Source organism: Rhinolophus ferrumequinum (assembly GCF_004115265.2).
Source record: "Rhinolophus ferrumequinum isolate MPI-CBG mRhiFer1 chromosome 5 unlocalized genomic scaffold, mRhiFer1_v1.p scaffold_110_arrow_ctg1, whole genome shotgun sequence".
Taxonomy (NCBI): domain Eukaryota; kingdom Metazoa; phylum Chordata; class Mammalia; order Chiroptera; family Rhinolophidae; genus Rhinolophus; species Rhinolophus ferrumequinum.
The window spans coordinates 3,312,913-3,601,270 of NW_022680355.1; the positions used below are offsets into that span (position 1 = coordinate 3,312,913).

A 288,358-nucleotide genomic window follows, 5' to 3' on the forward strand; every position below is an offset into this window, starting at 1 on the left:
AGCTTGAGATTGTCAATAGCTATGTTCCATAGTGGCTTCTCTTGAAGGGAGCTTTGAACCTCCATTGTTAAAGAAGAATATTTCCCTATGTAGCATAATCTGCAAAGATTCCTATGGCCCTCCAACGAGGAAAAATATTACATTATTAGACAGAGCAGTATCTGCCCTCTTTTTATCCTCTATATTTTTAGACTATGCCCTGGCTCTGTGTTTGAGGAAAGAAATCCATTACTTACCCATTCATCTCTTGATGACCTCTCTTTAGCTACACAAAGTCCCTGCTAAAGTTTTGAAATGACTGTTTTCCTTTAATATCACCTCAAAAAGACTTTCCTTGACTTTCTTCTTCACTTTCTAGTCTCCTACTCTATCTTGTTTTTCTCCACTTATTATTGTCTATAATGTTATTACATATATGTGTGCTTGTTTATTTGATCATTTTTCTGTGTCCCTGACTAGAATATAAATTCCAAGACAGCAGGGACCTCCTTTGTCTCGTTCACTGCCATTATCTTTGGTATTCAGCACACACATGCCTGACACAGTATTTGCTTAATAGATGATTACTGAATGCATAAATCAAATCTTGGGCAGGCTAGCCTCCCCCACACATCTAAAGCCAGTCCGTGGGGTATGGACGAGGGTAGAGAAAAGATAGATATTCTGCTGGTTATGTTATACCTCAGAATAAGCCTATAAATCAAGCATTATCATCCCCATTTTGCAGATGAGGAAACATGTTTACAGAAATTAAGAAATAGTCAAAAAGTCATCCAGCTAGTGAGTGATGAAGCTGGGATTTGACTCCAAACCCAAAGTGTATACTCTCAACCATAACAACAACAGCAAAACCCCCAAACCTAGCTTTCAAATAGACGAGTTCTAAGAAACATTAACTCCATTTCCAAACTTCTTGAACAGAATGACTCTCACCATCAACTGACATAATTGCTAAATTACAAAACAGGCATCATGACTAACCCTAAAGCACTTCTAAAATTTCCAGGTAACAACTGATTACATCCTTTTTGACAAAGTGAAGTAAAACTGTGTGCTAATCAGGCCTCAGAAAGGCTAAATGTGCCACACCGAATATCTGAAATCTAGAGAACCATTAAATCATTACCCAGTGCCAAACTGAAACTACAATGTATTTTTCTGGTATTTTAACCTGTCTAGCAACTAATGACTCGGAAAGTGTTTCTTTTATTTAATCCCTCTCAGGATGTTTTCCTGACCAAGAAGCTACTAATAACCTCCCTTGAAGGGGACGTTAGTCTCTTCAGATACCTGTCAAATGAAATGATTTTATGTGGTTAATCTAAAGCAGAGGTTAAAAAAAAAAGGCACAGAATCATTCTGGAAAGCAAATAAGAAAAAGCACTCAGCTGGGAAGACTGTTATTGTTATTATACATCCACTACTGGAAGGAGCATGAAAAAGCCACACAAATCAAACAACCGCGTCTAAAATCAAATTCACGTCAACTTGAATTCTAGTCTTCCATTAACCTGATAAATTATTCATCCTTCTTACTCATTTAATAACTCTCTGAAACAGGTCCCAGAAAATATCTGCATATAAAATATAATTTGAGAAATAAATAAAGCCTTGGTAGGAGGCTACCATATTACCCAAGCTGACTCTAATAGAAATATTCAAAGCAAGCTGTCTGATCTACTGATTTGTTCCCGAGTCACTTCAAAGGGCAATTCTTTTGGACTGGTTTTTAGCATGGCAGCAGTTGCCTAATTCCTGGAGAGTGAGGTGGGCTTGATTTACCAGAGGGCTTGATGAAATCTGCAGTTAGTACCCTCAAATGTACAGAAAGATTTCCTTAGGATAAAATCTGTAAGTTGAATCTTTCCCATAAAAATTGTGTGAGAGAGAGAGATAGAGAGAGAGAGACAGAGACAGGGAGATTGTGTTTGGGTCATTAACACCTGTGAAGATATTTATCTCAGAATGCTCCAACCATATGAAAATGTAGAAGAAACCACTGCCCATTCTTCAAAGACAGGTAACAATTGACAAAGAATGGTCAGGCAAAAACCGGAGGCCACTGTGGTCTTCAAAGAAATACTGACATCTACTGGTCGGTCTAGAAGCCACATGACTCTTCCAAGAGCCAAATTAAGGTGTTTAGGAGGGATCAAAATACCACAGATACAACTCAGAACTATTCAAGGTAAAAAAATGAATGGATTATGACCATTAAGACTACTTCTAAATTTTTCTATTATTTAGTGTAGTCCTTTTATCCACCAGACAGGTAGGTAATCCTTGACTAATTTCCTACATTTAGCCTGGAAACATTTAGCCAGTGAGACCCAAAGTCAAGGCAACAGCAAAATGAGCCAATTGTCTCTCTAACTTTTTATGATCCCAAAGCACACCTCTTCAACAACAGTGCTTCAAAAAGCAGCAAGGACAATGGTAAGTGATATTGGTTAGTCGGAAGATAGACCTGATTTTGTGTTCAAATCCAGGAACCTGCATTTGGCTTTGTAATTTCTACCACTTAGTCATTCTGAATCTCAATTTTCCCAGCTGAAAAAGAAGATAAAGAACCCCTACCTTGAATGGCCATTAGAGGCAATGAACACAAAATGCCTACTCACACTTAATCCTCAGTAACGGTGTTGTTATATTTAAAGGACAGGAACTATCCTGGGACCATGGTTTTCTTGAGTGACCAAGCTGTGAGTTAGGAGAGTGCTTCTTAAACTTGAACACGAATCACCAGGAAATCTTGTTAAAATGAAGGTTCTAATTCAGCCAGTCAGGGGCAGAGACTGAGTTGCCAAATCTCTACCGAGTTCCCAGGTGCCACTGCTGGTGGTGGAAACGACACTGAGGAGCAAATATCTACGGGGTCCGACGCCCTCTGGTGGTCAGGAGTGTTGAAATGGCCTCTATCGATTGTCTTCCTCTCTGAGGGAATTTTTTAAATGAGGATACATAATTCTGAAAACTTCAGTCATTCCAATACACGGATGAAGAGTGCATCAGAAAGCTCTGGGGGAAGATGAATTTGGCTGATGTAAAAATACTGAAACCTTCATTCTCATCCCTTTCCAATTGATGGATTCCATTCCGTTTGGGTTCTGAATCAAAACTGCCCCCATCAGAGAGGACTGGTGAATTAAAGCCCAGCAGTTAATTTCAACACCAGGCTTTCTGCAGAATCTGGCCATGGTGAGTAACTACAATCATAAAGTTTGAGGTTACAGGCAAGGTTGCATCTTGGCTTTGCCACCTGCCATCTGCAAGGTCTTGGGCAAGTTTTCTAACTTGCTTAGGCCTTAAATTTCTCAGAGTATATTGTGAAAGTTAAACAAGATAATCCAGGTAAGACCGCAGCATGTATACTGCTCAATAAATAATAGTATTATTATTGTTTTCATGATGAAATAGTACAGCTGCAATTTCCCTCATTTCTTAAACACAGTGTTGTAACTTTGGGGAAGCGTGTGTTAGAGCAGGCAGTGAGACATCACAAGGAGGAAGCAAAATGCAAGCTTCAAATCCCAGTTCCACCACCAGCTGCCATAACTTCAGGCAAAGTTATATAATAACTTGGGTCTATCTGCACAACCGGGTATGAAGATTAGAAGTTAGTTGAACTCCTAATGTATCATAGGCCTTCACGATCAGTTGCTATTGATATCAACAGGAATAAACATTATAGTCTGAATTAGGCGATGCGTCCTAGAGCTCCTCATGCTTCTCTACCTAGATATATGACATTTTAGGTAAATCACTTAACAACCTTGGATGAATAAACTACAAAATGGAGACAGGAAGTGTGGCTCTACCTGTTGGCCACAGGGTAACTGTGAATCAGGTTCTTAAAAATCATATTATAATCTGTTAAATTATATTATAAAGTATTTCTACATGCAGTTTTTTTTAAAGTACATAGAATGCTTTCCTTACGTATTATCACAATTATTTTGTACAACAATGTCATAAGGTAGAAAAAACGGGTATATTTGCAATTTTACAGATAAAGAAACAGAGGTGCAAACTCAGTAACTTTTTTAAGGCCATGGAGTTAGCAAAAACAAACAAACAAACAAACGAACTAGGGTGTCCTGCCTCTCTCAGAACTTTGTGGAACAAACAGTATTATTTAAGTGAGGCGGTGAAAATGCTCCATGTTTTCACCGCGAAAGCGTCAACATGACATTGGGTAACTATGACTTGATCAGCGTGACCCATTGGTCAAGGCACTGTCTATGGGCTCAGAAGACCTGAGTTCAAGTCCTGGCACTGCTACTTTCCAGGACTGATGTTGGGTAAGCCACAGTCTCTCAGAACCTCACCTTAACCGTCAAAGGAAGACTTTGAACTAGATAACACCCAAGATTCTTTTCTTTTCAATTAGTCTTACAGGTGGTGGTCCTTGCCAGAGGAGACGAGATAAGATAAAATGTAACAATATATTATATTCTCAATTTTAGATAAGCTTGTCCCTGAGTGTTGGGGACCTATGCCATTCCAGGGGGTGTCCGACATCCACACTACCCTTCTGTTAGGACTCTAGACTCCTTTTGAGGAAATCTCCTATTACTGTGGTAAACGTTCTACATGACCAGATCTTTTTTCTCTATACCACAGTCAGGGAGCCAAGACTCTCCCTGGACTTCAGATCCTCAGTGTTAGGAAAGCAGAGGGTGGCGGGAGTTCACAGTCACGGCTACAGCATTGACGACTGTGATTAGACTACAATATGACCTCTTGTACAGTTTCTGCTGTCTAGCGTTCCCATGCTTCTGTTTCTTGGCTGTTTTCCAAGCTCGATCCCCCAGCTCCCCTATCCAATAAATTCCTTTACGTGTAAGATAGCCAGAGTTGGATTTTGTTGCTTGCCTCTAAGACCCTGACCAACTGCACGAGAGATTAGCATTCCTTTGCACTTTCTTCTTTGCTACAGCTACTGCCAGCGTTCTTGTGATGAGCTGAGCCAACACAATTCTAACCATAGTTCATCATTGTGCAACGGACATGAGGCACTAAGAAAGGCAGAGTGAGGAATGAAAAAGCAGTTATCCTTCTTTTAAATTTTTTAATTTGAATGTCACTTCATTCTCTGTGAATCAGGCATTAATGTCCCTTTCTAAAAATGTACCACCACACCAATAAAGTATGTTCGATAAGATTTATTTACATACATGACTGGTACCTTACAATACTGTGAGCATAGCTGAAAAGTGCTATGTGCTTCGTAAATTTAGAACTTCATTTCCTGAATGTCAAGTGTTTCTCACCTGGAAAAAAGAAAGGAAAAACAACTCTACATTTTAAATGTGTTTTGTAGCTTCTTTGATGAGACATTTTAAGGATCATTAATTGTCTAAACAGAAATGGTATTTTAGAAAGATTGTTCTCTAGTATAAGGTTATATCCTTTACCTTGCAATAAAGCTGTAAACTCAAGCAGGCATTTTGCACTCTGGTTATGGCAAGTTATCTTCCCTTGCTCTCTCCCTCCAAGGCTCCTTCTTCACTTTAAAGACAAATGCATATGAAAGCCCCAGCACAGGGCCAGCCTCCAGTAGGGGCTTTAGATGGGATTCCCTCCCTCTCTTCTTTTACTTAACAGTATATTCTATGTCTGTAATCTGCTGGTTAATAAAAGTTCATCTCTGACAGAATAAATGAACAAACAAAACAGAAATAGACTCACAGATACAGAGAACAAACTGATGGTTGCCAGATGGGGTATTGCGGGGATGGATGACAAAGGTGAAGGGATTAGGAAGTACAAATTGGTAATCACAAAATAGTTGTGGGGATGTGAAATACAGTGTGGGGGGTGTAGTCAATAATGTAAAGACTATGTATGGTGTCAGATGGGTACTAGACTTATTGGGGGGATCACTTCATAAATTATACAAATGCCTAACCACTGTGCTGTACACCTGAAACTAATATCAAATAATATTGAATGTCAATTACAACTAAACATTTTTTAAAATAACATATATATATATCCTTTACATCCTGTGACTATATATATATATATATATATACATATATATATATATATAGTCACAGGATGTAAAGTACAGCATAGGGAATATAGTCAATGGTATTGTAATAGACATTGTACAATGTCAGATGGGTAGTAGACTTGCTGGTGTTATCACTTTGTGAGGTATGTAAATGTCTAATCATTATGTTGTGTTGTACACCTGAGACTAATAAAAAAGAAAGAAAAAAAAGGTTCATCTCTAGATTTCATGGACTCGGTTCATGGCAAAGAATTTTGCCAGAAAGAAATAATCATTCTGACAAAAAAAAATTCTGCTCACGATTTTTCAGAAAGGATAATAAAATAAAAAAAATATTGGTTTTCTCTCTGGCAAACTAGCAAACAATTCTTCACCTGATTTCTTCTTCTGCCTTTCTTTAATTTAGAACTCTAGGGAATAGAAATATCTAATCGTCTAGAGGTGAGCCTCAGAGTTTTCAGGCCTCAAAGAAGTTCAGTCGGTTTATTGCATGGATTACTCCAGGAGCCTTTCCCCAATCGCCTCCTTCATTTTTACTTTCATTGTGCTCTGTGGAGTCTGGGATGTAACCAGGCTCAGAGCTGATAGTTCCTTGAAATTAACATCAAGACATTAATTCTGTGTGATATGCTTTCAAAAGCTAAAATATCAAGGAGCATCATCTGTAGTGGGTGCATGCTTTGTACTAAAACCACTCAAGGAGCAGTAAGCAAAATTCCGTTGGAAGAAGAAAGCAGCTTGAACTGTATTCTCTTGACCGCACTTTTGTAGACTTTGGAATTAATTTCAGAGTGGTCCCTCTAAATCTCAGATAACTGCCACTCCATCAGCCACCACTTATTACACATACTATATGTGAAGAACTGAGTAGGGTGGGGAACTTCACAATGACAACACATTTTTTCAAAAAAATGCATGGTTTTACATAGGCAAAGTATGCATGTATCTCAACAATCCAGGCGTTAAATACCCCTTAAGAAAAGAGACAGATTAGTGGCAAGAGACAGGGAATGACTTTTATGGACTATCAAGCACAAAAGGGCACAGCATGAGGGTCAGTGGCAAATAGCCAGCTGTGTTCCAAGAAAGAAAATGATCCAATCTGCATTGGGAGAAATGCAGACTCTTGAAACAGGAGCATGGAAATCAGAAAACTGGTAGAGGGCCTCATCTCCCATATAACGTGGTGCTGGAGGCTTAATTAACTGGGTACCTGGCGTGCTAATGTCTGGGCAGTTTGAAAGTCAGTAAATTGTGCCCTTATCTTTCTCCATCAAACTAATCTCTCTGGTGGCTTATTGGCTCTCCTCAGGAGAGCTTTTCTGTGGTTTAAAGAATTTAGGATCTTCTGGAGAATCTCTATTTGGACATCTCAGGAACTGAAAACTTCTAGTTCCCAGATAACACTGAAAGATGAAACAGAACTTCTTGAATGATACAGCAGTGGTCCTTTAGAGGAAATGCTTCTAGAAAGTTGCAGCTTCAGTCCAACATCCATGTTGATCGACACAGATGATCATTACTGGCTTTGTACAGTGGGCATCTTAAAAACTAAATATATGGAATGGGGTAGTTCTATGAGCCTCGGGGGCAGAAGTCCAACACATCCTGGCTCTGCCATCCCTCAGCTGCAGAGTTGACATTGGGGGTCACTGAACCTCGCCACGCTGAAACTTCATCTTCTGGAAAACGGAGGAGAGCCCCCCAGTGGGCTGTGTAAGGCAATGATTTATGTAAAATCACTATGAAAACAACATTGCAACCACCTAGCAATGTCTCATTACTATTGATGACCAATAAATTGCAAAGAAAAGACTCTGATTTATAATTCACTGAAGAGTGAAAACTCACAGAAGGAAATTAATGAGGAATACAGATTTAAATAATCAAAGATGGAGAGATTTGCAGCACAGGCAAACTTTTATGTCCCTTTCAAGTTGCATGTGATTGTGGTACATAAAGCATCCCAGAAATGAGATAAAATCCATTTAGCTGAGCTGACGTGCAGGGAGGGCAATTATTTCCTATCAAACGCACATGACAAAGCGAAGCAGCCTCATTTCCAGTCAGAACACGCTGTTGCTCTATTAGCCGGATAATTAAAGGCATTTTATATCAAAACACTCCTAATATAAAAGAACGAAGGGAGCTTGTTTTACTATGATGGCGCAGGGCTTATGGCATGAGAAAAGAAGGATCAATTAGAAGAATTTTTCTTCCTTCAAGAATAAAAGAGTTTCATTTTAACCTGAGAAATAAAAACCATGTTACCATGATATAATCTATACTTAGCACATCAAGAACTCCATAAAAATATTCAATATTTTGAAAAAGACTTAAAGCAGACTGCATAATAAACCACATTGCCAGAAGATTAAATCCTAATTATAGCATTATTCAGAAAGAAATTGGCTCAGTCAAAATAGCTATTTTCTGCCTCTCTTACAAACTCTCTAATTGTTTCCTTAACCTTGAGCTCCATTCAATTTAACAATGATTTTTTTTTAAGTTTATATGAAACGAATTTTAAAGTTTAAATAAGATCCCTTTACAAGTCCTTCAAACTCTTCATTTTACAACTGGAGAAAACCCAATGTTTTGGTAGGATTTTAATTCCCACCTTCCTTTGCTAGCCCAGAAAGAGCTGAGTTGGAGATGATCAAACAGAAAAACTCAAAGTGAAATCACAATGCAGCCTTCTTCTACTTGGACACATAAGCATTTTACAACTTGTTTTATTAAAGGAAATGAAAATTTGTAGTCTGCTCTTTAAAATCCATTGGATGGTCGCCAATTTAATGTTAAAACCATATTATTCCTATTTTTGTTTATTTTCAAATCTGAGGTTATACCCACTCATTGGTCTACAAATAAGACACAATTGTCCCATGTTTATCTCCATATTTTTGTTGATTTGTGTTCCTTCCAGCTATCTTGAATTGTAAATATCAAAATCTCAGCTTGGTGGATATCTCAGATTTGGAGGTAAACTAACACTACAAATGACTGTGAAAGAATTTTGCTTCTGTCTGCTTAGCCACGGTACATATCATTCCTCCTACAGGACCCTAAAATATCTATTATTGTTGTAGCTCAAAGTTATGAAGTCCATTTATGCTCTTGCACTTAAAATCTTTTCAAAAGAACTTTAAAAAGGTGAACCATCATTCTCTTTGTCTCTTACCGAACAGATGGGATCACAATATTCTGCCAATACTGGCCTTATTATACATCCCACTTTTATATATTTATTTCCTGCTAAAGGGGGGAAAATGAGGCATAGTGAAGATTCCTTGTAAGCCTAAAGAAATTACTTTATAGGACCTTCTCCCCAAGATTTATATAAATGACCTCAGCTATGTTACTTACGAGTACTCTCTTTACAAACCAGGTAGTTGCTGTGTAAATTAAGGAATATGTTATATGTTGTACTGGTTGTTGCTTATTTTTCTCTAAATGAGTAATAACTACCCGAACCTCATGGGCTACCCTGTGAAAATAAACACTGGGAATGATATCTTTGAATTGATAAAGTGAAATGAATAAAAATAAGATGAAACATAATAAAGAGAGGGAAATAAATGAAAGCTTTATGAGAAATGAAATATTTACAGTCTCCTCTATTTTTGTTTTTATTAGCACCTGAAATTTGAATTGCATATTAATATCCAGTAAGAAATTCTCTGTGGTTGCAGGAAGACATTCGGAAATCAAAATATTTGCCTCAAAATGTTAAAGCGACAGCGAGAAAATCACAAGGAAAAATATCCATAAGTATAATTTAAAAAATACTCAGTCCTTACTGTGTGTCAGGCAATATTATACGTGTGGAAAATACACAGTGAAAAAAAGAACCTGCCCTCCAGGGTCACTTAAAATATTGCTAACATGAATTAAAAAAAAATACTGAATTATTTCCTTTCAGACTTTAAATTTAAGGGAAACTTTGAAACAATACATTCATGGTGGTGGACACCAAAAAAAGATTCCAGTTCTCACAAATGAAGCATCAATCTCCACTCTCTCCAGGAATGAAATCTCTTCTCTGTATTTACCACCTGGACCAGGATTACTCACTCTGGTTAAATAATCATTTGTGAGACACTTGTGATTAATTGCAATTGACTAACTCATTGGGTGTCATGAAAGATGCAGTCAGGCAGTAGAACAGATGCACTTAAAGGGACCTGGAATTTACATATAGAAAACACAAACACACAAGGCGAAAGGAGATGAAGGTACAAACCCAAATATCTTTGCAAGGCACAGGAAGCCAAGGGTCTGCTTTGCAGATGAATGACATATTTTGACTTCAAGTTTCTCTTTGCCCTTGTCCAGTGGAAGGTAAATAAATAGGCCAGCACTTCATAAATTATTATACCTCTAAAATCTCTCCCTGGAACTCATCTGTGCCTTCCGTGTCATTTCTGCCTTGGGACAGCTCTGTGATAGGCTACGTTTCAGGCACCAGTACTGTTGTTATTTTCATTCTCTCCCTACTCCCCAAATGGGGAAGGTTCCAAGATGAAGTCAACTGGAGACTGGCAGAAAACAATTCACTCTATAACATTTGCTCAACCTGACATAACGTTTTCATTAAATCTCTCACCCTAAGCCTCCCCACACTCTCCATCTCCTTCCCACCCGCCCTACCCCAAAATTTCAACAAAAAGGTTAGAACATGTTGGGGATCCAGGGGACTCCTGAGATCACACTAGGCCTTTTCAATTGGTCTAAAGGAAAAACGTGATGTTGAACTTTTGATGGATTAAAGGGGGAAGGGAAATCAAGCAGGCAATCTTGGGATGTGCTCCCATCAGAGCTGAAGGAAACTGGGGGTGCTGGGAGAGTCTTATTCCAGGTTGTGTTGCTCAAGGTGAAAGGTGCTGGGTCTCTTTATCACTGACATCTTTAAAACACTTTTTAAAATTCCTAAACACTTAACACAGGCTTCTCTCAGTGAGCAGTTTTCAATTTTGTCTTTTCAACTGATATTCGTCATAGATGTCTCATCTATCAGGTGACTCCCTCTCAGGGTTACCCAGGAAACATGAAATTCTGCTTGGTAGCTGTAACTATTTCTTTCCTTCCCAAAGAAAGCACCCCACAGCTGTTCATGGAGATAACCTTGAATTTACTCCATTTTATTTTTTAAAAAGTAAATCATTTGAGAACTTGGGCGATTTAACTGTTATTAGTTACAACTTACTCAAAATATACCTCACATCTAATCCCGATATCTCTGTTGAGAGCTACTACCAGAGACCTTCCTTGAACCAAGGGGCCAGCAAACTTCTGCAAAGGGGCCAGATCGTAAATATTTTCAACATGGTGGGCCATCCAGTCTTTGTGGCAACTATTCAATTCTTTCTTTGTGGCACAAAAACACCCTTAGAGGATGCCTAAATTAACAAGCATGTTGTGTTCCAGTCAAACCTTATTTTCAACAATAAGCAGGCCAGTTGGGCCCCTGGGCCAGAGTTTGCTGGCCTCACTCTGACCAGCTCTCACCTTCTTCTCAGACTCAGGTAGTACCTCTTCCAGCTCATTAGTCTTGGTACATCCCTGGTGGCCTTCTCTCCTTTTATGCAATACTCCATGTCCTCCCCTCCAAACGAAACCTCCCCAATTATACTGTATTCTTTCCAGAACATTCGATGTGATTTTACTTACGTGTCTTAAACTACTGTTTTCCTTCAGTCTGCTACCCTGAAACATATTCCTATGCCTTGTCGTATTCTGCCCATGGTAATACATACTCTTGATGGAGAAGTGCAATTCCTTCATTAAGTGGGAGTACATTTCTTCTGTTAAAAAGAGTAACTACTGCATTTATAAATTTTCTAGTCAGCAGTAATTATCGCCAAAGAAAGAAAGACTCCTGATTAACAAGAAAATTCCAAACTCTAAATTGGTGTGCCGGACTACTTAATTTGATCTGTTGCGTTTTAATCCCCTACCAGAACTCTCAGGCTTGACTTTATCCCCGTCCAGTCAGTTCTTTTCTTTAGCTTACTCTTAGTTGTACTCTAGGTCATGTTAATTAGTCCCACTAATATGTTTGTTTACCTCAGGTAGCTGGACTCTCGGCCCACAGAGTTCAGGGAATGTCAAAATCTCTCTGACCCATAGTTCTACTAGTTTTACATCAGACAACAAAAGCAATTCCTGACTGTGGCTCTGTGAGTTTTTCAGGTCTAGTTCTTTTTTTCTCTCTTTCTCTTTTGCCGGCAACCTCTACCTTTATAACCTAGAAGAACATTAAAATTCAAACCAACGACAGACAAGAATAATAAGTAGCCCAGCTTTCCTAGAGAAATAAAGTCCAGAGATAAGGTGCTAGAGAATGGCAAGTACAATGTTGGAAAGGTACCTAATGAGGCTTTTAACAAGATGGCACCTTGAATGCTTTTGTGCTGCCATTCCCTCTTGAGTCCAATTTCCAGCGGTTTCTATACCTCCTGGCACCTGCTGGCCATGAGCAGACCTGGAAGATGTGAGCAAAGCCTCTGACCAGGCCAGTAGGAGGAAGCGAAGGCAGGACTTTTCCCCTTTTGAAGCCTGATAAACTGTATTAGTTTCCTGTTACTGCTGTAACAAATGAACACAAACTTAGTGGCTTAAAGCAACATGAATTGATATCTTATAGCTCTGGAAGTCAGAAGCCCAAAATGGATCTCACTGGGCTAAAATCAAGGGGTCAGCAGGGCTGAATTTCTTTAGGAGGTTTTGGGGAAAATCTGTTTCCTTGCCTTTTCTAGTTTCTAGAGGCTGCCTATATTCCCTGGTCCATGGCTCCTTCCTCCATCTTCAGAGCAGCACAGTGCAATCTTCACTCTTTGCCTGACTTGGACCCTCTTGCCTCCCTCATTCACTTAAGAGAACCCTTGTGATTACACTGGGCCTGCCCAGAGAATCTAGGGTATTCTCCGCATCTTAAGGTCAGCTCATTAGCAACCCTAATTTGACCCATGAACTTAATTCCCCCTTGCGATATAACATCTTCACAACTTCTAAGGATTAAGACATCTGTGAGGGGCCATTATTCTACTGACCACATTAACTGAGTCAAGATTGTAACTATTGAGAGTTCTAGAGGCATCTTATGTATGTCTGGCCAAATTCCTGAATTCTAAAACTAAAAATAAATTTTTACAAGATATTAGACAGAAAATATAGTAACTTGCACGCACACACACGCAAACTCACACACCCTAGACTGGCATTAAGTTTATCTACAGAACGACTATGGAAGATAATGGATATCTGTAGATTATTGGGAAAAACAACACTCCTGCAATCTAAGAAACATGTATCTATCCAAGATATCATTCACCCATCAAGGAAAATAAAGATATTTACTTATGAATATGCAAGAATTCTAAAATTAGATTTCAGGACTCTCATCCAAAGAAAATATTCAAGAATAAATGTTTAGTCAAACAACAAAATATTCAAAACAGAGATCAAAAGAGAAAGAGAAAATACTGGTCAGTAATAAACCTTAAAATTTATCAATCACTAAATCTAAATGAAGAATGGTAGAATATGAAAATTAATAATTAAAGGCAGTTTATTTGACCAATCTTAGTTATAGAAATCGAATTTACAATTTTAGTTGATGAGAAGTCTTGAGAGGAAACTAGTCTTGATGACATATGTCTTCAAGGATTGTGTGATATTGTTTTTCTTAGCAAGACAAGAAAGAGAATGATGAAAAATATTTACATCCTGTGACTGCTAGAGTTCTCTACACAAACAAGCAAATAAACAGTGCGAGAGACTACTCAGAAGAGTCCATGGTTTTTTGAGATTAAATGAACTCAGAAACAATATCCTTAAACTTACTGATAGTTATGAGAAAACAAAACACAAGATATCTTGAGACATAAATATTTGACCATCAGGCTTGTAAATACAATAGTTTAACCACTAAGCTTGAAAACATTGTTATAGGAAATTGATTTTATTCACTTCAATTAACTCATCAGCTTTGTGATAAATAATCTATCATTCAGGATATGATCTTTCTGGCCTTGTGATAATAAATCCACGTTACATGTTCGCTTGTTTTTCAGAAAGCTTTTATTTATTCATTTAATTTTTAGCAGTCCTCTTCCCAACAGCTACAGAAGTAATTCAAGAAGCCTCTGACAGGGAATGGGAGAAGGTTAAGTAAAATTACAAGTATTCTAAATGTATTTCATGAAGGAAAGCAGTGGAGAAATAGAACATCTGAAGTGTAAAGGAGTAGTATCTTGTTTCCATATAAAAGTAAAGAAATGATGTTTGATTATGAATGTACTCATTTAGAAAGAGAAAACAACAAACACATTTTCAAAAGCTGAAAATTTAAAGACCACACTCTGATCATAATATAATAAAATTAGATACAAAGTAAAAATGCCTCTATTACTCAGAAAAGAAGAAATTCACTTCTAAATGTATCTTGGATAGAAGAGAACAATCAAAATGAAATCATGAACTATAGATACAGTAATGAAAAGAAGACCACTGCATTCACGAGCCAGTGGAACACAGTGAAAACTGTACTCAGTAGAAAATTATAACCTTGAATGCTGCATTGTGGGTCTCCAAGACCACACTCAGGCTTGATGGTTCACTAAAAGGACTTATTACAGGACTCAGAAAATCTATTATACTCACAGCTATGATTAGATGTGGATTAAAATTAGCAAAGGAAAAAGGTGCATGGGATGATGTCCAGGAGAAATCAGGTGCAAGCTTTCACATATCCTCTTCCAGTATAGTAACACAGGTGCACTTAATTCTCCCAGCAATGATGTGTGACAGCACATGAAAAGTGTTGCCAACCAGGAAAGCTCACTTGAGCTTTGGTGTCCAGGGGTTTTATTACGGGTCAAAAATACAGAAGAAACACAGTGTTCACATGACTGATCTCAGCTATTGAGATTCCAGCCCCCCCAGATAAAAATAGACAGACCAAAAAAATCACATTGTTAACATAAACTATCTGATTAAACTGGTGCCATGTGGCCCAAGGCCTCAGGTATGCAAAAATATTCTGGTCAGGCAGAATATCCTAAGAGCTCAGAGCTCATCTCCCAGGAGAGCCCCATGGCCAGTTCTGAGGACAGGCCTTTCTTGGGAATGTGCAGGGTTTGAGCAGCCAGACCTACATTGTTAGCACTTTCCTGCTCAAAGACCTTCAGGATTATAGAAAAAAAATAAAGAATTGTAATGCCAACTTTAAGAAATTAGAAACAAAAGCAAAGACAAAATAGCAGAAAAGGGAATTAAGGTAACAGAAAAAAAAAAAAAGAAAGGAAAGAAAGAAAAAAGAAAGAAAAAAAAGAAAAAGAAATAGGCTGAAAGGATCCCAAAGCCAATTTTTCCAAAGTATCAATAAACTAGACAGACTCTCATGAGCTTAATCATGAAAGAAAAAGAACGACATTATAACTAATTCCATGGAATAAAAAGGATTCTAAGAGAATCCATTTATAATAATAAATAACTATATGCCAAAAAAATTGGATAACATAGAATAAATGGATAAATCACTAGAAACATACAACCTACCGAGACTGAATCATGGAGAAATAGAAAATTTGAACAGACCAACAATCAATAAGGAGATTAAATCTGTAATCAAAAACATCCCAACAAAGTAAAGCCCAGGACCAGATGGCTTTACTGGTGAATTCTACCAAACATTTAAAGAAAAATTAACACCAAACCTTCTTAAGTTCTTCCAAAAAACTGAAGAAGAGGAAACACTTCCATACTCATTTTATAAGGCCAACATTATCCTGATACTCGATCCAAAGACACTACAACAAAAGAAAACTAAAGGGCAATATCCCTAATGAAAACAGATGCAAAATCCTCAACAAAATATTAACGAATGGAATTAAATTGCACATTAAAAGGATCGTACACCATGATCAAGTAGGATTTATTCCTGAGATTCAAGGATAGTTCAACATATACAAATCAAACAATATGATACACTACACTAACAGATTGAAAGATAAAAATCAGATGATCATATAATTAAATGCAGAAAAAAAATTTGACAAAATTTAATATCCTTTCAAGATAAAAACTCTCAACAAACTACGTATAGAAGTAATGTACCTCAGCACAATAAATGTTGTATGTGAAAAGTCCCCAGCTAGCATGATACTTAATAGTGAAAACCCCAAAGCTTTCCCTCTAAAATCAGAAACAAGGCAAAGATGCACAATCTTGCCACTTGAAAGAAGAACAAAGCTGGAGGCATCATACTTCCTGATTTCAAAATATATTAATTTACTGTAATTTAAATAGTATGGTACTGGCATAAAAACAGACATATAGACCAATGGAAGAGAATATAGGGCCCAGAGAAAAAGAAACCCACACAGATACTAATATTCAACAAGCGTGCCAGGAATGCACAATAAAGAAAGGCCAGCCTCCTCAACAAATGGTGCTGTGAAAATTGGGTATCCACATGCAAAAGAATGAAATTGGGTCCTTATCTCACACCATACATGAAAATCAACACAAAATGAATTAAAGACCTAAATGTAAGGCCCAAAACTATAAAACTCCTGAAAGAAAACACAGGTGAAGAACTTCACGACATTGATCTTGGCAATGATTTCTTGGACATGACACTAAAAACATAAACAACAAAAGCAAAATTAGACAAGTTGGACAACATCAAATTAAAAGGTTTCTGCACAGGAAAAGAAACTATCAACAGAGTGAAAAGGCAAACTACAAAATGGGAGAAAATATTTGCAAACCATATATTTGAAACTAGATTAATATCCAATATAGACAAGGAACTCCTATATCTTAACAACAACAAAACCAAATAACCTGATTAAAAAATGGGCAAAGGATGTGAATAGACATTTCCCCAAAGAAGACATACAAATGGCTAACAAGCTTATGAAAAAGATGCTCACCATCACTAATAATCAAGAAAATGCAAATCAAAATCATAAGGCAATAGCACTTCACACCTGTTAGGATGGCTATTATAAAACAGAAAGATAGTAATTGTTGGTGAACACGTGGAGAAATTGAAACCCTTGTACACTGGTGATGGGAATGTAAAATGGTACAGTTGCTATGCAAACAGCATGGACTTTCCTCAAAAACTTAAAAATAGAACTACCCTATGATCCATTAATCCCACTTCTGGGTATTCATCCAAAAGAACTGAAATTAGTATGTGGAAGAGATATTGACATTGGCAGGTTCACTGCCGCCTTACTCACAATAGCCAAGATACAGAAACAAACTAAACGTCCACTGATGGATGAATGGATACAGAAAATATGGTGTATATATACAATGGAATATTCAGTATATAAAAAAGGAAATCCTCTCATAGGCAACAACATGGATGGAACTGGAGGGCATTAGGCTAAATGAAATAACCCAGTCATGGAAAGACAAATAACGCACAACCATACTTATACAAGGTATCTAAAGTAGTTGAACTCATAGAAACAGAGTAGATTGGTGGTTACCAGGGGCTGGGGGGTGGGGAAATAGGGAGTCGCTGTTCATTGGTTACAAAGTATCAGTTATCCAAAATGAGTACGTTCTAGAGATCTGCTTACAACATAGTATCTGTAACAGTTAACAATATTACACACTAAAGAGTCTGATAAAAGAGATCTCAAGTTAAGGGTTTTTACCACAAATATGAGGTGGGGATAAAAGGAAACTTCTGGAGGTGATGGATATATTTATTATCTTGACACTGTGGTAACAGTTTCACAAGTGAATGTATGTGTTCAAACTCATCAAATGTATACATTAAATACCTGCAGTTTTTTTGTATATCAATTACACATCAATAAAACTGTTCAAAATACAATAAAGTGCTTCCAAAAACAAAAGAACAAAAATAGATAGGATGAGGGCTGAGAAAGAAAACATGAAAAACAGATAAGGAAGACATTAAAATCATTTTAAGAAAATTCTAGCTATAATTCATAGCAATAAAGCTCAAAACCCAGAGAAATGTATATTTTTGAGCAAAATAAAAATGTCCAAAATCAATCTCAGATCAAACAAATTTCCATGGAAGGGATTGGAAATATGATTAAAGATTTACCATAAAAAAAGGCAGCAGTACTAGATATTGTCACAGCTGAGTTCTAACAATAAAAAGTCGAATTCTGGAGCTATTTATACAATTCTAGACTCTAAGAAAATATTAAAAGCTTCCAAATTCATTTTATGAAGCCATAAAACTTCTATTTAAAAACAGAAAAGTGGAATGGAAGGAAAAAGAAAAATAGATCAATCGCATATAAATATGTGAAACAATCTATCAACAAATAGAATCCAGCAGCATATCAAATGCTACATTATGTTCAAGTAAGACTTACTTCATAAATTCATGGATGTTTTAATATTATGAAATTTATCAACATAATTCATTATATTAACAAATTAAAGGGTGAAAGCATATATCATGACAATAATGATAAAAGTCAGTTGATAAGATTAAACAACTTAGTCTAATGAAATTCTAAATGATAAGAATAGAACTACATAAGTAAGATAAATTCTTTTTACAAAAAGCAGAATCAAAAATCATCTGTAATGGTGCAGTACTTCAAGCCCTTTTCATTAAAACCAAAACAAGGCAAGGATATGTGTTATTCAAATTAAGATACAATGTTGCTTTGAAAAGTCTGGTAGATAAAATAATATCAGGAGGAAAAATGATCATGTATTTGAAAAGAGAGAAAAGTTTTTGCTACGTATAAGATTGTACACGTTATCAAAAGAAAATCCAAAAGCCCTAGTTAAAAAAAAAAAAAAAAAAAAACCCAAAACTATTAGATTAATACAGGGATTAGTTAAGGTGTGTAGATGCAAGAAAAATAAATAAACATCTCTATATAATAATTGTCTCTATAATAGCCAGTCAGAAATCAAGATGGGAAAGTTACATCTTCAATTGTATAAGAATTAAAAAGATGTAGAATAAATTTATTCTAGCAAAGGACCTATAATATAATAAAAACTATTGTTTTATTCAAGGACACAAAGATAAACAGGACAAATTGAAAGATACACTATAGGAAGACACAAAAATGTAACTTCTCCAACAATTTATAAATGTAATTCTCATATGAATATAAGTTTTCTATATTTAATTTAGATAATCTAAAGTTTATATAAAAGAACAAGTGCTTGAGACTTGTCAAAAGATTATAAAAAAGAATAGTGAGAGGAAACTTGATTTACCAAGTATTTTAAAGTCATTGTAATCAAAACAGTATGTTATTTGTATTTGGTTAGACACATATATTCGTGAAACAGAATAGATTTCCTAGATAAATAGCTCATTAGGTAAGACATACGGGAGCTCAATATACAATATTATCCATTTCCCTGGGGGGAAAAGATGATTTATTTAATAAACGGTGCTGACATAACTGGCTATCCATTATTTTGGCCATGTGCAGGTTCTGGATCTGTTTGGTTTCAGATTCATTCCCTGTCCTGCTGCTCTGCTCTGAATACAGGAGCTGAGCCCCCTGCAGGCTGCGTTTTCCTGTCTCACTTGACAAATGGTCTGGCTGGGTTCTACTCAGGAGGCTCTGGAGAATATCTGGGGTATCAGTAGGAAAGGAAAAAACAAGGTATTTCTCTGCCTCAAATGGCACCCTAGCAGCAGCTCGTCTTTTCGTCTTTATGATGGCTTCCTCCTGTACAACAGGTCTTCTGGGGACTCCAGCTTCCATCAAGAAAATCTATCAATAGACAATTCCTGGAAGACAATACAAATGATTGTTCTACTTTTAGGCTATGTTCCCCAAGACACGGACCTTGAGACAGGGATTCAAGTGGTGTGTTTGGGAGTGGAAAACTAAAAGAGGGCAACTAAGAAGCCAATAAAAGGTCCATCAATAAATAAATCACCTTTGTGAGAACGGGAGCTGAATATTCTTGGGAAACACTGGGAAACAGTGTAGTCATATACTTCTGAGTTATCCCACTCAGGAGGGTAAGTCTAGCTCCCAGCGAGTACTAATTCCCTAGTAGTTTGGTTTGTCTTGTGTATGAGTAGAGTGGATCCTAGCTGCCAAAGAAAGTCCTCTTGTAAAGAAATACAGGTAAAGTCCAGCGGACATTCGCAGGACAGGTTAAGAGTGAGGAGATACGGCCAGATGCTGATATCATCTGCTACAATTATTAAACACAAAAACATGTTCAACTACCCTAGTAGATAGGAAAATGAAAATTAAAATAACTGATACCATTGTACCTTGTAATATTGGGAATTTCAAGGAGAAATGACAGACACCTACTGTTGATGGTCCGCAGGTGAAAGGTTCTCTTATACTTGGTAGAAATATAAATTGTTACAATATTTTGAAAAGCAATCTGATAATATCCAGTAAAACTCAAAGTATGTGTGTGTGTGTGTGTGTGTGTGTGTGTGTGTGTGTGTGTGTATATATATATATATAGTTTTAGGAATTCCAATCCGGGAATCCATCTCATAGAAACAAGTGCAAACAGTGAATAGGAATATATGTTCAGAATGATTTTAAAGCAACATTGTGGAAATTTTTTTTAAAAAGTAAATGCCAATAAGAAATGGTTAAAGAAATGTTGATACCTACATACCAACCATATACAATTTTGCATTCATTTAAAAACGACCAACTCAGAAGAATTTTCTCAATGTATTATTAAGTGAGAAAAGTAATATATGGATAAGTATGCATATGATTCTTCATATTAGTAAGCAAGTTCTAAAAACATTGTATTTGTGTTTATACAAAAGTATGAGAAAGGTGCAGAAGGTTACACGGCAGCTTTTAACACTAGCTACCCAGCTGGTGGTGGGGAGAGATGGGAGCAATGCCAGTATTTGGGGGGTCGGGGGGAAGGAGGGAGGGAGGGAGGAAGAGAGGGGGGGAGAGAAAGAGAAAGAAGGAGAGAGAGAGAGAGAGGTGCCCAGGTGCCGTGATTCAATAACAGTATGATATTTCTGTATCATTTTATACATGTGTGGCTATAAAACGATGTATGAAAGGAAGGTCTCCAGAATTAAATGCTGTAGGGTGATGGGATGTTAGGAGATGATTTACTGCAGCACATCTATATCTATGCACATATATATACATGCAGTAAATTTTACTTTCTTCTCTAAGCCAGAATTTCTCCAAAAAGGTGAATGCTGTGAGATATTTATAAGGTGTAGCTGAATTAAGAACTCCGTGATCGATTCAGTTTAGAAAACACTGAAATAAATGAAGTCAAATGAGTTTCTTGCTTTGGATTTTTCAAAGCCTTTCCTGTACTAATGTGCACGCTCGTGCCCTCCTATGGGATGTGATACAAAATGTTTCCTGATCTTATTTAACCATAGAACTCCCCACTCCCTCTCTTTTTGGGGTGAGGAGCACTTTGAGATTCTGGGACCCTTTCCTAGGTCTTCTATAGGAGAGGGAAAGCCACTGAAGGTTTTTGAGCAAGTGAGTGCTTGTGGCAGGAAAATAATGTAGAATGATGTGTTAGACCGTAATGGTTTCGCTTCTTGAAGACATGAATCCCAGCCTGGCCGCTGAGTGTTTTGCTAGTTGACATCATCAATGGAACAATTTTTTTTTTTTCTTCACTTGTCACTTGGCTGCACCTAGTCATTTATGTAACTTCACAACTTTGTAGTTGCCTTTTCTATGGAATAGGGAGAAGATGAGAAAAGAGGTTAATGTGAACTATCTTCTAGAATATCTAAAGGGAAAGAGACCTCGTGGAATCTCACTGATGAATTTTGCTATAATGGGTGTGGAAGGAAATGGAGCATCACGGTAGCCCTCTGAATGAAGGACATTAGCATTCATCATTTAAACCATTTCATACTCATTAATACTCTTCAATACACCAAAGACTTTATCTTATTTTTACTCATATCCGCCTCATAGAGACCCAGCTCAAAGAGTCCCTTATCTCTGTGGTCTTTCCTAATCCCTAACTAGCTTGTTAGGTTTTCCATCCACATCTGATTTATTTGGGAAACGTGCAAAGCTATGACATACTTCTGGAGGGATCCAGAAACTCACGAAACAAAACAAATAGTCAAGAATTTATTTCTGCAGGGATAACCAGTTCCTTAACACATAATGCCCCATGAGGTGAGGTCAAGATATCCTCAGCTACTGCCATGATTCGGTTGGAGGCCCTTAACATCCTTCCGAGTACTGTACAACAGTTTACTGTTCTCACAGTGATTTCTTATTTACGAGGGGGTCAGAGATTTCACCTGCATCCTAAATACTTTTCCTTCTTTGACAGTGGCGTGAGGTTAAGCTCGTCCAACGATGTGTCAGATGTGTCGCAGTGTGTACTTACTCTACACCACACTCCCCAACCTACTTAGAGCGAGATTCCATCTGACGCTATGCAAGTATAACATTAATTTTAGACGTTCATCAAAATGTTACCATGTACCTGGTAAGAATTCCAGTCAGGTGTGACAGTTAGCACAGACTATAGAAGGCACTGAATAAACATTTGTGGTTTGAAGAAACCCAATTGAACTCTTCCTTCTCCTTACATAATTCAAATAGGCAAAAATTGACCGCTGCTATGCACACTGGGGCAAGTCCAAATGATCTGTTTTCTCACCAATCCTTTTAAAAAAATATTGGGTCAGCATTAAAGGGTATACAGTTAGTCTTCCCTCTTAAGTCAAACTATAAAAGTTATTCTTTTAACTATTAGCTGCTACCCTGAAGGTTTCATAGCAAGAATTAAAGGGCAAGAGTCATAATTCTTTCTTACAATTTGTTATCAATATTACTTACCTGGTCCAAGGAATCTTTGCAGCACTTACTATTACTGTTTTACCAGTAACAGAATCAGTTAAACACAGAAGGTGGTTTATATACATTCCATTATACATATGAGCATAGAAAGAAAATATTTTCTTTGAACTACTATACTTCAGAATGACAAGAGTAGCTTGTCTAGCCTGAGAAAGGAAAGGAGGAGAACTTTTTACTGAGCGCTATTTTATCTAAAAATAAACACTTATTCCTTCATTTCTGCCTGTCACTAGCATCACATCATAAAATTATGAATCAATAAATATGTTTCAGTTTCCATTAAGTCATTTACAACACAGAAGACCCACTTCATCCAAGAGCTCCGGCCTAGAATTTTTCAAATTGTCTACATGAAAGATCACATGAACTCAAATTTTTGAATATTAGAGGCTTTACAAGCCAATGCCAGAGCAAGTGAATTGAAGAATCTCCTCCGTTGCACGTTTATTTGAGGGTATAAAACTGTCCCCACATCGAGGAGGTGAGCATTTCTTTTTCCTATTAAACAAAAAGGAGTACTGAGCACTGAGCCAACCAAAGTATCCTCAGAACCCTTTGTGAGACAGACGCTGCAGATTTTTGACACCCCCAGTCAGCAGTGAGCAATCTGGAGAACTTGGCTTTATTCTGAATGACCCCACTATAGCAATCTAACAAGTAGCCGTATAATTTTTAAACTATCCAGAGTGCATAGCTTGTTAGGAGCAGTCTGTGTCCAGACAAGGAAGAACCGTCTATCAGAGCAGACCCATTTCCACATGGAAGTCAGCACTCTGCGTTCTACTGGACTCCTTTGGGCTCTGTAGCGTGCCAACGACTCTCGCCTCTCTTAAACTGCAGAAAATAGAAGCTGCCATCAAATTGCCATTCCAGCACCTGCAATTCCACTAATCCCTCATGTCAGTGGAAGCACAAATCTGTGTTAGCCACAGTGCAACGTATTAGGAGACAGCTCTGATTATGAAACATCTGTTCCCCGATGGCTACTCTCAGATAAAACGATAATAATTTCGTATTTTAAAGAAAATATGACCGCAGTTCCTTCCTTCATCCCTCAAATATTTGTTTTGCACTGAGTGAATGAAGTCAGATACCAAATTGAAGAAAAGCTCTTGACGGCAAGATGAAGCTGAAGACGTGCGTGGCCTGACACATTATCATTTCACCTCTCGTTCTGGCGTCTGATTGAAATGGGCTTTGGGGGTTGTGGTGCAGTCCCTAGAGGGCCCTACAGGACACTAAATCCGCATCAAAAAGCCACTGGATGTATGAATTCGTGCTGATTTTCCTGGGCAGCTTGTTTTCCTTTAGACAGGTTCAAGCACCACAGAGCAGAATCACTGCTCCCTCCCTTCTAAGATGGAAAGTGGAATTATTTTTGAACAGAATCCTTCCCCTAGTATTCTGCTTATTACTTTGTGTTCCCAGAATCATAAAATCTTTGCCTCTTGATGATAGCAAACATTTCACCCTCTGTTCCCTTTCACTTCTCCTTGCAGACGGAAGTACAATAACTATGAAGCCAGCTGGTTCAAAGCGCGTTCCTTCGTTTTGGTTATAAAGGAAAATGACAAGCCTCCCAAAAGCTAATAACCAGCCTCCAAAATTAAAAAGTATCATGGCATGGGGAACCATAGCTACTCAAGGGCTCTCATATTTCTGTCTCTTGATGAATTAAATATTTTTTTATATTTAATTTCTGGGAAATACAAATGGATTTATAGGGAAAATAATAGCAAGGCTTTTAAGTCTTATTTATTTTTATTTCTTCAGCATGTATTAGTGTTGGAGAAATCCTAAGGGAGAAGACCAGTTCCATGAAAATTTATTAAAATATCTAATATCAATTATTATGACCATAATGGGTTATCTATTCATTTAGGATTTATACACACCTGAACCCAGATCGTGAAAGCAGAAAACAGTAGGGCAAAGAACTGCTACTCAGTACTCTACACAGAAGGCTGAGGAGCACAATTTAACAATACGAGCTTTGCAGTTACACAGACTCAAGTTGAAATCCCGCTGGTTTCTCCTCTTCCTAGCAGCTTCAGGTAAATTATTTATCTTTGTAGTATCTCAGTTTCCTTATTTTTAGAATGGTGGGCATAGTACCTATCTTTTAGGATGTCTGCTTAGCTCATGAAAGATAGCACCCCTTCTTTGAGTACGGCCCCTCCTCGTATGCCCCTCCTCTGATTGGGGCATTGGTAGCATGTTTTGGGCTGTGTGACTACTTGCTGAAGTGGACACTTGACCCAAACCAGGACCATCAGATTTCCTCTCTGTAAATTATCACTGAGATGAAGTAGCTGTCACCGAGTCTCTGCTTGTGGTTGGAACCAGAGAACGGTGGAGGTACCATGTACAAAGAGAAGCAGAGATAGACAGCCAAGAGAAAAGAAACTAGGAATCAGATGTAGAAATAAAACTCAATGTGGTTCAGAAACAGAGAGCAAAGACTGAAGAAGTGGCTGTTTTGGGATCCAATGGCTTTCCATTTCTTGACTTAACTCACACATGAGGCCAAATGGCTCTTGAGTGAGATCGTAAATTTTAGTAAATTTCCTTTTTTGTTTTAGAGAGTTTAAAGTGAGTTTTCTGCTAATAGAAATCAAAATAGAAATTAGGTCATCAAAATGGCGGCGTGAGATGAGCCTCTGTAAAGCTCCCCTGGAATTTACAACTAATTGAACAACAATAACTCCACAAAGGACTCCCTGCACAGCAGACAGGCAAGACGAAGAGGCCCACTACTGAATTCACATAATGTGGGCGAATCACGCGAGAGGGGGAGGAGGGAAGGGAGAAGTACGGAGACGGGACAGCACAGGTGCAGGACACAGACCTAGCTCTGTGCTCTGAGCTCGCTGCATCCCGGAGCTACTGCAGCTGCAGGAGAGGTAAGAACTCGGACTGCTAGGGCTCCGCTTATGGCCCACAGGGCTGAGCGGGCAGCATATAACATGGCTGAACCCAAGGCTCAAGGCAGAGACCTCGGAGCAAAGACTGAGGGAAGAAGGCTGAAAACGGTGGTTTGGACCCTCACTGCTGAGCAGAGAACGGAAGCCTTAGGAACCGAGACTAGCCGCCCCCTCCCGACCCTCCCAGAGCTCGCCCCGCCCCCACCTGCCTGGTGCTAGAAGTAGCAGTGTCACATCAAAAGAACAGAATATTTGCTGTTCTGAGAACTGTGGACCACAGACACAGATTCACAGCCCAACTAGTTCTGGCAAAGGGGAGGGAGCTGTAGAAGCAGGACTGGCTGTGGTGATGGTCACAGCCATTGCTCTGGGCCACCTCTCACAACTAACCCCGCCCCTGGCCCCAGCTATCTGGGCAGATCCCTGCAGAAGTAAACAGAACTGCTGAAACATACAGGCTCTGAATCTGGTGCAAGAAGAGCTTTGGAACTTCAAAAGCTCTCCGCATACCCACACGGACACTGTGCCCTGTGCACTGTGCCCAGGCGAACTATTAACAGAGGAGAAGCCCCTCTGCCAAGGAATCCCCCCATTGTGTGAGAAGCTGGAATAGTGCAGAGAAAACATAGCACTACCGTGAGAGAGAGAAAAAAAGGCAACAGTCGGAGAGAAAATAAAACATTCTACCAACAAGTACTGGAAAACAAAAGAAAGACCTCTTCCTATCAACCTGTTGCAGAAGCCACTCCTGTAGATGTCTAGGAAGAAAAATCATAAATCAGTAATTGCCATGAATAACCAAGGCAACAAGACAGCTCAGAAAGAAAGTGAAAAGTCTCCAGAAAAGGAACTTAAAGATATGGAAATATGTGACTTAAATGACAGAGAATTCAAGATTGCAGTTCTGAAAAAACTCAACGAGATGCAATAAAACACAGAAAGTGCAGTTTAATGAACTCAGAAACACAATCAAAGAACAACATGAGCATTTTATGAAAGAGATTGAAATTTTAAAAAAGAACCAAATAGAATTTCTGGAGATTAAGAACTCAATAGAAGAAATTAAGAATGAAATAACCCGCTTAGGTAGTAGAGTTGACCAGATGAAGGAAAGAATCAGTGACATCGAAGATAGAAACCTGGAAATTACACAGATGGAAGAAGAAAGAGACTTGAGACTTAAAAGAAATGAAAGAACTCTACAAGAACTTTCTGACTCCATCAGAAAGAGTAATATAAGAATAATGGGCAAACCAGAAGAAGAAGAAAGAGAGACGGGAACAGAGAGTATATTCAAACAAATTGTCGATGAGAACTTCCCAAACTTGTGGACAGAACTGGATCTTCGAATCCAAGAAGCAAATAGAACACCTAATTACCTCAATCCCAATAGTCCTTTTCCAAGGCACACTGTATTGAAGCTGTCTAAAATCAACGACAAAGAAAGAATCCTCAAGGCAGCCAGGAAAAAGAAGACGGTAACCTACAAAGGAAAGCCCATTAGATTATCATCAGATTTTTCAGCAGAAACTCTACAAGCCAGGAGGGAGTGGAACCAAATATTCAAACTATTGAAAGAGAGAAATTATGAGGCAAGAATAATATATCCAGCAAAGATATCCTTTAGATATGAAGGAGGAATAAAGACCTTTCCGACATACAGAAGTTGAGGAAATTTTCTAATACATGACCTGCACTACAAGAAATACTAAAGGAGACTATTCAACCACCATCAACAGGGATAATTTGTGGCAACCAAAACATAAAAGGGGGAGAGTAAAGGCCTGAACCAGAATATGGGAATGGAGAAAGTAAGTGTGCTGAAGAAAATGGAATACTCTAAATATCAAACTTTCTTTTACTTAAACTTAAGGGTAACCACTCAAAAAAAATCCAGAACTGAAATATATACTGTAATAAAAGAAGAAACAGAGGGAAACATCATAGAATACCACCACACAGAAATAATAGACAACAACAAAAAGGCCAAGAAACAATGCAGACACAGCCTTACCAGAAAACTAAAGAAAGAATGACAGGAAATCCTCACATATCAATAATCACCCTAAATGTAAATGGACTGAACTCACCAATAAAAAGGCACAGAGTAGCAGATTGGATCAAAAAACTAAACCCAACCATATGCTGTCTCCAAGAGACACAGCTACAAGGACAAGCATAGACTCAAAGTGAAAGGGTGGAAATTGACACTCCAAGAAAATGGTATCCAGAGAAAATCAGGTGTAGCCATAATGATATCAGAAGAAACAGACTTCAGGGTGAAAAAGGTAACAAGAGACAAAGATGGACACTTCATAATGGTAAAGGGGACTATACAACAAAAAGACATAACAGTCATCAATATTTATGCCCTCAATCAGGGAGCACCAAAATATACCAAGCAACTACTAACAGAACTAAAGGGAGAAATTGACCAAAACACAATTATACTAGGGGACTTAAATACATCATTGACAGCTATGGATAGATCATCCAAACAGAAAATAAATAATGAAATAGCAGCCCTAAATGACACATTAGATGAAATGGACATAACTGACATATATAGAGCACTTCATCCTAAAACATCAGACTATACATTTTTTTCTAGTGTACATGGAACATTCTCAAGGATAGACCATATACTGGGATATAAAATCAGCCTAAGCAAATTTAAGAAGATTGAAATCATACCAAGCATATTCTCTGATCACTAGGCTTTGAAATTGGATATCAACTGCAAAAAGAAAGCAGGAAAAAACACAAGTACATGGAGATTAAACAACATACTTTTAAAGAACAATTGGGTCAAAGAAGAAATTAGAGGAGAGATCAAAAGATACATAGAAACAAATGACAATGAAAATACATCCTACCAAAATTTTTGGGATGCAGCGAAAGCAGTTTTAAGAGGGAGATTTATATCATTACAGGCCTATCTCAAGAAACAAGAAAAATCCCAAATAAATAACCTCACATTACACCTTAAAGAACTAACTAGAAAAAGAAGAACAAATGAAACCCAAGGTCAGCAGAAGAAAGGAAATAACAAAAATCAGAGCAGAACTAAATGAAATAGAGAACAAAAAGACAATAGAAAAAATTAATGTGACAAAGAGCTGGTTCTTTGAAAAGATTAACAAAATTGACAAACCCTTGGCTAGACTCACTAAGATAAAAAGAGAGAAGACACTAACAAAATCAGAAATGAAAAAGGGGAAGTTATCACGGACGCCACAGAAATACAAAGGATCATCCAAAAATACTATGAAGGACTATATGCCATCAAATTCAATAACCTAGAAGAAATGGACAAGTTCTTAGAAACATATAGCCTTCCTAGGCTGAACCATAAAGAACTGGAAAATCTAAACAGACCGATCACCAGTAACGAAATTGAATCAATCATCCAAAACCTTCCCAAAAGCAAAAGTCCGGGACCAGATGGCTTCACTAGTGAATTCTACCAAACCTTCAAAGAGGATCTAATACCAATCCTGCTCAAACTCTTCCAAAAAATTGAAGAAGAGACAGTACTCCCCAACTCATTTTATGAGGCCAACATTACCCTGATACCAAAACCTGGTAAGGACAACACAAAAAATGAAAACTACAGACCAATATCTCTGATGAATACAGATGCAAAAATCCTAAACAAAATTCTAGCAAATCGTATACAACAATGGGTTAAAAAGATTATTCATCACGACCAAGTGGGGTTCATCCCCAGAGAACAAGGATGGTTCAACATCTGCAAATCCATCAAAGTGATACATCACATAAACAAAATAAAGGATAAAAATCATATGATTGTATCAATTGAGCAGAAAAAGCATTTGACAAGATACAACATCCATTTATGATTAAAACACTTAATAAAATAAGTATAGAAGGAAAATACCTTAACATAATAAAGACCATCTATGACAAACCCTCAGCTAATCTCATAATTAATGGTGAAAAACTGAAGCCCTTTGCTCTATGTTCAGGAACAGGACAGGGCTGTCCCCTATCAGCTTTGCTTTTCAACGTATTGTTGGAAGAGCAATCAGGCAAGAGAAAGAAATAAAAGGCATCCAAATTGGGAATGAAGAAGTTAAATTATCACTCTTTGCAGATGACATGATGCTATATATAGAAAACCCTAAAGACTCCACCAAAAAGCTATTAGAAACAATCAACGAATACAGTAAAGTTGCCGGCTACAAAATCAACATACAAAAGTCCATTGCATTCCTATATACTAACAATGAAATCTCAGAAAAAGAAATACAGAAAACAATTCCTTTTGCAATTGCAGCAAAAAGAATAAAATACCTAGGAATAAACCTAACCAAGGATGTGAAAGACCTATATGCTGAAAACTACAAGACATTTTTAAAAGAAATTGAAGAAGACACAAAGAAATGGAAAGACATTCTGTGCTCATGGATTGAAAGAATTAACATAGTTACAATGGCCATATTACTCAAAGCAATATACAGATTTAATGGAATCCCCATCAAAATCCCAATGGCATTTTTTGAAGAAGTAGAACAAAAAATCATCAGATCAAAAAACACAATCATCAACCACAAAAAGACCCCGAATCATCAACCACAAAAGATCCCGAATAAAAATCATCAACCACAAAAGACCCCGAATAGCCAAAGCAATGTTAAGAAAAAAGAACAATACTGGAAGTATCACACTCCCTGACTTTAGCTTGTACTACAGGGCAACAATAATCAAAACAGCATGGTATTGGCAGAAAAACAGACACATAGACCAATGCAATAGAATTGAGAACCCAGAAATAAAACCACATAAATATGGACAGATAATTTTTGACAAAGAAGCAAAAAACATACAAGGGAGAAATGACAGCCTCTTCAATCAATAGTGCTGGCAGAATTGGATAGCCACGTGCAAAAGAATGAAACTGGACTGCTCTCTGTCACCACATACCAAAATTAATTCAAAATGGATCAAAGACTTAAGCATAAGACCTGAAACAATAAACTGCATAGAAGAAAACATAGGTACTAAACTTAGGGACCATGGGTTCAAAGAGCATTTTATGAATTTGACTCCAAAGGCAAGGGAAGTAAAAGCTAAAATAAATGAAAGAGACTATATGAAACTTAAAAGCTTCTTTACAGCAAAAGAAACCATCGACAAAATAAAGAGGCAACAAACTGAATGGGAGAAGATTTTTGCAAACAGTGCCTCCGATAAAGGGCTAATATCCAAAGTATACAAGGAACTCATGAGACTCAACGACAAAAAAACAAACAACCCAATTTAAAAATGGGCAGACAACCTGAAGAGACATTTCTCCAAAGAGGACATACAAATGGCAAATAGACATATGAAAAAATGCTCAACATCACTAATCATCAGAGAAATGCAAATAAAAACCACAATGAGATATCACCTCACCCCAGTTAGAATGGCTACAATCAACAAGACAAACAGTAACAAGTGTTGGAGAGGCTGTGGAGAAGAAGGAACCCTCATACACTGTTGGTGGGAATGCAGACTGGTGCAGCCGCTATGGAAGGCAGTGTGGAGGTTCCTCAAAAAATTACGAATAGAATTAACATATGACCCAGCAATCCCTCTCCTGGGTATCTACCCAAAAAATCTGAAAACATTTATACATAAAGACACGTGTGCTCCAATGTTCATTGCAGCTTTATTTATGGTGGCCAAGACATGAAAACAACCAAAATGTCCTTCGATAGATGAATGGATAAAGAAGTTGTGGTATATATACACAATGGAACACTATTCAGCGGGAAGAAAAGATGAAATAGGACCATTTGTGACAACATGGATGGATCTTGAGAGTATAATGCTAAGCGAAATAAGTCAGAAAAAGCAGAGAACCATATGATTTCACTGATATGTGGTATATAAACCAAAAACAACAAAAGAACAAGACAAACAAATAAGAAACAAAAATTCATAGACACAGACAATAGTTTAGTGGTTACCAGAGGGTAAGGAGTGTGGGGGGTGGAGATGAGGGTAAGGGGGATCAAATATATGGTGATGGAAGGAGAAGTGACTCTGGGAGGTGAACACACAGTGGGATTTATAGATGATGTAATACAGAATTGTACACCTGAAATCTATGTAATTTTACTAACAATTGTCACCCCAATAAACTTAAAAAAAATGAGAAATCAAAATAACCATGTGTCTTAAGAGAAATAATAGTACCTATATATATGGGCAATCACAAAAGTTAATTACCATAAGTAAAATGCTAGCACAATTACATTCAATACATGGTAGCTATTATTATTTTGTCACTTTTGTTAGAGTAAAATAAGAATAGACTTGAAATAAATAAAACTATTAGCTATTTCAAAGTATGTTCAGTTAATACCGTGTTTCCCTGAAAATAAGACCAGGTCTTATATTAAGGTTTCCTCCAAAAGACACATTAGGGCTTATGTTCAGGAGATGTCATCCTGAAAAATAATGCTAGGGCTTATTTTCCAGTTAGGTCTTATTTTTGGGGAAACATGGTATAGGAAAACAGTAAATTGGCAGAAAACATAATTGTTATAATTTATGCTAACGTACTTCCCTAGTAACCCAGATACGAAGTTTCTGTAATCTGTCTTTCTCAGTGGCACTGCTAATGGGCCGCAAGGCTCTTTTGTGTGTGTGTTCATGTGTGTGTGTGTGTGTGTGTGTGCGTGCACACACGTGTCTGTAGATGAAGATAATTCATTTTCATCGCTTACTGAATTCAGATGACTATTATCATAAGGGCAATTGAATATCATCTGAGGATCACATTGGATTTCATTATATGCTTATTCCATTTATACAACCATAAATAAGCTGGGAATTATAAGTTATATTTATGAATGCTAAAAATTTCAACTAAAACTAAGTAGTTAGCAGCAGCATTTAATACTTTATAATCATGATGTTTGGCCAATTGCAATCTTAGAAAAAAATGTTTTGGTCTTGTCTCTTATTGCATAGGGTCCAAAAGATAGGGCTTTCCCATTTCTCCAGTCACCAGATTTATGGCCTCGCTTTATTCTCTTCTGTGTCTCAAACCAGCTATCTCTTTCTTGTGATACTTCATTAAACATAAGTGATAACAACTCATATTCCTAATGTCTGGTTTCTAAGTGCTTGCCTTAGAGCTAGAGTTTCAATAAACACTCAGTCAGCTTTCCAAGTTGTTGAAGTATCAGTTTGGCCAATGTTTGGTTCAGGCTAACAAGCCTTTCCAGCATTCAAGCTGCTATAGCCGCTTTGCCTGGCCTCGAGATAACCAAAAATAAGTTGAAAGGAAGAGGCAAGAGAGGAAGCGAATGAGAAAAACATAGTCTTGATGATGTAGCAAAAAACTTGGGTTTCATTACTAGCAACAACAACAAAAAAATTGACTAGAAGTAAAAAATCAGAGGCTTCCTAACTTTTTGAAGGAATCAGATTGCCACAGATTGTCAGGAACCCAGAATAAAAGAATGCCTTTGACTCTTCACTCCTTAAAACATTCCTTAGTCTCTCAAATTTACACAAGTAGGAAGTGGACTACATAAACAATATATCCCCCAAAGAGAATATTAAAAATATATATATAATTTACATAATATATATAATATTATATATAATATATAAATATATATTATAATACATATAAGTAATGTAATTGCAGAAGGAAACTGAACAAGGAAAAACTTCCTAGAAGGCTGAGTTAGAGATCATTAACAGGAATTCTCCCCTTCCCTTTTATCCCCAACCCCCATCTAGCAACACTCAATTTTTCCTCTATGTCCCTGAGACTGTTTCTGATTAGTTCATTCAGTTATTCTTTCCTTTAGATTCCACAGATAAGTGAGATCATATGGTATTTGTCTTTCTCTGTCTGGCTTATTTCACTTAGCATAACGTTCTCTAGGTCCATCCATATTGTTGCAAATGGTAAGATCTCATTCTTCTTCATGGCTGTGTAATACTCCATTGTATAAATGCACACAGTTTCTTAATCACGAAAGTCAGTTTGGGGAATGTAATCAATAATGTTGTAAAGACTTTGTAGTGTATCCGATGGGCACTTGTCTCATTAGGGAGACCACCTCGGGGATGATGTAGATGCCTGATCACTGCACTGTACACCTGAAGCTGAAGCTGAACAATAATGAATGTCAACTACAATTTTATATATATATATAAAGAAGTGGAGTACAGCATTAGGAATAGAGGCAGTGGAAATGTAATGGCTGTGTGCGATGTCAGAGGGGTAGTAGATGGGGGGAGTGGGGTTATGCCTGTGTGAGGGATATAAATGATAAATGTTTAACTATTACATTGTTTTATGCATCTGAAACTAATTAGAAAAAAAAAACACAGGAATTCTCCAACAAGGAGCCTCAGGGACGAACATAAAAATGCATGCCTTTCCAAGAAGACCTCACTCTGCCTATCCAGTCCCAATAGGATTTCATCACCGCGTTGGAACAGTGATTGTTCTGTGTGTTTCATTATTCTCTTTTCTCTTACAGAGATTTTATTATGGCTATCCTGATCCTGAGGGCAAGGGATACAGATAACTCACCCTTTAATTCACAGATCTCTAAAATGCCAAGAGCCACATCTGCGTCTTACGGAGAAGATTGCTCATCACACAGAGACTGTGGTTTCTAAGGTCTATTCAGGAACTGGAAGGTTGTCCTCCTTTGGGGAGAGGGTGAGTGTGTTCTATAATTGGAGGAAAAGTGTGCAGACCAGTGTGTCTGATTTCTAGAGAGTTCTAGTTGCTCATTCAAACCTGTTCCTGTTCCTTCCTATACACACAGATGACATTTCTTACCTTTCTGTGCAGTAGGTATGGCCATGTGACTCTGCCAATGACATGTGAGTAGAAATTTTGGGCGCCATATTCAGATTTGGCCCATAAAAAGCACTCAAACCTGTATTACTCCATGTTTGTTCCCTTTCTGTTAGATAGATGTGCATAGGAAAATTTAGAAATCAGGAGTTGAAGACAGCAGAACACAAAATACAATCAGTCTTAGAATTTCTGCTTGGAAGTTAGTTGCTTACCAATCAGAAACACCTATTATTGGCTATATAAAAAAAAAGAAAAAGAAACATCAATGTTTGAACTATCGTACATCTTGAGGCTCGTTGGTTATGCTTGCTTGCTCTACCTGACATCATACACCTAATACTTTCAGTTCACGTAACTTTTGATATTATTTTCTGATCAAAGTGATTTGCTACATGCCAGAAATCTCCAGAAATAAAAAATAGCACGAGAGTAAGTATATTCTACTCAGCAACAGTCCATAAAATTAAATACCTGGAAAAACTCATTAGAAAAATACTCTATTTTAGAATTTACATCAGTTCAGCACACCTTTATTATTATGAAACATAAATGCTAAAATATCAATAATAGGTATAGAGTTCTAAGGAAATGGCCAATAATGAACCAAATGCATCTTTACAGCCCTTCAAGGATTTAAACACAAAGCACAATTATCGAAACACCTTAATGCTACATTTATAATTTAAAAGCAAGCACAAATTCATTAATTTTGCCTCTTACAAATATTAACATTTTAAAAATCCTGGCCATTCTAATATATATTTGAAGTCAGTTACTACAATTTATTTTAAAAAATAAATCTAAGTATAGATTTCTAAAACCCATGGGGAACTGCTATTATAGAGTCTATAACACTGTAACAAAAATAATGTAGGACATGCTAAAAGCAACTCAACTGCTGATGAGAAATGCAGGATACCTCCTAAAATTCTTCCACTCTAAAATAAAACAGAGGATACAATCATTTATATATCACAAAAGAAAAATGTATAAGACTTCATAATATGCGGTCTCAATTAATTGCAATATAAATATAATTGCAGAGAAGTCTCTCTAAATATACAGAGGGCGCCAAAAAATGTATACACATTTAAGAAAGGGAAAAACTGTTAAAATTGTAATAATATATACTGAAAACCAAAGATGAATACAAGTCATGTGTATACATTTTTTTGGCACCCCCGGTATAATATTGACTTCATTTTGTTAAAATTAAATTTGCATATTATTAGTTTTTAGGGTTTTCTCATGGACACATCTGTGTTCCACATTTTTTTAAAGGATACAAAAAGAATGTATGAGAGATAATAATAATATTAATACCAATAGCTGCATGTCTTGACTTTGTGTACCACTGTGCTTACCACTTTACATGGATCATTTAATCTCCAAAGCCCTATGGGTAGATACTGTTGATAACAGCTGCGCAACTCCAGGGGGCGCCACTCATATGTGTAAATAGTGCCTCTGGGAGTTGTGCAGTGCACAGACTCCAAAGTCATATGTGACATTCCTGACTTTTATTATTCTTACAATAGAGATTAGAAAACTGAGGGTCATAAAGAGCGAGGAGAAAAAAATGTAAAGAAAGTGAAACCCATACCAGAGGCCCTTTTTTGTTCAGTAGGATTTAAATTAATTCATTTTGAAAAGACCACTAACACCTGTGCTGCTAATAAGCAGCAAAGTAATGAAATTAAGTTTGGCAAGAGTCTAGAACCCCTGCCTAGTCCTGGGCATCTGCATTTACATGGATGGTAAAACCTTTATCTACTAACCAGCAACCAGGCATGTTAGGGCACCCCTTCTGAGTTTCCGGAGCAATCTGGGCATTTCTCTCTCATTAGATCATTGCATCATATTGTAATTCTTTAACATGCTAGTCCCCTCCCTGAAATATTAGCTCCTTAAGGGCACAATGTCCCATTATTTGTCAGTCTAGAAACTAGCACACAATAGACATTCAATTTGTCTATGGAGAATTAATGAAAGGGACATTAGTTTTCATAGAAAACTGAATGCTAGATTTTAAAATTGGTTTTCTATCCATCACGGTTGAGAACCTAAACCTCAACACACTTCAGAAGTCAAGCTGAAAAGAAATAGAAGAAAATGTTAGGACAATGAAGGTCACCTCTCTAAAAGAATTTCCTTGTTATGAGATCCAGTGAGTTGAACTATGCGTATATGTGGCTATTTGGCAAAAACCAATATCACACATCTCATAGTAAGACAAATTAAACAGTGAAAAACAATGTGTTCTCTTATTACAGTTCCAATTATTCATTTCCTCAAGTTTGGACTCATGTGAGCTCTAAGATTACTTAATATTGAAGAAAAAAATATTTATTTACAGTTTAGAGCCCATGACTTTCAAAGTTTTTAAGAGAACTTGAAAAAATAATCAGCTGTATCTAAAATTATCTCAAGTGCTATTTTACTTTGAAAATGTCCTTTTTTTTTTTGGTTTGTATGTTTGTTCTCATCCTGGACAAAATACTCTCCGCCAGTTTACTCGTTTTTAGAATAAAGTAAAAGACGTTAGAGATGAAGACAATGAGCCCCTAAGAGCGTGCATCCCTGAGATCTCTTCTGGGACTTGGCAGATTGTCATGCAGGCGAGGGAGCATGCTCATAAATTCAGTGAATCTGATACAGAGTGACAACAATGAGAACTTAAAGAATATGACAGCTTTAAGCTTTGAAACCTTAGATCTATGGAAAATAAAATTAGAATACCACTGTCTCCCCAAGAATGTACTTTATATGAAGTGTCTGAGGTAAGACAGATGTTATGTTTAATGTCAGAAATGCCACTTCATACTGCTCATTATTAAACAAAGGTGCTTTGCAATCCCACATGTCTCAGAAAGTGACAAGTCATACCTCCAAGTGTCTAACATTATACATACACTTTTACTGTATATCTACCATTAAAAGTCAAATTTGTCACTTGTGATAGAATAACATGGGGAGTTGGTTGGTGTTCGTGTCTTGCCTTGCCATGGTGCCGATGTTGAGAGATCACAAAGTGCTAGTAATTCTGTGATTCAACTTAGGAAATTTAATGGAGTCATGCAGGTCAGAATCCACTGGTTCCAACATGTTATGGAGAGGAGAGGAAAATGTCCCCAGAATACATGCCATAGGACACTTCAGAGCTCCCTGCTCAAGGAAACAATCAAAGCAGATTCGCCTTTCTGCTGGTAGGGGAGTGAAGATTGTGCGGGGAGAGATCATAAAAGCTTCCAGTCTTTAGTCACAACCCTCAGGAAGCCCACGACAAAATGAATGACTTTACATTTTCTTAAAATGTACAGAAGTCAGAGACTTTTGAAGACCCAAGGGTTCTGTTTTGTTTGATTCACTGCCGTAACTTTATTGAATAATATTGTGGAGAAGAAAATCTGCTGACTCCCCTCTCTTACTCAGTTTCCTAATTTGCATCCAGAGGCCATATAGGCTGCTAAAAAGCGGCTCAGAGTGAGTTATAGCAATGAGAATTTTGTGAACAGTTTTCAGACTGCATTTACTATCAATTCAAAATAGCACTCACTGGTCAACTACAAGTATGCCAAAGTACAGGAAAAACTAGAAAACATTCTCAGTCACAAAATGCACTGACTCAAGGCTCACATACACAAATAACAGTCCTGTTCTTCACTTAGAATGGGGAGACAAGCTAACATATTGCTTAAGAAGGAAATTTGGTGTCTGAAATCCATTACTAATTATACTGTGCTTATGTAAGAGAATGACCTTATCCTTCGATAATACAAGGTGTGATCAAACAATAGGGCTAATGTTTAAAAAAATTACTACAGTAAAAGAGACATTGCCATTAATCCCCCTCAAAATACTCCCCCTTACTTTGAACACACATATCCCATCATTCTTGCCACTTTCTGAAGCAGTTCTGGAAGTCCTCTTTCATGAATGTCTTTAGTTGCGCTGTCATGGCTGCCTTGATGTCCTGAATCATTTTGACTTTGGAGAAGAGCCAGAAGTCGCCCAAGTGCCAATTCCAGTGAATAAGGTGGATGAGGACACACCATAATATTTTTATTGGACAGAAATTTCCATGTACCAGAAGCAATGTGTAACAAGAAGCATTGTCATGATGGAGGATGATTTACAGCACACTTTAAAACACATGTTCTCTCAACCGTAGCTCACACCCGAATGACTGCACCAAACAAGTTGAAACTTGTCACACACTCTCACTGAGGTTCTATGTGCTGCTTCCCATATTGAAGATCCCTGCCTTTCCGTTGGATGGCACTCGGCAGCAGCATTAACCATATGTTTTGAACACAATGGAAAGGCTTCGTGTCACACATCACTTCTGGTACGGCAATTTCTGTCAAATAAAAACATTATGGTGTGTCCTCATCCACCTTATTCATCAGATCTGGCACCGTGTGACTTCTGGCTCTTCCCCAAAGTCAAAATGACAATGAAAGATAAATGTTTTGAATTGATTCAGGACACTGAGGCAGCCATGATAGCATATCTAAAGACACTCACAAAAGAGGACTTCCAGAACTGCTTCAGAAAGTAGCAAGAATGATGGCATAAGGGTGTTTGGAGCGAGGGGCAGTATTTTGAAGGGGATTGATGGTAATGTATCTTTTACTGTAATCATTTTTTTTTAATTTAAACATTCACTGTATTTTGTAAACATACCTCATACATGCTGATTTAGGGTAAAGGATCATGATAGCTTCACTTCAGCCTCAAATCCATAGTTGGTTCCACATGTAGGGGTATATGAAGTACTTATACTATTCTTGCTAATTTTCTGTAAGTTTGAAATATTTAAAAATAAAAAGTTTAAGAAAATAATGTAGTTTCTCCAGTCTTCCATTTATCAGTTATATAATCTAGATCAAGTTACTTGTGTTTTGAAACCTCAATGTTCTCATCTATAAAATGAGAATAATACTGGTGACAACCTCAAGGAATTCAATGAAATAATCAGTAAATTAAAAAAAAAGTTTTACAGTAATAGTTTAACGCAAATCTTAAAAATTATTTTCTGCTTATTCTTGATTACATATTTTGGTTTTGGCCAATTCAAAGTAGCTTAGTACCTACATGGTATCCACCATGGAAATAAAATATGCTGATATTATCTTTAGTCAATGACCATTAGAGCTCAATGATATTTAATTTTTGTAAATGCAAACATTTTATAGCAGGCTATTATTCAAGTGCTCTGTTTAACTATAAAGCAACTATATACATCCAAAGATATTTATGGAATAAAACTGGGGAAAAAATGGGAATTTATTGGACATTAAAATTTATTTAGTAACAGTATAGAATTTTTAGCAGTTTCTCAAAAAACAGAAAAGACAGACAAAAAAACAGAAAGCAAAGAAATGTTTAAGTTTTCCTAGGTGCAGTCAAGTGTTAATTGTTTTTGGCATTTATAGACAATGAAGCCATTTACTGTTATCACCGTCATGGTGGGAGAAATATTTTATCAACAGAGAAACTAAATATCAACACCTACTCTTGAGTAAGTGGATACCAGTGTTATAATTAAGACCAAAGCTATTTTTCACACAGTGATTGTTTTTCTGATCCTCATGAGAGCCCTAATTACTCTAGCAACTTCACTGTCTAACAATAGTTCTACTTAGAAATATTTTGACAAACCGACAATAGTTAAATATGTTAAAACAGTGGAAATGATAGATTGCTTCTGCCCTTAAAACACTGAACATATTAATCTATGACGATATTTTCGGGCAGGTACATCTATCCACAGTTCTTATTCTGTGGGCAGGTACATCTATCCACATTTCTTAGCATAGGAAAAAAAGGAGGTTAAATATATTCACAGCCCCCAAAGAAAGCTGGTATTAAATGGACTGGGGAGTACTGGAACTGACCACACAGCCTCCTAATTATGAGCCTTTTTTAGAGAGTTACACATTCACAAAACAAAATCCACTCACTGTGGAGACAAAAAGCACTCAAAATCCAAGCAACTCTCATGAATTTTACACTCCAATGAGACCAGTTAACACTGTTCTCTTGAATCTCAGAGAGGTGAAAATATTACCTCTCTGGCTGAGTTTTTAAAACCTTAACTTTAAATTTTTGACTAAGTTATATGGCACAGCCCCACTGGATCCTGTTTGTGAAATTCTAATTTCAAAGAACCTGGGTGACCACATCTATTATCATTCAAACTGGACATTGAAAGGGGATAAATTAGGACTCTCTGGGCAAACCAGGATATATTATTATTAAGAATCACCTTTCAACAAGCTATTGATTTAGTGATGCAAAACGGAGGACACAATCTCTTCTGAGATATTTATTATTAGTGGGCAAACCATTCCTCTAGAACTACTGTGGTACTGCCAATATATATGGAATTGTGTGATTCTTAGAAAAGCAACTTGGCTAAACACATAATCAAAAAGCTGCCATTTTGAGAAGCCATCAGCATTGGAAACTTTAGACAAAGTTGTTAAAATATCACTATATTTACCCAAAGATCAACAAACCCAGAAAATCTACTATAAGGTAAAAAGTCTTCACAGCTATTTCTAAGACTTCACACATGAGCAACTATTTCATTTCACATATTTGATGAAAATTAATCAAAGCATTGTTTTACAAGTAAAACAAAAAGAGTATTGGATCCCATGATTACATTTTCATTAATATGGAAGAGAAATCAGTACCCAAAATGAAAATTCAAAAGGTATCATTCATGTAAGAAGTGCTTCTGGAATGAATGCATTTAATGTTGAGTAACTAATTTTATGGAAAAAAATTAAATGTCATGCAGCATATTTTCTCCATGATTAGCAGGATGGCATACTAGAAAGCTTTAGAGCTTGAGGAAAGACTATCGAATTTGGAGTCAGGACTGCTTGGGCTCAAAGTCTAGTTCAATCACTTAGTAGATGAGTGACACAGGTAAAATCACTTGTAGCAAATATGGCTAGATGCCTATCTAACATCTATGAAGGACAGATAAAAAGCTTCCCAGACAAGAAAAAGCTGAAAGAGTTCATCACCACGAAACCAGTATTACAAGGGATGTTAGAGAGACTTCTTTAAGATGAAAAAAATATGAATAATAAAATGGCAACAACTACATATCAACTATTACTTTAAATACAAATGGATTAAATGCTTTAATAAAAGACACAGGGTAGCTGAATGGATAAGAAAACAAAACCCTTACCTATGCTGCCTACAAGAGACTCACTTCAGATTGAAAGATGCAAACAGATTGACAGTAAAGGATTGGAAGAAAATAGTTTAGAAAATGGAAATAAAAAAATAAAGCTAGGTTAGCAATACATATACCAGACAAAATAGACTTTAAAACAAAGGCTATAACAAGAGACAAAAAAGGACCCAATAATCCCAATTCTGGGTATTTATCTGAAGAAACCCAAAACACTAGTTCGAGGGGACAAGTGCATCCATGTATTCACTGCAGCATTGTTTACAATGGCCAAGATGTGGAGGCAGCCTGGGTGTCCCTCGATGGATGAATGGATAAAGAGGAGGTATTGCTCAGCCATGGACGGAAATGGGTTCTTGTTATACATATGCGGCAGCATGGATGGACCTGGAGGGTATTGTGCTGAGTGGAGTATGACAGACAGTGAAAAACAGATGCAGTGTGATTTCACTTATATATGTGGAACCTAAATAATAAAACAAACAAACAAAACAAAAACAAACTCATAGATACAGAGAACATTTTGATGATTGCCAAGATGGAAGGGGAGTTGGGAGTGTGTGAAAAAGGGGAGGGAATTGAGAAGTACAAATTGGTTGTTACACAGCAATCATGGGGATGTAGGGTATAGCATAAGGAATATAGATAATATTGTAATAACTATGTATGGTATCAAATAGATACTAAATTTATTGGGGTGATTGACGGGAGGGGTTGGAGGTAGGGTGAAAAAGGTGAAGGGATTAAGAAGTACAAATCGGTAGTTACAAAATAGTCATATGAAGTAAAGCATAGGGCGTATAGTCAATGATAATGATAACAACTATGTATAAGGACAGGTGGGTACTAGGCTAGTCAGGGGGATCACTTCTTAAATTATATAAATGTCTAACCACTATGCTCTACACCTGAAATCAATATAAAATAATATTGAATGTCAACTACAATTGAAAAATTTTTAAAGGGTGGGGGGGGGAAGTGAAGGGGAATAAGAGGTCCAAATGTCCACATATAAAACAAATAAGTCCTGTGGATGTAATGCACAACATAGAGAATATAGTCAATAATATTGTGATAGCATGGTACAGTGTCAGGTGGTTGCTGGACTTATCATGGTGATCACTTCTTTAGGTACATAAATGTTGAATAACTATGGTGAACAACTGAAACTAATATTAATATTGCATGTCAGCTATATTTTGAATAAAAATTTTTAAAAAAAGATATAATAAATTCTGGTGGGGTTTATTATATAGGCAGAAGTAAAATGTATGACATTAAATCTGGCACTGTGTGACTTCTGGCTCTTCCCTAAAGTCGAAATGATTCAGAACATCGAGGCAGCCATGACAGCGCAATTAAAGATACTTACGAAACAGGACTTCCAGAACTGCTTCAGAAATTGTCAAGAACGATGGGATAAGTGTATTTGAAGTGAGGGGGAGTATTTTGAGGGGGATTAATGGCAATGTGTATTTTACTGTAATAATTTTTTTTATTTAAACATTCACTATATTGTTTGATCATACCTCATAGACAAACACACCAATTAAAGGTAGATGTTCAGATTGAAGTAAAAGGTAGAAATTCAGATTGATCAAAAAATTAAAAAGAAGACGTAACTGTATGTTGTCTATAAGAAAACCACTTTCAATATAAAGAAACAAATATGTTCAAAGTAAAACAATGAAAAAAAGAGATATGCTAATTCGACATAAAAATGTTGGAGTGGCTATATTAATGTCAGACAAAGTAGATTTCAGATAAAAGAATATTACTATGGATAAAGAAGATAATTTCAGAATTATAATGAGGTCATTTATCAAGAGAACATAACAATCCTAAGCATTCATGCATCTACTAATAAAACATCAAAATACACAAAGCGAAAATTGATAGAACTGCACGGAGAAATAGATAAATCCACAATTATAGTCAAGGATTTAATATTCATCTCACAATAACTGACAGAACAATACACAGAAAATCAGGAAAGCCATAGAAAACTTAACCGATAGTATCAACCAAGGTGACCTAATGGACATTAGTAGAACACTTATCCGACAACATCAGAGTACACGTTCTTTTCAAGGGCACACAGACTATTAACCAAGAAAGACTACATTCTGGGCCATTAAAACAAACTCTTAATAAATTTAAATGGATTCAAATCATACAAAGCATGTTCAGTGACTACATGGAAATTAATTTAAAATAACCTATAGTAACAATTCAGAAATATTTGGAAACGAAATAACACACTTTCTAAATAACCCATGGTCCAAAGAAGACATCAAAAGTCAGTTAGAAAGTATTCTGAACTGAATGAAAATGAAAGCATGACATATCAACATTTGTAGGAATCAACTAAAGTTTTTAGAGAAAAACTATAGTACTAAACTTCCATGTTAAAAACAAAGAGAGATTTCACATCAATTAGCTGAAGCAACTATAAAAAGTAAGATACCCCAAGAAAGGAGAAGTAAGAAAGTAATAAAAATCAGAGCAGAAATTAAAGAGATCCAAAAGCTGGTTCTTTTAGATGATATAAAACTGATGAACCTCTAGCCACACATATAAAGAAAAAACGAGAGAAACAAACACAAATAACCAATATTAGAAGTGAGATATGAGGCATCACTGCAGACTCTACTATATTAAAAAGATAAGAGAATGTTTTGAACAACTTTATGACAAAAAAATTCCACAGTTTCGATGAAGAGGATAAATTCTCTGAAAGACACAGGCTACCAAATCTCAAAAAGAAATAGAGAATCTGAATGTCCCTACATCTATTAAAGGAACTGTTCATAATTTAAAATCTTCCCTCAAGGGAAGCTATAGGGCCAGATGGCTTCACTTGGTGAATTATGCCAAACACGTAAGGAAGAAATAGCAACAATTTTACACAAACTCTTCCAGAGTAGCCCCTTCCCCAAAGAAAACTTTGTAAAAGGATAAAATTGGAGAACTCATGTTGTCTTATTTCAAGTCTTATTACAAAGTTACATTAATCAAGATGGTGTGGCATGGGCATGGAGGCAGGCAAATAAATCAATGGTATAAAGAGTACACAAACGAGTAAATCCAAATATATATCAATTGATTTTCAACATAGGTGCCAACTACAAACTCTAGAAGGAAACATAGGAGAAAATCTTACTGACAGTAAATTTGGCAAAGATTTCTTAAATTTGACACAAAAAGCACAAAGTTTAAAATTTTAAAATCAACAAACCAGTAAAATTTAAAACATTTTCTATTCAAAAGACACTATGAACAAAATGACAAGGCAAACCACAGACTGAGAGAAAATAGTTGCAAAACACATATTTCACAAAAAACTTATAACTAGAATATATAAAGATCTCTTATAACTCAACCATGAGAAGACAATCCAATTAAAAATGGTCAAAATATCTGAATGGACATTTCACCAAAGAAGATATATGGAAGGCAAATAAACACATGAAATATAACCATAAGGGAAATTCAAATTAAATAATCATGAGGCACGCTGTACACCCAACAGAATGTCTAAAATTTAAAAACTGACCATACTAAATTTTATCAAGGAGGCGAGGCGACGGCAAATGGTATACACTGCTGACAGAAACATGACAAGTCACAAGCACTTTGGAAAACAGTTTGGTAGTTTGTTTAAAATGGTAGACATACATTGACCATGTGATCCAGGCATTCTAATCCTAACTATTTGCCCCAAAGAAATGAAAATATACGTCCGCATAAAGACCTGTACGTGAATGTTCATGACAGCTGTATTTGTAACAGCCAAAATCTGGAGACAACTACTCCGGATGCCAAGAGGTGAATGGATAAACAAATTGTGGTACATCCGTCTGATAGAATTCTACTTAGCAAATAAAAGAGTAAACTATTGATATACAAACAACATAAATGAATCTTATTCTGTTGAGTGAAAGGAGCACAAGAAAACATTTTGGGGTAAAATGATGTATATTATCTTGACCGTGAAGATGGGTTCATGGCTGTACTCGTGGCTTTAGAGTCAGCTGTGAGTTAGAAAGTTCGCTATGCTCTTACAATGTAACCTTACATAACTGACTTATCTGAGTCTCAGTTTCTATATTTGTTATGTAGTAGCAAGAATATTTTATGTAAGGATAAGAATATATGTGTCAAAGTCTTACAGTAGTAAGCATGATGACGATAGAAAGTACCCAGCATAGTACTGGTGTTATATACGCACATGTCCATTTCCATGTATAATGCATTTTCTCCTCCTGCTCTATGTTCTACATCTCCCCGCTTCTGTAACAATACCTCCTTAGCGCTACTATTTTTCTACCAAAGGATATCTGTCCTTTCCTCTTGGAACAAAACAGAGCATTTCTTTTGATGTTTTAGAACTTTTACTCTTTTTAAAACTAACATGTGTGTATATTATTCCTTCTGACCTCATTCTATTTTATTTTTGCCTTTAATTGAGGGTTAATCGTTAGGCTCTTTGCTCATGGTATACTCAGAAGCCACTCTCCCTGCAAGGTCCTCTTCTTGTATTGCTCATTAATTTTTCTCCTTTATCCCAAAACCCACTCCCACTACCCTCTGCTAAATGGGCAGTCTTCTAGTGTTTAATATATGCCCTTGAATATGCATGTATATATGATTGTATGTGTCTATGTATATATGTATAGGCTTTAATGTATTACAATGGCATTATACTACAGCTCTTCGTATTTTTCCTTTTGTGCTGTATTTTAAGAATCTGTCCTAAGTGCTCTATATACATCCAGTAATTTGCTTCTGTTATGTATCCTATACTATGTATCTATCAAAGTTAACTCATCAACTCCCTTAGAGATGGACACCTGTGTGACCAACTTTCTGCTCCCACAAACAATTAGGAAATAAATATCTTAGTACTAGTTTCCTTGTGGACCTTTACAAGAAGTTATCTGGGATATAAATACAGAAGGTGGGATGCTGGGCCATACAATAGACAAATAATTAATTTTACTAACTCAGTACTTCCAGAGTACTTTCCAAAATGATTGAATTGGCTGAAACTTCCACCAGCATTTGGAATTAATGACGTCCCTAATTCTTGCCAATCTAATATCTCCTTTTAATTTTCATTTCTCAGATACTAGCATCGCTCTCTATTCTAATTAGCTACTCAGCTACTCAGCGTTTCCCTTGTAGATCACATTCTTATCTTTTGCTCATTTTTCTCGTGAGATTGCTGCCTTTTACTTCTTGATTTGCAGTTCCTAGGAATGTTTCTATATTTATGTCATTAATTTTACCCATTGCTAAAAGCTATTTCAGTCTGTCACCAGTCTATTAACTTATTTAAGGAGCTGTTCATTGACTAGAAATCCTTTACTTTAATATGTCCATGGTCATTGTTTCTTAACAGAATTTTTTTAAAAAAAATTGTTTTGGAGTTATATTTAAGAAGTACAGCCCCTCACCTATATTTCGTTCTGTTAACTTTACATTTTATCTTTTAATCCATATTAAATCTATGTGGAGCTCAAATTTTTCTCTTGTGCAATGTAAAGATTTGTTTTTCTCCAGATCGTGAACCAGTGTTTCAATACCATCTGCTACAGAATCTTTTCTCCATTATGTGAGAGAGGCATCTTTATCATATAACACTCTTTTTTTCTTTTTTAAATAAAAAGCAGAATGGTCTTGGAAGAGTGATGACCCAGATAAGATACAATGGACAAGAGAAATTTTCCTGCCCATCCACCTTTAGGAGGGTAGAGGTGACTCTTCGTTATAGAATCAGTCTTTTGAAGACACATGCAAACGGAAACTTGAACTCATCCAGTGGCTCTACATGACTTTTTGAGTCAAGAATAAAGAAAGTCTTATTAAACCAAAAGCTTCAGATATTTCATGTGAATTCCTGCAATTCCTTCAATGTTTAGTAGCATAACAATGTATTTCCATGTCATGTTATATACATAAAGTGTTCTGATTGTTGTAACTATTCTTCCGCAGTAGCTGTTTAGGATGTGAAGAGACCTGTTATCCACAAAATTTTCAAATTTTCCCAAAGCTTCCTGAGATTCGTGGAATGATTTAGGGTACTTGACATGATCGAGTGTTTAACTGGTAAATTTTTTGTAAGCCAGGAAAAAGCTCGCCCCAAACAGTTCTGATTTATGGCTTAATTCTGTATTCTATACATAGAAAGTCCTCAAAAATTGTCCTTGGTTGATTACCTGGCTGAGAGCCCACTTATTTACTGGGTTGGAATTTAGATGCAGAAGGAAATCTTCTTTCATGAAAGTCACCATCTATTTGCCTTTGGTTTTTGTTAGGAAGGAAAAACACCAGGGACTTCAAGGACTATTCTACTGGGTACAACTGAAACCTATACAGTTATTCATGGAGTCCTGTTCAGGGACCACCCAGCACTACTGGTTACATGCTTCACTGACTATTTCTGCCTTGCCCTTGGATTTGGATGGAAAGTCTTTTGGAATCTCGTTATTCAGTTACATTGCCCAGTGATGCTGCACAACAAGTAGAAAAATAGAATCAAGTGAGCCAGTATTTCCTTCAGAAACTAGTGGCATGTGGGGCTATGAGCTGGGATTCTGAACTAAAGGTTCCATACTGTCTGGCACCAGTACTCAGACTTTCCATTTCCAATGCCCATGGATGCACCTGAAGTTTAAGAGAAGGTCAAATTCAACCCACCTAACAACATTGAAGCAATGCTCGTTACACCCAGAGGTTTCTTGAGAGCGTCACAGTCAGGCCTGGTAGTGGCTTACCTATAAATCTAAGAGATGGAGTGCACAGTTTTTCTTTTGGTTTTGATCTTGGTGAAAAACGTCTAATCATTCACTATTACAGAACAAAAAGAACGGTGACTTATGATTTACAATTCACATAGCTGTTGGGTTACATTATAAAACTTCAGATTCTAGTATATTTTAGAAAGTTCCTTTTTTTTTTTTTTTTTTTTTTTTTGATTCTGTTTGGGGACTACAGGACATTATTGGCATATCACAATGGAACATGTGGCAGGTCATCCTCTGCCAGGGAGGAAATGGTAGGACATGAATGAGGCCTCCCACTCCCTTTATTCCTCCACGACACACTAACTACAGTCAAGAGAGGGAAGGAAGAGTTTCAAGTAGTAATGGCAGATAATTGCAAGGGGTAATTTCACAACAGCTCCAGCCTCACTGGGGAGAGAGACACAAAGCATGCACACGTTCTTTTTGACCAAAGACTTTTAACTAATAGGAATCTAGCTGGGATTGTCGTAAAATTTCAACATGCTTTTAGGATGGCAATACGAATGTTAATACAAACGTTAAACAAGAAACCAACTTCAGTTGTGTTCACGGGGCAAGGTCTCCACAACTTAAAAGTTTTCTCCACAGTTTACAAATTTTGTTTACTATTGAACTTTTACTAGAACATGGATATCATCAGGACACTACTCCTGGATCCCACACCATTTTGAATATTTCTGAAATCCTTATCAGTGACATGGGAGACTTTATTTCAGTCGTCTAGAGAAAATTTCCAATGTTAAAATAAGACGTGATATGGGGAAAAACTTGTATAAGCTCTAAATATCCTAATCATATGCAATTTTTATTAAAATAAATTATAAAGTCTCCATATTGACATTTAATGATTTATTTCAGTATATTCTATTACTTTCAGTCATCGATCATATATTTCTAACACCAGCAAAAAGAAAAGAATAACTTTTTACTCAACAGAAAATATTTTGAAGGAAACATTTTACTAACTATAAAATATTGGAATGTTCTGATCTATTTTGAATAATCCATGCCTAGTAACATGATAGAGACATAACCAATACTGTTAGCAGATTTTTTAAAGCTAATTAAATGCATTAGAAGCAGTAAAAATCAGCCACTTATTCACTACCACAAAAAGAAAGCTAAAATTAATTAGACTTCATGTAACTAAAAGCATGTTTTCTTTTTGGAAAATATTTATATATGAAGTTTTAATCAATTTATGGAGCTAATAGATTCCATTTGCCATAGAAGAACAAATGAAAATGGGAACTAAGAATGATATCACACATATCAACTACAATCAAATTAAAGATGTACTTCATCGAAATAAACAATTTAGAGCTGAGTGTTCTTACAAGGGAACATTTAGTAAAACAATAATCTGGCTAAGGTAAGAATTAATAATCTGCCCAGTCTGTTCTACTCTTATTTCCGCTCTCCTTGCAACGGTACAAAGACAAGCAGGAAAGTATGCACATAATCACTTATTGAAGTCAAATAACTTATTCAGGAGATGCAGGGATGACCTATATTAACAGGTATCATCGTAATGGAAAGGAGTGGAGTGAAAATGCTAATATTCAATATTGACTCGAGCTTCATTTTAGATTGATGTTTAATTTATTAGCCTTATTTCTCATGTGAACACATACTTCTTATGAGAACTAAAGTTTCATGTGTTTTAATCCTTACATCTTTCCTATGAAATCTGTCGGGTTGGTATGATTCTATTTCACACGTGTGGGACCAAGCCAGCACGCCCACATGCCATATCCCCGCAGGTGGCAGTTCTTGGGGCAAAGGCCATCATCTACCTTCAAATACCCTCACTTTGATGAATCAGTATCTAGGGGACAGCTTTTTCCGCTAACACATTCCCTCGACCTAAAATCTTCTTCATTTGGTAAAACCTTACTCATCTTCTAGGTTTAATTCAGAAATCGCCTCTGAAATAGATTCCATCAAAATAGATTTAATTATTCCTTCCTCCGTTCCTCATAGTGCTTTATTCCTAACTGCTGTAATAACATTGATCATACAATATCACAGTTGATAACACATCCGTTTCCTTCTGCAGGACTTAGTCATCTTTGTATCCCTCTCACAGAGCCTGTTACAGGGTCAATATGAAGGAGCCATTCAACAATTTTAAAAATAAATAAATTGAATGAGTGAGCCCACAGACAACAGGTAAAAAACTGGGTATTGTAACCATTCACTTCCTCAAAGTAGATCTTGTCAGTGGGAGAGGAAAAGGCTTAAGAGCGAGGCAGGAAGCTAATGTAAAGAGTGATTTTAAAAGCTAGATAAAGGAGGAAAAGAACTGGCCTAAAATCCAACCAACATAAGTCATGGCAGCTACTGACACAGTGAAAGTAATCAGAAGCAGGCATGTCACCATACAAAGAGGATTTCATTCCTGGAACCAAGGGTTTCTTGTTTACCTACATAATTTTTTTACATGTACTCTTTCAGACAGGAGGAAAGATGAGAAGGATATTATTGATAATAGACAGGCCTGCCAGAGAAAGAATTCCCATGAATACTGGCGATTCAGCTGTCTTCTCCAGAAAGGGTTTCCAACACAGCATACCTTTTATTATCAGTCTGGTGAGGGTAAAAATGTTGTTATGTATATCAACAAAGAAACATTCCTTGAGTCCCTGCCTCCTGCAAATACTTGGCTAAGAGTTTTCATAGCTTATTATATTTTCCGCATATGAGTTAGACATCCTGGGCCCCGTTTTACAGGAAAGGAAACTGAAGATCAGAACGATTGAGTGAGTAGCAGAGGTTGCGCATTTAATGGGGAGCTTTAACCAAACCAAGTTTCGTGGCTTCTCCTATTGTACCCTACAGCCACCCCTTCTTGCGTTCAGAAACAGTTACTCACCTATAGCATTACATTAAAACTATTCCCATCTTAAGACACTTTGCTTAGGCTCGTTCGCATTTGTTAAATTGTAATTTGAGTATTCCTTTCACATAAAGCTGGAGAATTTGGCTATATTCTTTGGGCATCTCATGGAAACCGCGTTTAGGTAAATTGTTGTCATAGTAGTGATGGCTGAGAGGTGTGTCCTGTACAGTTTTAGAGAAGGGCCAAAATCCATACAGTTTCACGTTCTCGCACAATGCAATTGCCACACTTGTGATCATCAAGCCGGAAGACAGGCGATACTCTGTCACACCTTTAGTTCTCCAGAAAAGGGCAAGATTTCTCAAGTACTTGGGATGGAAATATATAACCTTTTGTCTTGCTTTAGACTCTTTCAGTGTGTTGTACACTTTAAAAGAGGCACCGGTGTTGGCCCTGAAGGAAAATGCTGGCAGAAGAAGGAATGCGTCTCCATAGGTTGCAACGTCCTCCAGAAATATTGCTTTCTTTTCCTTTAAGTTCCCATATCTGTCAAATTTTTAAAAATCATAATAATAACAATAATAATCAAAGTAACATTGTTGGTAACACGAGGCTAAATTTACCATTGGCCAAAAAACTAACAAACAAACAAAAACCGAACCATGCATATCACTGTATGTAAAAGAGACAAACCATAGACTCAGGAGGTTTGAGAAAATACATGCATATGAGCACCTTGTAAATATGAAGGGCTAGACTTTCATCTCTCCTACTGGGTTTTGCTAGGATTTCATTTCTACTTTCCTACCAGGCTATATACCCTTAATGGACATACATTTCTTACATTCCTTTATCTTCCAACTCGGTAATTATTTTCTAAGGTTGTTTTTGATCCTGAAATACCTTCCAAATTTATAATGATGAAATGTTTTCTCAAACATAACACTGTTAAAATATCTATATATTTAAAAAATTCATTGTGCTGTACACTTGTGGTTTGTGCTCCTTTTGTACATAGGTGATTATAAAATTAAATTTTCTTCAGAAAACCTAAAACATCTATATGCATACAAATATATGCATACACATATACACATATATTTTAAATGGTCTCCATACATTGTATATGCTTGATATAAATAATACCTTAGTAAATATACTTGTCAGCACAATTCTGTGTGTCTTGAAAGTCAGTTTTTGGGAGACAGATACAATATTTTATATTTTCTTAAGAGATTGTAGAACTATTTGAGGGGTAGATTCTATTAATAACAATTATTAGTCACTTTGGATGAAAACAATGGAGTAAAACTACATACAGGATTTTTATTAACCAACCAACATTTCGTAGTAATTACATTGCAGAAAAAGAAACATGGGAATTATTCTTTAGTAATATACTATCCAAAGTGAAAACCAAATTTTGCCAGGTTCTCCTAAGGTTTGCTTTCTGAAGCTTCCAAATAGACTAAGTTTTATGAAGAAAGTGCTACAAAGATAAAAGAGTGACACTAAAATTCTGAAAGAAAATTGTAAAAAATAACTTTACTATTGTTAAAAAGATGAAGAGATAGTAAGTTGCCATTTGATGAGCAACATTCAGCTTACATCAGCTTATGACCTCTTATGATTCACAACCTGGATAGAAAGTCAAAAATTGCCAATGTATTCTTATATATTTTCCTCCAAAGCCATTCTAGCTGTGCTGCAAGTCAGACTCAGCAATAAGATTAGTGCTCAGACTAACACGCTAAACAATAAACAAATGTCTGAACAGTTACATAAGTTGAAGGTACTTACTTTAGTCTTATGATACTGGGATTTACGGTCACAAGATTGGTTTTGCTGCCAACATCTTTACTAACGTTTCCTGTGGTTGGGGGAAGGTTACACCTGAAATTTGGAAGGAAAACTATTTTCAAAATACAACTTGAAAAAAAAGTGGGTACACACACATACACACATATACAAATACATGTGATCACTGCCATTTTATGGGATAAAATCTTTGCTGTGAAGAGATCCTCAGAATTCATCTCATTTCCATTTAAAACTATTTAATAAGTACTGAGCTTTTAGTTGGTTCAACATTGCATAAAATACATAAATTTGATAACTGTTTTCAATATTAAGACCTTTATAAGTAAAAAAAAATAGAAATGACAATTACACCTTGCCTAGCTTTTGAAGAGTTCACACTCCACTTACTAAAATTCTTGTTTATACTGATTATATTCCCACAGTGGTCTGATCACCAATTTATAGAGTTTCAAACACTGAGGCATGGCGACTAAGTTTAGAGAGTCTGCCAGAACGAAAGACTACATAAAAAAAATCAAAACCTCCTGATTTTCGTATGGATGGTTTTTCCACCAAATTATACTTTAACAGATAAAAACCTGATGGTCTTATATATGTATGAAAGGATGTTTTCATACTGATGTTTTCATCCTCTTGTGAGTACTAATTTGTTTTTAAATTAGACAACAAATTAAGAATGGTAATTTTTAGTAATTACATTCCTGTCACACACAAAAGGAAAGTTGGCTTTCACTCCCTAAGTATCGCTCACATCATTTTAAGTAGGCCATTTCTTTAATGTTACAGATACAAAGGAGCCTCTCTGAATATTTCCTGAAGACAGGCTGCTTAAAGTTGATTTGTTCTCAAGTAGGACTGCAGTTGAAATAGTCTAGTCCACACTCTACAAAACATACGAACAAATAAAACATGTACTTCCCACCCCGATAAAAAAGATATACTGAAAAATAATTAAATGCAGTCCCTTGGGAAAAATAAATACCCCTCATAGATAATAAGGCAGGAATGACCTCATTAGTGGGCTTCCTATAACAAACCTACAATATGAGAACAGTCTCATATTGGTTTGAGGAATCAAAGGTGCTTCCCCAATATGCAGTAGTATCAAAGGAGACTTCCAGAGGAAATGTTGCGTATTGTATAGATACAGTAGTATAGTAAAGCTACTCCTCGCCTATTTTCATTCCTTACACTCAACTGATAGCTCCCAATCTTTGAAAATGAAAAAACAGTAATAATAAGCACTTTCCAGATTGTTTTATGAAATATGAATATGTACAGCCAAAATAAGTACGGGCTGCAAAATGAAATAAATTTAATGATACCAACCACTTCTAAGCCTCATTTTGCTAACTTCAAAGGAAACACTATGTGCAGAAAAATACCTGGCATCAGCAAATGGAGGATATAGATAACATCTGCACTTATTTTAGAGTCATTAAGTAGCTGTTGAGATTGAAAAAAGTTTTTAAACTAAACTTATTGTATTTCCTATATTTACATAAAGTAAAATGGATGTCAGGGCATGATTCCGCCAAAGTTTTGGGAATTTCAAGTTTATAGAAAGTCTATTACAAGAAGAATTATCTATCTTCATCATGGCTTTTCTTCATAATGAGTACTTTAACCAAATAGCTGCATCATTCAGGTATTGGCCGTTTTAACACTAATCATGAGGAACACATCCAATAATTGTTGGACTATTGGGTGTGCTGTTCTATTATTACCTCCAGCACAAAAATTTTAAATGAGATTAAAGTGAGGGGGAAGCTACTGATCCAACATCATGTTCCTTTTTCATGTCCTAAAAAGGGCAGTATTAAATCGATAAGGATCAAAGGGTCCCCTTTGATGTATGAAATCAGTGCTCCTGAAATAGGAAGAAAGATTTCGACTTACTTTTTAAAAAGGTGCATTTCAATAGAAACCCATTCTCCCAGGGATGAATCACCTTTCCTTCATATTCTGAAGGTGGAGGTGCCCTGTAAATGGCATACAAGTACAGGCACACATGGCAACCACTTTGGTTTCTATTTTTGCAAGCTGGCTGGTATTGAGATATAAACATTTTAAAAGACCATCATTTAGAAGCTGTGCAATTTTCTTTTTAATTTCAAACCAGAACACTAAATAAACAATAATATTGCATCATAGTACGATGCCTACGTCAGCATTTCCCCAAGTATTATCTGGGAACAAAACTTCTTTGAAGTGCTCTTAAAAACACACAAAAGGTTTTCAAGGTCAGGTGAACCTGAGAAATCTTGCTCCCTCAAGTCTTCTCAAGGAGCTATGGTATCCTTAATACCCTGAAGGCTCTGGCAGGTCCTGCAGTGCAGACCCTCTTTTACCACGATTTCATCCAGAGCTGAAAAGTAAACAATCACAGCACATTTCTATCCTTCTGGTATTAACATTCGGAGAGAGTCAGGACCCATTTAATACTTCAGGAAAGGCTACCAAGATGATCTTGTAGACTGAACAACATAGCTCAAAGGTCAAAATTTACACGGAGTATCTGTGCACCGTCTCTTTAAAATATACAACTGATTTTTCGGTTCAAAGAAACCAGCTTGACAGGTCTTACCTAAAAACGAAGTCGGATTTGTCTATTTCAGCTCCGCAGAGAGACATATTCAGAATTCCCCCATTTCCAACCACGGCACACTGATTGTAAGGGTACCCCACAAAAGGCTGTGACTAGCAGGAGAAAGGGAAAAACTACCATGAAATATCTTTTTAGAACTGTAGATGCCATCAGCTTAATTCAAGTAGCTTGATTGTCACACGTGCTAAGGAAAGGACAAGAACAAGAAAGAGCAGTAGCAACACCACAGTATATTGATCAACTTACAACGTAGAATGTTACAAAATCCTCCAAACCTGTTTATCATTTCTCTGGAGAGAACTATGCAGCACATCATATACAATATACTGTAATAATACAAAATATGTTTGTATGTAAAATGTAACGTAATGCAGTTCACATCACATAATTAAGTAAATAAAATGAGAATGGCAAAATCCCATAGGATGCCTTACCAACCAACGGAAACATTTGCAGCCAAAAAGGAGAAAATAAAGCCATTGGAAAGTAGTGTTAAATCCTCTATTGTTGGGCATAAAATTAATAGCTAATTTAACAAGTTTCCTGCGCTTCTTAAATAGTGAGACCTTCAGTCTCAGTGACGATAGGACATTTATATGTCTGCCGTCTCCACAAAGGACCGGCCACCGTATGTCAGGGAGACCTATCCACTCCGTGCTGACATATTTTAAATTAATTTCCCAGGCCCGAATCTTTTTAATCTTTTCCAAGGCCCCAACTTGCCTACCCCAAAAGATTTTCCACTTTCACCAACTCCTCCCTTTAAGTCTGAAACACAACTTTTCAGTTCAACAGTGCACTTCTTCTTTCCTGCTCACGTTCCCTGAAGTAATGCTGTGACCTTGACCTCATATTGTACCGTGACAGGGTCCTGATTTACCTACTTTGTCTCTAGAATTTGAGTGTAAGTCCTCAAGGGCAGAGAGTGCATTTATTACTTTTAGTTGCTCCTCCTCTGTCACTGCAGACCTAGCACAGGGCAATGTACACAGTGACTTTTACGTAAGCGCTTGCTGGCCCAATGACCCCTCCCCCACAGGTGCTATCCCCAGGGTTGGCCTGAAGCCCCTTGTATGAGCTTGTGAAAGCCAACTGGTAAAATATGCAGAATTTTGTGAGTGGGTTGTTAAACCGTTAGTAAATTAAAATTGCCCATGGTGGGGATATGTACATCACTAAAATCAGCAAACACTGTAAATCAGGGCACCCAATTTCCCAAAGCCATTTCACCAGCACCACTACCAAAACCCCAGGGCCGAAGTGGTTCTGAGCACCCCAGCAGACCCCATGTGCTTCTAATGTCGCATTTGGGAGATGCCCAGCAGGCAAAGAGAACTCTTTTTCGGCACTTCTAGGTTTGTCTTTAAAAATTAAAAATCATAGAGCGATGATTATGCAAGAGGCAACAGAAAGCATAACTTATTAAGGTATTTAATCCACACAACAGCCTTATTAGCATTTTACAGATGGGAAAATGGAGGCACAAGTTTACGGCTGGAAAGTGGTAGAGCTGGGATCCAGACCCAGGCATCTGCACCACTGCACATCACACAGCTCCTCACGATCAGTGGATGAAATGTGAGTTTAAGTACGTATCTTGCTTCTCTTTCTATCTGTTGTGCCTCGCAGATCACCTGGCTCTTAAGTGAATGGTTCCCAAATACCTCAGGGAATTACAAGTCACTCAACCTCTAGTTCAAGATACACCCAGACAGTGTTTACTAAATGGTACCACAATAAATTCTGAATTTTATAGATAAGGTAGAATGCAAATATGCTCTTTATGGTACAATAGAAAAGATTACTGAGGGAAGCCTATCTCCAATTAAGCAGTCAAAATAATGTATGCTTTTCTCTGGCTTTTCCATCAACTGAGAAAAAAACCTCCATATGCTTTGGGGTCTCAACATTCAGGAAGAGCTTAAACAAATTACAAACTTCAACATTCCCTAAAATAAACCTCCTAAGAAAATGCAAATGTGCGTGACTCAAGCGTCTGCACATTGCTCACTCTGGCTGAAAACCAACTTTGTTGTTTTCCTTTGCAAGTGACTTCGCAAAGTTTTTGGAGAAAGTGACTTCACCACATTTAATCAAAAGCATCTATTAAGTGCTGCTGCTGTGTGCCCCACAGTTCTCCTGAGCTGAGCGCCGCAGACCAGAGCTGAGCTGGGTGGGCATGTGGGAAGCAAGGTGGAAAAGAGGTCGGCTCCCCCAGGAGCCACATCCATGGAGAGGAAATGTTAAAGGAACACAGAAAAGTGACCTAGCTTTGCAATTGTTACTGGATTGACTTCAGTCTCTTCTCCCCCCCAATTTTTAAAAATCAGTATAAATTTGGGAAACGGCTGTTGTTCTTAATTGCACACAGAATCCTCAAGACCATGTGAAGTTATTCTTTTCCAGGTGCCAATTAGAAGAAGATACTAAAAAATACCTGCTGTTCCTCTGTTCTGGTCAAACGAAAGCCAGGAAAATACTAGCAAAAATTGCATGGGTGAAAATGTTGCTCATGTGGAACTCTCCACAGCCTTCCCTGATTGAGAATATAAATATTCTTTAATTACTATCTTTTCAATTATTGGTAATTTCAATGCACCAGGAGGGCACTGTCAGAATGCTTTATGACTTATTTTTTTCCTCACTTTATCTTCCAGAAAATATGCAACATTTTTTCTATTGTTTTCTATTTATTTTTCATTCATTTCCAGCACATCATTCTTCCTTTTGAGTTAAAATATTTTTAAACAACTGGGATAACTTATATGACCAACAATAAACGAGTAGAAAGAAGTCAAAGGTCCAAAAAATTAATTATGAGAATTCAATATTCTACAGTTGCAGTATATTAAATTGCACATAATAAAATGACATATGGTCAGTTTTGACCATATGGACTTGACCTTAACTGCTTGTACTTGAATCATGAGAAAAAGATTCCTGAGAGTGTATGTTTTTAAGCAATAGGATGTTCTTCATAACAAAAACTTCCCCCAAATTTGGATTTGGATTTCTATTAAGTGGCAGGTTTCTTCTGGTAATGATACTGTATCATTATTCATTTGTGTACTTAACAAATATGTGATGAGTATATATACTGGGGAAGGTTCTAGGAGCTTGCGATATCAGTGAACACAACAGGCAAAAATCTATTTTATGGGGGTTCTGTCTATCGACCACAAATTCTTACATATTTACTTCCCAAAGATTAGCCACATAAACCTACAGTTCTTTGTGAAGGAAATGATTTAGTCACCAAAACTGACAACTGGAAGAATCTTATTCCAAGTGAAAAATGGTCATCTTCCCAAGCCCCAGTAATTACTACGCAGAAAGCCCAAATACCTCATCTCATTCAAGGATGAGTCATAAAGACTCGAGAACCAGGAGAGCTTATCATTTAAGATATAAATACCATACCTTGCAGAGCCATGCTGCATTCAAAATTGCCCTTTTAAAAAGCATCGCTATACATATCTTATACAACAAACAGAGCACGGTGGTTTAATTAACTTCTCCGTTATTGTAAGTTATAACTTAAAGTGAGAGCAAATTCACCTGGAATGGTGACATAAATAAACTACAACAAATCTTTACTCACCACTGGAAACATACTAAAAATGTTCTCTCTAATTAGGATTTCGTTTTTATTTTCCACCTCATAACTCATGTTGGTCCCAACTGGAGTGTTATTTTGTGAAACAATGAGATTTTGAACAGCATCACAACAGGAAGTAAGTTCTGCTCTGCAAAAAAATAGGAATAAACGTGAGCCCAGGAATACGATTAAGAAATCAAAAAATAGAGACTACAATGGGAAATGCGAAAGAGGATTTTGCCATATTGACTTTCAGAAAGAAAAGAAATCATTCACAAAGATGACATTTTTATCTCATTTCATTCTAACTGGCCCTGGATGGTGAAATGGTATCTTGACAAGATAAAATAGCAAAGAATGTTAAACATGCTTATATTCAGGTAGGGACCAATAGAAAATACCAATTATATAATGGTTTAAATATAAAAACTTCTTTCTAATGGTAGCGTTATATCATTAAAAAGAAAAATGACAGAACACATTATTTTATAATAATGATAAAGTACAGAAGCTAAATTAAGTAGAGTGTTACAGTCACCAAAGCAATATGTAATCATTTGTTATTAGACAACTCCAATGAAAAGAAGAATCATTAAATACAGTGATTTTGTTCTAACTTTAATGAAGTATAATTCACAAATACAAATTGTTTGTATTTAAAGCACAGAATTCAATGTTTTGATATGCATATACATTGTGAAATAATCACCACACTCAAGCTAATTAATATATCCATCACCTCACATAGTTATTTTTTCCTTTTTCTGTGTGAATACTTAAGAAGTACCCTCTTAGCAAATTTCAAATATTCAGTGCAGTATTCTAGTCACATTGATGTACATTAATTAATACAGTGAATTTTTAAGTGAAGCAAAGTTAAAGTTGCCATTCCTTATGGAAAGCCCAGAAAAATGTAACTCACTATCAGAACTATTAATGTTATTGTGGAGTGAAACGCTATCATTAGAATATAGACCAGGAAGTTTCTTGCAGGGTTCATCTGAGTTTGTCCCCATCATCTGGCAGGTAAACGTACAACCACGTGGACTTTCTATTCTGTTTACGTAATTCTTCCATGGATGTGGATCCCACAGTATCTCTTGATAATTATTCCAGAGTTTAATCAACCTTGAAGTCAAGTGATTCTTCCACTTGCACAACCAAAGTAGCGCTGAACTTAAATCCATTTCCCTTGTTAGCTTTTCAGAGACTCCTCATAAAAACACTTCACGTAATTGAAAATGGTAAGCAAGCAGAACTTGAGCCTTTTCAATCTCGAAGAGTTTTAGAGAATTTCCTCTTCTCTCAGCGTTTCCTCTGAGGACCGGTTTTTCATTATTTTAGTCATCTGGTTCCTCTTTAAACCTTGACTTGTTTCTCCATATTACTTTAAAATATGCATCAAAGCTGGATCCAATCATAGCACAGGGACAGAGACTCTTCTGTGAGCAGTGTTGACACCCTAGAGTCACAACTGGACCTTCTTCCTTGCACATTTTTTTTTATGGGTTTTTCGTCCTGAAGGGTATACTTTTGCATGTTTCTACTGAATTGAGTCCCTTTGAAAAAACACAATGTTCTAATCTGTTGTGGTCATTTTGAATTATAATAGAGGCTTCCTGAATTCCAGTCATTCTCAGGGTATGAAAAGTAAGGGCTGTCCTATCGTTTGTACTCTAAAAATCAAGATTTTTCAACAGTACTTCTTATCAGTTAACTTACCTTATTAAAATAGCACATTTTTCTTAACTGAATTGTATTGCCTGCTTATTATTCCTCTTTGTATTTCAGAACCTACCATTTCTAAACGATAGTTCACGGAGATTGACAAAAGAAAAAAAAACTGAAAATGAAATGATGTGCAGTCAGAAACACGAATGATACTAAGTAGTTTTTAATTATAAATTTAATTTCATGAGAATTCATGTGACACATTGCAAGCTCAGAAATTCTTTTGTGTTAATAATTTTAAATGTCTCTTTTATGCAGATTTTGAGAAAAGGCAATGGAATAAATTCTCACTTACCTTTGACAATTAATTTAATTTGTCTAAGGAGAGTCAGTGCTTGAAAGAATATTACGTCAAACACACACACACACACACAAACAAAAAACAAAAAACAAACAAACAAACAAAAAACCACTAACCAGAGTGCCCTTTGTGGTTTTCTAATATGAACAGGTTTTTTTTCTGAAATTGTATTTTTAACATTGTATTATAAAATTTTCAAACCTACTGGCAAGTTGGACAATGAACACTGGAAATAACCACTAGCTACACACTGCCATTAACCTTTTACTCTATTTATTTTATTGTGTATTTATCCATCAATTCATGGTTGTACTTATTGCAATTCAAAGTAAATTGCAGGTATCAGTACACTTCATCCCTAAACACTTCAGCCTGTATATCATTTTGTTTATATTTTGGGATAAAATTTACGTATGATAAGTGCATTTGATGCACACCCTTGTTACCTAATCACATACCAAGGTAAATAATATTACTAACCTCCCAATAATTCCCTCATAACCCTCCCCAGTCTATCTCTACCACTCCCCGCCGCCCCACACACACACCTCGAGACAACCACTTTTGTGATTATTTTTTCACCAAAAGCAAAAAAAGTTAGTTTTGCCTGTTCTGGAATCTTTATAAACAGGATCACATAGTATGCATGCTTTTTTGTTAAGACTTCTTTCTCTCAGCATGAATGCTTCTGCAATTCATGCATGTTGCTGCATGTAACAGTTTGTTCCCTTTTCTTGCTGGAGTAGTATTCTACTGTATGGATGTACCAGGGGCAGTTCAGCCACCCTCCTTGCACTTTTAAATAAATCATTAGCAAAAATCAATGTTAAATACCTAATCACTCATAATAATCTCCCAGGAAAAATATCAGAATAATTATTGAAAATGTCATTTCTGAAGCCTACCTTGGGTGACTGACTAATGGGACTTTTTATACCATTATATTCACTGGCAGAATTACAAATGTATGTTCTTTGTCACTTCCTAGCTCCTTCATGTGGTAGAGACCCCTGTAAGAACCAGTGTTAGTATAAAGCTGAGTTGCTTAGAACAAACAAAATAATACAGAATTTTATCTCTGTTATTCCATTTCCCACCTTCCCTAAAAACAGTCAATTCTGATCCTCCGTGACTCTAAAATCAACTAGATATGTTCACAATAATGGGCGTGGCAATAGATCCCCTTCTTGTGTGAAAAAAGAGCAGGAGACACTTAGACATGAAGGACACTGTTGGTATTAACTAGATGTGATGGTTAATTTTACGTGTCAACTTGACGGGGCCAAGTCCATGCCCAGATAGCTGGTGAAACATTGTTTCTTGGTGTGTCTGTGAGGGTGTTTCTGGCAGAGGTTAGCATTTAGATCCCTCAGCAAAGAAGATGGCCCTCACCAATGCAGTGGGCATCATCCAATCTATTGGGGACATGAACAGAAGAAAAGGCGGGGAAGGGCAAATTTGCTCTCTGCTTCAGCTGCATCCATCTTCTCCTGTCCTTGGACATCACTGCTCCTTGTTCTTAAGTCTTCAGACTCAGACCAGGGCTTACACCATGAGCCCACCAGTTCTTGGGCCTTCAAACTCAGACTGGAGCTTACACCACCAGCTTTCTCGGGTCTACATGGCAGATGGTGGAACTTCTCATGAGCCAACCCCTCATAATAAATGTCTTTCTGTATATCGACACATATTCTATTGGTTCTGTTTCCCTATAAAACCCTAACTAAGACAGATATTGGTACTGATAAGTGGGGGGGTGCTGCTATAATAAACACATAAAAAGGAGGAAGTGATTTTGGAACTGGGTAATGGGTAGAGACTGGCAGAGTTTCATGCGCATGCTAGAAAAGGCCTAGATTGCTGTGAACGGGTTTTTAAAGGTGATTCTGGTGAGAGCTAAAATAATAAAAAATAAGAGGAGAGCTGTAGACAAAGCTCTTGTCCTAGAGAAACTCTAAATAATTCTGAGCAGAATATTGGTTGATATATAGACACTAAAGGCCATTCTGAAGAGATCTCAGATGGAAAAGAGGACCATGTAATTGAATGATGGAAAAAGGCAATTCTTGTTAAAAAGTGGCAAAGAACTTGGCTGAATTGTGTTAGATTTCTAATGTTTTGTGGAAGGTAGAACTTGTGAGCAACAAAACGGGATAGATACTTAATTGAGGAGCTCTTCTAAACAGAATGTTGAAAGAACTGCTTGGCTCCCCCTAACTATAGTAAAATGCAAGAAGAGAGATGTGACTTGAAGACAGAACTATTAATAAAAAGGGAAGCAGAGTCTAAAGATTTGGAAATTCTCAGCCTACCCACATGGCAAACAATGAGAAAGTGTGCTCAGGAGAAAACACTAGCGGTGTGGCCACCTGGTGTCCCATGCGATGGTATTACAATATGGGGACTTTAGGGGGTGATTAGGATTAAATGAGGTCATGAGAGTGGAACCCTCGGGAATGGGATTAGTGTCTTCATAAGAATCACGGAGAATTGCTCCCCCTTCCTGCTCTCTACCATGTGAAGTTACAGTGACAAGGCTGTCCTCTGTAACCTGGAAGAGGGCTCTCAAAGCCCAACCATGCTCCCACCCCGGTCTTACACTTCTAGCCTCCAGAACTGTGAGAAATAGTCCTATTGTTTACTAGCCACTGAGTCTATGGCACTTTGTTATAGCAGCTCAAACTTAAGACGCTAGAAGACATACTGCGGTCGTGATAATCTAAACGGTCTGTAATGTGTAGCTTCCCATTTCACAATAGCAAATATCCAACCAGATCAGCATGCACAAACCTTACACTTGTAAAGCGCTGTGCCCTTTTTAGAGCATTTTCACACCCACTACGTCATTTGATCCCCACAACAACCAGGGAGGTAGGAAATATTATTATTCCCTTTTTAGAGATGAGAAAACTAGAGTTGAAAGAGGTTAAGTGACATGACCAAGGCACACGTTGTAAATGACACCAATCTATGTCTTTTGACATTCAATGCTCGGCAATTTACATTAGAGGGTGTTGTAGTTGGGGTGTGTGTGGAGGGGGTGGGGGGTGAATGCCCTCCTTTGAGCTTCTTCCCTCTGGATGCTTTCCACAATGGCACCAAACAACATAGTGGTTCCCAAAATAATACAGGTAGCACGTCACTGAAACTTGCCCAGACACAACACAAAGGCTGGAAAACACACACACACACACACACACACACACACACACATAAGTGCTCCAAACTCTACACGTAACTGAGACATTCAAGGCTCTCATTTTACGTCGAAGAGGGGTACAGGGTCCCCCATGGGATGAAGGTTATTAAATGGAAAAGAAACTCTTAGCTTGTTGAGGACCTAGCCCTCACTGCGTCATACGCTCAGCAACTTCCTCCACACAGTCCAGTTTCAAAACATGAATACTATATACTCCTCTGTACCCCCAGAAAAGAATGGGGACCCTCTGCACTACATTGGGTTCCAGAATTGAAGACTTCACATACTTTTCAAAGTGCTTACCTCTCAGAAGTAGGCCGGTTCAGGGAGAATCTGGCTTAATACTTTTAGCCTTAATCTATAAAGATGGAATCTGAAAATATGCCAAATCATCTTTGCATCACACTTGGTCTAATAAGTCTACTTTTAAGAAAGGGATTTTTGTTAAAATTGTGGAAATTCCTTTTTCTTTTCCACCATAGGTGTTAAATATTTCCTTTGTTTTTCCTTTTTATTTTCTCCATTCATTTCAAGTCTGGTCAAAATTCTTCAGTTCTGAATGGGGTGCTTCCTGGATTTCCAGGAAATATTAATGACTGTGCAAGGCTTACAGCGTGCAACGCACTATAGGACACTGAATATCAACGACCTAAGTGGCACAGCCCAGAGCTCACAGGAGTCTGTCCTGTTTGTCAAACTCTCTAAGACTCTTTAATGAGACGTGGCACAGTTAGGGTGAGGCAGAGGTTATAGACACTTTCTAAGTATTAAGAAAGAGCTATCTGTTAGGAGGATCCATTCTCTAAGATTCTAATAAAGGTCCTAGGAGACAGAGTTTTAAAATATAAGCACCTTCAGAAATTCAAGGGACTTATTTACCATCCTAACCATTTCTAAAATAGTCACATTTCTTTTTCTTCGTCAAAACCACAAAGCTTAGGCCAAGCAAGACACCAACTGCCTCTCTCCTGTTGATGCCCCAGTTTGTGCCTTTCTTCTGTCCCTACCTTGCATTATTTAATTCATTGATGTATCAATAATATGAATGTCAAATATGTAGTGCGTTCTCTCTGTGTGTTAAATATTTTACATATATTGTCTCATTTAAGCCACACAATAATCCTACAAAATAGGTACAACTGACACTCATTTTACAGTTGAGAACAATTCGGGCTTATAAAAGGTTAGTAGATCACATGTGACATATTCATTCATTCATTCATTCATTCATATTTATTTAGCATGTAGGTAGGTGTTGAAAACTGAGATGTGCTGTCTACACACTGGTGAAAAAATAATCAGCCTCCATCTTTGTGGTGTTTATGATCTATTAAGGAAGAACATAAAAAAGGTATATAAGGATGAATTTGAATAACAGACCCTGTCTCCGCTCTCAGCTTGCACACAGGTCAGCACAATTCAGAGGAGAACTAGAAAATGGAAGAAGACTTCAGAGCAAAGCAATGAAGGTGGTTAACAGTTTGTTAACTACATTCGAGAAGGAAATGTCAGCAAAACAGGGGAATCTTTTTTTGTACAAAGAGTCACTGAACCAGAAGAAAATCAACGGAAAGTCATACAAGCAAAGGAAAACAGAAAATATTGTATGCATAAGCTTCTCAATTTTTAAAGAAGAATAGAAAACTATTTAATGAATTTAGAAAATATTTTTTAATTTTCAGTTTTTATGTTATGGGTAACTGCAGAAGAGAAGTGGACAGGCGAAAGCTAAGGAGAGTAAACTAAAACTGTAGAAAAACCAAGAAAAAAAGCAACAACCCAGATGGACATAGCATGAGACAAAGAAGAAAAAGAAAAGAGATAGACACATAAACGTGAAACCCAGAGGAAGAAAACCCTGAGAAAAGCAGAGGAGATGAAGACCGGAGGTAAAAGATAGGCACACACAAAATACCAGGATGTAGAGATCCATGAAATACCCAGAGGGAAATGGAAACACTCGCACGATCACACAGAAACACAGGTTTACACAGATAGAACATTCGACAGAAAGGGGCCAGAAACAGAGCCACGAAACAAAGGCCCAGATAGGAATATAAAAAGCAAAATATGTGAGTTTTAAGCTCAAGTACATTCATGTGTAAATAATAATAGCAAATGCATCCATGGTTCTTACTATGTCCCAGACATTCTTCTAAGCACTTCACATAGTAACCTATTTAATCTTCATCACAGCCCTATGAGGGAAACACTATTATTATCCTATTTTTATTATCATTTGCCAGTTGCGGCAGTTGAGACACAGAGAGGCTAAGGTAGTTGCTTGAGGTCACACAGCTAGTGAATGACATGACTGAGATTTGAACCCAAGTCCTAATGTCTATGTGCTCTTAACAACTGCCCTATATTCCCTCTATATGTTGCTTTAAATACACTAAAAGAGACACACAGAGGGGATAAAGCCACTGACACAGCCCACATAGCCACGGTTACAAGACATGTAGATACACTCCCTGACCTTCATGGGAAAATATCTACATCTTAAGAGGGTTTGTAAATTACGATGACATATTTTCTAACTGTGTTGAGTTTTCATGACTATATGCATAAACGAGTGAAAACAGTATTCAAATCCCTCCCCCTCAAGGAAGCCAGGGAATACTCAGCTGGGTATTAAAGGGCTGAGGGTTGGGAACTGCTGATCATGGAGTCAAGGCCAAGGCTGAAAATTCCTGCCTAGGCAACAGACTGCTCGAAGCCAGGAACCAAGACAGAGCATCTGAGAAAAAGATAGTGTTTGACACGAAGGAGAACAGATATGAACAGCAACAAAAGGGCAGAGTCGGAAATCAAATGCAATGACATGGAACAGAGTTTAGGGTAAACTGAAGATTTCATTCATTCATTCATTCGTACATTTATTCTTTCAGCAAATCAAGCTCTTACTACTGTTCTCAGTACTAGGGATATAACAGCAAAAACAGAGTGAATGCCCATGGAGGGCTTCTCATCCAGTGGGAGAGAGACAACAGCAAATGATGACAACATCATGCCATCAGTCCCACACTGCAATGGAGGGAGCAAAGAGTCAGGAGCCGGGCTAGGCCATGCCAGGCCTGCTGTACACCAGGTTTTTTAAAGAAAAAAAAACCTGCAAAGGTGACACCGTAGCCCAATGGGAACCTCCTTCTGTGACATCAGAGCAGACCTTTGAGACTGACATGCCGGCCAACATAAGGTGGGGAGCACACAGTTTGGAGTTTGGGCACCTTACTCACTGCCCATGGCTGCTTACGCTACAGACGTTTAGGTGCTGCTCTGAGTGGAACAATGCACTTCCTTGACTCATTAATCTTGTGTTTATGTTTTGCTGGTTCAATAATAAAGCAAAGTAATAGTCGGTTGAACTGAGTCCGATTCCACATTCATGCAAACCCAAGGACCTGGGCCCACCCTGCAGGCAGGAGCACATGGAAGTTATCCAATCCAAACTTGGGGTGTCAGGGCTCAGCTCCCTATAAGACGCAAAGCTTAATCTGAAAAACAAAAGATGAGTAGAAGTTAGCCAGGCAAGGCAAGAGAAAGAGGTGGAGGAGTGAAGACTCTGAGAAACAGTGAACAGAGAGTGTGAAAGCCAGGAGCCAGGAGGAGAGAGAGCATGGAACACGCAAAATACTGAAAGCAATTCTGTCTGGCTTAGAATACTAGGAGGGGACTGCTGCAGAACTGTTATCATGAGAAGGCTTACAAGCAAGACAAGGTTGACAATTTGGCTTTCTTCTATGGGAAACGGCAAATCATTGAAGGTCTCAGTCAATGACAGTGACACAACGAGATATGCATTTTAGGATGTGCACCCTGGTTTCAGTGAGGAGGACAGATGGGGTGGGGAGGACAGATGGAAATAAAGATGGTGTGATCAGTTAGAAGGATAAGGCAGTGACCCAGTGTTGAAGATAGTGTCTGAAGAGGGCCGCCATCCACTCCCGCTCTCCCTACATAAACATGTAGCTCCGCACATTAGGAAGTGAAATCTGAACTCCTCCCCTTGAATCTGGGCTGGCTTCTGTGACTCCTTTGACCAAGAGAATGCTGCTGAAGTGGTGTTCTGGGACTTTCATGACCAAAGCTCGGTCATATAAAGTCTTCCGGCTTCTGCCTGGGTCTCTTGGAATGTTCCCTCTTTGGACACTGCCTCAGAGAATCCAGCCACCATATTGCACGATGCGCATGTCCCATGCACAGGCCTCCTTTGAAGGAGCTTGAGATGGCAGTCCAAGCTGAATCCCAACCAAAGTCCACGTCAACTGCCAGCTATGTGAGTGAGCCGTCTTGGATGGCCAGCGCAAGTCAGCTTTCAGACAATTCCAGCTCCACTCACCTCTGGACTGCAACTCAATGAAAGCCCTCGGTTAAAAGCTCCCCAGCTAAGTGCAGTCAACGCATGAAACCATGGGAAAATATGAAATCATCGCTTTAAGCCAGGGGGGGCCAAACTTCTTTCAATGTTTTTCACCAAGGGCCGTAGGCGGTAAAATACACAAGCAGCCGGGCCACTCACTCGAGGTGAAGTACGTATTGCCTCACCTGGTTTATTTAAGTAAACTAAATATATTTTTGGAATTTGCTGAGGGCCAATTAAAAATGGATTGCAGGCCGCAGTTTGGACACCCCTGCTTTAAGCCATCAAGTTTTGGGGCAGTTGATTATGCAGCAATAGGTAACCAGAACGCTAGTTAAGAGATAACTAGATAACGTTTAAGAAATAATTAGCACCATTGTATCAGTTAGGGCTTTCCAGAGAAAAAGAACCAATAGTCTACCTGTCTCTGTCTCTATCTATCTATCTATCTATCTATCTATCTATCTATCTATCTATCTATCTATCTATCTAAAGAGATTTATTTTAAGACATTGGCCCACACAAGTCTAAAATCTGTAGGGCAGGCAAGTAGGCTGGCAACTCAGGCAGAAGTTGATGCTGCAGTCTTGAAACAGAATTTCTTCTTTTCTGGGAAACTTCAGTTTTTGCTCTTAAGGATATCAGCTGATTGGATGAGCCTTTGCCACAATAATTTCAGGGGTAATCTCTTTTACTTAAAGTCAACTGATTGTAGATGTTAACCACACCTACAACAATACTTTCACAGCAGTCAGCATTTAATGAAATAACTGGGTACTCTAGCCTAGTCAAGTGAACACATAAAATTAACCATCACAGTAACCTAGACCAGAACAGTGTCTGGGGATACAGCAAAGTAGATAGATTTGAAAGATGTTTAGAATGTGGAACTGCTACGGTTTGGTGATTGACTGGAAATGAGCACTGAAGGAGAAGATGTCAAGGGTAACACACAGGTTTCAGATTCAGGCCACTGGGAGAGGGCCGTGCCTTCCATGACACAGAAAGAAACGGTCTTTTCATAATGAAGCGGTGACTTGTTATTGTTTTAATTCATACGGAGACTCATAAAGGGAAAATGGAATCACATTGCAGCAGTAGAACTAGTAGAACTAATCTAGAAGTTAGATTGTGAAAAAGCAGGGCTGTGAAGTCTTTGGAAACAGGAGAGCTATTCAACCGTCTGGCTGGCTTCAGATGGCATTCTGAATAAGCACAAAGCTATGAAGGGACTGACCTCTCAAGGTCCCTCTGTGGGCTCTAGTCGCATGATTGGGCCCTGACTTTTTTTAAATTGTTAAGTTAAAGTCAATTGTGAATTACGTAAGTGTGGGAAACACATGTTCTAAAAATACAAAATCAACTGTTAAGATGAATGCCTGGATTTCTGAATATATCTTGCAGACAAAAAAAAAGAAAAAATCCAGGTCACTGCCGTTATTGTTCAATGCGTGAAGAGAATATAAAGAAGTCATTTATACCAAACCTTTACTGACAGATTTTATACTTCTCTTTAGATATTTTGAAGGGGAGGAAAAGGGAGGAGTAAGAAACTGGTTTTTTTTTCATACATTGTCGAGCAACATATTTAAGATCCTGAATCAATACTCTGAACTCTATGAAAACAGTTTTATCATTATAATGTTGAGTCAATCTTATGTGTAATTGTACCAACATGCTACTCTGTGAAGCATTTCCTAAGGAAAATGTTTCCAGTATATTCTGTATTTATACCACTTTCTTTTATAAAAGGTCTCATTATTTCATGATCTTTAACTTACCCAACCAAATCCTAATTATATTTTTCAGTGAAAAGCAATGCATATGTATGAAAGGGCTCCTTCTGGGCCAACGGTAGGTCTCTGTCCTGCACAGATGGAAAGACAGGTAGGAGGCTACTTCTACTCATGGTCATTTAATGAGCCTGGTTCACGTGCACAAGTGGGCCCTACTTAGAAAGCTACCTAGAAAGCTACTGCAGGCCAGCCCACAACTCAGGCATTTTTCCAGCAGAGTTCTCCCAGCTCACTGTGGCATTCATCTTCTTCTGCTTTTTGGCTTTAGTCCCAAAACTCAGCTTCTATTTCTGCCTGGCCTCTAGGAACTGTGCAATTATTTTCCTGCCTTTGGCCTCTGGCTTCCCTCCACGTCTTGACTTTTCATCTCTGCCCTCAGGCTTCACCCCACAGATAAGAATGATCCAGTCCTACTCTGAGCTGCCCACCCTTAGTCCCAACTGAGGGCTAAATAACCGGGAGAAAAGGCAGGATGTGTAACTCTGCTGTCTGTAATCAGACTGATTAATTTTCAGGCAACCCGTAGTCATTCCTCGTTGGACCTCAGAGCCTGTTGCGAAACCCGACTTGCCCAGCCATCTTGAAAGGTGGGGACAGGCCATAGACTCTCCAGATTAAAGGTAAATCTTTTTTTGCTGCAAATAATACACAAGAAGATTGTAACCTAGAAAGTTGAAGCTTCATATTTTCTGTTCTCTGTGACCTATTTCCCATCAAGAAAAGATTAAAGAAAATTCAAACAGAGCAAACTGAATAGGAAGTGCTGGTCTTCATCAAACGCATGGGATAATCCACATGAAATGCACCACAAAAGCCAAACTGGGCCTTACAAATGTTTCTATGTCTCCTCAGGCAGAGGACTAGAACTGAACTGATTATATCTTTACTGCTACTTGGGACTTGCTCTATTTATTACAGATGCCAAGAGTTTAAACTATTTCTAGTAAAATGCTAATTGTAAGTTAGGAAAAGGATATTAAACTGAACGTAATAATAGCAATAGTTTATCGAGCAAGGTAGCATCTCCATTTTGCTGATAAAGAGACTGGTTGGGAGAAGTGGCTTAGCCTCATGATAATGATGATGAGACTACAAATAACCAACTGCCCAAATGCCTCCTGTGAAAGGTAAAAATGGTGCCTTTAAGATGTCCTAGTAGGAACTCAGCCACCCGTGCAGGAGACCAAAGTTAAAATAAAATCAAAGACTATGGAAAACAAACAAGAAAAGTCAATAATAAGATGCATGGAGCCAACCTGAACCTGAGCCTATGCTCCTGAGCCCAGAAACCTGACTATGCTTTCCAATCCCTTATTCCTATACTGAGCTTTGGCCCCTTTTTTAGAACCATCTAGAAAGATTCTTGGCTCCTCCTGATGAAAATGTTTTCCCATCCTTATTTTGCACTCTATAAAATACATGGATCACAGATTATCCAGGTCTATAAATCCATCATACACACAAAATGGAAATTCATACTTGTGGTCAGTATTATGAAGGGGAACCTCATTACAGGATGGCAGCAACAACTGGATCAAGTTGTTCAGGGAAGGCCTCCCTGAAGAAGGGATGACTGATTTGGGAACTGAAAGGTTAGGACACGTTAACTAGGGGGGTTGGGGGAGGTGGAAGGGACCGCGTTGTCAAGGCTCTGTGGTGGAAGCAAGTATAGTACATTAGATGAAGGGGAAGACCAACTCAGGTAGAGCAAACAGTCAGAAGAAGTCTGGTGAGCAGTGAGGCTGGACAAGTAGGTAGTGGACAGAAACACAGGGTCTTGGGGGAGTTTAGTTCTGGTTTTGAAAACAATTTTTAAAAAATAGATTCCAAATTTTGGGGGGCAAGGGATACAGAGGTGAAAGCGGTTGTGACCACAGACTGCAGTGCAATGTCTGTTTACAAAAAAAAATCCACCCAGCTGTTGCACAGAGAATGGATGAGAATGAAACCAGCATGGTGCAGGATGGCCAGGGTGCAGGTCCAAAGGAGAGGTCATGATGAAGCAAATCCGGCCACCATAGTCAGTGCGATGCTACAGAGACCGTGCCAGCAGAGGTTCCCAGGTTCGAGAGAGAGACTCCAAAAAACAAACCAGACTTGAGGATGGACTGATACGGGGATGAAGAAGGGGAGCTAAAGGGACAGATGGAGTGACACAGAAATCAAGTATGAAAATCTTTCAAGGAACGAGGAATGATCTATAATTTCAGAATACTGGTAAGAGGTGAGAGGTGGAGCAAATGGGAATAGAAAGTGGCTTTGGATTTAGCAATGTGGGGTCACTGCTGACCATAGGTGAAATGTTATAGTTAAAGGTTTGGGTGGAAGAGAGACAACTCTTTCTAAAAGATCAGCTCATGTACTTGACTATAAGAATTTAACCAAGGTAAAATAAAATATAAAAGAATATAATTATCAAAGCGAAGGACGGGGAAGCAACTGAGATGTAAACTCAGAGTGAAAGAGCAATGTTGAGACACTGAAGAAAGGTCTATATGCTGAGATATTGTACCAGTGTTTAAACAATGGAACATACATTGCATTATAGCAAGCAAAGCAATAAGGAAAAGAGGGTTTGAAAGGCAGGGCAGTCTAGAAGGAGGCTTATCTGACATGGGAGCACACAGCAATATAGTTACTATTGAGTATAACTTGGGAGGTAAGTTTTGAAATAGAATTTAGAAGATCAATGAATCCCATGTAGTTTTGATGCATTTTTCACAATAAACTTTATATTCTGAAGACTAAAAGAGGAAACAGTCCCAAAATGTAGAAGAGCCAGTTTCTATTATTAAATATGGCGGTCGTCATGACATGGTGTGAGTTTTGTTGCTTCTCTAAATGCACAGGCACGCTGTATGGCATGACAAATAAGATGATATGACAGGATATTAACAGTGAAAAATGATCTTGATGCAGAGGAAACAAGGAAAAGAAGCTTTTTCAATCTGACAACTGACCCAAAGCACCTATCATAAAGTGCCCACATCTTCTTAAATTAAAAAAAAATATGTATCGCTTTGAGCCATCATCACAGTCACCCTGTATGAATCATAAACAGCAAACATTTAAAGGTTATGAGGAGGAGGGGAACAGAGGATCAGAAAAATAAACATGGTCTTGTAAAAACCAAAACAGCCCACTAATAGAGATGATTTTTGTTTTTCTCCAAGAAATCTGTGCTAAAAAATAAAATGCCTGGGACATAATAGTGTTCAGTAAGTGTTGACTGAATAAAAAAAAGAAGTGTAATATCCCAAAATGCTAACCCAAATCAAATCATAATGATTACTGTTGGAGAGAGAGTTCAGAAAATAGCTGAAAACGTTGTTGGTTAAAAAAGTTTGGTTGCTCAGTTTTATGATTTCTTGAAAAACAGTAACTTATTAATCTATTTACCTGTAGAATGTGTATGCTTTCACAAAGCTAAATCATCAAATGGCACTGTTTTAGTCATGTTAAAGTCATGTAATAAAAAATTCACATGTAATGCAGTATGTAAGTATACTTTGTTTAACACTGATTTTTTTTTCTAAGGAGTGTAAATAAAAAGGAAAGCAGCACATTGGCTGCTTTTTTAGAAATATCAGTGAATCTACTAATACAGCATTGGAATCTTTTCTTATATATCCAATACAGAAAAAAGCAAAGGAATAACTTTTAAGAAATTTTAATCTAATAAAACCTGAGGGGATAATTTTAGATTTAATAAATTTGCTGCCATGTAATAGTTATCTGTAACAAAGTAATCAGGCACACCTGTCCTATAAGTAATTTGAAAGATATTTCATGCACGAGTCTTAAAATAAACATGTGCATTTACATAATAGCATTGTTTTCTGCCACTACGTTTTCAGTGATTGATAATATTCAGTCATTTTGGATTCAACTCATATGTATGAAACATGGGGACATCTAAAAAAATCAAATGGTCTTGGAAGGTCCAAAAGCCATTGAAAAACAATAGTATGAGTATTTCTGGGAGGAAAAAGGAAAGTAAAATGAAAATTAAGCACTGTTGTTTGTGTACCTATTAGTTTTTCATAATTGATTACACATACGAATATATTTCTTTTAAGTTAGAAAACAATTCACAAAAGCTAATGAAGTAATTACCATGTAAGTTACCTAGGGAATCTAGACTAATTATTGAAGCTCAAAGATTTTCTGCTGGGATAAAACCTGCTTACCAGAAGTTTCCAGAGCATCACAAGAAACTTCCAAGGTGAAGTAGAGGAAGAAGGAAAGAGGAGTTAGGGGCATTTCATACTGTGCTTAATTTAAATTTAAGCATATCAATGTTACTTTCAAATATGTAAGTTCAAGCAAATGCTTATCCATCATTTTCTTAAAATGAGAGGGAGAGAATGTGAAGAGCCATAATTTAGTTAACTGAAGGGGGTCAAAATATGAAAAAATAAAAAAGAACTATAAACCAACAATAAAAACTCAGATAATTCAATAAAATATGGGTAAACTACTTGAACAGAAACATCACAAAACAGGAAATATGAATGGCCCATAAATAGATGTGAAGATGCTAAATGTTATTAGTTATCCGGGATATACAAACTGAAAATACCATGAAATAACAGTCAGGCTAAAATTAAAAGGTCTGATAATACCAAGTGTTGGTCAGGATGAGGGGCAACAGGAATTCTAATACATTGTTTCTGGGAGTGTAAAATGGTGCAGCTCTTCTGGAAAATAATTTGGCAGTTTCTTATAAGGTTAAATATACAACAACCCTATAAATAACTTCTTACACTGAAATCCAGGTAGATTTTTCATAAATTATTGTATGTGTATCAGCTTATGTTTGGGGAAAAAACTGTAATAGGATCAATTAGTGATTTTAAAAGCAGAAGGCAGTTGGCTAGATATTCTTAACTTGATATATCTATCTGCAATTGAAATTAGATGCCAATGAAAAACACTGGGGGGGAGTGGGTAGGACATCTTCAACTTTTACTTCAATCCTTCATTAACTAGCTTCAACTGTGTTCTCACAAAAAACGCCAATGCATAACAGAAACTTAGAATGTCGGGATGACAGGGAGAGATAAATCTGAGGGAGGGCGACACCTAGGTTTATGATAACCACGTTTACAGGGAAGGTAAAACAAGCAATAAAATCCCAAAGTAGATAGAGCCTTAGGTTTGAAAGAGTTCTTAGAAATACTTATGTTCAATTCAAGGGGTCCTGAACTCCTTGAGAATCTGATGACTGTCAGGAATCTTTTTCTAAGAAACATATACAATTTCACATATAATTTCAAAGGCTTCATGAAACCACTGACATGGGCTTCAGCTATTTCCAGGGAAAGGCTGTGAGAAGTTATGGACACGAATCCCAGCTACAAGTTCTCAGACTCATAATTAAGTATTGAACGAATAAAAGCTTAATAATCTATAAAAAGAGGACAAACACCGTTAAGTGGGGGGGGGGGGGAATAAGATTGCTGAGGAGATAGGCTTTTAAAAGGCCGTATTTCTGACATAAAATAACTTTAAACAGTAGTTGCCTTTCTTTTTCAGAAAAGTCCATTTTTGCTAACATTCATATTTATCCTACAAAAGGAAACATCTTCTGCACCTGGTTGTCCCAAAAGCAGCTTAACCATAGCCTGTCTAGAATGAGCTTCTCTTCTCAAAAGCAATTCCTCTTTGAAATCTTTATACTTATCAGTGGCACCATTATTATCTCAATCAACCAGACCCAACATTTCTCATTTGTCGTCTACGCTTTCTCTTTCTTCTCTTTCAATTAGAAAACTAGCAATCATAAGCAAAGCCCTGCCATTTCTTCAGTCATGGATATAAGTACTCCAGCTATTTATTGGGTACCATCTATGTGATGGCTGCTGGAAAGACAAAGATAAATAAAATCCACCATGCCCCCAAGAAGCTCCCAGTCAAGTAACTGTCCCTTCTTTGATATTTTGATAGCCATCATTGTTGTTTTAAATCTTCATCATTCTATAGTCACCTTTCTACAACCAGCCCGACTGTTCTTGCTTCAGTCTATTCATTCCCTTCTAAGACTCCAATCTGCTTAAGATGTTGCATAACATTATTTCTCTAAAATAATAAATTCATCATGTGATTCCCTTGATATAAGTGTCTCTATTGGGATCTAGGTATCTACAGAAAGCTTGTGGACTTTATTCTGATAATCAGAGCCCTGTGCATCAGGGGCACCCCTTTGACCTATAAGTATCCCCTTTATCCCAAGCACCCTCTAGTCCAAGTTCACTGCTCCTGAAACTTCCTCATGTTTAGTCCTGGTCTCACCGCCCTGTATTGGTCTCTCCCACCCTTTATACCCATCCTCAGAGTCACAGCTCGGTCCTGCCTCTCTCCACAAAATGGTTCAAGAAATCATATCCCATGGTTATCATGCATTGATATATTACAGTATTTGTATACATCACTCATTTTGACACTAAATCATAAATATTCATACTCTTATGTTTTGTCTCTCCGAACTGACTACAATTTCTTTGAGGTCAGCAAGAAAACCCGGTATTTTTCTTGTTTACTTTCATGCATCCCTTGATTTGATATCTGTTGATTGAGGACCTACTTTGTGCCCCATCCTATACCAGGCTGAGGAGGTCTCCTGTGCTTTGACATCGTAAACCCTAAACAAATATTTGTTGATAAATAAAATGTATCCCCTCTCCTAGCAAGTGGCCTATTAAGAAAATTAATTCTTAAAAAGGTCTCTTATTTTGAGATCACGTGACCACAGAAGTCCCATCATTTTCCAATAGCCTCTAGGTATTGGCGGCTGCAAATTGCAGTAATCAGGTTGCAGGGGGATTTACAAACTAGTCACTTGCTCATATTCTTCAGAATTTAAAGTAACTTTTCAAATTCCTGCTAAAAGAATATTACCACCTTTTTAAGCTCACATTTCACTTTTCTTCAACTCGGTATAAAATGCTGTGCAAAAATTAAAAAAACGGTTTAGCGACCTGATATCTATAGTAAAAGGGGCATTTCTGCAATGTCCACTTTATAAATAAGCCAGAAACTCCCCAGATTTGGCCAGCTATATTAGTAAAAATTTAGGAACGTGGGCGGTTTATTATGATATAATTGCACATACTTTTGTTGAGGGTTTATCTAATTTAGTTTATTAATATGCCCATAAAAAGAACATTACAATAAAATAAATATTCAAGTAAATAAACATCATCATGACTGTTCTCTTGGATGACAATAAGCAATAATTATTAGAGTCCCAGATGTTTACTTAAATTGGCCCTGAAGGGACAGATAGGCCATTGGGTTGTCATCATGGTTACAGAGCCACTTTTTATACCGCGATGGTACAAAAGGGAAAACATCCATTCTGTCGGCAGACCATCCATCTATATAGCTTCTACCCATTATAGTTTGCCACAGTGACACTCATACAGCTTTAGATTTCAAGAGACTCCCATTTTTTTTAAAAGAAAGAAAGAAAATAGGAAAGAAAGAAAAAGCCTTTCAAGAGAATTCTTTTTTAAATTGAGCCATTGTGTGTGAAAACTTGCAGAGATAATTTAAGGCTTTCAATGAGGTTCCCTTCTCCCAGAGAGGATGGAGTTTGGTTTCTATCAGGCATCCAGGCTACGGGCAGACTTAAAACTGATTGAGGATGGAAATGATTCAAGTTTGGGCTTCAGTTTCAGAGAGAACGAGGCTTTTCTAGGGATGGCTGGCAGCTCTGCTCAGTCTCTCGGCCTCTCAGCCACGCTTTTGCTTTTGCAGTTTGGCCAGTTCCCTGTGGGGAAAGGCAGCCCCAAATGGTGGGCTCTTTCCCTCAGCTTCCCTTTCTTCTGGATCTTAGACCTGTAAATTCTCCCTGCCTTGGTAACTCACCAATGCTCTCCAACAGATGTTGAGTATGCTTTGTTTTGTTTGTATTATTCTCAGAGACTTGATCGGAATCAACTTCAGAGCCAGAAGTAGAAGCTCCTTTGTCACTATTTTGATTACTGCTGTCACTCTTCATGTAGTCTTTCCAGCTAATTATCTTGGATTGATCCTCAAGAGCTCGTTACTTCAAGATTTCCCTCTTCCTTTTTCGCCTGTCCTGCACATGTAGAAAGGTCTCTCTGAACCAGACTCTTCCATCATTCATTGATCACTGACCGTTTAAGTTACAGGTGCCTGTGTCACTTTTTATCTGGTCTCCCTGTCACTAATCTCTCCAATATAGTCTCAAATAGGACTGTGTCTTCGTCCGTTTGACGTGGTCTGACAGAACACTATGATTGGCTGGCGTATGAACAACAGAATTTGTCTTCACAGTTCTGAAGGCTGGGAAATCCAACATAAAGGTGCTGGCAGATTCAGGGTCTAGTGAGAAGACGGTGTCTTGTTGCCATGCCCTCTCATGGTGGAAGGTATGAGAAAGGAGTCCGTGATCTCTTTTATAGTCATTAATCCCACTCATGATGGCTGTACCCTCGTGACCTAATCACCTCCCAAAGGTCCCACCTCCAAATACCGTCACATTGGGGATTAGGTTTTTAGCTTATGACTTTTGAGGGGACACATTCAGTCTATAGCAGAACGTGTAACATAAAGTATCCTGGAAATGAATAAAGAGGAATCCCCTTTCCCATCCCTCACCTTGAAGTGACAGGACAGATGCTCTGTGGTATCCCACAAGAAGTCACAACAGCCAAGTATCTATCCAATGGAGGGAAGATAGTCACTTTCAGCTTTCGCCCAAGCAGGAATTTACTCTTTCACCCAATGGGAATAGACCAGGACCCCTCGCTCGTTGGTCCAATGACTCTAGCATATATGGACTGAAGGTGGGGTAGGCAGAACCATGGTATCATGGAAACAAGAACAGCTGCCTACCCACAGTAAGGAAAGCCAAGCAGCAGATACTTCTTAGAGAATCTTAGGGGAAAGCAAAGTCTCTTTCATAGAAGGTTTTTTTAGAGACTTAATGCTTAACACAAACTTTGAAAATACGAACCAGTAAAGATGAAAACATATTTCTGGATTGTAATATAATAAAATTACTTGGCATAGGACAAAAGCTCTACTGATACACAGCAAAGAATCAGAATATGAGCCAAAAAAAGAAACAGAGCAATGTAGACCAGGCAGCACAGTGACAACTGGCCTGGCGGCGCAGAAGAGCAGGTATTGGCGAAATGGTGCCAGGTAAGTATCCATGTACCCTCGAAGCCTATTGTCTTAACACAATTTATTCTGTCTGGGTGGATTCCAAGTTATCCAAGCACAGAATCGCTTTATAATGATCAATTGATCACCTGGTCTTGTTAGGTTGATGGCTCCTCCCAGGGTTATGACCTGGAGCAATGCCATTCCTGAATGTTGCCGATATTAGAAAGGCAATGAGAAAAGCTGTAAGAGAATAGGCAGCAAAGAACACAGTTTTTGCTCTAAAGTGATGGAACTGTGGATGATTTTTCCCTTCTGCGTTTTCCAAACATTCCTTAATGCCATTATATTTTATTTATAAAATAAATAAACCTCAAATACAAATGGTACAAAGAAGCAACACCGTCTAAAACATAATACAAAGTATAGCAACAACTTTCTTTTTGAACTTGGGGTTTTTGTAGTTAATTCCAGTAACAAAATTACAAATTTCTATGTCAGAGATGGGGATGGAGTGCCAGGTGCCTCCTGAGAGGGTCTTAGAATGAAATCACCTGATTGTCGCTTGGCCCCTTGTGCTTTTCTTTTTAAAACACGTTGCTTATTTTCCCTACAAAACATTTTTTATATGAGATTATCTATGAAGAAAATGTTTACCTAAAATTCTCATACTCTTCTACTTGTCGTTTCCATGGACAGCTCTGTATATTTGTGATAATCTGAAGGTAGTCATCCTCTGAATACCTAAAAGTCAAATGATAATGAAGTTAGAAAATAAAGATCTCACATATTGCTAACCAAATATATAAGTGCTCTAAATCTACTGATTTTTAAGTCTACTCATTTTAGCCCTCTAAATCTTTCTTGAAATAAGGTGAAGGCGAAATAAGTAAATATCATAACCGTTTTGAAAATTCTAGGAACATACAATTCGCAAAGAATTATTATGTGGGTTTAGGAATGTGTAATTTGCACATATCATAAGTCAAGTCTAGTATTACAAACAAATCACGACAGCACACAACTCACATTCATATGCTGTGGTCATTCACCGCAGCTTTAACTCATTGGCAAATAAATATATTTTTTATAGCTGTTTACCATAAATATATAGTTTATATTTTTTTTCAGAGTCTAAGTTGATAGATTTACCTTGGGAAATATAGATAAAATTTCCCCAAAATAATCATCTTAAATTTTAATTCCAAACAGTACATTAAAAACCCAGATTGGGCTAAATTAAGAGAGATGTATATTGGCATAAAAAACTATAGGCACAGAGGTACAGTTGATCAGGATCCTAGTTTCCAATAGATCTCCTTCTACCTGAAATTCCATCATTAAGTATTAATTCCTTTAATTACAGAATAGCCTTTAGTTTTTAAGGGTTATCATTTAAAATTCAAATACCCTTTTGGGTGAAAGAACCCTTCAATGTTCCTTCAATTGGTATCTTAGTCATTCCTTGCCAGCTATTTGAGAGCAAAGGTCTGTAACAAGGAGAAAAAGTACAAGTTGGTGAGGGAGGTGGGGAAGGGAGAGCATAGGAAAGAATCTTGTCAGGAAAATCACTCCTCTATCCCCATCCAGCAAAATGCAGATCCTCCAAAGTTATCTCTAGAAGGAGATATTTGTTATAAGTGGGAAGGTAATCAACCAAGTAACTCCTTTGTCCCTGAAGTTTATCTATAGTTTGGATTTCTCTCCATTCATGTTGCTGCCAAGGTGAATCAAAAATATTTTCCCTTGGTTCCCATTGGCCCACCTAAGAAAAGTTGAGAATCTTGAAAGACTTAGTTAAATACGAAAACAGAAACAAAGCAAACCGCTATCACAGGAAAGATTAAAAATAGTTTTACTTGCATATAAGCTTCCAACGTTAACAGACGTGGCTCACTTCCATGGGCCCAAAGACTCAGCCTAGTACACTGAGTGTCTTGAGAGATCCATACTCTAGCCCAAAGTTTTCTGTGGATGTGACACGTTCTAGATGGAGTGAAGACCGCTTGTCCCACATGGTGAGAGATACCCAGAAGCCCTCTGCATGACAGTGTTAAGCTCAAAAGAAGAAATATACATTCAGCAGCCTACGCAAGTCTCTCTTAACTTGTAGCTCTTCAAGAGATACATGGCACTGTAACTATTCTCTCCTGTACAGGGAAGTCTTTTGTCTACCACCAAAACATGGTTTTAAGTCATTTGATCATGCTGAAAACAGGACAACAATCAGAGTACTATGTGTTCCAAGATTCATTAGGCGAACTAACAAAAAAATTGTTTTCTCACAAAACTCAACTAAAGAAAAAATGGAAAGGGAAGGACCAGATACAAATACCTTATTTAATTAAATCAATGAGAATCACAATTGTATTTTAAGTCATCAACATAAAACATACCATAAAAAACACAGTAAATGGATAATTACTATCCTATCATAAAGACTAAAAGTGTCAGAGTTTAATTTTTTTAAATGTCATTTATTAAACTAAAAAGACATTACATTTTTCATGATATAGAGCTAAGATAACAAATTAGTAAACTTAAAGACATAGCAATAGAAACTATTAAAAATGTAACATGAAGGAAAAAAGACTGAATGAAAATTTTCCAGGGAATCATTCAGTTGTAAGACAGCCTCAAGTGGCCTAATATATGTGAAATTATGGTCCTAGCAAGAAAGAAGAGATGAAAAACTTTTCTGAAAAACATTATGGTGGAAAATTTTCCAAATTTAATGAAAACTACAAACCCACAGATCCAAGAAGCTCAAAACCCAAAGCACAAAAAGAACATGAAGAAAACTACACTGAGGCACATAATAAAAAAATTTCTTTAAACCAGTGATACAGGGAAAATTTTTAAACAGTTTTTTAAAAAGACACATAATGTACATAAAAACAAAGATAAGAATTACAGCAGACTTGTGAAAAACAATGTAAATCAGAAGAGAGTGAAACAATATCATTAAAATATGGAACAGGATTTGAGGGAACTCTCAATTAAGAATTCTATAATCAGCAAACCTCACAAAAAAAATGAAGGTAAAAGAACTATTCCAGACATACAAAGCCTGGAAGAATTCATGTCAGCAACCTGTAGAACAAAGTAGGCTAAAGGAAGTCCTTCAGCCAGAAGAAAATATGAAATCAGATTGAAAAATGGATTGACACAAAGTAATGAGGAGCACTGGAAATAGTGAATATACAAATATATACAAAAGACTTTTTGTATTTTTCTAGACCTCTTTAATAGATAATTGACTATTTAAAGTAAATATAACGATATTTATAACATACATAAAATTTAAAACATACATAGAAATAAATGCATGACAGCTATAAAACAAAAGCCAGAAAGAGCAGAGAAGGACAGAAGTGGTATAAATTACTTGAAAGTACACTGTGATAAGAAAAGCATGTATACTGTTCACCTAAAGCAACCAGTAAAAACAAACAAAACCAAAAAAAAAGTGATAACACGTAATTATAAAATTACTCAATCCAAAAGATGGCAGAAAAAGAAGGAAGGGGAACAAAGAGCAGGCAAATAAAAAACAAATAGCAAGATGGTAGATTTAGACCCAACCACACGAATACTGACATTACATGTAAATAATCTAAACACACCAATTAAAAGGCAGAGAACAATGTCAGATTGGAGTTTCAATAAACAGGAACCAATCATATATCATTTACAAGAAATCCATTCCACATAAATAATTAAGTTAAAAATAAAAAGATGGGAAAAGGTGTACCATAGTAGAACTAATTAAAATGAAGCTGGAGTGGCTATATCCATATCAGACAAAGTAGATATCTAAGCGAGGAATAATACCATGAAAAAAATAGGCTAAGAGCAGAAATTGATAAAATAGAAAGAAAAGAATCAATAAAATTGAAAGCTGGTTAATTGAAAAATTGATGAACTTCTTGCCACACGGATCAGGTACAAGAGAGAGAATATACAAATAACCAATACGTGACCAATGAGAGAGGATGCAGCACTAACAGTCCTACAGACATTAAAAGTATAACTTTATGCCAAAGAGTACAGAAACTTAGATTCAATGGACATATTCTTTGAAAGACACAAACTACCAAAGATCACTCAAGAAGAAATCAATCACCTTAATAGTCCTACAGCTACTAATAAAATTGAACTAGTGATTAAAATCCATCCTGTAAAGCCAACACCAGGCCCAGATGACTTCACTGAAGAATTTTATCAAACATTTAAGGAATATTGATACCAATTCTACACAGTCTTCTATAAAATTGAAACAGGGGGATACCTCCCAACTCAATTTATAAGAACACTGTTACCCTGATATGAAAACCAGAAAAAGACACTAAAAGAAAAAACGAAAATACAGTATCCTTCATAAACATAGATGCAAAAGTCCTCAACAAAATATCAGCAAATTGAATTCAACAGAATATAAAAAGTATAATACACTCTGTCCAAGAGGGTTGTATCTTAGGAATGGGAGGTTGATTTGTTTGAAATCAATTGATACAACTCACCATAATAGAATAAAAAAGAAAAACCAAACCATCCCATACATAAAAGAAGAAAAAGCATTTAACCTAGTTCGGTATTCAACTATGACAAAAAAAAAATCTCAACAAACTCCATAAAGGAGGGTATTTACACAAACTGATAAAGAGCATCTACAGAAAAAAAAGCTTCAGCTGGGATCATACTTAATGGTGAAGGACTAAATGCTTTCCCCCTAAGATCAGAATCAAGGCAAGGATGTCCACTCTCACCATCTCTGTTTCACATTGTACAAGAGGTCTCACCAGTGTAATAAGGCAAGAAAAAGAAATATTGCCATCTGGATTTAAAAGGAAGAAATAAACTATCATTATTCAGAGATAGCACAATCATCTGACAAATCTCCAAAAAAGCTACTAGAACTAATAATTTAGCAAAATTTCAGGATACAAGTACTGAATCAATTATATTTCAATACAGTCACAAGAAACAACTTGAATCAAAAGTTTTAACAATTCTATTTATAATAATATCAAAAATATGAACTACTTAGGAAGATATTTGACCAAAGATGTGCAAGACCTATACATTTAAAAGCACAAAATATTGCTAAGAGAAATTAAAGAAGACCTAAATACATGGAGCAATATCCCAGGTCCATAGGTTAGAAGACTCAGGATTTATCAAGATATCAATTTTCCCCAAGTTGACCTACGTATTTGGTGCAATTTTAATTAAAATTTCAGCAGTCTTTTTTGTAGAAATTAAGAAGCTGATTCTAAAATTCATGTGGAAATGTAAAGACCTGGAATAGACACTAGAGTGTGAAAATTAACAACAAATTTAGAAGAGTTGCACTACCTGATTTCAGGATTTACTACAGTGCTACAATAATCAGAGAAGAGCAGTGTCTTATTTATGTCAAAAATATATATATAAATTAATGGAAGATTAAAAATCCCAAAACAAAGCTTTTTAACAAGGTAATTCAATAGAGAAATAATAATCTTTTTGACAAATGTTGCTGGACAATTGGATATTACCTATTTTTAAAATCCTCAACTCTTACCTCACTCCATCTACAAATATTAACTCAAAATGGATCATTAATCTAAATATAAGAACTAAAATTGGAAAATTCCTAGAACGCAAGAAAAAAATCTTAATGACCTTGGGCTTTGTACATACAATGCACAAAAGTACACATTACTAAAAACAGACACTTATATAACTAAACTTTACCAAAATTAAAAGGTTACTTTCCAAAAAACACTGTAAAGAAATGGAAAATTGTAAGTCACAGACTGGAAAAATAAAATTTTGCATAACAGATATCTGATGAAGATTCTGAATCCAAGAAATCTTACAATTCAATGATAAGATGAACGACCCAATTAAAAATTGGGCAAAAGATTTAAATAGACACTTCACCAAGATGATAGGTAGAAATCAACACATGAAAAGATGCTCAACATTAGTTACTAGGGAAATGCAAAGTAAAATTACAATTAGATACCACTACATATCCACCAGAGTGGCTAAAATTGAAAAGACATACTGAGTTTGGCAAGAAGTGGAGTAACTGGAACTCTCATACACTATCAGGGGGAATGTAAAACATACAACTATTTCAAAAGGCCATTTTGTATTTTCTTCTAAAGGTAAACATACATTTATCATGCAAGTCAGCTATTCCACTCCTAGGTATTTACTCAAAAGAAATGAAAACTTATATCCACACACAGTTTACAGCAGCTTTATTTTTAACAGCCAAAACCTGAAAATAATCTAAATGTTCATTAAGAGTTGAATGGATAAACAGGTTGTGGCATACACATACTATGGAACATTGTTAGTTTTATTCGGTGATGAAAAGGGAATGAACTTTTGATACTTACAAAACCAGAGGTCAATCTCAAAATAATTATGCCAAATGGAAAAAGCCAACCCAAAATAAGCCAACCCAATCTACAATCTACCCAATGTAGATTCCGTTCCAGAAAATGAAAACCCATCTACAGTGATAGAAAGCATATAAGGGGTTGCCTGGAAATAAAGGCTGGCGTGCGGGTGGGCAGTGGTAGGGAAGAATGGATGAAAAAAAGCATGAGACACCTTTGCTGGAGACACCAATTTGATTGGAGTGAATGTGCATACATATGTCAAGACTTCACCTTGCACACTTAAGTTGCACTTTATGGTACATCCTTTACAGCTCAAAAAACTTTCAAAATCTTCATTATTGAGCTAAAAAAATTGTATTTTGCATGGTAACAAAACTACAATAATAAACAATATACATCATCAGCCATCATTAAGATACTAGGATCAAATATCTAAAATTTAAAATTCTAGTTACTGTGAACTTACAGTATATTTAAATGAATATGCTTTTTTAAAATTTATTTTTCAATTACAGTTGACTTCCAATGTTATATTAGTTTCAGAGGTACAACACAGTGATTAGACATTTATATACTTTACAAAGTGATCACCCCAGTAAGTCTAGTACCCATCTGACACCATACATAGTTATTACAATATTATTGACTCTATTCCCTATGTCGTACTTTACATCCCAGTGACTATTTTCACCACTGGCAACTTGTATTTCTTAACCCCTTTTGCTTTTTCATGAATGTGCTTTTTTCAAGAGTTCCCTGGAGAGCTACTAAGCCGCTACTTCCTATGTGCTCTCAGTACCTTGAGCAACATTCCTATAACAGCCTTTCTCACATTGAACTTCATTCTGTGTTTACATGTTGATTTCCCCTTCTAGACTGTTTGTTTCCCTCTAGCACCCTTAAGGACTAAGCATTTCTAGCCTAACATAATCCCCAGCTGACGGTTCTTGTTCACCCAGGCAATACACATTTAAATATAAATGTGAAAGGTAATGAGGTCATGAACTACTCTGAATAAGTTCAAAGCAACATTTCTTTATTCCATGGATTATAGCTTCTACTTAATAACTTTTCCCAATGTTGACTTCCCCCTCACTCTTCCTATTCACAACTGTGTTACAGCCTAGCTCTCCTACAGTGTATCCACTGAAAACTCTCAGGTTACACCTCAGTAGCTGGTCAGTTACTTCATCCATTACCCCAACTCATCCTTCCTACTTTCCCAATTTCTTAGCATGAAAGGAAAGGGGTGTGCATGTGTTTTTACCTTCTTAAACTTTTATCCTGTTTTTAAATGAGTAACCCATATGTTCACTACCCCATTTCCGTCTTTGAACACCCTCAGTAGTGATCAATGTAGAATCTGCTGAAGATTTCACAGAGAAAATGGAGGAAAGGGATTATGTGGCTAGATCAGAGAGATATAACCTCTGTTAACTTTTAAAAATAAAAAAATACAAGAATTCTCTACCTCATTTTGGCCAGCTCTTAGACTTGCGAGTAATGTCTTCTCTCAACCCTCTTTATGGCACAGGATGGGTGTGAGGATTCTCTCTTCCCTGCCTCCATACTATTATGCTCCAGCTAGCTCACTGAAGCTTGTGAGACCTGCCTGTTACATTTTCGAGAATGTCGTGAGCAGGTTGTTAAAGCATTGGTAGCTTGAAACTAGCCACAGTAAGGAGTATTTGCACTACAGGAACTGGCAAACGTGACAAATCAGGGCTCCCTCCTCCCTACGACAGTTGTTACCCATGAACAAGTGTGTCGCTGCTCCTAACATTCTCCACTCAAAATAGGCAGCCCGTTGACCCACCTCAAAAGTTTTCACTCCCCTCCCAGTCTGAGCCTTATGGAGGCCTGAAGAGAAGGGCAGGTGAGACTATGCTGCCACACCTGACTCATCAAGCAACACTGACCCAGAGTGGTCCTAAGCCTCAGTCAAACAAAACTACCATATTAGATCCAAAAAGCAACTACCGGTACTATCGTGGGAAATTAAAGGTGACTTTATTACAACAAGATTTTGAGCAAATGCTTATAAGATGATTATACTTTTACTTTGGCTTCCCTGAAAAGCAGAGTTTGTGTCATTTTGAAACCATTCTTGCCTTTATATTAAGCATAGTCTAGAACATTCAAATTACCACCCATGGCCAATTAAAGGTGCATTGTAAAATACGGATAGTCTTTAAAACATTCTGTTTAAGTGGTATGTATCTTCCAACAAATAGTAGCTGGCTCCATTTCACTTACTATTGAAAGATGTCAATCATAACACATCTAACTTTACTAATAAGTTAGCGACAGAAAGGGGCTTTTGACTTTACAGTCAGTGACATTTAAAACCAAGTCAACACATAGTAGAGCTATCTATTACAAAAAAAGAAATACTCTTGGCCATTTTCCAATCAGAAGACAGTACTCAAGCTACTTACTTCCTGAGGTTACTGTGTTCACAGAATCTTTTTCATGTCCAGTCTAGAAATGAAGCATCGTCCTCTGATACAATAAAGGGGAAGACTAAAGAAGAATAGCAAAGGAAGGTTTTTTCCTACATGCTTGCCCTTTCTACTGAAAACTGTATCAGCAGCCAGCTTTTTTAGAAAATTAAGACAGCCACAGTATCATCAAAATCTGTATGGTGGGAGTGTGGCTAGAGTGGAAACCCATCTGAGAAGGAAAATCACACGTACGCACAAGTGTAGGCTAATTGGTGGGATAAATATGTCTCTCTACAAAAGGTTCCTGTTATGTAAAATGCTCTAAATCACATCATACTTTCTGCAAATGTATATTTATAGTTGGTTTTCAGTTACAAAGTAGAGCCCGCACCCCACAATCTTGACAGGCAGCTACCCTTATGTGATTACCCCCAAGTTTATGGATGACAAAACTAAAAGTTCTGAGAAGATGAATAGCTTCTCAATATTGTATTGTAAGTGGACAGGCTAAGAATTAAACTCATGTCTTTTGATTCACAGTCTGGCCCTCTTGACAATATATCATACTGCATCTCATCTATTTTCATAATGAAACCCAAAATTAATCCCATCAGAAACATTCTGTGGTCCCAAGACATACAATAAATCATAATGAATAATGCAGCAAGCTATTTCCAAAAGAATAATGTTTATTTAAATCATTATTACTAATACTCAAAATGAGATACAAATCAATAACATACTAAATGACACTAAGTAAATATTACATTAAAATTTAAAATAGTTTTCTAGAAACTTCTCTTTGGAGATTAAGACCCATATGCTGTGACTTTTATCTCAAATAGAGCTTTTTAAAAGATATAATATATGGTTAATTAATCATTAAATATGTTGGAGGTACTTATTAGATGTCTAGAAATTATCTTGAGGATATTCATTTATTAGTCCTATTTAAGCAGCTGAGATACTGATTTAGTTTCCTACAACATCTCTTAATAGAGAAAGCCAAGCTTTTGGTCTACTGAAATGGGTGGGGTCACCCCAGTTATATTAAGTCAGTAGATTTCTAAGCGGTGTTCTGTGTAGATCAAACAGTCTGTTGTAGCTAGTTTCTACAAAACCCCTGGAGAGCTTAGGTCTACATGAAAAGAAATTCTGCCAATCAATACAGTGCTATAAGATTTTCAATCAATATAGTCCATCATTTCCACTGGGCAATACTTTTTAAAGGAATTGTTGATGAGTGCATAACAGCTAACAAAAAGAAGTATGTAGCAGGTAGCCTGATTTGAGCCATGAATAATTCTGACATATTGACATTCCATCTACTAAAGGTAGAAGAATTCAATTTACATAGTTTTCAACTCTATATGATGGTAACTTCCAATTAGAATGTTGTGGTTATTGTCAATTGGCATCGGAGAAATAAATCTCAAACTTTTATTCACGCTATTTCCTGTAGTGTCCCTCAGACAAGTTAAATATTCTAAAACAGCTTCAGGAATTAACTACTAAAGCGGCCAATGTTTTTCTTCAGAGCCCCAGGGAAATCTCTAAACTGCCATATGTGAAAAAAGTCAGACAATGATTTTTTTTAAAAAGAACACTTTCTCTGTCCTAGACAATGAACTTTTGGGGTTTCGATATTAATTATATGTTTAAAGCACATGCTACGAAACAGTGTAAGCAGTGACTAAACTTAGCCCAACCAAAAGGGAATGGGGTGTCTATTTACAAAGGGGTTGCGCATGGTAAAGGAGAGGCTGCACAGATTATTGGTTAGGCACACTAGGGCTAGCAACAGGTCTATAGGCTACCCTGCAAGAGCTGAAGCTGTAGGTGTAGAAGAGGGTCACTGGGCAGGAGTGGTGGCCTTTGGTAGAGGATGCAGTCTCCCTCAAACACACTCACAAAGAGGGATCCAGGGGCATAAGACCCCAAACTCTCTCTCTTCCCATTTGCAACTCTCCTGCCAATGACTTCCATAGGCTGACCCTAACCGAATGCCAAAGGTTATGAGTCCAACTAATGTAGCCCAAGGAAGTCAGCCATCAGAGGCATGCAGCAAGACACAAAGCGCAGCGTGGAGATCTGGAAGGTTAAAAAAAGGAATATACAGTACAAACGAAAGTCTATTCATGATGCTACTTATCAGAATTATTTGTGGGTAACTGAATTTACTGCAGTGGACTAGTTTGAAATAATGACAAAATCAAGCAGTACCTCTTGACAAAACAAAAAAATATAATTTTAAGTATCTCCTTCACAAATATCTGTCACATGCAAATATATTACCAGTATAGAAAGAATGAATAAACAATGCATGAGGCTGCTATTTAAGATTTTCATAGTTCCTTTTGCAACACAATCACTACAAGATTTCTGAAGATGCAAAAATGATGACCCACTTTTCAAGTTTATAGAAAGAAATCTCCAGACACATAAGAGGATATGCAGAGATGAAAATACTAGCCATTTAGTGATCTTACACTATCAAGTTTTAGAAATAGGATCCTATATATCGTAAGGAAATGGAGAGAACCAGTAAGTTTAGGATTTCTCCATCTCTTGAAGAGTAACATTATATAATTAAAGTAAGTTACAATAGTGAAGGAGCTACCATAGAGAATATACCTAGTAAGACTTCTAAGCCATATATAAGTGACTATTAGCTCTTTGCTTTTTAAATTCTTCTGACTCACATATGCAGATTTGATTTCTCCCTCTGTGTCCTTTGTACCACCCTATATCTACTATTTATCTTTACAACACTTATCCTTTTGTTTTCATGTACTTAATAAATACTTATTGGGCATCTGTTATGTGTGAGGTACTGTTCTAGGGACCAGTAATACAAATAATGAACATAGATGTTTTTGAAAATCCATGTTCTCATATAATTTCATTATATTAGTGGATGATCGACCAATACAATGAACCAAATGTATGGGCTGAATTGCATTCTCCAAAATTCATATGTTGACTACCCAGTACCTCAGAATGTGACTGTATTTGGAGACGGGGTCTTTGAAGAGGAGATTAAGGGCCACCATAATGGCTCCAATCTGACTGATGTTCTTATAAGAAAAGGAAATCTGTATATACAGAGAGACACCAGGAGTGTGGCACACATAAAGAAAAGACTACGTGAGGACACTTCAAAAAGGTAGCCATCTGTAAACCAAGGAGAGAGACCTCAAGAGAAACAAAACCTGCCAACACCTTGATCTTGGACTTTTAGCCTTCAGAACCATGAAAAAATAAATTTCTGTTATTTAAGCCATCTATTCTGTGATAATTTGTCATGGCAGCCCTAGCAAACTAATACACCAAATAATATTCAAATTAATAACATATTGAAGTACTATGCACTAAGTACTGTGAAGAAAATAAAGCACGAAAAGAGAGAAAGAAAGTATGTGAGAGTTGCAATTTAGGTGGAGTGATCAGGGAAGACCTCACTAGGAGGTAATAGTTGGGCAAAGTCTCGAAGAAGGTGGTTAAATAGGCAATGTATTAATACATACAAAGGTGTGGGGACAGGAGAGCATTCTAGGCAAAGGGAATGACAAGTTCAAAGACCTGAGGTAGAGGTAGGCATGGTACGTATATTTAAGGAACAACAGTATGGTTAGGATGGCTGGAAATCACCCATGAATCACTTACAAATCTGCTCATGAAGGTAGGAGATGAGGTCAGAAAGGTAACAAGAAAGCTGATAGTACAGGCCTTGCTGTTCAAAGTATGGACCTCAGATCAGCAGTATTAGTATCACATAATAAGACTGTTAGCAAAGCAGAAGCTCAGGTCCTGTCTCAGACCTACAGAATCAGAATCTGTATTAAAACAAAATCCCCAAGTGATTTGTAAGCACATTCAAGTTTTTAATGGCTTCATTGAGATATAACTCATAAACCATAAAATTCACCCATTTACAGTATACAAATCAATGATTTTTAGAGTATTCACAGATGTGTACAACCACCACTACAGATAATTTTGAATATTTTTATCACCTCAAAAATAAATCCTGTACATTTTAGCTATCATCCCCTGCATCCCATAAATTTTGGTGTATTGTGTCTTCATTTTTATTCATCTCAAAGTAGTTTTTGATTTCCCTTTTCATGGCTTCATGCACCCACTGCATAGTTAGGAGTGTATTATTTAATTTCCACATATTCCAGAGTTTCTCAATTTTTTTAAATGAATATTGATTTCAAATTTTATTACAATGCAGTAACATAACATACTTTGTATTATTTCTACCCTTTTCACTTAATTGAGGTTTTGTTTTATAGCCTAGCAAATAATTTACCCTGGGGCATGTTTTATATGTAGCATCTAAGAAGAATGCATGTTGTGTTGTTGTTGGGTGGTGATGTATCCTATAGATGTCTGTGAGATCTAGCTGTTTTATAGTATTGTTCAAGTCTTCTACATCCTTGTTGATCTTCTGTCTGAATGTTCTAACTACTATTGAAAATAGGATATTGAAGTCTCCAATTATTGTTGAATTGTTTATTTTTCCCTCTGTTTCTGTCCGTTATTTGTTTTGTGTGTTTTGGTGCTGTTATTAGGTGCATATGTGTTTGTAATTGTTATCTTTTCCTGCTGGATTGATCCTTTTATTATCTCCCTCTTTATTTCTATTAACATTTTTTATTTTAAAGGTCTATTTTGTCTGATATTGGTTTAGCCACTCAGGCTTACTTGTGGTTGCTGTTTGCATGATATACCTTTTTTTCATCCTTTTACTTGCAGCCTATTTGTATATTTTAATACAAAGTGTGTCTTCTGTAAGTAGCATACAATTGAATAATGTTTAATCCAGTCTGACAATCTCTGCCTTTTGATTGCATGATTTAATCCATTCACATTTAAGGTTATTATTATTCCAATTAGATTAATCTCAGCCATTTTACTGTTTGTTTTTACATGCAGCATGTATTTTTTGTTCCTCTGATTCTCCTTTGCATCTTCTTTTGCCTTCAGTGAATATTTGCTAATGTAGCATTTTAATGTCTTTAATAGTTTTAACTACATTTTTTAGTGGTTGATCTAGGATTGACCATATATATCTAAATTTATCAGAATTGGCTTCCAATTTATACTAGTTTAATTGCACTGACTTAAGCATTACTCTTATATATATATAGCTCTAGTTCCTTTTACCCCTTTTTGTGGAATGTTTGCTACACAATATTACAACTATTAATGTTATAAAGCCAACTACACATTGATATAATGATTATTTTAGCATCTGTAGTCAATTCCTTAGCCTGATACAGCTTTGCTCCCATCCACCTCCTTTGTGCTGTTATTAGTAAATATACTACATGTATATCTGAGAAGTGCCCATGAGGACTTTGTAGGTTACTATAAGAATTTCATCTTTTATGAAATGGGAAGACACTGGAACAGAGAAGTGACCTGATCTAACTTATATTTAAAAAGATTCCTTCTGTCTACTTTGCTGAGAATAGTTTCTAAGAGAGCAGGGGTGGAAGCCAGGAGACCAAGTAAACAAAAGAGGTTTGCCATAATCCATGAGTGGAATAAAGAGCGCTCGGACCAGGGTGGATGTAGTAGGGTTAGCAAGAAACGAGCGGCTCCTGGATATGATTTGAAGCTAGACAATGAATTTAATGACAGATAATGAGAGGACTAAAACAGAAGGGTCAAGGACAAGTATAAGCATTTAGATCTGAGCATGAGAAGAACAGACTCACCATTAACTGAAGAGGGGAAGAGTGCTAGGTACAAAGTTTAGAGGGAAGTCCAGGAGATCCTGTGCCATTTGTTAGGCTGGAGATTCTTTATAGACATCCCAGGAAGTATTGAGTGGGCAGAGGTACATGCAAATCTGAGGTTCAGACAGAAAATATAAATTTGAAATCATCAGATTGTAAGGGGTATTTAAATCCATAAGACTCAGTGAGGTCCCTGAGGACTGAGAAGGAAGAGAAATGAGGCTGAGGCCTGAGTTCTAGGACACTCTGGTATCAGAAGTGAGGGGAAATGAGGAATCTGCAAAGAAGAATGAGAAAAAGAAGTGAATGTGTTGCCAGTGTTTTACTCTCTTTCTACACTGTGAGCTGATTAAAAAGTAGAAATCATTTCTTTACCATTGTATCCCTTATGCAAGAGTTCTCAGCCTGTACTCAACCACACGTACTTTGAAAATGCTCCCCGTGAGTCTGATGTACACCTCCAGGGTGAGAATAACTGTCCCTGGGACTGTCCTAGTTCCAGGCACATAGAAATTGCTGTGTATTTCTGAAATTGAGATTTAATATATATATATTTATAATTAACAGAAAAACACCCAAAGGTTTCAGGTATTACTTCTGAACTCTGACACTAATTAGCCATCAGCTATGATAGTACTAAGAGAAGCCACACTGATCCCCAAATTGCAATTAGGGTAATTGCTCTGCAAGCGAATGCTCGCTAAGTATACTTACATTGCAGAAGCTTAAGTAACGAAAAGGGAGGAAAGTATGTAGTGTTATGGAGATAGATCGCTTTTGAGTAGCTTCACATTATAAAGTCAAATGCCTTTCTCTTCTTCAATTGGTGACTTGTAATTCTGCTCCCATTAAGAGTGGTACCATAGAATGAAGAGAGAACAGTCAGAATTTCGTGCAAATCCTGGCTCTGCTATTTGTAACTGCCTGACGTTCTGCAAGCCATTTAAAGCCTCTGAGCTCACTTCTTTCACTTGTGGAACTAGAATAATGAAACCTACTCTGAGGAAATATTGCAAGGACTAAAGATGCATTTAAATTACCTCACATATAGTAGGGCTGCAAAAATAGTAGTTGTTATTAACAGTTTTGATAATTCTGGTAGTAACAATTATTATAATAAAAAAATGATAATATAAAGGATTATGAATTGAATTGTCAATTAGTTATCTAGGGCTATGAAATAAATTTACTACAAAACTTAGTGGCTTAAAACAACAATGAATGTTTATTACTGAACAGTTTCTGTAGGTCAGGAATTCATAAGCAGCTTAGCTGGGTGGTTTCGGCCCAGCAGCTCTCATTTGGATGCAAAACGAACATATTGGTTGGGCCCGAAGGATCTACTTCCAAGAAGATTCACTTACATGGCTGACAAGCTGGTGCTGGCTGTTGGCAGGGGACCATAGTTCCTTGCCTCACAGACCTCTCCATGTCCCCGTGACATGGTAACTAGCTTACTTCAGAGCAAGAAATCCAAAAGATGGCAAAGCAGAACTACCAAATTCTTTTAGGATCTGGCCTTATTTCTGCAATATCATATTGCTTACACAAAGCAGTCCCCTTCAGTGGGGTAGAGGGAAAGCAGGTGAACAGCAGGACAGGATCGCTGAGCGCCACCTTGGAATTCTGGCTACCACAAGTAGTAAATAAACTATGCCTTTAACATTACCTGTTATATTTGAAAATGTTGAACAAAGTAACAGATTTGCTTTCTTTCCCTGTACCACTTCTAAAGTTGCAAGTAATTGCAATTATTTCTTAATGACCTCAAATATGTAGGATTACTCATTGTCTTCCTATTACAAGTTTCTTTCACATGACTAGTTATTTGAGCAAGTGTGAGGAAATCTTCTGGTGTGAATACATAATCGACATTGTAGCATAACTAAAAGTCAGTGTTTCAATTTTCCTGAGGGAAAATGCAGTTTTGTTTCTACTTTCAAACCGTTATAGTACACTACCTCAATCTTGCAGCACTGTAAAAAATGATACTAAGCAACTCTTAACAAGTGTTAATTAAGGAATTCATATTAGGATTATGCTGGTTATCTTTCAACATGAACAACCACACACAAAAAGTTCCCACCCTCCCATTAACTGGTTGCCTGACCTTGAACAAATCATAATCTCATTTATTATCTTTAAACTTTGGGAGTTAGATTTTTTAGAAAAATAAAAGTCATTCATGCTCATGGTAAGAACACAAAAAGGATATAGCTTAAAATAATTTAAGAAACTATTACCTCAAATTCTTAAATTGCATGATTGTTTATTTCTTATGTATTCTTTGAGGTACAGAATTATGGTTAAAGTACCTTTTAATAGATTTGGCATTATTTTTGTTTAGCATAAATGCAAAAAAAAGTTTCAGAGACTTCTATCATTGCCTTCATATTAATTCATCTGCCCAAACTTAAAATTTTATATCAGTAAACACAGTCACTGCTTTGGGTACCAAAGAAATTTCCCAAGATATTAAGAATGTACCATGTTGGTATGATGGCTGTTTTGTATTAATTTCGTTCTGACCTCTATACCAAACAAAAGGAAGAATGGTAGATTCTGGAGCCCTTAAAAGCTGACCAGGAAAGGGAACTTAAAGAGTGATAGGTGAGAAGACAGATGAAAGTATGGGTATCACTTTTGTTTAAAATTTTATTTTATTAAATTTATTGGGGTGACAATTGTTAGTAAAATTATATAGGTTTCAAGTGTACATTTCTATACTTCATCATCTACATGTCATATTGTGTGCTCACCACCCAGCATTAATTTTCCTTCCATTACCATATATTTGATCCCCCTTTCCTTCTTCTACCATCCCCTCTCTCCCTTTACCCTCTGGTAACCACTAAACTGAGCTTTGGTTTCTTTGTTTGTCTTGTTTCTTTGTTGCTTTGTTTTATATCTCACATATGAGTTAAATCATATGGTTCTTCGCTTTTTCTGTGTGACTTATTTCGCTTAGCATAAAGATCTCAAGATCCATCCATTTGGTCACAAATGTCACTATTTCATCTTTTCTTATGGCAGAGTAGTATTCCATTGTGTATATATACCACATCTTCTTTATCCAATCATCTATCAAAGGACACTTTGTTTCCATGTCTTGGCCACCATAAATAATGCGGCAATAAACATCAGGGTACATATATCTTTAGGGATAAATGTTTTCAGATTTTGGGAGTAGATACCCAGAAGGGGATTGCTGGGTCATATGGTAATTCTATTCTTAATCTTTTGAGGAACCTCCATACTGTTTTCCATAGCAGTTAGACCAATTTGCATTCCCACTAACAGTGTAGGACCATTCCTTTCTTTCCACAGCCTCTTCAACACTTGTTACTATGTCTTGTTGATGATAGCCATTCTAATAGGTGTGAGGTAATATCTCATTGAGGTTGTGATTTGCAGTTCCCTAATAGCTAGTGAAGTTGAATTGAGCATTTTTTCATATGCCTGTTGGCCATTTGTATGTCTTCTTGGAAGAAGTGTCTGTTCAGGTCCTCTGCCCATTTTTTAAATGGATTGTTTGCTTTTTTGTTGTTGAGGTGTATGAGTTCTTTATATATTTTGGATATTAGCCCCTTATTGGAGACCTTCTTTGCAAATATCTTCTCCCATTCAGGTGGTTGTCTCTTTGCTTTGTTGATGGTTTCTTTTGCTGTGCAGAAGCTTTTTCGTTTGACGTGGTCCCATTCATTTGTTTTTGTTTTTACTCCCCTTGCCTTTGAGGTCAAATTCATAAAATCCTCTTGAACTCAACATCTGTAAGTTTAGGACCTATGCTTTCTTCTATGCAGTTTATTGCTTCAGGTCTTATGTTTAGGATTTTTATCCATTTTGAGTTAATTTTGGTGTATGGCGATATATAGCAATCTAGTTTCATTCTTTTGCACGTGGCTTTCCAATTCTCCCAGCAGCACTTATTGAAGAGGCTTTCTTTTCTCCACTGTATGTTTCTGGTTCCTTTTAGGCTCCTTTTTATCTGCCCATATATATGTGGGTTTATTTCTGGGTTTTCAATTCTATTCCATTGATCTGTATGTCTATTTTTCTCCCAATACCATGCTGTTTTCATTATTGTTGCTTTGCAGTACAAATTGAAGTCAGGGAGTTATGATACCTCCAGTCTTGTTTTTTTCCTTATGATTGCTTTGACTATTCGATGTCTTTTGTGATTCCATACAAATCTGATGATTTTTTTTTGTTCTATCTCTTTAAAAAATGCCATCTGGATTTTGATGGGGATTGCATTATATCTGTATATTGCTTTGTGTAATATGGCCATTTTACCTATGTTGATTCCACCAAAAAGCAATTAGAAACGATAAATGAATACAGTAAAGTTGCTGGGTACAAAATCAATATATAAAAATCCATTGCATTCCTATATACTAACAGTGAAATTTCAGAAAAAGAAATGAAAAAAAATTTCTTTTGCAATTGCTACAAAAAGAAGAAAACATCTAGGAATAAAATTAACAAAGGATGTGAAGGATTATACACTGAAAAGTACAAGACATTTTTTAAAGAAATTGAAGAAGACACAAAGAAATGGAAAGATATTCTCCGCTTTCAAAAACAATGAAAGCACCACAGATTTAACACTTAGTAGAAACAAGTCATGTGGCATTCTATGTCAAGAAAATCTTATATATGACCAAAAATGGTTTTTCCTGATAGACATGTTGAGATTTAGGAATACCTGCTCTGTTAGCAGGCTGTCAAGTGATATGCTCACATTTGGGTTTTTTGAAGTCTGATCTGCCATAAGTTATACCTTTCATTTCCAAGTCCATACTGTACTCTCCAAGATAATAAATAATAAAGAACACTGATGGCCAGTCTTCAATTCACTGTGCCTTTCACTCTGCACAAGGGCACCTTCTAACTAGTAGCTTTCTGGTGCCCCATTAGGAAGTTACCTTTCGGAAAATTCTATGGTTCTCTATAATTTTAAATGGGGGCATTACAAGAAATAGCTCATCAAACACATACACTCAGCGAGTAGCATATGGTTCAAACCACACCTAGCTTATGCAAGAGCTGTTTTCCAAATCTTAATGATGAGAATTTGGATCTTACCAAAAAAAGCTATCTGAATGCAAGGGACTCTTTCATGCCTTAGTGATGGTACAGGAAGTTATAGGGAGAGGCTTACTCTCTGCCCCTGAGGAGAAGATCTCTTAGTCTCTCCTTTCACTATAGATACTATTTTAACTACTCTAGTGTTTAAACAAGGTAAGAGATTACTGTGGTTAAAAAAAAAAAAGGTTGTCTTCCACCTTTGAGAAACACCATAGCCTATAGTCAACAGCACGATGAGAATGGTACTTCATATACCTGTGGCAGAGGAATCTGGTTGACCTGATTCGTGCTGTCTTTCATAGCATACAAGTCTTGGTGCCAGAGGCTTCCCAGCCACACATCACATTCCCCAACGCCAACAACACACCTACTCCACTCACAATTCTATTGGCCAGAAAGAGTTGCATGACCTCAAATGTCTAAGTGAGCCAATTCCAAACAATGGAGGTGATGTGTGTCCCCTCCAAGCTGTGTGTGTTTTCTCCATAGCATCTTCATTTTCAGCAGCAAGCTTAGGATTATCTGTTGAAAATGGCTACATGGTAAGATTGAAGGAGCCAGGATCCCTCAGTCAATACTCAGAGGAGAGTTGCTGAGTCAAGAAGGAATGTCTATATTGAAGGTAGTATGAGAGAGAATAGAATTTTGTTACAACATCGCATTTTGGGAGAATTTGCTAAAGCAGTTCATCTTCCCTGACCAAATGGCAGACACCAAACAAATAAATGTAAATTTTAGGGGATCCAAAATCATCTGAGAAAATGGAAGAGAAGCACAAGGAAGAACAGAAGCACAGCAACAAGAGGGGAAGAAATGAGTTCATTTTCTGGGTCAGTCCCTAGGAAATATCTGCTCTTAAAAAAATCAGTTCATTGGTCTGAAGCAATGCAGACCAAGACGGACAGCTTGGTTATCCATACAATCATCATCTGTCTAAAAATACAAGCAGAAAAGATTATAAATAACCTTTGCCATACTGAAAGATAAGCAAACTAGCAGTACTAAGATGGCTATGTAGCATTTTTAATACAGTATAATATTTTCTCTGGGAAATAACCTGGTGAAAGAATTGGGCTGAAGAAACCCAGAGGAATATTCAGGGGGAAAGGGTAAGGCAGGAAAACACTGAAGATTCAAAGCAAGGAGAAGAGTCAGAACAGTGAAAAACTGGTTTCAAAAAGGAGTTGAAGTTTATGGACTTAAGAATAATTTTTGAAGAGCTGGAAATTAAGAGATGGTAGAGAAAATGCTTTGAAGACTTAAGAAATCTATCCACGCATTAATTCATCCATCAAGTATTTCCTGAGCAACTACTACCGTTATGTGTGGTAGGCACCCAGGATAGAACCATGAATAAGCTCTTTGGAGTTCATAGTCTTAAACAGAGAATAAAGAATTACCCTACATAACATCCTATCCCACTGGTCCGCAGAAAGGCAACTGTTTAATTTTCCTTTATTCAAAAATACAGTCAAGACCAGTGGAGAAAAAGCACTGTTTCCCTCCCACTACAACTCCATCTTCCTAAATTCTATTTTAGCAGCCCGAAAGGGACAAATTGGCTGAAGAAAGAGAAAATTCTAAGACTTCAATAGACCGTGACAAAAATAGAGCTAAATAATTATTTCTAAGAAAATGAAATTACTTTTTATCACCACACCCTGAATAGCTTTCCTGATTGTCTCCTATAAGTCTGTAATAGCACTGGTCGCATTATGCACCATTTCTGACAATAGACAATACGACTGAAAAAATTAGTCTCCTGTGTGCAAAATAACACTTTCACAACAATGGGCAATCCGTGCCTGCTCTCTCTAGACCTTTGCCGAACAGAATACCAATGCAGGCTAATTACATAAGCTAGCTGAAAATTGTGTGCATAATGGAAAGGCGTCCCCCTACAGAACAGCCAAGAAAAGGTCTCAGCACCAAATACAAAACCACAGAAAAAAAGAGAAAGAGCAAACATGAGAGCATATGCCTAGGCATTCTCATTAGCATACCGCAGTTAACCATTTTTGTTGATGCACATAAAAGAGTTGTGAAATTCTCTGCTCGAAAAAGAATACCTTCCATCATGAAAGAATTTCCCCCCATGCTGACTCAAGTGCTTTGTTCCAATGCACAGCCATAGATCATACTCACCTTGAGGGCTTTTGTCGCTCTGGGGAGCAAAAATAGTTCTTATCAGGAAGAGAGTTGAGCGGAGTCAAAGGCAACTTCCACACATGGATTCACATGTTGAGCAAGAAGAACAACTGGCTTGTCACAGGGGATGGTGAAGCAAGGACCAGTTTTCCCAAGTTCTACTTTTCATGAGGTCTCGAGCCATTTATTTGATGCATGGAGGGGGCTGCAGGAGGTCTGGAACTCGAGTCCCTCAGGAAAAGTTTCAGAAATAGCCCAACAAACAAAACAATGGCTCCAACACAATCAAACCATGTGTAGTGCCATGTATAATACAGGAGCTACTTTAAGTCCACCCAAAATTCAATGAATTTATTGTTTCAGAAGAAGCGCATTTGTGTGTTCATTCTAGCCTTTCTACAGTAAGCAAGAGTCCTGGCAGGAATGATGGCCCGCCCACTCTGTGTCATTTAAGGGAAGTTCAAAGAAGGGACTTTTCCTAAAGTCCTGGGCGAAATGAAGGGAAATCCAAATACAATATTACGGGACTATTTACAGCTTAGCCCTAAGCTGAAAAGTGCAAGGGAAGGGTGGGGAGGGGACCAGCAGAGCCCTAACAAAAGTCACGGCCTTCGCTCAGGATGTAACATCTTCCCTCAGTCGAGGAGTTCACTAACCTGCAGCAACACCACAAGAAAACAGTTTCTTTCCCTTCTTCCCTCTTTCTGATCAATTTCTAGTGCTCCCCTCTGGGTCAAATCCAAACAAAACCAGATGACCAAGGAGCAAGGAGCCTAGAGATGAAGTCTTGGCCTCCCAGAGCAAAGAAAGACAGGCTAAACTGTAGTGAAACGGGAACTGCAGATCAGGTACAGCAAGTGGGAAGGTACTCAGCACAGTGGATTTCTCTAGGAAGCCAGGACCCAGCAGTTGGAATTCAAGGAAAAGAAAAGAATAACGTGAACAGGGCTAGCCTTTTGTAATAAACGGAGCTCACATACAGGAACTGGGTTGTGAGCCAAGATGAGCTCAAATCAGAGAGATCTCACCCAGGACCAGGCTTTCCTACTCATGTCAAAGACCCACTCGAGTAAGGGGTTCAGAGGAAGCCGAGAGTACCTGGGACATGAGGGCTGCTCTCCCTGGTCTGTCTTTCCGCACCAGACATTTAAACTACGAAACATACCCAGAAAGTTGCATGGCCTGGCTTCTACTCTCCAGGGAGACCTGCCTCAAAGATCCTGGGTCCCATTTACTATATATATAATACTTCACCAGGGAGCAGCCTGCGAGGGGCTTTCAATGGATAAGATCTCTTCTTCCCAGCAAATAGCATCAGTCTATAACCCAGAGGTGCAGTTAAAAAGAGATTAGAGCAGGTTGCCTGCCTTGGTTTCTTTTCCCCCAGGACAACCTCCCACACCCCCCAAGAAGGGAGTGAACGGATTTTAGGCAGCCACTTGAACTTCTCCTCCTGCAAACACTATATTTAAAATTGAAAGAGGAAGAGGTGTGTATGTGTGCGCGCATGTGTGTGTGTGTGTGTGTGTGTGTGTGTGTGTGTATGAGAGAGAGAGAGAGAGAGAGAGAGAGAGAGAGAGAGAGAGAGAGAGAGAGAGAGATTTTTAGGTAGAGAAAGAGAAAAACATAAAAATATAGAGGAAGGAAGGTCGCTGGCTGTCCCTTGCAAGAGACTGGCATGAGGAAATCTGCTGTTTACCTCTTACCTGAACAATCTTCCAACTTTGTCAGACAAGCCCACAGCAAAATGCAACTCAGATTAGTTCCTTTACGGGAGATTACAGGTGTAAGTAAGCAAAGCGCCTGCCTTACAGGCACGCCCTTGGTCAGTGCTGTCAGACGGGCCTCCTTTCAGATACAGACAAAGCAGTGCCTCTGCCATCAGACTCTGAGGCCACCTGTGCCTCCTGCTACATCTGAAGCTTTTGGAGCTTTTTAGATCTCCTTCCCCCCAGTTTGGACAAGATAGTATCATGAACTTTCTAAAATGCAGGATTGTAAGCAGGTGTGGGTAAGTGGGAGTGAGCCACAGCTGGGACTGGGAGTAAGTCCGTTAACCCTTCTGGGATTGTGACAATTCCGTGCAAGTGTTCATTTTTCTAAAATCAGGTCCGGAATGCTTAAAGACTGAGGACCTATAAAAGGTAAGCCAGCAAATCTACGCAGAGTTTCCAGTGAATATGAACCCAGGGGAAGGAGAGCAAGTCCCCACTGCCGGCTGGTCTGTGGGGGTCCGACAGTGATCTGCACTGTTCAGCCCCTCATCCGTTCTCCTTACCCGGAGCTCCTTGTCATGCAGAGTGTCACGCGGGGTCTCTGGTCCTCTTCCCCACATAAGAACGCAGGATATGGTAAAGCCAAAAAGGAACACCCATGGAAGCATAGCTAGGGGAGTCATACCACTATATTCTTGGTGGCGGCTGGTTGAGACAGAGGAAGCGGGAGCCACACTATCTGCAATCCGCCGTCCACTTCTCTACCAACCAACCTCACTCGCTAACTGCAATCTGCGCTTACTAGCGTAGCCACGGCAGTTATATTAGTGGCCAATGGCTAACTGGTTACAGCTGACGGCCAACTAGTTACAGCTGATGGCCATCTATTACCCGAGCCAGCACCTTTCCACGTGAGGCTGAGAGCCTGGAAACTGCTCTCTGGGACTCTGTCCCCACCAGTCCTCCAAACCCAAGGTCAAGCCTGAGCATGAATATGGCCTTATTTCCCAAATGTTTGTAAAGACGCTGTAAAACATTTTGAATACAAAACACTTATATTAAAATTAAATTAAACATGAAGCGTAGAACTTACTTTTTGGTCTTATTCGATAATGTCCGAAAACCGTCTTGCAGATTGGAGCATCTCTCTGTCAGTCGGAGTGAGTTCTCATCCAGGTAGGTGCTGTTTCATGAAACAGATTTTTTTTACAATGATTGATTTATAATGAGAGTTTATAAGATATTAGTAACAAAAATCACATTTCATTGATAAAGTGTGCTCAAATGGAGTCTGATTTTTGTTCCATTATCAGATTTCTCCATGGAAAAGAAAATTGATATTTTTCACCTCTGATGGGTCTAAATTTAAAAAAAAAAAAAAAAAAGTTCCATGATAAAGTCAAACAGAAAAGAACTCCCTCTGGAAGGCTTTATACTTTCAGGTTTTCATATTTTGGGTTAGCATGTACAATCAGCAAATTATTGAATAGTTTTAGTCATTGTATGTATAAGTAGGCTTTATATTTAAAAGATGCCATCTCTGGTAAGAAGCATGCAGACATAGGAGATCAATAGTGCTCTCCAAAAATAATGCAAGGTAAATCTGGCCTTTGATCAGTATGTAGCAGTGATATAAGGGTCTGTTGCTATTGTTCATGAACCTGGAAAATTAGAGTTAGAACAAAACCCAATCAAAAAGCAATTTAAGGAAACGGGTTATGGAGTCGGGCTGCCTGAGGAGCCTCACAGACACATGCACACTATTTAACCACTCCAGGCATTGCTGTCCGCGTCTCTACCCCTCCCTTGTAGTGTTATTGTCATGATACACACATGACATAGAAAACAATGTAAAGCACTTCGTGCCATGCCTGACATAGTAAATGCTCAAAAAATGTCAACTATCACTTTCCTTAGACTTCAAAACTGTGCCAACTGCTGTCAATATATTTATTTAACCATCCTGAAGGTAGTTGCTGACAATCACCTAATATGGGCTGGGGGCCGGCACAGGATGCTTAGGATATGGAGGCGGAGAAAACAGACACGGCCTCTTTCCTTAATGGAGCTTGCAGTCTGGTTAGGGAGAAAGATATTTATCACACGCACACACAGACACGCAAATGAATCTAGAAGTACGAACTGAGATTCGGATCCTTAAAACAGCAGTGGGTGCCATGGAGAAGTGTAATGGGGAGACCCCTGTCATGCATACTGAGGGGGCCTTTGAAACAGTGTCATTTTGATGGAAATCTCAAGGGTAATCCAAGTGACCTACACGAACTTTGGAAGTGGGGGGAACATTCCAGGCAGAAGGAAAAGTATATGCGAAGGCCCCAGCATGGGGAGGAGCCCAGAATGTTTGAGGAACTGAAAGAAGGCAGGTGCTGCTCAAGGCTCAAAGGCAAAAGGGTGTTTGGAGAAGTAGGTAGGGGCCCGAGTCCACAAGTCTGGTCAACGAGGTTTAGAATTTATCCAAATAAGAAGGGGAAGCAATAGTGTTGAGGCAGGGGAGCGATGTGACCCACTGTATGTTTTAAGAAGTTCACTATGCAGAGATATGAAATGAGGAGAATTGGGACTACAGACAAGGTGGGAAAGTTAGGAGGCTCCTGGAGGGTTCCTAGAGAGAGATGACGGCAACTTGTTTTACTAGTCAGGATAGAACACATTATGATGTCCTAACACACAACACGCACACAGTTGCTTTACATAACACAACTTCGTTTGTTGTTCCTGAAATGCCCACTGCGTGTCTGGGTGGCTTTGTAAAGCAGCTGTCTCCACACAGTTGAGGGATCCAGACTGCTTCAGTCTTGGGGCACCTTCCTTGCAACAATATGCTTCCATGACTACTGTGGCAGAAGAATGTGCTGGCAGGTCTCCCCTGCACCGGAATGCTCTCGCCCAGCCAGAACAAGTCACAGGCCCAACCTGATTGCAAAGTGGCAGTCAGAAAAGACCAAGCATCCCGAGGGTCCAGAAAGAGAGGACACTGGGATACACAAGTGCCCTGGAAGATGGCACCACACTGTCCATCAGCCTGAAGAGGAGTTGACAGATTTGAGACATATTCTGGAGATCAGACTGACAGGACTTCAAAATACATTGGATATAGGAGGTGTACAGGTGAAGGTCTAAACAAGAGATTCATAATTAATTCTCCAATATTTCTCAGAAATGTTTTCTAAAAGCACAGTGCACAGAGTACTTATGGGCTTATAAAATCCTGATATGATGTTTCTCCCCCTCCCCCACTGCCTCCCTCCTTTCCCCTCCTTCTGTCTACATGGTTCATCTTCTTTGTTTCCTGAATGTATTACTGTACTTTCCAAGGATTTGTTTATTTCTAATTGACTGTGTATTGTATTCAGGCAGCACCGTTAATGAAGTGAATTACAAAGCCAGCAGTGCTTTGAATTATGATGGCTTTGTGATATTGAATTGTAAACCTGTGACAAGCAGGTCCCCATAGGATTCAGTGTCCTATAACTTCCCTTAAAGCAGATAGTATCTTTGTTAATAAAAAGTCAGAACGGTTTTGCCCAACTGAAAATCACTGAAGATCCACGGAGAAAGCAAACGAGAGTGTGTGGGGCAAAGTGGGAATGAGAGAATGAAATCATAGGAAAAAGCAGGGTCTTAGGTGTCAGTGGGACCAAGCTTTGAATCTGGGATCTGCTCTCTGACCTTGGTCTTTGAACCTAAGGATAGGTATGCTGTAGGCTGAATGTTTGTGTCCCTGAATTCATTTGTTGACATCCTAACCCCCAAGGTGATGATATTAAGAGGTGGTGCCTTTGGGAGGTGATGAGACCATGAAGGGGGAGCCCTGAAGAATGGGATTAGTGCCCTTTTAAAATCGTCATAAGAGTCGTTGGCCCCTGGAGCCTGTGAGGTTACAGTGAAAAGATGGCTGTCTATGAGGAATCTGGACCTCACCAGACGCCAGATCTGCAGCTGCTAGGACCCTGGATTTTCCAGCCTTCGGAACTGTGTGAGATCAATTTCTGTTGTTTATAAGCCGCCCAGCCTCTGGTAATCTGTTACAGAAGCCCAGAGGGACTAAGACGTGCGATTACATGGGACGTGTGTAAGAACCCCTGGCTCACAGACATCACTAAATAAATGTTGTGTTCTTATTCTCCTAAATGCACCATTGCGTTCTCTCCTCAAGTCATTGCTACAACCGCAGCGGTCAGAACGTTCTCCCACAGAAAGTCACTTCACAGTGAAAGCAAGAGAAAGGGCAGCCCCTGGCGGTCCCTTTGCTTTCTGTTTCTCTCCTGTCCCCTTTTCATCCAAAGAGTCTTCATAGTTTTCTTCCTTTTTACCTATTGTCATTAAAACCTTCCTAGGAACATGTAGAATGCAAAATCCACAAACTTCCAACATCTGTCTATATTAGGTATCTGACCAATGTAAGACCCTTTTCACTGCCCCCTTAGACATATCTCCCAGTTCATGCTGTTTTTCACAATATTTGATATTCCGTGACAAAATTACAGATTAACAGTATAACTGCCATGTTTTAAAATGCTTGAGGACCTGACATGTAAGCGATGCCAGGAGTCCCTGGGGAGGGGAAGGTGGGTGTTAGACCTTCCAAGGAGAAGGCTAGATCGCCCAGTTAGATTAGATGATCACTCCTCTCTGCCGTGTGAATTAGTGAGAAATGGCTGTTCCATCAATCTGAGCTCATGACGAGGAACACAAGGGAGTTACTTGAAAGAAGAAAATAAGAAACCTCAGTCCTCAGTTGAGAGAGGACATGACCTATGGACCGATCCTGTTTGAGAAGCTGGCACCCTCTGTAGATAAAGACATAGATCAACTCCTCCTTCACTTCTAATTTGGGGACATCTTTCAGACAAGTCAGAGAGGACAGAGAGAAATTGACCGAGATGAGAGTAGGAATTACAAAGACCTGGAAACCTGGCAGAAGAAGAGATTGCTGCAAGACGAGTGTGGGTGGACTTGTCATCCCAGGAACATGACTGTGGATCAGGTTGAAAAGGACTGGCTGTCAAGGAGAACTTGAAATGACCGAGGCAGCTCCGGAGGTGAAGCACACCATGGCCTGCTGCCGGGAACTCACATTCCGGTAGAATAAGTCCACGATGTAAATGGACAGGGACCCCGCCCTAAAACTAATGCAAGCTGGCAGTCTGAGCACTTGGATCTTGGAAGAGAAAAAGCAGAGGCGTCAGGAAGGTTGCCAGGTAAGTGATAAGACCAAAATCCCTGGGGCCAGACTGTTGGGCCAAAATAAGAATTCTGTTTCTGTCAACTCTGATACTTTTGTTTGTTTGTTTTTAATTTCAATTTTCTGGTGAAAACCCTTTGTAAGAACTTCTTACCAGAATTAGCTAAAGAAGAGAAAAGGATCAGTCCACACATGAGAGTTGAGAGTATACCAAGACAAGTCACAGAAAGGACAGTGGCCACCCTCCTGGAGACCGACGAGAACTCGGTGGACCAAGTTCACACTTGACGTCTCCCAGACCAGACTGCCGAGATGACTCTTTAATCACTGCATTACAAGATCACAATCTCTGCCCACTTGTCACTATGTGGGACTGCTTGTCTGCCCATTTGTAGCATTTGCAACGTCTTGCCAACACTCTAAATTCCCAGCTCCCTTGATATTTTGTCACACTCAGCTGGCAAATCTGCAATAAGGGAACAATAGAGCCCCTGGAATAATACATTCCTATATCTAACTCCTTCCCCTAGAACTGCTGGGGGGGAAATCACACAGTAGGTGGGTTGGTGTCCAATGTGCTTGGCCTCTTATTCACCTTGACAATTCTATTACATGGCACCAGCGACCGCCGTCTTCCATCTCCCTCAGTAGCTACCTTACATGTTCACTGTTCTGCTGTCTTCACCATTCTGTGCCTTCCTCGCTTATTTAATCATGCTTCCTATTTCAGAAAAATAATGAGGCTGCCTGATGTGAACTGATGTTTAGCTATAAGCCATCCCCAATTTCAATCTCAGAGAAAGAAGTATCTCCCTCTTACAAAAGGATAAGCCCCCTGTCATCCCATCGTTCCCCATCTCCTCTAAGATCCAGGCCCATCTCTCCATTTTTCTCTTTACTGAATCTTCACCCTTTCCCTTCCACTGTCTTCTCCTTCTCATGCTCAATTCTCTACCATCTCAAAGTCAAAACCAAACCAAATAACTCATTCTGCTATTCTCCTCTACCTAATACCTCGCTCCTCCTTCAAACTGTAACCCACTACTGTCCCTTTCTTTTACTATGAACCCACTAAACCATTCTTGGAAAGCATCTCCAAATTCAGCAGGTATTTCCGTCCTCTTCCTTTACCCCCCAGAAGTATTTGAACCACTGACCACTCACTCGCCCCTGTTCCCATCACAGTCTTCTCTCTTTGTTCTTCTACCTCTGACTGCCCATCAGAGTCTTTTTGCAGGTTCCTTCTTGGATCAATCCCTAAGTGTTGGTGTCTCCCGTGGTTCTTTATCTGCCTGTTACTTTAAAGCAACGGGTTGGCATTCAGTTACAGCATTGCCCAGGACTTTCTCCAGGTCTCTGGTCTTCTCGGCCTGCCTGTTTCTCTCAACATCTCAACCAACCTCTTCTCCCTTAGGCTCCATCCTCACTGCCCCCGAGGTGAGTGGCCACGTGTGCACACTGGACCATGTCATTTCCCTGCTCCAAGACCTTCCGTGATTCCCGTTAGCCTCAGGACATGCCCCACAACCCTGGGCATATAGAGCCCCGGACCATGACTCGTCTTTTACCGACAGTTTGCTAACCATTAAATGGTACGAATTCCTCTTTCTCCATTCCTTGCAAGTCATATGATGGATTCTGACTGCTTCCATTATTTAATTATAGAATTTGTTTGGTACTGGCAACCAAGCCTCCAGGCACATTTTCATCACTTCAATCTGTTAGAGGGGAAAAAAATCTTTAATAAGATTGGGGGGAAAAAGATACACAAAAACAAGCATTTCTGCTATCATTATTATCCGTGTGGCTGATCTGCTTTTTAGAAATTTTATCTTTATAGGTCAGTCTTGAGTTAAAAGTGATCACTTTACAAAACCACCTGGCAACATTTCACAGAATAGCAAGAAGCTTAGAGATTACAATGGCTCCTGAAAACATAATAAAAATAAAGACTTTGATAATGCAAAAACAAAAACAAAAAAACCCAAGTGATTCGATCCCTACAAAATAATGTCATCAGTACTTACTGGGCATCCACAAGGACCTCTAAACAGAGTTTATGTCGCACTCTGAGCATGACATTTAATTAGTGCAATCATGCAATCAGTCTCTTGGACAAGTAAAACATCCCCAAAAAAATCTGGCTGTAGGTGACTAAGGAGTTTCAAGAACATCCAAATTCTATTTACAGAGGCCAAAATGGGGGCAAAACTAGATTGTGAAGCTCAAAAAACAAGCTCAAAACCGAATCAATTTTACTCTCTCTGAAGAAAGAATTTCTTAACAGATGGAGAATGCAGCCTAACAATGGAAAGCCCAAAGAATAAGAATTCATCCATAATTCTTCTCACGCTCCTTCCCCATTCCTGGAAACAGGAGCTGATGAGCCAGAAGCCCATGCTGACCAGCAGGAGAAACCCCCTGCAGAGAGGTGTAAGTACAACAGACAAGAGTGGCCACCTGTGCTCTGACTTCAAGCTCATCAAGCAAACTTCTAATTATAATATGCTACTCCCACCCCACCACCATATAGTTTTCCTGAGAGAGAATGGCGCACGTCCCGCCCACTGCATATAGTTTGATTACTCTCTTTAATTGACAAATTAATATTCTGGTTTATAAATCACCCTCCTATGAGCTTGGTTAACACACGTCTGTCTTTGAAATACCAATAGTTCACAGGAACTGACACAACCAAGTCTTGGTGCCTACAGAGATGAGGGGAACCCTGGCCTGCCTCTTTGTTCAGTCATTCACCAGGCATCGATGGAGTCCCTACCATGTGCCACTGAGAATGGTGGCAGCTGGAGATGGGACAGTGAACAAGACAGTGTCCTTGCTGCCTTGGAATAGAGAGCCCAGTGAGGAGGACAGACAAGTATGAGTTCCAACAATTAAGTTCTTGAACTCATCCTAGAAAAAGTGCTACATACCTCATTACTGAATATCACTACGGTCACCTTTGAAGTACTCCCCTTGGGAAGCTATGCACCGATACCAGTGCCTAGTCCACCCTTCAGAGAAATTTTGGGACTCTTTTTGTGGAGGTGCCATCTGAGCTGTCATCATATTACCCTTGATGTCCTGAATGTCACCAAAATGTCTTCCTTTCAATATTTCCTTTATCTTCGGGTAAAGGAAGAAGTCATTGGGGGCGAGATCAGGTCAGTAAGAAAGGTGTTCCAATAGTTATTTGTTTACTGGCTAAAAACTCCCTCAAAGACAGTATCGTGCGAGCTGGTGCGTTGTCGTGATTTAAGAGCCATGAATTGTTGGCGAAAAGCTCAAGTTGTCTAACTTTTTCACTCAGCCTTTTCATCACTTCCAAATAGTAAATTTGGTTAACTGTTTGTCCAGTCGGTACAAATACATAATGAATAATCCCTCTGATATCAAAAAGGGTTAGTAACATCACTGCAACAAGTTAGCGAAGTTAATTGTCCACCATCATAAACACATGCTTACTATGCTGAGTTTGCAGAATGTACGCTGGCTATTTTTCTGTAATGATATTCATTTCAAGAAACCATGAATCTGTGCTTTGGTGGAGGTCATTTAATTCAAAATACAGGAACTGCTTATCAAATGACTACATAGAACTTCCCTTTTTATACATGAACACTGCAGTCAACTAAAATTGTAAAAATTTCTGGACATAATCTCCGTTAATTTGGCTTTCTCTTAACTTTTACCTGCCTTTGGTTACCCATGATAAAGAATAGTTAGCTAGCTGTCTACTACTAAATTAGTTACCATACGTATTCCAGCCCCCCGCCCATTGTTGAAAGATAGTTTTCAAAAAGGTAAAATCATAAATCTCATACAGATATAAAATGAACACGTGTTATTCATAATGAGGGAACCAGGAGAAATCAAAGCACAGACACACTTATAGATCAGGAATATTGAGATGAATAGACAAATGGAGGCAAAACTGGTGGAGGGGAAGGGAAGTCAATTGGACCTCCACCAGATAGGACACAACTGGCATATTTATAGAGAAGAATTACTTTGCGTTTATCTGAGTTAATCAGAGCGTACAGAATTGTAATATTGCTTCCAAAGGATCAGAACCACGTAACTCAGAGGCGTGATCTGAACAACGCCAACTTATCCGTTGAAGCACAAAATTTTCCGTAAACTATTAACAGTATCACTGTCCATCATGATAATGTTAAAGGAAGGATCCATAGTCATGAACCTGGTAGACTCCACTTTTTCTGAATTCCAGTCTCCTCCACTCCTCCACTGCTTGCTCCAAGGGAGCCTGGCTTTGGTGTGAGTCCTTTGGGGCAGAGACGAAGCACTGACTACTTGAGAAGGCTGAAGTGAGGGTTACCAAAAGGACAACTACCATGTGGGGATAGGTTAAAACTTCAAACCCAGGTGGGAAAGAGTAGGATCCTAAACAGGAAATTGAATCGTTAGCAAAGTAGAGATAAAATTTTAAAAGGAGCAAATTGGGAACAAGTGGAAGAAAACAAGTGACAATCATTGGAGCACCCATGTCCCATACCACTGGTCCTTAAGTGTGAGAACCTTGGGGGCTCAAGACAATCTCAGAAGTGTAGAGTTAGAGTAGAATTCATCTATAGTGCAGTGTTTCTATGTCTTTTTCAACCCACTTCCAACAATCCTTTCTTACTGTATACAGCCAAGATTATTTTGAGCTCTCCTTAAGGTGCTTTGAACTTAAAAACCTGGGATAAACTGAGTATATTTTTAATACTAATATCCACATTCCTTAATGCAAAACTTCTTATCTACCCTCCTGGTTATGCATGAAGATCGTAATTACAACATCTGTTGGATGGTCATTAGGTGTCAGATACTGTTTTAAACACCTCATACAGGTGTCATATCATTTACTGCTCGCAATGAATAGACAGGGTAGGCACTGTGTCCATTTTATAGATGAAAAAACAAGGCACTGGAAAATTAAAGAACACACCTAAGTCACCCTGTTCGTTAGAACTGGAGTGGAGTCTGACCCCAGACGTGGTGTTTCTGTGTTCTTAATCACTATGCTATTCTACCTCCCCTTACAGAGACAAAATTTGTCCTTCAGCGGAAAGCTATTTATTGTCTATAACCCATCCAGGTTGCTTGATTCTGAGCCAATAGGACAAAGATTCTCTCCTTGACCAAAATCTAGTCAGGCTTCTCTCTGCTCTTTTCAACTAGGCCCAATCCTTGGGCCTGTCCCAAAGAACCCAATGTTAGCACGAATCTTGCTAGGTCAGTTTCGCTATAATCCTTCTTCCTCCACATGTGATCACTCTCGATATTGACCAAATTCCTCATTCCCCATGAATCCCCAGGAGAAATCTGATCACCATGGCCTTCCTTCAGCAAGAATCCTGTCAAGCCAGTTTAGCTAGAATCCCTTCTTACACTTGAATCTGGCTCTTAGTAATTTTCCCTTGATAAAAAAGTAGCAGGCCCAAAATGGAGTCACTTATGCTAAGCAAACCAAGACTTAATACCTAACCTGCTCGCAGTTTCAGCTTCTAACCTTTAACCAGTCAATCAGGAACTCCCTGGTCAGGACTAGTGAGGTAATCAGCCTGATAGACCCTTTCTATTCCCCACAGGAAAATGGCCTACACCTAAAACAATGCACTGTTTTCTCTCTTTATTAGAAAACTTCCTTGGCCCTCTCCTTTCTGCCTTTAAAAGCCCTTCCTTTTCCAGAGCTCTTTGAAGCTCCTTTCTATCTGCTAGATGGGATGATGACCGATTCACGAATCATTGAATAAAGCGGAATCTTGTTTAAAATGTACTCCGTGGAATCTTGTTTTTGTAACACCATCCCCTACCCTGCTCCTTAGCTATACATTCCCACATTTCCTGGTTGTATTTAGAGTTGAGCCCAATCTCTCTCCCCCACTGTACCGCTGCAGTGGTCCCTATACCTAGCAGGCTAGAACTGAATAAAGTCTGCCTTACCATTTTAATAAGTGTCATAAATCATTTTTTTTTCTTTAACAGAGCTATTTTGCAATTCTATAAACTGTAGCTAGCTGACAGCAATGCAAAATAATTCTTGTCTGTAGGCATGCAAATGAATTATGTCCAGTGGAGAGACAACTCTCCCCCACGGTGGGAAAATTAGTTTGCTTCCATTTTCACATTCATCTCAATAGTCCTGATCTATATACATGTCCGTTCCTTTGAACTAGTTGCAATACCTTACCAGTTTCCTCAGTGACGAGTTAAATAAAATCTTTAAAAAGTGTTAATTTCCATATCTGTATGAGAGACGTGACCTTACCTTTTCAATGAAAATGATCTTTTAAAACCATGAATGAGAGTGCTGAAAACATTTCTGAATTGAATGAAGTGATTACCCTGTTCAAGAGGATAAACTTTGGTGGCACGTGGACCAGATATAGTTCAGATCCCTGCTCTGCTACCATAGGATGCTCAGCCCCAAGAGAGTTATTTAACCCCTCTATGCTTTCAGCTCCACGTGCAAGGTGGCAAGATAGAGATGATACTGTTTGTGTGACAGATGTGGTGGTGCAAAGTTTGTAAGAGATAATGCATAAAAACGCTCAGCACAGTGATTTAAACGGAGAGCCCACTTAAGCAGCACTCAGCAGGGGTCCGCACAGCGGTTGTCATTGTCGTGGCATGCCTCTAGAAGCCGCGCTTCTCCAACTGCTTCTTAATGGGCCCATGAATCAATCACCTAGGAAATTGACTAAAATGCAGACTGTGGTTCAGTAGATCTGGGTGGGGCCTGCAATACCGCATTTCTCACAAGCTGATCTCAATCCTGCTGTACTGAGGATCCCATTTTGAGTAACAAAGTCATAAAAGCCTCATGGATGAAGTTCTTCTGTCCTGATGGTTCTTTCACAATAGTCCAGAGTTAAGACTTTCAAGAAATGGGGGACTGTCTTATGGCCAGAAACACTCGTGAGAAAAACAAGGAAGCCATTTGAAAAACGACAAGAGTCAAATGAGCTAAATTCCCATGTCGCTAAGTTGAAGAGTTTGTTGTTGTTCTTGTTTTTTTTTTTTTTTTTTTAATTTTCAGGTGAAAAGCTCAACAAAGGAAATAATATGAGATTTATGGTCCCAAGAACATTCAATATAATCGCTTTTCTGACTCAGAGGCAAGGCTCATCCTCTCCAGAGCTCCACTGCAAAGAACACACAAATAGCCTCCATGTTTGCTAATACCCCGACTTGGCCCGTCAAACACAGCCCTCCCGTGGGCATTGTTCAAGCAAACTGGGGAACAGTTGAAGGATGCCAGCCTCTTCCAAGGAAAGGCCAATGGGCACGAGTTGGAAATGTCTTTAAAATGTCAGTGAAAGTCCATGTTTGTTCATATTAGCTATCCAATCCCAACCAAAAAGCTCTTTCTCCCAACCAATAAATAAATACATTTCTCTGTCAACTAAATATTTCTTCAGTAAAACTTGGAAGTAAATTCTGAGATAGGAATTGTAATGAGAAAATAACTTTTATCTGTATTGCATGTAGACTCTACGGGAGTATTGGGATAGCCATATAGTCACTGGCTAACACTTAAGAATTTTAAAATACTTCAATATTTTAAGTATAATGAACCATAACAACAGTTATAAAATAAGGTCTGACAGGGTGGTATAATGGTTTCTGATCATCAAATTAAGGGAAAATTGAAGCAATGAATATTAGTGCCAAGACCTGGTGCTAACATGGAGAAGCTGCTTAATTAATATGGAAACTCCAGGGAAATTATATACTATAAAAACATAAACACTCCAGACGTCGTCACTGAACACATGTGAGCAGTGAAAAAAAATCCTAATTTACTGACTTAACATTCAAAACTGGTGGATGATGTTTGTATGTCTTATAAAGGCTATTTGGGTACTTGTGGAAGTCAAATTAGTGTCATCAGAATGAAAATCAGTGCAAAAAAAAACGTTTCAGAAATCATGTTCCAACATCGGGGGCACCTTAGATATGCAATAAAACATCAAAAAGAATAAGTTATAATAAAATAAAGATAGCAAGTGGAACGTCCCATCTTACTGTGGCAATTTCATAAATGTGAAATGAGGCAAATGGCCCTGTCACAGGATAATGATGATTTTCAAAATTCTGAAATACAAAGACAGAAACTGCTTTATTCAGAATCTCCCTATCAATCAAGACCTTTTTCCTATGACCCATGTTTTCTACGACAAGGATGAAAAAACGATAAACTAGAATTTGTTCAAAAAGCAACTTCCAGAATTCGCCCTTGATCCACTGTCACACTGTTTCTATGTGTGTCCTTGACATGACTGCTTCTTTCTCATCTATTAGTAGCCTCCTGATAAATTTGAAAGAAAATAGATGAATGAATACATGATAACTGAATGTGAGGTACACGTCAAGATTATAACTCATCCAGGGAAATATAGATTCTGGAGCTGATAAGACTGAATGGAAAAATAAAATTCTAGGGGAAAAAAACAACCGCCCAACAGGAAGAATTAGAACCCAAAGAATCTTCCAATCAACCCCCAACTAATTATAAGATTCTATTAACTAGAAGAACCCAGTTTCTGTTCATTCTATTTAATTGAGATTTTACTGTATTTAAAATGGTATTGTCCAAATGTCCTTAGTAATATTGAAAGTATAAGGCAATTGGCTAACCAGATTTACTGTGCTTATGTGCTTAGGTAAACTGTAATTAGGAAGGGTTATGAGAGTGCCCTCAGAGACCTATTCATCACAAAATGGAGCAGTATAATTACATATGAAATTCAACAAGAAAACAGCACAACATAATCATCCTTGAAAAGAAGAAACACAATTACTCGCATGTAGTGTTGGGTTCTGACCAGAACAGTCAATCAAGTCTCATTTCATGCAACTCAGGAGCAATAAACCTACTCAACAAAATTGAACTCATGATTACATTAAAGTGTATTAATCTCATATCTGTGTAGCCATGATTTTCCACCTGATAAAACAGATTGCCATTGTTTCACTTAAAGTTTGGAATAATCTCAATCTAGGTAAAGTGGAGCTATTTCGTCTGGTTGTGGATTTTGGGAGTTTGGATATTTTCTTTTTGCTTTGCTGTCTTCCATTCATACTTGGCAGAGCCGATGCACTGTCTCCCTTTGCAACAACAGGACGTCTTTCCCAGGACTTCTCAAGTTCTCCTTTAAAGCGCAGTTCCCCTTGGAGGGTATCCCTGCTTGCTCTTCAGCTAATCCCTAGTCCAGTTTCCTATTCATCTGAAAACTAGTCTTTGTAAGAAGGATCACACACGGTAATGAGTTCTAATGAGTTTTTAATGTATCACAATGAACATATTTGCTTTTTATTTTTACACATTTTTTTAAGTTATTAAATTTATTGGGGTGACATTGGTTAGTAAAATTATATAGGCTTCAAGCATACAGCACTATAATTTATCATCTACACGTATTTTTACCATCTATTTTCATTTTTGACCTTTAAATCAATCTGATATACCCATAAGGATAAGCTCAGATTTGCATTTTAAAAATATAAATACAAAGGAATGTTCCTTCTGCCCTTATAGCCAACCCTGCGACCTTTTAGCAGAACCAGAGAGCGCCCCACTTTGGTCTAGTCTGAGAATTGCAGTCACTTTGAGCCTTGGGCCCCGTAGCCTCTCCAGGCATACACTCCAGGCGCCTACCCTCTCAACTTCCAGCCCCATTCCCATTGGACATATTTGCCTTTCCTGGATTTTCCCTTGGGGATAGCTCTTGGCCATGGTTAGCAATCACTGTGACCATCCTCACATCCCTGACATTTGGCTCCTGTTGCTCTGGACAACACCTGCTCTCCCCCACACCCCCACAGCTGGCCTCTCCGCTGGCCTTGCCCCACCCCCTCAACCCACACCAGCCAAACCAGCCCCAGCCCCTCCTGACTGGCGCTCAGAAAAATTAGGAATTCAATCAAAGCCCCTAAGGTAGAGAGTCTGACTCGGAAGCAGGTCCCATATTTTGAACTGAGATGGGATCCTGAAGCCAACTCATAGGAGCCATCATCCTTGCACTAAAGTGTTAGACAATAGGTGTGACCTAACAAGGCCAGCTCACAGAGGACGCCGAGCAGGGACCAATTTGCTCTTAGTCCTTAATTTGAGCCTGAGGGATCCAGCCACCGGTCCATCCCAATGGCTGCACCAGTGTGCCCCTCTGTGTCTAACCTGCATTTTCCTGTTAACACAGGTCTTAAAAGGCATGTTGTCTTAAAAGGCATGTTGTCTACAAGAACTTTACAGGAATGGGTCTGTAATCAATGTAAGTGCATATTAATATAAGAGAAGCAGGGAGAAGCTGAGATAAAGGCACACGCAGTACAAGCATTTTGTTATCTCACACACCTCTTTTTTCAATTCTCTCAAAAACTGAATGCATTCTTTAATTCAAGAAACGTAATATTCAGAATGATTATTTTTGTTACAGCTGTGGGTTTTTCCTTAGGCAACGAATGCTTCCATCTAATTCAACTACTTATTATTGTTTTTCTTTCCCCCCTCAACTCTTCCATTTCTTTCCCAGTAATAATATCTATTTTCTCAACTTTCAAATCTCTTTATTAGATACAATTGAATGTAATTTAGAATGGACAAGTCTTATCTCATTCTCTTTCTGCCTGAGCAGTTCCAGATATAAAAAGTACAGACTGAGTATATCTCTTCAGAGTCCCTACAACTTTTTGCTGAAGATTCCTGAAATAAAAATGATGGTTCTTGGACATCTTTTCCATCTAGTCATTGCTGGCATCTGGAAAACACTAAAAGCCTTACTGATCCAGTGTACCCTTCTGAAACTTCTCACTTAAGGATTGCCTGACACAGGAGTACTGACCATTTTGCCAAGGGAGTTGGCACAGAGCTAAAAATAAGCAGAACCAACCACGTTTGCTGCAATTATTCAGCCGTTCATAAATCCAGCTCACGAGTGACAGCCTCAGTGAGATGCTTTACCAAAATCAAGATATATCTACTGCATTACTTTGGTTTAGGTTGATAATTCACCTTACAGTTGACCAAGTATTTTCACTTGATCCTTGGAAGAATCCTGTGAAGTGAGTACTTTTGTCACCACTTTCATATAATAAATATAATGTATTACTGTCAATTTAATACATTCTTTATCAAGATCACTTACTCTAGTATTTTCTCTGTAATAATCCTGTAATCTCATCGAGACTCCCCTCCAATACACACCTTGCACCTTCATTTCTCTCCTTCCCCACCTCATGTCCTCAGAAACATTCAAAATCTTCTTTCCTCTGTTTGTTGCCCTTTGCCTTGCAAATCCAGAGACCCAGATGAAGCCAATTCTCTGCCATCTGAACCTACCTGTGAACAGCCAAATACTGCTGAAGAAAAATCACATAACTCGGCTGAATAATTTCATGCTAAATTCAGCACTACAAAATTCAAATGGGCATTGAACGATACCTGGCAACCCTGTTTTATTAGGGAGAACTATGCTTTCTTAATAAATTTCATTCTCCTCTCTCAAAACTGTTGCTTCCTTTCTTCTCTGCTCCAACCTCCACACTCCCCACCTCCACAATCACTTTCAGTGGATGGCCTTACCTCATCTTTCATGGAGAAAACTGAGGCCCGCAGAGGGCAATACTTTTTTTTTTTTTTAATTTATTATTAATTTATTGGGGTGACAATTGTTAGTAAAATTACATAGATTTCAGGTGTGCAATTCTGTATCACATCATCCATAAATCACACTGTGTGTTCACCACCCAGAGTCAGCTCCCCTTCCATCACCATACATTTGATCCCCCTCACCCTCATCCCCCACCCCCCAACCCCGATGGGCGAGAAGGGTGGGGGGTGGGGGGGAGGGTGAGGGGATTGGAGGGCAGTCGGTGACCACAGGATGGCCACGGGGTTTGAAAATTAATCTGGGGAGGGCAATACTTTTATATATATATTTTATATGCCTTCTACCCTACCTAAAATCTCTCGGCTTCTGGGCCTCTGGTCTGCTCAGGCTGCCATAACAACATACCACAGACTGGGTGGCTTAAACAACATTTTCTCACAGTTCTGGAGGCTAAAAGTCCAAGGTCAAGGGTGCCATGGGGGTTGGTTTTTGATGAGGCCTCTCTTCTTGGCTGTGTCCTCACATGGCGCACACACGTGGAGAGACAGGGCTCCCTGGTGTCTCTTCCTCTTTTGATAAGGACCTTTTTTATAAGGACCAGTCCTTAACCCTAATTACCTCCAGAAAGGCCCCGTCCCTAAATACAGTCACATTAGGATGAGGGCTTCAGCATATGAATTTGGGAGAAGACACCAATCAGTCGGTAAGAGTATCCCCCTTCTCTGTCTTACCATGTGTTACAACAGAAGAAATGTCCCTGCTCCCATCAAAAGACAAAGCCCCCAACGTGCTCCCGACCCCAGGCTTGTCCCCTTCTTCAGAATGTCCCTGACCCACTCATCTCCTCCTCCGTCTGCATACCCAGAGTCTCTCTCTGTCTCTCTCCTCTCAGCATCTCCACAAGCATTCAGACACGCTCCGCCCTTCACTCCACAATCCTCCATCTCCCAGCTCAGTTTTTCTACCTCCTTTGAAACAACAGTTCTCTAGAGATAATTTTCTAAAATCACTGCTTCCCTTTCCGCAACAACGTATTCACTCATCAGACCACTAAAACTGCTCGCTCAAGAAACTCCACATTCAAATAGACTCAGAGATATAGGAAGAAAAGAAAAAAAACAACTATTGGTTGCTAGATGGCAGGGGGGAGGGAAGGGGGGAGAAAGTGAAGGGATTAGGAAGAGCAAATTAGCAGACACAATATAGTCGTGGGGATACGACATACAGACTGGGGAATATAGTCAACGATGTTGTAAAGATCACGTAAGGTGCCAGATGGGCACTGGACTTATCAGGGGGATCGCGTCATAGACTGTGCAGATGCCTGACCACTGCGCTGTACAACTGAAGCTGAAGTAGAATGATATCGTGTATCAACTATAAGGAAAAAATATATATATTATATATATATATATACACATATACACACACATATATATACTATATATGTGTGTATATGTAGTCACAGGACGTGGAGTACAGCATAAGGAAGATAGTCAATGGTATTGTAACAGCTATGTAAGGTATCAGAGGGGTAGTAGACTGGGGGAGTATCACTTTGTGAGGGGTGTAAATGTCTAACTATTATGTTGCTTTATACACCTGAAACTATTAAAAAACAAAACAAAAGATAGAGAATAGCAACTCAAAAAAAAAAAAAAAGAGAGAGAGAGAGAGGGAGAGAAAGAAAGAAAAAGCAAAACTCCACATTCTCTGTGCTCCAAAATCAATGGACAATTCTCTCTGCTCATCTGACTCAATTTTTCAGCAACATTTGACCCAGTTGACCACTCTCTTCCCTGAAAACTGTCCTCTTATTGGAACCATGACATTATACTCTCCTGGTGTCCTTCTACTGATTTCTACTCCTCTTTCAAACCTCTAAATACTGGAAATCCCTAAAACTTGCTTCTGGATCATCCTCTCCAGCTAATGCTAAGTGATCTCATCCCCCTTCCTGGCTTTGAATACTGTCTCTCTGGTGATGACACCCAAATTTATATGTGCAGCTCTGACCTCTCCCTGGAGCTCCAGACTCATTTATAAAGTCCAAATGCCCATCTGACAGCTCCACTTGGATGTCTAATAGTCTTGTCAAATGTAGTACATCCAAAATATAACCCTTGACTTCCTTCTCTGTTCTCCAATCTTCCCCATCTCAACAGATGGCAATGAACTGCTCAAGCCAAAAATGTAGCATCCTCGCTTTCACCCCTTCTCTGATCTCCCACATCCAGCCTTTTGGCAATTCTGCTTCAAATCCATTCACTCCCCTTTATCTCCACCTGCATCACTCAGGTCTGAGACACATCATCTCTTGTCTGAACTGGAGCCCTGGCCTCCTTACTAGTCTTTCTGCTTCCATTCTTGCCCCACTGCCTTCCATTCTGTATGCACTCACTGGGGGAATCTTTTAAAAATGTTAAGTCATTTTTTTTTTTCATTCCCTTGCTCAAAATCCTTCAGCGATTTCACTTATTATTAGATTGAAACTCAAAATCATCACCAACACTTGCATCCAACAATGTTATCTGGCTTCCCAGATCTCTCTTAGGATTCTTCTCCCTCCTCCGTCTGCCCCATGCTTTCTGCTTCTCAAACATGCCAAGCTCATCGGTGTCTGTGTACTCACTCCTTCCTCTGCCTTAAACACTTTTTCTCGTCCGTCAGGTCTTAACTCAAAAGTCAAAGTGACTTTCCCTATTCTCCACCTAAAGCTGACCCACACCCAACCCCAGCACTGACTTTCTATTTCTTTCACGTTACTTATCACTACTTATGTGCCCAAGCAGCTCTGGTCTGCCATCCTCCCTGCTGTATCTCCGGGACCTAACATGTACCTGGTATATAATGAAAGCTCCCGGAAAGAATGAAATTGATCACAGACTCCCTCCGTCCTCCAGGCTGACAAAATCAGCCCATAATTGCCTTCCCCAATTCTCCATTCGTCCCCACTCCATCTATCTCTTAGGGAGAGCTGTCTCAGCCAGACTGGTCCTGGCTCTTCCTATATCAGTCAGAGAGTTGACAGAATACTAATAGAAGATAAAACCTAAAAGGCTTTGGAAGGGAAAGACTTGGAGAAATCGGTTGTCAGTCAAAAATAATAAAGAATAGAGGTCTGGATGAGTCAATGGGAGGAGGGAGAACTGGGAAAGGAAGAAAAATCCATCTGGTCTCAGTGGAAGTGAGAGAGCGCTTTTAGCATGTGTCAAATGTAAGTCTCTCGAAAGGGTGGGAGAGAAAAACTGAGAAGTGTAAGTGGGATATAAACAGCATAGCTAAGGATTCTGAATTGGATTCTTTTTTATGTATTTTAAGAGAAAGGAAAATAAGGATGTAATTTTTTTTTTCACATATTGAAACGTGCTTCCTTATATATCAGCCTGGGGTTGAATGACATGTGCCCATGATTCCAATAAAGTTACAGATATATGAAGAAATTGAAGTTCTGAAGGATTATATGACATAACCACGGTCATTCACTTAATAGTGGCAAAATGAGGAGTGAAACCCAGGGCTTCTGCCTACAGGGCCTCGGCTTAAATCCTGCACCACCTGCTTCCCTTGAAAACAAGGTATGAGGTTAACTGGATGTGTCTTGTTTCTAATAAACAATGTGGCCTCCTTGTTACCATTTTGCTCTTCTAATTGGTCACAGTAATTTAAATCAAGCTCACCAATTTATGGTCTCCAAAATATATCTTTATCCTCCCTCCAAATACCAAATAACATGTGTTCTGTTTTTAGTTTGCCATCACCGCTTCTCTTCTCTGCCGTTCCTTTGAGAGTACCAGTAATGGATATACAATTACACGTGTAAAGGATACTTAGCTCCTGGCAGATAATTTGTCTCTATCTGGAGAACTGAATTTACTTGAAGTGACAAGGTGATCTCTGACTAGTTCTTCCCCTGTCCTGGGTTTCCATTCTCTCTCTACTGTGCAAGATGCTTCCTATTTGAAGATCACTGTTCTTGAAAGGCAAGTTAGAAATCAAAGAGAAATGGAGCAGTTCTGATCTCTCTACTTGCAGGGAACAATATCCCATTTGCCCCAAGCAATGAGCATATCTCTTTCTTGTTTGTTGCTTAAAACATGGCTATTGAAAAACATCAGAGGTTCATTGTATTCTTTAAACCTTTTCCACAACTTTCTTACATCTTCATGTACCCTTTTGGACACATCTTTGCTAGACACCCTTACTTTATTTTTCCCTGTACCTTTTCCAAATCTAAGATCATCCAGTCATGCTACTTTACGAGATGCTTCCCACTTTTTTCAATTGCATTTATCTCACCAGAATTTTATTTTTTAAAGAATTTTTCCACCTAGCAAGGCTTAGATGCATATGTTTTCCAAGCAGGTAAGAATGGGTTTCAAAATGATAATAACCATGATACAGTTTTTTAAAATTATAATCTCAAAGACTGAGGACTCTGAAATGCTTTGTAAAAAGACAGTGAACTTTTCTATTATGATGAAAGTCATGTGAACACTTGTATCACGGTGATAACCCCTAAAACTCTCTCTGAGGATAACCTTGGGAACAGATACTGATAAATACCTCTTGGAGCCAAATTAGGTCCTTAAATATTCAAGTGTTTATTTCCCAGGGAACCCAACTTCCAAAAATCCCCAATATAATTGTATGATATGTAATTTAATTCATCAGTCCTTTTGGCGTGCAAAAAAAAAAAAATCATGTATACAAATTGTGCAATTAACTTGACCTGAATGAGCAAGATCCAAGAATTAAAAGGATGCATACAAAGTTAGAACAAGTCTTTTTTGAATTTTATTTCCTGTTTGGGACATTTTCCATAGGCATACAGTCCCCAAAGTATAAAGGAAGCAAGTAGAGAAATACAAAGACTCTGAAAATGTTTCCATTATACCTTTTTCAGAATCTATTATAGATTTTATTAATTGTAATATTATAGAATTTATAATTTCACAAATATAGATCATTTCAATGTTAAATCTATTAACATAAACTAAGACCATGCAGCGGAGCAACCTTTGTCCCCCCAAAATGTGTCTTTGGCATGAAGATTATTTTAGGCTGATTATTTTTAAGAATCAAAGAAGACTCCAGAAGATTTTCTTTTTACCTTCGCCTTAATTGCCCAAAAGCATTTAGATAGGGAGCCTGTACCAGGAAGAGAGTCATGACCAAAGATAACTTACTTTTACATCAGAAAAACTTTTCTGCTGTGCCTTGGCAAACATTTGTTACCAAACATTTGCTCTTCCCATTTCCCTGTGAATTGTCTTTCTTCCTTTTGAAGTTCCAAACCCATAGGTCATTCTCCTTAGCTAAGGATGGTATGTAAGCCTCAATAGGGGAGCTGCTCGATGTCTTTATGCAGCTCCTGCACATACGAAATTAAATTTGGTTTTCTCCTGCTGATCTGTCTTATGTCAACTTAATTATTAGGCCAGCCAAAGAACTTAGAAGGGTAGAAGAAAATGTTTCCGCCTGGGCGCCAGATGGCTCCGTTGGGTAGAGCGTGAGCTCTCAACAACAAGGTTGCCAGTTCAATTCCCACATGGGATGGTGGGCTACACCCCTTGCAACTAAAGATTGAAAACGGCAACTGGAGTTGGAGCTGAGCTGCACCTTTCACAACTAGATTGAAGGACAATGACTTGGAGCTGATGGGCCCTGGAGAAACACACTGTCCCCCAATATTCCCCAATAAAATAAAAAAAAAAAATGTTTCCTCCCTAAAAAAGCACCTAACAATGATATTAGGTCCCTCTTATCACTTTCAATCAAGATAACAGCAATCTTTAAGCCAATAGAAATAGTCTCAAATCATGCCACAAGAAGAGAAACTTGATGTTTAAAAAGGAAACACATTTAAAAACAAAACAAACCAAAACATCTTTGGGAGAAAGCTCACATTTGAAAGAGTAGACATCCTAAAACCTCCGTGAAATACCATTTGCAATCTCCAAAATATTGAATTTATGCTCTGGGTTTTCCCTAAAGCAACTTCCCACAAGTAGAGTTGTTTTATGGGACCAAATTTAACCAGTCAGAGGCAATTACTGTGAATCAGAAAGACAAAATTTATCTAGCTCTGTCTTCCCACAATACCGATCTTCTCTGTACCAAATGGTAGCCAACAGCTACTTTCATCATTAACAGCAGATAATGTACTACTCCATGGCAAACAGAGCTTTAAATAATTCTGCTCCTCCCTTACCTTCATGCCCAGACTGAGCAAGGAAAATGCATGGACGTTGTTATGGCTTGCGACACATTGATTAATCAGGTAATACACATTCTAAACACTTAGTGAAATGGACTGTAAGAAAACTATTTCACTGACTCTCAGGAGCAACAATTTATCTTCTCCTACTTTAATGACAGCACTATGTCTATGTCTTTACAGTCAATAATACTTAAAAATTAGCTGAAATGCCTGGCTTTCATGGGTTCAACACCATTTAAGGTCCACTGAAGTTGGCTAAAATTTTCAAAAACAAAACACACAAGAAATATTGAACAATCTTAAGTATGCTAAGAGACAGAAAAGAGAATGATAGAAAATATAGAAATTATTTAACAATATGGACTAGACAGGATGATGGACAGTAGTAATTTCACTTTGAATAGAGCCGACGGGAACATGATAAAAATCCCTTTCGACACAGCAGGAAATAAATGTGCGTGGAAGCATTTCTTAATAAAATCCTGTTGCCATTCATTTGGCAGTACCAGAGCCAATGAAACTCAGAGAGTATTCGGTAACAAAAAAATATGTGCCTGACACGTTATGCAGCCCAATTAGCAAGTAATTAGATAGAAATATTGAAAGTACACCAGAAGCAGCAGCCATCCCACAAATTCCAACCATATAAAACAAATAAGTGGAAGCCTGTGAAATTGACTGTATTTACAACAGTTCATTCCTCTTTGCCAAATCATAATAATCTTCTCGAAACGAATCCTCCAAGGTGAGCCCCATCTTTTCATATGTTTTCATAGAAACCTATTTTATTTTCCTTCACAGAACTTAAGATTGCTGGGGTTTGGTGATTAATGCTTCCCTCCTCCAATTAGACTGTCAGCCCCACAAGGACAGACGCCCTGTGACTGTCTGGCTCCCTGCACGCCTAGTGTGGTGTATGATACATGACAGGAGCTCCAAACACGCTTTTTTAAATGAGTGAATAATCTTTTCAATACATCAAAGGTTTTCTCTATTTTCTATTCTCTTTTTGGTGGTGACTTGCATTGTTCTTTTATTTTCTCTTCTGCTACTATTCTGCTCAGAATACGATAGCAGACAGAATCCCTAGTCCAATGTGACAATTACAGGAAAGGGACATCTTCTTCCCACCCCTTTGAACTACGCACACCAAAAGAGGCCACTTGTTCAAGAGTATCCAGGCCTCCACGATGGGTCCTGAAATACAAAAGCATTAATCTTAAAAGGAATCTGACCTCTTTGTCTCAAATTGTCTTCAGAATATATGTTCTCCTAGGCTTATAGATAAGCAAAGTGATGCAGAAATCATGAATATTAACTGAACACCTACTCTGTGCCAGTTCTTACAAGATGATCCAAAATCTAGAAGAGCGATGTCACGAATGTGCATTGGATCCTTTCATCTAGCTATGTGGTCATTCTCACACCTCCGAACTTCTTGCTTGGAAGTAACAATATTCTCTCCATCACCCCACCTTATTCTTTACACTGATAACTTATTCTTAACAACTTTTGTAGCATTATTTCCAAGTTCTGCTTTGGTCTGATTTGCACTGTAACAGACCCTATATTTCAATCCGGCCTGTACCCCCCAAATGGTGTGTGTGTGTCTGTCTGTCTGTCATCTACTAATATATTCATTTTAAGATTTTGCCCTATCAATTATAGAAATTGGCTTTACATTATACAGAATTTTGACAGGTCTAACATGAGAGTTCTTTCCATTCCATTTATTCATAGTTATTTCAATATCTCCTCTTGTTACTTGCCGCTTATATCCACTAAATATTAATTTGTTCTGTTTCTTTAAGAAAGATATAATATGTAACATCGCCAATGTTTCCGTAAGTAAATGGTGATCTCAAGTTCACCACGGACTTGTGGTAACACCTTTAAACCAGTTATTTGAGACTGAAAACTAGAGTAATAACCTAGGAATGTTTTATGAAACAAAATGACTTTCAGAAATAACAAAAATATGACTGATCAGTAAATAAATCGTGTGGTAGCAGGACGTGCCTGACGTCTATACAGGTTGCCTTCGCTCGGGCTCTCCCAGAAGCAGACCATGAGACGAGGAAGGAAATGTAAGTAATATACTGGGACGACGAGCCCAGGTTAAGATGGGAGGGCAATGAGATACTGTGGTGTAACACCTAAACTAAGGACCGATATTATGTGTGCCTTGGCATGTAGGGAAAACGAGGGGAAATCTCAAATGGCCTATCTACAAGCTCCCCTTCTCACTCTGCTCCCACAGATTAGATCCCCTAGTCAAAAGAGTCCTTGTCACAGGACCAGGCATAGTTCCTGTCTATCTCCGAATAGGGGTTTCAGTTCCCTGCCAGCAAACAAATTCATCTCATCCTCTCTCAAGAACCAGTGGGCACCCCACCCTCTGGACTATAAAGCCTGCCTCCCACAGCCCCTGCTTGTTCAAAATGCTCCTGTCATCTCTGTGTGGCCCTATGTGACATGCAGTGTACTCTTCCCCCAGGCTCTGAGTATATGTGACAAATAAACTGCTGTCCATCATAATTATCCCAGATTGAGTGTCGTGTGTCTGGTCACCTCCATAACCATAAGGCAGGAATCTCCCCCTCACCGATGGGGAGAAGAGGAGAGAAAGAAAACAGACACAGAAGAAAACGCATCTAATAAAATGCACATTGTCAAGCAAGTTATTAATGTGGCTATCGGGTAACTGGAGCTAAAACCCTCTGGACCGTTCTGGGAGCCAGTGGAGAACCAGCCTCGGAGATACTCCCCCACCCCAGAAGGTAACAGAGCTGGGGGTTTTAAAGCCAACGCTGACCAGTCACCCGTTGATGGCTCCCCCCAGGGCCATGCTTCTCTCACACTTCGGGCATGCTATAAGTGGGCAAAGTGACTCAACCGGCCAGAGAACGCCCTCAGGCAGAGAGATGTAGAGGCCTGCAGGTGCGAGCTGGCCGAGGAGCATCACCCTTGTAAGGCCTGAGGCGCGATGCACGCAGCCCTGCTACAGAGTGAAAGAGGAGGGTCCATTGTGCCAAAATCCTGTCGGTTCCCAATGTTTCCAACAAAATTCACTAATTCCTATACAAAAGACTGCATCTCTTAGCACAGATAAAGTTATAGCACGAAAAGAGGATTTTAAAAGGAAAAGAAGAAAAGTGTTGAATGCCATGGTTTGATAAAGAATAGTCAATTCCTTCCTCTAACCTCTAGCATTTAGGAATAAGGTGCTCTAGGCTGGCGGTTCTCAGACGCCAGCTGTACCAGAATGACATGGAGGGCTGGGGTCTCAACCCCAGAGTCTCTCATTAAGGTGTCTGGGGTGAGGCCTGAGAATCTGGATTTCTCACAAGCTCCCTAGTGACACTGACGCTGTTGTCACACCTGGCACTAAGCCAAGGCTCTGCCATCAAAGGTCATCAAACGTGGAACGATGGAGACTCGTGTTGAGTGATAAGGATGTGATATAGTCAAATGATGTCAGAACAGGCTTCTTCAACAGTGGGATGGACCATCAAAGCACGAGGTTACATCCCAGAAGAAAAATCAGCAGCTTGGTCTTTGCAGTATTATAACTAGAAGAGGAGATGTGATTTCCTTTACATAGATCAAGGTCAAGGAGACAGTCTGGGTAAAAGCACATGAGGTTGGCCACTGAACCTGCAGGCAGCCAAGGTCCTGGTGTACATGACCTTTTCTCCATGGACAGAGCGAGGAGGGGTTGCCAAAGGAGAGGAGATTGAGAACTGGAGTCAGGGTCACTCCTTCCCAAGCAAAAACTGGGCACTTATCTGTTGATAAGGAGATGCCTTGTACTTGCCTTTACTCTTTTATCCCTGTAGTCCAAGAAAATTCTCGTTTTGCCTTTGGAAATAGCCTGGTATCTTGGTCTCATGGAAATCCACTTGCTCCTGAAAGGAAGACAGCCCTAGTGCTTTATCTTTCTGCCTCTGAATTCAAGTTCTCAGGAAGCTCTTACCAGATCAATTGTTGCTTGGAAAAGAAAGAAGAAAAACGCTAAAATTTACCACGAGGTGGCTTATTTAAAGCCCATCCGAGTGGTCTCCCTGGGTTGTGACAGAGCATAGTGATGGAAGGTAGAAGGAAGAAAGTCTTTCCTCCCAAAATCTCTACTGAAACTCGAAATTCATCCCCCGAAAGAGTTTGACCTCAGAAGCTCCAACCTCCATACCACTTATCTGAAAGGCCAGTCTCATCACTCATATGGTTTTCATTTTCCAAATCCTCTTATGTGATAGGCAATGTGCCTTCTACAAGAGAATATTCAGAATATGCAGCCTGACAGGTTTAAGAGGCTCTTGCAAGGATCCATGGATCCAAATGGATTCATCCGACCCATTTGAAATTCTACAATTTCAGATTCGTTCCTTCCCAGGGAGGCACATGTCTTGAAGAGACGCCCCATGAGCTGCAGCACAGCTGACAACATGGACCCCAACACGGAGCTAGAATCCTGCAGAAACACCTCAGTGGGAAACTGACACACGCTACCGTTTGCTAAGAGAGGGATGGCTCAGCACAGCACCAGACGGGTGTGAGATGGAAAAGGAAATGTTGATGGTAGGGAACCTGGGGCACAAAATACACGGAGAAGCAGTGAAATCAGGAGTAGGTGAGGTGCTTCAAGACAGAAGCTGGAAAGCTAGTGGGAAACAGTAATGCCTAGAGGAGGTGGGCGGCCCGCAGAGCTCAGGGTGCTTGCGGGTAGGAAGAAAGGCTCTGGGTGACTGATTTCACAATTTAACTATAAATCCAGGGTGAAGCTCTCTGCGTATGTGGCCATCTTCCTGCTGCCTGCCCCTATAGAGGCAAAGGCAGACGCCTTCCAGGTCAGTCTGAACGAAAGATAGGCCAAGGAGGCATGGGATCAGCAGGAAGGTTTTGTCTGTGCCTGCGAAACATCTCTCTCCTTGGACAAAGAAAAGAAACAAGCTCATTTTGTTTATTGTCAGAGTGTTTCAAGGCACTGTTTTAACTTCATTTTAAGCTCTATTAACTTTAGTATTATCCCTTCAAGTTTTCCCCACTTACTAGTCAAGTGACTCAATCTCTCTGACTGTCCATTTCTTGAAATACTGTAACACCAGTACTCTAACACATATCCTGTGGGCCGCTGTGACAATAAAGCAAACAGTACGCACGAAGTGTCTAGCTAGGCCTGTCTCACTGCAGCTGAGTGCGAGCTGCCGTCATTTCTGTCCCTCCCCACCCATACGCCGTCCATCATTGGTTGTCATGATGACTGTTTTCTCTCTGCAGAGTTAGAGGGCATTATAAATCCTAATACTCTCATTCATTCATTCCTTCGACAAATGTTTATTTGTGACGTGACACTCAGTAAATGCTGGAGATACAAAAATGACGGGTCACCCCTGCTCACGCATAGCTCTCAGTCTCCCCAGGAGATGAACAAATAAAACATTGATTTACTCAAGTGTGATATGGAGCTACGCTTGAGAAACACCGAAGGGGAAAGGTAGAAGGAGGGAGAGAGGGCAGTTTGGGAGGCCTTCCCAAAGGAAACAGCAAATGAAGTAGGTCTCCCGGGAAGAGCTGGGAATCAGCCAGGTGGACAAGGGAGGGACAGGGATAGCCAGCGTGAGGGCACGGAGGACAGAGAGTCAGATGTCTCTGAATGCTAGAAAAGGGGCTGGGAAGGCAACGAGGCAGGACGGGAAAGCAAGAATGAATGAGAGAAGCAGGACAGCCACAGTGTTGGAATCGTGGGAGTCAAGGGGGAGAACTGTTCCGAGGAGAAAGAAGGGGTCAAACCTGAGGAAGCAAGTGATACAGGGGTTACTGAGTCCGGTCACTGTGTTGCAGCTCATCTCAGCAAAAAGAGCATCCGTGAGCGGAAGGGCACAAGTCAGTCTGCGAGAACTTGGGAAGTGAGCTGAGTTGAGCATAAACATACTATGGGGCTTTTGTGGCCTGGGCTGCACCACATCCATTGTGTTGGGAGCCATGGTGACCCCAGGACTTCGTATATTAGCACAGAAGTCCGCGGCTGTTGACTTATAGCTAGTATTTGCAGATATGTCTTTACATTCATACTTGACATTCTGAAGTACGTCTATTTCCCTTGCAATTGATGACCCCTTATACGTTTACACAGCCAGTGTTTCCCTTCTAGAGTTATACCACTACTGCCACTAACCCCATGACGGATGTCCCCACAGACTCCTGTGTACTTATTCCACTTTGATCTTGGTCTCACACTGTACAGTTTGGGGCTTCATCCGGCATCTTGTACTTTGTTCCGCAGCATCCTCCTCTTCCGAACGTCTATATTCTTTATAATAGGGTTATGCAAATACTTGCTCCACGTGACCAGGGGCTCCCCCTTGTGGCAGACAGTGGATCTACAGCCCCAAAGACATTCGCAGAGCCCTTCCTTTTGTATTCCTCCAGCAGAAAAGCTAGAACATTTATCTTTCTAGACCTCCTTGCAGCCAGGTTGGGCATGTGACAACTATGGCCCAAAAGACTTGGGCAGAAAATCTTTGGGTAGGGATTTCCTTTCCAATTGCAAAGCAAAGCCTCATTAGGAAACAATCCCTTTGCCCTCAGCCTTCCCCTCTTCCTCTCAAGTGCAATGCAGACCGTCCAGGGGGCAGCCACCCTGTGCAGACATGAGGATGAGAACCACATGCTGAGGATGGTGGAGAGGGGGAATGAAGGGACCTGGGAGTCTGATGACACTGGGGAGCTGCTGGCCTGTCTGGATCGCTACCTAAGGACTTCTTGCTAAGTGAGAAGCATAAACCCCTGCTGCCACATGCTCTGTTATGTATTGCTGAAGATGATTTACCACTGGAAGCATCCAAAGCAGGCACTTGGTTGGTGCTCATAGTTCTGTGAGGCCCCTTGAGACCTGAGAGCTCTCTCACCTCCATGTCACCCTCGGCTGATCCATCACCGGCAGCTCCGAGTGTACACAAATGAAACTGCCCCTTGCTGCACGGCAGCCTCTCGTGCACCCACGGCTTCTGCTGAGAAGACCTCCCATCAGACTACTCTGAAGTCTGACTGACGGATGCTCCTGACTCCTGGACAAACACCACAGAAGGACCCAGAAACTTGTCTGCATAAGGAAGTACAAAGATGCATGGGTCACACTTCCCAAAATGGGAGTATCTCGCCCTCCCCCCAGTAATAAAGGATTACTGAAGGAGGGGAGAAGCGGGGGAGGAGGAAAGGAAGAGGAGGGAAAAGAAGGCCCAACAGTGGACAGTGAAGAACAGACATGTCCCGCGGCCCTGAAATGGGGGGGCGGGGAGGCACTGTGCGTTCCATGGGGGCGGGGTTTAAGATGCACCGCGGCTTGTTTAAAAAGGCAGATTCCTGAGACCCAGCCCAGGGATTCTGATGCCACAGATCTTAAATGGAGTGCAGGAATTTTCATTTCTAATAAGCACCTCAGAGGCTCAGGTGATAATTATACATGTGGTTCCCAGTTTTAAGTCTCTGCTCAAGGCTATAAAACCATGAGTTCGTGAAGGGGAAGCCTGGACAGAGAGTCAGAGAGACTTGTTGAGTGAGTAGCTTCTCTCGGCCTCAGCTGTAAAAATAACTAAACAAACGGCTCTCAGACTCTTTTGCTGTGGAACCCTTTTTATCACTAATAAGATTTACTACAAATGCTTAATATATCAAATTGATGAAAGAGACACATCTCTGAGTAAAGCAGAGTGGGAAATGGAAGGGTCACCGGATTGCCCTCACCCTGTCGCCTTCCTCTGAGGAAGCCTATGGTTCTTGGCATCACCAAGGCCAAGCGGCCTCCTGAGTCCATTTCCGTGACTTTAACAGGATGACACATAATTAGGGAAGACCTTTGTGGTCCTTGTTCTGAAGGTTACGTAGAGTCCCTCCTGAGACAGAAGATACAGCAAAGAAAGTCAGGGTATGTATTTAAAAGCACATTTATAACCTTCATATGAAAGGGATTTTCTCACAGTGCTGTTTTAAAGGTATTTTAAGCACATCACCTCAAGGTGTGACCAGAATAACGATACACTAATTTAAAAGTGGTCATTTTAGTAAACAAGGAAAAGTTTAGTTGAATGGGAGGGAACGGGGAGTCGTAATTTAGATTTATTTGGATTTTGAAATATATAGGCTACCCAGGCTATCGCGAGGAAAGCATAAACTAAAAGCACAGAGCCATTTTTTTTTTAAAAAAAGGAAGAATTCAGAAGGCCAGTGTTGAGACCCTTTCTGTCATGAAAAGTTCCCGAGAGGAACTAAGTCCCAAATCTTAAACCCACTTCCTGTGTCACGTTAGGCAAATCATTTCAACTCTCTGTGCCTCATTTTCTTTACTGGCAAAGCAAGAATTAACTCACCAAACATTACTCAGTTGCTACGATGTGCCAGCAATTATTCCAGGCACAGCCGTAAGGGAAGCAAGTACAGATCTGGGCCCACATGGCATTTACTTCCAAGGGAGAGGAGATACACAAAACAACTGAAGTAAAATCTATAGGTTGTACGGCGGAAAGTGGTTTAGAGAAGAATGAGGCAGGGGAAAGGGTACCCAGAGTGGGATTAAAAAGTGGGAGCGGCAATGGGTGAGAAGGGACACCTCAGTGAGCTGACATCTTGGAGAAAGGCCTACATGAAGGGAAGGAACAGGCTAGGTGAATAATTGGGGATGAGGGTTGGGGAGCCATGGTCCAGGCAGAGGATACATTCCCAGAAAAAGCACCAGAGCATACATAGCATGTTCTAGAAACAGCTGGGTGTTCTGTGTAGCTGGAGCACAGCTAGTGAGAAGGAAACTTTAAAGAGATGAAGTCAGAGAGGGAGGGGGCCGGATTTTATCATGACTCATAAGCCATTGAAAGGACTGGCTTTGCTCTGAGAGAAATGGAGAGTGACTCAGGCACTGACATGGTGGGGTTTACATTTTAAAGGACCGCTCAGCTCGTTGTTTGGAGAATCTGAGAATCCACCCTAGAAGCACTCTAGTTAGTTAGTTCAGAGGCAATTACAACCATCCCGGCAGGCGGTGGATATGTGTCTTTTCTACATTACATCATAGCAATTCGCGATGACATAAAGCATGTGAATTTAAGATTCAAAACACTCCTTGCCTTTGAGGCTTATTATTATTGTCACTTTATGACCTTTATGTTAAAAACACACTAGCAGGAAAACGTACAGCCATCAACCACAGTTTTGTATTATGAGCTCACAGACAATGACGAAGTTGCACTTTCTCTGCTTATCAAAGAACCGACACCAGATTGGTGTCACATTTCAAGCCTGCTTAACAGTCCACAGGAACAGATGTCTGAGGCTATGGACAGGTCACATCCCAACTTTCTGGATTCTTTTTATGACTCAAGAAACTAACGAATATTCTATACCTGGGGAAAAAACAGTAACCTCGCCCTTTCCTTGACAACAACACATTTCTACGTCAACTTGTCAGATGCACACAGAAAATCTTGCTTCAATAATTGTGAACAGCAAAAAAAGTCACAAGGCATCTTTCACTTATTTGTAAGGTTGAAGCTCTAACATAGCTTTACAGTCAACTATAAATAACCAAAGAAATTTAAATTAAAACAAAACGATGTCATTTTCACCCATCAAACTAACAAAAATGAAAACATAATAATACTCAAAATGTATGAAAAGATATGGTGAAAAACCAGAATTCTTACATTATAGCAGTAGGACTCTAAATTGACATACTCTTTCCAGAATTGACAAAATATCAACATATATCAAAGCTTTAAAATTGTTAATATCTGTGGACAGGGATTATCTTTCTAAAATCAACACTAGGGAAAAGACTCTGCAAAGTCAAAAAGGCATGGGCACAAATACATTCACTGCACTGTTCATTCATTCTTTCACTCACTCATTCAACAAACACTTACTGAATATCTACCATGTACCAGGTAAATGGGTGCTAAGGACAGGGCAGTTGGGGTGGGGGTGGGAAACATTAAACTTCAAATCCTGTCCTTTTGGAGCTTACATTTTGTAGGGTGAAATAATCAATCAGCCCACCAACAAATATATGTCATATGTTAAGTGTCACGGAAGTGGACTGGGGGAAGGTAGATGTCTGTATTATAATAATGAAAAACAGAAATAGAAGTGAATGAGTCAGTTCTGGAAGTCTCAGAAAAAAAAGAAGAGTAAAACATATTTATAACAAACGTTTAGATTCGTCATCATATTAAATTTAAAAAGGAAGATACAAAATTGTGTTTGTGTGTGTTGGTATATGATTGCAACTATACTAAATGTACACACACGTAATACAGAAAAAAATACACTCATATAATAGATGTATTAAGTTGTCTTTCAATCGTGAGATAGTAGGTAAATTTCATTTTCTTTTTTACAATTTTTGTTATTTTCTGAGTTTTTTACAATGAATTCATAATACTTTTATAATCACAAAAAAACAATTTTTTAAAAGACGATAAAGTCATTTTAGAGTGGTGTATACTACTAGCATGCTAAAGAAGAATGCCAAGTAAAGAAATTGTTTTGCTCAAGAAAGCAAAGTGGGGGCACTCAGTCATACAGCTCTGAGATGTCCAAACTCTGGACTGAACATATTTGGCTGAACAGCCCCATGAAAGCTAAAGATGAAACAGAACTATTTAAGCCGCCGACTTGAGGTCTCCCAGATCCTTCAGGCCTGGGGTGGTTGGTTCTCAAAGGATCATCTTAGCACCATCTGACTAGAATTTTCTGGTGCACTTGCTACATGAAGCTGGTTGAGCCCCACCCACTGAGTTACAGCCTACCGAAGGGGCCCCTGGGATCTATCTGCACGCTTATTTAGCTTCCCCAAGAGTCTCCTGCACAGGAAGGGGGCTGACCTCTGCTCCAGATCTCAGAGCAAGCCCTGATTGACAAGACAATGACTTACTCTGTTTCCTGTTTGATTCTATTTTTAATTACAAAGTCCCCAGTTTGTCCTGTGTGGGCACCATCCCTTGTTTGAAATGATGTATATGAGAATAAGATGACAATTTTGACTGTAGAAGCTAGTAGCAGCTTTGACATTTCCTGTCACAACAAAAGAGACTAGCAGTACCATGTTATCAACATAGTAAAAAGTCATTTTAGTCTTGATGTTAAATTAATATGAAAACATCTATTTTACTGAAGCAAGAATGTTAACCTGAACAATAAAGTTTGAGAGTATTTCATTTTGTCTAAGAAAACCTACTTTAAAATTAATATAAAAACATATAATGCAATAAAAGAAAAGAGACCAACCTTGAGCACAAGTTCTAACAGAATACATGTTTCTCTGTATTTTGCAAAGTCTCTTTAGAGTGGATAAGGTACATCTTAGGTTGAAAATATGTACCTTACCTAATCCTCATTAAGAAAGCTATAGCAATGAAATGAGGGCTGCTGTTCTGAGGTGATCTCAGATACAAACTTACCAGGTCATTTGTTATTTAATATGTAAAACGTTATACTTTTGAAAAACTTCGAATGGCCCAACAATCCGTTTTGAAATTAAAACTGTATATATGTTAACATGAAAAGTGTATATCCATTTAGTTTATAGTTTTGGAAAAATCTATGGCACAATTTCTAATTAAACATAGAATAAATGTATATATTTATTTCTGCTTCCTTCTAAATTCCCATTAAAATGCCTTTTTAAAAAGGAATACCAAAGATACAAATCCGTAAAAGCAAAGGGATAAAGAGGAAAGACAGAAAGTGAGAGATGCTAACAATTTTTTGTAAGATGAAGAGTAGATGGAGGAATTGAAACTGACTTCAGGAAGCAAAGAAACCTCAAACCTACATGCCTACAGAGGGAGAGTACCAATAAGAAACATGCTGGTTTGAACCACAGAATCTCAGAAAGGCACAGGAACTGGTAAACATGAGGAATCCCAAACAACAGGGGGACTGTAAGCTAGATGGTGAGTTAACACAAAAGGACCCCTCCTCCTCTCCAGCCAGCCATCCCTTCTGCACGCCAGCGAGAGATAGGACATATCGTCTCTGGGAAAACTGAACCAGAGAAACCACCAACTTGGACACCAGAGACAAAGGAAGGTAGAATCAGGTACTTTAGTAACAACGGGGATGATTACGTGACAATCTATGTATATATACCATAGGGGACTCCCTAAGCTCTCCTCCCACTGAGGCTCAGAATGTTGATAGCCAGGATTATATCCCCAGTGGGGGAACTGGCATACCACCTAACAATGAGGGGGGAAAAAATAGGTCACATACAAAAGACCAGAAAGTAAGCTGTGAATGAAGTCAGAACTTTGATCTGTTGTGTTTTGGATACCCACAACCTAGAAAAGCACCTGGCACATAGTAGGTGAAGAAATAGTTCCACAGGTATTTGTTGAATGAATAAATGCAGGAATCAATGTATAAATCAGCAATCAGAATGCCACCAGAGTTCCCAGTGATGACATAGGAAGCTAGAAAGAAGGCAGTTGAGGAATATCTTTGAAATTCTGAGGAAAAATGATTTCCAACCTAGAATTCTAGTCTTAGATTAACTTCCACAAAGTGGGAAGGTAGAATTAATATGTTTTCAGACATGCCAAGTCTCAAAGAGTTTATCTTACAAGAACCATTTCTGAGGAAGCTATTGCAGGATGTGTCCACCAAAGCAAGGACAGTATACGAGAAGAGAAGTTTGAGATTCAGGAAACAGGGACCCCAGTTTAAGAGAGCAACTAAGAAAATTCCCAGAATGATCCTGAAATTAAATTCTAGTCTGATATCGAGGCAGCGGGCTGAGAGAAGGATCAGTCCTGAGTGGATGGAGCAGGACAACATGCAGGTTCCACGACGGGTGTTTTCTAGAGAAAGAAATTGAATTGATAGATTATCTCATTGTTGGACTCTGTTGAGTGGGATTTCACAGCTGCTTTGAAGACGGTTGAGTAAAATTTACAAAAGCAATTCACAAAAGTAAGCAAACAAAAATTAAGCAGGACAAAAATAAAACAAGAACACCCCAAAACTTGTACACAGATATTTATAGCAGCTTTACTCATAATTGTGAAAAACTTGGAAGCAACCAAAATATCTTTCAATAGGTGAATGGATTAACAAACGGTGGTACATTCAACAATCCAATATTATTCAATGGTAAAAAAAAAAAAAAAAATGAACTATCAAGCCATGAAAGACATGGACTAACTTTAAATGCATACTATTAAATGAAAGAAGCCCATCTGAAAAGGTTACATTAGTGTGTGTTTCTAACTACATGACATTCTAGAAAAGGCAAAACTATGAATACAGTAAAAGGATCAGTGGCTGCCAGAGGTTAGGGAGGAGAAAGGAATGAGCAGCCAGAGCAAGGAGGATTTTTAGGACAATGAAAATACTCTGTATGATACTATGATAACTACATGTCATTATACATGTGTCCAAATCCATAGCATGTACACCACCAAGAGTGTAATGTAAACCATGGACTTTGGGTGATTATGACAGGTCAGGGTAGGTTTACTGATTGTAAGAAATGTCTCACTCTAGTACAGGATGTAACAGCGGGGAAGGCTGTGCACATAGAGAGGGGTAGGAAATCTCTGTACCTTCCTCTCAAATCTGCTGTGAATCTAAAACAGCTCTAAAAAATAATAAAGACTTAGAAAAAAACACAAAGAGAAAAAGATGATACAGTCACAGTCCAACAAAAAGCTCAGCTGTGAACAATACATACAAACCCATGATGATGTAAACTGATTATAGAATTTACATTTAATAAAACTACATCACGAAAGTGGGGAAAATGAGGTATGAAAAGGTGGTGTGTGTGTCTGTCCATATTTTGTTGAGGGGAATGGAGAATAAAAGGACTAAACCTATTTCTGTCATAAACAAACTTCAATATATAATTAACTTAAATTTTCAATTATAAAACTAAATGAAATGAACGTTATAAATAAAATTTTAAAAATCAAGAAACAGAAGTAGAAGCACATTATTAAGAAATATGGAGGTAAATATCAGAAAAATAGCTAAAGGGGCTGGAAATTATTGCCACAGGAGTGGGAATAAAAGAGCCAGAGAATCGCTATTTTTCGTAGGTCTTCTAGTAGAGAGATGACACACAACTATCACTTACTAGGTGGCATGCACCTAGTGTCATTTACTAGTCTAAGCCACATAAAAAAAAATTTTATGAAAAATTATTTCATACAGGCATTCGTCATTTTATTGTGCTTAGCTTTATTGTGCTTCACAGATACCGTGATTTTTGTTTTACAAATTGAAGGTTTGTGGCAACCATGTGTCAAGCAAATCTATTGGCACCATTTTTCCAACAGCATTTGCTCACTCCATGTCTCTGTGTCACATTTTGGTAATTCTTGCAGTGTTTCAAAGTTTTTCATTATTATTATATTTGTTATGGTGATCTGTGATCAGTGAGCTTCGATGTTACTATTTCAACTGTTCGCAGGCCCCACAAACAGCCCATACAAGATGGAAAACTTAATTGGTAAATGTTGTATGTTCTGACTGCTCCACCAACCGGCTGTTCTCCCGGCTCTCTCCCTTTCCTTGGGTCTCCTTATTCCCTGAGACACAATAATATTGAAATTAGGCTAACTGATAACCCAACAATGGTATCTAAGTATTCAACTGAAAGGAAGAGTCACAGGTCTCTCACTTTAAATCAAAAGCTAGAAATGATTAAGCTTAGTGAGGAAGGCATGTCAAAAGCCAAGATAGGCTGAAAACTAGGTCTCTTGTGCCAAATAGTTGTGAATGCAAAGGAAAGGTTCTTGAAGGAAATTCAAAATGCTACTCCAGTGAACACATGAATGAATAGAAAGCAAAACAGGCTATTGCTTGTATACACAAAGTTTTAGATCAAACCAGCCACAACATTCCCTCCCTTAAGCCAAAGCCTAATTCAGAGCAAGGCCCTAACTCGCGTCAGTTCTGTGAAGGCTGAGAGAGGTAAGGAAACTGCAGAAGAAAAGTCTGAAGCTAGCACAGTTTGATTCATGAGGTTTAAGAAAAGAAGCCGTCTCCACAACATAAAAGTGCAAGGTGAAGCAGCAAGTGCCGAGGGAGAAGCCGCAGTAGTTATCTAGAAGATCTAGCTAAAATAATTCATGAAGGTGGCTACACTAAACAACAAATTCTCAATGTAGATGAAACAGCCTTACATTGGAAGAAGATGCCATCTAGGACTTCCATAACCAGAAAGAAGTCAATGTCTGCCTTCAAAGCTTCAAAGGACAGGCTGACTCTCTGGTTAGGGGCTAATGCAGATGGTGACTTTAAGTTGAAGTCCATGCTCCTTTACCATTCCAAATACCCTACGGCCCTGAAGATCTATGCTAAACCTAGTCTGCTCATGCTCTATAAATAGAACAACAAAGCTTGGATGACAGTACATCTTTTTACAATGGTTCACTGAATATTTTAAGTCAATTATGCTCAAAAGAAAAGATTCCTCTCAAAATATTACTGCTCGTTGACAATATACCTGATCACCCAAAAGCTCCGATGGAGATGTATAACAAGATGAATGTCGTTTTCATGCCTGCTAACACAACATCCATTCTGCAGCCCATGGATCAAGGAATAATTTCGACTTTCAAGTCTTATTACTTAAGAAAAACATGTCTTAAGGCTATAGCTGCCATACACAGTACTTCCTCTGACGCATCTGGGCAAAGTAAATTGAAAACCTCTTGGAAAGCATTCACCATTCTAGATGCCATTAAGAATATTCATGCTTCATGAGAAGAGATCAACTTATCCACATTAACAGGTGTTTGGAAGAAGTTGATTCCACCCTCATGGATGACTTTGAGGGGTTAAAGACTTCAATAGATGAAGTAACTGCAGATGTGGTGGAAATAGCGAGACAACTGGAGTTAGAAGTGGAGTCTGAAGATGTGACTGAGTTGCTGCAATCACATGCTAAAACTTCAACTGATGAGGACTAGCAGCGTATGAACAACGAAAGGGGTTTCTTGAGATGGAATCTATTCCTAATGAAGATGTTCTGAATACTGTTGAAATGACAGCAAAGGAGAACAGAATATTGCATACACTTAGTTGATAAAGCAGTGGCAGGGTTTGAAAGGATTGACTCCAATTTTGAAAGAAGTTCTGTGGGTAAAATGCTATCGAACAGCATCTCATGCTATAGAGAAATCATTCGTGAAAGGACGTCAAACGATGCTAACTGTTGTCCTATTTTAAGAAACAGTGACCACAACCTTCGGGAAACACAACCCTGATGAGTCAGCAGCCATCAACATTGAGGCTACACCCTCCACCAGCAAAAAGATTACAAATCACTGAAGGCTCAGATGATGAGTGGCATTTTTTAGCAATAAAGTATTTTTTAATTAAGGTATGTACATTTTTTAAGACATGAAGCTATTGCACACTTCAAAGACTACAGCATAGTGTAAACATAACTTTCTTATGTGCTGGGAAACCAAAAAATTCATGTGACTTGTTTTATTACAATATTCACTTTATTTCAGTGGTCTGGAACTAAACCCACAATATCTCCAAGGTATGCCTGCAGTATTCTTTGGCTTTTTAACTATTTAATACACTACATAGCAAACAATAAAAATTGACTTTAAAATAGGGCACAGCAGTCTCAAACTATGTAATTTAATTATACACAGGATTTAGGTGTTTATACACTATAATATAAAGTTCAATTCTTATTAGAGCACACATCATTAATAATCTGGAATACCATGGAGAGACAATAACGAGACAGACTCTAATTTGCTTTAGAGTTCTACTGAGCTATAAACTGAGACTCATTGATTGGACATTTCTTCTGTGTCAGGCTCTAAGTGCATTATGTTATCTCATTTAACCCTCCCAACACCTCGAGAGATAGGCATAGTGAGAGAGTAGGTAAATGTTTTAAGGCCACACAGTTAGGATGGTATTATGGACTGAACATTTCTGTCTCCTGAAAATCCATATGCTGAAGCCCTAACCTCCAATGTAATGGTCTTTGGAGGAGGGCCGTTGGGAGATAATTAGGGATAGATGAGGTCAGGATGGTGGGGCCCTGATTCAATGAGATTAATGTCCCTATAAGAAGAGACACCAGAGAACTCTCTTGCTCTCTGTTTCTATATCTCTATCTCTCTCTGCAATGTGAGGACACAGTGAGAAGGCTGCCATCTGCAAGCCAGGAAGAGAGCCCTCACCAGAACCTAACCATGCTGGTACCCTGATCTTAGACTTCCAGCCTCCAGAACTATGAGAAATAAATATCAATTGTTTAATCCACCCAGTCTGTGGTATTTTGTTAAGGTAGTCTCAGGTGACTCATATGGATGAGCTGAGGAAAAATGGGAATGTAGGTTCATCTGACTCCACTCTGTGGCTTAAGCAGTTTTATTTCTCCTGGTTCAAAATAATCCATCACTCACACACAAACACACACACACACACACACACACACACACACACACACACACACACACACTCCATTCAGAACTCCAAGCACTAGACCATGACCACTCGAGAAATATCCTACATCAACCCACTGACACTTAGCTAGTACACCCCAGACTCAGCTATGAGAAGCCAAAGCAGTTGCTCTCACCTTGATAAAATCTGAATTTCCAAAGTTATATTAAGATCTGCCACCTGGACTTAGGTCATGGGATTCTTTCCATGAAAATCTCCCTTTCACCTGACAAATAACACACACAATACAGGTCACTGGAAGTACAGGCAAACCCCATTATATGATTCCTCAGAATGAACGATGTTAGATTGCTCACCACATTTGTTTATATCTCCATATTATGGGATGAAGTGTGTCCTCCTACCCCAAAATTCATATGTAGGAGTCCTAACCTCCAGTACCTCAGATTGTTACCTTATTTGGAGACGGGACTTTTAAAGAGGTACTTAAGTTACAATGAGGTCATTAGGGAGGGATGACAAGTATCTTTAGTAAGAAATTGAAACAGACACGCACAGAAGAAAGACAATGCAAAGACACAGGGAGATGATGACCATATCTGCAAGCCAAGGAGAGAGGCCTGGAGTTGATCCTTCCCTCACAATCCTCAGAAGGAACCAACTCTGCACACACCTTGTTCTCAGGTGTCTAGCCTCCAGAACTAAATTAAATAAAAATTAATTAGAAGATAAATTTCATTGTTGAAGCCACCCAGCCTGTGGTTCTTTGTTACAGCAGCTACAGCAGACTAATACAGTCCATAACTGCACGTACCTGTGACCCTGGCCAGGCTTTCACCTAATTGTATTCAATCACCAAGATGAGGATTCAAACTCCTCATATTTCTCTTTAAATTCCCATCTGCTCCTATCATGTGGGTTTTGACTCAGGCCATCCTAATTTCTGACCATGATGGTCTCCTGACTGGTTTCTCAGTCCTTTCCCCTTTCAATCCATCATCTGCACAGGGGAACATTCACAACAGATCCAACCACACAAAAACGAATGTTAGGCCCATGGTGCAGGCAAGGTACCCACCGTGCAGGCACCTGCTCAACCATTCTGGTAGCCCTGGGAGAAGGGCAGGGGACCAGGGCTGCAGCTCCCCCACTATTCAGATAACTGGTATGGCCATTCTGGCTGAACTTCAGCCTGCCTTAACACTAGCCAGAATCCACTCTCCAAATTACAAAGCTCATCACATCACCCCTCCTGAAAGCCTTTCAGTGGGTTCCCCCCGACATGTGAGATAATACAGAATTATTTAGCTAGATCACCCTTTGTTTTCTAGCACCTTATACTTTTTCAGTCACATGGCCACCACTCGTCCACTCACACCCAAGATCTAGCCACTCTGAAAGTCTTTCAGCTTCACCAACACATCTTGTTCGCATGTCCCCAAGCTTTTTCATGTGTCACGAATGTCTACTTCTCTCTTTGTCTGCTTGTGGAATTTCTACTGAAGCTTCGAGACTTAACACCGGCACCCTTTCACCTGTCCAGATTCCCCTGGCCTCCCTCCCCTGGGCTGCCTCACTGCCCTGAACATGTTGCCATGACAGCACTTACCCCGAGGGTCACCATGGGTGCCTGGTGCTGTCTAGGCTGGGGACTCCCTGATACAGTCACTGATGCTTACTCAGTGCTGCCACAGATCCGGGACCTCTGGCTGAACAGAGCAGGGCCTCAGAAAATGTCTGGAGATTAGAGGATGAGTGTGTGTATGGCCTCAAACACTGAGCTGAACTTAGCAACTGCTTCCCTAAGGAAAGAAGGCTGTTTTTACCCAAATCAAATTAGGTACCACCTGCATATCCACCCTCCTGGCACCCAGCTCTAAGATAAGAGCACAGGTTTCCTGCAGCGTAAATATCCACTGAATGGATGAATGAAGCCATTAATAACCTTTCACTGTGCCAGAATCAGTACAGCTAGGAAGAATGTTTTCAAAAGCAAAGAAAATCACCTTTTTGAGTGAATCGGGATAGAATTGTTTGGATACAAAATTCATTCTTTTCTTAGGAAACTTGCTCTTAATGAGATTTATGGTGAGTGGGGGTTCCCTGGACCTTCCTCTACGTACAGTGCAAGCTCACAAACATAGCCGGTGGGTGGGAAAGCTGTGCTTCTCACTATGGGGAGGACATAAACAGGGCAAGTAAATCAGGTTGGGGAGAGGTAAGCTGTCTGAGTCGGTTCCTTCCAACTTGGGTAAAGTGAACGATGGGGTCTCCGTGTACTTTCTCTGGTATGGTTTGTGGTTTCCTTGTTACCTGAGAGAACTACCTTCTGGAGGTAGACCCTGGAAAACAGCTGCAGCCCTGGAGGCCGGGCACAGACTCTGCCCACCCACCCACACTGGGGTGGCTCTCATGTCCCAACCAGCCAAACGGTAAGGACGCCGTGCTGAGGAGAGCTCTCTAGGGGTCTCTGTTGAAACATGGCCTGAGGCCTGGGTTAGCACCTTGGAGCGCAGGGCTGTGGGCCCCTGGCCAGCCCCAGAAGCCCCTGTATCCATGCTTGGTCTGTTCTGTATCCTTGTGGTGGCTGCACATCTGACTTCACTACGTCTGACTTTGTAGTCTGAAAGGATTCAAAGATCTCCTCTGGGCTGGACCCCTGCCTCCCACGATGGCGTATGGCTCCCAAGCCCACATGTCCCTGGGGCCCTCCATCCCCACAAGTCTGTCACTGGTGACCAGTCCCTGTCATTGTTTCCTACGGCCCATCAATGTCCAAGAAGACCACCTGCATTTAACATAACACACAGTGTGACTTACCCCTGTTTCTCTATCTGGAACACAGCCTGGGAAGTCAGTCAGCTACCCCCCAGCTAGGTGGCCCGGGACAAGTGGCTAAACCCTTGGGGTCTTGGTTTCTCCTTCTTTAAATGGGAATAATATTAATAACCCTACAGAATAGTGTTGCTATGAGAAGTAAATAGAGTCATTGTACATATCAAGCTGCCAAGCCGGGCCCGTGGTCACAGCTCAATAAATTCTTAAACCTTTCTGATTTTGTTGAGCTTGACACAACGCCCTACACATTGTAGGTGCTCATATCTGAGAGACTGTTCTCTATCTGAAATAAACAGCTTTTCAAACCTGACTTAGAAACTGCTTAGAAAACATGAAAAAAAAAAAAAGTAGAACTCTGAATGCTAATGGAGAACTTTGCCTGGTGTGTCTATTTCTCACTTCAGGATATTGTTGACAACTATGTAGATTACCTAGGAAGACGTTTCAAATTTGGTGCTCTTCAAAATTACTTAAATTCTCTGTATATCCCAACAACACGGTATTACTTGTATTCATCAGCTTCCGGTATTTGAAACCTGCCCACGTACGCGCGCACACACACTGCCTAAAGCTTATCCACAGAGCAAAACCAGGGATGCCAACATGTATTTTCTCACAAAATTTCCTGCACATAAAAAGTTTAAGTACACAATTCAGTGATATTTAGTAACTTTATAGATTTACACAACCATCACCACAATCCAGTTTTAGATTTCCATCACCCCGAAAATATCCCTTGGACCCAATTTCTATCATACCCCCACCCACAACCTCAGGCAACCACTGGTCTGCTTTTCATGTTTGTCTCACATAAAATTTTGCGTCTGACTTCTTTCACTTCGCACAAGGTTCCTGAGGTTCATTTGTGCTGTAGCATGTAGTAATATATCACTCCCTTTTATTGCTGAATAGCATCTCATGTATAAGATGTACCACATTTTTGTTTATCAATTCACCAGTTGATGGACATCTGGACTGTTTTCATTGTTTGGCATTAATGAATAATGTCCCTATAAGCATTCATATACAATGTTTATATTCACATGGACATATGTTTTTACTTATCGTATGTAGATACCTACGTCGTGGAATTCCTGGGTCATACGACAAGTTTATGTTTAACTTTCTAAGAAACTATCAAACCATTTCGAAAGTCGTTGTGCTTGGACTTCCACTGATGACTGATCTAGTGCCAGCAACTTCTATGTCTCACCTCCCACCTGTCTCTGTCGCCTTCTGCACAACCCTAAGGAAGCTTACTCCACCTGCAGCACCAACCCAGTGTTCCGGCAGGGCCCCATGGAAACTGTGAAGCAGAACTTCCACTCTGTGCGGCTGAGGCTCACCCCCGCCCCCCCCCCCCCAGGGAAAACGGTTAATTAGGACACCAAGAGCACCAAATATCTCTGCAACTATCCCTGCCCTTGATTCTGTTATAACAAGCCAGATCTTTGGGGTACAAAGGGACTCATCCCTGGCACCCAGGAGCTAAAACTGAAATGTTAAAAATCCTACATGCTTTACCCTCTTACCACCTAAGGATCCCAAGGAAACTAATGCACTCTTGAGCCGATCTAAAGGTCCTCAACAGAGATTATGGGCCCATCTTAGCGCTCCAGCATTTCAACAAACAACCAAGGGCGATAATTCAGACCCTAACAATTGAGATTGAGACTCCTTAGATAAGAAGGCTTAAAAGTACAGATGCTCTTCAACTTAAATTGGGGTTATGTCCCAATAAACCCATCATAGGTTAAAAATATTATAAGCCAAAAATACATTTATTATACCTAAACTACCAAACATCATAGCTTAGCCTATGGCTAGTTTCTACTGAATGTGTATTGCTTTCACACCATTGTGAAGTCGAAAAATCCTAAGTCAAACCATCATAAGGTTGGGGCCGTCTGTGTCATCAAGGAAATGATAAATTCCCTGAAGTAGATCCTCAGAGTTTTTGATCTAGCTAACATGCTCTATTCTGTCCCCATGTATCCAGCACCACAGCCACAATTTGCATTCACCTATCAGGTATCCCAATATACCTTTACTAAGTTACCTGTGGGGTATATCACTACCCCCACCATTTATGCAGACAGGACCTCCATAGGCTTGTTCATTTCTCAAGCACCCACCTACGGCCTTACACTGACAATATTTTACTGAGGGAAGAAACTCGTGGGACTATTGTGCAAGACATTCAAACTGTGGTCCCGACTTCGACTAACTGCAGTTGGGTCACTGCACACCCACAAGATCTACAACCTCAGCTAGATTGGGAAGCATCCTTCTGTCCCCAGAAGGCTGATCCACCTCAGGTCCAGTCAGTAACCCAGCCCTAGCACTCTCAAACAAGCCCGACATCTATCTCCTTGCCTACTTGGCTTCTGGAAGCAACATATTCCCCATCTACATATTTAATTAAAACCTACTTAGGCAATCACAAGAAAACCAGTCCAATCTGAATGGAGGTCACCGCAACAACAGGACCTTGAGGCCACTGAAGAAAGCCATCCAGGTAACAATCCCACTAGTACCATCTGGCGATTCCTTTACTATGGAAGCCCTAGCCACTCATTCTCCTGTCTTCTGGAGTCTCCTTGCCCAAGTCCACAGAGCCAAGAAAGATTGCCCCTTGCCTGGCCTTTTGGCCGTTGGGACCTCCTGGGTCCCAAGTCCAGGAGAACGGGAACCCACTTATTTTACAGACAACAGCATCACCATCACATGTGATAGAACCCAGTGGAGAGCTGCTTCTTTCTGTCCCATTACCAAAGCATCCTTGATAAAGGATGGGACCCAAGGGTAGGTCACTTGGGCACGGAAGGAGTCCCACAACAAAGGTATATCCAGTGTCCATATTTTTACAGACTCCTGAGTGGTAGCTAACGGCCCCACCATTTGGTCTGATCCACAGGCACAAAATAAATTTCACATTCAGGATTGTTCCCTTTAGGGCCTTCCACCTTGGGAATATATTGCTGTTCAGACCTCATATTATAAGTCTCCCACGTCTTAGCTCCTACTACATGTTCCATTCAGGAGGCTCATTTTAATGCCATAGCTGACCAACTTGCTCAGATGTCTAAAGTAAACTCATGTATCACCCCCATTCCCTTCATTCTAACAGCGTGATCACTGTGGTCTTTGGCCCCTTGAACGTGGAGCCGAACACCATGGCATCCTCATGCCACGGGCTCTGACTCAAACCCTAGCCTCCCAATGTGATTCCTGTGCCTGTTCTGCCCCAGCATCATGGCCAATAAGGATCCTATTAAGGAGCAAATGTTCCTTCTCTCATTAGCAAGTTGATTTTATTGGACGGCTGCCCCAATCTGCAGCCGTCCAATAAAGACAAATCATTATATCCTCACAATGACTGATAGCTTTGTGGGCCTATTTGGGGTTTATCCTTTCCAGTATGCCACTGCTGACATCACTATGGTAAGTCTCAGCAAAACTATATTAGCTCCCTTTGGGCCCCCAGATATTATCCACTCTGATCTTTGTGCACACTACTCATCAGTATAGGCATGGATCTTACAACAAGGCATCATTTGGAATGCCCTTTTTCCTGTTGTCCCCAGGCAGCAGACCTAATAAAGAATCCTAATAAACAGACAAAATAGCCTACTCAAAGACACCCTCTTAAAATCACAAAATGCACAACGGTCTCCCAAATGGATCTCTCTTTTGCCCTCTGTCTTAGTTATTATACCTTGAACTCTTGACTTTTAGGTCTTAAGACATCCTACCAAAATATAACCAGGGTCCCTCTTCTCCTCCTTCTAGCCATAAAAGAGAGGACTACTCACCTATAGATCTACAAAACCCAAATAGAGTTCCCCTTTCCACATAAAAACAACTCCCCATCCTGCCATCCCTTCTCAAACCTGGAGCCCAGCTTGAGTCAGATAATACAATGGGACCCACTGAAAATGATGGTCCTCTCCCCCAAAACAGGCCATTTTATATGCCATAAGAAAGCTCCCTGCCAAAGCCTGCTATCCTTCCCCAATATCACAGTTGTAAAGGTTGGCTAACTGCAAGTCCCTCTTTATAGGAGGCAGAAATCTTGGTGCCTTCTTTTAAACTACAATTGTGGGTCTCTTCATAGTCTTTGGTGTAACAAACACATGTTTAGGTATTTTCAGTTGTACAGCACAGACTCAACCCTCCCTGTAGCTGTGTGGTTCTTTCATCGAGGAAAGGAAGGTCTTAAATTAGTTCTCCATGTCAACATTCTTTTTATTTTATTTTTTTACATAGAATTGTATACTTGAAACATATATAACCGCATGAACCAATGTCACCCCAATACATTTAATAAAATTTTAAAAATAAAAATAAAATTTAGGACAAAAAAAGAAAAAGAAAAAGAAAAGCATTTATTGGAGCAAAAAGGGTTGCAACCTGAGAGGCACAGATTCAGGTAGCAACCTAAACTGTGCTCCAAAGAGAATAAAGAAAGGCAGGATTTTATAGAGGTGAAACTTACAAATGTGGTTCCCATTTTGGTCATCCATGCAAATGAAGGATTGTGGTTAGGCTAACAGGGATAGGTTAGTTCCAATATTCAAATGGCCGAGGAAGTGAAGTCCATACATGTCCATTCAGCAGCTGTTATTCCAGAACCTTTACGCCTCTGCCTTGAGCTGGGTTTAGCAACAGGTTAGTAACTTAATAGCAGTTCCGAGGCCCAGGAGGGGCATACGTCCCACTTCCTCAATGGCTTCCTGACTCTATTTGAAGTGAATCTCTTACCAATGCTTATTCCATTTTATTTTCTCCGTTATCATAAGCATAGAAAATATTTGTTAGCAACGCAAGCTTGAAATCACACATAGGTCACATACTCCCTCCATTTCACTGTCAACATTTTTAAATAGGATGCAAGCTCCACTCCATCGTGGCGATTTGAATGGGGGATTGCTACAGGAATCAGGAGGGCAATGCCCGTAGCTCTCATAATTATAAGAAATAAGGAAGCACTCTACAACTCCTGGAGCCAAAGGGATACTGAGTTTTAGTCACTCTTGGAATAATTTCTCAAATGTAACCCTTTGTTTCAAGGTCTCAGGGCTACCCACGGATTCATAAGGAGTCTATAAAACTCCTGTTTTCTCACTGCTCACTCTTTCTCTCTCTTTCTCTCTCTCTCTCTCTCTCTCTCTCTTTGTTCTGGAACTTTTCCTGGAGAGCCATCCGCCCATCCCCCACCTCGGGACTTCCCTGCCTGTGTGAGTAATAAACATTTCTCTGGTGATACCAAAAGACTACTGTCATGAGTTTCAGTAGTAGAACCTGACCTTGGGAGGGAACTGCCCCCATGGCAGGGCAGAGTTGCTAGAAAACCCATCATAGAAAGTGTGGTTATCTCATTGGGTTTTTCCCCTAATGACTAAAGAGGTTAAACATTTTTTTCATATGTTTATTAGCCATCTACATCATCTGTATATTTTCTTTGGTGAAATGTCTATTCAAATCTTCTGCCTATTTCTAAATTAGATTGTTTGTCTTCTTGTTATTGAGTTGTAATAATGATATATTCTATATACAACCATTTTATCGCTACATGATTTTCAAATATTTTCTCTTAGTCTGTGGTCTATCTTTTTACATTCTTAGTATAGTGGGGTATGCAGAAGCATGAAAGTTTTTCATTTTGATAAAATATAATTTATCAATTTTTTCCTATATCGATTATACTTTTAGTGGTTTAATTTTACCTGGTCCAAGGCCGTGAAATTTTGTTTTCTTCTAGAAGGATTATGCTATCAGCTCTTAAGTCTATGATTCAGGTTGAGATAATTTTTTGTGTCTGGTGCGAGGTAAGGATCTAACCTCATCTTTTTGCATGGGGAAATCCAATTGCATGTGAAAACTACCTTCACTCCACCATCTGGAAGTCCTACCTCTAAGTTTGTTAACTAATATAAGTAAGTTTCATTTTAAATAATTTGTCACACTAAATAAAATTACATTTATTAAAAAAAACTAACAAAGTTCTGCATTTGAAATTATCTCCAAACAGGAGCTCTTTTCTGAGTTTTATTGTTTTCATTGCAAAGATGAGATAAACCAATCTAAATGGGATACATCTTAATTTTTCCACTCTTAAGGAAAATGAAAGAAATCTTATGGTGTCAAAATTTCATAAAATCAAGATTTTTTTTTCAGATTGTTAAGAGCTTCTTCTACAAAAATAGCCCAGGGTTTGCATATATGAGTAGCTAATATACTATGTAATCAATTTTTTTTTTTTTTTTTGGAGAAAGACCTCTTAGCTTAGAATATGACACCTTAGTTACAATGGATCTTCCAGCAGAAGCCTGAGCAACACTGAATTCTTGCTTTGAACATACCTTTTACTGTTATTTACATTTCCATAAAGTTTCCAAAGCACAGGGGTTCTAAGATGGACTGTAGAGATACGTACTCACCAATTTCTAAATTTTTCATTTTAAAAAATTCTAAGTACAAATATTATAACACTCCATGTCTGCTTATTCAAATTATTTGTTAATGTATGTTCTTTTAAGAAATGATTACAGTTATGAGTTTTCAACCCTCCCGGTTTAAGTCATCTTCCAATTACAAACTTTTCTTTTATATATTCATATATAAGCACATATGAAATCAGGTTTGTTATCATTAGTATTTTACAATTTAAAACTTACTGCATGCTTATCTTGCAATGCAACATGATAAAGTATACCTCCCAAAATCTAGTACCATAGTCTGGACAAAAAAAACTGGAGTCGAATCCCAACCTGGTGGGGTTCCAGATTATAGTGGGGATAAAGACAGACCTCACCAAACTACAATCTATTACATGAATAATATTTCCCAGACAGAAAACATGAGTACTTTGGTATCCCCAAAATGCATTGGGAGTGTTGGATGAATTCCCAAATCAAAAACACAAAAATTTGCCCACAAAGTTAATGTGCAAAAACTAAAACTATGTTGAAAAATATAAACATATAGGATGTGTCCCTCTGAAATAACAAAGTATCAAATATATCATAAAATACATACTACAGCATTAAAAGATACATTCCAAACACAAAGTTTGGGGATCACACATTTTATCCCATAGAGTAAGGAAATACTGAGATACAATCTCAAAAAGAATATGTGGAATATTGAATATTATGGGACTACTGTATTCCAACTGAGATTCCAGCAACCAGTGAGAGATTTTCATCATTTTTCAAAATGACTGGTCTTTACAACCTACAACGTCAATGTTTTGGACTACTACAGTTTAAAAATGGTATGTTAGAGAATCCTAGTGCTTTTCCGATAACTAACAAGATAATGGAAATTATTCAACAATAATTTCAAAAGCACAGGTTATGCCCTATAAAATTTCCCTTAGAAATATACCCACGGATACGAATGTTCCCAAGAATTATTGACTGATTATCTGCCACATGTACAAAGAATTCTCAGAACTCCATGAAACAAAATAAAGTTTGGAAATATGAAAGTACAGACAAGATCAATTTAACTGCTCTGGATAAGCAACTTCTTAAATGTGTACAGATAAAGATACAATAGCAATAACCATCTTCTTAATGGCAAAAGAAACTATAAAATAACACATCAGGACGCAAGAACATTTTCCTCAAGTTTAGCCACGGCATCAGTGGCTCTTTAACGACCTTCTTTTTCTGCCACCAAATAAGAGGTTGTAGACCCTTTGCACCCTTAAACCAGACAGCAGCTAAGACGAGCATCTTTAAAAAGAACCACTGCACCTGGCAGATGAAGAGAGATATTTATTTCCTTTTCTTCTCTTCATATCCCTTCCACTGTGTCCAAGTCTGTTTTCTCACTATTTCCTATTAGCACCTAATCTCTCAAAATGTTTGTGCTTCTCCATAACTCCTGAAAAAAAAATCATTTCTCCCACCAGGCAGTCAGGCTTTTCTTTGTTGTTTCCAATTTACCCTAATGCCTATTGACTCAAGGAAACTGTCTGTTACGGGCACAATGAATTAATACGCAAGGGCAAACAACACTAAGGCAACTGTGACTTAGGTTTTGATGGACCCGCCTTTACTTTGACATATGGGTGTGAACAGCATTGTCTGCCGATGTTGTTTCTGAAGTCATAAAAAGAAACACCTGGCCTCTTGTGAAGAGAGGTCCTGTCAAGGAAGCAGTGCAGTTATACAAGCATAACAGAAAACCAAGTTCCACCCCCAACAGCATCTGAAGTGAGAGTTGGGCTAATCAGACGCCATTTCTTCATGAACTCCTGATCTCTTCATCCACCTACCCCACAAAGCAAAGGAAATAACAGAACGTTTCTTGCTGTCCTGCAAGCTCATCCTGGCTTTCCCCTCACATGGCAACACACCCACAGAGGCCGGCAGTGACTACAGCCCACATTCGGAAGCCCTCTCTCTCTGGTCAGCTCCCTGGGACAACTGTGTCCTGCAGCTTTCACAAGAGTAGAACAGCTGAAAGCTGTGACACAGACACCCGAGAGCAAAGGGATGGGAAAATGCCAGTCTGGGAAGCACCAGTGAAACCCATTTCCAAAGAGAGAACATGGGGAGACAGGCAAGTGACACCAGAGCCGAAATGGAGAACTCCCTCTAAACCTTGAAAGAGAAGGGCTGTAATTAAGACACAAGATTAGGAAGAATGAAAAGAGGCAGAATACAAGATTTAAAGCTTCATTTCAAATTATTTCAAAAATAAGACTCAAGGCAACTTTAAAGTGTACTGAATTTGTAAAATCAGGACATGTATAGTATCACTTCTTCTAACAGCAAAGAAGTAAAGATACGAACATGAATTATATTGTTCTCAGAAGTAAAAGTCAGGAATAACCTTCATCAATTTGGAGGGTGGAAAAGAAAGGGATAAGAGGTGAAAATCAGCTGTTCCAGAGTTCTGCTGAGCTATCCGGCTCTTTTTTCAAGCTCCCATTCACACTCATCATGAATTTTCTGGAGCTCACAGTTACGATCCCAGTGTGAACATAGACAACGTACACAACAGAAAAGTGTCAAATGAAACATTATTACAACTTTCAGTATAAGACAGTGGAGAGTAAACAGTGCCTGATTCTCCCTCTTCCAGGCAATTTACATTCTTACAAAAGTACGCAAGTCTATACAAAATGACAACCACTCATAGCTGCTTCCGAAATTTGTCAGATTTGAGGAAGAAATACTATTAACCAGAGGGCCTGTGAACCCCACGGAGAAATTACTAGCAGTTGATGTAAAATTTCACCTCTGAAACTGGGCAGGTCAAGGGAGGAAAACAGAGAGAGAGGCTTTGATCTCCCTCCCACTGTTTACCTTTCTTTACCCTCAGGTAAGTAGAGAGCTTGCCCCAACCAGAAAATCAGGTGGCTGCTCCCACACAGAAAGGACTCGCTTCAAGGGACAGCAGGGGCTGTCTGGGTGCTTCTGACTCATTCACTGCTCTCCTTCTATACCTTCTTGAGATTTTACTTCTATTATAATGCCTTAGAAAGCTACACTGAAGGAGTGGAAGCGTACGGGAAAGGAAATCAGCCTTGCTCCCAGGACGTGAAGGGAGTGGCAGATATGGGGAGAGCCCCAAGACCACAGCCCTCTCTGGACTTCAGGTGACATTTGCTATGCATCATTCCCAGCAGCCACAGAAGTCCAGGTTGATTAGGACCACCTCAGAACACATGCACTTTCTGACAGCCATGAGCTCTAGACATAGGAACAGGAGATAGCTTTGAGGTCCAGAATTTAAAAATTCAAATGGATAAATGTTCTATTCTCTGTATTGACCTCAATTGTGTTTTAAAAACTCAAATTCCTACGGTTTAATGTATGTGTGTTTTACCACAATTGTTTTTAATTCAAATTTTTAAAAATCAGACATTTGTTTAAGGGCTATCTGGTTCAGCCTCTTGTGTGGTGTCACCTCTAAGAAGGGGAATTGCTTCCTAGTGGGGATCGCAAGGAGTTCTAAAGTGTCTTGTCTGATAAGCACAAGGCCAGAAAAGGCCTACTCAGCTGAGGAAATCTAAATTAAAAACAAGCCTTCCAAATCCCACAACTCATGAAAAGAGTCTATAACTTAAGAGGAGACTTTCGTTCTTAATATGTGGAGAAAAATACTACTTTTGAAAAATATTTGCTATAAAAAAAAATAAGCAACCTTTAGAAAGCATCTGCTTCATATTCTCAAGAAAATATGAAGAAATGGAAGGTGAGCTCTAAAGGAGTCCTTGGTTGCTTTCTAAGATGGAAAATGATGTGATAAGGTGCAGGCTGAAGAAAGGAAAAACTGTAAAGAATAAAAATGCAATAGGTTTACTGTTTTAGATAGAGCAAAACAGAGAACTGACACCTCAGAAAAATAATTCAGGAACATAGAGGACAAATTTGAGATGCCATCCCAGAAGGCAAAGGAAAAGGACAAATAAACTACAATTTCTTTATACAATCAAGTAGTACAGATTAAAATTTGTACCCCTGCTACATAAATAATCAAAATCATAAATGATAAAAGAGATATAAAATAGATCAAAAGACAGGTTTCAAAAAACAACAGAATGATATAAATTTTAAAATCTTAATAAAATGGACCCCACTTAGGAAAAAAACTATGAATTACCTTATTAGCTAAAGAAGTATGCCAAGTAGAAAAGAAGTATGCCAAAAGAAGCTGAAAAATTCATCAAAGAATTACCTCAAAAAAGCCTAGGACCAGATAATTTAATTAGTACATTCTTTCCAAGTTTCCCTAAGGGGCAACCCCAGAAAGTGTAACAAACAGTGCCAAGACTTGAAAAAAGACGGAATGCTCCCAGTTTATTGGAAAGCTAGGCTACCTATAGTACACGACCCTGCATAAAATAAAAGTATAGGCCAATATTTTTCTCAAAAGCTTTGTTACTCCAGGATTCCTCAATGCCTCCAATAGGAGGGTTCCTACACTTTAAGATTTCTTCCAGGCTCCCCCTGACCCTTATGACCATGCAGGAGCCACACAGGAGCCTCGAGCCGTGCAATCAGAAGATTAAGATGGCTCAGGAGCCAAGAATTATACAGAAAAATGCATAGAGGAAAAGGGATTCACAAGAGCTAGAGGAGAAGAAAAGGAACATATATTGCAATATACAAAATTGCAACAATAATAGCAATGCTGAGGCACCAAACAGTACATTCTGCTGGTGAAATGCAATTTGATTCAATTCTTCTAGGAAGCAACTGGCCGTATGTATTTAGAACCTACAATGCACTTACTCTTTGAGCAAATAATCCCATTTCTATCAGTCCATCCTGAAGAATTAATTTAAAATGAAGATTTACATACAAGAATGTACCCGGTAGAATTATTAATAGCAAACCAAGCAAAACAAAACAGGAAGCAATCTAAATGACTAAAACTGGAAACAGTTAAATAGATTATGACACATTCATATGACGAATTATGCAACAATCAAAAGCAACGTTTTGGGAAATAAAATTTAATGATATGTATGTCTAATATTTAAATAAATAGGCAGAACACAAACTACAAAGTATAATCTTAAGTATATTTAAAATATATATATATATACATGACATATATGTATATATACATGTATATGTGTGTATGTACATACATATACATATACATAAACACATACATATATATATATATGAAAAACTACTGGAAGAATATAGACCAAAACTTTAATATGATCTCTGGTTGATGGGACTCTGGGTATTATATTTACATTTCTCATATCATCTAACTTTCTGCATCAAGCATGTATTAGTTTTAAAATCAGGAAAAAAGATAAAAACCAAATAATCATTGCACATGGATAAATACACATGTGAGTGAAAACCAACAATTTTAAGTCTCCATTCACTAAGGATAAAAACATTCTCAACATCATACACAGAATTCCATTCTTCCAAACGGGAATCTTACACCGGTGCACTTTAAAGCATAAAGACATAAGGTAAACCAACCAAATCCCTCAATAAAGAGAGGCTGAGCTGCTTCTCCCCGGGGCGCGGTGTGGGGGGGTGTTCATCACACCATTATCAAGAGGGGAACTCAGCACCCATTTTTTTAAGTGCAGCTGTTTTCAGATCTCCCTTGGTTCCACGAACCTCCTCCTGGAGGAACGGGCTTTACACGGGAGGCTGAGAGAGTGAGGAGTTACAGGCGCGTGTGTGCCTGCACATATTCTCTCTCCTTCTCTCTCTCATCCACTCAATCTTGTCCCAGCCAGACAACTCGTAGCGGATCCTGCCAGTGCAGCCGCGCCCCATCCCCGCCCGGCACCTAGGGTACCTGTTCGTGGCACGCGGTAGCGAGGTCGCAGGGCTCCTGAGCGTCCTCAGCGCGGCGGGGGTGCCGTGGGTGGCCTCCCTGCTTACCTCCACCAAAAGCCTGCACAGCCAGGAAGAAAACTAAGTTGTTAAACCTCGCGGGGAGCAGTTGGCTGGAAGGCGGGGCACCGCGCTCGCTGCCGGGCCGGGACTTGTCCTAGCGCCCTGGCTCCCCGGGCACCTCCCGAACCCCAGCATCTGAAGGAGCTGAGGGCGGGAAGAAAAGGAAAGCACGCACAGGAATGGAGAGCTCTGGACACTGATGCGGAACCCGACGGCAGGTCCCGCTCTGCAGGTCCCTTGCCCTGAGCGATGCACGCTGGGGCCCTCACAACATCGACCCAGGTGGTGCCCTCTCCGCCCCAGGTGGTGCCCCTCTGGTACGTCCCTCTCATCCAGCCCCGTCTCCTGGACGCCCCCACCCCACTCCACGCTCAGGCCTCCGCTGCTGGTCCTCGCAGCGGTCCAAATCTGCGCGCCCAAGTCGAGCACATCGGTGGCTGGGGTGCCCCGCGGGCACACGGCTGAGGTGCACTGAACCCTGGGTCACCCCTCAGCGCAGCAGGCAGGTTACCTTGGGCGGGCGGGCTCATCGGTCGAGCTCCAGATCAGGCGCAGCAGCAGCAGCAGGCTAGCGAGCAGGGCGAGCAGCGCGCCCCCCGGCCGCATCCTGAGCCACAGGCGCTGCCGCCGCCGCCGCTGCCCTGGCGACGCGCAACCGGGGCAGCCCCGACTCGCGGCTCCTGCCGCGGCCGCAGTCGCCACGGCGGCAGCCACGCACACCTCCAGTGTTCACCAGCAGCGGAAGGGGAGACGACAGCGCGCCGCACGGCCCGCACTCTCGGGCGCCCCCCCGGCCCAGCCTGCACCGTCGTTGGGGGCCAAGGAAGACGCAGCGTTCCGACTCTCCGGCGTCTCCCACCCAGTCTTGGACCGCCGAGCTGGGCGCTCGGATGGCAGTGACGATTCGCCGAGCTCGCCTCCTCTCCTCCCGGAGGCGCTCGGAGCAGCTGCGGGCTCTGGTCGCTGCCGTTGCTGCCGCTGCCGCCGCCGTCGCCGCGCGGGGTCACCTGAAGGTTGGGGCGCGGGAGCTCGACGCGGTGCTGATTGGGCTCCAACTTTTCTGCGCCCTCACCTGCTCTTGAGAGCGGGCGTGCTCTTCCCCGCAGCCCACGCAGCCCACCCAGGCGCACCAAAACTCTGCGTCCCCTGCGGCTGAGAGCGAGGGCTGAGAGGGGCGCAAGAGGAGAGAGGAAAGCGCCCACTTGAAAAACTTTGAAAACTGTGTAGTCGCTCTGCTGAGTTGTCCCACGCATGAAGGCTGCGAGGAACTTGGCAGTTGCTGGGTAGATCTTGGCACCAAATGAAAGGAGTAATTTCCGGAGGCTTAAATGCAGATTCAAAGGCACAGAGAAAGGATTTCCAGGGCCAGGCAATTTTTAGGGATTGGCAAACACCTGCCAGGGGGCCGAATTTGGCCCCCACCTGTTTTTGTAGTTTTATTGGCATACGTCCCTGCCCGTTCTGTGTATAATCAATGGCCGTGTGTGACTGTATTATCTACGACTGCTTTTGCGCTGCGAGGACAGAGCTGATAATCGTCATGAAGATCATATTGCCTACAAAACCTAAAATATCTACTGTCCCTTTTCAGAAAGAGTTGGCAGAACTCGTCTAAATCATATCGGGCTAGATCCTGTTGGTTAGCATCTCATTTATTAGTATTTCATACATTTCAGGAGAGTGACCCAATGACAATGGGATATAGTCTGCCCCCTGGTTATTTATTTGGAAGTGGGCCTCTCCTCTCTCAGCCCTAAGCGATCCTGTCCACATGTGTGGCCCATCAACTGCCCAAGCTCCCACTGTGCAACCTCCCCAGCTTTTGCCCCTGACTCTGGACCCTTGAGGAACATCAATAAACCATAAACCTCGTAATGTGTATATGGAGGCTCATTAGACTATTCAAACTACTTTAGTATAGATTTGAGATTTTTTCCCAAAAGCAATCTTTGGACTCTACCATCTTGTGAGTACCTCGATGAGCATACTTTGAAAGGCTTTAATGAGTTAACTTTCCCAAGTAACAAAAAATATTTCTATTTCAACTGGAGTTTCCTAGAGGCATAAGGTCTTAACTTGGAAGACCAATGTGAGAGCCTTTGGGGGAGCAGTAGTCCAGACAGCTCAATAAAGCTGACGCCAGCAATTCTGTCACTGAAAAAAATAACATACATCAAGAAGGGGGCGGGGGGGTGCTGCCTAGTTCCTTTTTCTAATTCTGCACTTGCTCATTAAAAATATTTGGTTGAAAACATACCATAACTTTGCACATAGTAATTGATCAATAAATGGTCAACAAATAAAACACCTCAGAACTAATGCTATTCTTAAAGAGAAAGGAGCAAAACACTGAAAATAAATGTGACTGGAAATAAGATTTTCTTCCATAGCTCACTGTTGTTGTTAAAACATGTACTAATCAATAAAGGAAAAAGTCACTACTTTTACACCAGAGTGGCATTTTTAGGGACCCAGCTGCTTATCTGGATCCTCATAATAAATTAATGCTACATTCAGTACTAAAGTAATAAAGTAATTCAATTCTACATGTTTGAAAGTTTAAGCATTCTGTTAGAGAAATAGGATATGGCACAACTGAAAATGAAATAGTTGTCTAGATTTAGAAGCTAGTCCAAATGAAAAAGTTGTCTGGATTTGGAAGATGGTCTGAATGAAAAAGTTGTCTGGATTTGAAAGATAGTCTAAATTTTATTTCTCTTAGAGCAGAATTGTGCAGACAACTCACACTAAAAATGGTTTGCAGAAAAAGAAAAGGGCATTATTGTATCAGCTAGGAAGCTGCAATTCCACCTAATTTACTAAAGTTTAATATTTCAGCACAGCTGGGCTCAAGGCAACAGCAGAAGAGACAGCCTTGCACTGGGCTCCCTAAACACCCTTGCTGAAAATGAAGTAACTTTTTATCAAGCCAATGGCTATCAGCAGGGGACTCACAGAAGGCCATTTTAATTGGAAAACCAAGTGTAAATTTGCAATGGGAATTCTGAACCGAGTGTTAGAATTTGACAGTAGGGAAGTTTACCACAAGCTTTGCAATTTAAGACGTGGGCTGGTAAAATATGAATTATTTTGTTTATCCTTGGGAGAAAAAAAAGAACTCAACAAAAACACAATTCCTTAAATGTTATCAGCCATTGAAGCAATACTGGAATACTGTGCATTTGGGAACAACTGTGCTGGTTTGAACAGAACCCCAAAGATCTATGCTATGGAGTAATGTAAGGTACAAATGAAACTCAGAATGGAAACAGAAACTCAGGCTGATGGTCAGAAGCCCAATCTGCTGTGTGAACTTTACCTGGTTCAGTCACTCAGCCCAGCCTCTCATTTTGCCTACATTACCCTTTATTCACCATCACAAATACCCTCACTTTCATAAAATAACTTTTAAAAAAATGACTGGGAAGTTTTGATATATAAAAAATGTCCAAATAATTAAAAATCGTCCTGGAAGTTGGGCTTTCTCATTTTTGGTGTAAGCAAGTGCAGAATTAGAAAACATTCCAAAACAGATTTGGGGATTCATGAAGAAGAATCTCAGATATCAAGTGTCTACTATATGCACTGGTATACACGAGTAGAAACTCTCAATATAAGGAAAGGAAGAAGTGTCGTGAGAAACACAGAAAACTGATGAACCAAAGAATCTTTTTCTTCATTTGGGTGACATTTTTATCTCCATATCTAGAAAGAATGGTTTCTGATGACTTCAAGCTGCTTCAGTGTTAGTAATACTAGACATTTGTGAAGACTGCAGGACAATGGCACATTTATAAATATTGATTATGCCTTTGAGGAGCAAATTCACAAGCATAGTACAACCAAAGTCCCATAGTTTCAATAAATAAAAGTAGAAATAACTTCAAGAAATCAATAACCTTCTATGGGGGGTATGTTTCCAAATACATTTTATTCAAATTAGATTTTTGCCTACTGCTAATTGAATATAAAAATTTGAAGAAATTCCATGTATAAAGTGTTTTAACCTTAAAGATAGAATGCCTAGGATGATATACAAATTTTATGTAGTTCTTATGTATATAAGTAATCCAATTTGTAGCATAACAAAACTGTAGAACAAAAAATAAGTTATCATTCACATTACAGATTTTTAATGTGTAAGCCATTCAAACTTCTAAAGTTCCTCTCCCTGAAGTCCACTTAAAAGATCATCAAGGACCAAAAAGAGAAATGGAAATGATTTATCCTGAAAAGATAAAGTGACCACAATCCCATTCTACAAACTGCAAGAATGTCTGCTAACTGTGAACCAATTGGACAAGATTGCCAAGTTCAAGACTCGTTTCCCTTATTTATGACCTTAAATTTATGGGGAGGTAGGGGGCAAATGGAACAGTTTTTGAAGTCCCTCCTAATCCTCAAGTTGGAAGATCAGAGGCTAGAAGTAGGTCACAACAAAAATGAGTAACACTTAGAGTGTATGGCCAGGGCTATAGAGTTTAAGGAGAGATGGTAACCAGTATTTCTGTTTTCAGTGAATTCAGCTATCTACCCACAGGAAAGATGACCTAGAGATAACGCTAATCTAGGAGAGAGATGCTGCAAAAGAATTTTGCAGATACTGCTTAAAGAAAATATACCAAAGAATAATGAGCAACTAGTCTACATATTTAATAAACCAAAGGCCCTTGAGCCATTGCTTTTTATACTGAATTGGCCTCTCCCAGCATCTCCTGCCTAATTCCAGATTTTGCAAGACCAGGCAGAACTCTAATTATTTCAACAGATTGGAGGCTGAGGATTATGTGTACAGAGGTAATATACCCAAACTTGCCATATTTCTCTTCTTGGCTTCTCTTCCCCACCCCTTCATTCCATACAATCTAAACTATAAGCAGATTACTAACTAAACAAGAAAATACCCAATAGCAAGCCCTTAATGCAAAACTAAGTTCCCAAAAATGGGCACAGTAAATGAAAGGAATGCTGAAGATTTTCTATTCACAATATTCCTGGTAGGTAGCAGAAAGAAACAGGCATGACTTCTTTCAAAGATGAGTAAGCAAAAAAAAAAAAAAAAAAAGCAAAAGTTCTGTAAAACGTAAGATAAAGGAACATAAGCAATATAAAAACAAATGAAGAATATATGTTGGAACAAGTCTTACTCAAGGAAACAGCAGAAAATTTAAGCATGAATCACTTCCTACTACCTAGGAAATGAAATATAATATAAACATGATAGAAGAACTCAAAGAAGAAAAAAGAACTGTAAGAAGAGATAGCGAAGTAATAGGATGACAACAGTAAAAAAACAAAACAAAATGAAAAAGCATCGTAGAATTTACAACAATATAAGAAGCGTGGGGACCAGAATTCATATGACAAAAATCTAAATCAGTGTCATGGAGTTTACACTGATGAGAATTGCAGAAAACACAAAAGAAAGAGACAAGGAAAATACACTGATTAAGAAAACAATTATATGTACCCAAGACATATGAGATATATATCACATAGATATTAGGTGCTCTATTTTAAAGCATAGAAATGAAATGTTAAAAACATTTAAGGATATAATAGGAGAAAACTTTTCTGAAACAAAAAAATACGTTAATCTGCAGATTTTTTTTGTTCTCATTGTCTGAACCCATTACATGAATTCATGATGCTCCAGAAAAATTTAATAGAAAACAACTTCAAAATTTACCTTGTTGCAGAGATTGTTCAAAGACAAAGAAAGAATCCTAAAAGCATCCAGACAGAAGAAACAAGTAAAATTTAATCTTGCTTCTGACTTCACCTCAGCAACATTAGACTTAAAAAAAAAATTTTATATTTACAAAGTTTTAAGCAGAAAAGATGTGACCCTCAAAATTCTATACCCAGCTAAGATAGTTTTCATAAATAAAAGCAAATATTTTACAGATAAAATTTCCAAATTTCAATAACTCAGAATATATAATATTTATGCATGTGTTCTGGGGAGAAAAAACAACACGAGCCATAACCCAACCATAAAACATGAATCAAAATAAAAAATTCACCATGAAGAAGTCTTGATCCTAAAAAACTCATATAAGAACAGAATTGAGTCTAAGTAACAGAATTCTACAAGACGTTTTATTTTGTTTAAAAACCTCTACATAAATATAAAGTAATAAGGTGATACAATAAATCTGGGAAAGAAAATTCCATTTCATGGTAAATAATGGAAAATATGAAATAAGAAGAATTAAATATGTAATGGAAGTAGATTACTTTCCTCATCTTTGAGGATGAATAGGTATAATTAAATCATAAAAGATCATTAGTCAAAAAAGTAATAATTGTTTTACAAAAAATATAAAATGAAAACAGTATAAATATGATTTCAGGCTTGAATTGCTAACACATATTTTCTATGTTTATGACAGTAGAGAAAATAAAATGGAATAAGCATTGCTAAGAGAGTCATTTAAAACAGAGTCAGGAAGCCATTGAGGAAGTGGGGCCTGTGCACATGTCAGTTCTCAGAACTGCTATTAAGTTGCTAACCTGTCACTAAATTCAGCTCAAGGCAGAGGCGTAAAGGTCCTGGAACAACTACTGCTGCATGGACACATATTAATACTTCTGAAAAAGAAGGGAGAAAAAGAAAGCTCAGACTCTTTAGTTAAAGGTAGAAAAAATACCTGTTCAAGCAATATATGGATCTGTTACAAACACTTAAAAATGTTTTATAAGATATAACAATAAAAAAAGGAATGCATTGATGAGCTCGCAATAAAGAAAGGAGCCCCAGGTACCCCATTATTTGCCTCGATAATGAGGAAAGAACTGGGAAAAAGAGCAGTAATTGTGTGCTCTGATGCAGCAGTCACCTGGAATGTATTATCAACCTGGTTACCCAGAGGTTTGCTTTTAACATCAACACAGGGAATGAAACAGGAGAACTGGGTTCCCAGAGAGACAGAGCTGAAATTAAAATGCCTACATAAAGCTTTTTTGTTGTTAAAAACAAAATACATGAACTAGAAAAACAAAGATCCACACACCTGCACACTGACAATTGCTTGCCTTGCCCTGAGCTCTGCGTTGAAGAAGTTTACTCTAAAATCATTGCTTCCTTTGGATTTGAGGTCCAATGCAACCCTGTCTAAGTGGTCCAGAAATTAACACGAAGCTTGGTCTCTGGCTAATGATGCCCTAAGGTGCGTGGCAGAAAAGTGCTAACTATTCCTGTCACCGAAAAATCTCAAAGAAAAAGAATCTTACTGAAAATGAGCATAAAATAAAAAAACTGCAAAACACTTAAGGAAGTCACCATGAATGTCTCAGTAGGTACAGCTAATGGAATGATTGTTAAGCAATAATCAGAAAGCGAACATAAAATAAGTAACCTTAAAATCATTAAGGACATGAAAGTTTGAATCAACACACTGGGAAAAGAACTACGATAAAAGCAGCAGATTTTTTCTGAAGAACCAATAAACCTATGGGGAAAAAAAGTGTAGCCATTGGTAAAAAAAATAATCAATAGATGGGGTAAGTGATAAGATTGTACATGGCTAAAGAGAAAATCAATGATGTAGAAAACCAATTTGAGAAAATTATGCATTTAAAGATAAAGAGATGGAAAGTATGAGAGGATAAAAGACCTTTAGAAAAGTGGTTTCAAACAATAACATTTTACTATACCTAAAGATTTTGTGGGTCAGGAATTCAAACATTACTCAGCTGGGTGACACTTAGTTTCACCTGGGGTCAAATGCAGTCTGAGGTTTCAAGGTGGTTTCACTGACACATCTTGTCCTTGGATGCGGATAATTGAAAGAATGAGTTCAGCTAAGATTGTCTGTCAACTGAAATGCCTACACATGAACTCTCCAGCATAGTGGTCTCGGGGTAGCCAACTTCCTACTTAGAGGCTCGCAGTTCCCATCAAAAAGGTTCTGAGAGGCCTGGGCAGAAAGTGCAAGTTTCTTATGATCCAGTTTCTGAATATTACTTCTGCTGCATTCGATTAGTCATATACGTAAGTCTATCATATATTCAAGGAGAGAGAATTTAGACTCTATCTCACTCCAACACCAACTGCAATGTGTGTGTGTGTGTGCGCGCGCGTGCACACACACATTTTCTTCTACACCACGAAGCAATTAACTCAGTTCTGACACTACTTAGAGATAGCATCATATCCCACAGGTTAAGGGCTCAGTCCTACAAGACTGCACCCCACCCACCACTCACCCTTTGGACACCAATCACAAGTGTAGGCTGTCACCTGTGCTTCTGACCAACTGGCTCAATCGGAGGCTTCAACAACCTCCTCCTGGGTACCATTAATTTGCTACAACAGGTCATAGTACTCAGATAAACATTTTACTCACTAGATGACTTGTTTATCATAAAAGGATATAACTCAGGACCAGCCAGATGGCAGAGATATGTAGAGCAAGGCATATGAAACAGGGCAAAGAGCTTTCATGCTCTTTGAGGGTGCCACTCTCCCCCAAAGCTTCACGTGTTCACTAACCTGGAAGCTCTCCGAACCTTATCATTTTGGATTTTTTATGGAGATTTCATTACATAGGCACAGTTGATTAAATCATTTGCCATTGGTGATTGATTCAACTTCTAGGTCCTCACCCCTCCCCCGAAATTCAGATGGGGGAGTAGGACTAAAAGGTCCAACCTTCCAATCACATGGTTGGTTCCCCTGGCAACCAGCCCCATCCTTAGGTAAATTCCAAAAGTCACCTAAACTCAGGAGTGGTTGAAAATATTTTTTATGAATAACAAGACACCTTTATTGCTTCCATCAGTTCCAAGAAATTCTAAGGGTTTTAGGAGCTCTGTAGCAAAAATGGGGATGAAGGCCAAATATATATTTCTTATTATAAATCACAATATCATACTCTACCTCTAAGAGAAATGACAAATAATTTGTGGCTATCTTAATCTACCACAATCAAATATTTGTGTAGTAGGAATGCCAGGAGAGACTACAGTGAATGGGGAAGAGGTGATATTTGAAGAGCTAATGTCTGCAAACTTTCCAGAATTAATTAATGATTTGAAACTTCTATTTAAAAGGGACAGCAACTCCTGACCAGGGTGAATAAAAATACATTCAAATCTACATATCCTATAATACAACTTCAGAATCCCAAAGACAAAGTCTTTGAAGCAATCAAAGAGGAAAGAAATGTAACTTACAAAGAAATGGTAATTCGATTACAGCACATTTCTCATCAGCAGAAATAGATACCCATTTTTAGCTGAATCTTACAATGCCAGGGGACGTACTGACATTCTTTAATCATATATCTGGCTAACCTTTCATGCAAAGGTGAGGGTACACTAAAAAGTGTTTTAAAAGACTGAAAATGTTTACCACCCGCAAACCCTTGTTGGAAAGAAAAACTATAAATGGTACATTCCGGGTGAAAAGAAATTGACCCCAGAAGAAAAGAGCGAGATATAAGGATAAAGGTGAAGAAGGAAGCTAGGCAACCCCCATTGACTATATAAACCAAAATAAAGATGACTAATCTGTGAAGGGAACTACAAGACAAGATTGAACTAAAATAATACACAATAATAACATGGAAGACAATAGGAGCTCTAAGAGTTAAAGTATGGATAGGTCCTTTTCTTACTCAGGAGTCAGTAAAAATAGCAATTACCTTCATACATTGTTAAGTCAAATATGCACTTTTAAATATTAAGACATCCACTGCAATGTGTGAGGTGATGGTGTGTTGATTGACTCATTGATGAGAATCCTTTCCCAATGTACATGTACATCAAATCATCACATTGTACACTTTAAATGTATTACAATTTTATTTGTCAATTATACCTCAATAAAACTGAAAAAAAAAAAGACATCGACTGTAAAGTAAAAACATGATAACTCTTAAGCCAGTGGAGGGAGGAGAAAAGAGATTTTTAAAAATCAACCCAGTCAATAGAAGATAGAAAAGGAGGGGACAGAAAAGTAAATAGAAAGCAAAAATAAAGCATAAAATAAGATTGTACAAGTAAATTCAAATATAGTAGTTATCATAATGAATATAAATAAACTTACCAGTTAAAACACAGAAACTCGCTGTTTAGATAAAAATACAATGACACAGAGAAGATGAAACTAACAGTATTGTAGAGAAGATGTTGAAGAAAATTTGTCTTCTTTGGCTGATGTTAACTTTTATCTATTAGCTTTTGTCTCTTACTGTATATGAGGTGACGGATAGCTTAGGGTTAAGAAGATTTTGTAGGGTATCCGATGGACACTTGTCTCATTAGGCAGACCACTTCATGGATGGTGTAGATGCCTGATCACTGCACTGTACTCCTGAAGCTGAAGCTGAACAATAATGAATGTCAACTAAAATTTTATATATGTATATATGGTTACAAGAAGCGGAGTACAGCATTAGGAATAGAGACAGTGGAATTGTAATGGCTGTATGTGATGTCAGTGGATGGGGGAAGGGGATTTGTCACTATGTGAGGGATATAAATGATAAATGTCTATTACATTGTTTTGTGCATCTGACATTAATAAAAAAATGTTTTTTAAAAAAAGAATTCTGTGCTCTGATTAGGGTTGAGAGAATTCCCCCTTTGGTCTCATTCTCCCGAGTAGGGGAGACATGAGATGATGTTGCTTTCTGTCTGCTTCATCCGCATTAGCTGATGAAGTGAAGTAGCTAGGTTATATCAGGATGATGTGACAGGCACGTTGCCAGGCTTTGGAAGGCCTTGGGCTGATGGTCCCAAGCAGAAATAGTAGATGTTGCTTGTCTGGATGAAATAGCCCTTCAGCCAGATAAGCAATATTTTTATCAGTGTAACTGCGGGAACTGGCCATTCCCAGAGCGGGAGGCAAGAACAAGGAGCTTGGCTCTACAGTACATCTGAAAAAGTATATAAGACAGACTTCAGGTAACATATTATATAGATTGATTGCTGTCTCAAAAGATTGATATTCAGAAGATTTGCTGTTTCAGGACTGCTCTTCAGGATTGGATTGTGTCAGAGTAAGAGATCGGAACTTGCCTCAATGGACAGTAAAGACTTCTTTTGTTGATAAGTTGCCATCATTCTAGGATCTTTGGGAACTTGGATGCAGCTTGCAGCTTGCAACATCAAAAGACGCCCTAACTTCCAGCAGTAACACCACCAAGGGCAACGGCAACAGCAGCAGTGTTCTTGGGAACTAGCAAGCAGCAGTGGGAGACGGCTGAGTTCCTCTCAGCTGCAGACCTGGCAAGGTTTTGATTCCTGATTGTTCCAGTGTTGTTTTTCCTACGGTTTGGTGAGCTTTTGGCATCTACTGTAATAGTTGGTATCCTGCAGAGTTTACTACTGCTTTTGGATACTCCTTATTGATGTTATTTGTGTATTTAGCCAAGTGATTTTTGATCAATAGTAAACACAGGCTGAGATCTCTTAAACTTATATGTGTGTGTACTCCTTTGACATGACATTGTTATCAATGCATATAGTTTAGTCTTATCCACCTTTACTTTCTGTCATCAGCACATTCTTTGAAGTGCCATTGTCTTTTGCCATTGCATATTGCTAAATAAATTCGTTAGCCCCACTCTGATGTGTCCCTCCCCTTTCTTTTCCCTGCTCATCATTACAAGTATGTAAAATGATACACAAAGGAAATACTAACCAAAAGAAAGCTAAAACACTATCAGACAAAATAGACATGGAGGTGGAAATTATTATCAGAAATAAAGAATGTCATTTCATAATAATAGAAGGCATAGCTCACTAGGTAGAGACAAAAATCCCAGATCTGTATGGAACAATCAACAACATAATCTCAAATTATACAAAACAAATTTGATAGCATCAACACACCTTTCTCTCAAGGAGAGAAAAAAATAATTAGGAAAAAACATGGACTGAACAACACAGTTCAAAAGAAGACATTTTTCTCAAGCTAACCTGGAATATATCTTAAAACTGGCCATATCCTATTCCACAAAGCAACTCCCAACAAATCCTGCAAAGTGGATCTTATAGAGATTGTCTTTTCTCATCACAAAGCAGGAAAATTAGAAACAAATAACAAAAAGAGTAATACAACTGTCCTTATATTTAAACACACTTCCAAATACTTCATAGGTCAAAGAGGTCGTCTTCATTAAATTTAGAAAATATTTCAACAAAACCAATAATGAAAAGACAACATACCACATTGGGGCCTACATAGAAAGCAGGAAAATCCATAGCCTTAAATGTAGATACTAAAAATTAAAAATCAATGAATTAAGCATCCTACCTAAGATGCTGGGAAAACATAGCAGAGTAAACCCCAAAACTATAAAATATACCAAACAATGGCATTATAAAGGTAAGAAAATTGGGAGAGTGACCCAAGGACCCTCTTAACCAAATAATAGTCTATCTTAGCCCAGGTCATCCTTCTCAATCTCTAAACACAGAGGTGAGACAGGGGCTGTTGTGCAGAAGATTTGTTTAAAAATAAATCCCTAGGAGCAGGAGTGAGAAACTGGGAAAAGTAAAGCCGAGGAGAGAAAGCCAGTATAAAAGTGTATCACTAAAACTGAACACTCCTATGGATGTTGAGCTTTCTCATGCCAGGGACTCTCTGATGAACCTCAGAATGTGCCTCAGTTGTCTGCCTGAAGGGAGACAATTGTCTGCCTGAAGGGAGGCTGGCATTTCTCCATCAGCTCCTGTCACGTGGTGCATTTTCAGGTTGCACAAGAATGAGTGGCAGCATTGAATCAAAAGACAGAGGTGGGCTGAGTGGATAAGAAAACAAGACCCTGACATATATTACCTACAAGAGACTCACTTCAGATGGAAAGACACAAACAGACAGAAAGTAAAGGGATGGAAAAAGATTATATCATGAAAACGAAAACAAACAAAAAAGCTGGAGTAGCAATACTTTTGCCAGACAAAATAGACTTTAAAACCAAAGCTATAACAAGTGACAAAGAAAGACCCAGGAATTCCGCTTCTGGGTGTTTATCCAAAGAAACCCTACTTTGAAGGGAAATGTGCATCCATATGTTCATTGCAGTATTGTTTATAATGGCCAAGATGTGGAGGCAGCCTGCATATTTGTCGATGGAAGAATGGATAAAGAGGAGGTGGTACATACTGATATATACAATGGAATAATGCTTGGCCATGGAAGGGAATGGGTTCTTGCCATCTGTGGCGGCATGGATGGACCTGGAGGGTATTGCGCTGAGTGAAGTGTCAGACAGAGAAAGACAGATGTGATTTTACTTATACGTGGAATCTAAAGAACAAAAATAAACGTCAAAACAGAAACAAACTTATAGATACAGAAATTGGTTGCTAGATGGGATGGGAGTTGGGAGTGTGGTGAAAGAAGGGGAAGGGATTAAGAAGTACAAATTGGTAGTTACACGGTAGTCATGGGGATGTAGGGTACAGCACAGGGAATACAGTCAATGATATTGTAATATCTATGTATGGTGCCAGGTGGGTACTAAACTAGTCAGGGGGATCACTCCTTAAATTTTGTAAATGTCTAACCTATGCTGTATACCTGAAATTAATAGGAAATAATATTGAATGTCAACTGTAATTGAAAGATTTCAAAAGGGGGGGAGTGAAGGGGAATAAGAGGTTCAAATTTCCAGGTATAAAGTAAGTCAAGGGGATGTAATGCACAGCTTGGGGAATATAGTCAATAATATTGTGACAGCGTGGGACTGTGTCAGATGGTTGCTGGACGTATCATGGTGACCACTTCTTTAGCTACATAAATGTTCAATAACTATGGTGCACACCTGAAACTAATATAATATTGTATGTTAGCTATATTTTAATAAAAACCTTAAAAAAAATATAAAGAATGAGCGGCAGGTGTCCTACAGTGATACCATCACCCCACATCAGACTTCAGTTCACAGGACAGTCCTCCCTTATGAATAAATTCTCCCCCCCCCCCGCCCCAGGTGTATATTCTGCCTTGTCTGCTCCAGCACCTTCAAGCTCCACCCCCTTGTCTCCTTGTCTTCTACCAGGTACTACAATTTCTTTGATCTGTATGCTTTCCTCCAGGAGTACAGACTATAGTTTCTCGCTTAAGCCACTCTGCGACCTGGCCCTCGTTATTAATCTGGAAGCCACGAGGAAGATACGGGCACATCTGCAGGAGGAAAAGCTCCTGAGAGGAAGGCATCTGCCTCAGTCGAGGTCCTTACTTGTATCTAAGCAAGCAGAGTTGCTCTCTCTTATCAAGAGGGTGGGGAGGGTACTGCTTTTGCCAGCCCAGAGCATTTGCAGGAATCTGGGGGTTCAAGATTCTCAGGCTTATCCACTCAAATATCTCCATGATAGATCTCAAAGTCCTTCTCCTTTGACATTTGCACAGGGGACCTCTCATGGCTATAGATTCCATGCTCTTTGTAGTTCTGCCACCCATAAAATTCAATCCTGGGCCAAAATATTCTGCGGTCATCAGGGGTGATACCTTCCTTAAATGCTGCTATAGAAGTCCAGCTTTCAAAGCCTGCTTTGTTATAATTAGGTGAACTAAAGCCTGTAATTTTCTTAATTTAATGTTTCTAAAGCATTAACCAAAACCAGCCAATCTGCGATCCTTTTCATGACTATTGCTCCATATTATTTAAAGACCTTACCTATATCTTAACTGAGATAGGCAACTTCATCTTCGACTTCACCTCACACCACCCACTGCAGTGAGAGTCTTGGTAATTGGGATGTCAGGGGATCTCGCCCTCCACCTACCAACGGCAGTGGGGTCATCTGCTGTGTGATTGTAAGTGACTCAGTTCCAGAACTCTATCTTGAGGGTTTGCTTGCTAGGGCTACTTCTGATACCAACTTTTGACCTGCCCACCATTCGCCTACCCCCTAGCAAAACCTGAGGCAAAGGCTTGCAGGTAAGAAGCTTATTTGAGAGGTGATCCAGAAGCAGGACTGGGGGCTGTGGAAAGAAATCATGATTTGGTTTGTTCATTCTGTGGTAAGCTGGAGGTCAGTCCCACTAGGTGCCCCCTAAGGGGATATCTATGGAATGCCCCTCAGAGCTGTTCATGTGAGGCCAGGTGGGTGCATTTATCCATCAGCTGTGTCCCTCCTGTCAGAGGTTGTCTCCTGAGCTGAAAAGTCTCCCACACTTTTCCGTTGCCCACGAGTGAGGACCCGGTAGGTTTCTGTAGGTATAGGATGTCACACCATGAGATCAGAGATGCCCCAGGAAGAAAGTGGGAAATATACATGACAACTGAAAGTTACACTTGCACTCATATGAAACCTCAGCAGGGGACAAAAGAGTAAAAAAGGAGTCATATACAAAGGATCAGGAATTAAACTGTCATGGGAGGGAGTAGAATCTCATGGCTGAGCTGGAACTCTGGGTTTATATACAGGCCTTTGCACTTATGGGGATGTAATGTACAGCTTGGGGAATACCGTCAATAATATTGTGACAGCATAGTATGGTGCTATCATATTTGGGGTATTGAATTTGGGGTAAAATAACCTTTTTGTGCCTCAATTCCCCCTTTTAAAATGGGACTAATAATAATAGTATCTGCCTCACAAACCTTTTATAAATATTAAATGAGCTGTTTTATATAAAGATGTTAGGACAGTGCCAGGTGCATCATAAACATATAAGTATTAACCATTACATTCTTGACGGCAACAATGAAAGCTAGAGGACAGTAGAACAACAGCTTCAAAATTTGGAGGCAAAATTATTTCCAACCTAGAATTTTATACCAAGAAATTAGAAACTACCTACTCACCTTTCAGTAGGAAAATGATCAATATTTTGTCACTTACTCATGTACTTTCCGCTCAATTTTGCTGTGAACCAAAAACTGCTCTGAAAATATTAAATTTTTAAAAAATAGTCTTCTTTTTTCATAAGGACCACTAGCGTTTATTCTCATGAGGCAAAGATTGTTCATTATGAGAAAAATAATTTTATTAATCATATTACTTGATCATTGCAGGAAAGCCACCGTCATCCTAGGAAAGAAAAAAGAGGCATTTAATAAAATTTAGGAACATTTGCTAGGCTTTAAAATTCTTAGCAAAAGATGATTTCACAGCAGCTTCTAAAGAAGTAATAGAAAAAATAAATACGCATCTCGAATCAAAAGGCAACCTCATACATAATTAATTGTTTAATAAAAACAATTTCTTTCTATCAGGAATGAGACCAGCTCTCAAAAATACTCATTGAGTGAAGTGTATCCATGGTCCTGTGCAGACTCTTAACGTGCCATTTGACTATTCAACATGCTAAAATTAAGTTTAAAAACTTTAAACCCAAATGGACCATGTAAAAAATCCTCAACACTTTTGTCCATAGTTTGAACCAGTATAATTGCAAGTTATCAATTATTCTATTTCTATATTAAACACTCAAAATTAGGATTGAATTTACAGTGATCTTTAAAACTAGAGAACAGAAAATCAGAAGTCTGATTTTAGAGTCACTAGCAGCTAATGCCTAATGATATTTATATGACCAATTTGATCCCCACCTAAACGCCTATAGATTTTAGACAGTAGAAAGTTTGTAGCTCTATTGGAACAAGTCATTCAACTTTTGCTGCCACTGGCAAGTCACAGTCCTTCTTCCAGATATGTCTCTAGAACATGATGTTACAATTCGAAATCAAAGAAAAATATTGAGAAATATTTTGGAATCAGGCATAAGCCTCAGATCATGTTCTTCCTGCCTCTTTCTAGCACTCTCCTACACTGTGAGGAAGGCAATATAGGATGCTCTGTGAAACATGAGGTCAAGACGATTTTGTGGAGAAAGACTGACATTACACTGTATATTCTCCCCAAAGGAATATACTAGGTACATGTTTTAACTATTCTCATTAATTAGCTGCATAAAAATATCTATTTCACAAAGTTGTTGCAAAGAAAACCATCATCCAATAGGTTTGCTATAAATACTGATAAAAGGGGTTCCCTTCTCCTTTGCAGGTGAACATAAATCACACATCTGGAGCGTCATATGAAAGCTAGAGACCTTCCAATGCAAAACACACTGGTCTATGTGAGGGAGCCCACACGTGTATATGAGAGAGAGAGAGAGAGAGAGAGAGAGGAGAGAGAGAGAGAGAGAGAGAGAGAGAGAGAGAGAGAGAGAGAGAGAGAGAGAATCCTACATATCTATAGTAAATGGGAATCAGACAACTTGAACCTCCATTCTGTCAAGTTAAGACTGCTTTATCACTAAATCACCTCCAAGAAAAAGTAACAATCTATAACAACTTCAATCTGTAACAGTTTCAATTTTAAGAAGTACAAAAAATAAACACTGAACATTGAACAAGCCACGTTGACCCCTTCCATTTCTAAACATTGATATAAAAGGTGCAGGTGCTCCAACCTGCAGTAATTATTCTGAAAATGGGAAGAAATTTCGAGTATATCTAGAATAAGCCCTCATTTTTACACATTAGGAAACAGTTGCCTACGACAGGGTCTCTAACTCAGTAACCATCACTCGCGTGAGGACTGCCCGTTTATTATGTCCACTTAGGTCCCACAAGCCATTTTTCATCAATCCAGTCTCTGAATCAATAGCGTGTCTGCTCACCTGTTCATTTTTCCAGGGAAAAACTGCGTGGGGTGGAAAGCAAGGGTCTTTTTAAAAGAAAAATCTACTAAGCTAGCATAACTAGTAAAATAGGAAAGCGCTGTGATGTACAACTGCTCTGGGTTAGATATTCATTAGAAGCAAACAAGCGAACTATACTGTAGATCTAAATATACAATATACTGTGCGAAGGTATTACGCAGTAACAGAGGTCCAGGAACCTATCAAGTATTTATGTTATTCTTCTAAATACATGTTTTAATTACCATAAAATATAGAAAATGTTTACTTTTTTTCTAAAAAGATACCGTAAATTAGTCAAAGTCCAGTACATTTCACCATTTCTTTCCATAGGTAAATAGGTTTTTTAGATCACTGACGATGTTTTAAAAAAGCAACCCTGAGATTTCAGACAACAAGTACAATTCAATAAAATCAAACACCTACACACAAAAAACTTACTTGTTCTCAAAGCTAAATATGAAAAAAATTAGATGTCCATATGGAAAATCTAAAGTAGTCACGTGGGGATTGACAAATAGCACTAATATGATCAGAAAATAACACAGAAATTAAATATCTATTCTTCTATACACAACTGAGTAGGAGATGAAAAAAATTAAGATTTTTAGAGGCATTTTTGACCTAGAGTCACACAAACAGCACTGGAATTTCTATTTAAATTAAGAAAGTCCTGGATAAGTAAAATACTTCATTTCAGACCACTTATCTTTTTACTCATTGTCTTTTCCATTCTGTTATATATACAGACATGTAAGTGGTATTCCCCCAGCGCTATCGGTAAGGAAATACTCCTGTTGAGTATTTCACCTCTGAGTCACACCTCTGATTCTTTAAGACAATATTTTCTTATACTCTTCCATTCATTGAATTACTTATCATGGCTCCATACTAAACACATTGATCAGTGCATGGCTGCAACTCACATCTGTAAAAATCTGGAATTCTTACTCTCAGAGTCTACATGGTGTATCAGTGGTAATTTCATTTTTTAGTTAGGCAATAACCATATGTTCACCAATCTTAATTAATTTTCCCTTGGAAAATGTTCCTTTAATTATATTTTGCATATGTGAATGAGTCCTATTTTCCACCTGTGTTCAAAGGCACCTGACTCTAATGTATTGATTATCTAAGTTAGAAAAAGGATACCTTCATATTTTGTGTACTTTGATAACGGACCTTATGTGTTTGACCTAGCTGACATTTTGTAACCTATTTTATCATCTCATGAATTCTATTAAGACTGTCCAATGATATTTAATATCTTATGAATATATAATTAAAATATAAATCTAATCACATCTATATTATAATTAAAATTATAGCACCAAGGCGACTCTGTCTTCTCTTTGTGGTTTCTCTGGGAACCTTGTATTTTTACTAATGTGGACCTCTCTCAGCCAATTATCATCACTGTTTTTCTTGCACAGGCACTTTTGTTTCTCTCTAACAGTTTTCCTTTGATGACCACTTTGATTGCTTCCATTAAGTTTCTAGCACGCACATACAATAAAAGTTTGAAGGGTCATTTGAGCCAATATCATATTTTGTGTTTGGGTATTGGTGTAAAATCAGAGCCAAAATTTTCTTTTCTGCCTTATCAAATAACAGCCTAATTACCCTTTCTATTACAGCAGTGAAGGCCCAGACAGTGAAAAGTGAAATGATTTTTTTCTAATCCCAAGGCAAGTTATTAGCAGCTGTGGACCCAGGAATCTCTCCTGTCTCTGTGGGTGCCCATGAAATATTAACCCCATATGCCACTGAGTTGAAAGAAGATACTTTTCCTTGCACCTTCCTGAGAATAGCTGAAAGCTGTTGCAGCTATGGATCACATTTCACCTTGGAGTGATTGATTTTGTCCTAATTATTTTAAACCATTTCCAGAAAATAGTTTAAATACGTACAATAACATTAGTGCTATTACTGGTGCTTACATTTTCAGTGAAAATACCTTAAAAGTTAAAAAAGTTTTACTTGGAATTTTTTAAAGTAGGTATAAACTCTAGGAATTTGTCAGTGGTACAAGGAGAGAGATGCACATGTAAGACTAGGTCAGTGTCTCCAAAAAAAATTTTTTTTTAAAGTTTAGGTAGTTAATTAAAGCAAGGACAGCTAGAGAATTAAAACGTAATGCCAGAGATGGCCAAATCTAAACTTACAAACTAAGGATGAGTTGCCATTTTAGGAACACATCTTGTTTATAGAGGCAGTCATGAAGATGAAGCAGAAGTGAACAGATGGATATCATGCACAGGTAAGAAAGGTTCCTCTGCTATGAAATAACACCACACAATAGACACCTGACAGAAGCAAAGTTTTTCATGCCTTTTTCTCATCTACTAATTTTTTAATAAAGCACATTTTTAGGATTTATAATGTTTCAATGCAGATATTGGAATAATATGACTTAATTGGAGCCCCACACATTAGGAACCGATGCTTCTCCCTCATTTGCTTTTCCCCGGGAATGACCAGTTAACCTTATTTACCTGGTTCTTATATTTCTGGGTATTTAAAATTTCTAAATTTTCCAGTTTTCTTATTTCCTTTTTAATAGTCCTTTTCATTTAAGGAAAGTCATAAAACTCATAGTTTTTTTATTTGTAAGTCCAACTTTCCTGAGGACAGAAGTGCTATTTGCACTCAATCCTGGGCACTCAGAACCCCACTGTCACATAAGTAGGTGGTAGCAAACATTTGCAGAGTGAATGAATTAATGAGTGAATGAATGAATGACACACAATGACATGTAAAACACAGATTGAGCGTTCTCTTGCAAAATATGCATTTTTATGATGTCTTATAACTATAAATAAATTTCATACTTTCTTGAGTTTCTAGAACATAGAAGTGACTTCTTGAATTTGCAAACAGTAGATCTGTGGAATTCACTAGAGGGCAAGCAGAACAAAATATTTTCTTCTGAGGCTACTGGCACGCCAGGATAAAATGTCATTTTTACTGGGGAAAAGAGACAAGTTCTATTTTTGAACTGGTGGCACCAACACCAGCACCATTCTCTCAGGAAAAAGAGTCAGAAAGTATAAAATAAAAACTTGTTGATGAAGACCCACAGCTATTAAGAAGTGGACCCATCATTGAATTCACCCCCACCCACACCTTATACAGAAACAAAAGGGTTTCATTATCAACATCCAATGGTGGCATTCACGATAGCTCTGGTTTTGCTACCTTCTCTTAAAACCCAAGCCATGTTTCAACCAATTAAAGATTCTGTTAGTGCCATCAATATACTTGTATGTGTCCCAGGATTTGGGGGTGGAAGAAGGGTTGAAAACCATTGAAAAAATGTGGCTAGTTTTTTCCTACAATTCAATCCTTAGTCCGCTCCCCTCTACTGTGATCCTCTGGGATTGATCCAAATGCAGAGGTGAGCTCTGTTGCCCCTTCATTGGGTGACTCCTAAATTTGACCTCGAACTTTGTCCTCTAGTGAATAGAAAACTCATTTCTGGAAGCCTGCTAGATATCTCCACCTTAACATTCCACCAGTTTTATCTGTTCCTCTTCCCAAACCAAGTCTTCCTCATGGTCTCCCTACCAAACCATTGCCAAGCCACTCAAGCTAGATTCAGTAGATTCATCTATAATTTCTCCTCCTTTCTTACCTCTTCAATCCACTCCCACTGTCACTTCTCCTCCCTGTTACATATCAGAACTAGTCCCTTGACTTCACTTATTTCCTATTCTTATCTATCCTATATGCCACTACCAAAATACTTTTCTTTAAACATCATACATAGGTCATGCCATCCTGCTATTCCAGAATCTAATATTCAGTATCTCTCAACTGCTTCTCAATTGAGATGAAACTCTATGATTGACAACCAAACTACACTCCCCTATAAGTATCAGGACCCAGACACCAGCAATCAATATCCTGGGTTTGCCACTTACTATCTGTGCACTCTCAGACCTCATCTCCCCATGCTATGGCTCCTTCACCTGAAAAATTTCCTCTTAGGGTTGCACAAAGATTAAATGTACATTAATACATTAATCATGTAGAATAGTGCCAAGCACTTAGTATGTATTTTATTGTGCTTCTTGTTATAAACGATCTTATAACCTAACAAATGGGACCACTCACCATTTCCCAAACATCTCTTCCCTTTTATCATCGCTGATCTTTTGTTCAAATTGCTCCCTCAGCCTTACATGACCTTTTATCCACCGAAAATTTACCCATTTTTCAAACTCTCCTTCAAATACCAACTCTTCCCTTGAAACTTTCATGTAAGAGATTTGCCTTTTTCTGAATTAAAGATAATGTATCTACCCTGACTAGCTTTATTCATAATAAATGAAATAATATAGATTTCAGTATTTTTAAGTCTCTATAAATTATGTTATCCTATAGAGCCATTACCTTCTTGCATTGACCTTCTTATTGCAGCCATATTCCAAATACTTTTCATTATGTTATTTTATTCCATTTCTTTGTAAGTGACTTTGAATTTGAACTCATTTTCAATAGCAAAAACTGAAACAAAAACACAGCTTTAGGAAAAAATAACGGAGAGCTTTCTAAAATCATGACATTTTAGGCTTTAGGAAGATTTTTGAGAGAAAAGACTTTAAATATTTTTGAAGTATAATTACAAAGCATTTCTGAGGAATCTGAAGAAACAGATAAAGCATTAGTCCAGTGTTGTATGATTTACTATTATTTCACAGATGATTTTAAAATTCAGATGGCTCTTTTTTCCCTTCAACTTCACTTTTGCTGCTCTATTTGATACACTGTGAGATTTTAAAGGTTGGCCTCTTATGGAGACAAATTGCACCCAAGGAAATTAGTCCAGGTGCAGCCAATTAATTGTGGAGTCAGAAACTCCCCAGTGAAGTGAGACTGAGTTTTCCCACCATGTACTCTACTATAGGCTTCTTCTCACATGATGGGTCATCACTTTCAATGAAGGAAAAGTGCCCCCATGTGGTTTGTACTTGGCCTTGGATTTTATATCTAAAGATTATGCGCTTCCCCATTTATGATTAAAACACTTAATAAAATGGGTATAGAAAGAAAATACCTCAACATAATGAAAGCCATATATGACAAACCCTCACCTAATATCACACTCAATGGTGAAAAACTAAAAGCTTTTGCTCTACGATCAGGAATAAGGCAGGGTTGGCCCCATCACCACTGTTATTCAACATACTATTGGAAGTCCTCGCCAGAGCAGTCGGGCAAGGGAAAGAAAAAAAAAAGCATCCAAATTGGGAATGAAGAAGTTAAATTGTCAGTTTTTGCACATAACATGATTCTTTATATAGAAAACCCTGAAGATTCCACCAAAAGACTATTAGAAACAATAAATGAATACAGTAAATTTGCTGGCTACAAAATCAATGCACAAAAATTCATTGCATTCCTATATACTAACAATGAAATTTCAGAAAAAGTAATGAAAACAATAATTCCTTTGCAATTGCAACAAGAAGAATAAAATACCTAGGAACAAACTTAACAAAGGATGTGAAGGACCTATACTTACTGAAAACTGAAAGACATTATTAGCAGAAATTGAGAAAGACACAAAAAAATTGAAAGATATTCCGTGTTCATGGACAGGAAGAATCGACATAGTTAAAATGGCCATATTACCCAAAGCAATATACAGATTTAATGCAATCCCCATCAAAATCCCAATGGCATTTTTTAAAGAAATAGAACAAAAAAATCATCAGATTTGTATGGAATCACAAGAGACCCTGAATAGCCAAAGCAATCTTAAGGAAAAAGAAAAATGCTGGAGGTCTCATACTCCCTGGCTTCAATTTGTACTACAAAACGACAATAATCAAAACTGTATGGTATTGGCAGAAAAAGAGACACACAAACCAATGGAATAGAATTGAAAACCCAGAAATAAACCCACATATTTATAGGCAGATAATGTTCAACAAAGAGCCAAAAACATACAATAGAGAAAAAAAAGCCTTTTCAATAAATGTTGAAAATTGGAAAGCCATGTGCAAAAGAATGAAACTAGACTACTATCTGTCTCCATATACCAAAATTAACTCAAAATGGATCAAAGACCTAAACATAAGACCTGAAACAATAAACTGCATAGAAGAATACAGGTACTAAACTTACAGACTTTGGGTTCAAAGAGGATTTCATGAATTTGATCTCAAAGGCAAGGGAAATAAAAGCTGAAATAAATGAATGGGACTATATCAAACTAAAAGCCTTCTGCACAGCAAAAGAAACCATCAACAAAAGAAAGAGGCAACCAAATGAATGGGAAAAGATATTTGCAAACAACACCTCTGATAAGGGGCTAATATCGAAAACACACATATATAAAGAACTCGTACAACTCAACAACAAAAAAAACAGATCCAATTTAAAAAATGGGCAGAAGACCTGAACAGACACTTCTAAAAGACATACAAACGGCCAATAGATATATGAAAAAATGTTCAACTTCACTAGCTATTAGGGAAATGCCAATCAAAACCACAATGAGATATCACCTCACACCTGTTGGAATGGCTGTCATCAACAAAACAATAAGTGTTGGAGGGGAGGGGCTGTGGAGAAAAAGGAGCCCTCATACACTCTTGGTGGGAATGGTAATTGGCTCAGCTGCTATGGAAAACAATATAGAGCTTCCTCCAAAAATTAAGAATAGAGCTACCATATGACCCAGCAATCCCTCTCCTGGGTATCTACCCCAAAAATCTGAAAACATTTATCTGTAAAGATATATGTACCCCAATGTTTTATTTACAGTGGCCAAGACATGGAAACAATCAAAATGTCCTTCGATAGATGACTGGATAAAGATGTGGTATATATATATATACACACACAATAGAATACTACTCGGCCATAAGAAAAGATGAAATACTGCCATTTGCAACAACATGGATGGATCTTGAGATTATTATGCTAAGTAAGTCAAACAGAAAAAGTCAAGAACCATATGACTTCACTCAAATGTGAGATATAAAACTGAAAGCAATAAAGGAACAAGACAAAGAAACAAAAACTCATAGACACAGACAACAGTTTAGTGGTCACCAGAGGATGAGACAGGGGTGGGGGGAGGTGGGAGGTGAGGGTAAAGGGGATCAAATCTATGGTGATGGAAGGAGAACTGACTCTGGGTGGTGAGCACACAATGCAATATATAGATGATATATTACAGAATTGTACACTTGAAACCTATGTAATTTTACTAACCAGTGTCACCCGAATAAATTTAATTAAAAAAATAATAAAAGACAAAATATGGGTACATAAAACCTATCAGTGGTTGGCAGGGGCTTGGGGTTAAGAGAGAGGTTGACTATAAAGAAGCAACTTTAGAGGACTACGAAGAAACTTTAGGAGAAATAAAATATTTTATATTTAAAAAAGGGGAGAGGGAGGTGGTAAATGAGGGTAAAGGGGTGATGGAAAGAGAACTGACTCTGGGTGGTGAACACACAATGTGATATATAGATGGTATATTACAGAGTTGTACATGAAATCTATGTAACTTTACTAACAATTGTCATCCCAATAAGCTTTAATTAAAAAAAAAAAAAGATTATGTGCTTCTCTGTGAAAAAGCAGGCAGAACTAAGAATAAGATGGTGGTCATCCTGACTTCTAGTTCTCTGCTTTTGGGATCTGGATCAGTAGCAGGTGGTCCCTTCACCCATCCACCTGTCTCAAATCAATGGCCGCCCACCATCTTCCACCCATCCTTGCTGAAATGTTCTGTGCCTGTTCCTTCAGTGCCAGGTCCCTTGGATGGACCAATCCACTGTAATGTTTTCATGAGGAAGACAAAAGACACACTCCAACAGTGGTCTGTGCTGGGCCCTTTTCTTCTTTCATGTGTGGATTCCCTTTGTTTCCCATTTCCACTCTCATCCCTGCCAGACAACCTTTCTAATATCTTTGATGAATGTTTTCTTATCTATGTTTATTCTTATAAAATGTTTATTTTGGTTTTGTGTGCATTTCTTAAAGCCTGATATAAATAGCATTGGGCTAAGGATATCTTTCTTTCTTTAATCAGCCCTGTATCTTTAAGACATCCACGTTGCTGTGTGTATATTCAGTGCATGGCTTCCGGCTGTATAACATATAATGTTCCACATAGAACATGACACCTATGCTCTTCCCCAGTGGTAGACAACCAACTGCCCCCAACTCCCACAAACAGAGCTATGATGAACACCCATGTACCTGTTCCACTGTGGGCCTGTGTGTGAATTCCTTTGAGAAATACCAGGGAAGAGAATTCCTGGATCTTAGGATATACACATACTTAATTTGATCATTTCCTGCCAGAGTTCTCACCCCAGTGTTACACCAATCGGTGCTCCCAGCAGCTATGCCGGAGGGTGCCTGTAACTCCACATCTCTCATTCTGTCAGGCTAATGTATGTGAAGTTGTATTTCATTGTAATTTTAACATATATTTCTGATGAATAATGCATTTGAATAACTCTTCGGTGCTTGTTCACCTTCTACAATTGGCTATTCATATTCTTAGCCCATTTTTTTATGTTGGTGTTCCTACTTCTGGTTAATTTACAGACATTCCCTCCTCTTTATGTATTAGGTTTCAATCCCTTGTCGGTTTTAGGCACTGTCAAATAATTCCTCCATATCTGTCACTTCTAACCTTGTCCATGACATCTTTCATTGAATAAAAATCCTCAGTTTTGCTTTACGGTTTATGCCTGTGAAGATGTCAGAAGTCCTTTTCGATCCCCATGTAAGAAGATATTCTCCTACATTATCTTCTATTAAATTTGAATGCATACTTTTTACATTCAGGTCTTTCATCCATCTGGAATTCACATTTTCATGTGATACTGGATAGGTAGCACTTTCATTGTTCTTTACATGGAGAATTAATTTTCTCATCATCTACTATAATGCCATGTTTATTACATATTAAGTCATTGAATTGCTTATTCTAGTCCAGTGGTCTATTTTCTTGTTCTTTTTAAAATTATTGTGGCTTTGTAGTATGTCTTAATATCTGGTAGGGCAAGAACTCCCTCTTTTCTCTTTTTCCTTAAAACTGGTTTAGCCATTCATAGACCTTTATTATTTCACATAAATTTATGGTAACTTCAACCAGGAATTTCAATGATTTATCTTGAAAATATAAATTAATTTGGGAAGAATTGACATTTCTATAATATCAATATCCGTCTAGAGACATTGAAAATTTATTTTCATCATCCTTGATGATTCAGTTCATTATCCTTCCCTTAAAATTTTTCTCAAAAAGGTTTTATGTTCATTGTTAGTTCCTAAATACCTTTCAATTTTATTGGACTTATGAATAACATCTTATTTTTATTGTATTTTCTAAACCATTAGTACAATTATTTTTAAAAACCATTGATATTTATAAATTGACACATCCAGCAACCTTCCCAAAATCCACCGTTTGTTCTAGTAGCTTGTTTCTTTCTGGGTGAATTATATCATCTACAATATTGACAGTTTTATCTCTTTCTTGACCAAGCATTATATACATTATTTCTTTTTCTTTTCTTACAGCATTCACTGGAATTATGTTAAGTAGTAATAGTCCTAGTGGACATTCTTGTCTTTTCCCTAACTTAAGGGAATATTTTTGGGTTGGGATATATAATGATGGCAAAATATTCTCTCTGTTTCTCTTTTCCATTTTGTTATAGAATCTCTGAATTTTTGGCTAGACTCATATCCATCCAGAATTAAGATTATTTTTCCTTGCCTCTCTTGCAGCTAGATATCACCTTGTCACTAAGTTATGTTCAATGGGATTTGAATGGCTTTCCATCCTCATTTCTGATGGCTAATATATGGATAGAGCAGCGATGGCTGGGGTAGCCACCATGGATCATACTGATGAGGCCAGCACCCTAGGAATGTCACACCAACACTACAGAAAGAGCCTGGGACCCCCCAAACCATGAAATTACCCTATCTGCCCTGAACTGCTATTATAGAAACAACACACTTCAGATGGCACTCCTCATCTATTTTTATAAACTCCTCACTCCTGTAAAGATTTTGCTCTGCCTTGATGTTAACCCTTGGTGCCAGAGACCTGGGCCATAACAGCTGATTTATTTATACCTCATGTTCCAATGCCTATATGGTTGAATATAGGCATTTGACTCAAAGCTCATTACTTTGCAATACTTTAAATATGCTAAGCCATCATTTTCTTATCTCTAATTTTGCTACAGGAAGATTTGATTTTTGTTTCTTTGTAGATGATCTGCTATTTGTCTCTAGAAGTTTTTATAATTCTTTGCCCTTGATATTCTTAAATTATACTGTATCTGGGTGTGAGGGGTTTTATTGTTATTTGCTTTTTAATATAGATATCATACTTAACACTTAATGAGGCACCTATTCTAGTCAAGGATTCATCTTTAAACTCCTTAAAAGAATAGGCATTGTGAGTAGGTAGTCTCTCTCAGCTGTAATCAACCAGCCCCGGGGGTTTAGAGGAACAGAAATGAAGACAATGCCAGAGTGTCACTGGCACTCCTCATCTATTTTTATAAACTCCTCACTCCTGTAAAGATTTTGCTCTGCCTTGATGTTAACTCTTGGTGCCAGAGACCTGGGCCATAACAGCTGATTTCTGTGGTAAAGGATCTGTAAACTATTGACCCAAGGCCACACAAGGAAGAAGCAAGAACAGAACACAAAAGCGTTTCTCCAACCTGTCCTCTCACTGCACCTCCTCAAGCTACCCATCTTCCCTCCAATCCACTCTCCACCCCATCCTTCAACCATACACAGGAGTGCACCATACGTTCACTCTCCCCAGGAGGTTCATGCCATTTTTGTTGGTTTCTCAAATCCATGCTTTCTTTTCACTTCTAGCTTCTCTAAGGAGGATTTGAAGAGAGAAGGCCAGCAACCTATCCTAATTTTCATGCTAATGGTAAGCCAAGATCAGATACAAGAATTTTTTTAACGGCCTTATGAAAATATTGGTATATTAATAGTGAAACTTTTAGACCTGGAAGGAAGATACCTTTACTAGAGCCTGTAAAGAAAGATAAATGGAATCTTGTTGGACCACTCTATTAACATTCTATAGACGGCTACAAGTTATTCAAACCAACCACTAGGCCATCTCTGAGGAAAGAGATGACCTAAAGTAAAGTAACATTTTGGAATTTTCTAGAGTTACCTAATCAGGTATCACCTTGACTGGTTCCGATGGTGAATAGGACCTAGGTAAGACAAAAGGTTAAATCAAGCTTTCTTTCCCTACACTCTTCAGTGTATCTCAGGAGCACACTGCACATTAAACACAACTGAAATAAGATTATCCTGGGTGTGCCCTCTGTTTTGCCTTGTGTGTTTTTTTCCCACTGAAATCTGCATGGATTGTTTGTTATCTAAATAGGGACTTGTGTTAAGGATTTTTAGGGAGGTCATCATTTAGGCTGCTTTCAACATGTAAGAGTACAGGATGAAATAGTCAAAGGACTATTAATGCCTGCATAGCTGAACGTTGCTGTGCGACATGACTTTGACTGAGCCCAAGGACCATTTAGAAATCACAGCCTCTGGGCATCCTTTTAGTCCAGTGCCCAAAAGAAACCACCTGAGACTATGACTAAACTAATGGATATCGGGAATGAGAGTAAAAGTTCTAAAATCTTACATGAGGAATTTAATGGGTCTGAGTTTGTGTTCCTACCTTTTACTGAGTGAAATGGTAGAAATGTGTAGCCTTTTAAAAACCAACATTAGAAAATCCTAAATCCAAACCACGGAAGAGACATTCTAAAGAGCAAAATATGGAAAATATTAACAGAGGCTAATACTGTTGGCAATCAAACTGGATTGATCCAGAACTAATACTTTCACATACTACCTTTATTATCTGCTTCTCCGATGGCATTCTCTATCTCATCATCTACCCCTAGAGAGAGCTGGCCCATTAGTATTAATTAAATGTGAATGCTAACATGTAGAAAGATGTATAACTTCCTCGGCCTGACAGCTGTGCTGTAACGGAAATGCATCACAGAGGATGAATGACCCAGTCCACCACACATGAGTTATGAGCCACTTCTCCAAATTGGCCTGAGAGTTTTAAAAGTATTTTGGGGAACTTGCCAAACAAGCATTTTCCATCCCTCCTCCTCACCCCCATTCTAACCACTGCCACCATCATAAAAGGACCACATCTGTATAAAGCAGTTTATAAAATTGGGAGCCAGTTTCAAACATGGGATGGGGGAGGGAGACATAAAGACCTAGTAATCAAGTGCCAAATTACAAAGTTCCAAAGAAAAATAGGTTGGCCGAGAATCCCCTCTAGTTGAACCACAGCCAATGGAGGCAAGTAGAACAATACATTTTCATATAACTTATCTGTACAGATTTAAGATGTGTTGGAAACAAAAATCTTCGCTATTTTAGACTGTGGGGCAAGAGGAGGAAAAGAATGGATGTTGAAACACTTCTGACATTTCAGAACAAAAAATAGAGAAAACAAAATCTGAAACTGACAATCATTTCTAATCTTGATATTTCATATAGTTTACAAACCCAACTTTCCAAAAATTTTTAATTGTATCCATATTATGATTTGTGGGAATCCCATGAAGATTTTTAACCCTGATATTATGTATTCAATTTACTTATATAACCAGAGTACCTACCTTACATGTCTATTCCAGGTCACGGTTGCTGGGATTGACTTGATTGATTATAGCAAATTCCCAAAAAAAAGACCCATCAAAGACTCATTAGGAAGCATCAACCTGGTTTATACTTCCCTGAGACGTTTTGAAAGCCTTGACTCAAATTTCTTGCTGAGCTCTTTTCACCAATCCTAAACTAAATTGTTTCATTGTGACCCTTACCCAATCCCAATCAAGGCTCTGCCTTGATAGCCCTACCTTAAACCAAGCTTCCAATCCCCCAAAAAATCTGATTTGCCTTCTCCCTCAAGACCTATAAAAACTCTGTCGAGGTTCTCCCCTGCTGTGGGGTAAGCAGTAAACTTTGTGGATGCAACAGGTTGTGTTGGTAATATTCAGGGAGCATTCAACAGAAGATAGTGTAACCTTGCTATATATCCATGAAAAGCCCTTAGAATTTCCAGAGAAAAGAATGATATAAATGACAAATTATTTGTCACTGTAGTAAAGATTTATCTGGAAAAGAAGCTGGTGGAATGAATGAGCTTTAAATTATTTTCAATAGTAAGTGTGTGAGAAAAAAAGTAAATGTGTGGGTCTTTGGCTTTGAGCAGTTATGAGTACCCGACACAAAGTATAATAGCACCCTTCTGCCCCAGCATTTCCCCTTCCCCATATCCTGCTGCTCCTCTTTTTTTTGTTTTTTGGAGGGAGGAGTGGGCGAGGGGTGGGGTTCAGCACTTATCATCTGAATACACACATATAAATTTGCTTATTTGTTTATTGTCTGTCTGTACACACATCCCTAACTCACATGGAAGCTTCATGAAGACAGGATCATGCTGTATATTTCCAGCATCTAGAAAAGTGCCATATTTATAGTAAGTGTTTGGGAAAGGAAGGGAACCAGGGAGGGAGGAAGAAAGAAAGAAAAAGAGAAGAGAGGCAGGGGAAAAAAAAAGAGAAAGGCTAAGTTAAGTGAGGCAACTTAGTCCAAATGTCCATTGCACAGATTTGGAAGTTAGAACTGGAATTCAAATTTTTTCACCAACCTAATAGTTATACGACCTCGAACAAAAACTACAATTCTTTGAGCCTTCAATTTCTCATCTATCAGATGGAGATAATAATACTTATAACGCCTAGTTGTGAGAATAGGAAATGAATTAAAACTATCTAAAATATGTCTAGTATAGCACCTTGTGAGCAGGAAATCATCAGTAAATATAAGATCCATATGTGAAGGAAAAAGTGAGTTTTTTAGGAAAGAATGATGCATTCTAAGGGAGGGGGGGAAACATTTGCCCTTTTATTTTAGTGGGAAATAGGATTTTACCTGGAAAAAAACACCTGGATGAGCTCTTTTGGGTTAGCAATTAAGGAACTTTTGGCAAGTCAAAGAGTAGAGAATTTAGCACAGAAGTGCTCAACTGTTCCATGTAATTAAATGAAAACACATAGGAATGGAAACTATGTGTTTTCTGGTGGGAACTCAGCAGAGTGGACGGAGTACAGTGGCCTGAATGGGAACACAGAAAAGAGTGAGGTCTGGATTCAGAGCCTTGCCCAGAAACAGAACCAGTGGGAAATTCCCTGGGGCAGGGGAGGCCAACGAACGTTAGAACCGGGACACCTATTAGTCAGTTTCCAGTTTTTCTGTGCTCTATGCTATCCTCTTCCATTATTTTAAATCTTCTGTAAAAGTGAGCTACATGCATTTGTCTTGTGTTCTCGGCACCCTGGGGAATTCAGGTGTGAGCAATGATAGGAAGTGCTGCTTCCTTGGATCCTGCAGCTTTGCACGCTAGTGTGGCTGTGGAGTATATCACAGGGGGACTGTGGGCTTCAGTGACGACTGGAGCAGATGGGAGCAAACCCCCCTCCCTCAGGTGGCCCTTGAAGGCAGCAGAAGCGAACCTGGGGCTCTGTAGATCCCACTGTGTGATGAGAGGGGAAGAGAGGCCTAAATGACCACTGCAGGCCTGGACTAGGGTGAGCGCTCACCAGAACACTCAGTAATCTAAAGAAATATTTACGTATGATATTTCAATGAACCAAAATTAATGCAAAAAAAAGCCATGATGAATAAATATCAAAATTTGAAATAAAGACAGGATCATTATGACTGAATTTTCCTTTTGCCTCAGGCTCCAGTATGGCTCAGCAGGGCCCTGGTACTGAATCTGACTTATCTAAAATGTTGATATTGTGTTCTTTGTGGATATTTTTGCATTCATTTTGATTTTTTAAAATACTGTGTTAAAATGTTGCGGTAGGGTTCTCTAGAGAAACAAACCAATAGGATATATATAATATAAATATATATAAACGATTATACATATAATGTGATATACAATGTAATATGTAATATATGATATATAACATATATACCAATAGAATGTATATATTCTATATTAAGGAAAGAGCTTTATTATAAGATACTGGCTCACATGATTATGGAGTCTGAGATGTCCCATGATCTATCTACAAGGTGGAGACACAGGAAGGCCAGTGGTGTAGGCCTGAGAGCAGGAGGGCCGATGGTATAGATTCAAGTCTGAAGGCCTTGGAACCGGAAGCACCAAGGTCAGGTGAAGATCAATGTCCCAGATCAAACATTCATAGAGATGGCAAATCCAGCCTTCTTCCGCTTTTGTCCTATTCAAGTCCTCACTGGATTGGACGATGCCCACCCACATTGGGGAGGGCCGTGTGCTGTACTCAGCCCACCATTCAAATGAATGTGATCTCTTCTAGACACACTCTTGTAGACACAACCAGAAATAACGCTTCCTCAGATAGCTGGGCATCCTGTGGCCCAGTCAGGTTAATCATCACAGATATTATTTATCGTGATGGCTGACTTTTTTTTGGCACCCCCTTAAGTTTTGTACAGGAGGTAAGTACAGTCCTGGATCATCCTACTCCCAGCCTTGGACCACATATGTTGTGTTACATATGTGAATCTTACAGCAGTTCAAAACTTTTAAGAAATAGTTTTTGAACATCTACTGAGTGTCAGGTCCTGGGTTCAATTCTTAGAACTGAATAGCAAACAAGACAGTCAACCCCGCCCTCATGAAGCCATCCAGGGAGAGAAACATACATCAAACAATAAAGGTGATGAGTGAGTGTTATGGAGAAAGTATTAAAACACTGGAGACCTACAGCAAGAGGCCCTCACCAAGGCAAAGGGTCAGGGAAGGCGTCTCTGCAGAAAGGACTCTTCCCCTCAGTCCTAAAAGATATACAGAATTGCCTAGATTAATGAGTAGGCAGAGAGCAGATGGATGGATGATCTAGAAAGAGACAATAGCATACAGAGGCCTGCAAGCAAGGGAGTATCTTTGTACAGGCCGGGAAAGAAGGTCAGTATATGTGAGGCATAAAAAATGTTAGGCGAGTTACAAATAAATCCTGGGGATGTAATATACAGCATGGTGACTATAGTAAATAATTAGTGCGCTATATTTGAAACTCACTAACAGAATGGATTTTATTTTATTTTTTTAATTCATAGGTGGTAGGCTTTTAATGAACTGTTTACGATCCTGGGGTTACATTTCTAACTTGCTAAAGATGCCTTTGGAGATAACCACTTTCTCAGTAGTTACCTATGTCACATCCCTCCCCTTTCTTTCTTTTTTCTTGTTCTTTTTTAATTAAAGTTTATTGGGGTGACAATTGTTAGTCAAGTTACATAGATTTCAGGTGTACAATTCTGTAATACATCATCTATATCTCACGTTGTGTGTTCACCACCCAGAGTCAGTTCTCTTTCCATCACCATATATTTGATCCCCTTTACCATGATCTAAAAAGTTGTCACAAGGAAATAAAATTTGTAACTATGTATGGTGACGGATGTTAACCAGACTTATTGTGATGCTCATTTGGCAATATATACATATATGAATTATTATGTTGTACACCTGAAACTAATATAATGTTATATATCAATTGTATCTCAATTTAAAAAATGTTAAGCAAAGGATAGAGGCAGAGGATAGAGAGGGTGGAAAACGTTGCAAGTCACATTAGGGGTTCTGGACTCTGACCATAAAGAAGTGAGAAGACTTTTCATAGTTTTAAGTAAAGAAGGGACACAGTAATTTTTGAGCTTTGAAAAATCAAAATTTGGAGGTGGTACAGGAGGAGAGAAAATGTGTATATTATTACAATGGCCGAAGCAAGAGAGAAGGCAGCCAATAAGTGAATGGCAAAGGTTAGCAGGAAGTAAACAAAACATCTAGAGACATTTATAAACGGAATAATCAGGATTTGATGACTCATTTAAAGGAGTAGTGCTATAGAAGAAGGAATAAATATGAGACCTCATTGTTCTGGCTTGGACAACTAAGTGGTTGAAGGAGTTATTTTCTGGAGATTGGCATGTTAACTAAGGTGGCACTTGCTGTTTACAAAATGGAAGTTGGTTAACTGAAATGATTTTGTATGCTGCGTATTGTACTTATTTACTCCCTAAAAAGAATCAGATCCATTTTAGACAAAGACAGTGCAAAAAACAGAAATCAAAAAAAAAAAAAAAAGAAATTAATTACATAAGTTGATTGTTATACCAGGTGATAAGAAATTATACGTTGTCAATAATCATCTTGAATAGGTAATAAGTGGTGTAAAATTTTGGCCGTCACACATAACACAGTAACAGAATAACAGTAGGCAGAACTTGAAAATGTGGAACTTCCTTTTATTTCATCCAGTTTGTGTATCTGGGCTTATTATTCATACATTCTGTAAGCTTGAATTTCTGAGAAGCTTACCATAGGGAAAAAGGTCACAATTCTTAGTGTTTCTTTTGAAGAGGATTGGAAAGATTTATTTCATAATATTACAAACATAGACAAAACAGCATTCTCTCCGAGATCCTTGATATTTTTCACATTCTGTTAAACGTTTTTGATTGTATTTTCAACCAGTGTCACGTTTATTATCTGACATACTTAAGGGGGAAGGACAAAGACATTAAAAAGAAAGACAAATGAAATCTCACCTCGGGTTTTGCATGTTTAAAAATATTGACAGCAGCACATTTGTTCCCAAATTACCCGTATGCAGAAAGATAGCCACAGCGGCAATTACACAGCTTTTCAATCTTCCCAAATCACCCCCCATGAACATAGAAATGAGACAGCAAAACAAGAACCCATGGACAACATCTAAGACAAAAGTGACAAGGTACTCCCCTATTCCCAAACAAGAGGAATCAAAGCCCTGGCAGCCATGAGACGTGCGGTGACAACTACAGGAGGAAGCAGAAAGGTAAGGGACTTCCACAAATAGCCCAGAAATTGAATTGGCAATAGGTGCCCACTCTCAAAGGGAAGAGTCCACTTTCTGAATGGAAAGCTTTTCAGGCCAATCCAACTGAAGCAGCCAAAATTGGGAAGGGGCTTAGCAGGCTCCAGATGCCCCCAGGAACTCTCAGATTGCTCAGACTATAATGCATTTAAAAAGATAAAGAAGTCTTTGTAATTCTAAAAGCTACTATTCACAATGAGGATAAGACAGGTATTGAAATTTCCACACTCAAAGACTCAACACCACTGTCTTAAAGAGAGCAGAGACTATAGGAGAATCCCAGACTGAAAAGAAACTGCAGGACAGACCAGGGACACAAAGGCAAAGAAAGAAGAGCCAGACCTGGGTAGGAGAGGAGCCAAAGGCAACATATATCAGACAGCCCAAGTCCTTAGGGCTGAACACACCACAGTAACAATAGAAAATAGAGCCCTGGAGCCTTGAAGCCACCGTAAAATTACAAATCAAATTTGAACACTAACTGAATAGCTGATCATATCGTGTTTCCCCGAAAATAAGACCTAGCTGGATCATCAGTTCTAATGCGTCTTTTGGAGCAAAAACTAATATAAGATTCAGTCTTATTTTACTATAAGACCAGGTCTTTAATATAATATAACATAATATAATATAATATAATATAATATAATATAATATAATATAATATAATATAATATAATATAATAATAATATAATACCAGGTATAATATAATATAAAATAATATAAGACCGGGTATAATATAATATAATATGATATTAATATAATACTGGGTCTTATATTAATTTTTTCTCCAAAAGATACATTAGAGCTGATGGTCCAGATAGGTCTTATTTTCGGGGAAACTCGGTATTAAGAAATTATTGTTAATGTTTTCAGGTTTAGTAATGATGTCTGGTTGTACTTTAAAAGAGTCCTTATGTTTTAGGAATGCATATTAACATATTGTGGGATCGAAGAATATCATAAGATTTGCTTCAATAAAAAAATGAACTTGCCTCAAAATAATCTCGTCAGGGAGAAGAGTATAAATGGGCCAAGGATGGCCTCCAGTTGGTAGTTGTTCAAACTGAGTGATGAAACTCGGGGTTTCTTGTATTACTTGCTATACTTTTCTGTATGTTTGAAATTTTCCAGCATGAAGAATTTAAAGAACACGCATGGTCATGTTTTGTCTTATTCCCGCTTTATCTCAAGCAGCCCATCTCTAACGAGCATGTTAGATTGACTTTCCATGTTAACAAGCCAGTAGGAAATCGGCTCTAAGTTGAAACAATAAATCATGCTATAAGTGTGATACATTTCCCTTGATAGTGGTGTATATTATTTGTCAATGAATTTCAAAAAACACTAGGTGGCACAGGGTTTTACTTATTATACTAAACAGGCAGAAGAGAAAATGCCTTATCTCACTGGAATGAATAATGCCATCTACTAATGCGATGGCATGGAGACAACACATTTTGAAATTAATCCTATTTCTTAATAGATGAGAATGATCTTTTTTCACTTTAAAATTATAATTCTGCCTCTGCATTACAAGTTCATCTAAACATAATTTATTAAAACTTCTATTTACATAGTAATTTTCATTCTTGCATTTTTTTTTTCATCTTTCAGTTTATTGTAACATGGCCACACTCTGCCAGGAAGAACTGAAATAGAACTTTGCATGGTTAAGTAGGTGGAAGAATTTTACATGCTTCAAACTAGATTTACACAAAGTATTCCATATGCTGCAAAAATTAATATGAAGCAACCTTAAGGCTTTTCTCTAATATCTGCCTATTGCTTCTATTTCTCATTCTCATGTCATTAATTGGTCCCAAATCTTTCCACTATCCCAATGTCCCCGATGGCTGAATTTTTTCTTAACCCAGATAATATATCATTCTATTTTTATAGTGCATGACTAATTTAGGGAATCACTGAGGTTTTAATTAATGGCTTATGATTCTACTATTCAGCTTCAAAATCCATTATTTTGGACAGGAAATAAATTTCACACCCAGTGGGGCAGTAGAAAGAACAGTGGACTTGGATGCCTGAAGACCCTCTGGGCCACTGGGCAGTGGTCCACTCCATTCATCTCTTCGCATCTCTTTCCTTTATTCAGCCTCTTACGGAGTGAATATTCATGCACCTACTAAGTGACCAACTTGTGCCAAAGCTAGGAATAGAGTGGTAAACGCAACATCACATCCCCATGGTGGTGTTCCAATTGAGACAGGAAAGATGTTGAAGAGTGGTTGGAATGAAGAGTCGGGGAGAAGTGTTTAGACAAACATAACAAATTCGGTGGTGCTGGAGGGAGGAACTGGTATACAATGGAGTCACATGATTGAGGACAAAGGGAGAAAATGAGGAAATAGAAAGGTGCACCTGCTATCGATGAGATTGAAAAAAAGATAACCCCTCAGATCCTGCCAGTTTTGAATGCTTATATAATTGGGTAGCAGTTGAATCAGAGACTCATGGCTTTACCATTTATTATTGCCATTATCATTGCAAATTCTTAGCATGTCTAAACCTCAGTGTCCTAATCTATAGAATGAGTACACCTACCTCAAAATTACCTGGGGCTCAAATAATATCTTTAAAGCCTGTATCTGGTGTACCTGAAGCATGACATATATAAATGGTAATGTTGATTATTAGCTTACACTTTCCCCTTCTTGAAGAAGCTCCTGTATCATTTACCTGAATTTATTTCAACAAAAGTCCCAGGAGAGATTTATGACAGTGTATTATTTCTGTTTTACAAACAAGAAAACATGAACTCAAGAGGTGGCATAGAAAATGAATGGAAGAACCTGGTCTTCTGGCTTCCTGTTCAGCCTTCCTTTTCGCTTCAGACAATACCGTTCTGACTATTTCAGTTTCCCTTTGAACAAATAAGGAATCTTAACAAAGACTGGGGACTTGTACAGATTTGTTTATGTTAGAGCTCAAGATTTCAGGCTTTCCTTCCGGTTTTTTCTATTATTCCAACAGATCGATCTTATACAGAAGCTATTCCTCTCATGCTAAGCCTTCTTTTTGGAGTGTTAAGGTTATGAATGTCCTGTCAATGACCTGTTAGAATGAAGACCAGCAAGCGTTCTTAATGATTTTTATGTGCACCATAGTCTCCTCTCTGTCGTTCTTCAATTTACTTTGGATTTGTGAGCTAAAGCTTTCTTTACAAGCTGTTTCTCAAGAATCAGTAAAGCTTCCACTAGAAATTGCCTCAGTTGTATGACATTCTTCAAATAAAGTCACACTCTCTTAGGCTGTGATCTCATCTTCCCTTGAAAAGTCAGTAGGAGTCATCCCTAGCCTAGTTTTTTTTGTTGTTGTTGTTGTTGTTTTTTTCATTCTCATCTATGTTTTTTGTTTTAATTCAGGGTTTATTGGCGTGACAATTGTTAGCAAAGTTAGACAGATTTAAAGTGTACAATTTAAGGTGTAATATAGTAGTTACCAGAGGGTAAGGAGGGGAGGGGAATGGTAGATGAGGGTACAGGAGATCAAATACATGGTGATAGAAAGAGAACTGACTCTGGTTGGAGAACACACAATGTGATATATAGATAATGTTATTACAGAATTGTACATCTAACCTAATTCTTCTGTCAATCACAGATAATCAAAAAGGCTAGCACTATGTTTGGGGGAGTGGAGGAAAGGAGGAAGATGGGCACTAGGGACCTACTGCAACAGTGTTCCCAACTTTTAAACAGTTTTAGAGCTGACCTCTCTACTATTAAAAATACTATTAAATGGAAGTTTGTCCTATGAGCTGTTGTACAGTTCAGTATGCAGGTACAATGACTCCAACTTAGTTCTCTTCCAAGCAAAATGCATAGTTGATCCAGGAAGAAGAACAAGACGTTTTCTTCCTGACAGCAATTCAAAAAGGTATATTCAACTCATTGGTTTCCATGATTCTATTCACAAAATATTTCTTCTGCTATTCACCTAAAATTTGCTTGGGTATTAAATTTGTAGTATAGCTGAAGATGTTTCCTAAATGTTAGATATCCATTTTGAGTGTGTTGACAAGTGTGATGAGGTAATTTTATTACTGAGGTTGTCTCTCCTGGTTCTGGGTATCAACCTTCTCATCACCTTTACAAAACTTTTCCTGATTCTCCCCACCCCAATCAGATGGGATTTTGCTTAGAACTCAAGTAACACCCCCCACAACCCAAGGCCACATGGCCATCTGTACCTCCCTTGATTTATGGTTGTTGGTGTTCTTGTCACAGCCCTTACTAGACTATACACTTCCTGAGCTAAGCCTTTGTTATCTTACTTCCCTGCAATACTTACCCTAGCACATGGGAAGTTGAAATCTAGGAAATATACAGTGAACTGAATTCTCCTACCTCAAATCAAAAGTGCTTTATGTACCAAAAAGATGACACTTAGGGGGGAAAATGCATTCCTTTGAAGCCTTAGAAAATAGATATGATGGCACAGAATTCTTCAAATTATGGCTCTCAGACTCCTAAGCTTTTAATATAAGCCACAGATTTAGGCTTCTATTTGTTCTTGCTCCAAAAGGAAAGAGTAAATAAAGTTTTTGGTTGTACGGTGATGATTCGGGTTGTGTTTTTATGATAGGAGAATATGTCTATCAAGAGACTCAGAGTGCTGTATAGCTGTACAACCATCACCACTCAGTACAAATGTGTCAAAGGTCTTATTTTAAGCCTGTTTCCCAGAAAATTATCCCTGACCATTTGACTTGAAATGCTATATTTCAAAAAACGAGATCTTTCTTGAAACAAGTGAAAAGCGAAAAGTAATGAATACTGACGAAAGATACCTCACTGGCAAAGATTCACAGAATCGGCACAAGTAACACACTTGGTTTTACAGGAATCCTGTCTCTTTCCATGGACCTCGGAATGATTTCCACTATGAAGTCAAGTTCGTAGCTCGCATACCACCATCAATAGGATTCTATGCTACACATCAATCAATAAGCCAGCATGTCCTTTAATTTCTTAGACATTATGAATTCAATATGCAAAATTAAATATGTACATAATAAAAGACAAACTCACATGAAGTACTAAATGTTTAAAAACTGGTGATTCACATTTATATATACAGAGGGGGCCAAAAAATTGTATACACATTTTAAGAAAGAAAAAAACTATTAAAATTGTAATACTCAACATACACCAATAACAAAAGATGAATACAAGTCATGTTTGACTTCTGCCATTACAAGAGGTGCTCAAAGTGGTTACCATCAGTGTCCAGACACTTCTGATTACGGCGAACTACTGCTTGAGCAACATTGACCAAAGTGTCCACTTGTATACATTTTTTTGGCACCCCCGGCAAATATGAGGCCAGAAAATTAAGTTTGTGAACTTGTTATGACGATGTGGCTAACCTTTTCTTGATATCAGAGGGAGTATTCATTATGAATTTGTACCAACTGGACAAACAAGGAACAAAGTTTACTATTTGGAAGTGCTGAAAGGTGGCGTGAAAAAGTTAGACGACCTGAACTTTTTGCCAAAAATTCATGACTCTTGCATCACAACAATGTATCAGCTCACACAGCACTGTCTGTGAGGGAGTTTTGAGCCAGTCAACAAATAACTGTATTGGAACACTCTCCCTATTCACCTGATCTGGCCCCCAATGACTTCTTTCTTTACCCGAAGGAAATATTTTTATAACATTTAGGACATCAAGTGTAACATGATGACAGCTCTGATGGCCATTCCAGAAAAAGAGTTCCAAAATTGCTTTGAAGGGTGGACTAGGCGCTGGGGTCGGTGCATAGCTTCCCAAGGGGAGTACTTCAAAGGTGACCGTAGTGATATTCAGCAATGAGATATGTAGCACTTTTTCTAGGATGAGTTCAAGAACTTAATCGTCTGAACTTGTTGTATAAGCGAAATCACATTGCATCTGTCTTTTACTGTCTGACATATTCCACTCACCATAATACCCTCCAGGTCCATCCATGCTGTCACAGATGGCAAGAAGCCATTCCCTTCCATGGCCAAGCATTATTCCACTAAATATATGTACCACCTGCTCTTTATCCACTAATCTATCAACAGATACCCAGGCTGACTCCACATCTTGACCATTGTAAACAATGCTGCAGTCAATATGGGTGCACACGTCCCCTTGAAGGAGCATTTTGGATTTCTTCAGATAAATACTCAGAAGTGGGATTAGTGGTTTCTTCTTTACCTCTTGTTATAGCTTTTGTTTTAAAGTCTATTTTGTCTGGTACAAGCCTTGCTACCACACCGTTTTTGTTTGTTTGTATCCATTTTTTTGAAACATTTTTTCCCATCCCTTTAATTTCCATCTCTGTGTGTCTTTCAATCTGAAGTGAGCCTCTTATAGGCAGCATATGTAAGGGTTTTGTTTTCTTTGGATAAGAAAACAAAGCCCTCCTATGTCTTTTGATTGGAGCATTTAATACATTTACATTTAAAGTAATTGTTGATAGATGTGTAGTTATTGCCATATTATTATTCCTATATTTGACCTCTCTTTTTTTTTTCCATCTTAAAGAAGTTCTCTAACATTCCTTATAATATTGGTTTGGTAGTGATGAACTCCTTTAGCTTTTCCTTGTCTGGAAAGCTCTTTATCTGTCCTTCCATTCTAAATGATAGCTTTGCTGGGTCATCTTGGTTGTAGGTCCTTGCCTTTCATCAGATTGACTATTTTGTGCCAGTCCCTTTTGGCCTGCAAAGTTTCTATTGAGAATCTTATGGGAGTTCCCTTATAAATAACCAGTTGCCTTTCTCTTGCTGCTTTTAGGATTCTCTCTTTGTCTTTAACCTTTGTCATGTTCATTATGATGTGTCTTGTGTGGGCCTCTTTGGGTTCATCTAGTTTGGGACTCTCTGCACTTCCTGGGCTTGTACATCTACTTCATTCTCCAGGTTTAGGGAAGTTTTCCATCATTATTTCTTCAAATAGGTTTTCAATTCCTTGCTCTCTCTCTTCTCCTTCTGGTACCCCTATGATATGAATGTTGGTATGCTTGATGTTGTCCCAGAGGCCCCTTAAACTATCCTCATATTTTTGGATTCTTTTTTCTTTTTGCTGTTCTGATTGGGTGTTTTCTGCTACCTTGTCTTCTAAATTGCTGATTTGATCCTCTGTTTCTTCTAATCTACTGTTGATTCCCTCTAATGTATTCTTCATTTCATTTATTGTATTCTTTATTTCTGACTAGTTTTTATGTTTTCTATCTCCATTATTATGTTTCCTGTCTGTTGAAGTTCTCACTGAGATCACTGAGCATCCTTATAACCTGTGTTTTGAACTCTGTCTGGTGGATTGCTTGTCTCCATTTTGTTTATTTCTTTTTCTGGAGGTTTGTTCTGTTCTTATATTTGGAACATGTTCCTTTGTCTCCCCATTTTGGCTGCCTCCCTAAAAATCAACTTGTTAATAATCATCTTTATGAGCATTTTATTTTATAGCAACAAAGACACTGTTTTCTTACTTTTTAATGAACATTGAAAATTTTTGTTTCACCACTTCTTCCGAAGTTCAGTTCAAGAACTATATTTTTTAGCCCAAAATTATCTCCCATCTGTGATTAATGTTTACTCTCCAGCACATTTGGAAGCAATATACCTTAATGATGGCAACGTTTGCCTTTGGAACAGGCAAAATTTGGTTCAGCCACTTACTTATCCTTACCTGTACAATAAGACAATAATGCTCACTGACATTTAAAAATATGTCCACACATTCTTTGACAACCCTCCAATGAAGAGGTGGAGTCTGTGCACTCTCCTTTTGAAACTGTGTGACTTGTTTGTAACCAATAGAATACAGGAGAAATGACACTGGATAACTTCTAAGACTAGGTGAATAAAAGTTATGCAGCTTCTGTCCTGTTCACTGAGATACTCACTTTTGAAGCCTAAAGCTACCATTTAGGAAGTCCAAGTACTCTGAGGCCACCAGGCTATGAGGAAGCCCAGGTCACGTGAAGAGGCCATATTTTAGGTGTTTCAGTAGGGAGCCCCAGCTGAGGTCCCAGACAACAGCCAACATTTCTAGACATGTGAGTAAAGATACCTCCAGATAATTTCAACCCTCAACTGCCAAGTCATTGCCTGCTCATTGAGTTTTCCCAGTTGAGGACTCAGGCATCATAAAGCAGAGACGAGCCATCCCTGAGCTAGAGAAGACATGAGCATAATAAAATGGTTGTTTTCAGCTGCTCCTTTTGGGAGGAATTTACTTTGCAGAAATAATAACTAGAACAGAAATGTGGTACCTAGAAGTAGAGTATTACTATATCAAAAACCTAAAAGATCAGATATTGGCTTTGAGACCACTGTCTGACAGCAGATGAATGGATCTTAAGGAGACAGTTAATGGAAGCCTGACAAGGCTAGAGGAGGCTGTTGGTGAAGATTTGAAGAAAAGCAAGGCAAATGTCATAAGAAGCTAGAGGAAAGTGAAATCTTATTACCTAATGGTGCAAAGTTTGCCCAAACTGTCATATGTAGAAATTTGAAAAGTTGGAAATATACCTAAGGAATCTGATGATCTAGTTAAGCAGATTTCTCTGCAAATACTTAAAAAGCCACCTGGCTTCTTCTTGCTGCTTATGATAAAATGCAAGTGGAGTGAGACAAACTAAACGGCAAATTGTTTAATGTTCAAGCAAAATTTTGAGTAAACTCTCAGGAGCTAGAAGTTTCTGGGCTCAAAAACAAAACTGTTTCACACATATGGCATTTTCAAATGGCAAACAATTTCCAAATTAAGACATATTTCTAGGGCAAAGATCAAATCTAACAGGGGAGCTATAAGATAATTTGCTAAGACCTCTAAGGCTCTGTCTCATAGAAACTTTCAGACATAAAAAGGACCCCTACGGATATTAAAAGCCCATCTCACACACCCTCCCTCTTAAAGCTTCCAGTAATCTTGAGGGTCTTGTCACTCAGCAACCTCTCAGGGACCCCGAGATAAAGAAGGGCTTGTCTTCAAGACATCTGTGATTGTGGTTTTTGTCTAATGAAGTGAACCTTAATAAGATTCAGAGAAAAACCCACAAAGTTTTAAGAAACTTGTATTGATGGAAACATGTCAGTTTCTAGTAAGAGGGGCAGAAACAGTACGAAACCGAAGGGAGGTCTTTGTACTGAAATCCCAAACTACTATGGGCAGGGAGCAGTATGAGGAGTTTACTCAGTAACAAACATGGAAAAGGAAGGATGGATTCAAAAGATGGAACCAAAAGCTCAGAGGGAAGAGTCAAGAACCACAGAGAAACACTCCTAAGAACAGAACTGAGCTCTAATCAAGGGTCTGATCGCCCGTGCCTGACTGGATTTCAGAATTGCTATGGACCAGGGACTGCTGTGTGCTTCCCCTTCTTCTCTTCTTTTGCACCAGAATGGATTAGCAGCTCTTCTATGCCTATCCCACCTTTGAGTGGTGGTAAGTTGGTTAGGGGGGTGGATAAATAATTTGTTTCTTTAGTCCTCAAGACTTCAGATAAAGAGAAACCGTACTTGAAGAGTCCTACCTGAGAAATCATACCCAAGGAGACTTATCAACACATGGACTTGATTTTGATGATGAGATACTGGACCTCAAGCCTAAGCCTGATGACATGACACATGTCACTTTTAGAGGATCTTGGGAGGAAACCAGAGTGTTTTGTATGAGGATAGATTGTGGCTGTTTTAAAATATATCTGCCAATTATGTGACCCCCTTTCTCCAAGAGGTGGGGGTCTGTGTACCCTGTCTCTGAATATAGAGCAGACTTGCAATAGAATGATTTGGAAATAATGCTGAATGACATGCAAGGCTATTCATAAACGTCAATGCAGTTTCCTCCCTGTTAGATAGGATGCTCACTTTTGGCAATCCTGAGGCTCCCGTGCTATGAGGAAGATGAGGCTACATGGAGAGGACAAGTGTAAGTGCCCCAACCAACACCCCAGCTAACAACTAGCATCAGCCGCCAGATAAATGAGCAAGGACATTTCCAGATGATTCAATCCCCAACTCTCTAGTTGTCAATGCTAAGGCCTGAGACTTTATGCATTATAGAAAAGCTATTTCCTCTGTACTGTCTAAATTCTTGCCTCAGAATTTAACAGTATAATAAAATGGTCATTTTAAACTGCCAAGTTTGGGGGTTATTTGTTACACAGCAAGAGTACTGGATCAGTACCTCAAAGGATTATTATGAGGATTAAATGCGACATGTGCATAAGGCAACAAGCATGGTGTTTGCCAAAATAAACATTCAGTGAACAGGATTTATCGAGGGGTAACTCTTCCCTTTATTTTGCTTTCCTCAAAATATTTAGCGTGATACTGGGGTATACCAGAGATGCTTAATATCTATGAGTCCTTACTGACCCGAAGTGATTGCAGATTTGAGGACAGAAAAGATGAGGTTCCAGAGAAATCACCACCTCATTTTCCTGAGCTTTTAGTGCAATTAAAAGAAACTGAAGTTTTCCACTTGCAGTCTGTCAAATTCTAAAATTTATATCAGCAAGAAATCAGTTAATGCAATTCATTGAATTCCTGACTTCTCAGCTAAGTCTAAGGTAGCATAGCTGTAGATACTTGGACGCAGGGAATAATAATTTGAGAAATGAGGGATCTTGGGTAGCCAACGTGGGCTAGGGATACTGCAGTGGTCCACAACTGTTCCAACTTCACTGCAACTCTGAGGTAAGTCAGGTTTATGCTCCCTGCCCACCCACTACTGCCGCATCTACTCTTGCACACCCTCAAACCCTCTCCACAACTAGCCTTGTCATTGTCGACCTCTATCCACTATTGTAACTTACTACACTAGAGTCAAACACTAGAATGAATTTTTGCACCTAGAGCGCTTAAAATTTTTTTTCCAGAGACGAAATTCCACGTAGAATTTTGGGATATATGGATCACAAGGAAGAAATACTTTGAATCACAAAATGACATTGAATTAGAACAGCCTCTAATTTCTTGCCTACTTTGTCACAGTTGGTGCGTGAGACAATGGAAAGTGACTGGTGAGCCTTCCTTGGTTCTCAACCTGGGAAGTCTTCATCGTCCCATGGAGGAAGCCAAAGGACCACTGCCGGCACCTTCCTTAGGAGGAATCTAAAGAGTTCCAGCTCAGCCAGTAACAACACTCTGATGTCTGTGTTCCATGTCTGATACATGGTTTTGACCTCATTGCCCAGTTGGAAGACCTGGCTGGAATCTTAGCTCTTCTTGGACTAAGGTCCCGCCTTGCTGTTGCTACTCAACTGCGTGGAAAATTCGAATCTCCCTCTTAACCAACTGAGCAGTGGCTGGCAGCCCTGGTATCTGCGATAGATTTCCCTAACTCTAAGGTTCCACAATTAGGGCTCCAAAACTAATCTGTGAAGGCCGGTCACCCCTCACCCAGCCAGGCCGGTCTTCTGGAGCACTCCAACACTTTTTCCAGGCCCCCACTTCCCCACTAGTAGCTTGCCTGCTGCTTGGCTGATATGCCTTCTGAATACCGTGTTCTGCCTCTACCTTGAATGTTTCCAGCACCTTCTCCATCTGGTGGATGAGACTGGTTTTGCTAGAGTTGATCAAGTCACGTGGAATGACATGATAGTGATAAGAGAATGAAAACCTTCTCGGTTTTTACATAGTCCTTTTTTACAGTTATAACATGACAAATTAAGTATGCCAATTCCTTTGCTCTTCGAACTGCTCCTTAGAGAAGCAGAAAGAGGTTTCCAAGTATCTGTAAAGTAAGGTGAAAGGATACAGCTTTCAGTCATCTGAGTAATGAGCACCCTGCTGAGGAAAGGGCAAATAGGAAATAATTTCATTTTATTCAATACGAAAGATACAGAAAGTGTGTCTTTTTAATTAATCTTTAAAACACTGTCCAAAAATTCTCTTGGCTCTAGGGCAAATCTTTTAATAGAACCACAACATAACAAAAGGAGGACAGGAAGGAGGAAGAAATGCTTTTCACCCAAAGACTGATCTCATGCTTGTTTTTAAGTCGAGGAAGACTCTGAAGAGAGGTCCATCATCCTGTTCCACTGGGAGAAACTCTGGGAGATAATGAGACAGAAATGCTTGACAGGTCTCCCCAAGGACAAGGTTCTTCAAGTGGCAGCTTCTAAAAGTACAACTGTAAGTGTCTTAGATTTCTCACCCATTAAAATCCTAGGCAAAGGAAGCGAATGTTTCAAGTAATGAACTCTAACGTCCTGGTATATGTGCTTCTTACAAAATGACAAGAAGAGGAGTATATGACAAGAATACTGGAACAGCCACAGCAGTTCTTCCAGGCGCTCCTCGAGATTTGGTAGATAGATTAGGATGAGCCACAGGAGGGGCAGATAAGCTTTTCAATAACCAACTACTTGAATTAGTCACCATTTAGGATGATGCATATCATAGCTCCTCTCTTATAAGAGGCTGTGTTAGTCAGGGTCATCCCAAGAAACAGAATCAATAGACTGTGTGTGTGTGTGTGTGTGTGTGTGTGTGTGTGTGTAGATAGATAGCTAGATAGATGATACATAGAGATTGATCTTAAGAAATTGACTCACATAATTGTGAGGCCTGGCAGGTCCAAGCTCTGCAGTGTAGGCCAGCAGACTAGGGACACAGGGAAGAGCTGATTTTGCAGCTTGTTCCAAAGCCAGTCTGGAGGCGGAATTCCCTCTTCCCCAGGGGACCTCAGGCTTTTTTTTTCCTTAAAGACTTCAACTGATTGAATGAGGCCCACCCACCCTATGGAGGGTAATCTGCTTTTCTCAAAGTCTACTGATTTAATGTTAATCACATCTAAAAATACCTTCACGGCAACAACTAGACTGGCATTTACCAAATATCTGGGTCCCGTGGCCTAACAAAATTGATACATAAAATGAACCATCACGGAGGCATAATCACAATTGATTATTTTGGCTTTGGAATACAGTCATAGACAAATGCTACAGTTTGCTCCTCTGGGTCAAAATCCATCTCCACCTGGAACTAGCCACAGAGGAAAACAGAGCAATCTAACGTAAATGTTATTAATTCTGACGACACACACACACGTTGCCGCAGAGAGTGCACTGAACGCTCCGTGTGTCAACAGCCAGCTTGGGGCCATGGAAGGCTCTGAGCCTTGAATTGAAAACTGCTGAAATGCAGTTTCAATTCCTCTCTTTGCTGGCATTTACCAAGGACAGGAATCATACATGTAACCATAAACCATGGAGCGACGACAGTGCTGCTGTCATTGCAACACAGCACATCGATGTTAACGCAATTTAACTGGAAGAAAGACTGCATATAAGCCCAGGGTAGAATCCTCCCTACTTACTCACAAATGTGTTGCTCCTGATGAGTTGCATCTTTGGGGGGTAATCTGACAGCTCCTCCACTGGGGGCCCACTTGGGGCAGGCGTCTTTCCATAGCCAGGGGACTTCTCATGACGAAAAATGTCCGCCTCTTCTTCTACCAGACTGTGGGGACGTAGGCCAAAGTCCAATTGCCAGAGCCAAACAATAGGATTGAAACAATTATAATGGTAATTCAGCATATATTATTTAATTTGGGGCAAGTTAGCCTAGCTGGTGGCCACAGAGATGAGCCTCTCCCATCTCCTTCAAGAGAACCTGCTTCAGGGAGTCTCTAGTTGCTGCCCTCCTGATCCAACAAGGTGCTCACGCTGAAGCCAAGCTGAAGCCAAGGTGCTCACGCTGAAGCCATGTGGACCTCCCACAGCGCAGGTGCCGAAGCCAGCCCATTTCTGCCCCAGGTAAGACTTCTCCCCAGGTAGCCTTTGCTGGGGGATCCCACCAGCTTAGTGAAGTCATTCTCAGAACTGTGCTGCCTGATGAGGCGGTTCTTACCCAATCCTCACCTGTTTTTCTCTCCTCTCTCCCTCCCTCCCTCCCTTCTCTCCTTTCACAGGTATCAGATCTGCATTTCAGTCTGAAGTTCTCCTTACTTTCTCTTGCTTCCTCCCCATTCATACGTCACAGGAGGTTTGCCCAATAAATACCAGTATCTGGCATATTGAAGCGTATCTTGGGACCTGCTTCTCAGAGGATTTGAACTGACCCAACCTATTTATGTCTTGTTGCGTTTATAACGTCCAGAGGATAATAACTGTGGTTAAAACACCTTTATCAGCCATAAATAGGAAGATCATATACCCTGATCTAAGATAGTCCCAGTTTATACCTGTTGTCAAACATAATTGTTAAAAGCTCTCTGCATATTCTCAAGGACTTCCACTTTGGATAATAAATTATATGGTTATGCCAGCTGTAGTTTATTAGTCAAGATTAGTCAAAGAGGATGGTTCCCAAAGTGTATTTTGTGGAACACAACACTTCAAAGATACTCTAGGAAAAAGAAAAAAAAGTTCACTGGACAAATAAGCTTGGGACACACTCTTTAAGTTCACAATTCATGTGAATGTGTTAAAATCTTAAAGAGGTCCTACAGTAAAAACCCAGTTTACCTGTTTTACTCAGTTTCCGAAGCTTATTGGACCGTACCGAACATTTTTACCCGGAATCCATAATACCATTGAGTGAACCACAGCCGAGATAGAAGTCTCTCCACTCACAGCTACCCTTGAAAACAGCTCACAGTGTGAGGAGGTCCCGTGAGCAGCAGCTGGTTCACTTAGAAGTATTGGCTCTCAGTGCAGAGAACAACTGGGCCCCGGTCTGTTCTGGCTCCTAACTCGCCTCAGAGTGCAATCTACATTAGCAACTATGATCCACAAGGCATTTGGCCTTTGCTTAAATGAAGTCGTTTGGATCTAAATGTTGCTTTTAATGGCTTCTAATTTTACTCATAAAATTCTTCAATCATAAAACTCCTCATTTTTCAGTACCACATTGGGAAGTTTGTTAGCAAATTACTTGATCCAGTCACTAAGGTGATTTCAACAAGCCCTTTCCATCTGGCCTGTTTTCCTCCTTCCAACTCTGCCAAAACCATGCCATAAACCCAGTTTTTCAGTTTTGAGTATAGAGACTGGCCGCTTCCATATTTAGCGTGCATACAGCTCACGCCATCTCTTCTTTCACCCTCTTGTATGATGTACATGCATATCCATCCTTTACGATCAGATGTCGGTCTTTTAAGGGCCAACGTCACTCTGTAGACAGCCACATATTTTGGCAAAATGCTTCCAGCCTGGTGCTTAGTTGAAAGAAAGGAATAGAGGAAGGGAAAGAGGGAGGGAAAGAGTAGTAGGAGGGAGGGGTAAAGAAAGGAAGGAAGGAAGAAAGGAAGGAAAGGAGGGACAAAGGGGGGAGAAAAGAAGAAGGGAGAGAGGAAGGAGGGAGGGAGGAAAGATTTTGACAACACAAATGAAAACTATAAAAGATAGCTTGTGTTTGTACTAAAAGACTAATTTGACATTTGGTCAAAATAATGCTTATGTTTTGTTGATGCCCCAAAATGTTTTACATACTATAATGAAAATGTATTTTTTCAAGAGTTCATAAAACAAGTAGTGCAAGAAAACAAGGGGGATGAATAAAGTATGACTGTCTGCTGTGCTTTTATTAAAGAAACCCTGATTCAATTCATTTCAGCCTTATGTTATCTATCTCCCAACACACTGAATTAGACTCTGATTATGAATTAGACTGAAAGCTATATTGAGTATTCTTGATATGCAGGAAAGAAAAACTGAATAATAAATATTTTTAAATCCTTAGCTAAAGATATAGTTCTATTGTTGCTTTATAAATACCAAGATCTTTGTTTTTAAAATAAGATACTAAATTCCCTGGTTTGAAGAAAACATAATAGTCTGTTATATTGCTATTACATTTTTTAAATTTTGGGTCCTAAATTATCTAATTGGATAAAACAGAAGTCCCATTAATGCTAAATATCAATCCGTTAAAATTTTAAAGACTAAATAACTTGTTGAGTTCTTACTTTTTGTTTTTGTTGAATTCTTAGTTTTAGTTTTTTGTTTTTTCATTCTTAATTTTTTGTCTTCAAAATTTTGGAGAAACTATTTAAAATATAGTATCATTTTTCGTATATTTCTGAATAGATTTCAAAGCAAATGCCCTAAACAACATAGTGATACCTAGTGATACATTTATGCAAAATCAACTAAATTTTAAAAAACTGTATTTTTAATGAGAAAGTAAGAAATTTGACAACTGGTTTAAAATGATGTCTGTCTGGCACCCTCTGATTCAGCTTTCTGAACTTCCCTTCAAGTATGCTATGCAGCAACAGAAGAAAATAAAAACCAATACCGCCATGAAAACTAGTATTGGGGATCACTTCAACTGAAGTCCAATGCAATTGCAAACAAAATGGCCTGACCTTCTGAATAGAATACAGAATGACTATTTCTGCCTGAGAATCATTTCCTAGGTCTGAATATACAGAAACCGAATCATCGAGAAGAGGGGGCAGCTGCTATGGCTCTGCTTAAATATCTTTTATTATTATTATTATTATCATTACTAGTTTCAGGTGTACAAAACAATGTAAAGCAAAGGAAACCATCAATAAAACAAAAAGGCATCCTACTGAATGGGAAAAGGTATCTGTCAATGATACGTCTGATAAGGAATTAATATCCAAAACTTATACAAACGCATTCAACTCACCACCAAAAAACGAACAACACAATTGAGTATCTGTTTGAGACACTCAGAATGCTTTGGTCTTTCCTCACCTTCATTGCACCTCCTCCTCCAGTGTCATCAGCTCCTCTCTTCCAAAATCCACTAGGAGACTGAAATCCCCATAAACTCAATGGGGCAGAAAAGCAGGCGGAGATCCACAAGTGGTACTTTTCGTTCTAGGAAATGAGTCTGCCCAGATTGGGTCAAAACCAAAGCATTTATACACCAACAGCCCAGAGCTCTCTCCTCCCTCCAAATTGTCTCTTTGCTATTATTGCGTTTGGAAGTCCCACCAACATCCTGAGTCCAGAGGGAACTCAAAATCTTCCCTTTCAAGGTTGCTGTCCATGCAGGATACCCTCTCCCAATAAAAGGCAATCCCATTCATCCAGTTAGCGATCCTAGAAAAGGGACAGAGATTTTGGATTCCTCCCTCTCTCTCATTCACATCCAAGTCTGTCAATTCTGTCTGGAATATTCCTTGAAGGTCCACTGCTGCCCATCAGCACCCCCGTCCTACATCCAGCCATCATCCTTTCCTCCCTCTGGCAGTTTCCTCTGAACCATCTGCTCACTTCCACGCCCACCCTCCCTATTCCAATGTCCACACAGCACCCAGAGTGACCTTCTCAACTGCACATCCAGTCACAGCACCACTCTGCCTAAAACCCTTTGAAGGCTTCTTGCTTATTTCAGGAAAACATCCCAAATCCTCAACAAAGGGCTGCGTGGTCTGCATGGGCCCCTGCACTTGGCTGTAGCCACTAAAACTTCTTTTAGCCCAGACAGTCTGAGCTCTTTCTTGCTTCAGAAGTTTTGCCCATTCTGTTTCCTCTGCCTGAATAGTTTTAGTTCCACCCACTCTGAAGCTAACTCTAAATCATCCTTTATTGCCTCAGCTTGAGGAAATTTCCTCAATTCTTGGACGCAGGGTCTGTTATACATCAATCCTACGTTTTTCTTTCAGACCGACCCCAAGTGTTGCTAGAAGCTCCTTGTGTAATGATTTGTTTGGCATCTGTTTCACAACCAATCTGCAATTCCATGCCTGTCATGGGGGCACCTCTACTGCTTAGAGTAACTGCACAGAGGAAGAAGCCCTCAGTAAATATTTAACAAGAATGAATGAATATGCTAGTTTCATGAAGCTGATATAAATAACAGAGGTAAATAATAACAGATAGGCAAAGATAGTACTTCCTGTTAAAAAAAAATAGAAGGAAAATCATTTAAATACCAGAACATACTCCCACTGCATTGCCTCTCCCTTCGTATTAGACTTAAGTGTTGGATTTAAATTTAGGTTGAGAAAGTGGAATGCTTTACTTTGAAAACCTAAATTAGCATTTTAATACATAATATTATGTAATCTCTAATAATCAAGCTATACTATAAAACTATTTAATTTATTCAAATAATATGCTGTTTACCATCTAGATTGACCAAGGGTGGTAGGTACAGTGTGATGGTTAATTTTATGTGTCAACAGACTGGGCCAACAGATGTCCAGATATTTGGTCAAACATTATTCTGGGTGTTTCTGTGAGGATGTTTTTGATGGGATTAACATTTAAAATGGTAGACTGAGTAAAGCAGATTGTTCTCCCTAATAGGGGTGGGCCTCGTCCTATCAGTTGAAGGCCCGAATAGAACAAAAATGCTGACCCTCTCATGACTAAAGGGACTTCCTCCTTCCTGATAGCATTCAAACTAGGACTCAGCTTTTTTTTTTGCCTTCAGACCAAACCGAAATGTCAACTCTTCCTGAGTCTCAAGTCAGCCAGCCTTCTAGCATCAGTTCTCCTTGCTTTCATGGATTCAGACTGGCACGATACTCTCAGCTCTCCTAGGTCTCCAGCTTGCTGACTCACCCTGCAGATTTGGGGACTTGCAAGCTTCTATAACCACACTAGCCAAATTCCACATAATAAATCTCTTTTTATATACACATCCTTTTGGTTCTGTTTTTCTCAAGTAATTCTAACATATGCAGGAACCAGTGAAACCAGAAAGGCAAGAAAAATAATAAAACTAGCAAAGTGTCAACCTCGAGTGCTTCTGAGGAGCACAGAGAAGATGCTAACCCAGGGAAGGTTTGCAGGGCCCGGCTGCATTCTGCAGCTCAGGCTTACAAATTAGCGAAGTGAGATCTTTAATGTGACTTAATTACACTCAGAGTCCTGGGGAAATTTAGGCTGCATATGTAAAACACCTGTCACAACATAGCTTAATAAGTTTTTGTTCTCTCACTTGGGAATATTATCTCAGGGGTTCAATTCATTTAATCTGAAAATGCTACACAAAACAAAACAGGTATCTGACCTAAGTTCCTGTTTATAGTATCTTCCACCTAGGTCATATTTTCCAACTTTGTTGTAAGAAACAGCTGGGGAGGTTATAAAATGCTAGCTCCTGGGCCCACCCTCTGGAGATTCTAATTCAATGGGATGGGGCCTAAGCATCAGCATTTTAACATGCTCACAGGATGTGGGGACAGAGTCCCAGAGAGCAGTTTCCAGGCTCTCGGCCTCACGTGGAAAGGTGCTGGCTCGGGTAGTAGATGGCCATCAGCTGTGACTGGTTGGCCATCAGCTATAACCAGTTAGCCATTAGCCACTAATATAAGTGCCGTGGCTATGCTAGCAAGTGAGGTTAGCAAGTGGATTACGTTGCAGATCGTGTTGATCCTATTTCCTGTGTCTCACCCAGCCGCCAGCAAGACTAGAGTGCAGGAAGACCCCTTGTTGGGGTACTGGCTGATGTTTGCTTTTGTGTCTCGACCAGCCGCCATCGAGAATATAGTAATATAGGACTCCCCTACTTATGGCTCCGTGGGTGTTCCTTTTTGGCCTCACCATATCCTGCGTCCTTGTGTGGGGAGCGGGAGCTAAGACCCTCCATGACACAGGCGTTTCGGATGCAGAAGATCCACTGACCACAATTTGAGAAACACTGATGTAGAAGCTATAACTAGACCTGTGAAAACTATGCTTTGAAACGACTACATAGAGGATATTGTGATACTCAACTGTAAATAAAACAACCTTCCAGAAAATACATAAAACTCTGGGTGACAGAGTTCTTAATTTTCTTTCTATCTTATCTGTTGAAGATGCAGATTTTGTACATCAGAAAAGAATGTTTTAAAAATAATTAGAATATGCTATCTTGTTTTTAGTTTTGGGTCCTTTCACATTAAAAAGGAAACACTGTGTGGGGACAGAGCCAGGAGTGCAGTTTCCAGGCTCTCAGCCTCACGTGGAAAGGTGCTGGCTCAGGTAGTAAATGGCCATCGACTGTGATCAAATGGCCAGCAGCTGTGGCTAGTTGGCCGTCAGCTGTAACCAGTGAGCCATTGGCCACTAATATAACTGCCATGGCTACCCTAGCAGAGAATGGAAGCTAGTAAGATGATGCTGGCTGAGCTAGCAAGTGCGGATTGCAGTTAGGACGGCAGGTTGCGGATAGTGTGGCTCCTGCTTCCTGTGTCTCCAACCCAGCTGCCAGCAATACTATAGTGGTATGACTCCCCTACCTATGGCTCCGTGGGTGTTCCTTTTTGGCCTCACCATGTCCTGCGTTCTTATGTGGGGAGTGGGACCAGAGACCCTGCAGGCCACCCCGCACGACACACTGAAAATATTTAAAGGAAAAAAAATAAAAACCACTAAAATATTAGAGATGGTTCTAGCCCTTGGTGGAAAATGAGACTTTTTTTCTTCCTTTTCAGCACCTCACTCACTCTTTTGGTGGAAGAACATTTATTTTAAAAATAAAATAAGGATGTTCTCTATTCAAAACGTTATCTTCCCTCCTCAAACCATTTCCTAAAGTACCTGCCAGTTTTGACAGAAATAATCCCCATCACCATTCCCGCTCAGACACTGGAAATAAACTGAGGCAAAACTGTGAGACTGTGAACTCGTTTTTATTTGTGTGTCTCCAGCTTCCCTTTTGTGTTACTTTTTCCCTCTCACACTGGCGTATGTTCTTCCCCCACCTCATCTCTTCAGGCCCAGCCCTTTCCTACTTTTAAATCCCCTACTCCTATCCAAACAGACTTAATAATGAGTATTATCTCATTGTTATCTTGAACATATTCCCGCTCAGGTACTAACTCTTTCAGGGAGGCCCTGTGCTCAAAGAAAAGCTTTCTCACTTCTTTGCTTCTTTTGGCAGAAATAACAGGAAGCGTAGGACTTCACCCCTCCCAACCCTGACACTCACAGCCTGGCCATCACTGTCGGGCCTGAGACGCGGCATTCATCCCATTCTACCCTTTGTCTCTTGTTTAATCCACCAGCAGCTCCAGACTCGCGGGTCACACTTTATACCCTGCATTCTAATAATTCTACAGTTCTGCATATTCCTTTGCTATCTTCCCCGCCTGCTCCTTATCTCCTAAAACCCCTTCCACTCTGCTCTTTGGAACTTATGACCCATTCATCAGCAAAATCCACTAAATGGCAGCCTATCTCTAAATATAGTCAGTTGTTTCTGCTATAATGCAACAAAAATCGCTGTGCTATTTAAAAATCACCCTATAAAAACCACAGAGCTTATGGAGAAAATAGCAGGAAGGCATAACATTCAAAAACTTCATCAGTGACACGTTAGAAAAAAATAAAGGCCTAATAAAAACAGGAGCACAATTGTACACATGTTAAATGGTTAGGAAAGACATAAATATTACAATAAATATGGCACATTACCTTGCAAAAGACCTAAGCGTGTCTATGGAAGTGGACGTCAGAAGTCTGGCAGCTTGTCAGTTCTTGTGAAGGGTGAAAGAAGGGTGAGCTGAAATCAGAGGGAAATTTGTAACACCAGAGGAGGGTGGGAATGGCTCATAATACAGGCTGTAAACTGAGGCAGCTAGGAGAGGTGTGAGGCTGTGTGTTTGGTGTATGCCTCAGGGGCTCCAGTCAGCCTGTGCAGTCTTCTGTCTCGCTTAGAATTTCTCACAGATGAAATCATATATAAGTAAATGCAAAATTAGCCTTATGCTCAAGTTATTCCCCATTATGTCAATTGTGTTGAAACAAATTCAACACAAAATAGTGTTACAGCAGAACTGGCTGTACTCCATTCACATTCTAGTTCAGAACCCAAAACCTGACATTACCCTGAAGATGTTGTGTCTTCTCCAGCCCTTTCAAAGTGTGGCCAGTTTTACTCAACCTCCAGCTCTCATACTGCTGGACCGAAAGTTTGGGTAAGTGTCCTTTTGTTCCACATGGCTACATTTAAACTATTCCTCCTCTCATTTTCTTTGGACATTTCTACTCTATTCATCTTTTCATGCATCTTATCTCTGTTATATCCACTATTGTACTTTAGGATCTTCTTGTAACCAATACTTGAACACCCCATGTATTATCAGAATTCCCCAGAGAAACAGAACCATTTGGAGATAGATAGATAGATAAATAGATAGATAGATAGATAGATAGATAGATAGATAGATAGATAGATAGATAATGAATGGGTAAATAGATAGATGATAGAGAGATATAGAGAAATATATATGTATATAGATGGATACATTTACAATGAGGAATTGGCTCACGTGATTCTGGAGGCTGACATGTCCCACAGTCTGCTGTCTGCAAGCTGGAGACCCAGGAAAGTTGGTGATATAGTTTGGTCCAAGTCCAAAAGCCTGAGAACCAGGGAAGTTGATGATGTAATTCCCAGTCTGAGGCAGAAGACTCATGTCTCAGCTTAAGCAATCAGGCAGAGAGATGGCGAGTCCAACCTTTCTCCGCCTTTTGTTCTATTCAGGCTTTCAACTGAATGCTGAGGCCCACCCATATAAGGGAGGGCAATCTGCTTTACTGAGTCCACTTACTCAAACGCTAATCTCATTCACACACATCCTCACAGACACACCCAAAAATAATGGTTAGACATGATTTTAACATCACTTAAAAAAAAATGATTTAGAAAGTAGCCAGGTAAGCTCTGTGTGAATACAGTTACGCATTCAATAGCACATTTGGTAGTGTAAACATTTTTTCAAATGTCCTCCTTATGCAAGGAATCATACACAAGCTGGCTAAAAATCAGAAGAAGAATGAAATACAAATAGCATAATTTATAACCTTGTAAACTATATATATAAAAATTGAAGAAATGCTCATCCTGAGAGGTGTGCTGGAGATTCAGGGGTAGCTGGGAGTCGAGCAGGTACGGATCACACACAGGAGCTAGTGTATGGATCAGAATTTAGGATCTCCAGACACAGAACAAGCTGCCCCAGCCTGCCTCACCAACAATGCTGAGTAACAGCACCTCAGGGAAGACGGGAGTGGGGCTGGGAGGCAGAAAGCCATCTGTTAATAGTTAGATTCTAAAGTCTTGATCTCATTCTCAAGACGACTGGAACCAGGCATAAATTGACAGTAAGCAAAGCAACAATGCATTCCTGACTGGGCTCACTTACCGCTGAGAAAAGAGATCCGCATCTATCCCTACAGGGTAAAAGCTTTCTGTAAAATTATAATTGACTTCGATCTCTATTGCCCTCTTGTCACATAATGATATTCAATCAGAAGTTACAGCTATGAAGAGAAGCTTGAACATGTGACTTTAAATCAACAGGGAAAAAAATGATCACTAGAAGTAGACCCATAGGTGACCCAGATGCTGGAATTAGGAGACAAGGATTTGAAGAGAACTCATAAATATGTTAAAAAACTTAAGAGGAATGATGTACAAAATGGGGGGAAAGATTGAGAATTTGGGGGAATTTCTATTCTAAGATTGAAAGACTTAAAAGAGCATCTAATAGAAATTCCATCACTTAAACATATAATATCTAAAATCAAAAAATCATTGGGAAGGCTTAATAATGAACTTGACACAGCAAATGAAAGGATACATGTTCTTGAACAAATCAATAGAAATTATGCAATCTACAGCACAATGAAAAAAATGCAAAAACAGAGCAGATCATCAGAGACTTATGGAACAATATCAAACAGTCTAACATATATGTCATTGAAGAAAAAGAAAAGTATGGTGCAGAAGCAATATATGAAGAGATGATGGCAGAAAAATTTTCAAAAGTGAAAGAAAACATTAACCTATAGATGCAAGAGTCTCAGAGAACCCTAAACAAAAACTGTGCAAAAAGAAAAAACGTTACACCTAGGCATCTCATAATGAAGTTGCTTAAAACCATAACAGAGAGAAAGCCAAAATTAAAGAGAAAAAGTTAAAAGCAGCCAGAGAATAGGGACACTCTGCATTTCAGAAAACAACTTCTATTCAGAAACAATGAAAATTAGAAAATGGAATAAAACTTTAACATGCTGAAAGAACATAAACTGTCAAATTTCTATACTCAGTGCAAAAACTATCCTTCAAGACTCTTGGCAAAATAAGCATATTTTCAAGCAAAGAAATTCTGAGAGAATTTATCACCTGCACTATATGAAATACTGAATAACATTCTTTGGGCTGAAGAGAAATGATCCTGAATAAAAAAACCTAGAAGAACTGAACGCATCGGATGGTAAATATGTAATGCATCGGATGGTAAATATGAACGCATCAGATGGCAAGATGTAAAATTATTTTTAATGCTTTAAAATTTTCTTTAAATTCTCTGTAAGCAAACATAACTTATATGATATTGTGGGATTTATAACATGTGAAAAGTAAAATACATGACAACAATTCCACAAATGTCACAAGAGGAAATAACTTATAGTTCTTGAAAGGTTCTTACATTGTCTAGCAAATGGTATTCCAGTGGCTTTTGTCATATTAAGCTTGCAAAGTTTGTATTTTATGACCTCTGTGTAACCACTAAAAATAATTCAAAGAGGTACTGCTAAAAAGCAACAGAGGAGATAAAATGTGATACTAGAAACTACTTGATTCATCTAAAAGAAGACAGAAAAAAAGGAAGAAAGGGCAAGTGGGACAAATGAAAAACAAGAGGATGGTATAACTACGTCAGTAGTTAAATTAAATATAGAACTAAATGTTTCCATTAAAGTAAGAAATAGTCAAACCAGATAAAATAACAAGGCCTACTCATTGTCGATTATAAAAGATACAATTTAAAAATAATAGTTTCATAGTAAATGGGTGGGAAAAAATGCCTTGCATACACCATTTATAAGAAAGAAAGCTAGTGTGCCTATTTTAATATCAGATAAAGTAGACTTCAAGACAGAGCTGAAGAGGATATTTCATAATAATGGGTTGATTCATCAGGAAGACAAAACAATCGTAAATCTGTATGTACATAACAACAAAAATGATGGAAATAAAAGAAGAAATCGAGAAATTTATGAACATGCGGTCGACCCTTGAACAACATGAGTTTGAACTGTGCAGGTCCACTTAAATTCGGGTTCTTTTCAATAAATACAGTTGGCCCTTCCTATCCATGGATTTTGCGCCCATAGGTTTCACATCCGCAGATTCAACCAATCGCGAATCAAAAACAGTATTTTCACACTCCCAACTACAGATAGGAAACATTATTTCTGCATTCCAATCTGTAAATTCCCAACCATGGGTTCCCAACTGTGGATAGAAAATAATGATTACCCTCAGTGGTTGGTTTGAATGCCCTGATGTGAAATACTGACCGTAGAGTCAAAAGTTATACACAGGTTTTCCACGACGCGGCTCCTAACCCATTCCAAGGTCAACACATTCAAAGGTCAACTGTAGTTGGATATTTTAACACATCTGTCTCATAGAACAAAAGGATGAAAAAACAAGTAAGAATATAGAAGATTTGAACAATGCTATTACCTAAGTCAGTCTATTCATTGTTCACAGAATACTACATGGAACAACGGGAGAATAGTACTTTTGCAAGTGTATGAGGAGCAGTTACCAAAATATACTAAATGCTTTCCATAAAGGAATTTCTTGATGAATTTCAAGATTGAAACCATACAGAGTATTCTTTCTGATCCCAAGAAAATTAAACCAGAACTCAATAATAATATAATAATAAAGTAACTAGAAAATCCCCCAAATATTTAAAAATGATGCAGTACATTTTGTTAAAAGCCACGGATCAAAGTAGAAATCACAGTGGAAATTGAAAAACATTTTGAAGCAAATGATAATAAAAATATAATACATCAAAATCTATGGCATGCAAGTAAAGCAATGCTTAGGAGGAAAATTATATAGCTTTAAATGTTTATGTGAGAAATAAAATATTCAAAGTCAATGACCTAAACTTTCAATTCAACAAGCTAAAATCAGAACAGCAAAATAAGCTCCCAGAAACTATAGATGGAAAATAATAGGTAAAAGAAGAAACTCATGAAATAGGTAAAAAAAAAAAAAAAAAAAAAAAAAGACAAATGATACAGAAAATCAACAAGGAAAATTTGGTCCTTTGAAAGATTAGTAAAATTTATAAAGCCTAGAAAGTGAAAAAAGAGAAAACCACAAAACAAATATAAGGACTAAATAAAAGGACATCACTGGATTCTATGACATTAAAGGAATACTAAGAGGACTTTATGAAAAACTTTTCTCAATAAATTTGAGAAATTCCCTAGAAATGGACAAATTCATTACAAAATAAAACTTTGTAAACATAGCAGAAAAAAATATATAAACTCTTAAGAATAAGTTATCTGTTAAAGAAATTGGAATGCCTAATTAAAAACCTTCCTGCAAAGAAAATTCCAGGTTCAGAAATCACTGATGAATTCTACTAAACTTTTAGGAAGAAATTACAATAATATACAAATTATTTCAGTGTATAAAGGAAGAGAGTACATTTCTTAACTCATTTTATATGGCTAATATAACACTGATATTAAAACCTAAGAAGAACATTACCAGAAAAAGAAAACTACAGACTAATATTCCTTATAAACATAAACAGAATAGCTTTAATAAATTGTAAGCAAATCAAATTCAGCAATATACCGTGGGTGCCAAAAACAGTACACATTTTAAGAGATGTTATCTATGTATTACTTTTCAAAGTTGAATTGAATTACGGTAGCAATGTGTAGTATGACATTCACTCAAAAGATGGCATTAATCAAAAGAATGCTAGAGTCATTCATTGTATTACAATTTTAATACAGATTTTCCTTGTTTAAAATGTGTATACATTTTTTGGCACCCTCTGTATAAGAAGGATAATACTTCACTAAAAATGTGGTTTATTCCACGAATGCAAAATTGTTTTAACATCGAAAGGCACTCTCCACATTCACAGAATAAAGGAACAAAATAACGCAATTAACTCAGTCAATGAATAAAAAAACTCTTGATAAAAGTCAGTGCTGGATCATATATGAGTATAAAAGCTACCAGCAAACCAGTAATAGAAGGGGATTTCCTTAATTTGACAAAATGTCTACACAAAACTACTGTAATTCTTAAAGATGGACAATTGAACGCTCTCCTCCTAAATTGGGCCCACGACAATGATGTCCACTCTTACCACTTCTATTCAGTATTGTACCAGTGGTTCCAGCCAGTGCAATAAGAGACAAAAAGAGAGATAAAAGGCATAACCATTGGAAAGCAAAGACTTAAAACTGTTATTTACAGAGAACATGGTTTTGCACATAGAAATTCAAAGGAATCAACAAATTACTTGAACTAATTGAGTTTAACATCATTGTGAGATACAAGGTCAATGCACAAAAATCAACTGTATCTCTATATACCAGCAACGAACAATTGAAAAGTTAAATTTTTAAAAGTTACCATATATAGTAGCATCAGATAACATTAAATACTTTTGAGACAAATTTAAGGAAAGATGTGTAAGACCTCAAAAGTGAAAGCTACAAAACAATGCCAAAATAAATTAAAGGAGACAATAAATGAAGAGATATACAATTTTTATGGAATGAAAGCCTCAATATCATTAAGATGTCAGTTCTCCCTAAATTAATCTCTGGATTCAAAGAGATCCCAGCAGATGTAGGGACAGCCATGGAATTATATTGTTGATGAGAATTTAAAAGGACAGAATGGCTTGAAAAATCTCTTTGGCAATTTCTAATAAGGTGGAACAGAGCTACCACATGACCCAGAAATTCTACTCCTAGCACACCGAGCAGCTTTCAAATGTGCCTACAGTCAAGAAATTTTAAACAAAATTGAATTTCCCAATTGGTTACATAGAATGGCAGATTGAAGCAATTCAATTTCTGTGTTTTTGTCCTTGCAATCAGTGCACTACCATTCTTTATTTTTAATTCACTCTTTAAACACAAGAATATGTAGTATCACAGGTTTCAGACACACACACTGTATCTGAAATGGGATCCATCAGGTCTGAAGGATCACAAACTTACTCTCAAAACGAGCATGTGTAGCTGAGTCCATTTGTGTCTTGGGGAGATTATGAACCTGGATGTTCTCCAAATTAACTTTTATGTAGAATCCAATGCATAGTTTAAAAAATGAAGCTACAATTTTATTATTTGAAGCACATATATATATCCCAGAGGTGCCAAAAAATGCATACACATGTATTCATTTTTTGTTATTGGTATATATTGAGTTTTACAATTTTAATACAGTCTTTTTTCCCTTTCTTACAATGTGTACACATTTTTGGGGCACTTTCTCTGTGTGTGTGTCTGTGTGTGTGTATGTATATATGGCATTAAAACATCAAAATTCAACAGTAAACTGCAGCAATTGTTTAGAACCTAGATCAATAAAACATTTACGGGGGAAGAAATGTTTTATCAATGAGGCAATGACATTGTTTGGAAATGCTCTTCCGTGGTGAAAATGAAAAGCCAAACCTTTTTTAGTCCATTTTATTTTTGTTTTCCACTTCTCTACAGACAATGCATCCTCTTCCTGCCTGTTCCTGTGACCACTTTCTCTCACTGCACTGCCCTTGGCATGCTATTGAACTTCAAAGAACATCTTTACAGGGTTCTCCCCAGTCCTTTAGCTTCGGTGCCACGTGACATTCTCACCCTCCTGGGCATGTGGAGAGCAAATCAAAGCCCCTTTAGCCCAAAGTTTCACTGCCCAGAACATTTGGTGCCGGGAATGGAAGAATGGTGGGAAGAGAACAGGATCCTAAAGACTAAGTGCCAGGAACCTTAGCCCGTGTGTGACAGACGGTGCAGGACAAATGTTGGGAGAGCTCAGGCCCTTGGCCCTACACAGTGGTGCGTACAATTTAGACAGAAACGGAGCATGGAAAAGAAGGAATAGTGGTTCAGATTCTGATGCCAGAGGCTGGAGAACTCAGAAAAAGGAAAAGAGGAAAACAAGTGTTTATAATTGCTCTTTGTGCAAATAATACTAATTACAGTCATTCATGTGAACTAATAGCCAATTTACCCAGTCACCATGCAGCATGTTGACAATACTCTATACCACCACATATGGGTCAGATTAACTAAGTTTAATTGGACAATGTGTATCCTGTCATCACAGTTTATAGCTCGTGTAGCCTAACCTTGCCTATTTGCCCATAAGGTTAAAGAATTTAATGGAACATTTTCCCCATAGATTTATTTCCCCCTGTAAAAGCTGAATTCTAGGAAGCTTTGGGCTTTCCACAGTTGGGAACGTAGTCACTGTTCTCCGCTTTTTTTTTTTTATGTCTCTCTCCATGGCCACCCATTGCAACGGCTGCTGTGCTTCCATCTGTTGGAATTCAGGCTAACTTCGAAAGACAAAAAGGAAACTTCCCAGTGTTTCCATAAGAAATTGTTTGGCATCGTCTAGCGGTAATTAACCAAGAAGGGACAAACAAGGAGCACTGCCCTCTGCAATGCTCAGAGTATTATCCACTCTGTAAGGAGATCATAAATGATCACTCACCAAGCCATACGTATGACAACCTGAGGTTCCAGATTTCCCAGAAGTCCAGATTTCAAATATGCTGTCTGCCCAATTTTGGGTTCAGAAAATGTGGTTTCTCGACTGAGGACCCATGACCGTCCAGCTGCATGTTACCTGAGTAAGGCTACCTGAGACAGCAATGAAGGGTTTCCGTGTGGGCCTGGGGCTCAGGGCTCTGTAGTGCTGTTAAGCCTCCCGTGGAGAAAAGAATGGAATGAAAGTGACAGTGGACATGCCACCAGGCCCCCTCGATGACTGACATCACGTAGATGGTGACACTCTGAAGCCAAGGACCAAACCGCTACGTGCAGATCTGGTTACATTGACTCAATCGCTGTTTCAGAATGTTTGCCCTTTTGAGAGCAAGGACATGACTTGGGAAACTATGACCCATAAGGACAGCAGATAATACCTTTCAATGATGGTCGTATTTGTTTCCTATCACTACTGTAACAAATGACCACAAATGGAATGGTTTAAAACAACGTATGTTTCTTATCTTCCATTCTGAAGTCCAGATGTCCAAAATGTAGGTAGGAGAGAGTCCGTCTCCTTGCCCTTTTCAGCCTTTAGAGGCCACCTATGTTCCTCAGTCTTTGGTCCCTTGTCTTACTCTGTCCTCTGCTTCCATGGCTATATTTCCTTCTTAGATTCTCCCACCTCCTTCTTCCCCTTATAATGGGACCATTGTAATTATATCTGACCCACCTGGATAATCTAGGGTTTTCCAGGATAATCTCCCTATATCGAGATGCCTAACCATATCTGCAGACAGTCCCTTTTTCCACATACGGTACCACATTCACAGGTTCCAGGATGGGGACATGGCCACCGCAGAGGAACGGTATCCTCCAGGAATAAACAGGAAATTTATGCCAAAACAAGGAAAAGCACTCCCAATACAACGCTAATTGAAGCAAGATACACAATTGAAATTGGGTGGCATATAAAAATGTACACATGGAATCGAAAATCAGGGTTAAATGTGAAAACAGTTTGTAAAAATAGTAGGATTATGAATGCTTTTCTCCCCCCACTTCACCTCTAGCCAATCATTTTCTTTGATGGTATATTCTCGGGGCGAGGGAAAAGATTTTACATTTATCAGAACACACATAGAAAGACAGCAATTAAAATTGAAAAACAGTATATTGTTAGTGTTTTCTTTATCTCAACAAATAGCTAAATTAAAAGTCTCATTCATCTTTCTAATTTGTAACAAAGTGGAAACTAAATGAATGAATGAAAGCAAAACCAGATTAGAATGGTCAGATGGAAAGTGAAATTATCACCTCAATTTCACTTTCATGATGCAGCAAAGTAAACAAAGGTGGTAGTTACTGTATTTATAATATTAAAAGATAAATAAAAGGTGTTAAGTGAATCTAAAAACTTAACTCTGCACCAATTCTTTAGAAATTCTGTTTTTATAATCTAAATTTATTTTTATCAATTTTTATAACAGCTTTCTTGAGCTATATTTCACATACCATAATTTCACACTTTTAAAGTACACAATTTGTGAGTTTCAATATATTCACAAAGTTGTGTAAGCATCACCACTATCTAATTCCAGAACATTTTCATCATTCTAGAAAGAATCCCCGTAACCATTAGCAGTGACTTGCTCTTCTCCCAGCCCCTGGTAACCACTAATTCTCTTTCTGTCTCTATGAATTTACCTATTCTGGACATTTCACCTAAATAGAATCATACAATATATGGTCTTTTGTGAGTGGCTTCTTTTACTTAGCATGATGTTTTCAGGGTTCATCCATGTATTTGACTCTATTTTATATTCCATTGTATAACTACGTATGACTCCTCTTATTTATCCATTCATTAGTTGATGGACACTTGAGGTGTTTCCATTTTTTGGCTATTATGCATAATGCTGTTTTGAACATTTGTGTACCAGTTTTTGAGTAGATAAAGTTTGCATTTTTCTTGGGTATATACTTAGGAGTGGAATTGCTGGGTCATATGGTATCTTTATATTTAACATTTTGAGGAACTGCCAAGCTGTTTTCCAAAGTGGCTCCACCCTTTTACAACCCCACCAGCAATGTATGAGGGATTCAATTTCTAGACATCCTCCTAAACACTTGTTATTGTCCATTTTAAAAAATGATAGCAATCCTAGTGGGTGTGAACTGGTATCTTACTGTAATTTTGATTTTCATTTCCCTAATCAAAATGCTGTTGAAACATATATTCACACGGCTATTGGCCATTATCCTCTTTGGAAAAACGTCTATTCAAATCCTTTTTTAAATTGAGTTATTAACCTTTTCATTGTTCAGTTGTAAGAGTACTTTATATGTTCTGGACACTAGTCCCTTATCAGATAAATGATTTGCAAATATTTTTTCCATTCTGTGGCCATGTTACTAATTTTTCAAAACCAAACACTCTTTAGGCACACTTATGCAAGATCATTACAATACCAGAAAGCTTACTCTGGATATTATTCCTTGCACATTTGTATTTTTTTCTCCGCTTCTTTATTTCCTGTTTCAAGTCCAATCGTACCATTACAAATTAACATGTGATTGTCAAAGACAAATTACCTTGACATTGAATCCATAGTGGAACTCTTCTCTATAAAACACTTGTTCTTTTTATCCAGCTCTGCAGTTTTCATTTCTTTGCATCTATAACCAACAAAGAGAGAAAGATTTTTCCTACAAATGTTCTCATCTCTTGTGTCTTACTCGTAAATCGAAGATAATACCCCATCTTGTAGCTTTAGGTAGTCCCCATAGGTTGCTTCTGTCAAAATTCAGAACGACTAAGGATGAACTTCCTGCTCTGTCTATTAGGGCTGCTTTTTTCTTTCCTGCTGTCAGTACTTGCTGCTGTGCTTCTTAAACATGAAAATCTTTTTAGAAGTCATAATACTTAATTGTGCAAGTGATAATCTCTGTCTAGGCTGTCTCCAAATTTTAATAACCCAGAAGTTTGTATTAAAAAGGAACATGAACCAAATAATTGGAAAAGAATGATTCCAAATACTACCTTTTCTTTCTTTTTCTTTTCTTTTTTTTGGGGGTGGGAGTGGGGGTGGGGGGAATGGCTTTGCCCATTATTCTTCACTCTATCTTTAGAAAGCTATTGACACGCTATCAAATCATGTCACTTATTTCCTTCACTAGCTTTTTCTATGACAAGATAACTGTAATCTGACCCAAGATCTTCATTCTGCTTCTAACATTTTCTCACTCTTTGGGTCTTTCTTAAGACCTAAATGTTAGCATTTAAGATCCTCTCTCAGTACCTTCTGGAGGCATTTTGATAAAATGGTTTCCATAGCAAAGTACACGCTCACTATGCAATGGGACTTACGTGCAGCCCTTGGTGATCAAGCAACATAAAGAAGTAATATTTGATAAAGCCAAGTAAAAAATCTTCTCTGTTGTAAAGTTACTGTGAATAGCTCAAATTAAATTTCACAGTTGTTATTAGGGATTTTAAGGATTGTTTTTTGTTTGATTGTTTTTTGTTTGTTTGTTTGTTTGTTTTTAGGGGGAAAAAAATGACCTGAAAGCCTAATAGTTGATTCCATTGTCATTTGTGTATACTTGACCCTCATCCATATAAAATTATGAGGAAGTTCCATTGTGGCTTGTGAATTTGGTTAGCTAAGTTATCAACAAGATACTAACTATGTGTCTTATCGGGCATTTAAATAAAGGAATATTGCATAGTATTTATAAAAACTAATAACAATATGAAATTATGCTCCTAGTAAGTGAGCATACAGGATAAACAATCGTAGGTTCAGTGTAATTGCAACTATATAAATAAAGATGCTTTAAAAAAATTGAAGGGAAATACACCAAAGTGTTAATGTAATTCTCCTGCCCTCGGACATCAGAGCTTTTGGTTCCCAGGCCTTCAGACTTGGACTGAATTATACCATCAGTTTTCCTGGTTCTCCAGCCTGCAGATGGCAGATGTAGAACTTGGCCTCCATAATTGTTTGTGCCAATTCCCATAACAAATGTATACCATATATGTATCCTATTGGTTCAGTTTCTCTGGAGAACCCTGAATAACACACACTTACAAACGTAAAAATCATTCTTAGCTCGCAAGCCATACAAAAACAGACAACAGGCTGGATTTGGACCACAGACCATAGTTTCCCAACCCCTGTGCTAGATGGTCATGTGTATAGTTACAAATCTAGAGTTCCATTACTATGGAGGGTTGTGATTTGGGGAGTAGGTAGAAATATATTGAGAAACAACTAGCTATCTCTGTCATAGCATATATTCATGTTATGATATGTGTAAAATTTTAAGACTACCACTTATTTGAAATAATAGGGAAAATGTTTATGACATAAGTTTAACAGGCAAATACAAAGTTTATTGTATATTTTTCAAGCCCCAAATAAACAAATTAGACATGGAAAGAAACCTGAAAGAAAATTAACTGAAATAGTTAATTGAGTCTCTGTAGTTGATTTGCTTTGGGGTTATTTCATTTAATTTTTCTTCCTATTTGTCTGCATTGTAACAATTTTATTATAATCAGCACCTATGACCATTCAAATGCACATTTTTAAAGAGTAAAAAAGTCACGAATCATTTAGACTACCCCTTCATTCATATATAAGAATAAACCCATATTTTTCATCTAATGTGATTTATGGCATAGTGATATATTAAAAATTAAAAATTAAATTTCAGAGCTGAAAAGCACCTTACAGTCATCAACTTCAATTCCTATAAAAAAATTTGTTTTAAGTTTACAATAGTTTAGTACTAGAAAAAGATGCCTGGTTCTTCAGTTATAATATACACAAATAGATGCCATTTCTCATCACTTGTTTGAAGGCAAAAAGCTCAATAATGAAGAAAAAAGTTTTTTAATCGGTGGTTTCCAACAACACGTTGTAACCTTTGTGGGGAAAATAGAGGCGGGAGAGCTTTAATTGTCACATCAATTGGGGAGTATGACTGACACCTGATGGACGGGCATCAAGAATTCTAGAACTCCTCCAATTCAGGAAAAGTCCTGCCTAACCAAGAGTGGTCCTACGTCTTACGTGACTTTCATATAGATGAAAAGCCCTTGATAATTATAGGAGTTTAGAACTTAACTCAGATTTACATAAAAGCCAAATTATTTTTTGCAACACTTATACAGTTGATCCTTGAACAACTTGGGTTTGAACTGAGTGGGTAATCTTATATGCGGATTTTTTCAATAAATACGTACAGTATTGTAAATATATTTTCCCATCCTTATGATTTTTTCCTCCAGCTTACTTGATTGTAAGAATACATACAACATACAAAATATGTGTGTTAGTCAACTGTTTTCAATAAGGCTTCCAGTCAACAGAAGGCTATTAGTCATTAAGTATGGGGGCCGTCAAAAGTTATATGTGGAGTTTTGAATGTGCGGAGGTTCGGTGCTTCCAGTCGTTGTCTTGTTCAAGGGTCAACTTGTACAATAATTTTTCTAGGACAGAAACTGCCATATTTTAAGGACATTTTAAATTTGTTTGTTTTGGAACTTTGCCAAGTTGTGTTCACCATTTTAGAAAAGCACACCACTGACAGCAACACTGCATATTATTTGAGTCACAAATGCAACATACCTGAATCCGGCTGTATTTGTAGCTATCATATCCATGGTGAGCTTACTTGGTGGGGCAAGTGTCTGATTTCATTATGTCTTCTAATACAGTCATATTAGATATGACTGTATTTACATATGAAATATTTGCAAATATTTACATATGAAATACATGTTTAAATTATTATATTTTTATTTATTTTTATCTGCTGATCTAATGTAGGAAAACTATGTATAAACTGGGAGTGGTTTTAGATAGAATTATAGGTCCCTATTTGAACTCCTCAAAAAATTGGAAGATAACTTGAGAAGACGAGTCCAAAGCTAACTGATTTTTATTTCTGTGGAATTTTATTTCTACCAGTTTTCCCTGGGCTCAATTATGTTACTGCTATCAAACAAAGAATTGTCTGAGCTGCAAGATCCAAGATGGCCTCATTCACCTGACTGGCAGGTGGTGCTGCTTGTGGGCTAGAGGGCTCTGATTCTCTACCATGTAGCTTCTCATCCTCCTCCACATTAAATTGACTTCATTACATGTCTCGGGGTATAGTTCCAAAAGAATGAAGGCAGAAACTGCACGGCCTCTTCAGAACTAGGATCCAGAACTCATACAACATCATTTCTGCCATATTTTTTTGGTCAAAGCTAACAAGCTACTCCAGATGCCAAGGGGGGAAGAAAAAGATTTCGCTTCTGAAAAGGAGGAATGGGAATGTCATATTGCACAGGAACACACATACTAGGTTAAGTGAATTGTGTAACTATTAAGCAATCTATTCAAGACATTTTCTTGCTTCTAACTCTTCCTATTGGTCTTTGGTCTTCAAACAAAACCATATAAAATAAGGCAAATCCTTTTTTTCAAATAACAGCTTTTCAACTGTTTGAAGAGATTTGTAATATGCTTCATAGGTTGTCTCTTCCTTTGTTCCTTTTGTCATTTCTCAACTTGACGTATTGACTTTACTCTAGAATTATAGTATAAACCACAGCAAATACTTCCACTTCTCATTGAGATATGAATACATTCAGTAAAGAATATTAAGTGTAATACATCTCAATGAAAGTTTGTATCTATTTACATTTAATTAATCACGACCCAGATCGAGATATAAACATTTCCAGAAAACCAGAGGCTCTGTTATGCTCTTCCCAGACAATTCTCCACTCCCAGCACTGGCAACCATTACTCTGATGCCATTAATAATTGAGTAGTTTTGTCTATTCTTGAACTTCATATAAATGGAATCAGACTGTATTTACTCTTTTGTGTCTGACTCATTTAACTCAACATAATGTCTATAAGTTTCATCCATGTTATTGTGGGTGTCAGTTCATTCTTTGATAGTGCTGGGTATAAATTTTATATGGTATGACTATAGTTATTTATTCGTCCATTTCCTGTAATGGACATTGTGTTGTTTCCAGTTTTAGACTGTTATAAATAAAGCTACTGGAAACATTCATGTATATGTCTTTTGGTATACATATACCTTTATTTCTCTTGAGTACATAGCCAGGAGATTTTAGAAAACACTGCCAGTTCTACAAAGAAATTACTAACTTAAACTCCCACCAGCAAGGTATGAGAGTTCCAGTTGCTTTACAATCTCATCTGCTCTTGGTATTGTCCGTCTTCTACATTTTAGCCATTCTGGAGGTAGCTAATGCTTATTCTATACTTATTCAAATGGTCGTATGATTCTTCCCCCTTTATTCTGCTAATGTGGGGAATTACATTGATTAATTTTCAAATATCAACCTTGTATTCCTGGGATAAATTTCTTTTTGTCATAATATATTAGAAGATTCAATCTGTTAAAGTTATTTAGGATTTTTCTGTATGTGTTCATTAAAACTATTAACCTATAATTTTCCTTTATAAAATGTCCTTCTCAGGTTAAGGTGATAAAAGTTGTGCTGACAGATGTCACCAAAACGGCAGGATAGGGAGTCTTCGGATTTTGGTTGTCATCAATTTAACTATCGTGTGCCTAGATATTTTTTGTTTTGTTTTGTTTTGTTTTTATTCTCTTGGGATTTGAACTTCTTGAATCTGTGAGTTAATATTAGTCTTTAGTTATAAAATGATACTTGACCATTATCTTCAAATATTGCTTTTGGGCCATTCTCTCCTCTCTTCCTCAATTACATGTTTTACTGTTTTGTTTTGTTTTGTTTTTCCCACTTATCTATATTTTTAATGTTCTCTTCCTTATTCTTTTTCCCTCTCTATTTCAGGGAAATTTCTGTATTCATTCAGGGAACTAACTGCATCTTCTGCTGTGCCAAGTCTTCTCTTACACCCATGCAATGAGTTCTTAATTTCAGCGGGGTTTGTTGTTGTTGTTGTTGTTGTTTGTTTGTTTTTTAATTTCTGGAATACTCATTTGATTCATTTTTTTTAAATAGATATCATCTCCTTGTTGAAATTCTCCATCTTTTATTCCATTTTTGGCAACTTTGTCTCTACTTTCTTTAACATATTAATCTCAGTTTTCTTAAAGTCCCTGAGTGCTAATTCCAATATCTGCATCATCCATGGGTCTACTTCTATTGTCCACTTTTTCTCTTGGTTACTAGTCACATATTTCCATTTCTTTGAATGTCTCTCTTAAAAAAAAAAAATTAATGTTACACATGGTGTATAAAAGAACCATTAAGACTAAAATTAATGTTATTATCCCCTAAGGGATTTCCCTGTTTGCACTTTCCTCTGTTAGGTAGACAGCATAGGAACTGATCACCTTAATACAATTAAAAATGAGGTGAAATCATTAGTCGAGCCTTCATATTGAGTCAGCTCACTTTGGTTTTCCGTGTGTTTGATTTTTTTGCAGTCCCCAGGACTCTGTATTCTAAGCGTTGTAAGAATGAAGAAGATTTCACTTTATCTTTCCAGGCCAGATTCTTGTCCTCCCATGCAAATATTTTCTAGGTAAAAATAGCTATGTGTTTGGGGTGCTTCTGTATTCCATTCTGTCATTCAAGCCTGTGCAGCCATCAAAACTGTCACTGGTTTTTCTTTCCACCAGTAGCATTTCTATGACTAGTTCAAGCCAAATCTTCAGTGTATGGCCATACTCAGCAAACATAAACAGGTCAGCAATCTCTGCATATTAGGAAGGGCTTTTCCCTCTCTGATGTTTTATTTCCTCTAGTCTAGTGTAGTCCCCAGATTAGCAGCATCAACAGCATCTGGGAACCTGTTAGAAATTAAAATTCTCCTGACCCCAACTTATGTCTACTCAATCAGAATCTCTGCAGAGTGGAACCCTGGTCTGTTTCAACAAGCTCTCCACATGATTTCCATACATTAAAGTTTGGGAACCACTGATCTCTTTGTCTGATCAGCTTTCCAAAGTCTTAAAAATACTATTTTTGTAATTTATCTACTTTTCTCCCTAATTGTTGTGGCAGGAAACGAGAACAGATGCTACTTACCACATCCTCCCCAGAAACAAAAGTTCCCTACACTTGTTCTTGTTACCTTGTTAGTTAGCAAGGTAAATGACTGGAATATTGCTGTTTGATAGCCAATATTATCTCCCTTCTCTCTGAGGACATCAAAGGGTTTTGAGGAAATTGTATCATCAACCACATAGTTTGGTTGATGTAAACTTCATCTCGGGTTCAGAAATGGACCCTGATTGCTATAACCAAACAAATTATTTTATCCACTCCTCACGGTAACTGGCTCAAGAGTGAACACATAACCCCATCAAATTCAGTGATACCTGAATGTCTCTAGAAGAGAGACACTTTCTCCACTTCTACTGGTTTTCTTGGAATGAAGATATAAAGTCTGAAGCTTCACATCTTTTGACTAAAAATGAGGAGGCTCTCAGTGGCTACTTTGTAAAGCCTGTGAATGCAGCCTACCCTAAAGTAGATCTGAGAGGTGGGATCCGGATGACATTATTTGAACCCTGAAGCAAGCCTTTCCTGAACACTACTCTATCTATGGAATTTTCATATGCAAGCAGGAGGACCAACCATCCTAGTTTGCCTGGGGTTGAGGGGTTTCCAGAGAAAAGGGATTTTCACAGTACTAAACCATGCAAGGTCCTGGGCAAATTGGGGTGACTTAGTCCCCTGTGGATGCAGAATTAATATATCTTTATATGTTATCATTGGAAATAAGATACAAATTATCACTACAAAAGAAGACCCGACACTTTTTGGCAATGTAGTTTTTCTCACTAGATTTTTGTTTCATTTTGTTTCATTCAGGTCTTTGGAAAGATGATGTATTTTACACTTAAGTCACAGCATGTCCATTTTCTGTTGCAAAATTACTACAGAGCTTTTAAAGAGACTAAACCATATATTACTCTAAATCCATTTATCAAAATGATGAATGAAGAGGAATGAATTTAAAACACATCATTAACAAACAGTTTTCTGGAAAAGTACTGGGCAAGTTTGTTTCCCTAGGACATAATGAACTAAAAATGATCAAAAACAAAGTTAATACTAATAATTTTAATTTGCATAATCTTAATTTTAAAAAAAGGGCTTTTAAAATGCCTAAAGAGATGTTTGTGAAGTACGTAAAAGTAGTAGAAGCTTCACCACTTGTTAAATTGAAGGTGAAGGCTATACCGCATAGGGAAAAGAGTCAATATTATCATAATAACTTGGTATGGTGACAGGTGGTTACTAGACTTATGTGGTGATCACATCATAAGGAATAAAAATGTCAAATCACTATGTTGTATACCTGAAACTGTAATAACATTGTTTTGTTTACTATACACTTTAATAACAAAAAAAGTTTAGGGAATAGAATTCCAATTTATATTCTGTTGGTCCATATGACTTAACATTTGTCTTTTATACACTTAGCTGTTCAGTAGGAATAATGCTAATGACCTATCATAGTATTTGGCCACAATGAAGAAAAAACTAAGACTACTGTGTTTCCCCAAAAATAAGACCTAGCCAGACAATCAGCTCTAATGCATCTTTTGGAGCAAAAATTAATATAAGACCCGGTATTATATTACATTACATTACATTATATAAGATCCGGTCTTATATTATAGTAAAATAAGACCAGGTCTTATATTAATTTTTGCTCCAAAAGATGCATTAGAACTGACTATCCAGCTAGGTCTTATTTTCAGGGAAACACGGTATGTACTCTAAATTACAAGATGAATATAAATTACTATCTGATGAATAATGAATGATTTTCAGCCAGGTTGCTTTCCCTATCGTAACATCTAAGGAAGGTTTCCAGAACTACGTTGCAGGAGGTTTTTGGTTCCTTAAAAAAAATAGCAATCTAAACTCAAAAGTGTGAAGCTGCAAAACCCATTATTTTAAGAACATGATCCTAACCTCTCCTTTCCTTTTCTGTGACACAGCTGTCATCATCGCTTTGACTGTGGCTGTTAATTTAATCTACATGACTACTTCAAGTCCAGCTGAGCAAAAGCAAGTGTAGTTCATTAAAATCCATTTCTCGATTCAAACGACTGCCAACCACGCAAGCTGCCCCTGCAATTAAGGAAATGTAAAGTGATCCCCCACAGAGAGGAATGAAGTCAAGTCAGAAGCCAGGCCAACAAATCATTTTCTTCTTGCAGCTTCCCAGAAAAGCGTTGGCAGAGGACATGACCAGACCATGAACCAGAATAAGTAGATGAAGGTTTGTTTGTACCATGCCTCTGTATATTCACCACATAAAATAATTTCCCCCCCTGGGCTGCACTAAATTCTAGATTCTGTCCAGATTCTATGTACTTCCAATAATTCTGCTGCAGTCAAGTTTTATATTATTGAGAAATCTGGGCAGTCTTAAGAATGATCACAACATTGGGTGGTTCAAGTCTACACTACTTCTGAATTCCCTTCATAATAAATTCAAATAAGCCGCAGGCAGCTATAATTCTACTTTTCAGTGCATTCTCATAACTGAGCTATAAATTTCTTTGCTCTTGACGTAATTATTTTTTGTATTTCAACATACGAAAATATGAATTCTATACACAATTATGGCAGTGTTTATTCAAAATGTTGTTTATACTATGTCTTCCTGAAAAACAAAATTATTTTATTATACACTGATGTCCTCCAGATAGCATTTTTGCACGTCCTTAATCTTAATGCCTCTCTAGGTTGTTTGCCTGATTAGTTTTAGGGACAATTGGAAAACTGGAATTCAGTTCACTGCCATGAATGATGCATTTGGAAGTCTTGTTTAAATCAGATATTAATAATCAAATACAAAGTTATGCTCTATCAAGGCTGATGATTCAGAAGCTGCTTGGAATGCATGAAGTCAATACAGGAATAATTACAATACAGAATAATTATTGCATGAACCCCACACAATTTATCAGCTCACTGGTTCTACCCCAATCCCGCCGCAATTTCTCACCACCTCCCTTTGTCCTTTCTGACCCCTCCCTCTTCCTGCCATGGACACACAGACACCCCCCCACACACACACACACGCATCTGTTATTTGAGACATTTCAATCAACCTAAGAAGAAAATGATATGCAGAAAATTAAGTGGTTGATTTCTCCTTTCGTCATACGTATCGTCCCCCCATTTTTGGAATATCTTTCATTTCTTTACTATGCAGCATTGATACAAAGATAAACACATAGACCAATGGAACAAAACACAAAGCCCCAAATAGATCCTATGTATATGGATTTCTATGTTTTCAAGTAATAGAGAGAAACGTCACAAAGGAAATTATAAACTGCTTGTATACTACTGAAGCACTTGTGTCCACTGGGAAGAGTGTGTGGACGCCTACAATTACAAGGGACAATAGAGAGGAAAAGAAATTGCAGCAAAACCAATAAGCAAAAGATAAATATCTTTACCAGATAAATAGCTCTTTCAAATGTATAGAGATAACATCAAAAATTCCATAGACTTAAACAATGAGAAATATTAGAACAACTTTGAAATATCATTTTACACCTACTGAAGTAGTTTCAGAAAACATTTTGTAAGTGTTGGTGATACTGGAATAAAGGGATAAAGTTAATAGGACTGAAAATCAGTATAAACTTCTGGAAAAGCAACATGATAAAAAAAGCATCCAGATTTATTAAAATATTTGTGCTATTGAACCCAGTAGTACAATTAATTGATATTTATTCTAAGGAAATAATTCAATAGAAGAAAAAAAGCTTTCTGCTGAAATGTGTTCACCAGAATTATTCATACAATAATGCAACTGTACAATTAAAAGAAAACAATTCTACAGATAAAAAAATTATCTGCCCGAGGTTGCTCGCTGCATTCCTATTTATAAAAGTAGGGGAGGGAAGCCTAGAATCAAATTAATATCAAAAAAAGAGAAAGTATATAAATAATATCAGTTCCATGAAATGATATAACAAACTAAAATAATTACAATTGTTATACAGAAATCTGAATATAAATAAAAAATCATGTGATTACAAATACAGAGGGTGCCAAAATTATATATACACATTTTAAAAAAGGAAAACTGTATTAAAATTGCAACTCAGTATATACTGATAACAAAAGATGAATACAAGTCACGTTTGGCTTCTGCAGTTACAAGAGGTGCTCAAAGTGGTTACCATCAGCATCCAGACACTTCTGATGACAGCAAACTACTGCTTGAGCAATGTTAACCAACGTGTCCACATGTATACATTTTTTTGGCATCCTGTATATTAAATTATAGGGTAGAATTATGGGCTTTTTCCTCCTCAAATTTTGATTTGTAAAATATATTTTAAAAAATAAAAATAGGGTCCTTTTTGTAAATAGGTGCTGGTCTATAGGCACGTTAGAGTGAAAGCAAATTCGTAGTATGTTTATTTTCTTTGAGAAATCAGAAAGTTCTTCACCAACTTGTTTCCTCTTTCTCCTGGGCAGCAGCATCCTTCCCAATTTGCTTTGGCTCTGTGAGTCAGCTTTTGCCAGAGAAACATCTGTGAATGTCATCGCCACACCTGGCCCATGAAACCTTCCCATTCAATTCCCTGTGTTTCTTCCGCTCTGCTCTCTTGATATAGACAAGCACTTTGCCCTTGGAAGCCACATGTGAAATACGGCAGAGCTATAGGTGAGAAGAGGCCTGGATCCCTGAATCAGTGTTTGGAGTGAGCTGCACACCAATCCATTTTCGATTTTTCAGCGAGCTGGTGAGATGTTGGGATATACTGGTTAGAGAAGCTAGCTTGACTCTACTGCCCCCTGACTTCAAGTTTGATGATTTCTAATTAGCTTCAGCAAGGAATGAAGGGAAATAAGCTGGAGCTCAGTCAGGCAAAAATTTCCAGTTAGAACTTTGTAGCTTCCACGCAGGTAACCCGGATTCATCTTTCAATAAAAACGATTCATTCTCTTATCTGTCACCCCCCTGCTTCCTGTTTACGCTTTGTTTTCAACTAAGCACAAACTTATAATTCTGGTGTCAAATTATCGTATCAATAAGCATTTGAAAACACCCTACCTGACACCATATGGAAGAAGGAACATTACTGGTTGACTGCTCTCCAGCCAATTACACCAGCGGGGTGTTGGGTGGACGCAGGGGAGCTGTGGTCTCACCTGTCTGAAAGCTTATGGTCATGGGGTGCATTCATGTGTCAAAATTTAGTCTCTGCATCTGTTATGGTTCAAGGAGTTTAAAAGTCAGTGTGATTACCAAAGCATTTGTTCAGTTTCTAGGGTTCAAAGGCGTTGGGGAGAAGGTGAAGAAAATTTGTGGAATTTCTTGCACTACCACCAGTTGGAATTGTCAGAGTATATTCTCATCATCATGGATGGCAATACTCAGAGACACACGCCAGCACTGGCTCTCTCATGCCCATGCAGGTATCACTAACGATCTTGGCACTCTTTCCGGCCGAGTCTGACTCCTACCACAGCACCCCAGCAGCTGCTAACCATCAATCAGTGCGTAGGTGACACCAGAGATGGCCATCTCTGCTCCAAAGGCTGGAACTTTCTCTAAGGATCTTTTAATTGTACTTCTGAAGCTGCTTGTCCTCAGTGAGTGGTAGGGCCTTATGGAGCTGACAAAAAGATTTAAGTGCCTTGGGCAACCGGCTGATTCAGTTGGTTAGAATGTGAGCTCTCGACAACAAGGTTGCCAGTTCAATTCCCGCCTGGGATGGTGGGCTGCGCCCCCGCAACTAAAGATTGAAAACTGCGACTGGACTTGGAGCTGAGCTGCGCCCTCCACACCTAGATTGAAGGACAATGACTTGGAGCGGATGGGCCCTGGAGAAACACACTGTTCCCCAATATTCCCCAATAAAATTTAAAAAAAAAAGATTTAAGTGCCTTGAAACAGGAGTCAAGAATCAGAACTGTGAACTCTTGAACAGAAAAAACAAAAATACGTATATTTTAAATCTTAAAAATCAAAAATTCTACCTTTAATTTTACCTGATACGAATAAAACAGAAGTGTGTTAACTTTCAGCCTATAATTAACTTACCAATCCCAATGGTCTAATCAAAATTGATGTGTGATCAGTAACAAAATATTGTTTATTCTTAAACTTAACTGATTTTACTTGAAAGCTTTTTTAGAAAAACTATTATACTATTAAACAACACCTGGAATTAAACCTAACGTTAATATTGCAACACATACGCAATATTACCCTCTCTCCCTACAGGTCCTAATTCTATCACGATACGCCTCCAACAGAATGACCATCATACATCAGTTTTCTCTCACTATTTTATCATCTGGGCTCTGCCCATACCTCCATCCTCATCTTTCATCACTTCTCAGATGATACCTATGGACCAGCCATACAGAACTACCTGGAGTTTCCGAACCCAATCTCCAGAACAACCTGCCTCTGCTCACCCTGCCTCACCTTTTCCCCTGACATGGAATCTACATTAACCTCCAAGACTCAGCTCCAGCTGGCCTCCTGGGCAGACTCTTTCCTGGGTTAGCCACCCCTCTTGTGTGTTCCCACAAGCATACTCACAAAGCACTTGGGCACACACATTTGCAGGGCTTTTCTGTTTTGTTTTGTTTGGATTTTGCTTTTTTTTTCCTAACAGCTTGTAAGCCCCTTGAGGTTGGGAACACCATTTCATTTTTGCATGCCCAGAGTACAGTGTTGGCTTATAGCGAGTTGTTTAATCAATTTGTTCTATGCTCCACTGGGTGATTTGTGCAGTTTCCAGCTGTGTTGAGACATGATGCCATGAACACTTAACCTAACCCCACCCCTCCACACTTTTTGTTTGCCAGAACACGGTTGACTAGTGTGGTTACTAAGGTACTTCAAAGATTAGATTGTTTGAGACTAGGCTTTTTCCCCCCCGTTATAGTTTATAGATTGCCAGAAACTCCTAACAAGCTGCTTCTCTCTACATATCAGATGCTGTGTTGTAGCCATACATTAGGACGTCAGCCTTCTGTTCAGAGAAATCACTCATTCATTTGCTCAGTAAATGCCTACTCTATGTCGAGCTGTTCTAGGTGCTGGAGACGCAGCAATGAAAAAAAAATAAAAGATGAATAAGCCTGCTCTCATTGAGTTTACACTCTGTAGAGGGGGAGACACAAATATTATAGATATATTTTGTCAAGTGATGAAAAAATTAAGTTGGAGTGTGGTGGAGAGAACGCAGTGGAGGGAAGAGGGTTCCTATTTCAAAGGGATGGCCTCTTTGATAAAGTGACATTTTGAGCAAAAACCTAAAGGAAAGGGAAGGGGTAACAGCAGTGCAATGGCCCTGAGGCAGGAGTGTGGTTGGCATTCTCCAGGAACAGCAAGATGTCAAGTGTGGCTGGAGAAAAAAAAAAAAAAAAAAAAAAGGAAGAAAGAAAGAAAGGGAGGGAGGGAAGGAGAGAAAGGTGGGGAGAAAGAAAGACAGAAAAAAGAAGAAAGAAAGAAAGGAAGGAAGGAAGGAAGGAAGGAAGGAAGGAAGGAAGGAAGGAAGGAAGGAAGGAAGGAAGGAAGGAAGGAAAGAAAGAAAGAGAGAAGAAAGAAAGAAAAAAAGAAAGAAAAGTTAGAAGGAGATTGGAGTAGTGGGAGACAGGCAGAAGCTTATGCAGGGCTTGTAGAAGATAGTCAAAACTTTGGCTTTCATTCTGAGGAAATGGATAATCAATGGAAAGTTTTGAGAGAGGAACGACATGATTCTACATGTGTTTAAAAGATAACTGCGGTATTAAGAGCAAAAACAGGGAGTCAAGGATGACGTGGGGAAAGCAGTCAGGAGACTACCGCTATGATACAAGCAAAACAAAATGGTAGCCAAAGCCAGGATGGTATCAGCAGTGGATACATGAAATGTTTGTATTCTGGATGTATTGTGAAGGTCAAGCCAACAATCATGAGCTGTGAGAGAAACCATATGTCAATGACGACTACAGAGTGAGGGGACTAGAACAGATTTGCCATTTACTGATATGTGGGATTTCATTAACGTGTGTCTTTGGGGAAAACACAGACCATGTCGTCTGTATTTTCTTTTTCTGTTAGACAAGGTCATATTTATAACTTATATGCTTAAAATTCTGAGGATTATTTGAGGGTGTCCCTTTTCCTCTTCCATTTTTCCCCAGTTGCCAAACCCTGAAGCTTCTCCCTCAAGGTGTCAAAATGTCTTACTGACCTTGATCTTTTCTCTCATATTTCCTCAGGTAAGGCTCTCAGGATTTCCTGCTTGGAATAATGAAGCCGCCTCCTAATTGGTCTCCAGCCTTCGGTCTGATACCTCCAGTTGCTCCCATGATAATGAAAACAGATTAAACTGTCCCCATCACATTAAAAAATCTTGACAGCCTTTGCATGCTGAATAAAGTCCATGCTTCTCCACCGGGTAAGAATCCATACAGTGTGCTTTTGTAGCCTTGCGTCTTATAGCACGGCCCACCACAAGGCCCTGGTTTCTGTTATGTAGACTCCTTGCCTCTCAGTTTTATTGGTTTGCATTACTCCCTCTTCCAAAACCTGCCCGAGCACCAGCACTTCTAGCTGTGCATGTTGGAAGGTTTCCAGTCGTTTAATATGCATCATTCCAATGAAGACTTCAAGCTTCATCCAGTGAGTACTAATCTTCTCCTCCCATACATCACTCTATGTTGCTTATTTATGTATGTTTCTATATACAGTGGCCTACTAGATGACAATGCAGAATTTGTTTTATTAATCACATCTCTACAGTTCTCAGCAGAGTGCTGCTCAGAATAGATCATCAATAAATATTCATAATAGGTTTAAATAGCAATGAAAACGGCCTTAGTATTGAGAAAAGATTTACAGAATTGTTGGTTGATCCTCACTCACACATAACCAGAGCATGTGCGCGCACGCACACACACACATTTTTTAATTCATTTTATTTTATAGGATATTATCATGGTCTATTTAGAACAATAGCGCCAAAACAATGTATTTTAAAGGTCATATTCAGATACGCTCTATACATATAACCCTCTCTGGATTAAAATGTAGAGAGCATTGTAAAATAAATTAGATGTTTTATTCCTCTGAGGCCAAGAATGTTTTCATTTTTGTGCACAAATAAAAAAAATAATGATTTTTCCTTTTTCTTTATTGAAGAAAATATCCTTTAAAGCACCCTAGGCAAACTACTTATGTCTAAGGGCACTGAAATAGAAAAATTAGGACTGTATCTCATAATTTAAGGGTATCTTAGGGGACAATTAATGAATGCTGTGATTTGGAAACCTGAGGCTAGCAGGATATTCTGCTTAATATCAGGAGTGCCTCCAGATTCACTTCACTGCTATGTATTACTATTATTCGTGTAAATGTCTTTTCCTACTAGACTGCTGCCCTCAGAGCTGTACTTCATTCCTCTGTATTAAAATTATTGGTATAAATGTATTTTTCTTCACTAGATTATAAATTCCTTGAAGATTATTCCCTCAAGTTATTGGTATTTATAAATGTTTTTTCCCTAATAGACTTTTAAGTTCCTGAAGGGCAGAACTGTCCTTTATTTAAATGCCACCAGCTCTTAGCATAGAACTTTGCACATAACATTCACTCAACAAATAGGAAAATCATCTTGCCCCTTAGCAACTACTCTGTACAACTTCCATTCGTTGCTAAAGGACACTACAGCCTATCCGTGATTTAGAATCTTAAATTACTTGTAATACCGTGTTTCCCTGAAAATAAGACCTAGCCAGATCACCAGCTCAAATGCATCTTTTGGAGCAAAAATTAATATGAGACCCAGTCTTATATGATATTGTATTATATAAGACCTGGTCTTATATTATGTTAAAATAAGACCGGGTTTTATATTAATTTTTGCTCCAAAAGATGCATGAGAGCTGATGGTCCCAGTAGGTCTTATTTTCGGGGAAACACGGTATAGCTTCCAAAGCTGTAATCAAGATCCAAAGTAATAGCAGTTTAAACAGTCCAGGTGTAAGCTTCTCAAGACTTACTCCTACACTCTAGCCTAACTGTGCAGGTGGCTCAGGCCAACTGGGTATGGTTGTGCGGGATGCGCACTGCACCCTTCTATGGGGTCCCATTCACACTGTGGTCTCTGGGAATGGTGCCGTTGTGCTAGTGAGATATTCAACTGCACAGCTGCATTCAGGAGCCCCGGAACTGCTGCATGCTGGTAGAGATCCATGCTCCTCGTTCTCGATTGCTCCATTATCCCTAGGGAGTTCCAAGATCCATCACGTCCCAAAATGGACCGCTGCCACCACATCCACATTCCAGTAAGAGCACGCTTACTGGAATGTGCGTGTGTCACTCCCACTCACATTCCATTTTCTAGAACTTAGTCACACAGCCACACCTCGCTGTACGGGAAAATATCTTTATTCTCAGTGTCAAGTTGTAACTCAAGGGATCAATTACTATAAAAGTGGAGAACAGGTTTGGAAGACAACTTGAAGTCTCTATTACAAACCAGAATGACACCTTTCATGGTGCCACTTACATTTCTATTCCTGCAATCTTTAGGACAACTATCACTTCTCCATTTTTCCTGATAACCAGCAACGTTGTTGTCTTTCTGCAGTATCACCTGTGAATAACAAGTTTTGTGTCTTTCTTCCTCATCCTTATACTTTTCCCCTTTATTTCAATAGCCGTGAGCTCCAGAACGTGGTTGAACTGAAAATGTAATCATGAACACACGTGTCTTGTTACAAGAGAAACATGCACTAGGCACGTTCAGTATGATGTCTGTTGTACATGCCAGGCTCTTTGTAGATACCAGGTATTGGATTAAAGAAATCCCTTTTACTCTCAATTTGAAGGACAGGGCATCTATAAGCAAGAGTTTTTGAGACTAAGTATCTTTGGGACCTCCAGTACTTGCTTTCTAAGTGCTCTCAGTCCCCGGGTGCAAAAAAGAAAAACCTGCCAGCTGAGCCCAGGCAACTCAGAGGATGGTGTGAGTAAAATGATTGTTTTAAAGCCCCTAAGTGTTAGAGTGGTTTCTTAACTTAGAAATATGTAATAAAAGATACTGCTCATTCACATTATTAATTCACAGCATGTAGTCCAGCAAAGGTCTGTTCTAGTAAAGCTCATAATTTAACAAATTATTGGGAAACACAATAGGCACCTTCCCATTCTTGCCTTACTGAAATTCTACCATGTTTGGTTGCTGACCACTCCCTCTTTATAAAATATATATATATATATATATATATATATATATATATATATATATATATATATATATGGACAAGACTCTCACATGGTTCAAACACTAGAAAGTTTAAAATTGTCACCAGCAAGAAGTCTTTTCCCTCTGGTCACTCCCACATCTGCCGCCAATGGGTAAAAACTATCCTTCTATCCTTATTTTCTTAGCTCTCTCTAGTCTAGAGTTTGTACACATACATACAAATATATATATGTTGCTTCTCCTTTTCCCACTTTTTAAACAAAACACGCATCTATTCTGCCCTTTCCCCCCCCCATTAACAATATATCTTGGGGATTTTTATATGTAGGGAACTCAATTTAAAAATCAGATTCCTTAAAAACTAAAACATTCACCATATTGCTAGTTCTGGATTAAAATGCTGTTTGTCCCACTAAAGGATTTCTAGAGCCCACTGAAAGTTAAGCAAGTTTAGAATACATGTGGCTCCCTTTCCTCTCTAGATTCAGAAACGACCCAATATGCCATTTTTCATTGAGGTCTGCCCTTAGAAGAACAACAAATAATCAACAAGTAGATCACAAATGGATTTTTTCCTATTTCACCTCATAGTCTAAGTGCATGACAATTAGTTTTGATTGTAATGCTAGGGCCTGACATTAAGCTTTGATTACTGAGCCATTCATTTCAAAGATGTCCATCTGGAATAAACACAAAGCCAGCTACACAGCTGGATAAAGAGCCAGGCCGCCCCGCCCATAAAGTTCCCCTTTAGAAAGCCCTGGGTGACCTAGATGACTGAGTTTTACCACTTGCTTTCCCCTCCCTGCACTTTAATTCCCGTTCTTGTTTTGGATATTTACCAATAAAGAGTGAACTCCTAAATCCTAGGCCTCCCCACCCTCAACCCCAATAAATGCAGAACTCCTGCTCTGCAATCTCTCCCCCCACGACCTTGCTGTGTGGCCTAAGACCTGTGAGTAAAAAACCTTGCTTTTTCAAAGTCCCGCAATGGTTGTTGATGAGGTGCATCTTGCAGTCCATAATAAGAAATGCAAGGGCCCGTCCAGCAATAACATTGACTCAAAGCAGGAAAATGTCTGTGGGGGCTTCAGCAAGTAGTGTGGACCCAGGTGAGTGCCGCAGGCATTCCTGGCTGATAGCATCGTTCCCCATATGCTGACACAAAACACACCTCCACCAAACAACCATTTCAGTGTCAAGTGAAAGTAGATTTATGCTTATATTTGGAGAGACATGGAGACAAAGAGAGAAAAAACAGAAAATGAAACACACAAATCCTCTACACATGTGAAAAGCCCAGGAATCTTTTCCTTTGTCTCACAATAGTAATTGTATATTCAAGTAACCTTGAAATGAAAAGTTCCCCTGACATACACTATTGGCAGCATTTCACTTTGGTGAGAGAAAGGAAGCATTCAATGAATCTCGTAAGAATAATTCGGGATTAGTGTAAAAATAAAATTAGATTCCTACCCTACACGATACACTCAAAATTTCAAATGAAAAGAAAGTTATACAAGCCAAAAAAAAAGGAAAGAAATAAAAGAAAATATACTCAAGATTTGAGGTATCTATGTCTTTTTAAGCAAAATATAAAATCAGGGGAAAAACTGGCAGATTTTGTACATAAAAATTTAAATCTCCTGTAGGACAATAGCCATCATAAACAAAGCTAAATATAAGCATTCAATGGAAAGAAACAAATATGACAAAGCACGCATATATGTGAGTGCAACTTACATATGCAGGTACAAATCAATAAAAAAAGACTAACAATCCCACAGAATAGCGGGTAAACAATGTGAAAGAGCGACTCACAGAAAAAAAATACAAATAACCAACAAACATAAGACAATATGTTCAATTTTAATTATCAGGCAAATACAAATTGGAAAACATTAAAAGATTTACAACATTTAGTGTAAGACTATAAGAAAACAGATGTTTCCACACCTTGCTATCAGGATTGAATTCACATAGTTTTTTGGAACACAATTTAGCAGTATGTACCAAAATTTAAAATGGGTGTCCCCTTTCACCTGACAATTTTACACCTGAAAATCTCTCTTACAGGTATACATCTGTACTGTACAAAGGGATAATGTACTCGTGCCTGTTACCAAACTCTCTGAAACTGGTCACTGGTAAACTGTTTATTATAACAATGTGTACTCTATTTGGATGTTAATTTTAAATGAGAATTAGCACATGACCTGATACATAATAACTTTCAATAAATATTACCTACTGATGTTACTATTATTATTATCACTTCATTATGACATGGTTATTTTAATGCACCTATAAATTGTAAACCAAAACATCCATCAACAGAGAAATACATAACATGCACAAATACGTACACACATGAATCTCCAAGACATTGTGCAAGGCAAATCATATAAATATGTATAGATTACTTCCATTTATTTGTGTGTGTGTGTGTGTGTGTGTGTGAAGGGAAAGAGAAAAATGTGTTTTATAAAGGTCTGAAAATACCACACTGTTATTAATGCTTGAAGTATTGGAGCAAAGGGAACAAGTGAAGAAACACTTACATTGTTTACTCTGAGTCATTCTATATTGTTTGATTTTGACCTTTCTAAACAGCCAAAAGAAGTTGCAACAATCCTTCTAAAACCACTGAATTTGCCTCAGCTGGACCATCTGACTTCGGTCCATTCTAGCCAATTTTTTCATCTAGTTTTTCAGATAGAAACAACAGAAGATCACTTATAACCTATATTTTGCACACCATTTAGGATGACAGAGATATATATCTAATTTTTTAAAATGCGGACATAAGATGAGCTTAAGTTTTGTGAAAAATCATCTTATTGCTAATAATGGCAGATTAATGAGGCATTTCCGAACAAAATTATTTCATCGCATTCTGATTAAGGAATTTTCCATTTGAGAAACCTATAAAACATTTAAATTCTTTGATTAATACCACCCATAGAAATTATTAATACTATGCTGACATGGGGACTTATCTAAAAAGATCATATCCTTCCATCCCCAACACTCCTGTCAGTGGATCTAAGCTCCCCTCTTCCTTTACCGCACGCATTGCCAGGGGGCTAGGCAGCCAGGCTGGCTGGAAAGTATCTCACCACAGCTTCTGCTGTATTTGAAACACTCCCCATCAAAAGACACGATCATCACAATGCCACATATGCCCTAAAGGAGACGAATGTATAGGTAGCTTCTTTCCACTGTTCTACTACTAAACGAAACTATAGCCTTCCACTTCGAATTCAAGATAAGAAAAATAGTTCAATATAAGCAATCTTTCAAAATGATAAAAGTAAAAATATATATAGGAAAAGAAAATTATTCCAAAACAATTCTCTAAAAATTCTACCCAAGAAATAAGTGGGTTGGGTATGACTTGACAAATTTCACCTGGTACAATAGAGTTGTCATAAAATCATTAAAAGCAACAATTAATACCATTTATTGAGTACTTATATTTGCCAAGCTCTGTGCTACATAGTTATAGATGTTACCTCACTTGCAACTCAGACAACCTCTTACCACATTGTACAGATGAGGACTCTGAAGTTTAAGAAAGTTAAGTATTCCGAAATCTAGCGCTGGTCTAACTCCCAGACTCCAGTTCATAACCATTACACGTGTCACCAGTCCACCACTGAATGTAGCGAACAAGACAGAATTTTAAAATATCTGTCAACAGAGTCTAATAAGAATAAGAACAAGAATAAGATCCTAAGGCATTGTTTATAATTTTAGTTTTGTATTTGTCAATAAATAAATCCATACACTCTTTACTGCTAAAGAAATATTTATAGCTTTAATATATTTCATTCCCTACAAAGTAGAGTTGATACTAAAATAGCTCAGCCTTAATTCCAGAAAACTTTTGAATAAATGTGGTAATGATTTCTTTTTTTCTCTTAATGTTTACCCAATCAACAAAAACCGTATTTTTAAGTAAGAAAACTCAATGAGTTTTTACAAAATATATATGCATCTAAGGTTAATTCACAGAAAATATTTTTAAAATACGTTTTCAAAAATAATCTGAGTATGTTTACATAAAGCAGTTAACCCCACAAGCATAATAATTAATTAGGAATTTTCCAGGGCCAAAAATGCTTCCTAACTATGAACATGTATAACCTATAAAATAACCAACATTTTCACAATATAATTTTTAAAAGCCTTTCTGCTAGTCATGCTCATACCTTAATTTTCATAAAAATACATAAATTACTTTGAATGCTACAAATTCAGTTTCTACATAAATTATCTCATATATGTTGATTTTGGAATTGGAACAAAAACGTAACACCAGATTTTGAAGCAAATGCTCATACGTACAAGTGACAAAGTTGTAACTTTGAAAAAAAAATTAGTATTTCATGCTCAAAAATCTACACCCTCCCAGCTGAAAACTTTAAAAGTCATTTTTTAATTCTTGAGTATACTTAATGTAAATTAATCTTCAATTCCTCAGTTCTTAAAATTTCTGTTGTAAAGGTTTTAATAAAGTTCAGTTAAAGTTCAACTCAATAAAACAGCTTCTGAACATATTAATTTAGCCACAAATCTATTTTAGTCAAGGTACAACTCAATTAGAAATCATTCAGGCAAATTATAATTATGTTCTGTCATGCAGAGTTCTCAAAAACACGAGCATATATGTTTTCCACAATCTTGAATATATTCCTAAGATACATGTGTGTTTTATTTACAAAAAAAAAAAAGACTAGAGGTTCTGTTCAATTGTAATACTACGAAAGAAAGATCTTTTAACATAGTTTCTAACTGTAATGATGTCCATTTATTTCATGTGATTAAATTCAGTACAACAAAAACCTATTAGCCTGGATTTTACTACCGTTATCTGTTTAATGCTCTATGTTACTTAGGTAAATGGACAGATCAATTGTATGGCTATAAAATAATACCTGCTTTAAAAACACATACAATGAATGACTTCCTACTATGTAAATACAAAGTTTTTCATTTTTATAAACTTAAAACTACGGTGTTCCTTTTCATTGGAAATAATAAAAAATGATGTAGGAATGTTGATTTTTTTCCCATTCTGTAAGTACATTGAATATGGCATTTGTAAGAAGTCATCTCCCTCTGCCTCCAGTATTTCCCTACTGCAGTTTTTCTCAGAGGATGGTGGGACAACTAAACAGTCTGCCTCAGAACCGCTTAGCACCTTGCTAAAAATGCAGAGTCCTCAGCCCCACAGCCACTGACGCAAAATCTCTAAGGGAGGGACTCTGGGGTCCTAAGGTGAGTCTTACGAAGCTGTGGTCTGAAAACCATTTTGCTACAGTCATTATCCTCACAGTGAAACCACAAAGTGTTAAGTGGATTTAAGAATAATTTTTAATTTTAAAATTGAACAAATTGCTTTTAAAAATATAGGGGTAAGGCACTATCATAAAATCAAGAAAAAAATGTGTGTTTACTGCAATCTCAAGCTTGTATTATATATCATTTTAGTAAGGTGCAATACCATGGTAAAAGTATATAATAATGTAGAACAGAATGCTGTAGTTAAATTTTTTAAACCAAAACCAAAGTATATTAATTACTTACACAGTTTTATAGGATACTGGCATAAAAGCCAATGTAAAGGTGAGTTAATAATATGCCTAGAAATTGCATGTGTAAAATCATTTAAGTTTTAAGCACTTAAAAAGACATCAGTCTTCATGTATCAGAGCATAGAGGAATATTAATCAGGTAAAAACAAAAAACAACAAAAAACACCTATTCCTCATATCAAAGGGAAACTCCAATGAATCAGAACAAACACCTCCTGTTAGCAAAATACCTATGTGTTACTCTGTAAGCAAAATATTAAAAAACAAAAATCCTAAATCAAGAAAGTTAGTATCACCAGTAAATGGAATAAATTAATATTCCTATCCAAGAGTGAATAAATTAAATCCAATGAGGAAACATCAAATAAACCCAAATTGAGGGACTTTTGACAACATACTTTTGAAAATGTCAGTCATGAAACATGAAGAAAAACCAAGGAACTACTCCAAACTAAAAGAGATGACAACTAAATGTAATGTTTGAACCTGGATTGGATCTGGACCCAAAACATGCACGTTCATAACATCATGCTGATGAGATTTGAATAAAGTCTGTGATTTCAAGGTATTCTATCAACATTAATGTCCTGATTTTGATCATTGTAGTACGGCTGTGTCAGAGAATGGCCTGTTCTTAGGAAATAAACACTGAAGTTATTAGGGGTTAATGTGTTCGACTTCTCTCAAATGGTTCACAAAATACTATAACTATATATGGAGAGAAAACTACAGCAAATGGAACAAAATGTTAACAGGTGGGGAATTCATGTGAAAGCTTTTTAGATTTTTGCTAATTTTCTGTAAATTTAAAATTATTTGAAATCAAAAGTGATAAAAAATATTTTTAAAAGCTATAACAGGGACACTAAAAAAAATCTGAAAAATGTAGAATATATTTTTAAGCTTCATATCTAGAAGACCTTGTTATGTCTATTTAAGATGTTTTGTAAATGTAGCCTAGAAATATGAAATTGAATTTTCAATTCTACTTAATTCTTTCATATTAGAAATTACAAAAACTATGTTGCTCTTATTTTTATTCTATTAATTATATGTACACTCCAGATCTATACGCATGTTAAAGGAAAATATTCCTATTTTACACCTCCATTTTTAAATTTTGTTTTTAGTTAATTTTTCCTTAAACATTGCCTTAATGATTTATTTTATCAGTTTTATATCAATAATTGTTTTTAGTTTGAAAGTTTTAAACCAGAATGTTATCTATTTAGTGGTGCTCTGATACACTTACCCAAACGAATATATAAGTAACAAAGAACCATGCCACATCAGATTACCAATGCAATATACTTTATTAAAGCACAGATAACTATTTTGCAATGTGATTTCCTAACCAATTTACCTAGTAACTGTGTCAAAGGTTTAGGGTGGAGAGAGGTCTGACAGGAGGAAGACAGTAATTCCCTAAAACAGTACTTGGCATACAGTAGGCACAAAATAAATATTTGTGGCAGGAAAAAGGGATTATATAATTCTGTATCATTTGCAATATATCATCAGGAACCACTGGACAGTGGCATAATAATAAGATGCTTAACTATCTAAAGATGCAAAAAAAAATACTTCTGAGAATCTACAGATGTCAAGTAAGAAAAGCTTTTGGTGAAAATGTCTCTTTTATATTTATTTTGGCATGCTATTTTTAAGTTATACCTATCAGGGATGTTGCTGTATTAGTATCAAATTAAGGCCATGAAAAGTAAAAGATGCATATTGTACATATTGCATAGTATATCAAGCGATAAAGCTATAAAAAACTTAAAACCAGAATTCGAAGGAATGTCACCAAATCCACTGAAAGTTGCTAGTATAAAAATTTCTTGCTGTATGTTTTGCAAAAGCTAAAGCCTACAGCATTGAATTCAAGCTCTGTTTGATTCAAGCCCTGACTCATCTAGTGAAAGGTATGGTGACTTAAGGAACAATCCAAAGATACAGTCACAGGAAACAAGTGCACTTTCAAATATTTTCTCTTTTTAAAACAAAAGTACCGTTTAAGCACTTTATTTTCACACAAAGAATGGTTCAGAATTAGCTGCAATGGGAGACACTGAAGATAAACTAAACCTAACATCATGAGTATATTAATATACGTCACTGAATAGTTTGATGCATTTTCATTTTTATTAAAGGTAATCACAATCCCTACTTCAAGATGTTCTACAACTTGGGGGGGGGTGCGGGGGGGGAAGAGCACTACAGCTGCTTGAAGGAAATACAAGTTGAATTAATTCAAATTTTAGGAAAAGGATTTGAAATGTTTTCCAAAAGACAGGCATCTAACAAGATAAATATGTGAACTTTTTATACCATGTTACCAAAGATAAAAATTCCCTGCAAATGTCTTCCATGTAAAAATTCAAGATGAAACCAGATCAAGCAAGCCACGTAATCAAAGAATGAACATCAGCATTTTAAGAATTAGTAACCAAATACATACTGCTCATTAAAACATTCAGCTGCAGAGGAAATAATAAAACGTAATGTAATAAAAGAAATAGCACCTTTTAAAAGTCAAGTTATCTAAAAATGAAAGTTTGCAAAACGATGCTCTGAATTACAAATCTCCCCATGAAATAATGTGAAAAGGGTAACTTTATGTGTCAATGTATATACAAATAATACAGAACATTTAAAGCCCAAATTACATCTGCGTATCTATAGTAGGCAAAAGTTCCTTTTCTTTTAAAGTTATGCATTTAGTCCTCTCTCTAAACCGGGTCAGTAAAGCAATGTACTTTAACATGAGAAGAACAATTTAAAGGACCTACTTAAGAATTTGAGCAGCATTCAAGTTCATCTTTCAATGTGTCTTTCTATCAAACACGTAGACAGGAACTTTATTATAAGACTTTTGCTATTCAACGGAATTTAGACTCAAATGAGTCTGTTTCAGATCATACCCTCAAAACTTCTTGTTGCCTAAGTGCCACAAAGGGTTATCATAACATGCTTTTTGTGTGATGATTCCACGGTAGAGAGCAGCCTTTCTTTGCCAGAATTCTGAGTATAACATTAGGACCAGACCCAATGTTACTATTTTTAATAAGGGAGGCAAAAGCATATACTTACATTCTTTCTAATCCCTTAAAATCCTTACAGTTGAAAAGGTTGTCCATGAGTGGTTAATTCATATGAATTTTCTTAGTGGTATACAATTAATTTCAATAGCCTGGATATATATTCAAAGAATATTTTTCAATTGTGACATCTCCTTGAATATTTTTTAATACGGCTACTTTATCTGTATAAAAAGCCATACCATAGTACATTATATCCATGCTTCCAAAAATTGTTATGAATCAAAAATGTTGCTTTATAACTTGAAAGAAATCAATCTTGGGTTCAAGAAATAGCAATATGTTATTAACGAGTTATAATTCTGTATTTACTTTCATTTATAAATATCAGTGGCAGATATCATAATATTAAATCATCAAACTAATTTCTAAATATTGACTTAAAAAGCTTTGAGCGTATGTTGCAAAAAAAATTAGTAAAACTAAAAAAGAAAAAAACTAACGAAAGGCTTTTTTGCAGGTAATATACCGATTAGTCTCTTAATGATTAACACCTACACAGGAGTTGATAAATAGTTGCATAGTTCTTGTAGAAAATGGACCTGGCACAATGTGAAGACAAATATTAGCAAATACCACGTGTCTCAAGTTATTTTTGAAGAAATAATACAATCTGTAATATTTCATGAAGTTGTTTATTCTTGTTATTAAAACTTGGACTCAAGTAATCCTGGTTATTCTGGAAAAAGCACCTTGTTTGTAGGGATCATTTAATCATCCTTTTCTACAATCACCTCTCCATGAAGCACCTTTCTTCTTTGACGTAACATGTGAAAATAGAGTTGTGGGAACACTGAATTGAAAAAAGAAAACATAGAAAGATATGTTATTGTTGGAAATTATGTATATTTGAAACCTCTTAAACATGGCAAACTTTGAAAACAAGTACCTCAGATCCCACTGCTACCCCCAATATTACAGAGCTCAGTGTAAGAGTTCCAATGGAGGCCCACATACCACCTGCCAAAACATTTTAAGGCCATAAGCTGTGGGGGGTTTTGAGCAAACTTTAATATACTGATAAATAAATATAGCTTCACAATGACCTGGGAGGTCATATTTGAATTTAGTATCCCATAATACTTTGGGATACTGTGCCAGACATTCCAGCACAAGGAAAGCTGCCTACCTGGTCCTCTTCTCTCCATTTTATTGGCTGTCCTGTACCATGAGGGGGTGTCGTGAATATATGTGTGGATCTCTAGGCCCACACAACCCATACCCCCATCTATAACGCACACAAACAGCTGCCCCTAGATATCCCTTCATTTCAGGGTTGTGTACACTGGTGACATGGTTACCCCTCAGGAGAACAGATTGGGGAAGAGTTCTATGCAGACTCTAGATGTACACTAAGTGCCATTTGGGTGGCAAATTCCATGGTCCTAGGTTTCCAGAGAGTGATCTAAAAGGGGAGGAGGGTCCTGTGTGGAGGGGTGACTGGTGGAGGGCCAGACAGAGCCCAGAGCAGAAGTACCTCTTGCCTGGATATAAAGGAAGTCTGTTATACACATACACGTAAATGTACATGCATGAAGTCGGTCAGACAAATGGTCATCTGCCCTATCAAATTTGGAAAATTATTTTCAGCCACTTTGAACCAGTGCTTTAAATTATAGTGTAAAAGTTGGTAGATGGAAAAAAAAGATGATAGATGAACAAATTAACACCAGCTATAAACAATACAAATGTAAAAACATGGCCAAAAATGATGAACAGAATAACCAAACCAATGAAGCTAACGACAAAACAAGCTTTGAATATCTTGCTTAGGCAACTTTGGATAACTGTTTTTAGAACTTAGCTCAAATGGAGCAAAAATGCACAACAGATTTTTTTTGTTTGTTTTTAATTATTACTCATCTTGATAAATGTAACCATCATATTATATCTAAGGGGCTAAACATATTCAGGTCATATATACTTAAAGCTAATTGACCAATGATTTCAAATGCTTCTATAACATTCTGAGTACTTTCGTAGAAGTATGAGCTTGAGTTCAAATCCTGATCTTATTTACTGGCTGGGTGATTTTTAACCCATTCACTTAATTTCTCTAATCTGTGATGTCCTCATGGATAAATTAAAATACTATTTCTTTTGAATACTAAAATAAGTACTCAAAAAAGTACTTTTAATTAGCAAAGTATTTAAGAAGGAAAGCAAAATTAGCGGTTATTACTCCTAATATTAATAATCAAGTGGCAAACAGCCCCCTGGCTGACTCATCTTCCAGCAAGCGGGCCTCTCAGCTAAGCAGCAGCATAGGAAACTGAGAAGCTGCTACGGGCCGAGGGCAGAGCCTACGTCTCCCAGGACCCTTAAAAACACGCACCCAAAAGTTACTGGTTTGCTGGTTTCATACCGCGATTTGTTGGCCCTGGGTTTCTGTGGAGATGTCAGTGGTCATGAGGAAGAGGGAAACCCACTATCTGAAACTGCAAGTATGAAATGGCAGATGGTAAAGTCAGGTCTGGCTCTGCTCAGGTGTGTTCACTAAGTGTTGGGAAAAGCAGGGGGTATAAATAAGAATTATAGGTATACCACTCCTTAGCCCTCCTGAAATGCCTCTGATGGATAATATGAAGAGAGTCCAGCTGAAATGGTACAAGACGAGAGGAATAAAAACACTACCTGATCATCAAGTCAATTTTGACTATGGAAAAACTTAGCAGTTAGAGGCCTCAAGGGACTGGCCCAGTTTTATGCTCTTCCTCTTTAAATGAAATATTTCATATTGTGTCAATGTAGATTTTAGATTCTATAAACTTTTCTCATTTCCCGTTTCCCTCCACTGACATCAGTCCCTAATCCTATTGAGAAGGGTAAGTAACAGCCTTGCTTTACCTTGCTATTTCCTGTTAGTGACTATAAAACATTTGACCTAAAAATACAGCACTATTATTTAAATGAAGCGAGTAAAGCCTCACTAATTCATTGCAACTATTGAAAAGTAATGAGAAATTAGTGAAGGGGCTGAATTGTTCAAAATAGTTTAAGAAAAGCAGCTTCATTATTTTCTAGTGCACAGAACAACACACATAAGACTAAAACGTACTCCTAGATGATTTTTCCAAATATATATTTAATGAATAGATAAAAATCCCCTGAAATTTTCTTGGATAAAATGTTTCTATTCAGATACATAATTCTAAATGCTTGCAAATAGTTCACTAATGTATGCTTTATCTTTTCTTTAAAAATAAATCATACTAAGCTTATTTTTAAGTAATTTTGAGAAGGCAATCATTTGTACATTAACTTACTTACCTTTTTTCTCAAAGCTAGAAAAACGTCTTTTTGACTTGTGTGCTCTTCAATTATTTTAAATTATGAATACATGTGGAACTGAACAGAGGTTTCAATGTACTTGTAAGCCATTATTTCTCCTTGCTTATGAGCTAGCGTTATGACATCTTTCCAAAAACTGTCCCAGCGTATGCTAAATCAAATTACTAATAAATACATACTTACATGGTATATATGAAGCCATGGTTATAAGAAGAAAATAATAGTAGTCAAAAGAGAAATTGTATTTATTAGGAAGTCTTATTGAAAACATTCCCGTTTTCTTCACATATGGCAAGGCAGCATATATTGTGAGAAGTTCACCAGCAACTCCGACAGGATATAAGATGATAAAAAAATTGTATCTGGAGAAAGAAAAACACAGAATTATTTTTCTAGAACAAGTATCTGATTTTATATCATGGTTCTTTTGCTACTACTATATTTCGACTTAAAAATCCTTTTTCCCAGACATAATTACAATAACTTCACATAAAAGGTTAATTTTTTCTATTTTAATCATTTATTTATTAATTTATCATCCTTTTTTTCTCATAGCAGTTTCCACTTGAACTGCCAAGATCATAATAAGAACTCAACTTACAGTATTGTAATAATTGTATACATTTTTAGAATATATATGCAGTTTATTATTTCAAAGTATGTAAGTATTGTAAAGCATATGTAAGTACTGTAATGTATTGTAAAGGTAACTTCTTTAATACCTGAATCATAACTGATTATTTTCCCCTGCAGATAGTCATTTACTGTTCAAATGCTATGCTTTCAAAGACCCGTTATGATTCTAATTTTATATCTAAATCTTGAAATTACCAAAATAGTTCTTTGGAGGCATTTAGAAAACCCTATGTGGCTACTAACTAAAAGAGAATTACTATTTCCGAAAACTAACAACACTACCTAAAGCATCGTAACTCTTAATGAAGGTATTGTCTGAAACTGCTTTCATATCAAAACAAGACAAGTTTACTGAATTATCACATTTAAAAAATCATTTAGCTTGCTTAAAATATCACTGAGAAAGTTCTATTCAAAATCCAAAATCACAGTTTGTCCATTTGGAAAGTGGTAAGTTCTGTGATACGGAGCAGGCCAGGCATCATGCATGCCACCGGCTGCCAGTGTCTACTGGTCTCCAGCAGCAGGAGCCCCAAGGACCCAAGGAAATGACCCTTGTGCATTAAAAAAAAAAAATTTTTTTTTCCTCTAAGTCAGTCACTATGTAACAGAAAATTAAGGTAAAAATTTTGGCGGAAAAAGATCCGTATTTTTCTTAACCATTTTGTTGCCATTAAGAAATACTTATAAAGTCAAATTTGTCAATATGGCAGAAGCAGCTTGGAGACAACTTAAAAATCACTGTACTCCTTCCTATATGCCAAGAATATACAAGGATAAGAGATGGTGGAGGGGGAGAGATTTGCCAAAATAGATTAACCGACAAAGAAAGAAAAAGGATTCGTTTTACTGTCCTGTTTATCCCCCTCCTTTTCTTCAGTATATCATCTGCTTTCTTACCAGTCTTGTGCAATGATCTGTATATCATTTAAATCAATCTTTTCCTATGTCAATTTAAAATCAAATAACTGAATATATTATATTCCCTTTTCACATAAAACATTGAAACTTATTTAAAGTTTGTTTTTTTTAACTTTGTGAATCTCAGATATTGGGGGAGATAGTATTGTTCTTTAATAGAAAAAAAATCACTCCTAGAATAAACTAGTCTAAAGCTTTAAGGACAGTGATTATTTTTAATAAATGGGAAGAAATTACATAATTGATTTGACTTCATTTGCATTTTAAAAAGACTTCAGTATCTATTCAGAAAAAAAGATATAATGCTTCATTAAAGACTCCTAATTGTCACCTAAATTTTTTGAAGGGAACGCATTTTTTTAATTAAAAAAGAAATCAATATGAAAACATGACAATATTCAATTTTTTTCTCAGTGGACTATTCTAGGAACACTTCTAACACAAATAGAATCAAATTATATTCTATCGTCACAATAGGCAAGCTATTTATAAATAAAAAGTCATTTCTAAAGTGAAGTTTTATTTGAGAACAATAGCTTCAAAATCTGAACATAAGTACAAATATGATTTTAGGCTATTTCTTAATGGGGTTGGCAAATACATAGAGATGGTTGGGCTCTTTAAAATTTTTGACACAAAAATATAATTATTCGTGATGATGAACTGATATGATGTATTATGCTAACATATTCATCTCAAAGTTGAAAGATTTTATACTACCTTGTTTAACATTAAGGCAATTGACAAAGGATTTCTAAACAGCAAATTTAAACATGCAGTGGCAGAGTGGTGAACTTTTCCAGAAATTCAAGACATGCAAATGCATTCAAAAAGGCAGACAGACAAAGCATTAAAGACCATTATCTTTTGCAAACAAATTACATGAATACAGCAAATGAAAAGAGACATATCATGAATTAGTATTTTAAAAGCACTGGGGGTCTGGAAAACTCACTGAGGTCATGCAAAATGGCACTAGACTTAGAGTCCAGCTAACCTTCCAAACCGCCAATCTTGTGAAAACCCCAATTGCTAAAAGTGAGTAAGTTTTCAAGTACAATACGAATAAAATGAATCCAATACGTATAAATGGTAGGGCAACCTTCTTAAGACAAGAGTATGCTTAAGCTGAAATTATAATTTTAAAGCATTTTATTAAGATACAAAATGGCAAGCCACAAATGTCTAAAAAGGAGCTAAAAAATATAGAAAAGTCTGAAAAAAATATGTCACATCTGCTCAAAGAATTCAAACTTCAAAAAGAATAAAACATCTTTTGCTTTAAAAATTGTTTTAGGGTAGATACATGAAGTCTGACAATTAAGTTCGTGAATTTGTTGCACTGATGTTGCTAATCTTTTTTAATATCAGAGGGATTATTCATTATGAATTTGTACCCACTGGACAGTTAACCAGGTTTACGATTTAGAAGTACTGAAAAGGCTGCGTGAAAAAGTTAGACGACCTGAACTTTTCACCAACAATTCATGACTCTTGCATCACGACAATGCACCAGCTCACATGGCACTGTCTGTGAGGGAGTTTTTAGCCAGTAAACACACAACTGTATTGGAACACCCTCCCTACTCACCTGATCTGGCCCCCAATGACTTCTTTCTTTACCCGGAGATAAAGGAAATATTGAAAGGAAGACATTTTGATGACATTCAGGACATCCAGGGTAATACGACGACCGCTCTGATGGCCATTCCAGAAAAAGACTTCCAAAATTGCTTTGAGGGGTGGACTAGGTGCTGGCATCAGTGCTTAGCTTCCCAAGGGGAGCACTTCCAAGGTGACCATAGTGCTATTCAGCAATGAGGTATGTAGCACTTTTTCTAGGATGAGTTTGCGAACTTTATTATCAGACCTCATATTTAGAATCTTTGAAATATAAATTTTGTCCCCATTCTAAATATTACAATTTCAAATAAGTGTGACTTTTAAAAATGTCTGTCTCTGCTACTTAAAACACAAAAAAGTTGACATTGGATATATATGTATATAGGTATATCAAAAATTGTGGATATACTAGATGGAATATTGAAATAATTTAAACCAGACAAAATGCCGTATTTTGGGCACAGAGTTTAATATAATTCAAAAAATAAATATTTTGCTTTCAAAAAAAAATGAATGGCCAATTCAAAAGTTATTTAAGTATTTAAGGATAATAATATAATTTGTCTTGTATTACTTTCACTCACAATATATATACCCTGTTTCCCCCAAAATAAGACCTAGCTGGACAATCAGCTCTAATGCGACTTTTGGAGCAAAAATTAGTATAAGACCCGGTATTATGTTATATTATATTATTATTATATTATATAAGACCCAGTCTTATTTTACTATAAGACCGGGTATAACACAATATAACATAACATAACATAATACTGGGTCTTATATAATATAATATAACACTGGGTCTTATATTAATTTTTGCTCCAAAAGACACATTAGAGCTGATCGTGCAGCTAGGTTTTATTTTTGGGGAAACATGGTATTGCTATGAGTCCTCTCTGATGATTAAATTAAGCCTTTACAATGCTAGTTATAACACTGATAATACCGAAAAACAATAGCACCCTGGCATCACAAATTTTAATTCTCTGGTATTAGCTCAGCAACAAAAATACACATGCACAGGACTGTGAGAAACTAAGCTGCAAGACATCGCCACCTGGCCCATTTAATGAAGTATGGCAAGTGGTCGAGAAGACTGAATGTGTAGAAGGAATAGCGAGTGATCTCGGTCACAGTCCACGCAACCAGAAAAAGCACCACACTCTCCTCATTCTGGATCTGCAGAATGACAGAGAAATCCACAGTGTCGTTTAACCTTGAACTTTTTCCTCCAGGAAGGTATTTTATCTTAATTATTTACGATGTGTCTTTTGTTATAACCGAATGATAGGGTTAGACAGACGCAATAGAGAAAATTTAACACAGTCGCTACATAATTCATTACAAACACGCAACTTCAATATGTCCTAAGCAGATGAATGGCCAAATTTCTACTGGTTTCTCTCTCTCTCACCCTTCACCCCAGTAACTCAACCATCCAGGACAACATCACCCCCTCAAAACCAGTGTGGGAACAACCTGACCTTGCGACTTTCTATTAGACATTAAATCAGACCCATTCTACCGTAGCACTAACTCCTGAATCTGTCCACTTGTTTTGGGTCCTGGTACTGTATTTCCCCAAAAGTAAAATGTAGCCGACAATCAGCTCTAATGCGTCTTTTGGAGCAAAAATTAATATAAGACCCAGTCTTATATTATATTATATTATATTATATTATATTATATTATATTATATTATATTATATTATAGTATGACCCGGTCTTATAATAAAATAAGACCGGGTCTTATATTGATTTTTGCTCCAAAAGACGCATTAGAGCTGATTGTCTGGCTAGGTCTTATTTTCGGGGAAACATGGTACCACCAATTTAATCCAGGGCCTTATAGTCTCTCAACCAGACTACTGTCACAGCCTCCAAAAAGTCCATCCACTCTTTATTATCTTCATTGGATGGAAGTTTTTTCTTAAATGCAAAACAAAGATGTAAACAAAAATTGGAAGCAACTAGTCCTGTGATTTGAAAACGACACTAGCTCCCCACGGCTTAACAGGAGAAAAGAATACAATGCTCCCACCTGAGCATGACAATGATACTCGAGGTTCTTTACAATTCAAGCTCAGAAGTCTCTCTAACTTGATGGGTAATCACTCAACCCACCCCCACCCCCCACGCCCACCACCCCACCCCCCCCCTCTGGTGACACTAAATTTTGTGTTATTTTCAGAATATCTTCTGCACGTTTGCATCTTAACACAGGCAACACATCCCTCTACCTAGAATGTTACTCCTTATTCCTTCCTATAGAAAACCCTTTCTCAACTCTTCTTTTAAGATCCAGCTAAAATATCATACCCACCCTCTGGGAAACTTGCCCCAAACCCCTCCTCTCACCCTGAGCAGTTATTTGCTCTCACAGTCCTTTGTTCATATCTGTAACACTTGCCAGTTTGTATAAAAATGTGTCCGCCTAACTCTTGTGTACCTATCAGCGCTCCAGGGACACATCCCTTCCTCAGGGAGCCTTCCTTCAGTCCCTAGGCGGGGATAAGTTCCCAGGTATGTATATTGCAGGGCCTACAGGTCTCTTGTTTCAAAGCACTAACACTAATATAATGAAACGATTATTTGTGCTACTACTTGTTTAGCATTTCTCCCAATTATAGGCTCCACAAGGCAGGAACCATATTTGTATGATGAATGGCCAGATCTCCGCACAGCGTCGGGCACAGAATAGATGCACGATTAGTATGTGTTGAATGATTCCACATCTGTATGACTGCCCCTCACTTCTCAACAGCCAGTGCACACGACAGCTGGGACTGCCTGGCTCATTTTTGTAAATCCAGAAATTATACACCGTGCCCGGTGTATAGAATGCACTCAATAAATGTTGGTTGAATTAATTAGAGCGTGGTGCAAAGGTGCCAGTGCGAAGCCATTGTTGAAGAAATTAAACAGTAATATTACTGCAGAGATCCTCTGCAGGATGAAAAAGAGCAGATGGACCTTTTTTCTCTTGGGGACTAGCCACCCTTCAGCTTCTCGTTAGCTTCTCTTTTCTCCAGATAACGTTGGCCACCCTGTCTTGTCTTTCTGCTTCCACAGTCTTCAGGCTCTTTGTGGTTCTGGCCCAGCTGTTGTATTCACTCCTGGTCTGGAACAGTCTCCCTTTCAGTCTGTTAATGCTGGAGTCCCGCTTTTAAACTGCAAGGCTCTCTGACTATCTGCCTGAATAAAAATGTCTGCCTCTCCAGGTGACATGTGCTCACTGCTATCTGTATGGCCGTCACCAGTTAGGGACCGGTTAGGGACCAGGTGGATTGAGTAAGTTGAGTGAAAGATACCAGTCAAGAGGGCTGAAGTACAGAGCAATTCAAGGGAGGTCAGCGATCTGTGCCCCCACACACACAGGAGGCCGGCGAGTCTCGCAGGCAATGGAAGGGAGGTTAGGTATCATTCCAAGCAAAGGAGACAAGAAAGGCATCTGAGGAATGGAAAGGAGGCCAGAGATCTGTCCTCAAGTAGACAGGAGACTCCAGAGGCTGTCAAGAAGGTCAGAAGGGCCCATGTGGAAATGTTTCTGTCATGGGTTTAAAGGCCCCATGCCTTGATATAGTAAGCATGGTGTTTGTTTGTCTAAAAGGGTTTAAGCCAGTAATTAGAGTCAGGTTTGCCTCAATAAATAATATGCTTATTTTTCTCTAAGTTCCTTAACCTTTCTAACTTTCAGTCTTTGCCATTTGTTCAGATCTCCAGAACTACATTTATTTGTGTGTGTGTCTGTCTTTGGCTATAACATTCAATACTAAATGAGGAGAAAGAAACTGTTTACACTGACAACTTCAATTACAGAATCAAAGAGATACACGTAACTTCAATAGAAATTTTTCTTTTTAACTATTTGACAGAATATGAATATTAATTTCAAAACCTGGAGAACATCAGAGGAGAATCTGTTATGAATATAAAATGACAATATTTGGCATTTTACATTTATTTGGGTTTGCTAGTGTTTTAAAATGATTCTACTAATTCACCAAGTCAGTGGACAATCCCACATGAATCCAAACCCAACCCATTTTTGTCCAACAATTCTGCTTCCTGAAATATACCAATGTTAAATTTCAGATTCCTTTTATAAAAACGCTGCCCTGCAGGCTCAAGTAGAGAACATGTTCATGTCACTTACTGGTTTTATACTGTGAGTAATGAGCCACACCATAAAGATTCTTGAACTCACTTGGACCCCAGCCACAAGCACAGAAGTAGGTACAATTCCTTGAAGAGAAAAACAAGTCAACCATTGTCCTCAAGGCAATTAGTACCAAAAATAAGAATTAAATCCAAAACTCACCAATTAAACAGTGGACTATCTGTAAGCAAATGAAAAAAAGAAAATCACAAGGCTATAGTGTACAACATAAAATTAATCCCTGTCAACATCCATTTTAAACAAATCCACAGGTGGCATGTAATCAGCAAAATACGATTGATTTTGCTCAATAAATAAATGTTCCAATAAATATTACAACGGTAGAAAAACAGCATCATTGAAAACTTACCTCAAGCAAGGCAAATGTCTGGAAAAATTTAAGTGTCTTCTGAATACTTTTATATAAACCTTTGTGTGTTCCTTTCTCCATATAAAAACGTACCATGGCAATAGCGAGAACCAACCACCTAGAGAAAAATAAAAGTATTTTATAAAGTTCTACCAAAATAATTACCACTGACTTCCTGAAAAGAAATGCCATAATTTATACAGTGATAACATGTATGTTTTATTATGTTCTCAGTTCATTATTCTATTTATTAAAACCCCATAGGAAGGAAAGACAAACATTATTTTTACATTGACTCTACAAGGGGATAAATGGAACATACAAGTATTCAAAATCAACTACATACAAATGTTAAACAATGCCCATTGCATTTTTAGTTTCAGCAGATTAACTGACAGACTGAAAAAATCAGGCTTATTACAAAAAATGAAGTTATAAAGCATTAAACAATTATATCTTAAGGTATATAAAGATTTCTTAAGGTAAAAAGCTGTGTGTGTATAAATATGTACTTTATACAAATACATAGTATATAATTACATGTAATTATAATTAAAAATCTTTAAAAAGAATCAATTAATATTTTTATCATTTTCATTAAAATCAATTGCTGTGCCACAGAGAGGATACATATAGAAGGTCAGGCATGTGCTTGCTTTCAAAAATTTTTTAAAAAGAGAAACACCTATCCCTTTTCAATTTATATTTGCACATTAAATATAGATTCTATACTGTGAATCAACAGAACTTAAAACAAACTACACTTGGGGAGAACAGCTTTCTCACCCTACTATACAACCTCCTAGAGTTATTGATGAAAGGTAATTTTTTTTTCTGTTTTCTCTCACAATTACAAAAGCATAACTTTTTTTAAAAAAAGCTGCACCATCTGTAAGTTTTAAAAAATCTTTAATAATATACCATGGAAGTGAATAGCTACCCCACGCTTTTAAATCAGTGGTCTCCAAAGTGTCTAGATAAAAGGATTTATGAATTATAAATGATTATACAGGTTTAACTTTTTAATTAAAGAACAGTCATAAAATGGACAAATGGCTGAAAGACTCGTGCAAAAAAACCTACTGATTGAAGAAGATGAAAATGCAAGCTATACAAAACAGTAAGAAAATGGCACAAGGACACTTCTGCTGCTCCTCAGCACGCAATGAGGTGAAAGTCATGACTTTTTTTATGAGACGACAAGAAGTCAGGTAAATGTCTAAAACTATCACAAAGACTTTTGAAATGTAGGAACATGAATGATAATAACAACAATACTTTCAGAGTGCTTTCAATGTTCCACACACTATTTTAAATATACATTTAACATATTAATATTCCATCCTCACAATAACCCTCTGAAGTAGCGACTACTATTACCCCATTTTGCTGCTGTGGAAATAGGCAGCAAGGGTGACAAAACCACTTACCTGAGACCTAAACTCACCACTGAGCTCAGCGTACTGGTCTGGCTCTAAGTATACACTGTGCCTTGGAACATTCTAGTAATTCATGTATTTAAAGTATAAGGAAAATTTAAAAGTTATATGGAGAGTTGTGCTCAAATGTTTGAACTGGTAGGAGTGTGCTATCAAAAAAGTTTGAAGACCACTATTTTATAAGAGACAATCAACATGCAGAGACCTCAAGTGACTTATCCTAAGTCTCAGAGTCGGTTAACGGTCCAGTTGTAAATAGAACCCTTGAGGTCTCCCAACCCCGGTGCTGTTTCCTTTCCACTACACCACGGCTTTACTGAATTCAACGGAAGGTGTCACCCCATATGGCAGCTGCACTGAGGTCTGTGCTGGGCTAACCTGAGACCGCTAATTTGGACGGTGTTGTAGGGATCTTCTAAGTTTAAAAATGTTATGATTTCATTATCTTCAATCCCAGGTCCCCATACTAAACAAAAAGTTTAATAAGATGTTTTAACGCACATTTTCCATACACTTGTCTTTTTTTTTAAGGCAAATCCAAAAATCAGGTTTTTACAGAAGAGTAATTTGAGAGGCAATTATTAACCTACCAAAGAATTCCTCAAAGGATTTATTTTAACAGCAATTTTATAAAAACAGCATTATATAAAACTCTACGTATTGTAACATCATAACAAATTTTCCTGTTGCTCCATAGGTGGCAGTGTTGTGCCAACTAGTATAGTATTATGATAATACCAATCACTAACCTGTTGGAAATAAAAGAAATTAACTCTCTGGGATTAGAAAGGCCCATTAAACCATCTATGCTAACCTCTCTGTTTTTCAGTAAATGTTTCCCCGAAAATAAGACCTAACAAGGAAAATAAGCCCTAGCATGTTTTTCAGGATGACATCCCCTGAACATAAGCCCTAATGTGTCTTTTGGAGCAAACCTTAATATAAGACCCGGTCTTATTTTCAGGGAAACACGGTAATCTGAACCAATCAGCACTCACTTCCTAAGCCCACCATTACAAGGCGTAACAGTCAGTCAGTCTCTCATAAGGGCCCTACATTTACCTAACTTTAGACTTCCTACACCTATCAGTTTAGTAATTGTAACAAAACCAAAAGTAATTCCAAAAACAACTAGAACTTCTACAACTAGGAATTCTTTTCTGGAAAAGTTCTTGTGTTTTCGTTTTAATTTTTTTTAAATATGCAGAGCTATTGATTACCATTATGAAACCAAATAGATACATTCAGTCCTTGATAAAATACTCTCCTTGAAAAACATAAACTTGTGTTCCATATTTAGAAGGCTTCTTGCTCACTTGCTTGCTTACTGCAATTGTCTATTCATTCACCTTCAGGTTCAACCTGTATGGCTAAGCCAGGTAGTGTGCTAGATGCTGGGGAATTAGAGGTAAATAGGAGATAGTTCTTGTCTCAAGGAACGCAATTAGTACAAGGAGACAACAGAACAGTGCTAAGACAGGAGATACATGCCATCACTTAGGAAACTCAGGGCCTTCTCATCTGCAATGACCCTGGAAAACGTTATGGGAAGAGGGGCTGTCTCCTCGTGCTTCTCTCCCCTGAGATTTCTTGGAGAGCACCTCCTGTTCCTTGAAGAAGTTGGTTATCTACATCTATATCCTCTTTTTATGAATAAAAATTTTTTATTACAAATAACTTTAAACATATACAAAGATACAGAAAATGGTATAACGTGCCCTTTGCCCACCTTCAATCATTATTTTATGCACAATCTTGTTTCATCCAAACCTCTATTCACTTCTCTCCCTACCGGCTCCACCCTTCATTATTTTGAATCAACTCATACAGCCTATGATTCATAAATGCTTATTATGCATCTCTAAAAGGACTATTTTTAATAAACAACCATAATACCACTATCCCATTTTAAAAAACTAACAATAATTTCTTAAATCAGAAAACAGGATACAAACTTCCTCAACTGTCTCATAATGTTTTTTAAATCATGATGGAAATAAAAATTATACCTCGTAATTAGTTGCTATGTCTTTTACGACTTTTAATCTACAGCCTTCCCCTCCCTCCCTCCGTCCCTCCATCCATTCCTCTCTTCCTCCCTGTCTTCTCTTGCAATGTGTGTACTGAAGACACTGAGTGGTTTGTCCTGCAGAGTTACTCGCAGCCTGGTTTTGCTAATCAGATACCCACATGTCATTTATTATGTTCTTCTGTCCCCTATGAGTCCTGTAAATTGATAGTTCAATTCCAGGCTAATTCATAGACTGTGTTGTGTACTTCTCTAGGGAGAGCAGTCAGTGATGATTATTGCCCAGATCCATTACTTCAGCAGTTATTGAAAAATGATATTCTAATTTTATCATTTCTTCTTTATGGTTTGATGGTCCTTTCTAATCCCAGTGAGTTCACTTCTTTTATTTTGAACAGGTTAGTGATTGGTACCTCCTTTAAAGTAACCATTTGGAGGCTTGTACAAGTAATGGTTTTTGACATTCGTATCATCTGTGCTTTCCGATATTGTTCACTGACACCTCTAAATTTCCTCTCCTAGGCTAAACTGAAACTTTTGTTTAGCAGCCAATGCATGTTTCCACTTACTGCGCATAGACACGCAAGCCAATAGAGTTAAGCTGAAAGGTTCATAAAAGGAAAAAAAAAACAGATAAACAGGACTTTTCTAAGACCATCTGTTCTTTGAGAGACATTGTGAAGAGAATGAAAAGCCAAACCACAACTTGGAGAAAATACTGAGAAGTCATATATCTGGTAAAGGACTTGTATCCAAACTACATAAAGATCTCTCAAAACGTAATAACAGAAAACCAAACCAAAATGGGCAAACGATTTGAACGGATACTATACCAAAGATATACAATTGGTAAGCCACCACATGAAAAGGTGCTCAGTGTCATTAGTCACTAGGGAAATGGAAATTAAAATCACAGTGAGATAACACAACACACCTATCAGAATGTCTAAAATTACAACTGACCATAGCAAGCGTTGGTGAGACTGTGCAGCCACTGGCCCTCTCATTTATTGCCCATGGAAATGGAAAATGGTACAGCCACTTGGGAAAATGGTTTGACAATTTCTTAAGAAGTCAAGACTGTGACTACCGTATGATCCAGCCATTCCACTCGCAGGTATTGACCCCGGGAAAATGAAAACCTGTGTCCATACGAAGACCTGTGCATGAATGTTCATAGCTTTATTGGTCATAGACAAAAACTAGAAAGAACCCCAATGTCCATCAACAGATGAATGGATAAACAAGTTGTGGTAGACCAATACATGGATTGGTCCTCCTCAGGAATAAAGCATAGGTTTACAACTTAACATTTTGGAAAACATGCTTGCACCTTGGGTTTGGGTTTGGTGCTCTAATAACTCACACGATGTGTACTGTGAAAAATATCGGAAAGAGTTACTCTTTCTGTAAGAAGCGTGGTTTTAAATTAACCACTAGGAATACGAATTATCATTTTTAAACATCCACTGTGTGTCAGGCATCCTGCCGAACACTTCCTATCCATGATCTCTTTATTCTTTGTAATAAGCTAGCAGAGTTGTGCTGTTCCAATTTTACAGATGACAAAACGCAGGGTCATAGAGGTTAAGTAACGTAGCTGAGGTTATCCAGCTCAACGGGAGTGAAACTTAACCTTTAATCAACACCTTCCTGTACTGTTTACAGATTAAATCCTAACACGTTAGCAAGGCATTTAAAGCCTTTGCAGTGGCCCAAGCCCCTCCATCTCCATTTCCCACCCTACACTAAGCCCACTTGTTGTTGCCTCAACAGCATGTCTAGTAATATCACACCTCTGTACCCCAACTCATGCCGTTTTCCCATCTATGAAATCCTACAAAGCTCAGTTGAAATGCTGTGGTCTCCCCCACAAAGCTTTCTCTGATTCTCCCTACCTGTCTAACCTGACATCTCTGTAGAGACTTATTTCATCTGTCTCTTAGAGCAAATATATAAATGCTTCAAGTTACACTTCTTCAAGGACAGGGCCTAAAATATTAATCTCAAGTCTCTTACTTGAGCTAGGACAATGCATGTACCATATACAGCCTCAAAAGTATTTGTTGAAAAGAAAAAAGGGACAAAAAAAATGAAATGCTCACTTCCTTAATGAAGCACCTATTATGAACAAATACCAAACGAATCTTTTAAATGTGTAATTCTACTTCTGGGAATTCATCCTAAACAATGAGTTCAACAGAAATAAAAGCAAAATGTCATTGGGGCATAATTTAATCTGTTCTCGTACATTAACTCTGCACTTTTATGTAAACATGAAAGAGTATAATTATGAAAACTATATAGAAATATTTGATAGAATAGTAAGTGAAATACATAATAGAGCAGATGATATAACTATAATGCTTTAGTATATGTATTCATTCACAATAAATATATATTGAATGCTTCACAGAGCTTATACTCTAATGGGGGGATGACAGACAAAAAGCAACAAGTTAGTAAAATACATTGTACAGTTATATGCCAATAAGTGGGACAGAGGAAAGAAAGCAGGCAAGGGAGAAATGGAGTGTTCAAGTGGGGTTGTTATTTTAATGAAGATAGCCAGAGAAGGCCTTCCTGAGAATGGAGATTTGAACAAAACGCTGAAGGTTAGATATTCATATGGAAGATAATAAGGAAAAATGAAAGGCTGTGCTAAGCTTATAGAATTAGGCAAGTTCTTTTTCACATTTATGTAAAAACTTTATTTATAAATATTATTTTATTGTTTTCAAAACTATTACCAAAAAATACACCAAAAAACACTTCGAAGTTCTGCTAAGAGAAAAACTAAAGAAGCAAGTTCAATGAGCAAACAAACAAAAAAACCCTCAGCTAACCCTCTACTATCCACCCCATTAAATGTAGACATTTGTGTCCCACTTCCGACACCAAAACTTCAACCTTATTTGCCATTATTCCCCAACCTTACAATTAAATCGAGAGAATATACCAAACTTTCTTACATCTCATGCCTATTTCCAGAATTTATCTCACTTGAAATATCTACTTTCTACATATGCAAATCCTATTCCTTCTTCAAATCTCCACACCTCTAGAAAACCTCCAAAGAGTTATGTGGATTAGATCATAGTTACCCTTGCCTATAAAGAGAGATGAAAATGACAAGGGACCTTCTCATAAGTTTCAGACAAACAGTAAATTGCTGGGGGTAGGTAGGAAGGATAGGAATAAAGTATGAGAACACAACGGAGAGAACATTTAATTCTGCTCCAGGTTGGGTAAGAGACCTAGAAAATTTCAAAGAGGGTGGCCTGCTAGGAGTCATGGGAAGAATATGGAAGATATTATAGGAGTGAACAGCCTGAGCAAAGATGGAGAGAGTCACGAAAATAAAAACGCACGGTGCTTTGAGGGCATTATGAGTTAGAGGAGATTTCAAATGGAAAGGCGAGTCAGAGAGCATACTGCAAACGGCCTTGAATGACAGACAGCCTACACCCCTTCAATTGAGGGGAAGGGGGGAGAGGAGTCACTGAAGGCTAAAAACTAGAGTAATGCATTGACTTTCTTTTTTTTTTTTTAAAGGTAACTTGGCCTTCAGAAAGGAGAGTGGACTGGAAAGGAAAGGCACAGACCAGTTAATAAATGGCAGGTGATCCAAAAATGTTTATTAACTGGATGAGGCTATTACAGAGGGGAAAGAATTCTTTCAGCCCCCACTATATCTTAAGGTAGCAGGGCCTAGTAGGTGCTCAATTGTCCTCCAGTTGCTTTGAATGTATTCGTTTTCCCTTTCAAGATTATAAGATTTAGTAAAGCGGAAAGGTGAAGAAGAAACAGCTCTCAGAGTCACTGTCTGGGCTGAAGTCCAAATCTGACACTCGCTAGTTGTTTGATCTTGAGCAAGTTACCTAATCTCTTTGCTTGTCAGTTTCCTAATCTATCAAATATAATATCATGTACCCCTCACAGGATTGGAGAGGACTAAAAATGAGATGGTACACCTAAACTGGTACATGGTAAGACCTCAATAAATTATAGTATTTCTTATGAACTGTATTTGGTATTGAAGATTATACACCTAATTAGGTACTCAGTACTGTGCCAAATGATTTGTGAAAGCTTTGTCAATCACATTTTTCTATAAACTTTCTATAAAAGTTTCTTAAACTTTCCCCGACATTTATATAGGTTAGTAAGAGTCATTCGACAATGAAAATAACTTCTTTTTAAAGGCGATGCAATTTAGAAACGGAAGAGCATGTTCTTTATCAGGTTTTGAAAAGCAGTCGACACATAAGTCACTTTGACAGCTCTTTGAAGAGCGATAGTCATTGTGTAACCTTAACGCGTAAGACAAACTCAAAGCCAAAAATAAAAGTACAGAATATCAGTAACGGAGCATGGGGACATAAAGATGCTAGACGCGAATGCCACGCTTCAATAAGGCAAGGTATTTTTTTTAAAAAAAAAAACTGTCCCGAGCATGAAGCTCTACGGAGTACTATCGCTTAAAAAAAAAAAAGAAAGAAAGAAAAGAAATCGTGGTGACATGACATTAACAATGAAGAAAACTGCCCAGGGATCTGCTGCACGAGGAAATGCACACTAGGGTCCGGGGTCCGGGGACCGGGGAAGCGGATTTGGGCCACCCGTCCGGCAGCTCCGGGCTCCGGGGTGACTGGACATAGGTGTTTCTTCAACAGCAGCAGCGGAGGCGCCTGGGTCTGTCCCGCTGAAGCCGCCTCCCCCGTGGGTCGGCCCCGCATTCCTGCCCGGGTCTATACTTAACCTCCGGCCCGCGCCCCGCGGCCGCCGCGCCACGCCGTGCACCGTATTAGGCAATGCCCGGCGAGCAGGGCCCGTGCCCCCGCCCCGCTCCATTCAACCCGGCGGCGGCGGCGCCCGCGCCCCTCCCCCACGGCCGCCTTCCGCGCCCCCCGCGCGGCGACCCCTCCGCCGCGCGGCCCCGTACGTACCCCCGCGCGCTCCACCCGCGCGCCCCCAGAGCCCGGCGCGCCCCGCCGCCCAGCGGGTGTCCCAGGCTCGGAATTTCGGGGGACAGCAGCGAGCCAAGGGCCTGAGGGAGCGCAGGGCCCTACGGGGAGCACCTACCCCGCGGTCATAGCGATGTTGTACAAGGTGAGCCAGGCGGTGGCCACCAAACCGAGGCGCCTTCTCTTGCCAGTGGCCTCCCTCTCCTCGCCGGCCTCCGAGGAGCCGCCGTTGCTGCCGTCCTCCTCGCTGGACGCCATGGTGGCCGCGCAGCCGGGGGAGGTGGCCGAGAGGGGAAGGGGATTGGGAGGGGGGCCCGCCGAGCTCGCAGCTGAAGCGCCGCCGCCCGCTGCCGCCGCCTCGGTCAGGCGCCCCATGTGCCGCGCGCAGGGGGCTCGGCGCCGCCAGCCCGGCGGCCCGCGGGGGGAGGAGCGGGCGCCCCCAGCCGCCGCCCCGCGGGCCCCGCCCCCGGCCCTCGGGAGCGCGCGCGACGCGGGGAACCCGCTGCCCAGGCCAGGGCGCGGGAGCTCGGGGTCCCGCGAGTGCCTAGGTATGGTTTCAAGGCGCCCACCGAAAACCTATGCGCGTTGCTGGCGGGGGGAACCTCCTCTCAGGAAGACGCCCAGACGTCATGTGTCCTGGCGACGTGCGCCTGGCTAGCGCATTCAAGTCGGGACAGATGGAACACACCTGGACTTAGCGTGGCCCTGCCCCGCCCAGCCTTTCATAAGGTAGTTTCTGGATGAGGAGACAGGTAGTGGGATCTTCCCGCCAAAGATTCATTCTGAAGAACTTCTGGGCTAGAAGCGCCTACTTCCCCTCCTCCCCCGCCCATTTCGCTTTTACCGGCCGGTGGGACTTGTATGGCGGGAATACAATAGAATTGGCCCACGTGTGTGGATTCCGTGGAGCCTGGTTTCCTAAGGGCAGTGATTTCAATGCAGCGCACATCGGTGGGTGTTAAAGGAAAGCTGGAGGACAGAGGACATGACAAGATACCAAAGGGGAAAAGTTTGAGCAGATATAGACAATCCACAGATACTGGGCTAAAAAGGACCCTTTTCCGCAGGAAAGATAGTATCCACCCCACTGTTCTCCACTCTGTGTCTCTTTTCCTTTTGAAAATCTTCCTCCAAATACTCAGGCTTTCTCCTAATAGCTCTTTCCTCTTTCCTTTTTAAAGCACACAGTTAAGAAGGCAGGCTCTGGAGTCGGATTACTGAAATACAAACCCCAAATTCCTGGCTTAACCAGTCTTATTAGCTGTGTGAACTTGGGAAACTAAACCTCTCTATGCCTCAATTTCCGGAATGGGAAGAATTTTAAAACCTACCTAATGGGGTTGTTGTTAAGTGAAATCATCCATGTAAACCACTTACAGGCCTGAAACCGTTGAGTCACCCAAAAATCGGCATGTTAGCACTCTTCTGGCGACTTTGGAACTTCTTGATCCAGTAAAAGAAATTCTGCACAGGCCAACAGAAATGATGGGCTTGTTAAGCCTTCCTCCTGGAATCTGAGCCTCACCCCAGGCAAGGGACAACGACCTGACAACCACATAGACCGGGTTAGGGAGCTCTTCAGGGTATGGAGTCATTCTCATGCGGAGAAGAGGGTTGGAGAGAGCACCAAAGGAAGAAGAGAGGACCCCATCAGTGGGTCTGGGTCCAGGCTCTGGGCCCATTGCACAGGCAATACTACCAGCCTGCTCCAGAGTCTTTAGTTTTGAAGAAGACATTTTATGGGGGACGGCAGAAGGGGAGATGAGGAGTTTGAGGCACCCCTGGAGGAAAAAATAATGGCTCAAAATTGATCAAATTTAATGAAAAAACCATGAACTACTATTTTTAAAAGGCATTTAAATTGGAAAGGAATTAAAACTATTTTCAAATGACAACATTGTACAATTAGAAAATCCTAAGGAATCCACTGGAAAAAAGCTACTGGAACTGGTTGCAGGATACAAGGTCCATGTAACAAAAACCAGCCGTTTTCTACATACTGGAAAAGGAAAACTGGAAATCAAAATTGAAAATAATACCATATAATGCTTGTCAGCATCCTGAAACATGACATGTATGGTGATAAATTTCATAAAATGTGTGAAAGACCTGAACACTGAAAACTATAAATCACTGCTGAGAGAAATTGAAGACCTAAATAAATAAATAGCTGTTCCATGTTCATGAAGTGGAAGATTCACTATTGTTAAAATTGTCAATTTTCCCCAAATCCCAACACTATATATGTGTATATATGTAAATTTGATAAGGTAACTCTAAAACTTATACGGAAATACATAGGAAGAACAAAGTTGGAGCACATAGATACCTGTTTTCAAGCCAAGGCATAAAACTACAAGATGGTGTGATAGGCATAAAGATGCACATATAGATCAATGAAACAGAATGGAGTCCAGACCTATACATATATAGTCAACTGATTTTCAACAAAGATGCAAAGGTAAGTCTCTTCAACAAATGATGCTGAAACAACTGGATACCCAGAGAGGGAAAAATGAACCTTGATCCTTACCTTATACCATAGACAAGTATTAATTTGATATGGATCATAGATAGACCTTATAAGAGCTAAAGCTATAAAACTTCTAGAAGAAAACAGCAGAATCTTTGTGACCTTCGGGAAGGCAAATTTCTTAGGTATATGACAATAAAAAGGAAAAAGGAGGGAAGGAAAGAAAGAAAGGAAAGAAAGAAAGAAAGAAAAGAGAAAGAAAAGGCAGGTGGAACTTCATCAAAATGTAAAACTTGTTACCCTCAAACATCACTTTAAAGTTGAAAATATTCACAATACATGTATCTGACAAGGAACTTGTATCCAGAGTACCATATATAAAGAATTCTTACAACTCAATAATACAACAACCCAACTTTTTAAAAATGAGCACAGGATTTGAATAGACACTTTACAAAGAAGATATAGAAATAACAATAGAACATGAAAAGATGCTCAGTCTTATTAGTCATTTAGGGAAATGCAAATTAAACCCACAATGAGATACTGCTACATCTAATATTTTTAAATGTTGACAAGTATATGAGCATTTGGCATTCTCATGGCCAATACATGCTTAAAGAGAATACTCCTTTAGAAAACAATGGCGATTTCTTAAAAAGGTCAACATACACTTACTTACCATATGACACAGCAATATCATTCCTAGGTATTTAGTCAAGAGAAAGAAGACAGATCCCCACAAAGACTTGAACACAAATGTTCATAGCAATTTTAGTCATAGTAACTCCAAACTGAAAATAATCCATGTATCTATTAATGTATAAACAAATGTACTGTATTCATACAGTGGAATATCCTTCAGCAATGAAAAGTAACTACTGTGCATAGAATATGAGTGAATCTCATAAACTTTATGCTGAGCAAAAGAAGACAGACACAAAAATTAATAGCATATGATTACATTTATATGAAAGTTTAGAAAATGAAAATCTATAATGACAAAAAAAAAAAAAAAAAACCAGAACAGTAGTTGCCTGGGGCTGAGGATATGTGCGTAGAGAAAATAGTCTGGGAATAGACACAGGAATCCTTTTGGAGTTATGTAAATGTTCTATTTGTTGATTGTGGTGTTATTCAGGTATATACATTTGTCAAAGCTATTCGCACTAAACACAATATAGATGCATTTCTTTGTAAATTACTTAGAGTTGATTTTTAAAGTGTCACGAATAATATCTTAAAGTGTAAAATTTATAATACTATGATATGTTTAGCATAAAACCAAATACTATGGCAGAATGGATTTGTATGTTGCAGTTAATAGTTTCTCTTCCAATTATTCCTTTAAAACATTGACTATGATATGAAATGTAACTCATTTTCACAATAGCTGTTTTTTACAAAGTTGAATATAACATTTTGAAAAAAAGTCTTTTAAATATCCTAAAAATAAATAACATGCTAGAGATTTGTAAAACTGTCCCTTTAAAAAGTAAATAATTTACTATGTACTATGTACACACAGTTGATACTAAAATGAATAAAAAATGGGGCTTGTCCTCATGAAGTTAACAGTGTAGAAGATAAGAAAATAATACAAATAAGTGTTTTCCAAAATATTTTAGTAACATATCACCTCTCGTATGCCAAGCACTTCAGCTGATTTAATCCACACAATCTTCACAGGTAGATATTAGTATCCACATTTCACAAATTGGGTAATTGAAGTCTTGAGAGATTAAGAAACTTGTCCAAGGTCACAAACTAATAAGTAGTGATTCTGAAGTTTTGCCTGACTCCAAAGTCCATATTCTATTATCAAATGGAGAGTAAAATAAATTGGAAAAGTAAGTGGCAAAGTGCTGAGAGAGTTAAAGAGCTAACAGAAAGTGTAACTTGTTTGGGGACTCGGAAAAGGCTTCATGCAGGAAATCACCTGAATGCTTGAAGAATGAGTATGATTCCAACAGATTGCAAGAGGCTATTGCAGGCTAAAAGCATGCCATGAACATGGGGGCAGGAAAAAGAAGCCAGAGGAAGACTGAATTGTGCAGTTTGACTACATCTTAAAAAGTATTAGGAGAAAGATAGAATAGAAATATGTTGAGAACCACTCTATTTTAAAAGGCAGTGGTGAACTTCCGAAGACTTGTGAGGAGGAAAATCATGTGAAAGAAACTTTTTCTCGAAAATTAATTTTGCAGCAGTATATTGAATAGATTGGCATGGGGGGCGAAGCGGGGTGGGGGCGGGCAGGAAATGAGACCAGTAGTCTAGGAAAGAAGTAAGAAAGGCCAGAACTAAGTTGGTGGTCAGTTTCAGTATGAAGAGGGGAATGAATAAAGGGATATTTTGAAACACAACAGAGTCAAAAAAAAAAAAAAGTTTATTTGCTGAATCAAAGGTGCCATAAAATAGGGAGAGATTGATTGTCTATGTGAAATTGGCTATTTTATGAAGAAAGATCCCTTTGTGGAAGAGTAAGGGATTAAGAAGATAGTTTAGAGGAATTCGGTTTCAAAGAGAAAAGACACTTCTTTTTCAGATAGTACCGTGTTTCCCAGAAAAATAAGACCTAAGTGGAAAATAAGCCCTAGCATTTTTCAGGATGACATCCCCTGAACATAAGCCCTAATGTGTCTTTTGGAGCAAAAATTAATATAAGATCTGGTCTTATTTTCGGGGAAACACGGTAATAAAAGAAATAGATACAAAAGATCAATGAAACCAAGAGCTGGTTCTTTGAAAAGAAAAAAATAAATAAACTTTTAACCAAACTCATCAAGAAAAAAAGAGAGAGGACCCAAATAAATAAAATCAGAAATGCAAGAGAAGTGACAGTAGACACCATAGAAATACAAACAATTATAAGAAAATACTATGAGCAATTATATGCCAACAAATTGGACAGTCTGGAAGAAATGGATAAACTCCTAGAAACATACAATCTTCCAAGATCAAATCAAGAAGAAATAGAAAATCTGAACTGACCAATTAATAGCAAAATTTAATCAGTTATGGAAAAACTCCCAACAAACAAAATTGCTGGACCAGATGACTTCATAGGTGAATTTTACCAAACATTCAAAGAAGAAATAGCACCTATTCTCAAACTATTCCAGAAAATTCAAGAGGAGGGATGGCTCTCAAGCACATTCTATGAGGTCACCATTACCCCGATTGCAAAACCAGAAAAAGATATTACCTAAAAAGGAAACTATCAGCGGATAACCCTGATGAACATAGATGCAAAAATCCTCAACAAAATACTATCAAATCGAATTCAGCAATATATGAAAAAAAGATCATACACCATGATCAAGTGGGATTTATTCCCGGCAGTTTGGTTCAATATCTGCAAATCAATTACTGTAATACACCACATAAACAAAAATGAAAGAATAAAATGATATGATCATGTCAATAGGTGCAGGAAAACCATTTGACAAAATCCAGCATCTGTTTATAATAAAAGCTCTCAGCAAAGTGGGAATAGAAGGACTACATCTCAACATAAAAAAGGCCATCTGTAACAAACCTACAGCTAACATACTCAATGGATAAAAGCTAAAGGCATTTTCCTTAAGATCAGGAACAAGACAATGACGTCCACTACACCACTTTTATTTAACATAGTATTAGAAGTCTTAGCCACAGCAATCAGACAAGAAAAATAAATAAAAGACATCCAAATTGAAAAGGAAGAAATAAAACTGTCATCATTTGCAGATGACATGATACTATATATGTAGAGAGCCCCAAATATTCCAAAAAAAACCTATTAGAACTCATAAATGAATTCAGTGAAGTAGCAGAATACAAAATTAACATTCAGAAATCAGTTATATTTCTATACACCAATAATGAATTGTCAGAGAAATTAAAAAAACAATTCAATTTATAATTGCATAAAAAATTAAAATATAATTCCCAGGAATAAATTTAATCAAGGAGATAAAAGACCTGTACTCAGAAAATTATAAAACACTGAAGAAGATACAAGTAAATGGACACATGGATAGGAAGAATTAACATAGTTAAAATAACATTACTAACCAAATCAATCTATAGATTCAATGGACTCCTTACCAAATCACCAATAGCATTTTTCACAGAACTAGAACAAAAGTCCTAAAATTTATATGAAAGTATAAATGACCCCAAATAGCCACAGCAATCTTGAGAAAGAAAAACAATGTTGGAGGTATTACACTACCTGATATCAAACTGTTCTACAAGGCCACAGTAATCAAAACAGCATGGTAGTGGCATAAAAACAGACTCATAGATCAATGAAACATAAAAGACCAGAAAAACCCCACACATATATGGTCCTTTAATCTATGACAAAGGAGGCAAAGATATACAATGGGGGGTAAAGACAGTATATTCAATAAATGGTGTTTGGAAAACTGGACAGATACATGCAAAAAAATTAAACTAGATCATCTTCTTACTCCATATACAAGAATGAACTCAAAATGAATTAAAGACTTAAATGTAAAACCCAAAGCCATAAAACTTCCAGAAGCAAACATAGGTAGTAAACTCTCTGACATTGCTCTTAGTAATATTTTTTTTTCTGATATATCACCTCCGGCAAGGGAAACGGAAGAAAAAATTAACAACTTGGATTATATCCAACTAAAAAGTTTTTGCACAGCAAAGGAAACCATCAACAAACTAAGACATCCTACTGAATGGGAGAAGATATTTGCCATGGATACATCTCATAAGGTGTTAATATCAAAAATTTATAAAGAACTCATGCAACTCAACTCCAAAAAAACAAATAACCCAATTAAAAAATGGGCAGAGCACATGAATAGACATTTCTCCAAAGAGGACATACAGATGGCCAACAGATACATAAAAAGATGCTCAACGTCACTAATCATCAGAAAAATGCCAATCAAAATCACAGTGAGATACCACCTCACTCCTGTCAGATGGCTATTATCAATAAATCACAAATAACAAGTGTTAGGATGTGGAGAAAAGGGAATCCTCATGCACTGTTGATGGGATTGCAAATTGGTGCAGCCACTATGGAAAACTGTATGGAGGTTCCTCAAAAAATTAAAAAGAGAATTCCCTTATGACCCAGTAATTTCACTTCTGGGTATTTAGTCAAAATAATACAAAACACTAAATTGAAAAGATATATGCATTCCTATGTTCATTGCAGTGCTATTTACAATAGCCAAGATATGGAAGCAACCTAATCAATAGATGATTGGATAAAGAAGATCTGATACAATGGAATATAACTTAGCCGTAAAAAATTAAATCTTACCATTTGCAACAACATGGATAAACCTAGAGGGTATTAAGTGAGTGAAATAAGTCAGGCAGAGAGAGAAAAATACCATATGATCTCACTTATATGTGGAATCTAAAGAATAGAACAAACAATAACAGACTCATAGATACAGAAGAATAAAGAAAAGGGAGATAGAGATATTTTGAGGGAGGGAAAAGAAAGTTGAGGTAGGTAGCCTAACTGTAATAACGGTTTGGAATAGCCTTTTGTATATAAGCTTGACCTCCCCCAAATCTTTTATTTTAACAATCTACAGATTAGCCCTTGCATTTAGAAAAAAAATGATTACTTGCTTACTTCAGAGCTTTCTACTATAGCCTGAGCCCAGGGGAGCCAGTAGAACATTATTTCTTAGTAAGTACCTGTCCCCAAAATACTATGATCTAACGAAGCAGGACTATTGTCCATAAACTAATCCAAATCTCCATTTTTTTCATACTACCCAGACTGCTATTTTTCCTTCTTTTCTTGTTTGTATAAATCTCATTCACTCTTCAGGGCTGCATTCAATACCAATTTTTTCAACTGGCTTTCCCTGACCATGATACTGGATGCTGATTTTCCCTTATTTTCAGCTGAAATAGTTTGTACTGATAATGTGTCATTCATTTTTATCATTTGATATATGTATTCTGCTTTTACTTATCTTACACTTGTTTATGTTGTTTCCGTGGGAAGAATTGCATATCAGAGATTGTGAACTATATTTTTAAAAATTCTCAAAGTTCAATCAATGTTTTGCAATTGAAATAGTTTTATTGAAATATAGTGGACATACAGAAAACTGCGTGTATTTTAAGTGTATAATTTAATAAGTTTTGACATATGTATCATTTCTGAAACCTTCACACAACCAGAATAGTGAACATATCCGTCATCCCAAAAGGTGTCCCTGTGTCCCTTTTTAATCCTCACCTCCTACCCGCCCCTCACACACACATCCCCAGGCAACCACTGATCTGCTTTTCATCACTAGAGATTAGTTTGCATTTTCAATAATATATACATGAAGTCATACATTATGTACTCTTTTCTGTCTGGCTTAATTCACTCAGGATAATTATTTTAAGCAAGTCCAGCTTCATGGGCCTGGGACCCGTGCAGTCTCACTGGATACTGTGCTTAAAGGGGCCCAGCATTTAGCATGATGCTCTAATGTCGCTCTTTTGAAATTCTTAATAATTTATGAGTGAGGAAACCCATATTTTCGTTTTTCACTGTGTCCCACGAATTATGTAGCTGGTCCTGAGTTAGAGATTCATCCACGTTATATGAATTATTCATCCATAATTCTTTTATTGCTTAGCAGTATTACATTGTATGGATATACCACCACTTGTTTATCCATTCATGGTTAGACATCTGGGTTATTTTCAAGTTACAAATAAAGCATCTATGAACGTTTGTTGACAAGTCTTTGTGTGGTGATATGCTGTCATTTTTCTTAGATAAATAGGAGTGGAATGACTAGGTCACATGGTAGGTATGTATCTAATTTTTGAAGGACCTGCCAAAGTGTTTTCCAAAGTGGCTATAACACTTTACATTCCCACTAACTAACTATACATGAGAGTTCAGTTTGCTCCACATCCTGGCCAACACCTGGTAAGGTCAGTGCTTGACATTTTACATATTTTTATAGCTGTGCTGTGCTATCTCGCTGTGGTTTTACCTTGCATTTCCCCCAATGACTAATGATGCTGGCCTTCTTTTAATATACTTATTTGTCAATTGGATATTTTTTGTGTTTTAGGGACTGTTGAAATCTCTTGTACATTTTCTCAGTGGTGCGATTGTGTTCTTATTGTTTTGAGAGCACATACTTTATATAACCTAGATACAAGTCCTTTATCAGACATATGGTTGGCAAATATTTTCTCCCGGTTTGTGGGTTGCTTTTCATACCCTTACTAGTGTTCAAAAAGCAGAAGGTCTTAATTTTAATGAAGTTTACCATTTTTTTCTTTGATAGATTGTATTTTTGGTGTCATATCTAAGAATCTTTGCCTAATCCAAGGGCACAGAAGATTTTGTCTAGTTTTCATGTGGAAGATTAATAGTTTGAAGTTCTACACTTAGGCTTGTAACCCATTTTGAGTTAGGTTTTGTATATGATGTGAGATGTTGGTTAAAGTTTACATAAGTGTTCCAGGACCATTCGTTGAAAACCTATCCTTTCTCCATTGAACCGCCTTGGTACCTTTGTCAAAAGCAGTGTCCATATATGTATAGATGTATCTCTGAATGTCTATTATGTTCCACTGATTTATTTGTTTAACTTTACGCCAGTACCATACTATCTTGATTATCATAGCTTTATGATAAATCTTGAAATCAGATAGGGTTAGTGACCTGTGTTAGTGGTAGTGGTAGTGTTTGTGATGTTAGTAATCTGTAACGCATGTTTTTAGCATCCGGTGATACAACTTGACTAGGTTTGGTGTGGTGCTTTCAGCAGGATAGGAGCAATTATATCATTACTTGGAAAGATGTCGTTAAGAGAAAATAATCAATTTTAACCAGTTTTTCTACTTGTAGATATCATAATAAAACAATGAGAGAGAAGAAAGGCTGGTGGATTCAGGAAGAGAGTATTTGTGAAAAGCAGCAGAAGTGAGTAATGGAAGTACAACTAAAAGCAAAGAGAAAGAAAAAAAGGGAACTGAAATGTGAAGAGTGCGAAACCGCTAAACACAGAAGTATTAATCTAGAAAGGGACAAATTGAGCACTGTGGTTTGGAAGGAATATTGGAATTAATTTCTTATTGATGTGAAAACAGAGGCCAGTGATATCCTCATCTAGAGCTTATCTAGAGTCTCCTCTTAAACAGAATCAATCGTACAAATTTGGTTCTAGGCTGACCGTTGAAAGTAAAATCTTTTTAAGTAAAATCTTTCTGATCTATAGACAGATTATTATAAATAATTTTATTCCTGAAGAACCATTTCGTACCTTATAAAATTGATCATGAAAATGAAACAAAACATACACATATGCTACTGTATTATAAGCATTAATTATGTTAGACTAAAGACAATATAAAAAGTAATATTTTAAATGCTCCTTTTGGGAACATTTTCTACATAGGCACAGATACAGTATAGGGAACTTGAGAATGAAGATGTCGTTTTGTCTTTTTTCTTCTTGTAAATTTTCCTACAGTTAGCACACCCATTTTTCACTGTGCCCAGAAACTTTGAACTGCCTTCAGAATTGGAGTCATCTGTTTTAAAAATCTGTGGCTTATTTTAATAAGCATGAAAGCCTCTGAAAAGTCTTTGAATGGTAAATGCTAGGGAGGAGCAGATTCCTTGGTGAGGTCTTTATTTTCAAAGATTGATCCTTCAGGATACGCCATTCAGACCCTGTCAGTGGAATCACCACAAACCCTGACCAGCTGGTGAGTGGTGCTAATCTTGTTACACAGTCTTTGGCAGTTATTAGGTTAAAGAAAATATAAGATCATTATGTTAATAATGTAAAAGGGGGCAAAAGTGGAAGTCACAAGTTGAACTAGAATAAATCAAGGGAATTGATGTTTATTAGAAAACTATCATTTGTTGTGAAAAGGCTATTTATAGACCTTGGTATTATATGATTGGTCCAACTTGCTCAAAAAAAAAAAAAAAAGGAAAAGAAAAAAGATGTTAAACATGTTATTCAGAGGAACCAGCTCTTCCAGAACAATCTATGTGGAGAGGTTAGGGAGGTGGGACAATCTGGTTGATGTAGAATGTGCTGAGGCTGTCGTTTTCCAACATATTTACCTTCACTTATAGTTTTAAATGATCTAAGATATTTCATCAAAACTATAAATTGTTGCAAATAGAATTTCTGGTGAAATGTTTAATACCTTTATTGAGTTATAATTGACATATAATCATCTGTACATATTAAAATTGTACAATTTGATAAATATTGACATATGTGTATGCGTATGTGTGTCTATCCATGAAACTATCACCACTATCAAAATGATGAAAATAGCCTATCAAATACCGCCCCCCCCCGCCCCCGCACTTTCCTCTATCCCTTTGTAATCCCAAGAGAATCCATTCAGGCCCGAAGTTAATTGTGTTGAATGTTTTAAACAAGAAATTGCCTTTCTTTAACAGAAATAGAGCTATTCAACATAACTATTTCTTTTAAGAGCTTTTGTAGTTCGTGCCTTTGAAGGAATTTGCCATTTCCATTAAGTTATCCAATTTTTAGGTATAGAGTGGTAATAATATTCCCTTATTATCCTTTTCACATCCGTAGCATCTGTAGTGACATCCCTTGTTTCATTCTTGAAATTGGTAATTTGTATCTTTTCTCTTTTTTACTCATGAGTCTGACTATGGTTTTATCAATTTTATTTATCTCCTCAAAAAACTAACTTTTAGTTTTGTTTATTTTCCCTGTTGGTTTGCTGTTTTCTTTTTCATCACTTTCCTCACTGATGTTTATTATTTCCTATCTTCTGTTTACTATGGGTTTCACTTGCTATTTTTTCTCCATTGTTAAAATGAAACCTGATATAATTGATTTGAGACCTTTCTTCTTTTTTAATATATATGCTATGTATTATAAATATCCCTCTGAACATTGCTTTAATTGCTTCCCACAAATTTTGATATGTTATGTTTTTATTTTTCCTCTCATTCAAAATACTTTCTAATTTCAATTTTTATTTTTATTTTGATCAATGGGTTATTTAGAAGTGTGCTTTTTAAAAGTGTGTTATTTACTTTCCAAATATTTGGGAACTTTTAAATATCCTTCTGCATTAATTTTTATTATAATTCCATTGTAGTCAGACAACATACTTTATATGACTTGAATCCTTTTTAATTTATTGAGACTTGTTTTATGGCTTAGAATATTCTCTACCTTGATAAATATGTCATGTGCACTTAAAAACAGTATATATTCATCTTTCATTGCATGTAGTATTCTATCAATTTCAATTAAGTCAGGTTGGTTGATAGTATTTTTCAAGTCTTCTACAGCCTTAGTGATTTTCTGTCTCTGTTGTTTCACTGTTGAGACAGGGGAATTGAAATTTCCAACTAATTATGGAGTTGTTGATTTGTCCTTAAAGTTCCACCAGTTTTTGTTTCATTTTCTTTGAAGTTCTGTTATTATATGCAAAACCATATAGATTTGTCATGTTCTCTTGATTATTTGACTTCTTTTTCATGATAAAGTGACATTTTGTATCTTGTTAACAATTTTTAACATACATATAGATATAGATAGATATACAGAGGGTGCCAAAAAATGTATACACATTTTAAGAAAGGAAAAAACTATACTAAAATTACGCTGATGGTAACCAGTTAGAGCACCTCTTGTAATTGCAGAAGTCAAATGTGACTTGTATTTATCTTGTGTTATGGGTATATATTGAGTATTACAATTTTAATACAGTTTTTTCCTTTCTTAGAATGTGTATACATTTTTTTGCACCCTTTGTATATATGGCACTGCAATAAACATAGGACTGCATATATTCTTTCAAATTAGTGTTTTGGATTTCTTTGGATAAATATCCAGAAGTGGAACTGCTGGGTCATAAGGTAGTTCTATTTTTAATTTTTTGAGAAACCTCTATACTGTTTTCCAAAGTGCCTGCACCAATTTGCAATCCCACCAACAGTGCACAAGGGTTCCCTTTTCTCCACATCCTCACCAGCATTTGTTTGTTGTTGATTTATTGATGATACCATCCTGACAAGTGTCAGGTGATATCTCAGTGTGGTTTTTATTTGCATTTCTCTGATGATTGATGACTTTGAGAATCTTTTGATATGTCTATTGTCCATCTGTATGTCCTCTTTGAAGAAATGTCTATTCAAGTCCTCTGACCATTTTTCAGTTGAATTTTTTTTTTTTTTGGTGTTTAGTTGTATGAGTTTTTTAAATAAATTCTCGATATTAACCCCTTATTAGATGTATCATTAGCAAATATCTTCTCCCATTCAGTAAGATGTCTTTTTTGTTTTGTTGATGGTTTCCTTTGCTGTGCGAAAAATTTTTAGTTTGATGTAGTACCATTTGTCTATTTTTTCTTTTGTTTCCCTTGCCCGAGAAGATATTATCAGTAAAAATATTACTAAGGGTAATGTCGGAGAGTTTACTTCTTATATTTTCTTCTAGGAGTTTTATTGTTTCAGGTCTTACATTTAAGTCTTTAATCCATTTCGAATTTATTCTTGTATATGTGAGAAGGTGGTCCAGTTCCATCTTTTTGCATGTATCTGTCCCGTTGCATGTATCAGCACCATTTATTAGATAGACTCTCTTTACTTCAATGTAAATTCTTGCTTCCTTTTGTCATAGATTAAATGGCCGTGTAGGCATGGATTTATTTCTGGGCTCTCTATTCTGTTCCATTGATCTCTGTGTCTGTTTTTATGCCAATACCATACTGTTTTGATTACTATAGACTGTAATATACCTAATTTGATATCAGGTAGTTTGCTAAGAGTTTTTTTCTTTTAGCACAAAGCCTTTTGAATTTTGTCAACTTTTTTCTGTACTTATTGAGATTATCATATGGTTTCCCCCTTACATTCTGTTAATATGGTGAACTGTGTTGATTGATTTTCAAATTGTAAAATAACTTTGAATTCCTGGGATACAGTCTACTTGGTCATGATGTATTCTTTATATATTGCTGTAAATTTCTATTTTAAAGTATTATTATATTTATGTGAATGAGGGATATTGTTTCAAGAGTTCTTATAATGTCTTTCTTTGATTTTGGTATCAGGGTAATGTTGATCTCATAAAATGAATAGGAAATTGTTCCTTCTGGGTGTATTTTCTAAAAGATTTTGTATAGGTTTGATATTATTCCTTCCTTATAAGTTGATAGATTTAACTATTGAATTCATGGGCCAGGAAATTTTTGTGGAGTGTTTTAAACTGAGAATTTATATTATTGGTGTATTTCTTTTCAGGTTTTCTGTTTTTTCTAAATTGAGTTGTGATCATTTGCATTTTTCAAGGATTTTTTTTCCCCATTTCATCTATGTTGTCAAATTTATTGTCATAAACTTTTAGAAATAATATTCTTTTATGAATGTTTCAGTTTAATATCATTTAATTCCTGTACTATTTTAACTAAAGGATCTACAATCACTTTGCTTGTTTCATTTCTGATGCTGGTAATTTGTGTATTCCTCTTTATCTTTTGATATAGGTAGTATTGTCAATTTTATTGATCTTTTAAATTTTGGTTTTATTGATTTTCTCTTTTGTGTTTTATTTCATTGACTTCTGATATTGTTATTATTTCCTTTTTTTACTTATTTGTATTATTTTTCTATCTTCTTAAGGTAGACGCTTAGCTCATTGATCTTTCTTTTCTAATATCTAATTCTTGAAGTATGCCTATAAGCATCACTTTAAGTGCACCTCACAAATTTTGATGTTTTCACTTTCATTCAGTTCGAAATAGTTTGATTTTTCTTTGACACTTAGGTTATTTACAACTGTATTGTTTAACCTTTACATACGTTGAAAGTTTCTATATATATTTCTATTGTCTTTCTAAGTTAATTGTTAAAGAACAAAATCTGTGTGATTTTATCCTTTAAATATTATTAAGAGTCATTTTGAGGCCCAGACTATTGTCTATTTTTGTTAATAATGTGTCCACTTGACAAGAATGTTTACCTTGCAGTGTTTGGGTGAGCCATGATAAATGTCTGGTAGGTCAAGTTGGTTGACGGAGTTCTTTGAGTGTTGTATATAATTACTGATTTTCTCTTTGTACTATCTTTACCTGAGAGTGAAGTGTTAAAATAGCCAACAAA

General features: G+C 38.0%; 2 protein-coding genes across 3 annotated transcripts; both read right to left on the reverse strand.

The window, feature by feature from the left end:
- Nucleotides 1-22,542: 22,542 nt before the first annotated feature.
- On the reverse strand, nt 22,543-159,995 carry ST8SIA6 (ST8 alpha-N-acetyl-neuraminide alpha-2,8-sialyltransferase 6). 2 transcript variants are annotated; one of them, XM_033100517.1, is made up of 9 exons: nt 159,849-159,995; nt 159,237-159,335; nt 104,709-104,798; nt 80,721-80,807; nt 59,539-59,683; nt 55,917-56,029; nt 53,309-53,401; nt 51,542-52,054; nt 22,543-22,671 (listed from the first exon to the last, which is right to left on the reverse strand). In XM_033100517.1, exons 1-8 carry the CDS (start codon nt 159,941-159,943, stop codon nt 51,586-51,588), a joined length of 1,191 nt encoding a protein of 396 aa, XP_032956408.1. In that variant the 5' UTR covers nt 159,944-159,995; the 3' UTR covers nt 22,543-22,671; nt 51,542-51,585. The 2 variants fall into 2 exon arrangements, with proteins under 2 accessions (XP_032956408.1, XP_032956407.1); XM_033100516.1 differs by lacking the exon at nt 22,543-22,671 and having other exon boundaries at nt 49,863-52,054.
- Nucleotides 159,996-253,934: 93,939 nt separating this feature from the next.
- On the reverse strand, nt 253,935-273,161 carry HACD1 (3-hydroxyacyl-CoA dehydratase 1). Its single transcript, XM_033100798.1, has 7 exons — nt 272,872-273,161; nt 264,319-264,436; nt 264,111-264,129; nt 263,946-264,034; nt 260,847-260,968; nt 256,790-256,968; nt 253,935-254,108 (listed from the first exon to the last, which is right to left on the reverse strand). Exons 1-7 carry the CDS (start codon nt 273,126-273,128, stop codon nt 254,026-254,028), a joined length of 867 nt encoding a protein of 288 aa, XP_032956689.1. The 5' UTR covers nt 273,129-273,161; the 3' UTR covers nt 253,935-254,025.
- Between the last annotated feature and the right edge of the window lie 15,197 nt (nt 273,162-288,358).

Coding starts and splice junctions, on each gene's coding strand:
- ST8SIA6 (XM_033100517.1), bottom strand. CDS start 159,943: ATGCGGCCGGGGGGCGCGCTGCTCGCCCTGCTCGCTAGCCTGCTGCTG. Junction 56,030..59,538: donor TTTTTAGTATGTTTCCAGTG/GTGAGTAAAGAT, acceptor TTCTCCTGCTAG/TCACAGCCTTTTGTGGGGTA. Junction 52,055..53,308: donor CCCAGTATCATAAGACTAAA/GTAAGTACCTTC, acceptor AAAATTTGACAG/ATATGGGAACTTAAAGGAAA.
- HACD1 (XM_033100798.1), bottom strand. CDS start 273,128: ATGGGGCGCCTGACCGAGGCGGCGGCAGCGGGCGGCGGCGCTTCAGCT. Junction 260,969..263,945: donor TTACTCACAGTATAAAACCA/GTAAGTGACATG, acceptor GTCATTCTGCAG/ATCCAGAATGAGGAGAGTGT. Junction 256,969..260,846: donor TACTTCATTAAATGGGCCAG/GTGGCGATGTCT, acceptor TTCTTTCTCCAG/ATACAATTTTTTTATCATCT.